Source organism: Megachile rotundata, chromosome 2 (assembly GCF_050947335.1).
Source record: "Megachile rotundata isolate GNS110a chromosome 2, iyMegRotu1, whole genome shotgun sequence".
NCBI classification, from domain to species: domain Eukaryota; kingdom Metazoa; phylum Arthropoda; class Insecta; order Hymenoptera; family Megachilidae; genus Megachile; species Megachile rotundata.
In genome coordinates, this window is record NC_134984.1 from 3,714,732 (window position 1) to 4,003,089 (window position 288,358).

A 288,358-nucleotide genomic window follows, 5' to 3' on the forward strand; every position below is an offset into this window, starting at 1 on the left:
TATTTTTTTGAGAACTATCTTTCACATAAGTTTCATTAAAATCGGTGTGTCGCGGTTCGATATGTTTCCTTGTTAGTTTCACTTCGTGAAATTTAATATATTGATCACTAATTACAAATTAATATGATTATGTTGCTTTAACAGTAGTGTTGATAAACGCGTTCTGTGACTTGTGTTTTACGGTTTATGCGAGTTTAAAAGCTTTCGCTGTCGTCGATTGCAAAATGTCTGGCCAGATTAAAGATTTCAGTGTTTAAATATGGATAGTTGTCCAAAGAAGTGAACGTCGATGTCCGCTGGCATTTTTCAACTTATTTGGAAGAATAAGTGTCCGACGAAAATTTTAATCATATCGTATAAAAAGTAAACATTTTGTTACAAAAAAAGTAGAAAGGAAAGCTATCAAATTGTGTTGTTTTGAATATGTGTGCAAACAATTTGACAAAAGCATCGCAATGGAATCGATAAGCAAAAGTGGAAGAAAAACGAACATCAACATTGAGAATTACAGTGGGATACAAATATTCACCATCGTCTCACTATTTTTCATAATTTGATTTTTCAGCTGAAAAAAGTCATGAATATTTCGAAAATTCTATTTGACATAAGACCAATAACATTTTTTTCCATATGTTCCTTTATATTGTTCCATGTGTCAAATATTGTAAATATATATATGTATATATATGTATACATATATAATACATTGTATATATACATATATGTATTTGGATTTGGAATAAAATTTTCTTCACTTTTCGTCATTAAATCATTAAATAAATTGTAGAATAAGGTTATGAACAATCTTTTTGTTATAAATAAATTACTTTTTGCACAATTCGTTAACATCCTGTTATCGTACACAAAAAATCCTGCAACTTTTCTATTAGAAGTTTTAATGTATCTTGCATGGTCTTCGAGATATCTTAAGTGGGTCGAAACTTTAAGGGGTTGTTTCATCCCTTAAACACGCGTCTCAATCAATAAAAATAAAAAAAATAAATGTCTCTTATTTTTGCCTACTTAACAAGCGTACGAAGTTTTATAAAAATTGGATGGCCACTATCGTGGCTTTCTTGTTAGTAACATAAAATTGAAAAAATGTGGAAAGTTCGTTTTAATAAATAATTAAAGCATAGTAAAATAATGCAGACAGAGAACTAGTTTTTGATAAAATAATTTTAAGAAAAAAAATACGCCGACTTCGAAATGCACTAAAAAGTATAAAATAATTTCTATTTCCTAATGAAGTAATTTCTATTTTATTCAATCATACAATTACGTAACAGATATGAATGAAACCTATTTACTTGTTAGGTAGTATAGTAAATACATTTCAACTTTTTCGGAGGCGGCGCAAAATTAAAAGATTTTCTTGAATATGTCAACCTTTGGACAGCCGAACATAAGCAAAGCTTGTATAGCTATTTTTTTTTTCTATACATATAACTCGACAGCACGCTGCGAAATAGGTGTTAGTGCGTATAGAATGTAATTATGGTCTATTTAGATTCATAGAGTATGCGACGGAAAGACTCGATCGCCGCATATTCTATAAAGATAGAGCTTATCTGCCGCAAATTTGGTAATTCCCGCGTCGTGGGCTCCGTTTATAGGTTCTTAGATCCATGGCTTCCACATGTGAACGAAGTCGATTCAATTTCATTTATATCAGAAACGTTGCGAAATGAAGATGCAGTCGTTACATTTACGTATATTACCAGATATATTTATAATGGTTCGTATTCTTTCTCAGGATTTATTAATTTCCAATACGCCATACCACAATCAACTGGTTATTGGCAGCAACGTTTACTGCGGTATTTTTAATTATGGGTCGCCTCCGAAAAGGTTGAAATGTATTTAATATACTACCTAACGAGTAAATAGGTTTCATTCATATCTGTTACGTAATTGTATGATTGAATGAAATAGAAATTATTTTATACTTTTTAGTGCATTTCGAAGTCGGTGTATTTTTTTTCTTAAAATTATTTTATCCACTAATGTATCATCTTGTCTTTTAAATCTGTACCTCTCCCGTTCATCTAGTTGAACTTCACACTCCCCTTTCAGAATTGTAAACTAGGAATTCCAAGGATATGATATTAAGATCTGAATTTCAATGTGGAATGGAATAAGATCGTTTTTTCCTTGGACCCTTACATTTAAAACCATAAAATAATAGCAAGTCACAGCATTTTAATCAGAATAATCCATAAAATTGTATCATGTCAAAAAGAATTGATTACCAAACTATTGTTACAAAAGCACAACATATCTCTGATATTAAAAATTCGTAACTCCAAATATCACTTTTTTCAAGAATTATGAACATTAAAAAGAAACATTTTATATATTCGCATTCGGCTCACCAAAGTCTATTAAAATTGCTTATCCAAGATTGCGATCACCGAACAAAAGTTCAAATTCATTAAACTAAATCATACATAGATATTCGATTTTTATTATGATCCAGCTTCCATATATGCTTCACATACTCATTTTTCCTGAAATATTCAACAAAATTAAGTTTCATGTATTCATGCAAATAAGCAATAATAAAAAATAAATGTTATATACAGATTTTCAATGCATTTCATCGTATAGGGAAGGGTAACTAATGGCTGTATGAAAAATATAAGTAATCTAGTCGATAATATAGGCACTTTGTATTGTTGTAAATGCCCCGTAAAATATTCACAGCGACGATCTTAATAAAGAAGAAGAAACAGAAAGTTAAACTCATCCCGATATTCTGATAATATTTATATTCTAAATATGTATAAACGATTTATCAAATGTTTATATCAACAAATTGTAAATTTAAGAAAGGTTACAATGAAGAGAACAAGAAAAACAAAGTGTTAGAATATTAAACCACTTATTATTATTTTGTATATATTACCGTTAGTCCATTGATTACTTCTCACACCAACAAATAACAAACACTCTAACTTTATTATTTATACGAATTTTGACTTAATATTTTCAGAGTGCACTCTTCACAGGCCAAGAGTTACGTTTTGAAATTATGTTAAAAAATAGATTTGTTAAAATCGTCACTTTGTTGTTTATCCTTAAATATAAATTATCACAGCTTCGAAAAAATATGTACCGATGATTTCTAACTGTATTATAAGCACAGCACTACGAGACAAATCTTTATGTACAGTATTCAAAACTTGTGCAACAATATTTAGATATTAAAAATAATTTGGATTCGTAATTACATATAAAACGCGATTAAACTTCTACTTACGATTTATAAATATGTAAACTGATTGTGTTATCTACGTCTTTGAAACAATGTAAGTAATACAAAAGTTGATCCTCTGTTATTCACCATCCCACGTTATTACACAATTATGCGTGCGTTATATTGTTTGCATTGCGTCCTTATTGTTTCTCTTAAACTTTCACCTACATTTTACTTTGTTCAGTATTTTACGTTCTTTTAAATTCAAAATACGACTTTAAAAACAATACTAATTTAAAAAATAACAAATGACGTAATTATTTTCAAAATAGAAACGGACATAATGATTACTATTATAAATGAATACTGCTTCATTTACTTTCAAAATTTTAACGAGATTTTATATATTACACTTGTTCTTTGAAATAGTTAGGCAAATCAAGTATTCTTGATGTCGATGAATTATTTCTGTCCCGCATAAATAGCGTAAAGTCATTCAGTACCAACCACTGTATTTTTACTAAAACTAGTCTCGGTGAAAATGGAATTAAAAGACAGTAATTTGTAGAAGTGAAATTTAATAAACGAGAAAAGATTATTTTCTTAAATATGATAATAAAAATCAATATTTAGCAAAAATAAAAAAGTTGCAATTTGTAAGGGTTGCAAAGCCCTTGAACGTATTCCACATTTATTTGCAAACATCACAATTAGAGCGCTTAATATTAATCTATGTATTAAATATGTACTTAATTGTTACATTTGATGCACTGCACCTAATTTTCGATAAATAACATTTTAGAAATGATATGCGCAATGACTTTTTCATTTAAGTCTATTTTCCTTTCTATGACGTTATCAACTACTTTTTTATTTATCTTAAATGTACAAAAAAAGGAGAAAGAATTTGATCGGTACTAAACAACAATTAGATCATTAATACTTTACGTCACTATGATAGGCACTTGAAGTAAATTTACGTTCATGTACATATTGTGTGAAGAAAATTGCAGAACTGTTACTGCTTATTAACATCTTACATATTAAAAGTAATACACATACTACGACAGAATTAGTCTTATCTAATAAACAAGGACTCAGTTCTACAACAAATACAGAAAAACAAATAAGTTTTTTCGCGCTAAATACTAACATACACTCACATTTCAATAACATTATAAAGCGACAACTATGGACCCGAAATATGTTACACGGAATTATAACACTCACTCATCTGTTTATATAAAATACAGCTAATTAACGTTGAAAGCAAACTCTAATTTTGGTCGGTACTGTCCAACTCTTCTCTAATGAGTGGTCTTTTCTTTTTATATTTTAATTGATCGCTAATTTTTCATGACATCCGTTAATGTTATTGTGATTGTCAACAATAGTCTTGCTGAAATATATGCGATACCTAAAATCGTATTATACATTCCCACGTTAACTATCTTTCTTTGTGACTATAGCTAGTTGCTTACATATGTCTCAAACCGTTAAAATATCTTCGAAACCAACCGCAATAGTATCAACTGTAAATCTCAACAAACACAAAATTTACGAAAAAAGTTACACCTTATACGCATGTTGCACTGTTTACAAAATAGTGACTTGTTCTTCTCAATATCTTTGCAAGCTGAAAAAGAGGCGTAAAAGAGGCTAAAATCCTCCATACAGTGTAAAAAACATAACTTGAATATTAAAATAGAGCAAATAACTGAAGCATTGACATCAAATAGAAAAACAATTCGAAACTGTTTTAAGTACTTTTCACAACAATATAGATGACAGAAAGATTAAATAAATAATTGGAGTATAATTAATATTTTACAATTGCACAGCTAAATTTTCAATATAAAACTCTAAATAATGTTACAGGTATAACAAATTGAAGAGTATAGTCTACACTTGTTTTCAATAATAAACAAACAAATATTTTTTTTACAAATTTACATATTTATAATATACGGCTACTAAATTTAAAAATTCCTGCTTGAATGCCAATCTTTTTAATTGAATACATACTTTATAAAAATATTTCGACAAAACATACAAATTTATCTAAATCCTTAACTTAGCATAAGAATAGCATAACTAGTAACATTTATCTTTACAAAATTCTTCATTTGTAGATCTTTTATACAAAAAAATAGTTTCATTTCGTACAAAATATTATAATACTAAAAACAATGATTAAAATTATAATAACGAAATTATTGCTTCACAAGGAATAAAGGGGGGACTATGTTATGTTTTTCCGTAATAAATTTTTCCTTGTTTTTACTAAAAAGAATTTTTATTTACAAAACAAAATAATTGTCAAAGACACCAACACACGCAATGGGAATACCGTTTTCCTATTGCTGGGTTTAGCTCACTTGACAATTGTCTATATAAAACGAGTAAATTTTATTTATTAACGAAGCAAAGAGATCTTGAAGAATCAAAAAGTGATTTTTCGAAGATCGACAAGCCTCTGAAACGGCAGCAACCGTGTAATATCGCCAGGTCCACTCTTTTTTCGTGTTCAATGTAATACAAAAACCTTTGCCAAGAAATGAAAAAGCAGATCATTTAATTATGGCAAGATGGCGTACATCTTGATTTTTTGACAGAAAATAAACAAGGCAAGTTATTTCTTTTCTAACAATAACCAATAAAACCAACACGTTTCATTTAATATAGTCTGTCTATCTTTATAGTTAACACGTCGCATATCATAATTGTGACAACACAGTACAGAAAATGCATCCAGAGCCAAATCAATAGAATTTCAGTAATGCGTTCAAAAAGATCTTTATCGTAATTTATAATCGATGGATCTTGTTCTATGAAAATTATTTTGTTCTATGTATTTTAAGTGTGACAATTATTGTATATAATTGCAATATATGATATTCCACTAATCTATAAAATTGTTCTACATCATGCAATATTATTAATATCTGAATAATGATCCATTTGCTTTCTATTTTTCTTTTATGAAATTTTTATTCTAACTCATCATAAATAAGATACTAGAAAATGTAAATAATATTTCTATTAAAATTTTTATTAGAAAGAAAGATTCTTTCGCATTGAAAAATTATATGTTTGTACGGTAGCGTAAATAGAAAGAATGAATGAAAATAAATAATGCGCAGATGAATGAACTTGCAATGGAGGAAAAAATATAGCGTAAAGTTAGATCGTACAGTGTCGTTATACCATACCGATTTAAACAATCTTCCCCGCTTGGTAACTTTTATTTTCCTTTAAAATTATAGTCCAAATATTCATAATATTATATAGGTAAGAACGCCATAATTATTGTTACTTTGCTATTATAACTATATCTATTGAGTGTTCTCATAAATATCCATGTATACATGTTTCGTTATATTTTGTTCCATTTTTTCTTCTTTTTTTATGAATCAATGTAATTATATTACAAACGTCTAGATATTAACATCAAATTTGACGATCTTCATTTACCCTCATATTTTTATATAAATCTGAGCAATATTTGATAATTCATATTATTCAATGAATATCCATCTAAGAATAATTTGTTAAGCGACAAAAAATACAGTTCTTACACTAATTGTGGAAAAGTGTATTGTTCTTCTGGAAATTGAACACATTAATTAAGAATATTTTTAATCGGATGAATTTAAATTGTAAATTGAACAAAAGCACAAACAAATACAAGACCTGTATATGTGACGAAATTGAATAATTTTAACCAAAAATCTTTATAAACACAATAATATCTCAAAATGTATGCTACTGGTACTGCTGTACAAATTTCTGAGATCTTCGATTACATTATATGGTCGAATTGCGAGAGATCAACGTTGTAACGATTTTAAAAATACACTATTTTCAGAATTTACCGCAGCATACGTGGTATATATAGAAAATTTTTTCTTTTTACGTATATATATTTATATACTAAACGTATTTATATACTAAAGAACTATGTTTCTTTATTTAAGCATTACGTCTAATAGTAAATAATTCTGAAATATGTCACCGCTCGAAAATCACGCTTCCACAGTTTCGACTCAAAAATTATAATTTTGGGTTCTTTTTTGTATAAAGGAAATCGCGAACAACTTCTATCCATATACAAAATTGTATATCCAAAATCCGAAATCAGCGTTCCAATATTGATGATGAGCTGAGTACTCTTCTAATATGTAGTTCTAAAAAAATTGAAAACACAATCTTTTTATACATCTCTTAAAAAAAATCATTTTTAATAAAGCTTTCAAAAACAAATGGATAATACTCTTTTTTCTCGTAGACGTTATTTTCCAAGATCCTTCACTCAATATATTTAATATCTTCTTAGAAGTCACTACTAAAAATATGATTAAAACAGCTTTTTTAGATTTTAAAAGATGAATTAGATGTATGAAAAATATAATTTTATGGAAAAACTGTCCCTTTGCCAATCGATAATAATTCATCTATTTTTTGTAAGAATATACTTTTAGTATTTAAAATTTCTACATTTAACGATGTTTAAAAATATCTTCAGCATAATGTATACATTCAAAATCTATAATAAAAGAGAACATGACATTTTTTATATTTTCTGGTTGTGAGATAGTTTAACAAAAACTATACATATTCATGTATCTTAAAAGGAATTTTGAATTATAACTTTCAGGCGTCATACGTAACTCGTACTTGAAAAATCGTGGTAGTTCAATTTTCGGACAGGATAATATTTGAAAGCTATTTGCTCTGTTATATATAATAACACTTAATAACGAAATAATAAATATTTGTTATATAAGTCTAATATGTATATATGCACGTATAGAAAAAGAAGAAAAAATGTTCTTTATATGTATAATATGTCACATTAAATTTACAAAAACAATGCATTTTTAACATTGCTACAATGTTCTTCAGCTTAATAAAAATTATGTATGTCATTATTTAACCATCTGTGCGCGAAGAATTCGTATTTCTCTTTTAAAGCATTCTTTCCACAACTCGCGGAAAATTGATTCATTTCTTTCTTTATGTGTCATCCATTAATTAATCACTACTTGGTTCATCAAATGTCTTGCATTTGCACAATTCACAATTCGCCTTACAATAAAAGCATCTTTTTATTAACCATTTTAACAGTCTAAAATGGTTGAAATACATTTAAATCATTTCATAAAAACGTGTTCACTATATTTCAGCTATACCCAGGTTTAATGTTTTCTTGTTGTTTATAAATGTATAATGTTCGTTAACCTTTTGATGTAAGTTTTATTTTTCATTTCATTTTGTAATAATATTAAATCCAGATATATAAGTATATATCTTCGTTAATATTTTCAATTTTAGAAAAAAGAAACCATTATTTGGTTTCATTTTTATTCATCTTAGAATGAATATATTCTGATATGCTCTGAAATTATTTTCACTGAAAAGATATTTTCCTGTAAATTTAACATTTGCAGGGAATCATAGTATACCTCAAAAGGTTAAAATGTGTACATACAATATGCACATTACGAATTTAAAATCTTGTTATATAGTTAACGTTTTTTAGATTTATGAAACTAAAAATTCTTCAGACACCCACATATGATTACTCAGTTGTAATCTGTGAAACGACAATTAAACAAGTAATTAATAATATAGTGCCTTATTCGATAATAGCGTAAACCAAACATCGTATTCTAAATTTTTCTAGTTAACTATAATGATACAGAAAACTAGGTGTAAATAATCATATACAAATACAAATTAAATTGTGTCAATATATAGATGCAAATGTCAAATAAATTATTAATTTAATTTTTTATTGTCATATAACCGCTTACTTAATTATTAATAATACGGGATTTGGTTCATGCTATTTGTGTATTCATAGTAACTTTCAAGTAAGATTTCACAAAAATCATATTATATATCTTATATGGTATTAATTGCGTAACACCATATAATTCTTTACAAAATAATAATGTAGAGTTCTTGCAAATGTTGTGCGTTCGCAATCATTTACGACTAAATTATGTTTACCCCATATTTTATAAAAATCTAATACTTTAAGTCAAGCGCATCATAAAAACTTAGCATGGAAAATAATTTTAAGTGATGAAATTTACTGATTAAAAACGATAATCCGTCTATACGGATTTTTTTAATAAAAAATCTAACATTTATGCTTTGAAAGCTAAGTAACCATGATGCATAGGAATAAAAATCGATTAAACAAAGATCCAATTTATAAAATTTTTCTCAAGAGTGCCATAGAAAAATATAAACTGGCGGTATATTTGTAATAATTTAGATTTCTCTTTACAAACAAGACAACATATCTGAAACACCGCCATAGCAATTATTTTAGTATTGTTATCGATGCAGAATCCAGTGCAGTACATAAATATATGATTTTATAAAATAAATTTTTTATTCAAAAAACAAATATTCTACTTTTGATTATGCAAATTACTAAAATTTTGGCCGATGCTTAAAAAATGTATTCCCTTAGAAACCAGACGGAATATAACTATTTAGAACATTCATTCAATTGATTTAAGAAAATAAAGAATTTAAAATAGCTATTAATCTAATAGACATAAACGTTATAATAAAAAATATTGAAAAGAAAACATTAATAGAAAAAGAAAACAGTACGTATATTGAATGTCTGAGGTTAAAATCCATTTTCTAATACAGAATGTAACATTTTGTAAATCCATGTGAAATATATGAAAATACTAATCGATCCAGTTTATTTTTTACATTTTTCGAATCAAGTAAAGTACACATACTGGATTCAATACCGATCATTCCGTAAAAGATTCACCAATGTCCAGCAGGTGACTGTAAATATTTCTTAGAAACGATTGAATAACGAAGTTACAATAACGCGTATTGAAATGACTTAGAAATAAACATTTCAAAACGACAAATATAAAGTATTTATATAAAATCAACTTTTACATATTCGAATCTCAAATATTTCACAGCGATAATCGCTCCGTTTGAGCAACTTCTTCATTGTGTTTCACAATTGTAAACTTAATGCTCCACCAAAGACACCTACGACACCTTAAACTCTTCTGGAGATATTTACACCTTTTAGTTTCCCTAGTGGCAAATTTAAGAAATATGCAATGTTATAAGATTTACATTTGTAATCACAGTTTTTCTTTTTCTTTTTACTTACTTTAAAAAATAAGCAATACAAATCTAAAGAGAATACAATTAGCTATAACTCCTTATGTATTGAATTAAATTACACTTATAATTGTGTCGATGTTATTTCTAATTTAGTAGTCAATTTTTTAATATGCCGTTTTATTTTTGAAATTTCCAACACAAGTTCTTTTCATTACTATATCAACGTGATACTGCAATTAAAAAATAAAAAAATATTTAATGTCGATCTTAGAAATATATTTCTTATTATATACTATGTAGGCAATAACGATTTCAGTATTTCAGAAAATATAAAAAATTAAAAATTCATATAAATTATAATTTAAATATAAAAAAGTAAAAAGAAATTCTGCTGTTATAATTTTATTGAATATAAAATAGATATTATGAAAAAAGCTTAAATCAAGATATTTTTATTCAATCACTGTGACTTTGAACGTCTGATATTAGCACTAGGAACTAAAATCTAACATTTGTTTATACTGTCACATATTAAAATGGAATACTTATGCATAGTATTATCGCTATAGAATAAAATCATGCAAACATATAATTTAAAAATTATTTTTCCAACCTTTGGTAGATCATTATGCAAAATCACAAAATCCATGAATAATTTCTGCATGCGCCTTCAACGATTAGGCTCTGTTACTTCATTGAATAAAGGTGTCAATGAATCAACATCTTGTAATCCGTCAAAGTTACTAAGTGGGTCTAAATCATTCGTTTCCGTATCAGTTTCTCCTAAAAAATTAGCTTCGAGTAAATCCACAACGTTCCTACACAAACTAATTGAAGTAGATTCATTTACAGATTCATTATGTAAATTTAAAGAGTTCAAAGTAGGACTTGAAAGTATTGGTTCATTAGTCTCTTGATAAGTTTCTTGTGATTGAACTGTATGTAATGGTGTAGAAGGATATGATCTTGATCCATTACTGTCTTCAGCATAAGATGGCGTATATGTACACACCGACACAGGCAGCGGTGTATTAGGATAAGAACGCGATTGTATTATTTTCTGTAAAGTTCCACCTTCTGGAATATCGAGTACATTTGATGGATCCAGCATATCTTCTTCTGACAAGTTTAAATTTGAATTTGGTAAAGCACCCAACACTATCGAATTATTTTCTATCAGGCCTTCTTCCGTAGGTTGCTCTGGTAAAATTTGTAAACTCTGTGTCCCTTCTACATTCAAAATATTTAATATATTTGTTATATTTTCAGATGTAATTTCCTTATCACTCATTAAAAAATGTTGATCATCCGATATGAAGTTTGGATCAACGTCATCGAGTAAGTACGTTGAAGTTCCTTCTGATTGACCTATAGATCCAAAATCATTAAATTCACTAGGTACTGGCGTGGGTGCTACAGAACTACTTGTAGATGGGTTAAAACTGTGACTTTGAAATAAAGGTAAACAATGTTGTGTCGAAATGGGTGACATTAGTGCAGGATTAACCATCCTATGTAATGGAACTGATTGTGATCTATAAAGTTCATTGGAAAACTGTTTATTATTATGAAATAATTCACTAATTTCTTGATCCGGTTGGTTTTTCTGGTAAACATTTTTTATTTCTTGCAAATTTTCTTGACTCGGATAGTTAATAAGTAACTGTTTTTGTGGTGCTAAATCGGAAGATAGAAATGCAGCACATTGTGATCCTTGTCCTTCTTTTTTTGGTATAACTGAAATTTGCATCGTACTGCTGTCAACCTGCACTTCTGATGATTTAGTGGAAATCAGTGGTAATTGTGGCGTAGATGAGGTTTGCCTAATTAATTCCGGACCACTTGTGGGAACAACGAAGGTGTCATTTTTATTAGTATAAGGCATGCTACAGGATATTGAACGCGATAAAGATTTATGAGCACGCACTCTGAAATTACTTGTTTGTAAATTACTCCTTGAACGTGGTACTGGTGTATTCCGAGGTGAAACAAACGGACTGGCATTTGCAGAATTAGATTTGGAAGCGCGACCATTAATGGGTGAATGCGGACCTGGCGATATCGGTGTGAAGTTAAATATTCGACGACGTGTGTTTGGACTTTGTGGGACTCTATTAGTAATAACATTTGAATCTTGTACATGTTCTACAACATTTGTTTCGAAACTGACCCTACGTCGTGTATTATTTTGATTCGAATGGTTTAGTAAAGTTGGTAATATTAAGTTATGCTTTTGAGTAATTTCACGTTTATCAACATTTTGTCTAATAATAGCAGCGGGCAATACATCACCAGAAGTATGTACCGTTCCTGCTTTTAAATTTTGTTGTAAAATTAATCTTAATTGTGAAACTTTATCAGATCTTGATACTTGTTCATCGATAGCGATAGCATTAGCTTCTGCATCCGAACTTGATGAATTACTTTGTTGAAAATACTGTAATAATTCTTCTTCTTGCTCTTGGGAATTGTTACCTCCATTTAAATAATCGTCCAAAGCATCCGACTCGATAGTACCCAATTTTTCTGTCTTATCAACATGATTTGAATTTTCTTGCAATAATCGAATCTGATCTTTAGTTAAAACTGTAGATTCTTCTGTTGTATTTAAACTACAATCAAAACTGCTAGGATAATTATTTACTTTAATGCAACTTTTGGAACATGTTGATGATTCGATATCACAGTTTTTAATAGGCTGATTGTCAACAGCCTCATTTGCTTTGCACTTGGTAGGTTTCAAATTACTACCTAGTATCACTGAAATTTTTCCAGGACGTTGTATAGATGTGAGTTTAGGCAATAATACATTGGAATGCTCTGCATTCTCTTGTATCAACTGTTCTGTAAGCTTCGTTTGTTTCTCAGGGCTTGTCTCTGATGGTTGATTCAGTACAACTGGATTGGCACGCTTCCTGGAATTTTTGGATTTGATATCACGCTGTGTATTCACGCAGTTGGTCGTCGTTATACTAGGATTGCTATTCTGTATGTCTTCAATCGATTGTACCACTATATTATCACAGTTGGATTCCAGGGAGATGTTAGATGGCTGACTATTAGCTTTAACAACTTTTTTCTGCCTATTAGTTACTACAGCAGATAAACTTATTTTAGTTAATGCATTTTGCCCACTTGTATTTGTACCTTGAGACGACTGAATGAATTTAATTTTCTTGTTTCCTTTAGATATCCCCATTTTATTATCAACAGTCTTCTCTTTATTCTGATTCTGAAATATTCGTAAAATATTATAGTAATTATAAACAATACTACATATGTTGTAACTAGAAATAGTGAAAAAGTAGTTTATGAAATATTATTGAAATGCTATAATATTTTAAATAGTATTTTTTTTTATATTTAGATATATTTTTAAACATTTTGTACCTGTATAATAGTATCAAGATGACGATGCTTTTGATCCCTTATGTGTTCTCGCTGTTGCAGTTTTCGTTGCAATTGTAATTGTGCTTCTCTGAGTTTTCCAGATTTTCCACTTATGGGTGTTATATGCAAATCTGTACTCGATTCTGAATACAAAACCCAATTTCTAATACACTATTAACCAATTTATTTTTAAGGTATATATTATATAAAATATCAAACCTTTATTTGTTGATGAATCAGAATTTCCTGAACCGCATAATATGCATACAGCAGAAAGAGACCGAGTGTCAACACAAAGATTATCAACAAGGTGACGTGCTAAGGCACTCAGTGTTGGAAATTTTAAACCCAACAGGCTTTCTGCCCATTCTCTGATCAGTGTTGAAGCAGCTCCTAACATTTCTTCAGTGATATTTTCGTCTACTTCATCGCCCTAAAAGTTCAATTGTTTGAAATAAAAGTAATAAATATTACAAAAATAATTGATATAAATCATATAATTTTTTAAATATATTGGAAACTTAATGACTTTCAATTGCAATATAAAATATATATTTACAATCGAATATATAAACACGAAAGGAGTTATTTAAAACGTTTTAATTATAGTCTTATATCTCACAGTTTGAGTGCCAGATATATCAGGTAATGTTGGAGGATCCAACTTGACTCTTTTACGCATTCCAGCATAACAATAACGTGAATTGCCTCGGGTACCCAATCTGCGTGGTCGAACTCTAGGATATACTTGCTTCATAACTTTGCCAAAATCAGCAGTTGATAAAGGTTTCATAGAATTTCGCATACAATACATGCTGCAAATAAGTTGAAGAAAAAAACTATAACAAATGATTTCTTTTACAATTTATTATGAAATATGTATATAATCTGGCAGAAAATGTATTGTATCAGAAATGTTAATATAACATACTAGTTTTTGTTAACATAATATGTAAAGAATTTGTGTAGTCACTTTTTCAACCATTGTATCTAAAATACTTACTTATATTCATCGTAAACTTCCTGTTTTGGTAGGGAAACATCTGGATCTTCTTCCAAATGCGTTTTAATCCACATGATAGTTTGATGAATTTCGTAACGATTTCCTAATGGGTTCAAAGGTTGCCTTAAAGGATCAACAGTTGCTCCAGTATTACTCAATGATAATGGAAGTTTCAGGTACAACAATAATTTTTCTTCTATTTTCAGTTGTTCAATTTGTGAAAAAATTTCTTGAATACGTGTTTTTGATTCTTCACTGCACACAAAAATCAGTAAAAGTAATATCATTAATAATGTTTCATTTGAGTTATGATGTATTTATTTTCTATAAGTAATAAAACAAAAATATTTTACAATGTGTTTATTAAGAAATACAAAGAAATTATAAAAGTGTATATAACACATTTGATACAATAGAACTTTAATACATAACAAATATACATACAGGATATCTTAACTAACTCTAATAATAGTATTAGCAAATATGTTCTTTTTGTTTTAAATATTGCAAATATTTTGTGTCCAAATATTGTACTATGATGGATATTATAACATAATACAAACTTTTTTAATTCTAATAATAACAAAGAAAAATTAAGAGTATACTCTCTTTTAAAAACAAATATTTGTGCTTGTTTTTATACGCAACCAATTGTAATACTTAAAATAAACATAATAACCTGTAACTTGGAGTATTTTAAAACCACTGTATGTTAAATTTACTTATGTAAATTTTTTGTTCTTATAAAAGGTAATTTAAATTTAATCATTTGTATCTTTTTTTATTATTTATTTAAGAAATTGTCTATTATATAGCACGAAATATTAAAGATTAATTTCAATTAAATTTTACTTTATTTCTATAAAATATATAAATCATTACTATACATAACACTTTATGTATTTAACTTTTAATTTTATTATAATTTTTGTCTTTATATTTATTATAAAGTACTTTAAAAAAATGAATTAATGTTAACAAATTTTTTAAAAGTAACATCTATAATAAGTGCAACTAGTTTCTATTGGAACACATAATATACTATATGTATTTCTTATCACTTAAAAAACCAGAAGTATGTTTTTATTGTTAATTCTACATAAAGAAATGTTATTTTGCCATTATATTTTCATTTAATAAATCCATAGTTCAAAAAACATATGCTATTTTGTGTTTTCTTCTGTTTTCATTTTTTATTATTAATTATATATGTGTTATGAATGATCTTATATTTTGCAAAATTATCATTTCCTTTTAGTGTTGTAAGTATTGTATATAATAACTGAATATAATGAATTTAAATTTATATATCACTTCATTTATAAAGTAATAAAAATATAAGAGTTTTATCTTGACATAATGTTTAATGTAATGTTATTTTATCAACAATTTACATAATAGTCTTTTAACATACATCATACTGGTACAAAATTTTGTAAAGAAATTTTGGTTTCTCCTTTTTTAAACTAAAGACAGGTAGGGTAAGGGGGAGGTGGTGATAGCACGCGTGCTCGAGAGAAAGAAAGAAAAAGAGAAACAGAGAGAGAAGTGGGGGAGAGAAATAGGTATAGAGAGGCGAGAGGAAGAGAAAAGAAGAGAAAGAAAGAGAGAGGAAGAAAGAGAAAGATGTTTCATTAACCTGATGCTATCCTCAATTAGGAGTCGAATTTTGTCGCACTTGGTAGTTCCCTGATTTGTTAAGGCCGTGAACTTGGCCGCGATGAGATCTTGAAGTAGGTCGTCGTCGTGGAAGCCGTTTGAAAATTTGCCGGCAGCCAGTCGTTGATTCGACTGTAACTGTTTGTTATTGTCATTAATACCGGCGTTGTTACTACCTTCACCATTCTCGGGAGACACATCAGTTCGTTCCTTCTTGATTCGTTTCCCATCGAACGCGTTTTCGTCGACATTAGGCTCGATTCTCGCGGGTGACTTGCTAACGCAGGGATTCGTTTGATCATGGTTATCAGTATTCATTGTACCCCGTGACCGGAGGCGCTTGTATAATTATGTGTGTAAAAATTTATCACCACCCGCAGGATGCGAGTACCCTACCATTTTGTCAAAGACAGCTGGACTATTTGTTAGCATTGCACTCCCAGTGACTGCACATGAGCGCCATTTGAGACTCTCCACTCGCGCGGACTGACAAGTCGCCGAAGTGCATACAATATGAAAATAAGCGCAAATCTGTCATACCGATCTTATACACAACATTTTGCCCGTGATTTTTGGCATAAACGAATACACTTATACGCAGCCCATAATGAATTTAAAATCCAAATTTAGCGGACGGTCTACCACGCAACGATAACTTGAGCACTTTGCGCGTTCTTCAATTGCCATAGACTGCATTTTATGTTAAGGGTACATCGCTTCACTTTCTTTCATATTAAGTCACATTTTCACTGAATTCACAGTTTATTTAACAAAAAACGTTTATCATTGGTAAATTTCTTTCTGCCGTAATATGATATTTCTATTATAAATGTAAACAAAAAGGACAATAAAATAACAAATATCAAATTTATATTTTAAAATTATTTAACTATAAAACAATATATACGATAGATAATACACAATTTTTTTAATGTTATAAAAAAATTGAACTAAATAGTAAATAATATTATTTTATAGTTGTAGAAATTTGTAACTTCGTTCACTATATATATTACGCAAAAGAACTAGTGCTGAACAAGATTTAATTCAAGTTGCGCAGATTAGTTCTACTCGTTCCATAATCGGAGGTATTGTACAAGCGCTCTAATAACATTTGTTTCGCCGAATGTACATATCCAGTGACCCTTTATTTACCATACTCTTTTATGCTTTCCTATTACTGCCTATTACTTGCATCATTGCTTCATTCCGCTATTCATATATTTTTATTCACCATGCATATTACTACAAATTAAAACATAGGCAGTGTTTGGTATCATTCTTTCTTATTAGGCTTTTTCTTATTTTTTTTATATACTTAGATACACGAAAAAATATAGTATCTAGATGACAAGAATTCGTTCTTTCTACGCATATTCATTTTTTCCACTCTATTGCACTCTTTATAATCTATGCTTACGCGCATCTGCTCTTACGATAATTGACTACGTTTCCATCGAGGGTCCAAATCGGGTCAGAGTCGGGTTAGAGTCGGGTTGGGGTGAGCGCTTTTACGGTGGAAACACCAAAGGTTTAGTTGAACTCTACCCTACAAAATTTTAGGGTAGCGTTCAATTGAGGTTCAGTGGAAACGACAAAAATCCAAATTGCATTGTGTATCACGTGTTGTATTAATTGGTGTAGACAAGGTTATTATTACTTTTTATCGGTGATTTCGTACTCTGAGAAATAATTTTTGTATGTTATTTTGATATTGTAAAATGAATATTGCTCTCCTTTACATGTCAGAATATGGTAGTTGACTTTGTGCAGTTGGTAATGTTCAACGCTGCCGCAACTCCAACGTAACTTTGATCTGATGGAAACAGACAAAGCAACTGAACTCTAACCCGATTTGAACCCTCGGTTGAAACTTAGCCATTATTCCCAGTCCTCGCTATTTGTTTATTTGGCTCCGCCGTATATACGTTTGCAAAAACAGAAACAGACTAAAGAATAGTATCAATCTTACGGTTCGGAATTTTCCTAGACTTTTGGGCAAATCATTCGTCTAGTTACAATTCATTTTCAATAGATCCAGTATGTACTTACACAATTGTTACCCTAGATAACTAGAATATGAATTGCGAAATGCGAGGCAACCCGAAAGAGAGAAAGAGTATTTGGGAAACCGATCTTAGTCGTACAGAATGCTATGGATGATGATGATCATAATTGATCGTTCAAATTTTGGGAGATCATAACTTGCTACTGTAAATTCTCATATGTTATTAAAATGTTTACCATATATTTTAATGGCTAAATGTCAAATAATAGTTGTTAAGGAATGTTTATACTATTACTACTTATTGCAACAGAAAGTCACATTGCATCTCTTTTGCATGTAGAATTGTTTATTTCATCAGCACATAATATAAAGTATTAATTGCCTACTTTACATATATCTTGGGTAAGTATTGCATTGTTTACAAGAAAATTTTCGCTTTTTACATGCTTGTATTATGTCTTTAATAAAATGTACGTATATAATTTATTTTTAACCTCTTATAGACATTGAAGTGCTACATATAAAAACAATGTTAAGAATGTTAAGTGTACCTCAAAGTTATTTATATCAATTTGGATTACAAAAGTACTTAAGATATTACAACTTTTGTTCAAAAAGAAGTATTACATCTAGTATCATAAAGTCTGAAGCAAATGTAGTACAACATGAAATTAATAAATTTGAAGAAGGACAAGTTATTCATGGTTTTATAGTGGATAAGATTGCAGTAGTAGATGAAGTACATCTAGGTGCAATACAGTTGACTCATTTGAGCACTGGAGCACAGTATTTACATTTAGCAAGAGATGACAGCAACAATGTATTTTCAGTTGCATTTCGTACACCTCCACAAGATTCCACTGGTGTACCTCATATTTTGGAACATATTACCCTTTGTGGTAGTAAAAGGTATCCATGTAGAGATCCATTCTTTAAAATGCTAAGAAGATCATTAGCCACCTTTATGAATGCTATGACAGGACCTGATTATACTATGTATCCATTTTCTACACAAAATTTAAAAGATTATAGGAATCTACAATCAGTGTATTTGGATTCTGTATTTAAACCACTTTTGAAAGAACTTGATTTTAAACAAGAAGGTTGGAGATTAGAACATGAAGACGTTTATGATAAAAATTCACCTATCATTTTTAAAGGAGTAGTTTTCAATGAAATGAAAGGTGTTTTTAATGAAAATCAGACAATATTAGCTGAACAATTACTAAATACAATTTTACCTAGTCATACCTATTCTGTAATTTCTGGTGGAGATCCTCTTGTCATTCCTACTTTAAAATATACTGATTTGCTTCATTTTCATGAAACTTATTATCATCCTTCTAATTCTCGATTTTATTCATATGGTAATTTTCCTTTAGAAGATCATTTAAAATTTGTTAATGATCAATACTTGTTCTTAATGGATAAAATTGATACTTCTATATCGAAGGTACCTTCAGAAAAACGTTGGAATACGCCAAGAAAGAAGCATATTTTGTGTAAACCAGATCCGATGATTGCAGATCCTAATCGACCAGGCAGTATAGCTATTGGTTATTTGTGTAATGACATAACTGACATACAAGAAAATTTTGAAATGCATATTTTATCTCAACTTCTTTTAAGAGGCCCAAATTCCCCATTTTATAAATCTTTAGTAGAATCAAATATAGGAATCGCATTTGGTCCAATGACAGGTTTTGAACCTCAATGTAAAGATACTATGTTTATTGTAAGCTTACTTGGTGTCAATGCAAATGATTTTGAGAAGGTGGAAAACGTATTTAATGAAACTGTATACAAAGTGATTGAACAGGACTTTAGTAAGGATCGTGTTGAAGCTGTTTTACATAGTATTGAACTTCAAACCAAGCATCAAACTTCTAATTTTGGATTACAATTACTTTTCAATTTAACACCATTGTGGAATCATAATGGAGATCTTATAAAGTCAATGAGAATTAATGAAGCAATTAGAAAATTTAGAGAAAAAATGAATAATAATCCCAAATACCTCCAAGATTTAGTGAAAACATATTTCGTAGATAATACTCATAAATTAACAATAACCATGTTGCCATATGAACAATATGATCATAATAAAGCAGTTGCAGAACGTAAATTATTAGAATCAAAATTAAAAGAACTTTCTAAGGAAGAGTTAGATCAAATTTATATTGATGGAAAAATTCTACTTGAAGAACAACAAAAACAAGTAGATGTAAATGTTCTTCCTACTTTGAAAATAGAAGATATAAAAGAAGATGTAGAGCGTTACAAATTAACAGATCTAAAGGTAGTTGATGTTCCTTTACAAGTAGCAACTGAGCCAACTAATGGAGTTTGTTATTATCGTGGAATACTTAATACACAAGACTTAGCACCTGAATTAAAAAGTTTATTACCACTTTTCAACAACATAATTTCAAAAATGGGTACAAACAATTATGATTACAGAAATTTTGATCAGTTAATACAATTAAAAACTGGAGGCTTAAACTTTATGAATCATATTGTTGAACATAAAAATAATTTATTGCAATATGAAGAAGGAATATTAATAGAATCTTATTGTTTAGATCAAAATGTAAATGATATGTGGAAATTATGGTTAGAATTGTTTAATAATGTTAAACTCTCTGAAATAGAGAGATTTAAGACACTTGTTAAAATAAATGCTGCAGATTTGATTAATGGAATTGCAGATTTAGGGCATACATATGCAATGAGTAGTGCAGCCAGTTTGGTGTCACCAGTTATGAAATTCAAAGAAAATTTATCAGGAATGGAGTATGTCTTAAAAATGAAAAAAATTGCACAGACACAAGACTTTGGTCTTGTATTAAATCAAATGCAAGAGATATCTAATTATGTCTTAAATAAACAACACTTAAGGTCAGCGATAAATTTATGTGCAAATAATAAAGACAAGATAATAGAAAGTATCGTTGAATTTTATAGTTCACTGAAGGGTATACCTAAGAATACATATTCTTCCACATATAATGAACACATTGAAACAGGAGATAATGCTGTCCATTATGTATTACCATACACTGTAAATTATACAGCTAAAGCAGTTTTTACTGTACCATATGCAGATCCAGATTTTGCACCTCTACAAATACTTGCTAAATTAATTACATCTGTTTATTTGCATCCAGAAATTAGAGAAAAGGGTGGAGCTTATGGTGGTGGTGCTACAGTATCATCAGATGGAATATTTAGATTTTATTCTTATAGAGATCCTAATTCTACTCGAACCTTAGATCTGTTTGATAAAATATACGACTTTTTACTAAAACATTCACTACGTCAAAGTGATATTGACGAAGCAAAATTAGGAGTATTCCAAAGTTTAGATTCCCCAATTTCTCCATGTAATCGTGGAATGATTAAATTTAAATATAATATTACAGATGATGATATTCAAAAACAAAGGCAGCAATTAAAAGCTGTAACTAAAGATCAACTTATGTATGTAGCTGAAAAATATTTACAGCCCAATCAACAAAATATTAGAGTAGGACGTGCATTAATTGGGCCTGTTAATAATGATTTATCATACAGACATTCAGAAAATTGGACAGTACAGAATCAAGATGAGGAAGCTCAAACAAGAGCAGTTGAATAAAATTGTCAATTATTATTATTATCATTATTATTATGTTTAAATTTATATACAGTATGTACATACATCCACACGTGTATGTTTTTATAAAAATGTGTGTACATGTTGTTTATATAATTTCATAACTAAAAATTTATGTACTTTCTATGTAATAAACGTTATAAAAATTATAATTTTATAAGTTAACTATATATTTTTCCTAAAAAGAAGCACAATTGCAGTTCAACATTACTTTTTCAAAAACTGAACATTTAGTGATCTTCGAAGCATATTAAAACCTGACCACTTATCATGAATTTAATTTGAACATTCACATAAGCCAGATATGATTTATAGCCAATTTTATGTTTATAATCAGATGTAGTAAAACAACTGAGCAATCAGAAAAATAATGAGCAAGGTGCGGAAGGTAAATTTTTCGTAGTACAGTAAATATTCGATATGTGCACAAATGACCTGTACGATATGTGCACCAAAGTTATCCCCACCACTGGGGGGAAGACCCCTTCAGACGCCAAGAAGCTCGATCGCCGAGAAATGTAACATGATCCGTGGTCGGGTATATCCGTGAAGCAAAACATATATAAATATAAAACTTTTTATTTTTGAGTTTCCCGAGATCCAACTTTTACCAATAGATTCTTTACATTTTTCTGATTAAAAGAAGACCAAACACGACATAATTTGGACTATATTTACTGGTTTAATTGACGATAAAAGTTTCTCACGTCGAAGAGGATAGCAAGTCAAAAAGAAAGAGATGCTACGATCGTAGCAGTCGGCAAAGATCAAAAGTCTGTTCGATTGTTTGTAATACTTGAGCATTGCTCATTTTTTTATATAACTTTTTCCATCATATTCGTGACGTTTTCCTGTTTAAAATGAGACCAAAGACGACGTAATTTGAGTTATATTTACTTGCAATATTTTATTAGAGTAAAATCATCGATGTACGCGTAACACTTGAAATTACAAATAAATATGTCCCGAAGTACGTCGTGTTTGGTCTCATTTTAATGAGAAAAATGTTACAAATATGATGAAAAAAATTTCACAAAAAAAAAAAAGTTTTACTCTTGCATTAGGAGTATCCTTCTGGTAGGTCACTGTTTGTTTACGTTCAGTCTCCTTCGCTCGAAATGTAGGAACTGTACGATATCTGCACCAGTTCGGTCCCGAGAATGGTGCACATATCGAACATGGACTATACATAGTCTAAATTATTTAGTGTTTAGTCTTATTTTAATCAGAAAAATATGAAGAATCTATTAGTAAAAGTTGGATAACGAAAAAATGGAAAATAAAGAAGTTTTACCCATTAGTATTATCCCTCACTATGTTTCCGTTTGTTTACATTCGGTATCCTTCGCTCGCTGTCCTTTCCTACGTTCGGCAAAACATCAATCAATGTTGGACCCGTACGATATCTGCACCAGTTCAGACCCGAGAATGGTGCACATATCGAATATTTACTGTACATAGTCATGAGAACAAGATATGAAAGTAACTAAACGGACAAAAGCGCCTATTCTGAACATTTGTTTGACATTTTCATCATTAGTTTTTCTTTGCGAGACACTATCTCGAAATACAGTTGCGAGGTACAGTTGAAATAATTATGAATATTATTCAACTATAGTCAAACCTCGATAATTCGAACTCTTAGAAGTTAACATTTTATTTTTTTCCGTTGTGCTGTAAAATCCTCTATAAGACGAAATAAAACTTATTTTAACTCAAATTATGTGTCGCATGTCGATTTAATTATTTTATTTCTACATATAATACGAAAGGTTTACTAAACCTTTTTTTCTCAGAACTACAATAATTGAAACCTATGCAACTCGTGGATATTAGGTCTTCCTCTAAAGTTCGAGTTACCGAAATTCAATTGTTGCAACTAGAAAGAATTTATATCTTTAACGTTACTTGACTTTCCTTACAATCCATAAATTATCAAATTTATACATCAATCTTATCAGTAAAATCATTTTTCATTAGAGTTTTTACTAAACATAAATAAAATAAAAATAATTTTTTTACTTTTTAGTGCATTCAATTAGTATCTCCGATAAATATATTTTTTAACCGTTGTTGTACATTCGCGCGAATAAGATAAGTTACATCTTCCCTTACAACTTTTTATTTCATACTTTTTAATGAAGTAAGTACATAATCATCTTTTATACATATTAGCAATGTTATCCTCTAGGCTATGTAAAAGATTTCATTCGAATCAATCCATCAGCAGCAACTAAACATACACAAGCCAATAAACTCAATGGAGTAACAGCAGTTAACAATTAAATAGTAAACAAATTTTATGCTTATATTATATTACCCTATATAGGGTGACTCGAATTAACATACCACTTTACAGAATACGCCACTTTTTAATATCTTTTTAATTAATTTAAAGATGGTTATTCATAAATATGTGTTAATTTTGCTTATTTTAGTACACTCACTCACGCGCTAATAGATATTTTATGTTATTTCCGTTTGTTTCTACCAGTCCTAAGTAAGTATAGTCTTGATATAAGTCTATACTTTAACTAAAATACAGATTGTACACTTGAGCGAATAATTTCGTAGTTGAAGGGTGAGTTACGAGTCTACTTATATTGAGAAGTCAGTTGTTGGGAGCCCTCCTGCCTACAGTTTGACCAGTGGCGGGAGAGGTGGTATGGGCGGCTCACCTACCGTACGATGCAGGTGTTCACCGATCACGGATGTTTCGGTAAATTACCTGCGTCGAATTGGGAAGAAGGCAATGGCGGCCTGCCACCATTGCGGGGAGGCTGAGGACACTGCGCAGCACACGCTGGAGGTTTGCTCCGCCTTTTCAGCGCGGCGTCCTGTCCTCGTATTCGAAATTGGATATGATATCTCGCTGCCAGCAGTAGTTGGGGCACTGTTGGCGAGCGAGAGAAACTGGAGGACAGTGGTTTCCTTCTGCGAGCAAATCAGAAGGAGGCCGCAGAGTCCGCGAACAAACGGACTCGCAAAGGAGGGCTAGGGGGCGCAGCGACCGCGGTTCAGCGGTGCGCCCCTTAGAGGTGTTGCAATACCTCATGTCACAGCGGCTACGTGATCTACTATCCGAAATCGGAAGAGTCGCCGGGCCGTTGTCGGTACCGTTGGAGAAACGGCGGTTTCAGGGAGGCCTTACGTTTCTCCTTGCAGTGCCATAGCAGGGTCAGTGGTGTCCTGCGTGAAGAGACGCCACTGGAAGATTTCTCTCACGTTAAAAAAGAAAAAAAATATAAATTTAGCATGCTAGTGAATGAAGGAAAAAACAGCTACGATAAATAATAGATCTTTAGGTTTCAAGGTATGTAAGACATATTACTGTAACAAAAATGTAGTTCCTGAAAATGCTTCCGCAATTTCACACAAGGCTCTTGAATCTGACTATTCGTTGTTAGTTCCATTTGTATGCATCTTTCTTGATAATTACAACGTAATCAATGTAATGTTTTTGATAAATTGCTAATTTCTAATCCTACAGTATTCTCTCCGTAAATGTTACTTTTGCCGGTCTCGATTGTAACATTTACGGTAGAGGTCTTACATTCTTTGTAGTGTGCCGAACGTAAAAAGAGCCAGCGATACAAAAGACAAGGAGGGATAGAATTTCGAACGTTCGGCAAACATGAAAGACTCGTGCGTGTTCTGTCTTTTAAATTTAAAAATTAAAATTTTTTATTTTTGGTTTTTCCTCAATGAAACTTTGATTATCGTATTTGTGTCGTTTTTCTGATTAAAATGGTATCAAATACGGTATAATTGAAATCATAATTACTTGTATAGCAAGCCGTTAGAAGGAATTCGTATCTCTACCGTAAATGTTCCATCTCAAACTTTTATGGATTGTTACATAAGTAATTACGATCGTAATTACATCGTGTTTGGTGTTTGATAACTCCGTGAAAAATCATTATAAAATTATGCTCTTTTTTTTTAAATTAAAGCTTGAGATCTCTACTTTAAGACCCTGTAGTTCGATTTTAGATTTGATGCATCTCTACCACAATAACACCGTAAATGCGAGATCATGTTTGCTATATTGAAAATTACAAAGTTTGACGAAATGCATGGATTTACCACATTTTTTTTTGGCGATATTATTTATAAAAGCAGTACTGTTGGAAAAAGTACTGTTGGAAAACCGGGTTCAGATAATTCGGGATTAACTTTAAATAGTTAATTTTATTTCCGCACAAATATCTTACAACAGTTAACTAACGAGTTTATGAACTAGCACGGTTGAGTTGCGAATGAATTCTAACGAGACGGAGTAAAAATCGTGAAAAAGAAACCTTTTAGGAAAATGCTTATTGGTTGAAACTATTTAACGAGGGTGGAGGAAAAGAACAGGGATTGGACAAAATATTGAAAGAAAGTGGATTTCGAGAGGTGGTAATTTATGGGTACTTGAGTGGACTAGGACTGATGACAGGAAGGGACCTAAGGTTAACCCATTGACTGCCAGCTACGAGATATCTCGTAGTAAGCGTGTGTATCAAAACTGCCAGCTATGAGATATCTCGTAGTGCGTGGCAATAGTGCGTGGCTCGTAAGTGGCAACCAGCACAGGAATTTTATTCAGTGTCGCCAGCTACGACTTATCTCGTAGTGTTTTTTTTTTCAATAAAAATTACTGTAAATGCTATTACAATATTATATCAGTAACTTAATATAATTATATTTTGTAAAATTTCATGTATTCTTCAAAATAAAACCTTGGCACCCAGGGCAAGACGCTCTAAATATGTCTGGCAGTCAATGGATTAAGGACAAGGAAATAGGAACAGCATGGTAAAGAAAGTATTTTGCGAAGCATATGGTTGGGACCTCCAACAGTACAAACCTTTATCTTTAATTTCCAGTTTGTGAAAAACCGCTATGTACTATTTTTTTTTCGCAAAGATACAGCACTTTAAAGTAGTCTATGGTGTTCCTCCATGCCAACGCCAGAATTTCATTATCCACACTACTCTCCTCTATATCTAACCATTCCTTCCATTGCTTCACACACTTCCTTATCCATTCTATAATACTTTTTAACCACATATCTTTCCGTTAACATTTCTATTCGCATATCCAATCTCATTATTCCCGCCTCAACCTCCATAACATTTACTGGAGTTGACATTCTATAACCTAACGCAGCCCTAATCCCAGCATTATGCAACTTCTGTATCCTATCTCTATTTTTTTTATAAATCAGGTACAAACTTCCTTCATACTCTATCACAGACCTCATAAGCGCTTTAAGGGGTAACAGCACTCTAGAACTCAGAAAAAAAGGTGATTTTCGGGAATTTTTAAAATAATAATCGTACAAGTTATAAGGTCAGAATAAAAAAGGCCTTATTATATATGTTTTGAAGATGGTTTGTAAATTTTTAGAAACAATTTGGATTAAAAATGGCGGCTGTAGGTGCTGGCGAGCAACAACACCATTTGTTTGAAAGGGCTACACGGACGGACTGTTTTTTCATTAATGCATGGTCCTAAGACAAAAAATCAAAAAGTTTCTCATATTATATATCAAAATCTATGGAACATCGTACGGAAATTAAAAAATATTAATAATTGTTAATTTGGTGTAGATATGAACAAAAAGTTTCGAAAAACGGCAGAAAATTCAGCATTGAATTGTTAATGAAAAGTTAAGTGGTTAATTAATCAAAAAATCCGTACGATGTTCACTGCGTTATATTATTTTGCACCTTTGCACGAAATTTCAAGTCGATTAGTTAAAAACTTTCCGAGTTATTTGTCTACCCAGTTCAAATAAAGTGATTTCGAGAAAAACGCGTTTAAAGTTTTGATTGCCATTCAGCATAAGAAATTTGTTATATAACTTTAATCAGCGATGCCTGTACCATATATTTGGCCTTCTATATTAACATACTCCACGTTCTTTTCCTTCTTATTGGATCTAAGATTCAATCTCGACATTTTTGAAGCTTCATTCAAAGATCGTTCTGAAAACTCTGTGCATCGGGCGTCGGCTTGTAGGCAAAAATTGTAACAATTTTCTCCGACAGACATATCCAAGGCTTTCGTTAGTTCTATTATAGTGGATAGTCCATCATGCAATATGTAAATAACGATATTTGCGGATATGTCAAGTAAGTACATTTTTGCCACTGGATTCATGGTGTCGACGGATGGCTAAACCATAATAACTACTCAACTTATTAATGAGTTTTCCCGCCAAATTTCCTTTTCCATCAAGACCCTTTGTCTATTTTTTCAAATTGGGGGTCATTGTTTATTAACCTAAAGGCCTTTTGCCTTTACCCAGGTACCGTTCTCAACGTTGATTACACTGTTCAACACAAATTTTGTTTTCTAATACCCATTGGGTGATCCTTGTAGAGTTTCTCGTCCTGAACAAGAATCCGAAAACCGAATTGCTCTATCACCCTCAGTTTTTGAAAAACATGAGCTTTTGTAAAAACACGTGTTTTGGGTAGAAAATGCGATATTACGAGGAAACTAAAAAAGCTAGGACTTTTTTAAAGAAAAACTTTCTATTTTATACATTTTATTTTTTCTATATTATAAACAGATTTCAAAACTGTCTTCAATCATTTGATTTTAAAATTTTGAGTTACAATAATATTTTATAATTGTATCGTTGGTAGCTAAAAATAATAACGAATAATAACAAAATATGAATAATAATAATTATGAAATAATAATACTAAAAAAAATTAAACGTAAATATAAAAAGTGGATGTATATTAAGCCCCATCATTGATGTTGATTGCGCGTAGCCACGGCACTGACTTGGCGAGGAGAGCGAGCTATGGCCGCCTGGCGGCAAAACACCGCGCACGTGCTTCCGGCAGATATTTTTTCGATTTACGGGAATTGCATACAGCTACAACACTTACCCCGTATAGTTTCTTAATCAGAAGTGTCTATAGAATTCGATACTGTATAGCGAATTCGCGCTAGACAAATAACTTTTTCTAAAAATGCAAAAATAATACGTAGGAAATGCGTACCACGGCCGTTTTTTAAACTTTCATCAATATTTACACCTATTTAGAATTATGCAATATAACAACTATATATACCAATTTATTCGGGACACTCTCCTCTATCTTTTAAAATTAATTTGAATGTCCTAGCTTTTTTAGTTTCCTCGCAATATCGCATTTTCTACCCAAAACACGTGTTTTTACAAAAGCTCATGTTTTTCAAAAACTGAGGGTGATAGAGCAATTCGGTTTTCGAATTCTTGTTCAGGACGAGAAACTCTACAAGGATCACCCAATGGGTATTGCAAAACATAAAAAACGCTAAACCTACCACAGAGTGGTTGCTGTCCACTTAAAAAAATTTGTGTTTCCGACCTGCCCCACATTTAAAACTTTTTTCTCATATTCTACACATAATAAAGCATCATTTAAGCAAAACAAAAATCGATTTTTTCAAAATTCTAGAGTGGCGTTACCCCTTAAAAAGCCTTGGTTTTAAATCCAAATGTTTTTAAATCTCAAAGTAACATCCTTCAAAATTTTTCTTTTTTATCAATTTTATGAGTTCCTGCATCAACTCATCCTCCTTTTTCTTACTCAGTTTACCTGGTTTCCCCTCCAAGTACTTCCTATTTCCTCCTTCTGTCCTCCTACCTTTCTCCATTCTCTCACTTCCTTCTCGCATTTCCTGCATATCCGCCTCCTTTTCTCCCTCTACACTTCCTTCATCGCTTCTACCACTTTCCTCCTTTTCCCCCTCACTCCAGATCGAAAACCTATTTCCACGCGCCCTGTCTCTTCTTTCTTCCTCTTGCTTTTTCTTTCCATCTATTAGTTTTGGCCGAACTCCACCTACTGTCCAGAGTACGGAAGAAAACTAGCGGGACGGGAACGGGGCAAAGAGGGTAGGCCGCTAGGACCACCTAATCCCCACTTTTCTACTCACGCGTAGCTCCCACCGTTCATCCGTAATGGTGTGGTTTTACATAGGTATAGAAACAGATATTGCTACTATATGTTAAAAAACTCTATCTTTTTTCTCTTACGCGATGCGTAAAACTTTTGGACACTATGACAATGGAATGCCGCTCAACGTATCGCTCGTTCTGTCTCGCTTGTTCTACATATATCTGACCCACTGTCCGCGTCACGCGACCGATTAGTGTTTGTGTGCGCCTCGACAAATAGCGTGTTATTGCCGAAAATGCGTGTGACAATAGGCGGCAACATTACAATCCGACCACTGCGATGCTCTTTTCGTCCCTCTAGCCCCGTTCCCGTCCCGCTAGTTTTCTTCCGTACTCTGAACAGTACTACCTTCGACCAACCTCCTTCACCTTCCTCAGTCCTCTTGCCCCCATACCTCTTCTTTACTCCCCCCACAACACTACTATGTAGCACTTTTTTACTATCTAATCCAATTCCTTTTCTAATCCTCTCCATTTCTCCTCCTATCGGGACTTCTCTCTTTTCCCAGGCATCCACAATCTTTTTTTGCTGCAGCCCAGGAAATTCTCTACTTCCCTCATCTGCATTCCTCTCATCCTTCTTCCCTCTTACACTTTCTATACCTGCAGTTCTTTCAATCACCTCTTTTGCAGTCTCAAATTCAACATTTCTATATGCCATAACCTTCTTTATGGCATACTCTTTTTGGAACATCCAACACTTTCTGTCCTCATCCGCTGCATGGTTTCCTTTACAATTAACACATTTGGCCTCCTCTTCACATTTACCATGAAAATCTTTGCCACACTTTCCACATAAGCTCCTCCTCCCCTTGCAAAACTTCATGATATGTCCAAAACGCCAGCATCTATAACATTGCTTTACTCGTTCAACATATGGCCATATCCTTACCCCCACATGGCCCTGTCCAATTAGCAAAGATACTGGCAATGTATCTCCTCTAAATATTATCAGAAGTGGCTCCCCAACTACTCCTTTTCCATCTCTCCTTTCCTCTCTAGATCTCCTTCCCAATCTCTCCAACACATATTCCCCTTGACCTGCCGTTGCCTCCTCTTGCAATTCTTCCATCGTCCTCACCCAGTCTCTAATCACACCCTTTCTGAACTTCTTCCTTATTGGTAAAAATACCCCTACGATATCCTCACTTCTTTCGTAGTCCTGCAACATTTTATTCGCATCTTCCCTCGTCCGAAATGTCACTTCCGCTTTACAAAAGCCAACCATCTTGATTGACTCTATTCTCATACCAGTTCCCTACACGAATCTATATATTTTCATGAGGTTTGCTCCTTTAAATTTGGCAAAATTTGGCCTACTCTTCAAAAACAACCCCACTACAAACTCAGTGTTATTACCACTCAGTGTTATTATCACCGTACCTATGACAAAATCTTTCTCCATTTCTACCTCCTCTTTCCTCTCCTTCCTTTCTTTCCTGCCCATTTTTTGACCCCCCCCCCCCCCCCTGTTCTTTCCTTAAACCTCTGCAATATATATTTTTCTTTATTGTTCAACTGCCTTATCTCCCTAACCCTTACTTTGTTCTCAGTAACTACTTCCTTTACTCCTTCATTTCCCTCCTCCACCTCCATTTCTTCTTCTTTTTTTTCCCTTTCCCCTCTAATACCTCGCATTCCTGCGTAGGCACCGGCGTCATTCCTGCTTTCTCTACTTCCTCTATACTTTCAAAACTTTCACTCTCTGTTTCTTCTTCATCTTCCTTTTTCTCTTTCTTCCTCAACTCTTCCTCTTCTTCCTCTAGATCTCTACCTCTCTTTCTATCTACTCCATTCCACACTACCTTCCACGTTTCTTCTCCCTTCCTCATTGCCTCCTTTACTTCATTATCTTCATTAATAACTCCTTTCCCTTTACCACTTGCTTAACACCTCGTTTACTTCTAGCGACTTCAATACTTCCTCATCATCTTCTTTCAAGAACTCCACATCCCAATTCTCTACTTTCCCCACAAGGGATTTTCCTTTGCCCACATCCTTTTCCATTTCTTTATCCATTACACACTTTCCCCTGTCCATATCCTCCATACCACTTGTAACACTCATTTCCCTTTGGTTTACTTTTGCCATATATCAATTGCACATCTTTCCAAATACTTCACCTGACCTCTTACTCAACTTATTGCACGCATTTTCTTCCTTCTTTATAAAAGTTTATTAATCGCCAAAACTTCAAAACCAGTTCCCCGCGCACCACGTGGGCATACGGGGGAAATATTCTATCCTACCTATACCACTTTAAAACTTGCTTTACCTTCCGCACTTTTTTTGGTCAAATCCTACCTCCCTTCCTCCTTTTCTACACCTCCAACTTAATTAACTAAAGCAAATACAACTAAAAAAAAAAAAACCAACAATATCTCTCACTCGATAGAACTACTTCCTCAATTTATATTCCAAGAGAATCATAGATTTGTTGCGTATATGCCTTGCGGGGATAGGGACTTTAGGGATTTTCGCGACGTGGGTAAGGTGCCCGTGGAACGCTAAAGCGTTCTGCTCGAAGCGCGATAAATGCATAAGTCTTTTACGTTAAACTTCTGTTTATTTTCTAAGTTTCAACAGGGGCGATGCAAGGAAAATTTGTACTGACTATCTGCTCGTACGATATTGTTCTGACTTGGCGGAAAGAAGTCTTCTCGCAATTTCGGTCGTTCCTCTCTTCGCTGGAATTTTGGGTCCTCCCTCTGGATCATCCCTGTCCTCCCTGGTCCAATGGTGGTGGCGTCCCTCCCGTCCGGTGTTGGGATCCCTCTCCTGGTCCTGGTCCACCCTCAAGCGAGTAGAGGTGGAGGCGCTCCGCCAAGGGTCAAGACGATATCGTGCACATGTGTTTAGGGAAAGCGTGGGACTCAGCGAAACTAACGAAAGTTTGAAAAGCAACTTATGTCGATGAGGATGCAACCCTCGAGTAAATTTACGACCCTCTGTGGTGCATGAATAGACGCTTCATCGCAAGAGATCTGCTAATTTCAAGGATCGAACGTGACTTACAAGGGACATCACCAAGGTGTTACACGCCGATTTTAATGAAATTGACATATGTGGTAGCTTTTTAAAAATCATTTGACACGTATTTTTTTATATTTGCGGACATCCATGTTGAGGGGGTGAAAATAGCCCTCAAAGTTCGGAGTTGAAAACACATTTTCCTTAATATCTCGGAAACTAGAGGGTGTAGGAAGGTGAATTTTTTTTTAAATTGTGTAGTTTTTAGTCAGGAATTTAGTTAGTGTCAAAAATTTCGGGAGAAATTATTTATTTAAATAATATATTTAAAAAATGCACTTTTTTTTCAATTTTTCACCCTAAATGCAGTACGATTTTTTTGCAGCTTTGTATACTAAAAATATGGATCAAAATAGAGGATACGTGTTTTTGGAATTTTTTGTTTATTGCAATTTAGCAATAATTATTACATATACAATTTTCTCCTACTTTTTGCGGAGAAATAATTTGAGATTTGTTTTCGAAGAAGGTCAGCCCTTTTTATGCGATAATCTGTTACGTTTTTAACAATTAGACAATATCAGATGTTTATTGTGCCATCGGTAGTCAGGGAAGGTCTAACGGGCAGGTATAAATCCGCCGCGGTACCAGTCGTCGCTTTATGGAACATAGGTTTCTATGGCCAATGAAACTCTTTACGAAAATTATTCCAAAATATACTGTTGCAGGAAAGTGGGTATGAATAAGTATATGGTAATTGTATTATTGTTTCGCTTTTTGAACATTTGTAAAATTTATTTTTTATAAGTATGGATGTTAATCCCATTAATGTTATAAACATTTTAATGAAAATATTTAACTCTAATAAGCAAGAAGCACACATAAATCGAAACAAAGTTAAACTGGCACAAAGCATAACAGATGCATCAACATGTGTAAAGAATGCACATATACGGATATAGAAATGCAACAAGAGGTTATATTTAATGACTTGACGTATGCCTAATTCCTTCTTATTTTTGCGAATTAAGAGGAAATGGAACAACCTTTTATTTAAAAACCCGCCAATATTTTTTTGATCCGTGTGAACCAGAAAATACTGTTTTGCTTCTTGATTCATGGAAAAGATATAGCGAGAAGAAGTTATGACGATCAATCCCTAGGTAAGAAACAGTGTAAAAAACAGGAAATATTAGCAAAAAATAGCCTACCGTTTGTTCAACCATTTAATGTTAATAGGTTTCGAAGTTGAAAAAATTTTATTCATAAAATTTCGAATCCTTTAGTTTTATTGAATTTAGATACAAATTTATTCACAAAAAACAATGTAATAAAAATTGATTAAGCTAAAATTGAATGCTAGCTTCTGAAGATTATGCTATATAGTGTGCACAATAATAAAATTCAATGAAGAAATTCATTATTAAAAGTCAAATAAATAAACTTATATCTTCGGCTAAAAGTTTCATTGATCATAGAAATCTATGTTCCGTATTACGACGACTGGTACTGCGGCGGACTTATACCTGTCCGCTGGACCTTCCCTGGCTACCGATGGAACAATAAACGTCTGATATTATCCAATTGTTAAGAACGTGACAAATTATCGCATAAAAAGGGCTGACCCTCTTCGAAAACAAATCTCAACTCACTTCTTCGTAAAAAGTAGAAGAAAATTGTATATGTAATAATTATTGCTAAATTGCAATAAACAAAAAATTCCAAAAACACGTATCCCCTATTTTGATCCATATTTTTAGTATACAAAGCTGCAAAAAAATCGAACTGCATTTAGGGTGAAAAATTGAAAAAAAGTGCATTTTTTTAATATATTATTTAAATAAATAATTTCTCCCGAAATTTTTGACACTAACTAAATTCCTGACTAAAAACTACACAATTTAAAAAAAAATTCACCTTCCTACACCCTCTAGTTTCCGAGATATTAAGGAAAATGTGTTTTCAACTCCGAACTTTGAGGGCTATTTTCACCCCCTCAACATGGATGTCTGCAGATATAAAAAAATACGTGTCAAATGATTTTTAAAAAGCTACCACATATGTCAATTTCATTAAAATCGGCGTGTAACACCTTGGTGATGTCCCTTGTTAGTAAATGTTGTTGAATTTTCCACGGTCCGTAATAAGCTAGTCTTTAGAATTTTATAAGTGCCTTGTTTTCATTCTCTGGCCCTGAGGTCTAGAGAGCTTTCCCTCATTCGCTCGCACATGGAGAATATTTTAAACAATGAATTTCCTGTGCGCCATAGGTACATATTCCGTTTTTAAATCGAGCTCTTAATTTATATTTACAGATCAAGAGGCGCAATTTCTTCGTAACAATACTCACGCGGTTCAATCGCCCTACTACTTGAGTCAAATTTCAAGCGATAGCGTTACAAATTTATTCGAGGGCTGCTTAGTCTCGTCAACACAGATTACCTTGAACTTTTCGTAGTTTCTTTGGGTACCATGCTTTTTCTTAAAACGCGTACATGATATCGTTCTGGCCCTTGATGAAACACCTCCACCTTTGGATCACTATTAGCCGAAATCGCGCAAAGATTTCTCTTGCCGAGGCAGAATAATAATTTTCTCTAACACCAATTCTTTAAATTCGAATAAAAGTTATCTTGAAGTCGAACTATTTTATACATATATGGCGCCACGAGCAGAGTACTCTAGCGCTCCACGGGCACCTCTTAAAATCCTTACATCTTTATTTCCACACCGCTCACACACACAACACGTTATATGAAGTCCCCAAGATAAGGTTTAGTTTTTACTTATTTCCTGTTACAGAAGAGGGCGTGTAAGAGCCGCTGCTCTTATTTACCACTTACAGTCTTTTAGTTGTCCCTAAGATAAATTTGAATAAGATTCAGATTTAGGCCGTCAGTTCTGTGTACTATTTTAGAGGTTATGTCTTCAATGTTTACTTAGTGCCTAATTGTCGTAACAGTGATAACAGATATAATTTTTATATATAGTTAATGGTCGTAGTTTTTTATTTGCACAGTGTTATTTAAACTTTGAAAAATAACCGTGATCAATACACATATATTTCTCTGTATACATATTTCAAATGACGTCTGTAACGTCTGAAAATGTAAAAACTATATATTTTTTGGACGCATTAAAATTATTTATTGAAACACAATGGCTTTACAATACTCCGGTCACTGATTTGTTGACAGCTGATTTACTTGATTTATTTCCAAAAGAATGGTTACATGTATTGCAAATTTTAGAAAATGAAGATCTTAATGATTTTGTTGTAAACAGAAAAATAAAGGTTGGTAATCGAGTATTTAAATAAATAATAATTAAAACAGACTAATGACTAATATGTAATTAAGTCTGGCATAAGATGAGTGCAAGGAATTCAGAAAGACAAGTCAAGTTTTCCTACGTTTTAATCCGACTGGTGCATGTGACTGCTGTAATCAATTCTTTGTTAGTGTTGGAAATATGTATAAAATGGGGGATACACTTTTAATTTCAACCAATTACAGCCACATTGTTCTAATATTCTAGCATGACTCGTCTTGTGATAGACAAACTATAAATGGTTATAAAATAAATAAAAATTGCGATATTAATTTTAGCCTCAATGGCCAGAGTCTTTAAGACTCTTTGTTGAAAAATGTGAACATATTGATCAATTACCAATTATAGATACTGTATTAGCAGCTGAATTACCAAAACACTTTCAAACAGGACTTAGTCGTAAAAAGCAACATGAAATAATGCATTTAGCTCATTTGGTGCATGAGCAATGTGTATCAGAAAACATTAAAGTTATTGTTGATCTTGGTGCAGGTTTGGTAAGAAATTGATATTAATGTTATTAGTATGTTTGCTAACAATGCTTGATTAAAAACTCATTTAATGTTGATTATTTTCTTTTCAAAGTGGTCAAAATTTGATTCCTTAGACTTTTGCAAATTTTTATATTTTAAGATGAATATCGTGATATAATTGAATCCAAGTATGATAAAATTTCATATCATTGACTGATGGATGAAAGTATTTCAAACTTGGCTCAATAGTTGCTTTAAATAAGCGCTGAAGTTTCCTTTTGTTTAAGTACATGGTACAGGAAACTTCTACAGTATCGTTGATGTTTTCTGTGTAACATAATTTCAAATAGATTAATATAACTTCAGTCCGCTTGTGTTATTAGTATATTATATTCTTTTTTAAAATATATAATCAAGTCTGATCATTTTTTAATAAAATAAAAATTTATGATTTCATGTGTGACATCAGAAACATCATATACATGTGATGCTGATAGCAAACATGTTAATTAAAAAAAAGAGGAAAACATTCTTTTTAACATGTTTTTATTACAGGGATATATTTGTCAGTTGTTACATCATTTATATGGTTATAAAGTACTTGGATTAGAAAAAAAAAAAGAAACTGTAAATAATGTTCAAAATAGGCAGATGAAAATGTTTCCTGATTCATTAACATATGTTAAATATAGTCACTGTGATTTAACACATAATTCTGCTGAAATAATAGAAACCATATTATTGAATAAATTTCAAGAACATTCAGATGTTTGTTTAATTGGTTTACATGCCTGTGGAGATTTAAGTATAGATGCATTAAAAATATATCGTGATATGAAAAGGGCACGTATCTTTATTATGGTTTCATGTTGCTATCATAAAATGTCAGTATCAAAAAGTGTACAAACAGACACATTGATTAAAAAACAGTATTTTAACAACTTCCCTTTGTCTAATTATCTTAAAACTGTAATTCGTAATGCTAATTTTGATATTGGTTTTTTCTTGAGACAACCATTTTTACGTTTAGCATGTCAAGAACCATCAGATAGATGGTGTAATATGTCTATTAAAACGCATAATGAACACTCATTTCATGTTCTTGCAAGGGCTGTTCTTCAATTATATGCAGCTAAAAGTATGCAAAATCTGTACTTTTAATATCATTTATTTTATTTTATACTAAATTTAACATTGCAAATATTTTAGATGGCTTTTGTCTTATCAAACAAACTCGAAAAGGAACAAGAAAATCACAATGTTTAAATTTTGAAACATATATCAAAGATTCCTTAAATAGATATATTCTACAGCCACTAAAAGAACAAGGTAATATTATATATACACAATATATAAGAAAATTGTAGTACAAACGCGAGTGAAGTAAATTGACATGATAAAGTGAAGTGAGGAAATTAATATGAAATGTTTTTATTTGAGGTTTCTTTTTTTGACAACCAATGTTGACAATTCATTAGATACATGTACAACTCAATATGAGTTAGTTGTTGTGCTATTCCATTACTGATTGTTTGTGCTAGAATTGAAGTTTGTGGACATTAGCAATAATATGGTTCAGATAACAATAGATTTTTACAGCTTATCAATTTTTTTTATTTTATTACAAGTTAAAAATATTGTTCTTGTAATTAAAAACTTTTTTTATAAATATATAATTATTTTTTATAGTTTATATAATATAAACGTATTTATAAATATATTTTTTCGAAATACAATGACCTATTATACAACGTTTTCATAACTATCATTAATTGATGTTTTTTAGATATGCAACTTAATCTTAATATACACGAGAAAAATATGGTAGAACTATGGAAAAGTCATTGTAATAAATTAAAAGCTGTAGAAATTTATAGCGGTTTACAATTGATGTTACAAGCACCAGCGGAATCATTTATTTTACAAGATCGACTATGTTGGATGGAAGAACAAGGTTTCGATGCTACAATTGTTCCAGTTATGAATAGACATTTATCTCCACGATCATATGCAATTATATCTCATAAAAAGTAAAAACTAATATAAATCACTACTTTAAAAAACTTTTACATATTTAAATATTCTAAGTCTGAAATTTTTACACGTTACAATATTAATTTAGTACTAACTTCTATATTTCGATCGATTAAAATGAAAACAATTTTTTCTATCATGAATAGCATTACACAAAAATATGCGATTTTTTTTACAGGTAATTTATTGTACATATTTTATCTATATGGATGAATTTGTGATGCTGCTTTAATATTAGTTTTTATTGTACTTGGAGCTTTACCCATTTGTCCCACTGAAAGTGTACAAAATGTATTCGTTATTATTGTAAATATACATTTTCGTGGTAAAATAATATTTTAATAAAACTTATAATATTATTAATCTTACTGGATGAGTTCCCTAAAGTTCCTTGTCCCGAATTTTGCTGTTGACTTCCAGGCCTACCTACCATCATTCCACTTGATACAGAATTCACACCAGATTGAACCATTGGCACTGAATCAGACTGCAAAAGGTAAAATACAATATATACTAATATATATTGTATATAGTATTGTTATGTGAATGTACATCCTCCTACACAATCATCCTACATCATATAAACGAAAAATTGTTTATATGAAAATTATATAAGTAATAATTCATATTGTACATATAATACTTCAGATATAAAAATGATAAGAAATATATAGCATTTAATAATTTAACAATCGTTTATAGTGGTGGATTGATGCAGATGTACAACGTGCTATTTAAAAGAGCAAAGCTCATCTCGAAATTAGGAGATTTCTTCATTGGCAAAATAATAATTACTGATATGCTATAGCTTCACCTAAATGAGTTAAAATTTACCTTTAAACCTTTTCCAATACCAACAGCTGCTACAAGAGCATGAGTATCTGCTGTGCTACTAGTCTGCGCTTGCGCCGCTCTAGACCCAGATTCACTTTCCCATTCTTCCCGTGCTTTATTTGCTATATCCCATACATGACTAATGACTTTTGTATATTGTGTTACTTGTTTCTGAAAATTATAAAGTGCATACATATTTTAAAAATCAAGACATTTAGCGTTCCACTCGCTAAATGGACCGATTATAGATTTTACTTTATACAGCTCAAACTATTAGAGGAATATAACACTTAATACTTAGTTTAATACATAATATATATTTGTATAGGTACGATCCACATCATAACTTAAAAACTGTGTTATTATGTATGAACATGTGAAATTGTTTACATACATATCCGATAATCATATGTACTTGTACATATTGTATTGCTTTTCTAAGTGACATTTCTCTTTCTCCAAGCTAATCCTGAACAGCTCGGATAAGAGCACAGCGGGCCAGGAGACTTGATTCTGTGACCAGAAGGTCTGCTGCCCAAGGAAATGGGATAGAATAAATTATCATTATAATGCTTATAGTTTTTTGGATCTCGAATTTGAAGTAAAAATTTGAAAACAAACTGGTAAATCTAACGTGACCGACCCAAGTCAGAAAAATTGATGTAATTGCTTAAAACAGGGCATTTAAATGTTCTTAAAGGCGTCGATTGGGAATCCGATGTAAAAATTTCCTAATTCGAAACGATAAATTTAATATGTCGATCGAAGTTCTTTAAAAAGTATGTAAATACTTCGTACAAATTCAATTTCTAGAAGCAATTTCAGGTTACTGATTTTAAATTTTCTATTAATATTTCAAAATTCAAAATATTGAATTCAATATGGTACCAAAGTCGTTTAAAAATATCTAATTTTTATAGAACTTAGATTTGGAGCATTTTTAAACAATTTTAAAACATTAAGAAAACGACCAAGTATACAGGGTGTCCACGCCTAAGTGTGACAGCACGATATTTCATGAACTACTGAAGTCACGAAAAAGTTTTTATATGGAAATTGCAGGGTAAAAAGAGCTCTATGTTTTGGCGTAAACACAATTTGTTTAATGTTATTAATGTAAAAGACATGATGGTGAAGTTTCGTTTTTTAAATGGAACTATATATTTTTTTTCGATCAGGCAATAGTGCTTTTCAAGATGAATTCAAAGGTCTAATATATTTACCCGATTTTTATTAGTTTTCGAGATATAACGCTTAGAAATTTACTAATTTTCAACAAAAATGTAGCGATTTGAGTAGTAAGTTATAAAAATGGTCTTATTGCTGCGATAAGTGCCGCATGTTTACCGAAACCGATAGCCGAGGGTTTACGGTTCCAACGGTAAGTCCAAAGAGTAAGAAACGTGGAAAGAATTGTCCATTACGGTCTAAGTTTTAGACCGTATGATCCACGGATGATGGACAATTAACACAGTTGTATTCGTCCATTCAGAACCGTGTTTGAAAAATATAGCAGCCCTGAAAAGAGCTAGTTCTGTTAAAGCTCTAAAAAGAACTGGTTTTACTGTAGGTCTAAAAATATCATATTTAGACCAGAACATGTCGACAATATTGCTGGCTACATCGAAGGTATAAAATCTATGTACAACTTCAATCATAATATTTTTTGCACAAGATATTAAAAATTCAAATTTATCTGTATTTTTGGGTCATTCCATGCCAAATCGATCACTTTTGGAAGTCACCATCTCCGATTTTGTTCTAATCGAAATATGTTGTAGTCCATGTGAAATTAGGGGCCGTGTAAGTCATCATTTTGCCGGTTTCGAATTCGTTAATGAATGGCAAGCTTTCAAAGCTTGCAATTTTTGTCCATTTTGGAAAAGTAGGGTCCCCTTAGGAATTTTTTTCTCAGAAACTACTCAATCGATTGAGCTAAATTTTTTTTTTTGTTTTATTCACGAAGGATTGGGCTGTTTTAAAATATTTTTTCTAATTCCGTCAATTTCCTATAAAATGTCGGAAAATGTGAACAAATTCTTTTTCTGCGTTTATCTCAATGAGGGGCGTAAAGGGTTAACATTTTTAAAAACTATGGTCATATTCTTTGAAGCTTCCCCTTTGAGCCCTTCAGAACGCTGGAGCCTCGAAAATTGGCATCTCTACAAACTGGAAAAGGACGCGGGGTACCTCCGTTTCAGGTAGGTGAGTCGTGTGGACTTCATATACGACTAAATGTTCATACCTAGTAATGTATATTAGTACTCACTCTTGGCCAATGATACACTTATAGTTATGTTAGATTTAATCCTAAAGTGATATAAGCATGAACTATTTGTTTGGTTATCGGTTTGAAAATAATAAAAGAGTAAAAGTCATTAGGCTGTAGAAAACATATCTCACGAGATAGCTACGCAATATGAAAGCAAAAAGAGTTTTATTAATTCAACTATTCATTTAAGTGACTTCGGTGTTTTTGCTAAATGGCATTCTTGTACAACTACTCACGATAGAGGGGCCATGCTATCTTATTGAAGGGAGCACTAAAAAACTTGCAATGTACGTTAGCTTACAAAGATTGTTAGACAAAATTCATTTCTCACTCCTAAAGATTTATTTGAATAGGCAGAATCATCTTTTTTGAACATAGCATTTAATTGTGTAACATAAAATGAATATATTAAATATACCGATTATTTATAAGCTCCTTTAGCAACAGCATTATCAATAACAGGGTTTAAAAGTATTCACAGCTTTGCATCATTATCAAATAAAGAAAATATAGTAGGACTTGCTCGTACGATAATGATGGATCTGTACTTAGTGTATGAACTAACTGTCATTATATTTTTTCCAACCAGACACAATGTTTTCCATACTTTTGATCACAACCCACCATAACTCCATTGCGATAGAAAGAAATCACCACTTTTTCGCGGATTCTATCAAGTAATGATGCCTTTTTTAAAATATAAACAATAAATATAGGAACTAATATCTATGAATGATGTTATGATTAAAAAATGTGTGATTCGTCAAAAGTAAGTATTAATATACTTTGCTAGGTATGAACAGGGTCATTTAGTCGTATACGAAGTCTTGTCGTATTGTTTTAAGACCGGTGGTATAAAAAAACCGATCATAATAGCGGAGCACACGACTCACCTACCTGAAACGGAGGTACCCCGCGTCCTTTTCCAGCTTGTAGAAGCGTCAATTTTTGAGGCTCCATCGTTCTGAAAAGCTCATTTTAAAGGGGAAGCTTCAAAGAATATGACCATAGTTTTTAAAAATGTTAACCCTTTACGCCCCTCATTGAGATAAACGCAGAAAAAGAATTTGTTCACATTTTCCGACATTTTATAGGAAATTGACGGAATTAGAAAAAATATTTTAAAACAGCCCAATCCTCCGTGAATAAAACAAAAAAAAAAATTTAGCTCAATCGATTGAGTAGTTTCTGAGAAAAAAATTTCTAAGGGGACCCTACTTTTACCAAAATGGGCAAAAATTGCAAGCTTTGAAAGCTTGCCATTCATTAATGAATTCGAAACCGGCAAAATGATGACTTACACGCCCCCTAATTTCACATGGACTACAACATATTTCGATTAGAGCAAAATCGGAGATGGTGACTTCCAAAAGTGATCAATTTGTCGTGGAATGACCCTTTTATTTTTTTTCTATATGTATATGTTACGGTGAAAGACCGAAATCTTGTGAATATCGACATTCTCCAATTTCGGTCTTTCACCGTAACATATATACTAATAATAATAATTCTGTATTGTAATTAATGATAAATGAACGATAATTTATTTATTATCATATATCATTGCTGGGGTTAAAAATAATGTTATTGCAGATTACCTAATCAATTTAAATAAAGCGATGGAACACATTGTTCTGATGTTACAAAGTTTTAGTTATTTAAAGTAGCTAATTATGGCTAATTATTAATATTATTATACGCTAGTCAAAAAAATGAAGGGAACAGAAAAATTCGTTAAATTTTTAGGTCATTTTCATTTACGTAAATGCGGAATTTACGTGCGCTGGAAAATGCGCTTCTTCGAATTTGGAACCAAATTCCCCAAGCCATGATACGGCGATGCATTAATATGTGTGAACGTTTGCAAGATGTAATTAACAACCGTGGTGGTAATACTCGATATTAAATTTACAAATCCTTGAAAAAACATTTATTGAAAAAACAAAATTGCACTCACCCGCGCAACCATTGCTGCAGGCGCACATACCTGCGCGCTCCCACCTTCCCAAACCAAATCCGACCTTCCCAAACCAAAGCATTCTTTAAAAATTCAGCAATAGTACCGGTAAATGTAGAGAAACAAACTTTTTTACTCAACAAACGTATAAGTCGCGGATCGGAGTAGTAATGACGTTTCCTTAACTCTTTTTGTTCAAATTTCAAAGTTTGATCCATCGGTTCATAGGGAACAAAGAATCGGAGCCATTTGAAACTTCGCATACATTTTGTGGGCAACATGAGCTTAAAAAAAAACCTAGGCATAATCATTGCAATACTTATTTACAAATAAGTAACGTCCGTTTTTTGACGTTTTTTTACATCAATATTAATCATAAAAGAAAAACATTTAATCAAAAACTGATATACCCATTTTAAAGGGTACATTCTCCGCTTTCTGGGACCGTATTTACAATTTCTGTTCGATGGCGGGTTCATGAGATAATGACTATCAAAGAAAAAAGCGTCATTTCGGCATTGGTAGCTCATAACTTTGCGACCGATCGTCGAAACGAACTTCATGGACGTGCAAATTATAGGGGAAGGAACATGGAACAGCAGCCTAGAAGTGGCATTAATCAAAAAAATTTGTCTATGTCTGTACAAACCTTAAAAAAAGAACAAAAATTCTAAAATTTTTTCATCGCGATTTTTTGTATGTTTTGTTTATGATAATAGTCTCAAACGATTTTTAAGATAAAGGGTCGAAAACTAGAGACCTGAAGCTTCAAAATGACTATTCTGGATGTCTTCTGTGATGAATTTCAACGGAGGCAGAGCAATTTGAAAATGACCTAAAAATTTAACGAATTTTTCTGTTCCCTTCATTTTTTTGACTAGCGTATATTATTAAAGTAAATATATAAACAAAATTGTAAGAAATAGAAGGAATTAAACTTCAGTAGTACGATTTGGGCTTAACTTAATCCACAGTCGAATATTAAATAAACGACAAGAGACTGCATATGTTCTTATTAAGAAAGGTCATCTGATATTTAGAAAAGTAATACGTACTCTATGTGTTATTGTTCATCATTATTGTTTTTCTAAGTAAATATCAAATGTATAACACTGTACAATAAATTCTGACCTTTTTTTTATTTCATAACCACCATTATGATATTCTTACAGATTTTCGCGAGCTAAAATCCAATCTGAAATCCGTTTTTCTCTAGAAATGTCTGCTCTATCACGTACAATGGTTAGATTTTCACATACTCCCGTAAATTTTTAAATAAATTGAAAAATATCAGCAAAAATGGGTGCGTTCTTGATTTCTTTCTTACTTTGATCATTATTTAAACATATTTAAATATTTATAATGTAATAACAATTTATATTGTTTTTTTCGGGAAAGGTTATAGATTTTTCTCTTGTGAAAAACCTGTGAATAGCTGCTATGCTAACACGTAGAATTTTTCGAATTTTTCACGAAATCATTTGGCTCTTATATAATGTAATCAAAGTTTAATTAAAATTTGTAAAACAACCACTTGAAAGATGATTACTTTCTCTAACAGTTAAATATTAATTCCTCTAATAGTTAAATAAAATTGTGCATTATGTGACACTATCTATTCATATCATTGAAAACAAATTTCTAAAATATTTTAAAATTTATAATAATACTAATGACACTTTATTGTACCCTTGCTGCAAAGGTAACACAACCTGTACAACGAATTTCAAGTTATCATGATGAGAATGTTGCAAAAATATTCTTTGACCAATTACAAAAACCTTTATTTATATTCATAATTTGGTAATTAAAGCGCATTTATTAAGCTCTGCTTGATTTACTGCACTCTACAAACTAATTATATTATAAAAATAGAAGCAATAATAAACAAATCAAAATAAACTTATATATGTATATAGACTTACATACATATCACAGTCTTAGATTTGAGTATTTGATACTAATTCAATTACTTTCTAAATAAAAACAGTTTTCCGATTTTCCTGTAAAATATACTTCCTCCAGTTGTGATACTTTTATTGCAAGTGTTCAATATTATAAGACAAAAATACTTGCTTTGTAAATCTAAGATCGCAAACATAAAATAAATTCTTATGAAATATTCTTAAAGAATCAATTCCATGTATAAATGCAACTATACCTATTTCTTTTGATTTCAGTCCAAAGCGAATGGAACTAACAGAACTTGAAAGCTAGCTGATAGTAGCTTACATTGCAGTCCTAGTTGTTGTTTAGTTAGCACATTAAAAAAGAAATAAAATACTTTGAGTTATCCTTAAGCTTTTATGATGAAAAACAATAAAAAGATACAATTCTATCTGTATTTTGAAATATTTCTAAAGAACAGTGTTGGAGAATTTTAAAAGTTGAATTATATTATTACAAAAGACAATTAAATTTATACAAATATTTCATAAAAAATTTTAATAAAATTATAGGATATAAATAAGAATGTTTTTTCTTACATGTGACGTTTCATAATTTAAATTTGCAGCTTTTGCTTCAAGTTGCATCATTTTTTGTTCAGCTTGAGGTTCCACTTTAGTTCGTAAATAATCAGGTACTAAATCATGAGCAAATGTAGAAATTCTACCTTCAGTTAAACGAAGTAGATCTTCATCTTTTTCTGGACTTAATCGTAATGGTAAAACTGTCAGATTTCTTAAATTTGGTGCTTTATCATGTCCAAGGATTTTTGAAAGACTAGTTAACTATAAAATAAAATAATGTTTTAAATGATATTAATTAGTTGAATATATATAAACTTACTTAAAACATTTATTATAATATATTTTGTATATAAATGCTGAAAAGTATAAAACAAGAGTTAATTATTATATTTGTTATAACAGGTATGCTATTAACCCTTTGCACTCGAGGGCTCCGGAGCAGAGCCATTTAAAATTTGTCTTCAAACTCAAGGGCTCCGCTATGGAGACAATGCAAATAATTTTCAGTTTTTAACATAAGGACAAAAACAAATCGTAAAAACTATTTATAGGATATTTCGCTTTTGGTGACAAATGACGGTCACGACTCGTGGATTTGTATTCATAAACAATTAAAAAAATAATAACATGCAACAATGACTTTTCTTTTCACTAAAATTGAATTAGGGTTAATAATAATTTAATATTCTGTTATTTATTCTTGTTGTAATATTATCCTATATAAAGTATCCTTTATTTAAAAAAATAAAGTACTGTTACAATATAATACTTACATGTCCTGAAATAAGTGCAAAATTATCGAGGAAGTTAGGCCAATTTAAAGTTTCATATTCATGTTCTAATTTGAATATCATTGCAGCAATAGCTGTTTTTAAGTCATTTACTTTCATGATAATGGCTTCCAAAGCAGAATCCAATTGCTTTTCTTCTCTCTGCATTTTGAACTATATACATCCAAAGGTTAATGAAAATATATTAGATGGATGTATGATTATTAATATAAATACTGTAAATATTATACATGGTGTGATCTAAAAGAACACAGTCTATTCCAGGGACATTTGATCTCTTTTAAATCATTAATGTCTTTCAAAACAGTAAGTTTAACTCATGGCTTCACTATTATCATTAATTTAAGCATATTGAATATCCCACTAGCAGTTTTGAAACTTAACACAAAACTTTACAATTGCACTTTAATTTAAACTTAAGACCAATTTTTAAATTGCAGAACTATGGAATCATATATCACATTAATACATAACAATCACAGTTAGATGGTATATTACATATTCTTACATAAGGATACAAAGAAATGGCGTGCAGGAGATCAATGGAAACAAAATTTCGTTTTTGATCATACTATGTATCTATATGATATTTAACCTTTATCCTGAAAATCTACTTTTGTAATACAGATATATAATTGAAATCTATGGTCACATAATATTAATGATTTGTCTGATTTTTTAAATAAATCGGTTTCTAAAATACATTTTTAAAACAATTCAGGACATTTTGAAAACTTAATTATTATATTTCATTTAGAACTAAGTAAACTTAAATAAAAATTCTAATTATTTCTTGAACTTTTGAAACATTTTTAATAATTTTATATTACTCGTTAACAAATACATTGTTTGTAATTGTCACAAAGTTATTTTTATATTCCTATTTTTTTTAAGAGCAATTTATGAGATCTTTTTTAACAGGAAGATCCATGATATCCATTTGGTCAATAAGCCAAATTTATTTATCATAACATTTATGACTTTAATTTATTAAAAATGTTATATATATATTTCATTTGTTATGTGAGATTTTTTGTTACGATGGTAAAAATATATCATTCCTTGTATTATTGAAAATTCTGATTAAGAGTTAAATTCATGTGAATAATTAAATGTTTTGCATGAAATATTAATCATATATTTTGTTTTATTGAAATGCAATATTTTTAGTTTACCCATTTTATTATTAATTTTACTTAAGCAAATTAATGTAGGTTCGTGGAAAAATAACTTGTAAAGTTTAATGAACTTTGGTTGCTATTTTGCACTGTATGTTTAGTTAATAACATTAATTAAATATGTTTTTTTTGCTGCTCAAAAATATTCGATACTTTACAGACCTCAGTTGACATAATGGATTTTTTAAGTGCTGTTCAAAACAATTGAACAAAACAAATGTGTGAACTGATTAAACGTCCAGATAAGGATCAAAATAATTACCTTATAATAAACATGCTTACTACAAAAAGAAGGATACTTACTATTTTATGCTGAATACAACAATAATAATGCAATCTTTACAGTTATTAACTAGTTATATTTAATTATTAATTAAATGAAAGTAACCTTTTAATTTGATATTAATATTTAATTTCATAGTACTGAAAAATAATTATTTAAAATATGTAATATATTTATAGAGTAAGTAGTTTTAGTATTGGTTAGGTTTATTTTTGACATGTATGCAATGCTTGTTTCACTAACTATATAACATCCAAACCAAAGAGTATATAGAAGAAGCGACACTGCATGTAACACATTTGATACTAGACCAAAGAATAAGTGGGAGAACCGAAACCGACTGATGGGTGCTTTCATTAAAAAATGCGGAGTGAAATTATGACAAATGTTATATCAGGGACGATATGCAATGTATGAAGTGCAAATAGAATACAGAAACGGAGATATATATATATATATATATATATTTGTTATTCAGTACATATTATATAGATATTTTTGGGAAGATTTTGAAATATTGTATACATAGTTATTACATTTTATATGCGAGATATATAGTTTGTAAGTTTTATATACATGATGTAGTAAGTAAAAGACGCAGGAGATGGAGTGATAAAGAGCGGGAAAGAGAATACGAAGGGGTGACCGAGTGCAGATTGAATGGTCTGAATGAGAGCGGGAATGAAATGTTAGGGGAAACAGACCGTTGGAGGCGCTACGAGAAGACTGAGTTTATGACTACGTTTCCATCGAGGGTCCAAATCGGGTCAGAGTCGGGTTAGAGTCGGGTTGGGGTCAGCGCTTGTACGGTGGAAACGCCAAAGGTTTAGTTGAACTCTACCCTACAAAATTTTAGGGTAGCGTTCAGTTGAGGTTCGGTGGAAACGTCAAGAGTCGAGTTCGTGTTGCCAACATAACAAACCCAAATTGCATTGTGTATCACGTGCTGTATTAATCGGTGTAGAAGAGGTTACTATTAGTTTTTGTCGGTGATCTTGTAATCTGAGAAATAATTTTTGTATGTTATTTTGATATTCTAAAATTAATATTGCTCAGCTTTACATGTCAGAATATGGTAGTTGACTTTGTGCAGTTGGTAATGTTCAACCCAACTCCAACCCCAACGTAACTCTGATCCGATGGAAACAGGCAAGGCAACTTAACTCTAACCCGACTCTAACCCAACTCTGACCCGATTTGGACCCTCGATGGAAACGTAGTCGATGGAAACGTAGTCGATGGAAACGTAGTCGATGGAAACGTAGTCAATGTAAGACTGATGTAAGGGCGCAATGAGCCAGTCTGTGGCCAAAAAGCGCCATCTTCAAGCATGAAGAAAATAAAAACCTAAACCTAAACCTAAACCAAAGAATAAGTGTGTAGGGGACAAATAGTTCCCGGTGTGGCGCTGGTATAGCAAGCCTAAAGCTTAGGGCTTGTACTCATGCGTCTCGCAGGTTGGTACGACGCCAACGGCGGGAGACGCCATGGAAGTCCAGTCGTAATAAAGATCTCGTACACAACGGCACGTGTAGTCACTATCCTTTCCCTACAAGTGTAACGCGAGCGTACTTGTTATCATCCTGAATATAGTCAGTGTAGTATGGCGACACGACCGTGAGAATATTTACAGAGCGCATCTGTACTTTGTTATATCGATGACCATAAATTAAGAGCGAAATTTAAACTATCTGAGCGTGCGATCATGTACAATAGACAAAGCTTATATTGTTAAAGCCACTCGACGTGGGTGTTCGTGCTAGGAAAAGTTTGGGAATCCAGAGAATAAACATAGCTTCATTCTGAATGTTTGTAGAGATTAATTTATTAGGGACCGTATCGAATTCGTTGTTTTTGACTAACAAGGGACACCACCCAATTGATACACGCCGATTTTGATGAAATTTTTATATGTTATAGAACTCGAAAAAATATTTGACACGTATTTTTTTTTATCGGCAAACATCCACTCTGAAGTGGTGAAAATAACCCTTAAAGTTGGGGATGAAGAAACTATTTTCGTAAATATCTCGGGAACCATTAGGCCTAGACGAAAAATTCAAAGTGCAAATTTTTCTGTTTTTAAAGGCCAATAATATGGTATAAGTGGAGTTTTGAAAAATTTATTTATTTAGAAAATATGTTAAAAATTAACATTATTTTGCAAATTTTTTAAATAAAACGTTGTTCCATCTTGATCAAATTTCACATACATAAACTATGAGTCCAAAGAAAAAATACGGATCAATTGGAATTTTTAATTTCGCTTGCGGAAAAAATATTACTGTCCTTGAAGTTATACGTACATTTTATACCTTCCGTTCGGTTCACGACTGACTTCTATACATAGTATTCTGGCAATTGTATTATATTATATTTTTTATTCTAATTCGATAAAAAAAATACTTATGTTGCGTTTACCGTTCGCGGTCTAGGGATTTTAGGATGTGGGTAAGTTAACTCGTGGAGCGCTGAGCGTTCTGCTCGCGGTGTGTAGAAATGATTCGAAACAGATTTAAGATGGAAAACGACTAAGTCCAATTGTTTATTCAGATAATTGACAAAATACTTCTTTTACGAGAGCGAACTGAAGCGTATAAAATACAAAATTTGTTTTATCGTTCTGCGCTTGGCGGAGATCTTCGGGTGATGCAGATCGATGCCCCTTCCTCGCTGGGTCCTGGATCCTCCCTCAGGATCATCCCTTGTCCAATGGTGGAGGAGTCCACCCCGGTCCGATGTGGGCCCCTTCTCCTGGCTGTGGTCCACCGTCAGCCGCGTGGTGGTGGAGGCTCCGCCAAGACGCGGGAACGTAACATTGAACATGTGTTTAGAGAAAGCGTTGGACCCAGAGAAACGCGAAAACAAAGTCCTTGTACTGGGCGAAAATTTACGACCCTCTTCGAGTGCATGAAAAGACATTCGTAGGAGATCTCGAAGCTTTCCAGAACCGAACGCGACTTAGTCAAAAACAACGAATTCGATACGGTCCCTAATAAATTAATCTCTACAAACATTCAAAATGAAGCTATGTTTATTCTCTGGATTCCCAAACTTTTCCTAGCACGAACACCCACGTCAAGTGGCTTTAACAATATAAGCTTTGTCTATTGTACATGATCGCGCGCTCAGATAGTTTAAATTTCGCTCTTAATTTATGGTCATCGATATAACAAAGTACAGATGCGCTCTGTAAATATTCTCACGGTCGTGTCGCCATACTACACTGACTATATTCAGGATGATAACAAGTACGCTCGCGTTACAGTATACAACAAGAGACGACACTCCGAACGAAACTTTTGATGTTTAGAAAATGCGGGAAATTTAAATCAAATGAATTTAATTTCATGACAACCTCTTACATGTAATTAGAAATCTATTTGTCATAAATTTTCTGTATATTGTTAATATTGATATTCGAAATATTTGCATCAATTTTACGAAATTGAAAAATTAAAAAAGAAAGGCATATACGAGAATGATTACTATATATATAAAATTTTAAGAATACACATATGTATATTACTCAAATGATTATTATAACTTATAAGGAAATAATGGACTATTTATTATAAGAAAATATGTATAGATGAATTACAAGGTAATAATGTCATGAAAATTGTAAAGTAAGAACATAAGATTTTAACTTTATAAGTAAGATACATTAAAATAATAATATACATATATGATATTGTATGATTTTGTTATTATAGATCAACTTAATTGCACTGTGGTGTCAAAGGATTATATAGAATATGAAGACATCATTGAAGATATCCTTAAAGCAAAATACTTTCTGGATCATATACATAGAAATTAGTGTATTACTTCAAAAGAATATTTTTTAGCTCTTATTACTTCTCTTAATTATAAAGTGTTATATTCAAGCAATATTCTTCTTTTTGTAGAAATGACATGTAATATTCAAGGGCAGTTAAGTTCATAAGAGGAAAAATTATTACAGTGCGTAGGTAAAATTTTGTAGCTTGCTGACTATTAGTATTTATAATAATGTGTAGATTGTTTAAAAAATAATTTTATCAATTATTCTTTATAATTACAAAATGTACTATCAAAAGGAGTGAGTTACAAACTAAAATATCCAAACACCAAACTAAATAATAACTTATTAAATAAATTTAACTAATTTAAAATTATCTGTCATTGAAAACAGTGTTGAATGAATAAAAAATAATCGTAATTTTACACTAAAGTCAGTACAACTCATTGCATAACTCCTACAAAAATTCCTTATTATATCAGTATAATCAAATAAATGTGTATATAGTTTTTTTTTCATTACATTGAAATCACATCCTTCTCATTTACTTATAATTTCAACATAAATGAAATATATATATGTCGGAAATACGAGTGATAGGGTTCGACATAATCAGCCCCAATTCTTTTTTTCTCTCTATTTATTTTCAGAACGTTACAGAATTTCTATTGGAATAGATCCTGCGCACTTGAGAGCTAAACCTCCACTGACCGCCGCGCCGTCGCGTTCTCCCGTCGCTTATCGCATATAATCCGGCATGAATGAATTTGGTTTATTCACACATTTTTATAGAATATACCGTATTTTCAAAAACGAACTTAGTGAACGTGTCGGTCATTTTCACTCGTGTCTTACATAACATTCTGTTGTTATACGTAAAAAGCTATACAACTTTCCCATTAAAAATTTTAATGTATCTCGTATGATTTTCGAAATAGTGCAAGTGGGTCGAAACTTTAGGAAGTCGCTTCACTACTTAAAATCGTGTCTCACAAGCCGATAAAAAAATACATGTATCTTATTTTTGCTTATTTAACAAACGTACGAAGTTTCAAAAAAATTGAAGGGGAACATTTCCATATCTTCCCTTGTAAGTCAAAGTTAAATAAAATAACGAATAAAACAATTAAGTATAGGATCCAGTTATTCATTATTTACAGATAGAAGCAAACCAATTATTTGTTATTAACTTAAACTGAGTGAATCGAACTTTTTTAATACTTGTATTCGTTATTCGAAAGGAATAAGGAATAAAATTTCAAACATTGTTCTTACGGTCTGCCAGAAAGATGTGAAACAATAATTCACATATTTTGAAGGAAAAATAACTTTTCAATTCAGCAAAAAATTTTTGATTAACAAATGGTTAACTAATGATTAACATATGTATTAAATCCTGTTTACATAGTTTACAAAACTTGTAAAAATAATTTAAATCAGACTTACCTATTGTTTAAAAGTAATTCTCCTTCTGACCTACTCAATTTGTCTTTCTCTTTCTTTTCAATGTCAAACATTCTTTCTTCAAGGGACTGTTGCATCGAGGCGTAGAAATCCGCACGTTCTTTTTCCATCAAGAACGCTGATCGTGTTGCGATCGGCAGTTCAGGATACAGCGTCTGGTGTTCAATATCGTAGAAAAAATGAGAAACCGCTAAAGTTATTTATTTATGGTTGTTTCTTTTTGTGTGATTATACATTAGATAATTAATTAGTGAAAAGTAACAGTAAAATGTTATAGTGAAATGTGAAGTAAAGTGAGTTCATTGATCTAGCTACAACAACAACTGTTATGCGATGTGTATCCTTTTGTAACGATTCTGGAACCTAGGTTCAGATGTTAACAGCGCTAGTGAGGTAAAGAGCGGCTTTTACCAACTGAACGACTCGTTTTAACAAATAACTAAATCTAAAGATTGTGGGATTCGTGTGGTGTGCGGTTAAGGAATGAAATCCACAGGTCAATATCTTGCAACAATTAGGTTTATTCAATAAAATAATGAAGATGATAAAAATAGTTATTTGAGCCAAATAATAACAAAATATGAAAAGTATACTGGTTTGATCAAAAGAAACTAAATAGACTTTGATATAATATTAATAATTGAAATAATAGAACTTGGCAAATTAAACAGTACGTCATAGGTAATTGTGAATCTAACAAAATAACTCTCGCTAGTTAATACTTTATATTAAATCGTACCTAAGTCTGATTTCGGATAAAGCTAACTTCGTTTTTATAAAATTAACTGACTTCGATATTCTATAAGATTTGATTCTCGGTTTCGAATGCTATCGCAATGATAAAATTTATCTTGATTAATACGTTTGTAATTTATAATGAATATTCTTTACGAAATTAGTAATATTAGCGCGTTATAGTCTACCGCAGCGGGGAACACGACCTAAGTGTGATTCTCTAAGTGTTCCTAGATACGCTTTCGCAAAGTTAGACAGATTAACAATTTTATCTGATATCTAACGTGGTGTAGTCGACTACGGAAATTACGCTGATGACAGAACAATATTCTTTTATTAATTCAAGTTCCAAAACTTGTTTGAATCTAATTAAATTATTTCCTCGGAACAGTTACTCTTTCTTAATTTGTCTCGACAACTAATTGTCCATGACCCTTTTTGTCAAAACGAACACTGACAGCCAAAACCAGATCGCTTAATTGGGGAGCCTGCATTAGTTAGCTACTAGAACGACCCAACGATACAGGAAAAGGGTGAACAGTATAAGTCTAACAGGGTAGCAAATCAATTGATTCTAATTATAAAACCGTGATTGCTTAACTGCCACCCAAAAGACACGGGCTTCAGAGACCAAGCCGCTCAAATGGAGAGCCTGCGTTAGCTAGCTACGAAACGACCCAGAGCGAGCTCTAAGAATCTGATGGCGCGTTAGCAATCCGATGAAAAATCAAATATGAGTAGCTGAGAGCTATCGTTTCGATATCTTAGCCTTTCTTGGCGCTAAGTATAGCACTCTCCTAGCGGAGTTTCAGATACGAGACCGTTTGAATGGGGAGCTTGCGTTAGCTAGCTACTAGAACGACCCACGATCAAGTATCCAAATGGCGTATGCTCGCTTTACCAGTCAAGTATTAAGAATCGTTGCGACTCTTGACAGCGAAAACTGTTCCGGTTATACTTATCCAGGAGACTTCTAGCGTGCTCGACTTCGAAAACTGTTCTGCGATTTAGGCGGGTTTCGCTCGGCCTTTTATACTCGCAGGCCTGTCGATTTCTTGGAAAATCCCCATAACGTCGAAATATATAATTTTCATATAAATTCGTAATTAGACATTAATTGTGCAAACGAACGATTGAATTACATTATTAATATCGCATTCTATATAATATTTTATGTTCCTGATAAAAAAGTAATAATTTAATAGTGTTTTAATGAAAATTGTACTTTCTATCTTCTTCTATATACTATGCACGACTTTCATACGGATCGAATCTAAATGTATAAGCATACGATGCTTCTAGAACATTCCATTGAACGATATTATAATTTACAGTATATATTGTAATAAACTAACATTTGACCAGTTCCGGATAACATAACACATCACTCAATAAGTCTCCGGTCAAACTAAGAAAAACAAATTTTTTTTTAGAAATTCCACTTTAATCATCAATATACTTTCCTTCCAGTGTGATACATTGATTCCAACGATCCTCTAACTTTTCAATTCCCTTTATATAAAACGATTTGTCTTTGCCCCCAAAATAAGCCTCAGTTTCCGCAATCACTTCTTCATTTGAGCCAAATTTCTTTCCCTGGAGCATTTTTTTCATATCTGCAAAGAGCCAGTAGTCGTTGGGGTCCAAATCTGGAGAGTACGGTGTGTGGGGAAACAATTCAAAACGTAATTCATTTAATTGAACCATTGTGTTCATCGACTTGTGACACGGCGCATTGCCTTCGTGAAACAGCAAACGCGGCACCCACTTTGGAAGCAATTGCACATGCCTAAATTTTCATGCAAAATTGTGAAGACACTACCTTCTGATATCTTCAAGGCATCAGCTATCTCACACAACTTAAGTTTACGGTCTTTTAAAACTATTTTGTGGACATTTTTTATGTTTTCCGGAACAACTGCTGATTTTGGACAACCAGAGCGTTCAGCATCATCGGTTTTTGTACGACCGCATTTAAATTCAGCATACCAGTCAATGATAGTTGATTTCCCTGGTGCAGAGTCCCTATAATGCTTATCAAGTCACTTTTTGGTTTCAACAGTATTTTTTCCGATTAAAAAACAGTGTTTAATCAACACAGGAAATTCCTTTCTATCCATTGTGTTCAAAATTACGAAACTTCGGGCACTAAAATGACTGTAACTTCTAAACTATCGGTCAGAATACCATGAAATTTTGACACGTACTGTTTGAAAGTTAGTATTATTCGAAAATAATGTGGGTCTGTCACCAGTGTCGCCATATATGTGTCAGACCAGGGACTTATTGAGTGACGTATTAATATTAGTACGCTTGATGTGCATTGATTGATTTGTTTAACCAATAGGTTTTAATAACTAATAATGTCCTAATTGTAAAATGTATTCCTATCCTTCTCTAAGATTACGCGAGAATACTAGGAAATTCGGAGCGAGCATCGCGGCACATATGCACATAGCATCAGAAGAGGAAATCGCGACGAAGCGAGGGAGGTCGAGCTCTGGGAAGAGTATAAGACCAAAAAGAAGAACCTCAGAGCGGCCATCACGGAGGCGAAATCCCGGTCGCGTGAAGCCTTCTTCGGTAGCCTGAGAAGTAACCCGTGGGGGTGCCCATACAAAATGGTGATGGGAAAACTCCAGCCATGGGCGCCCCCGGTTACGGTGGGGCTAGACCTCGAGTTCCTGGAGACGGTGGTGAGCACCCTGTTCCCAAGGGACGAGGAGGGGCCACCATCGGTCTCGAGGCCGGCCCAATTTGAATGGGCCGAGGAGTTCGGGGTCACCGACGAAGAGCTGGCCAGAGCGGTGAAACGCATGACGGCCCGGAACACAGCTCCGGGCCCGGATGGCATACCTGGCAGGGTCTGGGAGAGAGCCTTGCGCGTCCTCTCCTCCTGGCTGCGGCGACTCTTCGACAGTTGTCTGCGGTCGGGGCGCTTCCTGTCCCGGTGGAAGTGAGGAAGGATGGTCCTGCTCCGCAAAGGGGGGAAACCCGCGACGAGTCCCTCTGCATACCGGCCCGTAGTGCTGTTGGATGAGGTGGGCAAGTTATTCGAAAGAATAATTGCTGCCCGCCTCACCACGCACCTGACGTGTGACGGCCCGGACCTGGCCACGTGTCAGTATGGCTTCCGTGAGGGTCGCAGCATCATCGATGCGGTGCATCGGGTGCGCACCCTCGCGGAGGCCTCGGCCTCCCGGGGGAGGGGAGAGTTGCGCTGGGTGTCAGCTTAGAATTTAGAGTGATACCGCGAGGACCCGACAAAACGAGTTTCCTTTTTTTCTCTTTCCTTTTTTTGTGTGCGTGGAAGAGCCGTGTGAGCCAACTACCCTTTCCCGGCTACAAGTTGAGAAAACTACGTTTGGCGAGCTCAACCACATGTCCAGGTAGGGAAATAACAGGTAACAACAAATAGGTAGGGATCAAATTATATCACGAACAAGAAAGTTTAGAACACGAATCATCAAGAACCATCGTAAAACATGAACACTTGTAACAAGCGCTGAAACATACGAACTTAGAACACCAGTAGTAATAACGCGATCGAGCATCTTAAACCACGAACGATCATTTCAAACTAGACTCAGTGGTCATTAAATTGTGACTGGGTCAAAAGTAGCGTTGATGTTCGAATCCGCGCAATTCACGCAATACTATTTATAATGAAAGTGGTGTTTGCATTATATTCCGTATATCCAAACATGCGGACTATGTATTCAGGATAGTCCGTACACTATACAGCATCTCTTTGGTATAGTAGGGAATGGCATAAGAACGCCAACAAATTTTCTTTCGAGTCGCCAAAAATTATTCTCACAGATATCTTTTTTCGCAAAAAAGAACTTATTTACAAAATTTGGTCGATATCGTAACACGACTATTTTCCTAAGTTTCGCCCCGCTTGTAACACGTGAGCCGAGTGATATAGTGTAAATAATATCCGTTTTAATTCTAAATTAATTTCAATAAAAATTATACTTACTATAGATATACCTTAGTTCCGAAATGTCCCGGTGAAAGGAGACAAACCCCTCTCACACAAGCGGTATCCTTGTTAGTTTATTAGTTTCGGACATAAATAATAATGAAAAACTTTCAGTATTGTAGACATAAAGATGCAAAAAGTGGTATTGCACTGTTTTAATTTGATTTGTGCAAAGCTCTTATTTATTATTTAACAAAAATCTTTAACACTTTTGAAAACTATAACACTAACAATAACTTCTAAAGAAACAAACTTTACTTAAATACTATTTAAAAAACACAAAACATTTAAAACGACTTTTGCGACTTTATTCCGCCTAATTTCTAAACGCCCTTCTTTCGTCGAGGTCTCCAATCAACAACCCTCTTTTATTCCGCTTGCCGTTTCAAAGAAGAACGAATGAACGCCCGCTCGCACTTGCAATGTCTTGCAATGTCGGTAACTCTTATACAAATGACAAATAATTTAATAACATTTATTACCGACGTTCGGTCACTGACAGCTGTTTTGACATTTCCTCATTCCCACAGTATAATACATTGCATGCTTGATATTTGTGATGAAATGAAATAAAGTAAGGGGATCCTTTGCCTTTCCTTCACAAGCTCATCTGCATTATAGCAATTTGCGATAAATTATCCTAAATCGTATCGGTTACCCATGAACTCTTTTGGGATCAGATCACAAGAATTTCATATTAAATTCTAAGGGAGTTGAATTATTGGAGATAGATTGCTTATAGGAATTTAGTACAAGCATCGCGGAGGTTTGACAATGAGTACTGGTAATATATGTACACTATAAAACTCGTGAGTGTACCTATCACCCACCAACGAAGAAGCACCAGTATCCTAGTACGAAGACTTTTTCGCAATAATGCCTGATTCTGACGATACGCTTCCTTTTTTCCTTCTTGTTCTTTTGCCCGTCATGGAAATATTCATACATGAAAGATGTTAGGGTTTGGTCGAGCCCTGGTTATTGCACTTCGTGCCGTCTAAGTTCTATTGGAATTGAAGGACCACCCAATGTTTGTACGGATTGGGGCCGTGTAGAAACACTCACAAACTTGTATTAAAAATATAGGTTTTAATAAAGACGTGTGTATGTGTGTATAAACGGAGGTTGTGTGTGTGTGTGTTTTAGTGTGTCGAATATTTAAGTATTAAACTGATTCTGTTCTGTACTGATTGAACTCTGTACTATCTAACTATTCTCCTGTCTATACTGTTGTCGGTTTGTACTGTTAGTTCTCTAAACTGTTAGCTATCTGTCCAATTTGTCATCTTCTAGCTTCGTTAACACCTCTGTCCTCCCTTCCATTGCGCCCTTAGCGTGGTACTTTTCTGGAAGGGGAACAGAAGTTCCTACGGGGGAGGACGGCATTCCGGGGAGAATCCGGGTTTTTCCAAAATCCTATGACGTCAGTCCCGGTCCGCGGGACCCGTTACTTCTAAGGGTCAGATCGCTCTCTGACCTTCTAAGCTGAGAGATTTATGACATGACCTGTGTCACTGAAGCCAAAAATTCTAAAGACTAGTGCAGCAATAAACAGATCTGCTAAAAACTACAAATTGTCACGTACCATCGTAGTGCTGGCACGCAGATGGTACGGATACTAAATTATGGGGTTCAAAAGTGACCGCTTTCCCTCGTCATGTCGTAAACCTCATCTATGCGAAACTCTAACATGCCGCCCCCCTTGAACGCTCGATGCGCGTTCAATGTCCTAATCTATACTATCTATATACAATAACAAAGTAATACCTAACTATTACCTACAGTCTATGTGTATATCTAAATACTATCTGTGTATTGCAAACTGAAATCTCGAATACATTGTATCTATGTTTACAATTCTTATCTCTAGTTTATCCTAATGCTAATGTATGTATATTGTTACATTAAATTTTCTATTTGGTTACATTCGCATCTTCCTTCTCGTTAATAGGTAATATGCAAATCTTCGTAGCCGGTCGTTTATAGGTACCGGTCGCAGTCCTTATCGTGACGACCCGTACTTCTCCATCCTTGCCCTGGTGTACCTCTGCTACTCTGCCCAGACTCCATCGCAAGGGTGGTAGGTTGTCATCTTTGATGATAACGAGGCTGCCTTCTGTTAGTTGGTGATCTGATGAATGTCTCCACTTGTACCTTTGCTGAAGGCTGTTCAGGTATTCTTTGTGCCACCGCCGCCAAAAATGCTGAAACATTTGCTGTAGCATCTGGTACCGGTTTAGCCTATTCGATTTAATTTCTGTTAGGTTTTCCTCTGGCAGCGCACACAGTGCAGTGCCAACTAAAAAATGTCCAGGAGTCAAGGGAGTAAGGTCATGGGGATCAGATGAAATCGGACTCAAGGGCCGTGATTTTGGCAGGATTCTATTTGAACTAATAGCGTGTATAACTCTTCGTATGTTAATTTTTGCTCTCCTATGACTCTATTGAGGTGATACTTTGTTGATTTCACAGCGCTTTCCCAAAGACCTCCAAAGTGAGGTGCTTGAGGAGGTATTAAGGACCACTGTATCATTTTTTCATTTAAAAACTTTGAAACTTTCGAATTGTGTTGTTCACTAAGCAATAACTTCTGTAGGTCTGCGAATCTATTTTTTGCTCCGACAAAATTTGTTCCGTTGTCGGAAACAATACTCTGACAAAGGCCTCTACGGGAAATGAATCTATTGAGACATTTTAAAAACGCGTCAGTACTGAGGTCAGTGGCTAATTCAATGTGCGTAGCCTTTGTGGCGAAACATACAAATATACATGCGTACGATTTAATTGACGTTTTACTACGGGTACGATCTTTTGTCGTAAACGGACCTGCATAATCTATACCGCAGGTTGAGAATGGGCGAGAAGGTTTCACTCTATCTGCAGGTAGCTGACCCATTGGATATTCTATCCCACGCGGTTTTATTCTAAAACATCTCACGCAGCTTCGGAGTATTCGCTTTACATTTCTGGTGCAATTAATTGGCCAGAAACGTTCACGAAGAGACGCGACTACATGCTGACACCCTGCATGAAGGAGCCTAATATGCTCATTTCTAATAATCAGATCTGTCAACACGTGCTTTGCGGGCAGTACAATCGGATGCTTTTGATCGTAGGGAATGGACGCGTTTTTCAGCCTCCCGCCTACCCTAAGTATACCTTTTTTGTCTATAAACGGCGCTAACGATTGCAAATGACTTTGCTTCGGTATTGCCCTATCTTTCGCTAATGCATCTAATTCAGGCTGAAATCTGTCTTTCTGCGCTATACGGATTAAGCAGTGCTGTGCTGCTTGTAAGTTTGTTACTGTCAGCTGTATGTCTTCACGGTCTATACTATTGTCACTACGTTTTGTTCGAATTTTTCCTATGAATTTTAGGCAATATGCTACTATCCTCACTAATCGTGTATACTCGGAATACCGAAGAAATAATTCATTCGTATCGGAAACTACTGCTAATGTTACTACTGCTTTTAATTTTTCTTCAGGAACAACTGCTACTCCTTCTGTTGATTGCGGCCAATGTTTAGAATCGCCTGCCAACCACGAAGGTCCTAACCACCATAAATCATTAGTAATTAATGTTTTCGCGCTGCTACCACGAGAAATTAAGTCTGCGGGGTTATCTTGAGAACGTATATGTTTCCAATTGCTCAATTCTGTGATTGCCTGAATCTGCGTAACTCTATTCGCGACAAACGTCTTCCACCTACATGGATTACCGCGAATCCATGCAAGTGCTATTGTGGAATCGCACCAATAAAACTCTTTATCTATTTTAACGCGAAGCGCGGATTTCACCTTTCTTACTAAATCTGCTAATAATAATGCGCCACATAACTCTAATCTTGGTAACGATATTGTTTTAAGGGGTGCTACACGAGACTTTGAACACAAAAGCCTCGTTTCCCATCTATCTAAATCTATTTTTACTCGCAGGTAGACACTAGCCCCGTATGCCTTTTCGGAGGCATCTGCGAAACCATGTAACTCTACCTTTTTGTCCGCATGAAGTGCACGCCGCGGAATTGTTAATTCACTCAAATGCGACAACTCCTGTCTGTAAGTTGTCCATTGAGTGTATAGCTCTTGTGACACTGACTCATCCCAAGTTGTTTTCGTTTGCCACAACTGCTGCATTATCAGTTTGGCAGTGGTGATCACCGGACCAATTAATCCTAGAGGATCAAAAATTTGGGCTATTTCTGATAGTATTACTCTTTTGGTTACTCTATTAGGTTGCGATGAATTAACTCTAAAAAACAACTCATCTTTCTTAGGCGACCAATGCAAACCCAGTATTTTTGACTCAGAATCTTCGCTAAGTGTCCTATCCTGAGATTCTAATTCTGCGTTTCCCAATTCTATGCAATTGGTGGACCACTTTCTTAACGATAACCCAGCCTTATTTAATACGGTCGTTAAGTTTTCTTTTATCTGCATTAACTCTCTAACTGTGTCCGAACCTGTTAGTAAATCATCAACGTAGAAGTCATTGATGATTATTTGGCTGACAGTCGGAAATTCCTGTTCGCATTTCAACCCGATTTCCTGCAAAACGCGAGTGGCTAAAAAGGGAGCTGATGCTGTGCCGTACGTTACAGTATTTAATTCGTAAGTCTCTATGGGAAGATTTGGATTTGAACGCCACAAAATTCTCTGAAAGCATCGTTGAGACGGTTCTATTAATACTTGTCTATACATTTTCTCTACATCGGCTGTTATCACGTATTTTGGGATCCTGAAGCGTAAAAGAATTGCTATTAATTCACTTTGAACGGTTGGGCCTACATTTTGGGTGTCGTTTAATGATACACCTGTCGTGCTTTTAGCCGAACCGTCAAATACAACCCGAAGTTTTGTGGTCGTGCTATGTTCTCTAATAACGGCGTGATGAGGGAGATAAAAACTTGATCCAGCTTCTTCTACTACCGGGGTCGGAATTCGCGACATATGCCCTAACTTCTCATACTCTTTAATAAACTCTACATATTGGTCGCGCAGCTGCGGCTGTCTATTTAATTTTCTTTCTATTGATTTAAATCTATTTTCAGCCTGCTGCTGCGATAAACCTAATTCTTCTAATTTGCTATTAAACGGAATTCTTACTATATACCTGCCACTCTCGTCTTGTCGCGTAGTGGCTCTAAAAAGGGCTTCACAATCGTCTATTTCTAACCTAGATCGATCCTGAATGTTCTCTATTTCCCAAAATCTCTCAATTTGATTATGTAAATCTCTATTGGTGACGAGATGACACCGTTGAATCTTTTCAGTAAGGGGCCAACTAATTTTCCCCCCTAAAACCCATCCTAGCTGAGTTTTCTGCCAAAGTAAATTACTACCTGCTTTATGTTGCCCTACACATAATAGATGCCAAAATAGTCCTGCGCCTATGAGTACATCGATTGGCCTACATTTATTAAACTCAGGATCAGCTAATACTATGTGGGCTGGTTTAGAAGTCACAATACTGTCTAAAACTATACTTGGCATGTCTTGAGTTATCTCATTAAGTACAAGACACGCGAGGTTAGCGCTAAATTTATTGATCCTAGATCCTATCTTTATATTAACTCTATCTTTAATGTGACTTGCCTTGCCAGCTAACCCTAAAACTTGTATTTCTGTCGATTCGTAACTAATTCCTAGCTTTTTGCATAACCTATATGTAATGAAATTCGACTGCGATCCAGAATCTAATAACGCGCGGCACTGGATTTTTTGGCCTTGCCTATCTTCAATATGTATTACAGCCGTGGATAATACAGTCTGTTCTGATTTATTAATGTCCGAACTTGCGACGCATGCAATTGTTGTGTCGGCTTGAGAAGGACCTGCTTCTGCGGAAATGACTGTGGTGGGGTGTGAAACTAATACGCGGTGCAGCAAATTATGGTGTTTTTTGCCACAAATATCGCAATGTTTACGTGTGCATGCCTTTACGCGGTGGCCCTGTTGCAAACAATTAAAACAACTTTGAGATGTTTGGACTATTTTAGTTTTTTCATCAATGGAAAGACCTTTAAATTTATCGCACTTGCACAATGGATGCGCAGCACTACATGCGGGACAGGTAGTAGGTGCACTTGTTACATGGGTTGTTACGCGGAAAGGCTTGCGACTACCTGCGAGCCCTAAGGGAGGTTCAGTTTTTGGTACGGCTACCTGACTCTGATGCGTTATATTTTCTAAATATGATGATCGCTGTTCAAGGAATGTGGCAAAGGTTTGAAACGTAACCTTCTCTGCTGATATTACGCTCTTTTCCCATTCCCTTAACGATGCACCATCTAACTTTCTTGATAAAATTGGAACTATTAACGTATCCCATGAATCTACCGGTTCATTTAGCGACTTCAAAGCTGCTAAATGATTTCTTGCATCATCGATTAATTCACGAAGGGCGGTTGACGACTGTTTTTGGATTGCCGAAATATCTAATAATGCCGTGACATGGTGTTTTCGAAGGGTGGCTGAATTTTCATATCTCGATTTTAAAGCGTTCCATGATACCTGATAGTTTGACTCTGATACTCCTAACGATTGTATAACTCGGGCGGCAGGGCCCTTTAATGAAGAATTGAGGTAATGAAATTTCTGCACATCAGATAATTCAGTCTCGTGCACTAAACTATTAAATGTGTCCCGAAATCTAATCCAATTGCTGAGGTTACCGTCGAATGTTGGCAGATGTATGGTTGGCAATTTGACTGTAAGAGGTGCCTGCGAAGATGTGGGAGACGCGGATTGTCCTACAACTTGATTTGGTACTATACTAGGTGGTCGCGAATTTTCTATGAACGTTTCGATTTCTGCGATTATATTAAAATATGTCTCTTCAAAAGTTTCTCTATCTGCTGCGTGAGTCGCTTCAGCTTCTGTTCCCTGAGTTATGCGCTCGATTTTAGTTTGAATAACATTATAACTATCATATAACTTAATGTTTGCTTCTAACCGTTTTTGCAAAACCTTTAGTTGTGCTGTATGCCCTGATTCGCTAAAATATCTACTCAATCGAGTCAGAGCGGCCTTGACCATGCCACGATCACCAATAAGTTTTTTGAGCTCGGCCTCCATTTTACGCTATTAACCCAAATAGAAATAGGAATGGAATCTTACTTGACAGGAATGGACGTAACGATGACACTGCCTGAATGCGTGTGCTGGACCCGTAACTGTCTGTAGGATGCTGTGGGCTGCTGTAGACTGCTATAGACTGCTGTAGGCTGCTGTAGGCTGCTGTAGAACCCTTGAACCTTGGCTGTTGCTGCTGACTGGCGACGTTAATCGTGGCGTCGACACTTAATGGCTGATCTTCTCTCTTGTTTCAAGTTCTTCCTATACGAAGAACTTTCTTTCTGCTATACACACTGAGTCCGTTACACTATACTGTAACGCACTAACTATTGTCCACACATCAACTACTGTCCACACTGCTTCTAATAATCACGTGTGCTGAATTCTCCTGCTGATTGTCTTCTTTGCCTTCGATTTGCTGGACTGTCGTTGATTCGGTTGCTGCTCCAACTCGATTCAACTCCGGGATGCTGCGATATCCGGCTCGAAGGACCAATGTTAGGGTTTGGTCGAGCCCTGGTTATTGCACTTCGTGCCGTCTAAGTTCTATTGGAATTGAAGGACCACCCAATATTTGTACGGATTGGGGCCGTGTAGAAACACTCACAAACTTGTATTAAAAATATAGGTTTTAATAAAGTCGTGTGTATGTGTGTATAAACGGAGGTTGTGTGTGTGTGTGTTTTAGTGTGTCGAATATTTAAGTATTAAACTGATTCTGTTCTGTACTGATTGAACTCTGTACTATCTAACTATTCTCCTGTCTATACTGTTGTCGGTTTGTACTGTTAGTTCTCTAAACTGTTAGCTATCTGTCCAATTTGTCATCTTCTAGCTTCGTTAACACCTCTGTCCTCCCTTCCATTGCGCCCTTAGCGTGGTACTTTTCTGGAAGGGGAACAGAAGTTCCTACGGGGGAGGACGGCATTCCGGGGAGAATCCGGGTTTTTCCAAAATCCTATGACGTCAGTCCCGGTCCGCGGAACCCGTTACTTCTAAGGGTCAGATCGCTCTCTGACCTTCTAAGCTGAGAGATTTATGACATGACCTGTGTCACTGAAGCCAAAAATTCTAAAGACTAGTGCAGCAATAAACAGATCTGCTAAAAACTACAAATTGTCACGTACCATCGTAGTGCTGGCACGCAGATGGTACGGATACTAAATTATGGGGTTCAAAAGTGACCGCTTTCCCTCGTCATGTCGTAAACCTCATCTATGCGAAACTCTAACAAAAGACATTTATTAAAAGTCTTTTATCCTTACACTGTTGACGTGCTCTACCGGCTGATAATACAGAGATTCTGTTGAAACGATTGTTATGAAAATTAGCCTAAAAGAAACTGTTTTTATAGGACAGCGTTGAGGTAGTCAAAAGCCTCGGAAAGTTAAGGGCCATGACACATTTTAGTGCTACCCCCAACTTTTAAGAAAGTAGGTCTAGTTATAAAAGTATCTTCTCCTCCCCAATCTAAGGGAGGCAGACGAGAAAGTACACTGCCTCTATGTGAAGTCATCTGTATTGGCCAGCGACGAAAGAAAGTGTTGCGCTACTACGCAAAACTCAAAGAAAGCCGGCCATCAAGTCCGTCTGAGGATATCGCCATACAAGGCGATGACTCTGGCCGGGTATATCCCCCCCCCCCCCCCCTTCTTTTTTACGGTGGAGAAATCTTCTGAAGATACTCCGCGCCCCGGGTTATGTGGAATTTTTGCCCACTAAAACCCTCACAGTGGTCCTTCCACGATGCATGACTAGGGCCCCCGCGCCATTGAATATCATTCCGAGGAAAGCCGTAGAGATCTCCCCCATAAAACAAGCTAATCTTTACAGCGGTGTCCGAACTACATGAGTCCTCACCCAGGACGCCACTGCCCCTGCGATGATTCTGTAAGGGGAGACATAAAGCCTTCTCGGAGTCGCCGCTTCTCCACCGATACCAATATACGGCCCGGTAGGCCGTCAGCCTAACATCCACAGCTGGGGGAAAGAGGGTTTCAATCACGCGGCCGATGAACTGGGGGTACAGAGTTTCCGTCACGCGGGGCACCCATGGTCGTAATCAATCGAGTACAATCTTGTATGGACGTCCCTACGAATCATTCTTTAGCTTTTGGAAGAACTCTCCTGCCAGACCTGGACCTCACGTCGGCTCCTCATTCCGACGTCAACGGGCATGGATGTATGCAGCGAAGCCAGCAGGCTCTCTTGCAGGCATATTCACTACCAGTATCTGGCGGAGAGCGACGCGGCTGTCTATTGGCAATTGCGCACTAGAGTAGCCCTCACTTTTTTATTTTCAATTTTTCTTAATTGCACCCACTAAAATTTTGACACTTGGTGAAAAAGTGATAAATGCAAAATTTCAGCATGACTGGATAATAGAAATTATACTTTGAAAATATCAGTACATATTTTGTAATAAAAATATAATTCTTTACATGCGTAATACTAGCATTTGTATTTGGCATTCAAAAATATATACTGTAGGACAAATTTGCGTTGAAACAATTTTGCTCGGGAAAACACAGGAAGAATTTCCGGACAAACAAATAATAAATTTATTCATGTCAATGTAGTTTTACGAAACACATAAATTTCAATTTGTCCAATTTTATAATATTTTAAAGTAGATTTTATACGTTATAGAAAAATTATATGCATAATCCAACCGTTCTCTCCATTGCGAGGACAGTCAGGATAGAATTCCCATACTCTTTCGTGCTGAATAAGGCATCCGAAAACTAAGCTTCGTACTCTCAAAAGAGAGTAAAAACTAGAGTAAAAATTAGAGTAAAAACTCTAATGGGCGACCGTGATATTTACCTCGTTCTCTCTCAATAAAGCACTGCATGTATCTGCCGCGTTTGCGGCCACGAAACCGATACTTATATTACCGCGTTGCTAGAGATTCGCGATTTATCAGCAAAGTTGTGTTGCTTCGCGCGGCCCGCTCTTGCGGCTTCGCGAACGCCCCGTGGTTCGGTGTTGTTACAATACAAAATTATTAAATTTTAGCATTAAACTTGATATGTAACGTACACTGCGGTGCAGAACTATAGCACCACCTATATTTTTAGTAGATTCTGACTTCGGAATAACAATACATAAAAATCATCCATATGAAATTGAAGAGTATAGTGAACAATGAACTTCAGTAAAAATTTGTTGATATTACTTTATTATATAAGAAAATATAACATGAAAATTGATTATTCATCGTTGCATAACTATAGCACCATCTCAATAAATGTCAAATATATACACATAAATATGATTTTAATAACTTGTAGGGCCTCCTTGTTTTGTTATAAGTTGGAAAATTCTATCTGGCATGTTCTTAACGAGTTTCTGAAAAATTCGTTGGCCAATTTCACTACATGCTTTTAGTATTGCGTTTTTTGGTTCTAAAATATTTTCATACTGTCGATTTTCGACATAAACTTTTCGGACAATAATGGCCCAAATATTTTCCATCGGATTTTGGTCTGATGAACATGCTGGCCATTTAATAATATTAATTTTGTTTCTTTCCAACCATGATACTGTTTTCCGACTGATGTGTACAGCAGCGTTGTCCTGTTGAAAAATTCAATAATTGCATCATGTGCGTTTATAAAAGAAAACAGGTTGTCTGATAAAATTTTGGTGTACTCATTGTGAGGTTAGTTTTTACAATAAAATGGGTTGGTACGAGTGTTGTATGAATGAGATTGGTAAGAGTGCTGAGTGAGTGAAATTGGTAAGACTGATATATTTTTTGGGTTGGCAGGAGTGTGGTAGATTGAAGAAGAACCGGTGAGAGTGGGTGAAAGATGTCCGCGGAGTGTGCCGTAGAAATAAGCATTAAACTTTAGAATTCAAACTATGTTTATTAAATATATATAAATTAAATATATAAATATGAAATTAACAGTCATCAATAACATTATTCCCCCATACTCATCACTACCCATGTTTTTCGATGGAAAAGTCAATTACAACATGCCATCAATGCAAAAGGCACACCAAACCATAACACTTCGCCAAAATTTTTTTTTAAAAGTATTGTGGTTCCTTTCGGAGATCTCGCCAATATGAATTATAACCGTCCGGACCATCAAGATTAAACTTTTTTTCATCTGAAAATATAACCTTATTATCAATGATAGAAGTTTAAGTAAATTAGTGTAAAAAGATTTTGACGTCTAAGGTTAACTTATGCTTTTCCAGTCGCGATGTACATGGTGTGTTCCGAAAGTAATGCGAATGATTTTTTTTAAAGGAATTTATTGAACCAATTCTTACAAATACTCAAAATTCTTCAAAGTACTGCCCTTGGGCTTCTACATATTTTTGCCAGCTACTCTGCCATGAACGGTACGCATCGTTTAGGGGGTCGGTCACGACCGCTTGGATGTTTTGTATCGACGAAAAACGAGTTCATTTCAGGGGTGTCTTGATCCGAGAGAACAAAAAAAAATCTATCGATGCCAGGTCAGGACTATAGGGGGGTTGGGGCAGCGTCAACATCTGGTTTTGGGTCAGAAACTCACGTACTCGCAGCGCGTTGTGGCAAAGCGCGTTGTCGTGATGCAGTATCCAGGTACCGGAGATGTGTTTTCTCGTCCTGGCGACCCTTTTTCGCAGTCTTTCCAGCATATTCACTTAGTAGGCGGTGTTAACTGTCTATCCTTCAGGAAGAAATTCTTTATGTACTGTTTGACGGACTGTTTTGCTGGTTGGTGGCCGCCCGAAGCGTTGATCGTCGTGAACCCCCTCCCGCCCTTCCTTAAAGGCCTTTAACCACCTCGAAACTTGTGAGCACGACAGAACAGAGTCCCCATAAGCCTCACGAATCATTTTATTTGTCTCCTCAAGAGATTTGTTTAGTTTAGCACAAAAACGTTATCGCGTATCGTTGTTCCGATTGTCGACTTCACTTTTCCCGTGACACGGTCACCAAACAGGGGTTCACAAAAATTCATATCCTGTCCCTTTCACGGCTCGGAGAGCCCTGGGACCGGGTTCGTTGGAAAGCTTAGGATTCCCCCCATCTAGCACAAGTGGTCCGATCCCCCTCCGACCAACAGGAGCGGCGCAGGAATTTCGTTCGCATTACTTTCGGAACACACCATGTATGTTCGCTCGAGCGTATTCAAGCCTCGCAACACTATGTCGTGGTAGAAGTTTTAGTGCAGATTTTAATTTCTGCTTCTCCATGTTGGGATTACTTTTCAAAACTCGACGTACTATCCACTGTGAAATATTTAAATTGAGTTTCTTTTTAATTTGGTTACAGCTGTTTTAGATGTTACTGGCTGCTTCTACAACTGCTCGTTCGATACGGGGACTCAATTTCTTCTTTGGACCATCCTTTTTATTATTGCCATATTAATGGAATTATTTAAAAAAATCAAAATGACTTTATGTAAGCGCCCTAGCCTACGAGCAATTTCTCGAACACTAATTTTATCCTCCTTAAACACCAAAATTTTACCCTTCTCCTCTTTGGTCAAATATCTACCACGTGGCATTGTTCAACAAAGAGTATTGTCAAATCTTTATTTGTATTTTAATAAGAATGTAGTTATTTAGCTTCAGTGAGTTTGTAGTTGAATGGATGGAGAGATGTTAATTTAATGACATTGGTGCTATAGTTACGCAATAAGCCAAAATCACATTTTCGATTATATCGTTTCTAATAAAAGAGCAACTTTATGACTTTATATAAACTTTATTGCGACCCACACCATTTCATCTCTTGCAATTGATTTTTTGCATTTTAACTCAGAATTGAAGAACAACTAAAATAGTAGATGGTGCTATAGTTATGCACCGCAGTGTAGCATTTGATCCACCCAATAATGTGACTTACAATCGTGAAAAAATTCTTAATCAACAGGTGTAATTCCTTTAATTGCACGTATTCTACATCATTATGAAGATATTACACTTCGCACAAGTACAATTTACGCGTTAAGATCCTCCGTGCGTCGAATACTGCCACCAGTACGCGCCCATAACGCGGATCAAATGCGATATCTGACTCAAACGGCATATTTTTTTACAGGCACCTTTGGACCTTCAAATTCTTTTTTTTAAATAAGTTAGTGTAAAAAATGTAATATAATACAATTTCCAGAATATTACGTATAAAAATCAATTGTGCACCGAACGGAAGGTATAAAATGTACGTATAACTTCAACGACAATAATATTTTTTCCACAAGGGAAATTAAAAATTCCAATTTATCCGTATTTTGTCTTTTGACCTATAGTTTACATGTGTAAAATTTGATCAAAATAGTACAAAGTTTTATTTAAAAAATTTGCAAAATAATGTTAATTTTTAACATATTTTTTAAACAAATAAATTTTTCAAAAATCCACTTAGGCCATATTATTGGCCTTCTAAAACAGAAAAATTTGCACTTTTAATTTTTTGTCTAGGCCTAATAGTTCCTGAGATATTCGAGAAAATATGTTTTGCAACCCCAACTTTGGGGGCCATTTTCACCCCTTCAGCATGAACGATGGCCGATAAAAAAAAATACGTGTCAAATATTTTTTTGCGTTCTATATCATACTCAAAGCGCATCAAAATCGGCGATTGGCGATTGGGTAATGTCCCTTGTTAGACTAGTGTGGGACTAAGAGGCGCGTTGGCTGTCGTGGCGAGCGCACGTGTTCGGGGGTCGCTCCGCGATAAATTACAATTTTGGTGGGAAAAAGTGGTTTAAGTGTGATAAATAATGTTGTGAAGTGAGGGGAGACCGTGGGGGAAGTGGGCGGTGAAATTTTGTGAAAATCGGAAGTGGAAATTTCGGTAATGGCGACCTCCACGCGACGCGAGGAAAAGCATGGGGTGCAAACCCATGAGTAATCGAAAGTGAGGAAACGAGTGTTCGGACCGACCGCGGAATAAAATAAATATGTGCGCGACTTAAATACGATTATTTTTATGTATCGCGAGTGAAATAGTGCAATTTAAGGGTGAAAGCTGCGCTCGAAGAAGGACTTGCGTGAACACGTGGTCGTGAGACATGTAGAAGTTGCAAGAGAAAGTCGTAGAAATTAGATTAATTAATTATAATGCAAATGTCATTAGGGATTTAGAGTGCGGGAAAGGGCGAATGAGGCATACTGAATGCACGCGGTGATTAGTTTGAGCTATTTTTGTATTTTCTTGATAGTAAATAAATAATGGCGTCGGTCAAGCATGCTTCGATATATCGTACGAACACGTGGGCATCTCCGCGCGAGGGAAAGCGTAGAGCGTAAAGCCCGGTTCGCAAACATCCAGCATAGCCGGGGAAGGGTCGCTGCAGGCGCATGGAGAGCGGCCCTTAAGGACGAAGCCTAAAGGCGAAGCGAAGGCACGCGGCAACAAGTAAGATGGCGGAGGAAGGATCGCCGCAAGCGCTTGGAGAGCTGCCTTCAGGGACGAAGCCTATGGGCGAAGCGGAGGCACGCGGTAACAAGCAAGATGGCGGAGACATGGCGCGTTTTTCAAATGGTAAGCGGACTGGCTGAAGCAAGAAGACAGGGAGGAGGAAAAGAGGAAGAGGCGAGATGACACGGAACGAAGTGAAGGAAGGAAGAAATAAATTGATTAATTAATTAATAAATAAATGAAGTGAAGTGAATGAGATTAATAATAATAATAATAATAATAATAATAATATTAATTAGTTCATAATTACCGAATAAATTATTATAAATAGTGAAGTGATTAGTAGGTTAATATATTAATAAATAATAAATAATAAATAATTAACAGATAGGCAACTAACTCGGTGTAGTGTTAGGAAAGTGTTGTGAGAGTGCAGTGAAGTGCTAGGAGTGTTGCGGGTACAGGGGAGTATACGTGACCACGTGCGCGAGTGCAGAGGAACAGTGCAAAGCGGGAAAATGACGGAAAAGTGTTGAAAGAACTGTGGAAAACGCCCCAGCACTCTGGTAACTCCGAAGACACAACGATGGTGGAGAAAAGGGTCCGCATTAAGAATATCCAGAATATCCAGCATGGCGAGGGAAGGAACGCTGCAAACACTTGGAGAGCGGCCCTAAAGGGTGAAGCAAAAGGATGCAGCAATAAGCAAGACGGCGGAGGCACGGCGCGCTTTTCAAACGGCAAGAAGAGGGGAAGAAGCAAGAGGACAGCGAGAGGGAGAAGAGGAAGAGCAGGAGTAGAAGAAGCGGCGAAACAAAATAGACACGACCGATCAAACGACTCAAACCCGCAAGGGAGGAAACCGGTGTCAGCCTGGTCATAGCACCATTAGGGGGCACAAAACGGTGACCAACGGAGCGGGGGAGAGGAGGGAGAGAGGTCAAATTGAACCAAACACCCTTCCGATTAACTGCTGATTCAGCAAGGAACCCAGTCGTCAGCCTGGTCATGGCACCATTAGGGGGCGACAACGGGGACCGAGTGGGATCGGCGGGAGAGAAGAAGGAGAAAACAAGACACGATCGATCGAACTACTCAAACTTGCAAAGGAGGAAACCGGTGTCAGCCTGGTCATAGCACCATTAGGGGGCACAAAACGGGGACCGACGGAGCGGGGGTGAGGAGGGAGAGAGGTTAAACTGAGCAGAGGATCCTTCTGATCAACTGCTGATTCAATTAGGGACCCAGTCGTCAGCCTGGTCATAGCACTATTAGGGGGCGACAATGGGGACCGAGGGGATCGGCGGGAGAGAAGAAGGAGGAAACATAAGGAAATTTGGCTGGCACCTAAACGGCGGCAACAAATGAAAGCAGCAACAATGGCGGGCAACGCTATGAGCGACCCGAAGGCTTGGCAGACTTTTTAATCGGAAAATACTGGAACGAGGAACTTGAACGTCAGCCTGGTCACAGCACCATTAGGGGACGGATTGAGAACCGAGGGAAAGTGCTGGAAGAGAGAAAAGAAATAAATACCGAGAGCAATGGGCTCATGTAGCGTTGTGGAGAAAGACTGGGGCGAAGTAGGAACAAAAGGGGAAAAGCGGGCAGCGAAAAGGGGAAAAAGAGATAAGCGGAGTCCTAAGCGAGAAGCGGAAGTCGAAATTAGGCGCGGGGCGGAAACGCAATCATGCGAGCGAATATCAACGAATTTGCGCAGGGGGCGGGGATGAGAGGAATATTAGAATACGTTACACATATATTATGTCATACTATATATTTATACTCTATATGTACATTTTACGTGTCACTTATTACATATTTATCTATCTGCTGTTATTTACATACTTATTCATTATATTACTTCATTAGGTCTAACAGCGGCGGTATTAGTATTGATGACGCACACAGGGAATCGCATATGAACAAATAGGGGGAGCAGGAAAGAAACAGCGCGGGGGGGGGGGGGGGGGGGAGGGCCGAAACAGAGGCAAGAGTAGAAACGAATAGCGTTAATTAGGCATAGGGAAGGAAAGATTGTAAAGCGCGGAGATATCTACCTATTAATCGACGATCGAGGGGGCGGGGGGCTGGGGCGGGGACGGAAATACGGAAACGAAATATGAGCGACAGGCAACACGCAGGGGATGGGCAGTAGAAAATAGACTACAGATCGACACTTAGGTGGGAAATGGTGGAGGAGGTCGCGGTTTTACCGTATGTTCGAGCCCACCGGGAGGCGGTGCCGAGGGGGCGTTACAAGGTCAGCTGGAGGTCAGCGCATTTTGCCCGGGAGCCTCCCCTAGATCTTGACGCAGCCCCTAGGACCAAAACCCTTTGGTTGAGAGCATCCATTCCCCACACATGGAACACGTACGCGAGGGGGAGGGGGGTAGTCTTTCTTTCACAACTGCGAGCGATGGCCTAGACCAAGGGGACTATGTCGTTTCCGGTACGGAAGCCTTGGCGGGTTGCCGCCACCCTCCGTCCCTCGGGGCGGGGGCGGGAGACAGTTTTAGTGAGTAGGACGTGGAAACCGCCCCTCCCCTAGGGACGCCGGAAGCGGGAGTCTCACACTATCTGGGCTATCTTCCCAGATGTCCGTTACTGGATTTCTGTCTTCCTTAAAAAAAAAAAAAAAAAGGTACCGGGTGCGCCAGAAGGGTCGCTTCAGCAAGTGCTTCCTTTACCTGGGTGAAAGCAAGTTCGGCTTCTTTCGACCAGGCAATACGAGGATTACCACGAGCAGGTGCACCCTTTAATAAATCTGTTAATGGGACTTGTAATTTTGCGGCGTTAGGGACAAAGCGACGATAAAAATTAAACATCCCTAAAAAACGTCGGAGTTCTTTTATATCTTGAGGTTTTGGAAAATTTCTGATGGCATCTACTTTCTCTGGATTTGGAGCAGTACCTTTACTGTTTACTGTATAACCAAGAAAATCTATTGAAGTTTGACCAAATGTACATTTAGCAGGATTAATAATGATACCGTATTTTTGAAGTCTATTGAAAAGTTGGCGAATGTGATCTAAATGCTCTTCTTCATTACGCGAAGCTATTAAGATATCGTCTAGATATGCATAACAAAAATCTAAGCCAAATAATACTTCATTAATAAACCTTTGGAATGTTTGAGCCGCGTTCATCAAACCAAATGGCATTTTGACGTACTCAAACAAACCAAAGGGGGTAGTAACTGCTGTTTTTTCTATGTCTGAAGGTTCTATGGGAATCTGATGATATGCTTTAACAAGATCTACTTTGGAGAAAACAGTTTTGCCATGTAATAAACTAGAAAAATCTTCGATATGCGGCAAAGGGTAACGGTCAGGTACTGTACGTGCATTTAGTGCTCGGTAATCCCCGCACGGCCTCCAACCTTTGGCCTTTTTAGGAATCAAATGCAAAGGCGAAGCCCACGGGCTTTTCGAAGGTCTAATTATACCTTCGGCCAAAAGATGCTCGAATTCCTCTTTTACTATTTTTAATTTATCAGGTGCTAACCTACGTGGTTTCGAAAACACGGATGGTCCCTTAGTCGTTTTAATGTGGTGTGTAATGTTGTGTTTTGTGCCTGTATGTGTACGTGTGGAAATGGTGATATCTATGAACTCTGTGAGGATTTTATGGTATGGAGAGTCACCGACAATTATTTTGACCGAATTTAACCAGTTAACTGTGGAATTTAGTTTCAAAAGATCACCACAGAGTGCGGAATTAAAAACAAGCAACGACGTGTATACACGCCAAACGCAGGGCAAATGGTACTATTATACATTTTACGAAAAACGAGGAAGGATTACATTTTTATTCATCAAAGAAACTAACAATTCGTTTCTGAATATGTTATTATTATTAAAGGCTTGAAAATTGTCAAAAAATAATACTTTATTTAGTAATAATTATGAAAATAAACACTTTACTTGAGACGCTTCGAAAGCAAGAAAGGGAGCACTTTTGTTTAAATAGTTCGGATTGTTTCGTTCGTACTGTTTTTCGAATGCCCTCTCTTGTTTATAATATATAAGACTCTACCTCGCAGAGCAACGAGCCATTATTGGCCCTGCTAACTGCTGACGCAGTTTCTCCGCAAATCAACGCTCGCCGTCCAAGTCGCGGGTTACGTATGTACAATAATTAGTTTTCATATGAAATACATAGCGGTCGTATTGATAATATAAAGGGAACATACCACCAAATAATATTCTTATTACATTTTATTGAGATTTCGAGTTTTTATAGTGAATGGTAATTTTTTATTTTACATGACGAGTATACGCGTCAAACGCACCGCAGTAGAGATTTGGTCCGACGTGTATACACGTCGAACGCACTTAACTGGTTAAATCGGCAATCCCCAATTTTCCTCGTGACGTTAATTTTGTTTCAGTGTCGATTAGCTGTTTATTCCTTAAATCTACCAACAAGCCGTAATACTTAAGCATATCCGCGCCGATTATAGGTTTCGTGATATCCGCGATTATAAATTTCCACTTGATAATTCGCCGCAATCCTAAATTTAGATTTAAAACGATATCGCCATACGTCGAGATGGTAGAATCGTTCGCGGCATACAAAGTGTATGTGCTTTTGGGAGGATGTCCCTTGACTAATTTTCGCGGATAAACGCTGATATCGGCGCCCGTGTCTATTAAAAATTCTACTTTGCTTACTCTATCGCTTACGAATAGGCGGCTCGTTGTAGGATCGACGACTTCTGCCGCATCTAAGGTCGATCGGCCTCGTTTCCCTGATGTTGCTGTTGATACGTGCAGGGGATGGTGCACCTTGTTGACCTGTCGCCAAATCTTCGGTGATACCAACAAACACCTGGCTGCGACGGGCTGGGGCTGCGGCTGTTGTTCCGGCTTCGGCTGGAGCTGCGGCCGTAGTTCCGCCACTTCCTCCGTCCGCGGAAAGTAGATCTCCCAGGACGCTGCGTGGAATTGTGCTTCGCGAGCTCCGCGACTTGCTGAGTTAGTCGCGCCATTTGCTCGCACAATAATTCAAATCGGGTGTCCGTGGAGACGGCTGCACATTTGCCGATAGGCGTAATTTCGTTGACTTTATCAGCCAACTCCGCCATCTTTTCGAGAGATGCATCCATCTGCGTGGCGAGGATGGTCCGCATTGATGCTGGCAGTCGATTCATCCAGATCGTCCTAAGGAAATTTTCCGGCACTTTAATATCCCCAGCCAGGTTGCGGAGATGGCGTAAAAATTGCGAAGGTGTCCTATCGCCAATTTCTTCATGTTCCAGGAGCTGCTGAATCCGTTGCTCCTGCGATCTGGATAACCTCCGTATTAGCTCCTCCTTGATCTTCTCGTATCTTCCAGTAGCAGGAGGATTTTGTATAACATCCTCGACCTCTTGCAAGCATTTAATGTCCAAAAAGGACGTCACATAGAAATATTTTGTGGAATCCACTGTTATGTTGTTTAGTGCGAATTGTGATTCCAATTGATGGAACCAGAGCAGCGGGTTACTGGACCAAAAGGGTGGAACTCTGATGCCCACACGGTCGATGTTCGACACCTCAAAGGGGTTTGATCCTTGCTGCAGATTTCCACTCTTTTGCGGGCTGAAGAAAACGTCTCTATCTTCATCAGCCATCACTAACACTAAATTCGCACTTATTGAACTAAATATAACTATGTGTGTCTCTATGTAAACTAAGTAAATGTCTGTATGAAGTCTCTTATATTTAACTGTGTCTTTGCACTTTGTCACTGAACTTTTCACAAAGTCACGTAACACTCACGTCGCGATCACGTCGGGGTCACCAATTGTCGCGAGATAGGTTAGGTGTGAAATGAATAAATATTGCTCGCAATAGTGTGTTTGCAAGAGGTAAGGTGTTTAATGTGAACTATGGAGACTATGTGTGATATTACAGAAATGCTATTGAATACAATGTTACGGAATCAGTATAGAATGTTCGATGATGCAGAATTGGAGGCTCGACTGTTTATATCCGTTTTGACGCCTTTCCGCAGTATATATAAACTTTTCGGAGAAGGCGTAACTCCTTACACAGTTGAGGGGTGGAGTTATTTTTCTCGCAGAGTCCTCCCATTTTCGGCGGGGGAAAAAGTATTATAAATTAAAGTTTGTCAACCGAAAGTGTCCTTCCGGCCCGTGCTGACCATGTGGCCTAATGAACCTTAACGGGACATGGCTGGCAGCGTTTATGGTAGGGTAGTCTATTGAGCTACGCACGTCCAAAAAACATAAAATAATTTCGCCGACTTACAGACTTTAGGGTAGGCTTAACTGCCTACACCTAAACATCTGTAAACGGTCAATGCTAATTTCTACCAACGCTGCGAACCATGTGCCGCTACATAGAATATACAATATGATAATACTATATGAATTATACATATACAATACACAATAATAACACAACACATACATATGTAGCTGTATACTGATATTCACATAATTGTAAAAAAATAAGGTGAAGTGTGACAAGTTAGGAATTAGAGCGTGATCCATTCATTTGATTCTACATTGATTCGTAACAAGCAACTCGCTCGGGATCGGCCAGTTGCTAATTTCGAGGCTGGAAACTGTTGCCTGTTTCGAGGCAATATGTATTATATACGTGTTCCATTCACGAATTTTTACTAGTATTAAAAAGGGAAAGCATGTTATGTTCTGTCCTCGTCTAAAGAATAACATCGCTGCTCGACCGATTACTTTATAGTTTACCACTACCGTCGGCGCGCTCGGGAACAAAGGCAAGCCGAAAAGCATACCACCCTCGAAATAAGCAACTGGCCGGTCCCAAGCGTGTTGCTTGTTTCGAGGCAATACTGTATAAGTTCGGGTGGGATCGAACCCGCGTCAAAAAAAGTATGTAGCGGTTTACAAGTCAGACGCCATAACCCCTGCGCCACCGATATTGTTGAAAGCCCTTTAAACATTTAAGTATATAAAGAACGTACCATAAAACTAATTAATTAAGTTAATTTCATTGTTGTAATCCATAAATCAATTGTGTGAACGTAAATCCTCTTAAAATTACTTAATGCATCTTTTATGGGAAAATGACATAAAAATTCAAAGCAGAAGTTTGTTTTTCGCGCGAAAAAATCGGTTTTTGATTTTTTTAACTACGGCGCACCTCACCGAAAAATCTGAAAAAATTAGAAAATAATAGTTGTACTAATAGCTAACTACCGCATTAATATAAAAGTAGTGCTCCGACATCTTCACTAAAAAATCGCATTTTTTCGGATTTTTTTTCGGTTTTTGATTTTTCACGACTACAGTTTGTGATCAAAAAATCTGAAAAAATTCTATAAGATGCGCTATCTGGACTTCAATGTTTTAGAATTTTTTCAGAATTTTTGTACGAAATTAAATAGGCAAAAAGGGCCAAAAACCGGAATTTCGTTTTTTCCCTTTTACTACCCCCACGGATGAGATAGGGGGTTGAAACTTGGTGTGAGATTTTTTTTGGGATATGCTACCGACTGACGAGTTGGGTCTCAAATTCGACTCAAGGGCACATTTGACCACCTTATCCGGCTATACCCTTTGTATATGAGCAAAATTGTTCAGAATCATGTCCGTGATAAGATAATAAAAGCGCACTAAAATCGAGAAAAGTTTATTTCAAAAGTTGCCGGTTTTTTTGCAATAACAACACTTTGCAATTAAAAAATGAAAAATTTTTTGATAATGGTTAGGGAAGTCAGAACCTACCTGTATGTGCGTCGTCGTGTCGACAATAATTAGCGACGGTCTCTAAACGCGTAGAATTTGTGACAATTCTCAAAGTCGGATATAAGTGGACTGTATTGAGTGATTAACTTCGAGTTTAACAATAACGAACTTTATTGAATCGTAAGTGACTTGTGTGTAAGTTAAATGTATGAATTTAGAATTGTGTAAATGTTGAATTTTGTATTTTGTATGTCTAATGTCTATTTAATGAATAACTTCTAGTGTCTGATGATGTCTAATATCTAGCACTCCGACGCTTTTCCGCGATCCAGGAAAGCTCGGAGTGGGCGTTCACACTTCCTCGAACTTGGAAGGGATAGCAAAAATGATGTTTCTATTGGATGACAAATACTGAGTAGAAGTGGCAAAAAAAGTGACGTAGTGAAAATTGGGTTTTTCCCAAAATGACCGTAGCGAGTAATAAACCTAAGGAGCACCTCGACATGAATGGAAAATGCAAACAAAAGACTCTACGACTACGGCTAAGGGTCCTGACCCCAGATGTACTGGCAATAAATCAAGAAAAAACTGGCTAGAATGTAATGACTCCTTGGGTCCTATTTCTGCTACGAGTCAAAAGCTATTGAAAGTAACAAATGTTGTTTTCTGAAGGACCTAAAAATTATAAACTATTGTGTCCAAAACTTGGCCTGAGGTCTAATCCTCTCTAATGTATTCTACAATCTAACACTACCAGATGCAAAAGGCGTAATCGGCGGGCACACATAGAAAAAAATAATAATAATAATAATAATAAAAAAATATACTGATCGAATTGAGTAACCTCCTCCTTTTTCGAAGTCGGTTAAAAATAAAAGGAATCAGAGAATATTTTAGAGTAAAATTCCTTTGTCAAACCATTTATGTATTCACAGATATATAGATATTACATTTTTTTTCATTAGAGTTGAAAGATAAGTAGTTACAAGCGAAAATTAAATTTAATCTATTTTCATTTATCATTCTACATTTTTCGTTTAAAAAAAATCTGTTTTTAGGTCATAAAAGGCAATTCTAATTACAGTAAAACGAACCAAAGGTGAATGGAGCTCCACTCTGAAAATTATGTTCTGTTGTATGCATCTTACAATATTGCTTTATTCCAATTTTATAAGTAAACAACTATCCACACATTTATTATACTTAAGATTGATAAGCATAATAAAGCATGATGTTTTAATTAATTTAATAAGGAACAAAATCATACGATGCTTCTCAAAGACATATACATATTGAATTATTTACAGAAACACGGAAACTGGTAATATATTTGTAACAAACAACTTTATATGTACATATGTATATTGTTATTTAATAGATCTTGTTTAATATTTTATATTACTGTTAAAAATGTACGAAGTAAAAAAATAAATATTCTAAAAGATATTAAGTATGTACACATTCAGCTATTAAAAAAATATACACATAATGATTTAACTAAATATTTTGAGACTTTATTATACATTTTTAATATGTTCCAGCAAAATGAATACAAGAATGTAACTAGTTATAAAAATTTACCAAATTAAAAATTTAAGAAACAAGATGTTAAAATAATTTTATTACAAAAACAATAAAATTGAAATAAGAAATTATATGACAACAGTATCAAAAGTATTTCTAAAATATAAAAATATTTTATAATCTTAAAAAATGTAGTTGTATGCTTGTATTCAAATAATATGTTTAGAAAATTTCTATTTGATTTACATAAATAGCAGAATTCCGTTTATTTACACTCCACTGATTTCAAGATGTTACTATTACAATTATACAAACTCGTTTAGCATCCATTTCCACTTAATACTTCAAATACAATATTACAATTAATCATTGACTCCAATTATACAAACATCAGCTTCTATTATATAAACGATTAGATGGTAAAGATTAGCGAGAATTGATAGAGTTGTACTATTTGAATTATTCGAACCATTTTATCTCTCAATCAATTTGAATAAATAGAATTCTACTATATTTTTTAATTATTTGCTATGTAACTTTTCAATACAAACACTGAGTTGTTGAAGACGATGTAGCAGATGACGCATATTAGCACTTGAATGTCGAAGACCTGACTGTTCTCCTCCAATATCTTGTCTTTGTACTAACTCAAAATGAAGCCTGGCTAATCGTTCTTGCTGTTCTCGTATTTCTGTCATTTGTTCCATGCTGCAATCCTTTCCTGAAATGAAATTTTGTTTATGTTAATATTTAGTTATAATCATAATATAACATAAAATCATATTTAACGTACCAAATGCACGCAAATTCCCACTATGAAAATCTTCTAACAATTGGAGTAAAGCTTGTTCCATATGTCGAACATCAGGAACCTCTGACAAAAAGCAATGATGTTTGCATGGCATCAAGGCTTTATTTTATGACACCAAAACATAACCAAAAAATGTAACGAAAATAAAAGTTATAATTTATCACAAAATGATACACTAACAAAAGAAATAGTGATACTAAACATAATGACAAAGTAATTGTAATAGAAATTGAGTAGACACTATTTGTTATGAAAAGGAAATTCCATTCTTTAAGAAGATTAAACTTAAATTCAATTACACATATGTAAATAAATTTGATTAACGTAAAAATCTTAACATATTTTTCATTTTTCAAAAAATAAAACAATTTACCTTTCATTTTTCCTTTTTTCTCTTTTAATTAATATAATATTTTTATTGTTAGTTTAAATTAATTTTTGGTAAAGTACTTTGTATTTTATTAAAATTAATAATAAAATTTTTAATAAAACAAGAAGTTATAAAATAATAAATATAGTGTATAAATTTAATTTATTGAAAATAATATTATCATAATAATTATTTTAAGCAAAATTTGAAAACACTGTTACATTATATAAAAATACCTTTGTGCTGACGATTAAGTTTTGATAATTCTGGGCGACTTGGTTTTTGTTTTTCTTTTTCATTCATGTAAATTAAGCGAGACTGATTTCCATGATTTGAGAGATTTACTGCACGACCAGAAATCATAGATCCTTGACTTGTTGCTTGACCAGAACTTCCTTTACTAACCATAGGTGATATTTGAGCATTAGGTTCCCATAGTACTTGCTGCTAAAGTAATACACGTTTTTTGTAAATTTATATTTTTTCTTAAATACTCTATCTTGTACATATGTAAAGTATTTAACTTCTTTTTTATAAACAAACTTATTTTGAGATAATGTAAAATAAAAAAAATAAATAATGCTGCTAGAAAAATAACACAGTTTGTATGCATTTAAGAAAAAGGACAGAAAAATTTTAATTAGAAAATTAATTATTCAAAAGATATCTAATTTTAATTCTATTGTATTTGTGACTTTTTAGTAATCAAATAACATTGTTAAGCTTATTTTAACACGTTCTTTCTATTTAAGATTATAAAAAATAGGTTTAAATTCTTATCTTTATTGTCATATCTAGTGAAATTGTCAATAAAAGGCATCATCATGGATTTTTGATCTTTATGCATATATAGTATATTGTCTAGAATAACATTCTGAGTAACTTTTTCCTATGAACATAATCAAATAGTCAGGCTTAGTTTCAGAGATATTTGCAAATATATTTTTAGTGTAATAATTATTTACAAAAATGCACACATCATTGATTTAAAAGATTCTAATATATGTTATATAATAGAATATCTCTTGAATAGACATAAATTTTCAACAAAAAAAAAACAACTTTTATTTTTCAGTAAATGGTCTAACTAAGAAATAACACACTAGTTCAATATAAGTACAGGAATAGAAGTATCATTCATCTTATAAATCAATTATTAAAAAATGAATGCTTTCTTGATTGCAAAATGAAGTTTCTATATATATCTTCTATATGTATATATTCTAGTTTCTATGTATAAATACGAGGTGCGATCATTAAATTCCGGGACTGGCCCCGTATATGCAGATAAAGTCACGTGTTTCAAATTTGGCTACTATCCCCTTCAAAGTAGTCCCCTTGTGCAGCTATGCACCGATCCCAGAGCCTCTGCCATTTTTAGAAAGCTTCCTAGAAGTCTTCTTGTTGAAGCGTGTCAAGCACCTGCTGCGATTCGCGTTGAATCACGTCCACCGTGTCAAATCGGCGACCCTTGAGCTTTAATTTCATTTTGGGAAACAAAAAGAAATAATAGGATTCCAAATCTGATGAATACGGAGGGTGAAGATGTTTCTTTTTTTTTATGTCCCTCGGTTTCAATTTGGAGTCCATCGTGATTTCGCAAAAAAGAGCGTGCGTACGCTACCATAAACTTGTATAACACAGCATTCAATGAAGATATCGCTTCCCAATTTCATGTCATATGTCTCGAAGATGTTCTAATGTTCTGCGAGCGCATGTCAATCGTGTCATTCGTTTGGTCACAGCAGACACAATCCCGGAACTTAATGATCGCACCTCGTATATACATATATGTTACCGTGAAAGATCGAAATTGGAGAATGTCGACATTCACCGGTCGGTGAAAAACCGAATATTTTATTACATTCTTGTACATTCGGACCTTCACCGGTGTATGTCGACAATCACAAATATGCTCTGGTGGAGGTCCAAAAGAGAGGAGCCGACAAAGAAGTGACTAGCTCTCTCCCGCCAAATCCTGTGTTCTGCTGGGAGTCAGTCAGCTTTGTCAATCTTATGCAAGCTTTGATAATGCGAGCAACGTTTTCTTAATTTTTTTTTCCAATACCGTAATTTATACTGAATGAATACTGCAGTAAATCGTGATCTTTTTCTTCAAAAGTTAAATGCATTAATTGCGGGTAAACGAGAAGACAATTGTTTTTATTTTTCTCAAGAAAAGTACTCTAAAATACTTTCTGAAATGGTTTCTGCTAAAACGAAGTGCAACACACCTTTGGATTACAGACGATTAAAACGTTTTGACGTTTTAAAAATTAATGATGAAAGGAAATTAATTGTACCATTAAAATCAGGGGAAACGAATATACAGTATTATGTTACCAATGAAAAATTGTTCAGTATACTATATGAAACTCACGCCAGAATAGGCCACGGAGGAAGAACAAGTATTCTTAGAATGTACAATGTGTTTTAAATTCTTGGTCTCTCCTCTCAGAAAGAGAGGCGAAAAAGTTACATCACCCTTGTGACGTTTTATAGCGACTGAATTACGGAGAAGAAAATATAAATCTTCGACATATTCAATATTCACCATTAGTGCATGGCGAATGTCGAGATTTACCGATGTAAGTCAGAAATAAGGGTATTTAGCAAATATTTCAGACATTCACCAGATTTCGGTCTTTCACGGTATATATATATATATATATATATATATATAGATTTTTAGTCCATGCTACTATAGCTGAAGCATCAGTATTAACAATATGATATACATTTTTATTAGAATGCAGATTCAGAGATGTCAAGTATCATCCATAGGAATTCTTATACACTGATAAGGAACATCACCAAGGTGTTACACAAGAATTTTAATGAAATTTAAATATGTGGTAGCTTTTCAAAAATCATTTGACATATTTTTTTATATCTGCTGACATCCATGTTAAGAAGGTGAAAATAGTCCTCAAAATTAGGGATTGAAAACACATTTTTCTTAATATCTTGGAAACTAAGTGGTGTACGAGGGTGCATTTTTTTTAAACTGTGTATTTTTGAATGAGAAATTTAGCTGATTACAAAAATATCGAGACAAATTATTTATTTAAATAATATATACAAAAATTGGATTTTTTATTCAATTTTTTATCCTAAATGCAGTTCGATTTTTATGCATATTTATATAGGTAAAATATGGATCAAAATGGGAAAAAAGTGTTTTTGAAATTTTTTGTTTATTGCAAATTAGCAATAATAATTACATATATAATTTTCTCCTACTTTTTACGGAGAAAAGTGTTGAGATTTGTTTTCAAAGAGGGTGAGCTTTTTTTATATTCAGTTTTATAATCAGTTGCTACGTTTTTAACAATTGGATAATATTACATGTTTATTATTCCTTCGGTAGTTAGAGAAGGTCCAGCGGACTAGTATAAATCCACCGCGGTACTAGTTGTCGCCGTACAGATGCAGTCAACATCTTTTTTACCTATTTCTGTCAATGAAGAGGAAATGGAACAAGCTTCTACTTAAAATTTTTTTTCCGCGTGTAATAGAAAATACGCGTGTATCACCTTGGTGATGTCCCTTACGAGTAAATATCAAATTGACTGCTTTAAATGAACACATTCAAATATTTTTTAAAATATTGATGGTACAAACAACTGTTTTAAACAGAGGTTAAATGATTTCAAGGAGCAAATCATTTAGTAAATGCATTTTTCTTTCACATGGACACATATATTGAGGAGATATGAATGTCAACTTTGTGTTTGAAAAAGGCATTACATAGTCTTCAATGCACTATTAAATTCATTTTATGTTTTATTTTAAATAAAAATTTGAATAGGATGGGTATATCAAATTTCTGCTAACATCACTAGGTCTGACAACCTTTGATTTTTTCCTGTAGGGATATTTAAAATATAATGTTTATGCAAAAAAATATATAACGTTAAATGATTTAAAAGAAGATATTCTTTATGGATGTCAACAAATTTTCATAGAAATTTTATAAAGAATTAAGTCATTAATAGATTAAATAATATGAATTCAAGCTAAAAAGAATACTTTGGAACACTAGCTTCAGAAAGATAAGTTCTAAGAAATGTACATTAGTATTTATAGTGTCACCCATCATAAAAATGGTAATATCTTTTAAACTTTAATGATTTCTCATCACAAGTAATTTAATGTGTATTTTCATAAGAGAATAATGACATTTAGGTGAATGGTATATTAAAAAATAGATAATTCCATTTAAAAAAATAAAATTGCCCCTTAAACCTACTTTACACATTCATATGAAAGACAGCCAATTCACTAGATGATTTGACCTGAAATCATTTAACTTTTGTCTGAAAAAACATTCTATTAAGTTATTAAAATTTTTTAAGAGATTTGACTAGGTCAATTTAAATAGGACAGCCGTATATGTAATTCACTTTTAAAGATACAAAAAAGTCCTAACTGCTTGTGAAAAAGTTCCAAATTGCAAGAAAATTGCTTACTGCCATCCCCTTAGTTCAAGCAATTGAACTAAGTCTCAAGAAGTCAGTTATTGAATAAAACAAACAAATGATTTGTATATGATACTAATTAATGTAACCACAGTTCAGAATCATGTATATCTGTATAATATAAAATATAACAATATTACGACATCTGACAATTCTTTGTTTTCATCACCTGTTCAATACTCAAAGCTGGTGATTCACTTTTTGTAGCTGCTAGTTTTTAGTCTCACATGATAAGTAGTAATCATATCTTATGCAAAAGACCTCAAATAAATATATGTTATCAATGTAAGTACTTGTGGGTTTCCATTCAAATATAATCTATTCTATTTTTATATATCCAAAAATATTCCTAATACAGTATTCTCTCCGTAAATGTGGAAAAGATCTCTACAGTAAAAGTAAAAATTTTATCCCCACTGCTGGGAGAATCCCCCTCGGAATTAGTCAAGTGTTGGACACGATCGGTCGAGGATCACGAATATCGGTGAGACACATACTAATGCAAGCAAAGGAAAAGATTGCAATTTTCTTATTTCTTACTATTTTTTCATCAAACTTTTACCATCGTATTCATCTCGTTTTCCTGATTAAAATGACATCAAACATGATATAATTACGTTAACAATTACGTGTGTAACGAGTGAGTAAAGTTTTTAACATGAAAGAGGACGGTGAATGGAAAAGAAAGAGAGGCAGTAGGTTAAAGCGTTCGGCAAACATGAAAGACTCATGCGTGTTCTGTCTGTCAAATTCAAAAATCGAAATTCTTTATTTTTGGTTTTTTTAGTCTCGTTTTTCTGATTAAAATGATACCAAACACGGTATAATTAAAATCATAATTACTTGTATAGCAAACTGTTAGGAGGAATTCGTATTTCTGCCGTAAATGTAAAGTTTGCCGTAAGTGTGAAAATCCGAAACTTTTATGGTTTGCTGCACAAGTATTGAGTAACCTCCTCCTTTTTCGAAGTCGGTTAAAAATACGCTCGAATCCTTCATGTTTGCCGAACCTCAATCGCTCTGTGTTTTTGTGTTGTTATCCTTTTCTACGTTTGATTCACTACAAAGAATGTAGTACCTGTTCTATAAATGTGAAACTTTATATCCGAAGTTTTCACACTTATAATACTGTATAATTATGCCTATGACTATATTATTATTATTATATGTATGTCATCATGTGGACTCAGTTAAATATTTTAGACAATGTTAAGTATGATATATTAAATATGTCTTATTAAAATATGTATATTATACTCATAGATATTTTCTTAAAGAAAGATTAATGATACCATTGTTATACAAGGTGTGCCAGCAAACACTTGTAATGTCCAAAGTTCAGTTTCTTCATGTCAAAAAAAATTAAAAAATCCTTTAACACTTGCTAATCTACAGGTTGATTTTTGACATATAAACAATTAAAAATTAGGTATTTTATATCTGTATTCATGCTGTCCTATACAAGTATCGACATTAGTCAGACAATTGAGAATATTTTATGCATAATTATGAAAATGTGCATACAGACATTGACTCATGCACCAAGCTACACAATTTTTAATCGCATATCTTCTAAAAACTAAGCTGTGAATTACAAAATGATAAAGGACTTTTTGACTTTTCTTGTGTGGATAACATACAGTTTAGAGGTTGGAAGCTTCAATCAAGACACCTCGAATAATAGTAGAATATACCAATTATAATGTAAATGTAATTGAAGCTTTTTGCGAATATGTGTGAAATTAAGATTGGTCACTGGTTACACATGTAGGAAATTGTTACTCAAAATGTTGATTTTGACAATATATTACAAAGTCTATAAATATATATCCTCCTTGACATAGTATTATAATTTTTAATATATATATTTTCATTTTATGTTTAAATTAATGTACATCTCAAAATAAGTTCATATATTTAAAAAATTAGAATGTTATCTTTTTATAATTTTAAATGATATTATGTGTCACTTATACTAATAGTTCGAGTAAGTAATACCAAATTCATACCGATACATGAGAACTATGTGTATCGTTTTTTGTTGGATGATAACACCTTGCTGGAGTTGAAGGTGGAGTAGCTTCTCCACCTTGGCTTAATGGTTCTTCACATTCTTCTTCCTGTACTAGTTGTTGTAATTCACCACATCCAGACTTTTCAGTCATTTTAATAATTTATATATTTAATACATATATTTTAAATCATGATACGTTTGTAATTAAATTTTCATTTCTAAATAAATGTCTACACATGCACAAAACATTATTTGTATATGTATATGTATATTTATGTACATACAATGCGATTTTTATTTTTTATATTATTATTATAATTTAAACATGGTATATCTATACATGTATTTATTACTATAGATTACTGTATTTTTTTATAAAATTAACGTTTGTAACTTATAACCTTTTCAATGTCCTTTATCTATATATAAATATATTCGTTTAAAATATTCACTAACAGTTTAGTTTATGTGTTATTTATATCTTATATATGTATACATTTTATTATTAAATGAACAAAAAAATCGTGTATCAAAGACCTCTTGCGGAAAAACTGAAAAATTTCAGACAACGATCAATGACTACAGTATCTGCAATGATCCTTAACAAAGAACACAGATGCAACAAGAAGCGATACTTGACAAGGAAACTCATTTCGTAGAGAGAGACAGAGGATGCCCAAGCCAACCTTCATGAAGCTACCCGAAGAAATAACGAAATATGATTATTTGTAATTTTTCTTAGTGTATTTTGTTTGTGATTGATTGTGCATATTTATTCTTTTGTAACTAGCAATTTTATGTGAAGTCTAGTGACAAAAAGAACCTAGCGTTTACTTGCAGAAGTTCGATGACCTTTGTCTATCTTATATGTTTTTGGTTGGGAGAGACAAGAATAGTAGATATCTATTGATTTTTTAAAAATGTGGAAAATACGAATTTTAAACGCCAATTGCATTTTGTTAAAAAGTAACATTTCGCCATGATTTCTTTTGCATACTATTCTCAGAATTTTAGTCTAGATCAGTACGGAGCCTGATTTTGCAATTTTGTCCAAGCAAATTTCATGAGCTTGTAACGTGAGCGTACATGGTTATCATTCTGAACATAGTTAAATTACCCACATCCTAAAATCCCTAGACCGCGAACGGTAAACGCAACAAAGGTGAGTGTTCAAATTTTGTTGCACTTGGGCTTGGAACATTATTGTCATTTTGAACGTTGCCTACTTCAGAGTGCAAACTTATGTGGATGAACCTGTATGCACATGTATTATACAAGTATAATATAAATTCAATATTTATATATATATATGAAATATATAAAAAATTAAAGTCAAAATTTAATAATACTTAATAAATTTAACGTTCAATATAAGAACGTGATATACAAATAGTTTAATTTTATTAGTTTTAAAAAATGTCAAGTAGTAGAACGACACCTTTACATTTTGAAATATTTTATGAATGTCAAACCACAAAAGCTAGAACTGGAAAAATAACTCTTACTCATCATTATGTAGATACACCTGTATTTATGCCAGTGGGAACTCAAGTAAGTTGTGATATGTAAAATCTGTTTACTGTATTAAACAATTGTATATTACTAATATTTTAGGGTACTTTGAAAGGTTTATTACCTCAACAGTTAGAAGAATTAAATTGTCAAGTTATTCTTGGAAATACATACCATTTAGGGACAAGACCTGTAAGTTATTAAAATTATTTATATTTTATTATAAAAATTGTACATAATTATTGAAATTTAATAGTATTTACCATAAACATTAGTAAATTCCATCTGCTTAATTTATTAATTTAATTAAAGTGTTATGTACCTTTTATTAATAGAAAAATTATTTTTTAGGGTCTTAATGTTATGCGGAAAGCTGGAGGATTACATAAATTCATGAATTGGAAAAGAGCTTTATTAACTGACTCTGGAGGTTTTCAAATGGTATCATTATTGGAGCTTGCTGAAATTACAGAAGAGGGTGTTAAATTTAAATCACCATATAATGGTAATCAAAATTTATAAATAAAGTAAATTTATATTTTATTACAAATAAGTAAAAAGCTCAAAAATTTATAAATATTATTTCTTAGAATCAGACTGCATGTTGACTCCTGAACACTCTATACAAATACAAAATATAATAGGTGCAGATATAATTATGCAGCTTGATGATGTAGTTAAAAGTACATTAACAGGACCAAGAGTAGAAGAAGCAATGCATCGGTATTTGTTGTGCAATTATATTGATTGTGTTATTAATACATTGCTTAATATCTAGTGTCTAATTTTAGAACAAATAGATGGTTAGATAGATGTTTAGCAACTCATAAAAGATCAAGTGAACAAAGTATATTTCCTATTGTGCAAGGTGGCCTTGATTCCAAACTAAGAACAAAAAGTGCAAAGGAATTAATTAAACGTAAAGTAAATGGTTATGCTGTGGGTGGATTAAGGTAACAATTTACATGATATTCTAAGTAAAAATAAGAAGTAATTATTGTACTGTTAATTGTTCACAGTGGTGGAGAAAGTAAAGATGATTTCTGGAAGATGGTACATCTTACTACAGACATACTTCCAAAAAATAAGCCACGTTATTTAATGGGTGTTGGATTTGCTACTGATTTAATTATTTGTTCTGCTTTAGGCATAGATATGTTTGATTGTGTGTTTCCCACAAGAACAGCAGTAATTATAGACTTTTTAATTCAACTTTTCTAAATTTTCATAGAACTTTATAAAGAAACGAATACATAAAATTCATCATATATGTGCTATTTTTTTTAGAGATTTGGTTGTGCATTAGTACAGACAGGTCAACTCAACCTAAAACAAATTCAATATTGTAAAGATATGATGCCAATAGATGAATCATGTGAATGTAATACATGCAAAACATATACACGGGCTTATCTTCACCATATAGTGACAGTAGAAACAGTCGCATGCCATTTATTGTCTGTCCACAATATTGCATTCCAAATGAAATTAATGCGAAGCATTAGACAAAGTATCAAGGAACAAAGATTTCCAGAATTTATACAGCAATACATGTTAAATATATATCCAGACAAGAAATATCCAGCATGGATAATTAATGTTCTGAAAGCTGTCAACGTTAACCTGTTATAATTAGTAAGTATGTGAGTAAAATGTAAGTCATTGAAAGTGTAAGTCATTCATACCTTATAGAGATGATAATCTATATCATATAAAATGAACATTTGTAAAAATTCAATCACAAAATTAATTAATATTTGAAAATTAAATATCAATTTTATTAGCTTTACAAATTTTACTGTTACCAAATACCTAGTTTAAAATCTCTTATATCTTGAAATGATATCGCAAATTGCAAAAGAAATTTTTGAATTTATTTTGCCATAGAAAATCTGGATACTCGATATAATAACATATGGTATTAATCAGAATTAAGGTTTAGATTGTTCCATTTGAATCCAGATGGAAAGATATCTGTTTCTAATATGCTAAAATTAACGAATTTTTCACTCAGAAGCTCACGATTATATTCTGTTCCTCAGCAAGCTAATACATACTACAGGGTGTCCGCGCCAAAGTGTTACACCTTAATATCTCATGAACTATTGATGTCACGAAAAAGTGCTTATATGGAAATTGCAGGGTAAAAGAGGCCCTATGTTTTGGCAGAAGCAAAATTTTTTTATTGTTATTAATGTAAAAGATATGATGGTGAAGTTTCGTTTTTTTAAATGGAACTATAATTTTTTCTCGATCAGGCGATAGTGCTTTTCAAGACGAATTCATCAAGGTTTTATGTACTTACCCGATTTTTATTAGTTTTCGAGATATAACGCTTAGAAATTTACTGATTTTCAGCAGTGACATCTCGGTTTGACGAGTAAGTCATAAAAACGTTCTTATTGTTACGGTAAGTGCCGCTGGTTTGACTCTGCCTGCCGAAACAGATAGGCGGGGTGTATGGTCAAAATGGCAGGTCCGAAGAGTAAGAAACGTGAAAAGTATTGTCCATTACGGTTTAAGTTTTCCGTATCAAAGATGATATTAATTGTAATTTGGAAGGTTGGGACATTTATTTAAATGTTTCAGTACAAGGTAGGTATAAAGACAATTTAACAAAAAATAATATGCAAAAAATTTATTCCACGTGCTTTCCGCTATTTGAAATACAAGTTTGTATACGTTTTACAAATTCGTTCTCGACGTTTTCCATAATTTCGCACGGGATATTTACGCATGCATTGTGTATTCTATTTTTCAAGTCAGTTATATTGTTAAATTGTCTTTATACCTACCTTGTACTGAAACATTTAAATAAATGTCCCAACCTTCCAAATTACAATTAATATCATCTTTGATACGGAAAACTTAAACCGTAATGGACAATACTTTTCACGTTTCTTACTCTTCGGACCTGCCATTTTGACCATACACCCCGCCTATCTGTTTCGGCAGGCAGAGTCAAACCAGCGGCACTTACCGTAACAATAAGAACGTTTTTATGACTTACTCGTCAAACCGAGATGTCACTGCTGAAAATCAGTAAATTTCTAAGCGTTATATCTCGAAAACTAATAAAAATCGGGTAAGTACATAAAACCTTGATGAATTCGTCTTGAAAAGCACTATCGCCTGATCGAGAAAAAATTATAGTTCCATTTAAAAAAACGAAACTTCACCATCATATCTTTTACATTAATAACAATAAAAAAATTTTGCTTCTGCCAAAACATAGGGCCTCTTTTACCCTGCAATTTCCATATAAGCACTTTTTCGTGACATCAATAGTTCATGAGATATTAAGGTGTAACACTTTGGCGCGGACACCCTGTATAATACATATTGCGCGTACGATAATTATGTTAGAATAAAAACGATCATGATTTTATCCCCATAATGTCTACACTACACTTAGGTCAAAATTTCAGTGTGTGGTAGGTGTCAAATAGGCGTCAGTGTATGCCTTCAATGATTAATCTTCTTGCTTAACATTTTCTTTGATCGATAGATTACTTTCAATGAGTTCTTAAAATGGTAATGTAAAAATACAATAATTTTCTGATGGATATCAAATAATACTAATAAGAAGAAAATTATGTTAACAAATCAGATCCATTATATCATTACATACCATTATATACCACTTTGACAATTTTCAAAAAGCGATTTACTGAATAAAAAGAGTGTTTACACAGAGAAAAAACAAGACAAGATAGAGGCAGGTATATTAATTGGAGGGGTTCCTTGTAATAGACTTTGACACTATAAAGCGAGAACACATCTCGTGGTCACTGATACATATGTATAGAAAGGTGGATTCTGCGGTTATGTATATATACAGTATGTAAGTGTGACAGTCTCGATATTTCAAGAATTATTGATGACACAAAAAACTGTGTATGTAGAAATTGCAAGATAAAATGCGATTTATGTTTTGGCATAAACAATAATTTTGTAATGTTATTAATATAAAAAATATGATGATGAAGTTTCGTTTTTTAAATGGAACTATATTCTTTTTTCGATCGAGCGATATTGCTTGTCAAGACGAATTTATTGAAATTTAATCTACTCATCTGATTTTTATTGGTTTCTAAGACATAACATTTAGAAATTTATTGATTTTGCTCGATTTGAGTAGTAAGTCATAAAAATGGTCTTATTGGTAGTGTCACGTATTTGACTCTGCTATTGGAACCGATAGCGGCGGTCTACACCCGGAAAAGCATGTCCGAAGCACAGTAGGCTCACTCCGTGTCGGAACCTTTGATCTCATGACCAAAAGATCGCCATGTTGCTGGTTGTGCGCGGGCTCTAATTTGAAAGACACAAACAGAAAGAAAGAATTTTACTAAATATTTTAAAAGAAAATAAGACTTTAGAGTAATAACTCACTTGATGGGAAGAAAGTTAGAGCTATTGTAATTATATGGTACATAAATTATTGTGTATATTTACAAATAATTAACACCTTTGTGTTTATTTTGTTGTACATATGTATTAATTTATTTTTAATTAAAATACAATTTCATCAAAATCATTGTATAAGAATACAATTATTATATACAATAATTAATAAATACGTGCTTCCTACGTCGTTATAAACGACGTTAGAAAAATATAATCTGATAATCATAAAATTGACAAATGTGTATCCATCCTTGATCCATCAGTCATAATGTGATTTAGATGCTGAATTCTTCTTTTTCTTTCTTAATTTCAGTTTATTGATGTATACCTAAAAATATTTAGAATATAATATAATGAATAAATAATAAATTCATGCACTCTCCCTTAAAAGCTATAATAAATGCAAGATAAGTAACATAATAAACTAACCTTTCTACATCTTTCGGGAATCGAAACAAAGTTAGTTTCACTCCACGTTTTTCGCTACTTGCACTTTCATAACCTTCTATGCAACATCTGTATCCACCTCTTTCGTTCATTTTATTTCACACTTTATATCTCTCTATATGTATATTGATTTATTTCTTGAAGAGGATACACGACAAAAAAGACCAGAACATGTGCTTTTCAGCTGTTCACAATCGCCATGTTGCTGGTTGTGCGATTCGGTCATGCGCGAGTGACAAATATTAAGCCACTTTTGGGCGGAGTGAACCTACTGTGCTTTCTTATACTGTGTCTGTGTCCGAAGACTAACAAGGTAAGGCATGGAAGTGTTCCCCTCCAATTTTGATGGAACTTCGTAAGTTTGTTAAGCGATACCTTAAAATTTTAACCCACTTGTGCCATCTCGAAAACCGCACGAAATACATTAAAACTTCTAATAGGGCAGTAGTGTGGTTTTTTGCATATAACAAGTTGTTAACAATTTGGGCAAAATGCAATTTGTTCATAACAGAAAAATTTTTCATAACCTTATTTTATAATATATTCAAATTTGCATAATGATAAAAAATGAAAAGAATTTTATTCCAAATCCATTGACATATAACGTTATTTATAAGCATAAATGACGCACAATTATATTTGCGTTATACGTAGCTGTTAATTTTATTAAATTTGTATTAGGTATTGCAAAACATTTATTATTGAAGTTATAAGTCAATTAACTTCATCAACGTTATATGTCAATTTTATTAGTCAACGAACAATTTGAATAAGTTTAGCAACAAAATCGTAATATTCCTAAAAAATGTTTTCAATCTAATGGCTTTTGGTAATTACTGTTGCATCATGACATAAAAAATTGTACTACACCATTCTGATCATAATAGATTCTTCTAATTCTCTATGATTCTACACCGGTTTCTCCATACAGGTACGAAAGCATTTGTTAAAAGACGCGAACGATAAAGCGTTTAGATATGAAACATTCGCTTTAAAAAAGTCTAATAATATTTGCTCCCTCTAGTGTATTAATGGTTATATTGGGGACATGCACATGGGACTGTATGCGTTTATTAGTTGAAGTTGTGTGTGCAATGTAGAGAGAGGTGTGTTTGGAAAAAGGAGTGGAGGAGATGGTAGAGTGGGGAGGAGAGAGAAACGAGAGGTGTAAAGGCGGACACGAAGGAGAATATTTTCGGTTTTGTGATTGAGATGGCGCCGCTGCGGCGTAGCAAACTGTAAAGATTACTGTAGGCGCAATGAGCCATAGACTAAGTTTCCATCGAGGGTTCAAATCGGGTCAGAGTCGGGTTAGAGTCGGGTTTGAGTCGCGGGTTGGAGTTGCGGCAGGGTTGAATATTACCAACTGCACAAAGTCAACTACCATATGCTGACATGTAAAGCTGAGCAATATCAAAATAACATACAAAAATTATTTCTCAGATTACAAGATCACTAACAAAAAGTAATAATAACCTCTTCTATACCGATTAATACAGCACGTGATACACAATGCAATCTGGATTTGTTATGTTGGCAACACGAACTCGACTCTTGTCGTTTCCACCGAACCTCAATTGAACGCTACCCTAAAATTTTGTAGGGTAGAGTTCAACTAAACCTTTGGTGTTTCCACCGTAAAAGCGTCCACCCCAACCCGACTTTGACCCGATTTGAACCCTTGATGGAAACGTAGTCATAGTTTGGCCAAAGTAAAATAAAAAAACCTTAAGCGTCACGTCTAATTTCAAAGAGTATAGAAATTCACTAAATCCAATGGTGTGAAGTTCGTCGAATGTTCTCTGTCTATTTACTGTGTTTTTGCAATTTTGTCCAAAATAATTTTATGCACTGAAAACTAACATTTCTTATAGAAGAAAATTTTTCACGTCCCATTTTTCCAAAATCGGCCTGCGGACCGACCTAGATTAAACTTCTGAGAGTAGTATGCAAAAGAAATCCTGTCGAAATATTACTTCTTCGCAGAGTCGTTTTGGCTCGCGTAATGCGTGTTTTTTCGTAAAATCATATTTACCGTCCTTGTCTCTCTAACCAAAAACACAGTAAATAGACAGAGAACATTGTACGAGTTCACACCATTCGCTTGCACTCTATGAGGGCGCCTCGATCGTTTTGGCTAGCACCTTTAATTGCTCCCTCCGCTAGTAACTTTGTGTTATTTATATCTAGTTAGTTAGTTAGTTAGTTATTCACTTCTAATTACAGAAGTTGGCGTGGAAGAGCCGCTGCTCTTATTCGCCTCTTATACTACTAGTTACATGCTTCTTTAGTTTTAACAATAATAATACAGATGGCGCAGTAGAAGCCGCTGCTCTATTAACATTCACCCTCTCATACAGTCTCTTTAATTTATATAATACTTATAAAACTTATAACACTTATAGTCTACCAAAAAAGGTTTACAAATTACCAACACAAATATATCTTTTCTCCAAAACATAACATATCCTGCACACATTACTATCTTACAGAAATGTAAAAATATAATCTCTAAAAATTTGTACATATTCTTACTTAACCCTACCTTATTATCCATCAATTCCTTTTTTACACCACGATATTGCATTTCTTTAAAAAGCCCGCAATCAGTCTGAGGGCCCTCCGCCCTCGCATGGCGCTACTTTCAAAAAACTGTGCCCCTCTTGGTATATTGCACCTTCTTAAATTTTTTACTAACCTAACTCTTTGATCCACATACTTATTGCAAGACCATACAACATGTTCTATGTCTTCAAAATCATCACAAGTGTTACAGTAGGGAGAATCTTTCATAAATTTCCTGAATAATGACCAGTTCAAGTTATAATGATCTGATCTAATCCTATTAAGTATCGTTATAGTATTTCTCTTAACATTCCCAAGAAACCTGAACCAGGGGAAATCCTTCCCCACATTGTTCCATTTGGAATTGAAATATTTTCTCCCCTAGAATTCCCCCTGCCACAAATTTCTCTCATCAAATTCTTTCCATTTTTCCTTCGTGATAATTCGCTTAATATCTCTTCACAAAGCTATTACCCAGAATTCAGGCTCACCTACAGTATATTCCTTCGCCACCCTATCTGCTCTTTCATTACCTGTTATCCCTACATGAGTTGGGGTCCAGGCCAAGCCCACTCTACCTCCGCCTTCTTCTGATGCTTCAAAATTTCTTTTCTTTATTCCCCTTCTTATTTTATGTATCACGCCCATCTCTAAGATTCCTCTTTCCTCCCCTCCCAGAGCCCTAATGGCACTCAGAGAATCCGACAATATCAGAACATCCCTGCCAACCACCCTTCTTTCACCAGGTCAACCTCTTGGTTAGCTTCCCCTGACCTTCCGTTCCTAATCCTTCCTTCAATTGCTTGTATAACCTTTCCATCCTCTATAAAACCTTTCCTGACCATGTACAACACTGCTAGCATACCTAATCTCACCTCCAAATTCATCACCCCTGCTTTCATCATTTTGATTGGAGTGGACAACCTATATCCTAAAGCAACTCTAATTCCCGCATTGTGGATCTTTTGTAACCTATCCGTGTACCTATTCTTATTTCAGTAAACTATCGATCCATATTCTATTACTGACCTGACAATAGCTTTAAACACCCTTAATGTCGTTTCTGGATCGGCTCCTTTACTAACTCCTCCTATACACTTCAGAATGTTCATACTTTTCCTAACTCTTTCTACCACATATTTAGCATGCTCTCTAAACAATAGGTTCTTATAGAATACTACTCCTAAAAACCTTGCCTGCCCAACTTCTTCCACATCTACATCTCCTAAGCTTATCCTATTGCCCAAGCTACTAATACTTCCCTTCCTTCCCGAGAACGTCAGAATCTGGGTTTTCTCCGGAGCTATTTCCAGGTCCAATTCCGCCAAATGCTCTCTAAGTCTTTTCAACGCCTCTTCCAGCCTCCTAACTCCCTCCTCTCTATGTACATACTCCAAATATACAGCTATATCATCCGCGTATTCCAAGATTTTAACCTTTAGTTCCCTAATCACCTATCCCACTCCTGATGTATATAAATTATACAGTAGTGGACTCAAGATAGATCCCTGAAGCAAGCCCCTTAAGATACTCATCCTATTCGTCTCTCCATCCGCCTTCAACATCTCTAATTTCCTATCCTTTAATCAGCCTTCCAGAAATCCCACTATCCTAACCGGGCAACCTAGTTCCCTCAAGCCTGTAACCAGTTTTCCATGATTAAAGCTATCATATGCCTCTCTAACATCTATAAAGGCACATATGACTTCCCTTCTAAGCCCAAAATTTTCCCTTATATAACTGGTTAAAATGACCAAATTATCCCAGGTGGACGTACCCTTACTAAAACCACTTTGGTTCCTGTCTAATCTATCCTCCTCCTCCGCCCAAACTCTCAATCTTTCATTGGTTATCTTTTCTAATACTTTCCCTAAACAATCTAGCAACGAAATCGGCCTTAGAGCCCTCCTTTGTGGCTTCGGTATAAACTTCAAAATGGCCTCCTTCCATAATTTGGGAAACCCCGTCCCCTCTCCAAATGTCATTAAAGATCTTCAAGAGTGCCATTCTCCAATCTGTGGTCAACAGCCTAATAACCTTGTACTCAATCCCGTCTTTTCCTGGAGCAGAACCAACCCTCGACCTACTTATGGTCCAGTCCAACTCCTCTCTCTCAATATCTCTGTCAAACCAGTTCCAACTACCCCCTTCCACAACTTGACCTTCCCTTTCATGGTCTACATTTTCTCCAATCACCTTTACTTCCTCTCCTGAGACCCTATCACAAAATCCTTTCTGAATTAATTTCCTAATCTCTTCTCTTTCTAACTCAATCTGATCTTTCCTACTTATCACTCCTGCCCGATTTGAGTCCTCCCCCAACCCCTTGGCTATAATCTTCACCTTTCTCTACATGTCCCCTACCTTACCTCCATCCTTTATTCCTGCTACAAATTCATCCCACGACTCCTTCTTCTTCTTCCTAACTATCTCTTTCATTTTCCTCCTAGCCTCTTCCAGTCTCTCCCAATTGACTGCATTAGGATTCCTTGTCATCAAGACGGTTGCTTTCTTCCTTTCCCTCCTCAACTCTTCACACTCCTGATCCCACCACACCTGTCTTTTAACTTTCCCTCTTTTAGGCTGTTGACCACTCCTGGGGGTCCTTCGACTACCTTCTCTATTTCTCTCCGTTCTTTCTATTCCAAACTCGACTCCCTCCTGCAAAAGACTCGTAAAATATCTACATCTGTCTTCGACTGAAAGACAAGAGTTTGCAATTTCAAGGATCAATTTCCCCCTTCCTACCAACCACCTTAACAAGATCTCTTGGTTCAGTTTCCTAAGATCATACTTCCTAACTCCCTCCCTGTCCTTATACCAATTACCTTCCTCCAACACACTAATCTTCAATATCTGGTGATCAGACCCCATCGTCTCACCTGTCTCCCCTATCTCCTACCCTTGAAATCGTATCTATATTACTAACTACCATCTCCTCCTCATCCATCACCTCCTCCAACAATTCCCCAGCGCTGTCACTCATCCTGCAATTCCAAGTACAACTTTTGGCATTAAAATCTCCTAAGATCAGTCTCTTGCCATTTCCAAATGAATCCCGTAGAACTTCCCTCCATTCCATTCTATTCATCTGTTCCCCCGGTCTTCTGTATACCACCAAAACCTCAACTTTCCCTTCCTTTATTTCAATCTCCATTAATAAACTCTCTATCTTTTTCTCTACTCCCCTTCCCACTCTATAATTTCCCAACTTGACATAATCCCTGTACAAGGCACAAATTCCTCCTCCCCCCCCCCCCCACTTGAATCCTTCCTCAGTATCTGCCAACCCGGAACCCTGAATTCGTCCTCAGGTTTAAGCCAAGTTTCCACAATAAAACATACATACATCTAATTTAAATGCTTCTAACACCTCTCTCAACTCACTCACCTTATTCCTAACACTTCTCGCATTCCACACCGCAAATTTCATTTCTGTGCATTCATCTGATACTCTATTCTCTTATCCATCCTCCCATTCATTCCTCCGTCCACACTTTAATACCGTCTCCCACACTCATCCATCCACCCATCATTCTGCATTCTGTTCATTTCTTTATTTTCCATTGACAACCACACTTTCCCTGACACACCCACACCGAAAAACATTCCCATATTCCTTTCATACTCACATTCCAACATTCACACCTCCACTTAATGTCTCTATCTCTTCTTGTTTCTTCAACTTCACCTTTCATTTTCACTTTCCCACACCTCCAATTAACTTCCTTACTTCCTCTCTTCTTGAGATCAATGGCAATCCTCCCATATCTCTTCGCTCACTATCGTTACATTTTCTTCGCTTCGGGCATTCCCTCGCCGTTGCCCCATAGGGTCCACCGCAATTCACACACTTAGGTCTTTTTTTACACTTCCCGTGTCTATCTTCCCCACACATCATACATTTCTTATTTGCCCTGCATGCAACTTGAATATGCCCAAATCCATAACACCAAAAACACTGTTTAACCGATTCTACAAACGACTCAACTTTTACTGAAACGTGCCCCTGACCTATAAAAATTCTAGTTGACAACGAATTGCCCCTAAAGACAACCATTATCAATCTTGTCGCTTCCCAGGTCAGCTTACCATCCACGAACCTCTTCTTCTTAATCCTTTCTGCCACGAAACTAGGTTGCCCCGGCATGACTTCATTCTTCAGCTCCTCCGTGGAGCCATCCCAATCATAAACTACTCCTTTTCTAAACCTCATCCTATCAGGAAAAAACGTAGTTACCGTCGACGCATGACCACCTCTTCTTCCATACTTGCTAAGTAGGCTATTCGCCTCCTCCTTCTTTTTTCATTCCACGCCAAATCGATCACTTTTGGAAGTCACCATCTCCGATTTTGTTAACCGCAATATATTGTAGTCCATGTGAAATTAGGGGGTGTTTAAGTCATCAATTTTTGCCCATTTTGGCGAAAATAGGATCCACTAAGGAATTTTTTTCTCAGAAACTACTTAACCGACTGAGCTAAATATTTTTTTTGTTTTATTCATGAAGGATTGGGCTATTTTAAAATATTTTTTCTAATTCCATCAATTTGTTATAAAATGTCGGAAAATTTAAACAAATTCTTTTTTTGCGTTTTTCTCAATGAGGGACGTAAAGGGTTAAAATTTAAAAAAATATGTTTATATTCTTTGAAGCTTCCCCTTTAAAATGAGCCCTTCAGAACGATGGAGCCTCGAGAATTGACGTCTCTACAAGCTGGAAAAGGACGCGGGGTACCCCCGTTTCAGGTAGGTGAGTCGTGTCCTCCGCTATTATGATCGGTTTTTTTATACCACCGGTCTCAAAACAATACGACAAGACTTCGTATACGACTAAATGACCCTGTTATATTAATCTAGTAAACGTGCTTTCTCCACTGTACTTCCATATGTTTTAATTCTGTGGATAAAGAAAAGTACCTATTAATTGTGCCGAACTAGGGTTGAAGGATACTTTATAATACTTTATATGATATAATCGTACAGTGTATGGAAGGTCCAGTATGCACAATGAGTGTGGAACAGGAAACATAATTGTGTCATTTATGCTTATAAATAATGTATATATATCAATGGATTTGAAATAAAATTATTTTCATTTTTTGTCATTATGCAATTTTGAATAAATTGTAAAATAAGATTATGAAAAATTTGTCTGTTATGAATAAATTGCATTTTACCCAATTTGCTAACATCTTGTTGTTATACGCAAAGAATCATAACATCTTGTTGTTATACTATTTCCCCATTAAAAATTTTAATGGGGAATTAAATTTTGATGGTGGATATCGGCAAGTTGTCGGCGAGCCGTTTGTGTCGGTATGACAGTTCATCAGCAGAGAAATGACAGCGTAGTGAGAATCAGTGGAGGGTGCATAGTTGACAGAAGACTTGGCAGAAGGATGTGGAATATGAAAGGGAAGAGAAAGGTTCCTCAGTGACCTTACTTCGTCACTTCGTTTTTTCGAGGGTACGTCGTTTTGTCAAGAGCTACTTCGTCTTTCGAACAACTTGTCAGATTTGTCACGATACGCGATACATCAATGAACGCAGAATATTCTATCTTCGGTTCTAATTCATATTCCGTTTAACTTCGTTTTGAGTGGTCGGAACAGTTTGACGTGATGCAGTGATTTTTAAATTTTTTTCGATGAAATATTATGAATGCCTATTTTTTTCTCTAGATAATCTCATAGATGTTCTGTGGAATTGACATCTGGTGATTGAATCGGCGTTTGCAAATATTTGGATATATTGTATATGTAATACCCTATGTTGTGGGTGAATATAAACTTGCCTTCAAGACCCATTTTATTTGCACTAGCATGAAACATTATTTGCACTCCATTTGCATTGATACAACTCCAGACTAATATAAATCCTCTGCCGTGTTTTACCTTTGATTGTACATTTTTTTTTTACTAAATTGTGTATTTTTCTTCCTTCAAGAGCCTCCTGTCTCTTTTTTAAAGCTAAATATTTTGAATTTGCTTTCGTAACTAAAAATTACTTTATTCCAATATTCGATTGGTATATTAATGTGTTGCTTCGCGAATTCTAATCTTTTCTTACGGTTAGATTCGTTTACGAAATACTTTTTTTGTGTCACTCGACTATGATATTCGCTACTCTTTAAATAGTCATGCACAGTACTAGGTGACACATCAATAATATTGTCCTTTTTAAGTTCCGTTACAATTTGTTCAGCAAATATATGTGGATTCTGTTTCACTTTGCGAATAATTAGTCGCCGATCATACTCATTTACCTTACGCGGGCGTCCATTTCTTCTTTTATTTCAGTTTTCCGTTTTCCGAATCTGTCAATTATACTTTGAATGGTAGACGTTGCTCTATTCCCTATGCAAAAAATTTCACTAACAAGGGACATCACCCAATTGATACATGCCGATTTTTATGAAATTTTTATATGTTATAGAACTCGAAAAAATATTTTTTTTTATCGGTGAATATCCACTTTGAAGTGGTGAAAATAACCCTTGATGTTGCGGTTGAGAAAGTTATTTTCGCAAATATCTCGGGTACTATTAAGTTTCGGAAGGCCAATAATACGGCGTACGTGAATTTTGGAAAGTTTGTTTATTTTAAAAATATGTTAAAAATTAATTGTTGGATGACCTCTCCTAAATAAATAATAAGTCATAACCAAACTATGACTCTTCCGATTTACAGTAACGAAAACAGCGTATTCACATCTGCCATTAGTCATAAGGGCTAAGGTCGTCCTCCCCCCCTAGAGTAAAGATATATGTATACTGTAACTGACCTTGGGTATTTAGAGAAGAGAATTGGTTTTGCTGCGAGTTAGCGACGTCGTTATTGCATCTAATCTTTTCACGACTTTCTGTTAAGTTGAGTTCGGCGTGACCGAAGAGATTTTAACCCTTTCATTACGGGTGCCGCCTATAGGCGGCGGTGAATACGATGAAGCAATTGTTATGTAGCTCATAAAAAAGTGTACATACAAGACAATCATAAAGTGGCGTTGAAAAACGTTAGTCCGAATATCGAAGACTACTGACGCGCAAAGTGCACACTTCGCGGCGCGGTGACCCGTTCAGTGGCGTCACTCCAGCGGAGCGGACTGCCGTAAGGAAAGGGTTAAATCGAATAAACTTTTAGTATATTAAAAGTGGTTTTTGTCCTCTACCCGGATTCCAACATAATATTATTTTGCAAATTTTTTTAATAAAACGTTGAACCATTTTGATCAAATTTCACACACGTAAACTATGGGTCCAAAGAAAAAATACGGATAAATTGAAATTTTTACGTACATTTTACACCCTTCATTTCATACCTTGATTTCTATACATTGTAACGAGACATATTTTCATGCCTCGTTACGAGTGGCCACCAGGCCCACCGGCCTCACTCTGCCCTGCCAATCCCCTCGCCGCGGGGTGTATGGAAGTATGAGAGTTCTTTTTATTTGTTCTTTTCTCCTCATACTCGCGCGCCCCTCCCCCTCACCCCCTTTGCGAGCGGCCACCGCCAGGAGGAAGAGGTGTCCGCGGCCCCGGTCGCGGGAAAACCCCAACTCGAGCAACGGTGACGCGGGATGGAGCCACAAGATCAGAGCGGCCTGCTGATGGGTCGCCGAGCCACCCGTCAGCCTCCGCGAGCGTGACCGGCAGCCAACGGCGAGGGATGCCAGGCCTGGGGACGAGCCACCCCAGCTGCCACCCGAAGGGGGCCCCAGGACCTGGCCGGGAAGAAAGACGCCATGGCCCATCCCTGGCGCCGAAATCTTCGGGGAGGGGGAACCCCGCGCACCGAGGACCCGAACCGCGGATAACGAGGCAGAAGTCAGCGAGCCGCGAAGAAAGCCTCACGCGCGACTAATATAACCGAGACCTTTTTTTTGTTCGTCCGATTTTCTGTGTGGGTCTGTTTTCCCTCCCGGTTTTTCTCTTGCTTTCGTTTTGTGTGTGATTGTGTGTGGTAGTGTGTCGCTGCCTACGCCGATGTCCACGGAGTGGAAACGACAACCCAATTAATAAAGGTAGGATTTTTGCCTCCTACAGGAGTATTAGCGTGCGTGTGTGAGCGTGTGTGCGTGTAGGTGGTCTCTGGCGATAGGACCACCAGCCTCGGCGACGAGGATCCTAGGGACCGTGTTCCCAGATTATTTTCTTCTCGTTTTGTTTCGTACCGTTTTTCCGCGTTCCCGGGCCGTTAATCCCGCTATGGATTACTTTTTTTATATTTTATATCTAGGGCCAGCGTCCCTCCTATTGTCCATGACCCTAAAAGGGCATGCTCCCGTTGCGCTCCAAAGTTTTCCGCCGTTTTCATTGCTGTACTTCTCACGCGTACCGTGAGCCCCTGCGTCGCGATATCCTTTCTCGCAAATAGCGATCGCGACCTGAAACCCTACCGTATTTTGTACCGCGCGGGGCTCCATTCCGTTATTTTCGAAGGGTCCACTTTGGCCCGAAATAAAGCTCTTTGTTTCATAGATACTCACGGATTCTCTGTTCATTTTTTGTCCCCCTTTGAGTACCGCTCTCGGAAGTGCAGCCGGAAGGGCGATTCCCGCGGATGCGTGCGTTTGCACTGGTGCCCTGTTAAAGAAATCATCTGTGAGTGTGAGCATCGGTACGTGGAGGACCGCTTTCCTTGGTTGCCCTTCACCTCAGGGAACCCTTTCCACGTTCCCTCACCGATCCGTCACAACATATATATATATTCTTGAAATCGTATTATATTACATTTTTTATACTAATTTATTTTAAAAAAGTACTTGAAGGTCCATAGGTGCCTCTATAAAACATGGGGTCCAAGACATATATCGCGTTTGTTCCGCATGATGAGCGCGTACTGGTAGCAGTATTCGACGCACGAAAGATTTAAATTCTACGTGCATATATAACTGTAAATAAATATTTATAAATACAAATATTTTGTAGAGAACATACTTATTGTAAAATTGACTTATTTTAAGTTTTTTATTTGTATGAATGTAAAACTGCTTATTTAATTATTAAACTGTTTATTTAATTTCATTTAAATAAACAAGAAAAAGAGGAAAAATTCTACTTGTACTTCTGAAAATCAAATCCCCATATCACATATTACATATTTATGATTTATAAAATTTTGAACTATTAATTGAAATATTTATAAATAGAAAGACTTGTATGACTCGTTTCAAAACTATAAATTGTTCAGTGTTTTCTGATATGTATGAAGTATGAGCTATTTATGCTTCATTTTTTATAAATTCTTAGAGCTATTTTTTTTATAAATATGAAAAAATCATTTTTATCCCTATGAAATATTAATTAAGTACTTACATGCCATATACATTTATTTTTGTTGCGGATTCGTTGAAGGGCCCGTGACGTCACGTCATCTGCCAATCGAATCGACGGCGAGCTAGTCGTGACGATTAGCCAATTGGCCTTGCAGCGTCGCGTAGGCCCTCTGGGAATTTCTAATATAATTAGAATTCTTTTCACTTCGCGTTACGATGCGCGCCAATTTGAATACGCTAGGAGTAGGAGTAAAATAAATATACGGCGTCGCGCTCGCTCTCACGGACACTTCATCGAACTCTTAGTCGCGCTTACGCGACATATGAAGTTCGCACGTATGTCGTGGGCGTGATGCACTTTGAATTTGTCGTGGAGTCTTCGAGAAGGACAAAACGGTTTGTCGGCGAACCGTTTACCCCTTTTGAAGACTCCAACGACGTTGGGGGCGCAATGAGCCCATGACGGGCCAAAAAGCGCCACCTTCTCTGGAGGAAATAAAAAACGGTACTCTAGTACGAACTAGACTACAGTATTCTCTCCGTAAATGTTACAACTGCCGGTCCCGATTGTAACATTTTTGGAATAGGTACTACACTGCTGGCCAAAATTAATGCACCACTTTCTTTAGCCGTTTCTTTCTTTACGTTCTGTTGGAGGTAAGACTTTGAAATTTTGAGGATAGTTGGGCCCATGGGTTATCTCAATGCTCCCTGTCCAAAAAGAAACCAGCAAAACTGCTGGAAATGTGAACCAAATGAGTTTGAAAAATTGTCTGTTATGTGTTGGCGTGTGGAATGCTGTGATTTTTCGTTGAGTCTTTTTAAGCGGCTGGTAATCCTATCGTTCCAAGCGCTTCCGGTTGACATTTCTGCCACTCGGAGACGTGCCCGAGGGTTTGCTTTCCACCCGGGCGCGCCGCCGGCGCTCGCCTCGGCCGACACAACGGTGACAGGGTACCTTCGCGGCGTCGCTGGAGGCTGTGTGGATTATGTGAGCGATTGCACCTTCTGAGATCGAAGAGAGGAGGGTTCAAACTTCGTGAGAGGCCAATCCGCGGGATGCCAACTGCCTCCAATAAGTTGTGGCTACTAGGTGAACTTGGGGTTGAAAATCTCAAAATTTCCACTTTTTTGCATATTGCGCGAAAACGGTTGGAGTAATCCCCGGGGGTGGATTGCGAGGGTTGGAAGTAGGAACCCCCTCAGCGGAGGTTGGTTTCACACCAGGCCCAAACCATCAACAGGAACCATACCGTTGGCACGGAAACAAGTTTTTTCCGTGAACTGCAGGTCCAAAATTGACTTTTAACTGTGAAAAAAATGAAAAAACAGCAAGAGGTGGTTTTTTTGACAGCGTGTAGCGTCCAAGGGGTTGGTGCAAACGCGACCAAACTTTTACCAGGTATAACTGGGGTCGAGAGGAAGCTTCGGTAAAAGTTTGAGCAAAATCGAAAAAACCGCCCCTTTGGGAGGGGCGGAAAATTAGGGAGGGGGTTGGGGGTGTCGCAGGCGGTTGAGCCGGGCATTTTCGGAAAGGACGCAACCTAAAAAACCTCATTCTGTAAAAAAATTTCGGATTTTTTCTTTTTTTCTGTCGAATTTAGAGCCTTTTTTTTTCGGTTTTTCGACCCCCTAGCATTCAAAGGGTGGCCGATACCGCAAGGGGGTGGCAGGAAGAAATGGCACTCCTGGAGCATTGAGATAACCCATGCGCCCAACTATCTTCAAAATTTCAAAGTCCTACCTCCAGCAGAACGTAAAGATAGAAACGGTTAAAAGAAGTGGTGCGTTAATTCTGGCCAGCAGTGTACATTAGGGTGGCCCTTATTTTTCGACTTCCGATTTTTTTTTGGTCTCACCCCCTAAAATTGTGACACTTGATGAAAAAATGATAATGTCAAAGTTTCAGCATGATTGGATAACAGGAACCGTGCCGCAATCGAGTTGAATTTTTGAAATTTGCACGATTTCAGGTTATCGTCGAATATGTTAGTAGTCTTTTATTTTATAAGTATCAGTGAATATTTTATAATGAAAATATCATTTTTTACATATATAATTTTAGTGTTGGTATATTTTAAAAAATATACTAAAGATTAATGAATCTTACCGCTAATGTTAGTATGAATCTCATTCTGTAGTTGCTGAAGAGGTCATCTCGAATACGAAAACTAAACTCCTATTCAGTTAGCCATTAGAGATTGTTGGAAGTAACGGACAAAACAAATGAACTGCGCTATGCGCGTCCGAACACGCATCACGATGCTTTGTCTACCAGTTACGGTTATATCTTCGTCAACGAAGCACCGCGCATTTTTGTAAAGACTTTTGCATATAATTAAAGTATTTTCCGTTCACCTCAGCACTGCAGTTTATTTTCCCGAAGTTAATCCTAACAGAGATCTTATGTAAAATGAAATAAATACTTCGGTATTAGAAAAATGTATACATAGTAGGTGCTCTGCATGGTAGATATACAAAAAGATTCCCGGCAGTGGTGAATATTACCGAGCTTTACCTGATCAAGGGATCAGGTAAGAAGTACCGCTTTTTAAAAAATTTCAAAAAACTTGGCCTAAGATTAATTTATCAAATTTTAAAACATGTATACAAGATTCTTATGTTTATGGAAAGCTCCAGGATGTAGAAGAAAAAATAAATTTTTGCTTGTACCATTTACGACAAAAGCAGCCGAGAGATAATTACAAAGAACTTTTGAAGTTGACGATAATTTTTCTTGGCGGATTTCTTCCACGAGGAAATACTTTTCATGTTCCTGGAGCGTTTCATCATGCTAGATGGATGGCTAAAGCAATTTACGTATTAAAAATGTATTTATTCCGGCAAGAATTTTTATTGGATAATAACAATATCATAGGGATAAGTGATATACATTTTTTTAGCTAATTTATACATTCAAGCCTGGATGAATAAACCAATTCCCATAAAAGCACCATTACAAGATCTAAAATTTCTACAAAATCTATATTTGTATTCTATAGTTGATAATAATATTGCTAGAATAGGAATACGCAAATTTTCTACCCATTTATGGTACTTTGTATCTGAGAACGTGGCATTATCCTTTTTAGATGAAATAATACCATTGAACACAAAAAGGAAAATGATTAAGGCTCTAAAAAATTATAATACGGAACGTTCAGTAAAGAAACTTGTAATACTTCCGGAAAACGTACAAAATTATGCAAACATGAATATCGATAGCTTCATTTCTACTGAATTTAAAAACTGGTTTAACAGGTTCAATATATCTACTGATTTCTTAGACAAAGACCCTTCCTTGTGCGAAAATGATATTTAATATCTACAAGGTTTGGAAATTGCAAAAAATTTAAAAGTGGTAAACGATACCGCTGAACGTGGTATCAAACTTATTACTGAATACAATAACCAGAAATGAAGAAGAAAAATAATACATTTTACAAATAATTGAGAATTATAAAAGCCTTTTTCCTGATGTAAGCAAATCTACATTAACACAGAACATATATTAAACGCTACGTACAATTTAATAATAGGCTAATTTATGAGACAACTGAAATTCCATTAAAGAATATTTTGCTTATAAGTATTTAAAAAAAAATTGTTTATAAGTGTTAATATAGTCGAGATTATTAAAAAATTTATCAAGTTTTGTACAAATTATATACAGCACCAGTTGCCCAATTGCCCAACCGTCGCATTCTCCGATAACTTAAAAGTTACGTTTATGTGTAAATGTATTGTATGTAAATATGTATGTGTTGTAATTGTATGTAAATGCTAGTATTGCACGTGTAAAAAATTATATTTTCATTATAAAATGTTCACTGATACTTATAAAATAAAATACCACTAACATATTCGATGATAATTTGAAATCGTGCAAATTCCACAACTTCAACTCGATTGCGGCACGGGTTCCTGTTATCCAATCATGCTGAAACTTTGACATTATCATTTTTTCATCAAGTGTCACAATTTTAGGCGGTGAGACGATGAAAAAATCGAAAAAAAAAATCGAGCTCTACAGGGTGTTACTTGTAACGCTACTCACGATTTTTCTCCCACTTGCAGCCACCTTACGAAAAAATGTTTAGGACAATATTAGCAGGGTATGAAGTGCACAATAGATATTAGTAAAGCAAATTTTTAAAACAGTTTGTTCTCTTGGCAAAGTCAAGGTCACCTTGGGTTTTTTAAATAGGAACTGTTACGTACGCTGATGATTTTTATTCCTTGGAGATGAATATTCTAGAATAGTCGAAGACCACCACGAAGCGAGAGTTTAGTCTTGCCTAGCTTTCCCAGTTACCAGGGTTTCCTTATTAGGCTTCGCTCGAGAACATCTAACGTCTTCGGACCAACGCAATGAAAATTCGTTAGACGAAAACGTCGCGTTGATTAATTCCCACCGTCTCCACCACTACTCGTTTTCTACCCATTTTTGAGTATAAAAAGGGTTGTGGAGAAGACGCCTCGGACCCAGTAGATTATTAAACGTCGTCTAATACGGAACCTCTGTCCGTGGACCCAGTTAATTCTCGAACGTGGACTAACGAGGAACCTCTGTCACAGTTTAGTTAGAGTCTTTCACGCTGAATTAAAACTAAGTCACTTTTGAGCAAGATCGGGTTAGAGTCCCCTTCGAGCAATATTGATAACCATACAGTACGTATAGTTTACTGTTAGGCATTTTTTTTAAAGTACTTTCGGGCCCCTGTTTCGCTTGTTTTTCGTTAAAACTAGGCAGGATTAGATTCTCGCTTTGTCGGAGTCGAAACATTTTAAACTCAAGTAAAATCAAGTCAAGAACATTTCTTGTAAAAAATCACCTTAACCGACAAATACACATAATCATTTGTAATTCCGGTTTTGGGAAAAGAATATATTTTCAACTTTTATTTTTAAACTTAATTTTTGCCTTTGTCAATTTATAACCAAAGTCCTAACAAACCCACCAGTCGGTATATCTTAGCCGCTCGAGGTATACTGGCATATCTTTGTTACGAGCACAACTACTAACATTTCCTGTGATACCCGGCGTTAGCCATACGTCGGCTAGTTCACATATCATTTTCCTGGGGCACCCGGCGTTAACCATACGTCGGTACATCCCCGCGTCTTGACCAATCCTGTGACCTCCGGCGTTAGCCATACGTCGGCTAGTTCACGATAACCAACCTCCTGGGGCACCCGGCGTTAGCCATACGTCGGCTCATCCCCGCGTCTATTTTCCTTTGGTGCTCAGATTAAGTAACAAACCTGAGTTAGCCTAGTAACATTACCTTGACCAAAATACAGCCCCCAGCCACGCGGCTGTGACCACTCCGGCTCGTAACAGAACATACATTTTTTTTTATTCATAGCTTTAGAGGACATCGAGACGAATTCAAAACATATATTACATGATATTTTTACTAACATATTTCTCGATTTACAGAAGTGGAAATGTGAAGTAAAAGACCGAAATATTACGTAATGGAAGACGACATACATTTTGAACATATAATTAAAGTGTATTTTTCTTACATTCTAGTCGCGTGTTTACATTCAGTAATCTCTTTGGAACCAAATAATGGTTACACTACCAAAGTCAAAAGCTAAGTACTTAACATTTCCACTTCTGTAAATCGAGTAATATGTAAATAAAAATATCATGTAATATATGTTTTGAATTCGTCTCGATGTCCTCTAAAGCTATGAATAAAAAAAAATGTATGTTCTTATTTAAAAAACCCAAGGTGACCTTGACTTTGCCAAGAGAACAAACTGTTTTAAAAATTTGCTTTACTAATATCTATTGTGCACTTCACACCCTGCAAATATTGTCCTAAACATTTTTTCGTCAGGTGGCTGCAAGTGGGAGAAAAATTGTGAGTAGCGTTACAGGTAACACCCTGTATAGCTAAGGGCCACCCTAGTGTACATTCTTTGTAGTGAGTCGAACATAGAAAAAGACAGCAACACAAAAGACAAAGAGGGACTGAGGTTCGGCAAACATAAAAGACTCGTGCGTGATCTATCTTTTAAATTCAAAAATCAAAATTTTTTATTTTTGGTTTTTCGTGAATGAAACTTTGATTATCGTATTCGTCTCGCTTTTCTGATTAAAATGATACCAAACAAAATATAATTAAAATCATAATTACTTGTATAGGAGGAGCCGTTAGGAGGAATTCGTATCTCTGCCGTAAATGTAAAATTTGCCGTAAGTGTGAAAGCCCGAAACTTTTATAGCTTGTTACATGAGTAATTACGATCATAATCATATCGTGTCTGGTGTCATTTTAATCAGAAAAACGAGACAAATACGATGGTAAAAGTTCCATTGAAGAAAAACCAAAAATAAAGAATTTTGATTTTTGAATTTAAAAGACAGAAAACGCACGAGTCTTTCATGTTTGCCGAACGCTTCAATCTTAGGTTTAGGTTTTTTATTTTCTTCTGACGAAGATGGCGTTTTGGCCATAGACTGGCTCATTTCGCCCCGCTTCAACCTTCTTCCTCTCTTTCTTTTCCATTCGCCTTCCTCTTTTATGTTAAAAACTTTAATCACTCGTTACACACGCAATTGTTAACGTAATTTTATTATGTTTGGTGTCATTTTAATCAGGAAAACTAGACAAATACGATAGTAAGAGTTTCATGAAAAAATAGTAAGAAATAAGAAAGTTGAAATCTTTTCCTTTGCTTGCATTAGTATGTGTCTCACCGCTATTTGATTCTCGTCGTTTCGGCGACTGATCGTGTTTCATTCTTGACTGATTTCGAGGGGGATCCCCCCAGTAGTGGGGATAAAATTTTAACATTTACGGAGAGAATACTGTAATCAGGACGTCCTGAACTAGACGTCCTAAACAGGACGTCCTGAAAAACCTTGCGATAAAACGTTTAGACTTGCCGCGCGTTCACGGTAGAGACAATATTAAAGTAGGTATTTTTGACGAGGAGTTGTATTATATTTGTATAAAATTAGTGATAAGATCAATTACTTGTATATAGCAGTTTCGTTTGTGTGTGTCGCGCGTTTCCTTTGTACATAAAATAAACTCGTGTTCGTGTCTAAATTTGTGTAATTACATTGTCATCCTCAGACTTAATTCAGAACAACTTTTAGGCTTAATCCAAAACAATTTTACAGAAATAAATTATACACATTTGTACATAATCTACTGTTTAATGGCAACACATGAATGACTCGCATAAAATAAATGTTAATAGTTTTTTACAGTAATAACTAATTCCCCACCGACAGTTACAAGGTTCCTACTAATAAATAATCTTTCTTCACCATCGATTATATTCCTACCCATAGATTTATTCAGATGTGCCCAAAGCCTTAGGTCTTTTCACATCTTCTTTCTCCTTCTTCGAAATTTTCCCTGTTCAATCCATTTCTCACTTTCTTCCTTCTAAAAGAGCGCCTTCTTCCATTTATATCCACGCATAGAGTGTTCCAAAACTAGATATAATTCAGTAATTAAAAACTGCTCACAAAACCAAATCGATAACTCCTTTACTGTTTTGTAGTATGTAAGCAATTAAAAATTGCAATATCAATTGAAAATTGATATTGAAAATTATGATTGCTTGAAGAACTGACAGCTAATCAATCCATGTTTATGGCTCCAGTATTTAAACAAAGAGGTTCATACAGAAACAAGGATATATATCTAATCCTATCAAAACATTATGCAGGCATTAATCTCAGCCATTCTTTATGGTTTGTAAACAAAGATGTACATAGGAATTATTGACCCAGGACAACATGATATAGATTACATGCTTAGCTGTCGGTTGTTGCGAAGCATGCTGAAAGTCCACATTGTAATTTTCAATTGCTCAAAAACAAAGCTGCAAATTGCAAAGTAGTAAAAGAGTTTTTAATTTATTTTTGTAAGCAGAATCTTTAGTTTTTAGATTACTTTTTGCATATTCTACATATATATAATATATGTATCTACTTGGATCAATGAAAATACTATTTTAAGTAACTTAGATAACATATAGTCTTGAGACTTGACTTAGTATGTTACATTTAATACTATTACTCTTCATATTATAACATTCAACTACTATATTTAATACTATTTAAGATTTTCTAATATAAACTTTATCCAGCAGGAAAGTATTCTAATCAAACTACTGATGCTCTGAATACATTCCTACCAAGCTTACATCTTAAAAGCACAAACAGTGTAAAACACAGCAGTATTGATATTACAATGTGAAGTACAATACTGTTAGCTGTTGTGGAATATATGTAGTCTTAAAAATAACACACGGGTCCGGGACACAGAGCTTAGATATGTATATTGTAAAATGTAAATTCTATACTTTGTAAATAAGTAAGCGTTAACGAGCACAATAAAAATAGTCGTCGGCGCTCGTTAACCCTTTTGCTTCGAGCGCCGCGCCGCTTATAAGCGGCGCGCTCAATATGACTTGTGGGTACGAGTGTCGTGTAACAAAATTAATCATACGTGCTTATACTATTAATCATTACGCATTAATATATTAACTTATTTGCGCATCATAATTAATTCATAATTAAAATATTGTAAATATAGTAAATATTGTAAAATACTGTAGCTTTGTAAGTTATAAAAGTTATAATTGTACGTTATAAACGTTTTCATATCAAAGATCTAAATTATACTCATTATACTGTAGCAAAGATTGCGTTATTCAGCAAAATAGTCATTTAAGACTCAGGAAAACGTATATACAGCAACAACGCGTACTGCACGTATTCGCGGCGCTCACTTCCGTTCAGTTACAGTACTTTGGCGGACTGGACAGCCGAAGCGAAAGGGTTAACAAACATTTAAATTTGCTCGCTCAGTTTACTATGTACACCAGTCGTTGCAATTATATTCATTTATATGTATTCATTTAGTGAAATCTCACCGCTCAGGTACTACAGAGGGTGCTTCACATAAAGTTAGCTACTTAAATATCTCTTTTAATTATGACAATACACAAAATATATTACATACATGCAATTTGAATAGTATAACACAAAGAATACGTCGCAAATATTTTTTCCAAGATTATTTTTTCAAAATTTTCAAGACAATTGATGTTCTTTATACATATACATATAAGTGTCCTTTTGAATATTGCAACTAACATTAAAATACATTCAGACATAAATTAATAATATGACCTCAAAGTAACCTCTGACTACCAAAATTAAAACTAAATATGAAATTTATTTCTTAATGTAAAAATTTAAACGCTATTAGTTGAATTATCAGTTAAATGCTGTTATTTAAAATTTAAATGAATATTATTATTCTTCAATTCCTGAAGAGAAAATCTATTTTGATATAAAAATATTCTTTACAACATATTCTGTTGATATCATTCAAACTGCATATGGACTATTTTTGACATAACTAACGAGACTTTTAAGTGCTTACCTTTGTGTGGATCTGTATATAGATTTTTAAATTTCCTCTTCAAAAAGTTAGAAATTATCAATAAAAAATATCACAACACATTAGAACTAAACCCTATTTAAAAATCGAACTGTTTAAGAACTACATATTGTGAAATAATGTTACAAAGAATTCTTATAATAAATTCACTTCCTTCTTAAGAAGTATGCTCACTTCGCATCTTTCTCTCTAATATCTTTTTAAGCATGTATAACAACTTAGAAACATTTCCTGCCGATTTCAATTTGGGCAAAATTGCCAAAATTGTGAGAAAGTATGTTTCTTAAAATGTATTTCACAGGATTCAAATTTATATAAAGCATGACTTTCAATCTAATAGAATAATTTAAACACTAAACATTATTTTAAAAACGTGCAATTTCGTTAGAAAAAAAAAAGATTTGAAAAGACAGTACCATAAATTTGCTTTCTCTGTCATCAAATTTTGTATAAGAAATAATTTTTTTTAGTATAAACCCTTCATCGTTACTCAAAGAACTCTGTAATGTTTCCAATTTATCTTAAGACATTCATTTAATACTCTTGATAATGTAGTAATGTACTTACATATTTCACTGCTATTAATACTGATATATGACACAATTGAAACATTTTAAAGTTCATAATTTTTTTTCTATAAAGCTCAATAAATTGTTTTCTTAAATGATGAAAAATTATAAACCTTCAAATTGTAAAACTTCTTTGTTTCAGAAATATTTTTCTATTATTTCACCTCTCAAAATTTGGTAAATTAGACATAAATTATAAATACAAGTAATTTCATCACATAAAATCATCCGAGTCATATCCAGTGTTTTCTGTGTTTGATGTCATATTACATGTATCAAACAAGGAATTGTAACTTCTGAAATAGAACAGAATAATATTACTTTTAGCAAATTTAAGAACTAAATACATTAATGTTCACTTGCCTCATTTCTGCTTCTTCTTTTAACCGTTTCTCTTCTGCTTTTTCTTTTTCTTTTTGCTCTCTCAAAAGTTTCTTTTTATCTTCACGTTCAATTCGATCTCGCTTTTCTCTTTCTGCTCTAAAATTGACTTGTTCTACTTTTTTTGTTTTATTTAATCGATTAACAATAGTGTTTATGCGTTTTGCAACATGAATTTTACGAACTTCTTTGTCTTTGTGAAAACCAACTTGACCTACATCCATACCCTGAGTTTTTTTTAAGTTAGACCACATTGTGTATACTACATCAATATCGTTCATTTTATTTCCTTCAATACTATTTGCTTTTACCAATTGTGCAGCATCCTCTAAAACTGCACTGGGTATGTCATCTATTGTTTGCCCCTGAAAATACACCTATATATAAGTACTAATATCTATGTAATAATATGTATTATTGTTATTACAATAATAAAAAGTATTTACAAAATTCAGGCGCAAATATACATGTGCTGATGAGTATTTATCCACATGAAACCAAACATCTTCCGGCCAACCCCATCTTATAAGATCTTCATCTAAAAAATTATATATTTCAAAATGAATTATGTATTATTTAAACATTGTAATACATTTTTATATTATTACTCACTTTCAAATTTATCAATTCCCATAAATAATGTAACTGGTGGTTGTACAACTATAATTTAAAATTATAGACATTATTCTAACCTTATTCATTGTTACAATTTTAGATATTATAGTTTAACTAATACAATTTAATATTGTATTAAAAAATTGCATTAAAAAAAATAATAAGTAAGAATACCTTCACTTGTAAAATAATAAACCATTCTTAGAAAACACGATTTAACTTCGATATTTGATGCAATAATACCCGTTAAACATGTATGCCGACCTACGATAAATCTTCTAACAGACAAATTGCTTTTCTGAACTAATTACTGTATATTTCCGGTTTAAGGTAATAAACAATATCTAGATTTTTGAATGAATGAAAGGGAAAAGACTATATACAATCACATACACCTGTATACGTATACATAAAAATTGAATATGTAATGATATACCAATATTATATTATAAAATTGTTGGTAATACATGATTATTAACAAAAATATGGAATAATAAAACACATATTTTATATAGTATAAATAGAATTTATTATATACATGGATAATTTCAATGTATCAAATTTATTGGACACATTATAATAAGTTTATAATAATTTTATTAGTATAATTAATCAGAAACTATATTATCTCAAATATTTCTAAAAGTTCTTATTTTTTAATAAAATATTAATTTCGTGGTTTTTGATAATAATATTAATTAGTCATATATTGATTTATATGAATGGCATGTTTTTCAGCATGATATGTTTTAATGATTTGATTAAGTATAGGCGAGACTTCTGGGTCACTTAACCACATATTTATAGAAACTGGTGTTTCTAATATAGATAAATACACTAAAAATCAAGTGTAAATTAAGTACCACATTTCTCATATAAAATTTTGTATAATTTACCAAAATTATAAGCAAAATAAATTAATTTTACCAAGTAGCATTTTGGGACTAGTAAGACTCAGTTGAATATGTGAATTGTTCATAATTGCTTTAAAAATTGGACTCTCTGTGTCAAATCCCTCATTTAAATCTTGTAAACTATGTCTTCGTTCCCCAAGTAACCATTCACACTGAAAACAATTTATTATCCTAAATTAAAAATTCTATTGAATTAAAATCAAAGTACTTACAGCATTAATTTGATTGTTTCCAGTAATTTTTAGTGCATTAATGATACCTTTTTCTTCAAATCCCATCTCTAGAAGTGATTGCATTGCTTTAGAATTAGGTTTGAAATCCATCTTTTTATAGAAATGGAAAGATTCAAGTAAAAGATCTACTATGTTGACCAAATTTTCTTGTTTCTTCATACTTGGATTTTCTGTATAATTAGTATTTTATATAAGTATAAATACAACATTTTTCAAATTTATATACTATATATATTAACTTAAAAAAAAAGAAAGAAAGATCATAAATCACGGTATAGCAATATATTGAATTAATACTAAGATGACAATAGTAATCAACTGTTTTCAATAGGAATTCAATTGTTTTTGTTTAATGCTATATTGTTGTATTGAAAACAATATATTTAAAAAATCTAACTATATTTTATATATTTATAATCTAGTAGACAATTTTATTTTCATAACAGTGTCTTTTTGAAAATAAGAAATTTGTGAAGTTAAATAATAATGTTATTCATAGTATTAAAAAAATTAAATAATGATTCCTAGGATAATTCTATATTAAACCTATCAATAGTTAAGTATATTTTTTGTGTTACCAAAAAATTATTGATTATACTATGAATGTGTTTGGAGTCCTTATAATTTCCAAGCAATTACCTGCTTTAAATAATTCAATGCACATCTCTTTTAATGACCTTCTTCTTGTACTGTTAGATAAACTAGATCCTGCAACAACTTTATCATTGTCTTTTTCAATTAAAAAATGTAAATCATCATCATTGTCTGAATCATCTTGATGTTCTATCAACCATTCTAATGCTTCTGATATATTTGATCTAAAATAAAATAAAGAATTTTATACAAAATTGTGTACCTAAATTATTATTAGTGAAAAATATTATGTACTTTCGTAAACAGAGAGCTTTTATGACTCTTTTATGAGAGTAACCCATTTCCATAAGAACTTTTACAGTATTTGGATCAATAGTAGGTTTACATTTTGCTTCTAATTTGTCTTTCAAAATTTCATAGAATTTTTCTATGTTTGAACTATACATTAAAATTTTTGCTGATGCTTTTACAAGAGTTATCAAAATTTTCCGGATTTCATTCTGAAACTATAATATATGTATAATATAAATTTTTGTTATATCAATAAATTCAATAAGAAAAAAATATATATACATATTATATATATTTACATCTACGGAGCAATAAGCAGATGAAATATGTTGATGTGGATTACATATAGGTAAATCATTTGTGGCTTGCATTATTGCTTCTTCACTTGGACCTTTTAAAGTATCTTCAGATAAATTTTCTTTCCTTACTGGACGAATTCTCATCAACATCAATTCATCTGTAACAAATAAAATTCCTTTTATTACTTTTATCTATATGTAAATGAAATATAAAATGTATAATTAAAATTTTACCGTGTTCATTAATTTCTTCATCATTTACACTATTAGTATCTACAAGTTGTTTAAACTTAGATGAATGAATTAAACGGAATTGAGATGATGTTTTTGCTATATCATTACCATAGAAATGTTTTATTACAATTATTTTGATTTTCTCTATAGTAAAATCTGCATTTACAGTAACATCTGTAATATTTCCTTCAAGACTGCATAAATAAATAATAATCATCTATTAACAGTTAAAAAAATTCAGTGTAAAATTTGTAATATTTAAGTATACCTTATAACATTAACTGAGAAATTTTTTGGCGATGTTGATGTTGCCAAAAGCATGCTGCAGTAATTTTTAAAACTATATATTTTAATATTTAAGTATTAAAACTTATTTTTTAGTTATCCTTGTTAAAATTTTCAGTTGAGTGTTGAAATGTCACATTGGTAATTTTACAAGATAAATGTTATATGTAAATTCTTGCCTATAATACAAAAAATTTTCTTGGAAAGACTATTTGAATTGCATATATTTTAGAACTTCAATTTTCTTAATAAATAGATAAGGTTAAATACAAACCAACAATATATTTTGAAATAAAACATAGTACATACTAATCAGTACCAATAGTACCCAATTCACGTATTATATATGTACTATGTTTTAGCTTATACAGTATAATACGCTTTCGACTCAGTTAGTCATATACATAGTGGATAAAAATGTATATACAAGAAAAATTGATAATTTAAAAGGTATATAAAATAAATGATCACGAAGTATATACGCTCGGAATTACAAACATCACAATACACATGCGTGTTACAAAGAATGTTTGAACCAATTAAAGTCGACATGCGCAAAACGAACGAAAACTGGGAAATATTGCAGTTTTAGCGAATCGACCATAGTAATAGTACTGTATTTTTCATAGACTACGTTTCCATCGAGAGTCCAAATCAGGTCAGAGTCGGGTTAGAGTCGGGTTGGGGTCAGCGCTTGTACGGTGGAAACGCCAAAGGTTTAGTTGAACTCTACCCTACAAAATTTTAGGGTAGCGTTCAGTTGAGGTTCGGTGGAAACGACAAGAGTCGAGTTCATGTTGCCAACATAACAAATCCAAATTGCATTGTGTATCACGTGCTGTATTAATTGGTGTAGAAGAGGTTATTATTACTTTTTGTCGGTGATCTTGTAATCTGAGAAATAATTTTTGTATGTTATTTTGATATTGTAAAATTAATATTGCTCAGCTTTACATGTCACAATATGGCAGTTGATTTTGTGCAGTTGGTAATGTTCAACCCAACTCCAACCCCAACGTAACTCTGATCCGATGGAAACAGGCAAGGCAACATAACTCTAACCCGACTCTGACCCGATTTGGACCCTCGATGGAAACGTAGTCTATGTTGCGGCACAGTATAAGAATGCTTTCTTATACTGTGGTTGCGGTATGATGTGTCGTAAACCACGTGCAGCGAAATGTAAATATAATTTATGAAAATAATGTTGGATAATATGTTTAAACAGTAACCATGTGTTTGTAAATTTAATTTTACTAAAATTATATTTTAAATGTCATTGGTTACATTGTATTAATATAAATTTTACATTTATACAAAACGTTAAACATTTTAGATTTTAAGTAATAAATATCTAAAGTGCAAGTTAAGTACAAATATGAGTACCCAGAAAGGAAATTCCAGCCGATCAAGGCCACAAAAGTATCAAAACAAAAGCGCTTTTAAAAATAATCTGTATGATAAATCAAACAAGACAAAGCTTATTAATAAAATTGAAGTTTTAAATGTGTGTGAAAGATGTAAAAAAATAATTGAATGGAAAATTAAATATAAGAAATATAAGCCATTAAAAACCTTATCAAAATGCATAAAATGTGAACAGAAAACAATAAGTAATGCTTATCATAAAATATGTTTACCTTGTGCTAATCAATTAGAAGTTTGCCCAAAATGTGGTGAAAAAGGTAATATTGTTGAGGGAAAATCAAGTAAAGAAACCCTTAAGTTGGATGCAGAGTTACAAAATATTCTCAAAGGATTATCTGAACGAAAACGCAGAACATTTATACGTTATATGAATCAGCAAGGTAATGTTCATTCCATTTAGTATTATAAAGGGTATTGCGGTTAAAGCATGTAACCTCTAGATTATAAGTTCTCTATACCAAAAGAAATCAAAAAGTTTGTTACTATTGTACAATTTGTAACTTCATTTTTTAGGTATAAACAATTGAAAATTTATTATTTCATGTGTATGTGTGTACATGTTTGTATATGCATTTTCCTATATCCACATATCAGGAATACCTAATTTTTAATAGCTTATAGCTTGGAAATGAAATTGCAATTTACAAAATGACAAAGGATTTTTTTATTTCTTTTGGTATGAAGAGCTTACAACCTGGACATTACACACTTTAATTGGGTTACTCTGTATATGTAGTGTATACTGGATTTTATTGGACAAACTTGGGAAATATATTCTACAAGTGAAAATATGCAAAAAAGTGTTATTTGAAGTTTGCTTAGAAATGCTTTAGTACACAGTTATAAAAAAATAAAGTTAAAATTAATAACAGCCGATTTTAGTTTAATGAACATTGTAAAGTCGAACATGTTCATATTATTTGTTTATTCATATCATGTTGTTAGTGTTAATGACCAATTAGATCAAAAATATAATACAGAAGGAAAATGCCTAGAGTGTTTTCAAATGAGAAATACACTAATATTTATTTCATGTATAAATTTTATGACAGAAACTTTTTAGCTGGTATAAGAGAGTATGAATGTAGATTTCCTGGAAGAAGAGTATTTCATCCCTTTGTATTTGTTAATACACATTGGCAATTCTAGAATTTTGGGTTTATTTAGATATAGGAATGAATATCATGATGTTCAATTAACGATAGGACAGCAATGATGAATGGAAAGATCCTAAATTTGTTTGATAATACTCCCATGCAAAATATTCAACGAGCATATCATTGTACACCTGTTTATGATTTACAACCATCTGATTATACTGGAAACAAGTTGAATTTTGTGACTGGTATGTAAATGTAAAACATATGGATGAATTTGTCCCATTAAGGATATTATGGACAGATGAAGCAACTTTTACAAGACAGGGCATATTCAATTTTCATATCAATCATGTATGGGCCCACAATAATCCATATTTTATGTGACAAAGAAATTTTCAACACAATTTTCAATGTAATATTTAGATGAGTATGCTTATTGAACAGCTTATTGGCTCTTTCTTTCTGCCTGAGAGAGATTGAATGGGCTGCTTTTTCAAAGATTCTTATTTAATGATTTACCAATTTTGATGGGAGACAGGCCGCTAATGCTTCGACAAAACAGTTTGATACAGTTTGATGGTTGTCCATCACATTATGCAAGACCAGCTAGAAATTGGTTAAATGAAAATTATGATGACAGGTAGATTGGTAGAGGAGGGCCAGTTTTATGGTGTTCAAAATCCCTCGATTTAACTTCTCTTGATTTTTATTTATAGGGAACTGTAAAAAATAGAGCTTACAGTGCAGAAGTTACTTTGTATGAAGAATTAAAGCAATGAATTAATATCTCCATTGCTAAAATGCAACAAAATTGTAAAGAGATTTACTTTGTAATAAGCTCTATAAAAAATCAATGTCAAACTTGTATTTGCATCCAAGGACAACATTTTGAAGTAATGTGCTAAACACTTTGATCTTTCAATATTCAGTAAAGTAAAATTCACTGCTATCAGTTCTAAATATTTATTTATAACTATGTAATAAGGCGCATTTGAGCAAACATCAAATAATATTTTTGTCTTATTTTCACTTGCATATACCCCTCTGGTTTGTTCATTAAAATCCAGGTCATCCTGTATAATAACAGATAATAAAATCGATATTGATCAAATATGATAATCTTACTTTTTAGCTACAAATCATAAAGATGGCTCTATAAAAGGTAAGAGTACGAAAAGTCCAAGCGAAGAAGAAGAACAAGAAAAAATTGAAACTTGTACAGGTACTTACAGAGAAAATTTATTACTGAAATTAAAATCATTAGCAATTACTGAAGATGATAATAATAGCAGTGATTATGATGATAATTCAGATGTATAATTAAATTTAATATAGACATCTATAGCAGAAATTATTTGTATTCAAAGAAGCAACTATAAATATAATATTTTATATTTGTCAAAAAATTTCTTACAAATTTATTCCATAGTCTGCATAAATTATTTAACTTCACTATATTTCTTTTGCAACATTATGTTTTCTACTTTTTATTTTATGAAATTAATTACATGTTCGAAAAATTAAAGCATGGAATACTATCATTTTTAACTATTTATGTGCAATGAATGATGAAATACATTGCAGATATGTGTTTAAAAAGTATCAAACAGAATATAGTATTTTGGTTATCCATCAGAAAGTCTTAAACAGTGGAATCATGGTTTTTTGTTTTATGTAAAAAAGTATTGAGTTATGCCATAATATTATTTTCTTTTATATACATGCATTGTTAATTACGTAAGGATTTACGTTGGAAATGAATAAATATATACAAATATTAGAATTTAATACAGAGTGATGTATTTATTAGCAGACATAAAAAAATTGCTATGAAACATACTATCTTTTTGTTTGTTTGAATTGTTTTATCACTTCATAGAGTGATAAAACTAATAATGAAATGGTATTTAAAGTGTCGACTGCTGTAGCATTCTGCTGTCACGTTTTTTACTGATAGGTGGATTTCAAGAATTAATTATACAAAATTATACATCATACCGAAAATTGGCATTAAATCTTTTCCTTGGATTTTCATCTTCTATTAGATGGTTCTAAGCAACGTAATTTAACTTCATAATTTTTAATGAAAATTGATCTGAGTGAATGTGATTCTATAACAAATATTGTAATATTCCTTCTGTACTACTGATTTTTTTTTATGTAAAAATGGAACTAAATTTTGTTAAATTTAGCGCGCGTTCCTTACAAACTACTCTTACCAACTGTATGTACAACTTAACCTAAGAACTAAAAATAACTGATCTAGGAATTTTCAGAGTTTTGGTTTAGTTTGGTTTGTTCTATTCTTTATTTTAGTTTTAGTTTTAGTTTTTTATTTTCTTCCTGAGAAGATGGCGTTTTGGCCGACATGCCGGCTCATTCCGCCACTACACATATCTCACATCTGTTGCGTCTGCCGTCCGCAGTCTAGGGATTTTGGGATGTGGGTAAGTTAACCCGTGGAGCGCTGAGGCGCTCTGCTCGCGGTGCGTAGAAATAATTGAAACAGGTTTGAATTGAAGAAAAACTAAGTCCAACTATTTATTTAGAAAATTATCAAAGTACTGTTTATAAAGCGAACTGGTGCGTAAGGAATACAAAATTAGTCTGATCGTTCTGCGCTTGGCGGAGGAGATCTTCGGATGATGCGGATCGATGCCCCTTCCTCGCTGGATCCTGGATCCTCCCTCAGGATCATCCCTTGTCCAATGGTGGAGGAGTCCACCCCCGTCCGATGTGGGCCCCTTCTCCTGGCTGTGGTCCACCCTCAGCCGCGTGGTGGTGGAGGCTCCGCCAAGACGCGGGAACGTAACATTGAACATGTGCTTAGAGAAAGCGTGAGACCCAGAGAACGCGAAAACAAAGTCCTTGTACTAGGCGAAAATTTACGACCCTCTTCGAGTGCATGAAAAGACAGGATATTCGTAGGAGATCTTGAAACTTTCAAGAACTGTACGCGACTTAGTCGAAAACAACGAATTCGATACGGTCCCTAATAAATTAATCCCTACAAACATTCAAAGTGAAGCTACGTTTATTCTCTGGATTCCCAAACTTTCCCAAGCATGAACACCCACGTCGAGTGGCTTTAACAATATAAGCTTTGTCTATTGTACATGTTTGCACGCTCAGATAGTTTAAATTTCGCTCTTAATTTATGGTCATCGATATAACAAAGTACAGACGCGCTCTGTAAATATTCTCACGGTCGTGTCGCCATACTACACTGACTATATTCAGGATGATAACAAGTACGCTCGCGTCACAGTGACTACGTTTCCATCGAGGGTCCAAATCGGGTCAGAGTCGGGTTAGAGTTATGTTGCCTTGCCTGTTTCCATCGGATCAGAGTTACGTTGGGGTTGGAGTTGGGTTGAACATTACCAACTGCACAAAATCAACTGCCATATTGTGACATGTAAAGCTGAGCAATATTAATTTTACAATATCAAAATAACATACAAAAATTATTTCTCAGATTACAAGATCACCGACAAAAAGTAATAATAACCTCTTCTACACCAATTAATACAGCACGTGATACACAATGCAATTTGGATTTGTTATGTTGGCAACATGAACTCGACTCTTGTCGTTTCCACCGAACCTCAACTGAACGCTACCCTAAAATTTTGTAGGGTAGAGTTCAACTAAACCTTTGGCGTTTCCACCGTACAAGCGCTGACCCCAACCCGACTCTAACCCGACTCTAACCCGACTCTGACCCGATTTGGACCCTCGATGGAAACGTAGTCATTATAAGAAAGCACAGTAGGCTCACTCCGTGTCGGCACCTTTGATCTCATGACCAAAAGATCGCCATGTTGCTGGTTGTGCGCGAGCTCTAATTTGAAAGACACAAACAGAAAGAAAGAATTTTACTAAATATTTTAAAAGAAAATAAGACTTTAGAGTAATAACTTACTTGATGGGAAGAAAGTTAGAGCTATTGTAATTATATGGTACATAAATTATTGTGTATATTTACAAATAATTAACACCTTTGTGTTTATTTTGTTGTACATATGTATTAATTTATTTTTAATTAAAATACAATTTCATCAAAATCATTGTATAAGAATACAGTTATTATCTCTATATAATAATAAAGCCAAGAAGTTGTCTGGCTGCAGCGAACGTGGTGAGATCCCCTTCCTGACTTTTGTTTACCTTTTGTTTTAGTAGATTCTTCTGCTTCACCACAACAACAATAACAATATTAACAAACAACTACATAATAATACTTACACCACCACACACATTTTTATAATATTCTTCCAAATCCAATATTATTATTTAATAATTATTATCATCATCACCTCGCTACCTACCAGACCACCAAAACTACATTACTGCTAAAGCAAGCAAGCATACACACTTACCAACAACAAACAAGAACAGAGAGTTGGCGGCAAATATTTTTATTTAAATTACATTAATAAATGATAAAGGAGTAATAGATGATTTTCAAAAATTTAAACCTAATCATTGTTGACTTCAGTCAACGACTAATTGGCCTACTAGTATACAATAATTAATAAATACGTTATAAACGACGTTAGAAAAATATAATCTGATAATCATAATATTGACAAATGTGTATCCATCCTTGATCCATCAGTCATGTGATCTAGATGCTGAAGTCTTCTTTTTCTTTCTTAATTTCAGTTGATTAATGTATACCTAAAAATATTTATGAATATTAATTAATTAATATAATGAATAAATAATAAATTCATGCACTTTCCTTTAAAAGCTATAATAAATACAAGATAAGTAACATAATAAACTAACCTTTCTACATCTTTCGGGAATCTAAACAAAGTTTCTTTTATTCCACGTTTTTCACTCGTTGTACTTTGATAGCCTTTTATACAACATCATTTTGCTTCACATTTTATATATATATTTATTTATTTATTTAAAAAAGTAGGTGACAAAAATAACGAGCATATGTGCTATTACCAGCTATTCACAACCGCCATGTTGCTGGTTGTGCGATTCGGTCATGCGCGAGTGACAACTTTTGGGCCACTTTTGGGCAGAGTGAGCCTACTGTGCTTTCTTATACTGTGCTCGCGTTACACATCATTTCAACATACCCTAGCGCCGCCAACCGATTTTCTCCACACACCATTCCAATCCAGCCATCCCCCTGTTCACACTCGGTTTCCTCTCTACTTCCATTTGCTCCGCATTCGAAGCCACAAATTCCTCTTCCCCCCTCCCAACACCTCCCACCCCTGTCTCCTTATGACTATTACACCCTCTATCACATCTACCAATCAACACATCCACACATATCAGTCTATATTCCTTACAATGTAATATAAACTTAGTACAGCCTTTACATAAACATCTAATCGACAAACAGTTGTATATATCACATGTAACTTTGTATAAATACCTTATTTCTACAGAGCTATTGCCCCTCACTTTTATATTGTATATCACAATTTCAAGCCACATTGTTTGATAAAGGCCCCTATCAACCTCAGGGGTTTCGCCTCCCCCATCTCTTTGGTCTCATAGAAATCGCACCCTCTCATCACTTTACATCTGTTCATTCTACTCACAAACTCATTTCTCCTTACAACATATTTATCACATTCCCATAGCAAATGTTCGACATCCTCTATTTTCTCGCACACCTCGCAGTATGGATCTACTACCATAAACTTTCTAAACAGGGATCATTTTAAATTGTAATGGTTTGCCCTTATTCTACTCAGGTTGCAAAGCGTCTTTCTCTTTAGCTCTCCTATCCTCCTGAACCATGGGAAATCCTTCCCCACGTTGTTCCAACTTGCCTCGAAGTACTTCCTACCCTTGTACTCCCCCTTTTTTTTTTTTTTTGGGCCGAAACCACCACCAAGTTGGAGTTCCTTGGTCCGGGTGCGGAGCACTCGCCTTCCGGCATCTCTTCCGTACCCGGCGTAGGGTGGTCAGCTGGGAAATGAAGGTCAGGTTGGGTTAGGCCCCTCTACCTTTCTCAACACGGGCTTGGGACCGGCTATGGCGGTAGCCCCCTGGAAGGGTACGCCCTACATCTGTGGGGACGTAGAAGGGGCCGCCCCCCAGGGGGTGTTAGGCTCGGTTGTATCTCTCTCTAGCTAAGAGATACTAACTAACGGGTGCTACGCACCTCCCCATAACCTCATAGAATCCTGTCAAAGAAAGGGACCTATCCCCGTAAAAGTAACCCGAACACTCGAAAAAAAAGGCCTCATCCCCCTCCTCTGACTACCCCATACCACACAAAAAACTAAGATTATTAAGTTAATTAAAACTTATATAAGTTGGGGGGGGGGGAGTTTGAGTTCCCCCAACTTGATCACCCCACCCCAGTCCTCTCTTACTTGAGGGGAGACAGGGTCTGCTGTCACTGTCACTACTGTCACTAAAGAAAAAACAAAATCTGCTGTCCCAATTGTTTGGACTTGTATTTTAGAAAGTTCGTAAATTGTGAACATTGTAAACTTCACACGTGCAAGCCAGGACGAGGACTTATTGTAGTTAGGAATAATTTATTAGCTTAGGAAAAACATCGCTTAAAAACTAAATGGTTTTAGTGGGCCATAAATTTGGCCATCTGTACTTATTCAGGATGGGTCATGGGGTGCTCTGCTTCAGGGTGAAGTGTTTTGGACTTTCTAGCCGCGCCACTTATGCTGTATCTGAGGGACCAGAGGCGTGCATTTTTTTACGAATCGCGGAAAAGATGATCGCCCTTTTGCTGAACAGGAACGCAAGAAATCACAGAAGTCGCCCCCATTGACAGCCCTCCAAAAAGTTAATAAAAGGACTGTTTTTCGGAAGATAGGACAGAATATCTCAGAATCATTAAGAATCGTACAGAACAATTTAAGAACGTTGTTAACCACGTCGCGCGGACTCGTGACCGAATATCGTACACAGGCGTACTCCTGTCATTCAGCATTTTTTACGAGCGAACTCTCGAACAATTTATAGTTGTTAATTCATTGAAACTTGGTTGTAATTTTTACAAGTTTTTAGTTTTAAATTAAAGAACTTTTACACAGTGCATCTCGATATTTACTTAAAATTTCCGGGTGCACAAACATTGGTCCTTCGAGCCGGATACGAAAAAGAACGAACTTTGAATCAACTGTGCGTGATCAGTGATTATTATCGAACAATCATTATTATTATATTGTGACACAACAAGGATAGTCACTAGAATATAAATCATTTAAGTGTACAATTGGACTTTGCATAATACAAGAACTGAACTGTTTTGAAGGACTGTGACATTTTGTGAACTTTGATTAAATTAGTGAATTTGAATCTTGTGTTGATACGACGAGACACATCAAGTATCAGCATATCCAGCACCTACTCTGTAGACCTATTGGACGAGGATAGAACGCAGCACAGCAGGTAGCAGAAATCAGCAGCCAGCAGCAAGGCCAGCCTGATTTCGCCATCGTAAACTCGGTGAGTCTCCGATTTATTTCCTTTCTTCTCCTATTTTCCTAATCCGCGGCTTGTATTATAAAACTGTATACAATGGAAGCTCTAAAGAAAAAGAGGGCAACAGTCAAATCAGCTTTAACGCGGTTCAACAATTATTTAGACACGTTTACAACACTGTCAGATATTGAGGACTTACAGTCACGTTTAAATAAAGCCATTCCGTTATTGGATAAATTTGAAGCTATACAAGAGGAAATAGATTCATTTGATGAAGTTGATTTAGATGAAACCGTTCGAACGCGTGAAGACTTTGAACGTGAGAAACAGTTACGCGAAGAAGAGGAAATAAAAACTTTCGAAGACAGCTACCATAAGGCAATTGCCAAAGCAAAACGATTTATAAACAGTAGGCAATCCATTTTACCTTCTTCGGGATCGGTATCTCGTAGTGCTACCGAATCGCCCGCACTTCATTCAGAAGCAGGCCCAATAGGGGTTAGTCTTCCAAAATTAGTATTGCCGACTTTTGATGGCACGGTCAGTAATTGGATAAAGTTTCGTGATACATTTAAATCATTAATCCACGAACATACGGGACTGAGTAATATTCAAAAATTTCACTATTTGAATTCAGCATTGACTGGAGATGCTGCTCGCACTATAGAGGCTCTAGGTGTTTCAGAAGCGAATTATTTGTTAGCGTGGGAAGGGTTAAAGTCTCGTTATGAAGATCCGAACACTTTAATTCACCACCATGTTCAAGCACTATTCGAAGCTCCCGTTTTGACACGCGAATCAACATATTCGAAATTGCGTCAGTTGTTAGATAACACGAATAATCACTTACTTGCATTAAGAACGTTAGGAAAGAGAACGGAATACTGGGACCAGCTAATCATTTATTTATTAACATCGAAATTGAATATTTACATGAAACGCGAATGGGGAAGAACATTGGCGAATTCGACAACAGAGCCAACCTTCAAAGAGTTCAGCAATTTTCTAGAAAGGCATATCAAATTTTTGCAAAATTCTGAGACTGATAAAATAAAATTTAATGATGTTAAAATTAAAAAAGTTAATGTACCATCGATTCCCACAAAGTTAAAGCAAGTGAAAACATACACAACAGTCGCGAACAAAAAGGCATGCATTATTTGTAAAGGGACACATCCGATTTACACGTGCGAAGTTTTCAAGAGTATGCCGACGGCCGCTCGTTTGCAGAAAATCAGGGAACATCAGTTATGTTTTAATTGTTTGGGTGATGGTCACAGAAATCGAGAGTGTACCTTCGGACCTTGCCGAAAGTGCGGCAGGAAGCACAATTCTCTGATTCATTTAGACAACCCAAGTGTAAATACCACAGGGTCGTTGCAGGTACAAGTTACAGGTGCTCCCACTGAAGGTTTAAAGCAGGTAGAAAATTCCACGCAACCGAGCGAAGGCACGTCAAGTCCTTCAGAGGTCATAAACCAATCATTAACAGCTCGCGTCATACAAAAAGGGACAAAGGTTACAATGTTATCTACAGCCAAATTATATATTTATGATTGCCGTGGACAAAGGCATGAATGCAGAGCACTTTTGGATTCAGGATCTGAACCGCATATTATGACTACCGCATTATTCAATCGTTTAGGACTTTCAAAAACAAGAAGCAACCTCGCTCTTACGGGTATTGAACAAGGATCAGTACACGTAAATTATGTAGCCACAATGAAAATCGGTTCCCGGACTACTAACTTCTCAGCAACCATCACTTGTGTTGTATTAGACAAAATAAGCAGTAATATTCCCAGTACACATATTAACACAACGGATATACAGATACCAAAGGGTTTGGAATTGGCTGATCCAGATTATAATTGTTCTGGACCAGTAGATTTAATTATAGGTGCTTCATTATTTTTGCGACTCCTCTCAGTAGGGCAAATCTTCATTAAAAATACTGAATTAGTTCTCCATAAAACTGTACTTGGATGGATTATTGCCGGGAATATATGTCTCAATTCTCCGAGGAAATTAATATGTAATTTAGTTAAGAATCAGGATTTAGATAATCAACTTGAACGTTTTTGGAAACTGGAGCATTGTTTTATACCAACTAATTCAACCACAAAAACAAAGGACTATAGTGAACAACATTTTATTCAAAGTACAAAACGAGATGAAACCGGACGTTTCATAGTTAGCATCCCATTTAAGAATAATGTATCAGAATTAGGAGATTCTCTGAAAGGAGCAGAAAAAAGAGTCTATGCCATGGAACGGAAACTATCAAAAAATCCAGAACTCAAGAAACAATATACCGCTTTTATGGAAGAATACGAAGCACTTGGACACATGACTGAAATATCGCCATCGAAGTACACAAATACATCGCATTTTTATTTACCACATCACGCAGTCGTTAAGGAAGACAGTACAACAACCAAGCTACGTGTTGTTTTTGATGGCTCGTCGAAGAGTTCCTCATCATTGTCACTTAACGATGTGCAACACATTGGACCAACAGTACAGGATGACCTTTTTACAATATTGGTACGGTTTAGGAAACATAGTTTTGTATTATCTGCAAACATTGCAAAAATGTACAGGCAGATTTTGGTTAACGAGCGTGATAGAGCATTCCAATTAATTTTATGGCGATCAGACATCAACACGCCAATGAAACATTACGAATTGAATACCGTGACTTATGGCACGGCTTCTGCACTATTTTTAGCAACGCGTTGTTTACAACAACTGAGCGACGAATTAGGGGAAAAGGATCCAATTACAAGTTATGTTATACGTCATGATTTTTATGTGGACGACTTGTTAACTGGCACGGATAGCGTTGATGACGCAATTAGATTAAAAACTAATTTATCGAACACTCTGAGTTCAGCAGGGTTTGAATTAAGGAAATGGGCTAGTAACGACCTTCGCCTTGTAACAGGCAATAAGAACGCCCCCAAGGAGGCAATTCCTTTGTTGGATAAGGACCCCAAAACGTTGGGATTATTTTGGGATCCTGTTACTGATGTACTGAAATACAATGTAAAGTACCTAGATTATAAAAGAATTACCAAACGTACTGTAACGTCGATAATAGCGCAGATATTCGATCCTCTTGGACTTGTTGGTCCAACTGTAATTAAGGCGAAAATCATATTGCAGAAATTATGGGAACTCCGACTTGATTGGGATGAATCTCTGCCTCAGGAGCTACATACATTGTGGCAAAGTATTTATAAGGAATTAAAAAATATTAATAATATAAGCATACAGCGTCATGTTATAGATAAGAACGTTAGTCAATTACAGTTTCATGGATTTTGCGATGCTTCAGAATCGGCATATGGAGCATGTATTTATATTCGGACTCGAACTAGGAATAATAAATTTATAATTCATTTATTATGTGCGAAATCGAGAGTAGCACCATTATTGTCTAATTGTTAAAAACGTAACAGATTATCGCATAAAAAGGGCTGACCCTCTTCGAAAACAAATCTCAAATTATTTCTCCGTAAAAAGTAGGAGAAAATTGTATATGTAATAATTATTGCTAAATTGTAATAAACAAAAAATTCCAAAAACACGTATCCCCTATTTTGATCCATATTTTTAGTATACAAAGCTGCAAAAAAATCGAACTGCATTTATGGTGAAAAATTGAAAAAAAAGTGCATTTTTTTAATATATTATTTAAATAAATAATTTCTCCCGAAATTTTTGACACTAACTAAATTCCTGACTAAAAACTACACAATTTAAAACAAATTTACCTTCCTACTCCCTCTAGTTTCCGAGATATTAAAGAAAATGTGTTTTTAACCCCCAACTTTGAGGGCTATTTTCACCCCCTCAACATGGATGTCCGCAGATATAAAAAAATACGTGTCAAATGATTTTTAAAAAGCTACAACATATGTCAATTTCATTAAAATCCGCGTGTGACACCTTGGTGATGTCCCTTGTCAGTCAACTTTAAGTCTTTTAATCGTCTTTGGTTTATTTTATATATGCACGTCACCCTATACCCTTTCTTTACAGTTTTCCTACGTACTTCTAACAACACTCTCACTGTCAGCAGCCTATGTCTCACTATCATTGTTGCACCTTCCTCTTTCACTTTCCCTTGATCCACCTTTTCCATTTTCCCTTCTGCTTCTATTCTCTTCTTCTTTTGCACAATTAGCCTTATCCATTCACCACTTTTCCTCAATCTCTGTCTCGAAGTCCTTAGACCCTCGTGCCTCCTTTTCTTCATTTCTGACTGTTCACCCTTGCCCCTTCGTCCTCCTTTTCCAGCCCTCCTATATTTGATCTTCCAGCCCCTTTCGGATCGTTACCAGCTGTCGGGGTGCCTTCCTCTCTCCTTGCCTTGAATTCTCTCATTATTCTTTCCGCCTTCTCTCTATCCTTCCTGGCTTTCTCATCCCATAAAATCCACCCTTCTGGGTTGCCCTCTCTTCTTCTCCTTTCCAGAGCTTTTTCGTGTTCCCTGGATGCCTTGCGTCTTACTCTCTGGCTCGTTTTTTCATCTACGTAATACAAAAAGGGGGGAGTTACAACAGCCTTCCAGTCCTCTTCTTCCTCTATCGTATCCTTTTCCTGGACTCTTTGCCTCCCTTCTTGAATGGCCTGAGCCACCCTTCCCTCTATGTTTTTTTCTCTCAGGAACGCAATTAATTCATCGATGAGTCTTTCTTCTTCCTTCTTCTTCCTTTCTTCCATCCTCTTCTTCCTTTCCTCTTCCTGTCTGATCTCCCTTCTCCTCTCCTTCTCCTGCTCCTTAGCTAATTTCTCCAAATTCCCCTGTTCTTTGGGGCTGCTCGACCCCTCACCTGCCATCTCATGTGGAAACGGGATCCTCTCCAGTGTTTTATGTCTGTCCACCTGTTTTTCCTTCGCCCTTTCCACTTTGTCTTTACAGTCAAGACAAATATATCTATTATTCGTCAAGACCAAGTCTGTCCGTGAATTATAGCAGGCTGGTCTTCCCCCATTCTTCACCTGAGTCCAACCCTCTGCTCCCTCCTCCTCTTCATTCCTACCTTCCTCCATTCCTGCAGGAATCATACGGCCCTCTTTTGACTTTCCCTCAAAGTCCTTCCTGGCCACCTCACTGTAGCTGGCGTTTGGCCTGTTAGGTCCCCTACCCCTTCCTACCTCCTCTCGTCCTCTTCTTATTCTCTCTAATTCCCCCTGTATGGGGATCTCTTTATTCTCCCATATCTCTCTCCTTTCCTTTCTTATTAACGCAGGAAATTCACTCCCTCCATCCCCTGCCATCTCATCAATTCCTCCAACCCTGTCCGGCTCCCTGTCCCCTAAGCTTCTGACAACGATCCCCCTGGCAGTATCAAATTCAACATTTCTGAATGCCATAACTTTTCTTATGGCCGCCTCCAGTTTACACATCTTGCCTTACACATCTTCTCTCACATTGACCATGCTCCCTTTCACCGCAGTTTAAACATCTCCTTTCCACCTCTCGACAGGTGGCTTGCAAATGCCCATATTTCAAACATTTAAAGCATTGCCTTACCGGCTCTACGAAGGGTTCAATTTTAATCCCAACGTGTCCTTGCCCAATCAACAGCCTCGTGGAGAGGATGCTCCCTCTGAATATTATCATAATCGCCCTAAGGGGCTGGAAGACCACTTTACCGTCAATTACTCTTCTCTTCTTCATACGCTCCAAGACGAAGTTCCCTGGGGTTGTCTCCTCTTTCAGCTCCTCGACTGAATCCTCCCATTCGAATATCATACCGCGACGATACTTCATCCTCCTTGGCAAGTACGCTGTTATCTGACTATCTCTCCTCCCGTACTTCTTCAGTAAGAACTTCGCCTCTTCTTTGCTCTTGGTCGTTACCTCCGCTCTGCTGAAACCTGTCATACGAATATTCTTTATTTTGACACCCGCATCTTGGTCAAATCTATATAACTTAATTAGATTGTTTCTCTTAGTCCTATTCTTTCCTCCCGTCTTCAGCACGCAGCACACAACATATTCGTCCCACGTGGCTTCCTCATTGTATAAGTCTATAACCCATTCTCTTTTCTCCCCCCGTCGTTTTTTTTTATTGTTCCTTTTCCCTAACTTCCACGTTTTCTGTGCTACCTACCACCTCCATCCTAAGTGCGTCATAGCTTTCCCTACTTTCTAGATCCTTACATCTATCCTTATCTCCTATAATATTCTCGTTCACATAGTTTATTACGTCAGAAGTATTGTCTTTTTTACCTTCCGCTTTTTCCTTCTCAGCACAAACACTATCTACTGCACTTCCCTTCTCTACTACGTTGTTGTCTACTATACTTTCCACGAGGTAATGGACGCCTTTTTGCGCGTCTTTTTCCAGTACCCCACGCTCTCGCTCTTCTTCTGCCGGCGCTGTTGTAGCCAATCTTACCAACCTTCCTTCCACACGTGACCGCGATTCACTCACTGAGCGTTCCTGATTGGTCACTTCATTTTCTCCTAATGCTACGTCACTTCCTTCCTCTTCTCTTATCCTTCTCTTCTCCTTTCTCCCTTCTTCCTCCTGATGCTCCTCCTCTCCATCCATCTCCCTAGACCTTTTCTTGCATTCCTCTACGTCCATCTTCTCCTCTTCTTTTCCTTTTCCTTCCTTTTCACGCTTTTCTTCTACCTTACACTCCCTTCTTGTCGCATCCAGAACTGCTTTCTCTTCTTCCGCCAAATATTCCAACGCCCATTCCTTGCGTAAACTTGTCAGTAACATCTCCTCAACTTTATTTTCCTCCGGCTTTTCGATCCTATCTTCCTCCAGCTCACTCTCTCCAAAATCCTCAGTTTCTTCCTTCTCAGTACTCATTCTTTTTTTCCATTTTCTTTTCTCCCTGACTCTTCTCGTCCTCTCCTCTCTACTTCTCTCCCCTTCCTCTCGTTCCACTGTTTTGTTCCTGGTTATCGGCCAACCAGCGGACCCCTTTATTCTCATACACTTACCCTAAATCTAGAATCGTCCTTTTGTCCCAACTTTAATCACTACCAACAAAATTACCTAAACCTATCAACTAATTATACTGACTTGTCCAATAATCCACCAATCAAAACCAAAGAAAATAACGAAAAATCACGGAGCACGCTCAGACCACGTCCTATCGCTACGCCGCCATAACCGGAACTCGACCCCTTCGAGGCTCATTCCGCTAATACAAGTTTAGTTTAGTTTCTTTATTTTCTTCACAGGGAAGAGGGCGCTTGAGCCCCGTAGGGGCTCATTCTGCCCATACATCAAAATCAAATTTCCCTAGGGCTACTCCCCAACGGTAGCGCCATCATCACACATTCGTTCCACACACCACACCTATTTTTTATTTTTACAACTATAATTGCACTTACAGTTTTATTCCGCATTTTTTAAAAAAGCACCAAGCAGTCTTAAAGGTCTACTCTCACCCATTTTTTTACACTCATGAAACTCCATTCTCTTATCTATTCCACTAGCTAACATCCTCCTTTCAAACAGCTCTCTCTCATATTTCTCACAGTCCCACACTACATGATCTATGTCCTCTATTCTATCACATCTATCACAGTACGGGTTCTCAACCATGTACTTTCTAAATAAAGACCATCTTAAATTATAGTGGTCCGCTTTAATTCTTCCCTTAACTCTTCCCTCCATCCCCATCCTCCTTTCCTATTATATGGGAAGGTCACGATTTGTGTTTTCTCTGCTGCCACACTTAAACCTATCAATTCAAGGTTCTCCCTGAGCTTCTTCATTGCCATCTCTATTTTTCTCTTCCCCTCTCCTCTATCCCTAAAAGTTACAAAAATAACAATATCATCCGCATATTGTAGGATCCGCACCTCCATTTCCCTTAAGCCCTCCACAATTCCTGAAGTATACAGGTTATACAACAGAGGACTCAAAACTGAGCCCTGCGGCAATCCCTTCAAAAGTTTTCTTCTCACATTCTCTCCCCCAAACATCACGAACTCCAATTCTCTCTTCTCCAACCAATTCTTCAGGTAAGACGTCATCTTTTTTGGACATCTCATTCTTTGCAACACCTCCTCCAATTTGTCATGTTTTACATTGTCGTATGCCGCTTTTACATCGATAAAGGCCGCCGTCACCGCTTCCCCCTTCCCCCACGCCTCTCTTATAGAATTAACCAGTATGTTTATATTGTCCATTGTTGACTTTCCTTTTCTAAAACCATTTTGGTTAATGTCCATCCTACCTGTTTCTTCCGCCCAAATCCTTAGTCTTTCGTTCACCATCCTCTCTAGGGTTTTCCCCATACAATTCATAAGCGAAATCGGTCTGAGGACCCTCTTCCGAGGCTTCGGAATAAATTTCACCAAAGCCTTTTTTCAGCTTTCTGGTATCCGACCCCCGTTCCATACCTCATTGTACAAACTTATGACTGCTTCCTTCCATCCTTTCGTCCACAGCTTCATCACGTCGTATCCTATTCCGTCCTTTCCCGGTGTTGATTTGCCCCTTGCTCTTGCCAGAGCCCATTCCAACTCCTCCAACTCGAAGTCTCTGGTTAACCACGACTCCATCTCCCCTTCCAGTCCCGCACTCTCAGTCCTCTCTTCCTCCACCTGCATTACCTGGTTGTCCTCTCCTGTATTGTTATTTCCCTCTGCCTTTTCTTCACCTATCATACAACAATATTCCATTTCCTCTAATTTTCTTACCTCCTCTTCCTCCATCTTTTGTATCTCCCATCTCCCCAAGTTTCTTCGCTCCTCCGTTACGATTCCTTTTGCTAAACTTCTCACCTTCTTCCACATTTCCCCAATATTTCCTTCATGTTTTATACTCCTTATAAATTCCTCCCATGCTTCTTTTTTCTTCTTCTTCACTATTTTTTCCATATTTTTCTTTGCTTCGGTTAGCTTATCCCAGTTCTCCCCACTAGGCCTTCTCCTCATTAGTAGAGTAACCCTTCTTCTTTCCTCCTTCAATCTCTCACATTCCTCGTCCCACCAATGCTGCCTTTTAATTTTCCTTTTTCTCTTCCCCGTCCTCCTATTCCCTCCATCTTCCCTATTCCGTTCCGCCCCACCTGTCCTCAGCCTTCTATCTTCCCTATGACACCCCTCAATCCCTTCTATTAATAAATTAACTACCTTCTCACATTTCCCATCTATATTCTCCTCCCTCCCAACTATTGGCTTAACCTCCTCCTCGCTCCTTATTAGCCATTTTAAAAATTCCCCCTTATCTATTTTTTCCATCTTATATCTTCTATTACCCTTCCTTCCTTCTATTATTCTCACCTCCTCCTTCCATCCAAATTCTATTATTTGATGGTCTGAGCCTAAAGTCTCCCCCGTTTCCCTCGCTCTCATTTCTAGGGCTCGTTCCTCTGGAGAAATGATTAGAACTAAATTAGATGCCCCCTGGTCCGGTCTCCCTATTCTCGATACTGTATTAAAGTTGACAACCACCAATTCCTCCTCATCTAATACCTCCTCCAGCAACTCTCCACCCTGATCCTCACCATCACAGTTCCAACTCCTACTCTTCGCATTGAAGTCCCCAACGAATATTCTGTTTCCCCCCGTTCTGGAGTTCCCTAATAACTCTTTTCAATCCCTTTTTGTAACCAGATTGCCTGGTCTCCTATAAACAACCACCATCTCAATCTTTCCCCCTTCGGTCTCTAATTCCACCAATAAACTTTCTATTTTTCTTTCGTCCCGTAGAAAAACTTCCGCCTTAATTACCTTTATATCTTCCCTTACCATAACACAAAAGCCACCTCCTCTGTTTTCCCCCCCACTATCTTTCCTGATAAAATGCCACCCCGGTATTTTATACACTTTATCCGGACGTAGCCATGTTTCCGTAATTGCTATAACATCGAAGTTTTCTCCTACTCCCCTTATCTTCTCCCTTTTGTTCCTCATACTTCTCGCATTCCATATGCCACACCTCGTCTCGTTCTTATTTCCAATACTTCCTTTTTTACGACCTGTTTCCCACCCCGTGGCGCTACTGTTGGTTTTACCTCCCTGGTTTTTTTTTTTTTTTTTTTTTTGTTGGAGGAAGACAGAAATTCAGTAACGGACATCTGGGAAGATAGCCCAGATAGTGTGAGACTCCTGCTTCCGGCGCCCCTAGAAGAGGGGCGGTTTCCACGGCCTACTCACTAAAACTGTCTCCCGCCCCCGCTACGCGGGGGTTGGCGGCAACCCGCCAGGCTTCCTTACCGGATGGGGCATAGTAGACCTGGTCTAGGCCATCGCTTGCAGTTGTGGAAGAAAGACTTCCCCCCAACCTCCGCCCCCACCCCTCGCGTATGTGTTCCATGTGTGGGGAATGGATGCTCTCAACCAAAGGGTTTTGGTCCTAGGGGCTGCGTCAAGATCATGGGGAGGCTCCCGGGCAAAAAGCTCCAGCTGACCTGGTAACGCCCCCTCGGCACCGCCTCCCGGTGGGCTCGAACATACGGCAAAAAACCGCGACCTCTCCCCACTATTTCCCACCTAAGTGTAATTTCTAGTTTTAATTCCCCCGCGTTTGCCTATTTCACCCCAGTCTTCTTCCACAACGCTACATGAGCCCATTGCTCTCGGTAAAAATTTCTCCTTCCTGTCTCCTGTCGATTCCACTCGGTCTCTATTGTCGCCCCCTAATGGTGCCATGACCAGGCTGACGACTGGGTCCCTAGTTGAATCAACAGTTGATCAGAAGGGTGCTTTGCTCAATTGACCTCTCTCCCTCCTCTCCCCCGCTCAGTCGGTGCCCGTTTTGTGCCCCCTAATGGTGCTATGACCAGGCTGACACCGGTTTCCTCCCTTGCGGGTTTGAGTCGTTTGATCGGTCGTGTCTATATTTGTTTCTCCGCTTCTTCCACTCCTACTCTTCCTCTTCTCCCTCTCGCTGTCTTCTCGCTTCTTCCCCTCCTCTTGCCGTTTGAAAAGCGCACCATGCCTCCGCCGTCTTGCTTGTTGCTGCATCCTTTCGCTTCACCCTTTAGGGCCGCTCTCCAAGGGCTTGCAGCGTTTCTTCATTCGCCATGCTGGATATTCTCAATGCGGCCCCTTTTCTCCACCATCGTTGTGTCTTCGGAGTTTCCAGAGTGCTGGGGCGTTTCCACAGTTCTTCCAACACTTTTCCGTCATTTTCCCGCTTTGCACTGTTCCTCTGCACTCGCGCACGTGATCACGTATACTCCCCTGTACCCGCAACACTCCTAGCACTTCACTACACTCTCACAACACTTTCCTAACACTACACCGAGTTAGTTGCCTATCTGTTAATTATTTATTATTTATTATTTATTAATTTATTAACCTACTAATCACTTCACTATTTATAATAATTTATTCGTTAATTATGAACTAATTAATATTATTATTATTATTATTATTATTATTATTATTATTATTATTAATCTCATTCACTTCACTTCATTTATTTATTAATTAATTAATCAATTTATTTCTTCCTTCCTTCACTTCGTTCCGTGTCGTCTCGCCTCTTCCTCTTTTCCTCCTCCCTGTCTTCTTGCTTCAGCCAATCCGCTTACTATTTGAAAAACGCGCCATGTCTCCGCCATCTTGCTTGTTGCCGCGTGCCTCCGCTTCGCCCCTGAAGGCAGCTCTCCAAGCGCTTGCGGCGATCCTTCCTCCGCCATCTTACTTGTTGCCACGTGCCTTCGCTTCGCCTTTAGGCTTCGTCGTTAAGGGGCCGCTCTCCATGCGCCTGCAGCGACCCTTCCCCGGCCATGCTGGATGTTTGCGAACCGGCCTTTACGCTCTACACTTTCCCTCGCGCGGAGATGCCCACGTGTTCGTACGATATATCGAAGCATGCTTGACCGACGCCATTATTTATTTACTATCAAGAAAATACAAAATTAGCCAAAACCAATCACCGCGTGCATTCAGTATGCCTCATTCGCCCCTTCCCGCACTCTAAATCCCTAATGACATTTGCATTATAATTAATTAATCTAATTTCTACGACTTTCTCTCGCAACTTCTACATGTCGCACGACCACGTGTTCACGCAAGTCCTTCTTCGAGGGCAGCTTTCACCCTTAAATTGCACTATTTCACTCGCGATATATAAAAATAATCGTATTTAAGCCGCGCACATATTTATTTTATTCTGCGGTCGGTCCGAACACTCGTTTCCTTGCTTTCGATTACTCATGAGTTTGCACCCCATGCTTTTCCTCGCGTCGCGTGGAGGTCGCCATTATCGAAATTTCGTTTTTTATTTATAACTTCACTATTCCACTTCCGATTTTCACGAAATTTCACCGCCCACTTCCCCCACGGTCTCCCCTCACTTCACAACATTATTTATCACACTTAAACCACTTTTTCCCACCAAAAATTGTAATTTATCGCGGAGCGACCCCCGAACACGTGCGCTCGCCACGACAGCCAACGCGCGCCTTCACCTCCCTGTCCCATCTAGGGCCCCACAACAGACTCTCACTTTCTAATCTATAACCACACAAAAGCATCTAATATATATATATATATATATATACACAATACCCGCATAATAGAAAAGTTATATTATAATATTTTGTACAAACAGTCAGTCTGGAAATTCGACCTTCGTCATATTTAAATACTATATGTGTATCAAAATATAAAACTTTCACTTTGTAATAAAGGTATAAAAATAAACGCACCATTGATTGTTTATATGTCACTATCTCTAAGGTACCTCTCTCGTTTCGTTCTTGCGACCTGGATCTTATAATTACCGCTAACGAAAACAAAAATAAAACTAATCTGAGAAAAAATACGTAAAATACCAACATAAAAATAAAAACAAAATGAAAAATTAACTGTCTTGCACATCCTGCACACACAACTCTCATGTTGCACATATTGTCATATACAGAAAAATAATACTGCTTTTTATTTTTGGTTGGATTGACTAACCTACTTCTAATCCCTACTCCCCCTTGGGCATAAGTACTACATTTAAAATTAAAACTCACATTATGATCAGTCTTTGCTTTTTTAAAACCTATTTGTTCCCTAATAACTAAGTACTTTTGTCTTAAACTTAGCTTATATCTATACGTCCTTTTAAAAAAGTTTTCTTTTATTTGATCTTTTATATATCTTTCGCAGTCTATTAACTCTTTTCTATAGTCTTTCCACTTACACTCTATCACCACCTCTCCGCACTTCACAGCCAAACTCATTTTAACTTCCTTATCACTTGATCTTCTTTCCTTCCTATTTTTTCCTACCCTCTCCTCTTCTCCTCTTCTTCTCCTCCTCCTTCTTCTATCTATCTTTTTTCCTATTACCATTTCTCCTTTGTTTGTCCTTCCTTCTCTCCTCCCTCTTTTTGCTCCTCCATTCTCTTCCCGTCTCTTCCTTCTCCTGCTCTTCCTTCATTCTCCTTTTGCGTCAACTCCTTTCCCCTCGCCATTTCCTCTCTTCTTCCCTCCTGTGATTCTACTGTTTTTCCCTCATCCTTCCTGAGCTTCCATACCCTTTCCATCTCTACTCTGTCCTTTCTCTGTTTTTCCGTCCATAAAATCCATTCGCTGGATTTTCCTTCTCTCATTTTCCTTATTTCCGCCTCCCTGTTTCTTTTTTCTGCTCTCCTTCTTACCCCCTCCCTTGTCTTTGGGTCAATATAAATTTCAAATGGAGGCGTTACCACCGCGTTCCAATCCTCCTCTTCTTCCGGGGATTTTGCTCTATGGTTCTTCCCTTTACTCGCCCTTAAAGTCTCCTCAAATCTTCCCTCCATATTCTTCTCGTGCAGGAATTTAATGAACTCGTTCATTATCTCCTCTTCTTCCTTCCTTTGTCTCTTTTCTACTTCCGAGCTTCTTTGTTTCTCTCTAGCTTCGCCCCTTCTTCCTTCTATCTTTCTCTCCTCTCCGTCCGAGCTCGCACGCTCCCTCTCTTCCCTGTTTTCTTCATTTGCCTCACTTCTCACCATTTCATGTGGGAACGGGATATTTTCGAGTACCTTTGCATTTTTTTCCGTCTTTCCTTTGCATTCAAGACAGATATAACGGTTATTTATCTTAATTAGGTCCGTTCTGCTATTATAACATGCGGGTCTACCTCCCTTACTCCCCCTCGCAACTTGGCTCCAGCCTACCGCCCCTTCTTCCTCCTCGTCTTCCTCCTCTACTCTTTCCATCCCTGCAGGGATAGTTGTTCTACTCTCGCCGTTGCTTCCTCTTCTCACTACATCACTAAATCTTTCCCTGCCTCTGTTTGCTCCCCTGCTCTTATCCAGCTCCTCCCTTCCTATCCTTACTTTCTCCAACTCCTTCTCTATTGGGATCTCTTTTTCCTCCCAAAATTCCCTCTTTTCCTTTTGTATCAGCGCCGGGTAGTCTCTACTTCCTATCTCTCCACTCTCATCCAATCCTCTCACCCAGTCCATTTCTCTATCCCCCAATGATCTAGCAACTATCCCTCTCGCCGTATCAAATTCCACGTTCCGGAATGCCATAACCTTCCTTATTGCGGCCTCCCTTTGCCACATCCAACATACCCTTGCCAGGGAGCCGTGATTGCCCCCACAGTTCACGCACTTTGGGTCTCTGCCACACTGTCCATGTTCTTTATCACCGCACATTGCACATTTTCTCATCTGTTCTCTGCACGTCGCTTGTACGTGTCCAAATCTTAAACACCGGTAACACTGTTTCACCGGCTCCACATAGGGCTTAATTTTTATCTCTACGTGTCCTTGTCCTATGAGAAGCCTTGTAGGCAAGACACTCCCTTTAAAAACAATCATTATAGCCCTCATGGGCTCATATACCATCTTCCCATCAATAATCCTTCTTCTTCTCATTCTCTCTAACACAAAATTTCCTTGGCCCGGGGTTGCCTCCTCCTTCAATTCTTCTACCGAATCTTCCCATTCGAAGATTATTCCTCTCCTGTATTTCATTCTTCTTGGTAAGAAGGCTGTAAACCTTTCTTCTCTTTTACAATACCGCTTCGACAAGTTGTTCGCCTCCTTCCTGCTCCTTGTCGCCACCTCGGCCCTGCTAAAACCAACCATCCTAATTGATTTAATGCTGACACCCGCTCCCTGTACTAGTCTATAAATTTTGATGAGATTGTTCCTTTTAGTTTTATTTTTCCCAGTCACTTTAAGTGCGCAACACACTACGTATCCCCCCCCCGCTATGTCCTCCTCATACAAATCTATTATCTCCTCCTTTTTCTTTTTTTGATATCTATAATCCTCTTCATTCTCCCTATCTTTATTGTCTTTATTTCTATTTGGATTACAACTATTGTCCTCAACCACGTGTTGCGTATCATCTACGCGCTTAGCGTTATCCCTATTTGTTCTTTCTATTTTCCCCTTATTCGCTATATTTTCGTCTAAAACTACTACTACCTTATTACTATTATAGTCCGTGACTTCCGTCCAATCGTCTTTTGCACCTTCACTTGTTTCAACGTCCTCGCGTTCTTTGTTTGCTTCTATTGCGTTCTTCACCCTTACTACACTCTGCGCTAAAATGGCCACTGTCCTGTGCGCTTATAGCGTTCTTTTCAATTTCCCCACGCTCCTACATCGTCCCGGGGGTCGCTGGCGTCGTCACTGTTACCAACCTTACCAAATCTATCGTTCCTTCCCCACTAACTACAATCACCTCATTGGTCGCTTCACTCAGAACCGACACTACGTCACTTCCTCCCGCCTCTTTGATTCTTCTCTTCTCCTTCCTGACACCCTCCTCCAACTCCTCACTTTCTCCTTCCGTTTCCCTGGACCTTTTCTTCCTCACCTCTACCTCCATCTTTTCCATACTCCTTCCCTCCTTTTCCTCCTCCTGCTTCCTACCTTCGATACATTCTCTTTTTGAAGCGTCCAGGACAGCTTCTTCCTCTTCGGCGAGGTACTCCAGCGCCCAATCCTTCTTTAAGCTTTTCAATAAGCTAGTGTCCTCTTTTCCCTCCTCCGGACCGATTCCCTTCTCTCCTTCTATATTCATCGTAATCTCCCTTTCACTTTTACCTTCTTCACCACTCATTTCGTCTTCCCATTCTTGCTCTTCTTTTCCTCCTTCCACCTTCTTCCTCTCTCTCCTTGCCTCCCTTATCCTTGCTATTTTTCGGTCCCTGGTTCTTGGCCAACCAGGAGGCCTCTTTGTTTTCATACACTCTCTCCTATTCTATTATTTATTCTTACCTACTAAATTCAAATAAAAACAATCTAACTACTCTTATGTACTTATCACTACCAAATTGTCCAGAATAAACCAATCAGAAATCAGAAAAACTCAACAAAAAACACAGAGCACATTACGAACGCGTCCTACTCCATCGTCGCCATCTTGCGCTCCTCTCCGCTAATACAAACTTCTTACATTTCCCTAATGTCTGGCGGCGCCACCACTACCTTAGTTCAGTGCTCGGACTTAGTTACACTTTTCGAGCCGATTTCGGAGTAGATGCCTACCGTGCCCCCACTCCCGCGCTAGACTGCCCACGTGACACCGTGTGCCAGGGGCGTCGTACGATAAATTTGTCGGGATCCATCCGTGATTAAAAATTTTGCTTGCACTGTTAATAATTATTATTTTTACAGATTATTAAAATTATTAATACTATGTTTACATCTATAAACATCTTCCATATATACATATAATAATAATTACAATTCCAATCTGCTTGAAGTGGTTGCGTGGTTCAAATACACGGATTAAATAACTTAAACTACTTTATTAAAATAAACGTTTAACTATTTACAGACTAAACTAAGTAATAGTTATAAACTAAGAACTAGGGACTATAAACTATTGCACTATAAAATTAGACTTTGTACAGAGATATGGAAATGCGCGTTGACTTTCGGAGTGTTCGGTGTGCGAGCTGGACATCGACTGCTTAATTGATCTTTTTTTTTTTTCCAAGATGGCGATGAGATATTGAGGTAGGGCAACCACAACCCGAGGTGACAATTCTCCCTAAGCATGATAGATGGCCGCCTCCTCAAGAGTCGTTCCTGTCAGCCTTAGCCGACTTACCGACAAATATGAAAATAGAAAATGTCATTAGCGACCTGAGATTAGAAGTACTAATAGTGACCTAAGATGGGGTGTGGAAAATTTGCAAAAAACCACAAAGAAGGAAAGCTAGAATAAGCAGAACGAGATGAACAATCACGGCCAGGGGGAGGGGCCGGTTTGAACGAGCGAGACAAGCAGCCCGTGGGAACGGATACAAAATTCACCAGGAAAACATTCCAGAGGAAAATAGACAGAAGAAAACAAGAGAAGCAAGGCAAGAATAAAGGCTGGGATGATAATTATGTTAAGCATGGTTGGCAAGTTGATTAAACCTATTAATAAGAGGAAATCTATGTTTAATTCTATATGGAATGTTGTGAACATTGAAGTTTTTGAGGTCGCGAATAAGGATATTCTCAGGAACATCAACGTTAAATCCTTCAGACAGGCGCAAGACATATTCGTCCAGGCGAGGAGTGCGAGCCATAGCACATAGATCAGCTGTTCTAATTACGAATGGGAATTTAGGAATATTCAAGATAAATTTAATAATTTTGTTTTGCATACGCTGAACCAGAAGCCTGCGCGAGTCTGAAACACAATCCCACCAGACCACGGACCCGTACGTGAGCACAGGTCGGATGCACATGCGGTACAAGGCCAACCTGATGTTAAAAAGAGAAGTGCAGTTAAAAAGAGAAGGAATGTCGTTGATGAATATATTGAAAAGAACAGGGCCGAGAGCAGATCCCTGTGGCACGCCCGCAAGGACCCGACGAGGGGAGGAACAGGACCCATCAGCCTTGACGAAGAAGGATCTATTGGAAAGATAGTTAAAAATAAGCATTATTAGATTCCGGTTAAATTTGAGGGAGTGAAGTTTAAAAATCAATGCATAGTGCCAAACAGAATCAAAAGCCTTTGCCAGGTCAAGCAAGACCATGACGGAGGACTTATTGGTATTGAACCCGTGAATTATACATTGGGAGATTCTAGTGATCTGGTGTAGGGTGGAATGTGACTTCCTGAAACCGAACTGCTGGTCAATAAGAATTTTTTGATCTTTTAAATGGCTATTGATTGATCGGGAGATGATTATCTCGAGCGTCTTCCCGAGAATAGAGAGTAGGCTGATGGGCCTGTAGCTCGAAGCCTGGTCGGCAGGCTTGCCGGGCTTGTGGATGGGGATAACCTTCGCCTGTTTCCAGGCGGTAGGGAAATATGAGTTGATCAGACAGAACTGGAAAATGTAGAAGATCTGTACAATGAATTTTTTGGAGGCGTTTTTAAGCATAGGGACAGATACACCATCCTTCCCAGGAGCTTTGGAATTTTTAAAACCCGAGATAATATCAGCGACATCCCTCGGAGTCAGAACTCCGTAATGAAGTCGTCGACCGTTGACTGGAGGGGAGAGCTAGCAGTGCTGGCCTCGACGTAAACTGACTCAAACTGATCCGCGAGAATCTCAGCTTTTTCAGGCGCACCAGAAATAGGCTGGCCACCCTTACTCAAGACGGGAAGCGGAGTACTTGTAGATTTACCGGCGAGAATTTTGTAGACTGGCCAAAAAGTGGGGTTCGGTTTTTTGAAGGAGCTGAGTTTATTAATCCAGTCCTTGTGTGTAAGATACGAAATTTGTCTTTTGATGGAAGCAGTGAGGTCGCGAATAAACGGGTGTAAAAAGGAGGATCCAAAACGCTGAGCGTGCTTTCTAAGATGCCTCCTTTTCCTGATGAGCGAGAGGAGATAAGGATCATTTTGAAGAAACGCGTGTCGAGTGCGAGATGTGTCAATTTTCAGGGTGGCAGTCCTTCTAGCAGAATGCATCAGGGTGACCATGCTCCGGACAACATCATCGATATCCCGCGGACCAGCGAAGGCAGTACGCATGTTACAGTTACGCGTCAGAGATCGATACTTCTCCCAATCAGTCTCAACATCGATCCCACGGGAGGGGCTCTCCGTAGATGCAGCAAGGACCACTGGAGAGTGGTCAGAGGGGCCCGGGTCACGGGTGTCACATGTGAAGGAAAGATCCGAGTCTACCAGAAAGATGTCTATGGTAGAGGGGTTTACACCAGGGGCCGACCTGGTGAAATGATTTGGGAAGATCACGTCATAGTTGTTATTGGAGAAGTGATGATATAATATCTTCCCGCTGGGGTTGGCCCTGGAATTGTTCCAGTGGCGGTGCTTGGCATTGAAATCACCACCGATGACAAATGGAGAACCAATACTGATCAGATTGTCTATATAGGAGGGAGAGAGAGTAGTGGAGGGAGGGGCGTAAGCCACCCCCACATAGAATTTTGGATGTCTCAGTTTAACGGCGCAGAACTCAATTCCGTCAACTCTATTTATGTTGATCACTGAGTGAGCAAGATTTTTATTAAGAAGCATAGCAACCCCACCTCCAGTACCAGAGATTCTATCCTGTCTAACCATAGAGAAGCCTGGGATGCTGACGACGTCAGCTGGAGACAGAAAAGTCTCTGTAACCAGCACAATATCCGGTTGCTCCTTCGTGATGAGAAGGATAAGCTCATTTCTATTCCTTTTGAAGGACCTGATATTCCAAAGAAGAATGTTGGGGAAGGAAGCCATAGATTTATTTTAAGCTACCAAGAACTGAGACAAAGACTTGAAACTTTTGTGCGTCGGAATTACAGCCACGCAGGCGAGCATTGAGGGTTTTGACGGTCGACAACATTAGGTCAACATCTACCAGCGAGTGGAGGGTTTGGAATTCGCTCATCAGTTCATTGAGCTTAGTCCCCTCATCGGAAGGAGCCGACTGAACACGGGGCAGTGGCCCGTACCTAGCAGCATCAGCGTAAGACAAGGCGCGGGGCGCGGGCTCCTCGAATGAGAGAGGACCCACGGGGCGGGATGGCCTGGCGGGACGGCCAGGAGGGGAGGCCAAACTACACAGATTTTGTCGGTTTTTGAGGCCCGGAAAGTCCATCGCCGACGGAGAGGTAGGAGGCTTGAATTTCTTGGAGTCACGACGACTGAGATAATCTAATAATGAAGGGCAGCCGGAGAAGTTGGCTGTGTGCTGGCCTTCGCAGTTCGCACACCTCGCCGGGGTATCGGGAGTCTTGGAGCAATCCGCAGTGTGATGTTTGGCACCGCATTTAACACACCTCGGGGGCATGTTGCACTTTGACGCCGAGTGCCCGAAGGCCTGGCAGCGGAAACACTGAGTATGATTTTTATTGGAGTAATATCTGTCCCAATAGACTCTGGTTGAGAAAAAAAAGCCAATTTTGTTGACTTGGGAGAGACTGGTACCAGCAGGGAAGTTGACGCGGAAGATTGGCTTGGAAGTCGCCTTGCCAATTTGCGATACGGAGGTTGGCAACAAGCCTTGATTCCTGATTTCAGCTAGGACAGTGTCCGTAGGGGTGGCAGGGAGGCCATGAAGAACAACGCTAAGGATCTTCTCGCTGTTCCTAGTAAACGTGAAGAAATTCTTATTGTTATCTTTAAGGAAGTTGATCATTTTATTATGCGAGTCGAGATTGTCAAATTGGATGCGAATCCCTTCCTTGAGCAATTTAAGTTTGACGGTTTTACCGCATAGGTCCGTGAGTTGCTTCTCGAAGACCGAGGCCGAGCAAGAAAAGTGGGAGACATAGATAGGTGGGACTTTCTCCGAGGTGCGGCGCGAGCGGCTGCTGGGCTCCGCCGCTGGTCTGTCAGTGTCGGTATTTGCATGGCCGTCGGTAATATTACCGGCCGGGGACGAGTTTTGCGAGGGAGCGCTGGTGTTCGCGTCCAAACAGTCGAACGCGTCAGCAAGAACGCTGTAACGGTTGCTTGTGGGGACGCATGGGATGGCGTCCATTTTGATTGATGAATTGACGGGGGCCACGCGGTTAGGGTTTTCGAGTTTAGAAGAAATGCCGCTAGCCGCGGCCAATATGGGCAATTTCTCGCGATTCGCGAGAAGGATTCTATTTAACTCCTCCTTGGAGGGGGAACCACTCGCTTGAAGACTAGCCGGCATGTCGATTAGTTTAATCGACTTAGAACGGGGCTGTGAATCAGAAGAGCTATCGGACGAGGTTGAGCTCTGCATGAGGAAATTACGCGAGGTTGGGGAGACCGAATCCCCAACCGTTGGGTGAATAAACCTAAAGGCACCTGCGGGGGAATGAATAATGGAAAGCGAATGACTCACCGAACTGCTAGAGGCGGAAGACTCCACCAGCCCACTTTTATCGGGAAAAATTTCCTCCTGATTTAACGAATTGTCCTCGGTTGTCAGCTCTCGCAGGGAAGCAGCCTCAGGAACAACGGGCTCCACGCTCGGGGCAGCCACGTGGGCGTCTAGGTTAGGGGACTTCGACTTCACGGCGAAGGGCCGCTTTCGCCGACCTCTAAATAATGGGATCCCAGAATCAACGATCGAACTCGTGCTGGAAATCACTTCAGCAAAGGAAAAGACACTGATAATAGTCACAGAAAACTTTTGAAATTCGCACGGTAAGCACTGACGATGCACACTCGCCGGTTGCCACGCAAGGAATGACATCGACTGCTTAATTGATCGCGAACCGGTCGATTTATACAGGGTGTCCCGTAACTAGTGTTACTCCCTGAAAGGGGTGGTAGAGGACGTCATTCTGAACAAGATTTTCCTTTGCGAAAATGGGGTTTGAAGCTTCGTTTTTGAATTATTAAGGAAAAACACGGACCAATCAGAGCGCGAGGATTTCGCGCGTCGAGAAGCGGGAGCGACAGCTTGAAGTCCAGCGGCTGAACGCGAACGCGATCAAGAGTCTTTGCCTCGGAACAGTCTAAACATCCAACGCGAAGTCTTTACATCGAAACTCAGTTAAATAACGAACAGAATAATTAAAAGTATTGTTTATTTATTCATTCATCATGAGGGAGGAACGAAATTAATTATGCGTAATTAATGCAAGTTACGCAAATGAAATTTATTGAATATTGCCATTCGTTATCGATGAAGAATGTGAAATTAAATATTGAAAATTTTTTATTTTACTTCTAACAATAATATTAGTCAATGAATTTACTCATTGTAATGAAAAATAATTATTCAGTTCGCAAAAAAAGAGTTTCAATTTAATATCTAATAAATGTATTAACCGGTCTATCTTACATTCACAGGAAATTTATTAAAATAGCACTCACCCATTGTTTGAAAATAATCCTTCAATGAAAGCGTTGGGGGTCCTGAGTCGTCCCGCTGATCATGACCTGCCGTAACATCGGCACCGTACACCACAGCTGACAGCACTCAGAGGTCACTGCACTGACTTCAGTTCACAATACGATCATTTTCACTGTCATTTTTCAGCAAATCTTTTCAACTGCTTTCTTCACGCCGCGGTTCGCGTTTGTAAAGCGAAAATTCACTCACGGTTCCCGAGTCAGTCTATCGAAACAACCCATTTTTTAATAAACGAGAAACATTATCCGCGTTATATCGCGTTTGGTCTCATTTTAATCGGGAAAACGTCACCAATATGTTTAAAAGATTTTAACGCGCTTCTGCCCAAACGGTAAAGCGGCACTACTTTTCGCGACCATTCTCGTGCGGAACGCGAAACACAACTGCCGAACAGAATATGCAGCCGTTTTTCTAAAACAGTTGAATGTTCTTGACGCGGCGACGAGCCGTGCTATTGCGAACGTTTCTGGAAAAATACTACACAACTGAATATCTACGACACGATATTACCGATGTATTGTTATGGGTGTAGTATTTTTCCAGAAACGTTCGCAATAGCACGGCTCGTCGCCGCGTCAAGAACATTCAACTGTTTTAGAAAAACGGCTGCATATTCTGTTCGGCAGTTGTGTTTCGCGTTCCGCACGAGAATGGTCGCGAAAAGTAGTGCCGCTTTACCGTTTGGGCAGAAGCGCGTTAAAATCTTTTAAACATATTGGTGACGTTTTCCCGATTAAAATGAGACCAAACGCGATATAACGCGGATAATGTTTCTCGTTTATTAAAAAATGGGTTGTTTCGATAGACTGACTCGGGAACCGTGAGTGAATTTTCGCTTTACAAACGCGAACCGCGGCGTGAAGAAAGCAGTTGAAAAGATTTGCTGAAAAATGACAGTGAAAATGATCGTATTGTGAACTGAAGTCAGTGCAGTGACCTCTGAGTGCTGTCAGCTGTGGTGTACGGTGCCGATGTTACGGCAGGTCATGATCAGCGGGACGACTCAGGACCCCCAACGCTTTCATTGAAGGATTATTTTCAAACAATGGGTGAGTGCTATTTTAATAAATTTCCTGTGAATGTAAGGTAGACCGGTTAATACATTTATTAGATATTAAATTGAAACTCTTTTTTTGCGAACTGAATAATTATTTTTCATTACAATGAGTAAATTCATTGACTAATATTATTGTTAGAAGTAAAATAAAAAATTTTCAATATTTAATTTCACATTCTTCATCGATAACGAATGGCAATATTCAATAAATTTCATTTGCGTAACTTGCATTAATTACGCATAATTAATTTCGTTCCTCCCTCATGATGAATGAATAAATAAACAATACTTTTAATTATTCTGTTCGTTATTTAACTGAGTTTCGATGTAAAGACTTCGCGTTGGATGTTTAGACTGTTCCGAGGCAAAGACTCTTGATCGCGTTCGCGTTCAGCCGCTGGACTTCAAGCTGTCGCTCCCGCTTCTCGACGCGCGAAATCCTCGCGCTCTGATTGGTCCGTGTTTTTCCTTAATAATTCAAAAACGAAGCTTCAAACCCCATTTTCGCAAAGGAAAATCTTGTTCAGAATGACGTCCTCTACCACCCCTTTCAGGGAGTAACACTAGTTACGGGACACCCTGTATAGTCGATTGTTTTTCGCGAACGTTCCAGCGCGCGCCTTGTCGCACACGCTTCGTCGCGAATGTTCTAGCGCGTGGGATTCTAGCGTCCAGAATTTTCGGCGGCGGTCCGCCACATGCTACTGATGCAACCATACTGTAACTATGCGTACTTAAACAGTTTTTTATACCTAGGTGCGGACAATTGATTATGAATTAAAGGATACATTTTGATAATTATGTCTCATGCCCGTACGTTAATTTGTAAATCTAACGTAGGCAAAAGATTTAATATTTCAAGCGCGAAATTTTTCCATGTTCTATAACCACATACATCAGAAGGTTGTATTAATCTAGTAGCGATTTTTTAATGCTTAAAACTGTCAAAGTTTTATTTGGCGATATGATATTTCTTATGAAAATTTAAAAAAATTAAAAAATTATTAAAAAAATGATATTTTCAGAGTAACCCAACCTAACAATATATATTTTACAATCGTGAAGCAATTCTTGATCAACAGATGTAATTTCTTTAATTGCATGTATTCTACATCGTTATGAAGATATTACACTTCGCACAAGTACAATTTACGCGTTAAGATTCTCCGTGCGTCGAATACTGCCATCAGTACGCGCCCATAACGCGGATCAAATGCGATATCTGACTCGAACGACATATTTTTATAGAGGTACCTTTGGACCTTCAAATTCTTTTTTTAAATAAGTTAGGGTAAGAAATGTAATATAATACAATTTCCAGAATATTACGTATAGAAATCAGTTGTGCACCGAACGGAAGGTATAAAATGTACGTATAACTTCAACGACAATAATATTTTTTCCACAAGCGACATTAAAAATTCCAATTTATCCGTATTTTGTCTTTTGACCTATAGTTTACATATATGAAATTTGATCAAAATAGTACAAAGTTTTATTAAAAAAATTTGCAAAATAATGTTAATTTTTAACATATTTTTTAAACAAATAAATTTTTCAAAAATTCACTTAGGCCATATTATTGGCCTTCTAAAACAGAAAAGTTTGCACTTTTAATTTTTTGTCTAGACCTAATAGTTCCTGAGATATTCGAGAAAATATGTTTTGCAACTCCAACTTTGGGGGCCATTTTCACCCCTTCAGCATGGACGATGGCCGATAAAAAAAAATACGTGTCAAATATTTTTTTGCGTTCTATATCATACTCAAAGCGCATCAAAATCGGCGATTGGCGATTGGGTAATGTCCCTTGTAAGAACGCCGCCGTCACCATCTGTCCTCTTCCCCAGCTTTCCTTTATGGAGTTAACAAAAATGTTGATATTGTCCATAGTCGACCTTCCTTTCCTGAAACCGTTCTGATTAGTGTCTAATTTACCTTCCTCTTCCGTCCATATCCTCATTCTCTCATTCACCATCTTTTCCAAGACTTTTCCCATACAATTCATTAGAGAGATAGGCCTAAGTGCCTTCTTTTGGGGTTTTGGGATAAGCTTTACCATCGCTCTTTTCCACCTCTTCGGTACCTTACCTCCTCTCCACACCTGATTATACAGTCGTAAGATCGCTTCTTTCCATGTCCTCGTCCATGTTTTCATAATATCATATCCTATCCCATCCTCTCCCGGCGCTGACTTTCTTTTTACCTTGGTCAAGGCCCAATCCAATTCGTTGAGGTCAAAGTCCCTGACCAACCATCCATCCTCTTGCTCCCCTTCTTCTTCTATTCCCTCATTTTCTCCCTCTCCCCTCTCATTCTGTTCCTCTCTCTTTTCCACTTCCGTTCCTTCTCCTTCATTCCTCCTAATCCTGCAACAATACTCCCTTTCTTCCAACTTTCTTACCTCTTCTTCCTCCAGTTTTTGTATCTCCCACATTCCTAAAATTCTCTGCTCTTCCGCCGCCACCCCCTTGGTTAGGCTCCTTACCTTGCTCCACATTTCTCCAATGTTACCATTGTGTCTTATGCTTTTCACAAATTCCTCCCACGTCTTTCTCTTCTTCCTCTTTATCGCCTTTTCCATGTTTGACTTAGCTTCTTTCAGCCTGTCCCAATTATCACTTCTAGATCTCTTACCCATTTGGATCGTCGCCTTCGTTCTCTCCTCCTTCAGCCTCTCACACTCATCATCCCGCCATGGTTGTCTTCTAATCTTCCTTTTCCTCTATGTGTTCCTTCTTCTTCCCTCCCGGGCCGCCTCCTCCACTTCTCTCTTCGCTCCTCTTCCTCTTCTACCCTCCCTGTAGCTATTCTCAATAACTTTTCCTAACAAATCAGTCACCTCTTCGCACTTCCTATCTACTCCTGTTTCTGATTCTGCTATCCTCCTCACCTCTTCCTCATTCCTTATTAACCCCTTCAAGAGTTCTACCTTATCGATTTTTTCACTTTTGTATTTCCTACTCCCCCTTCTTCCCTCTATCACCCGTAATTCTTCCCCCCATACGAATTCTATTACCTGGTGGTCAGACTATTACACACAAACCTCCACCTCTATTTTCCCCCTCCCCATCCTTTCTAATAAGGTGCCATCCTGAGATCCTACATATATCCTCTGGTTTTAGCCATATTTCCGTGATTGCCAAGACTTCAAAGTTTTCCCCCAACCTCCTAATTTCCTCTCTCTTATTCCTCATGCTCAGATCGAGAAGCGATCTCTCGACGACGCGAAAAGTCCGAACGTCGGGATCCTCGACCGTCCCGGATAGGGACCCCCGGGTTTTGCCCTTCTAACTTAAACTAATTTCCCTACGATACAAAGCCACTCCGATCAGTGGTCGCAGCGGACTCGGGATTTTTTCCTTTCGGAATGATACTAAACGACAACGATACTCAAAACACTCGGTAATTGCCAGATACAGAATAAGGATCCGCGAGCCCTTGCGCCGGTATTAGGACACCTCGTAGCCTTCCCCCACCCTCGGCCGGAGTCTCCGAATTCTAGCGAAGTCTTCTTCGACAGGACCTCCTCCGGCTCCACAGCCTCTCTTCTTCTATCGTAGGGCCGTAGCGGGGAAGCGGCAGGGAATCGGCACTTTCCTTCGGCGTACGTCGTTTCCTCGCTGGCTTCTCTCCTCTTCCTCCGCAGCCTCTCTTGGTCTATCGGAAGGTCCAAGCGGGGTAGCGGCAGAGCAGCGGCGTGTTTCCTCGACGTACGTCGCTCCCTCGTTGACAATGACGTCATTCTCCGGCGGTACATACAAAATAATACAGCGGCAGATTTCGTTTATACGATATTATACGCGCTTCGTTCTCTCTCTAGACGGTTTCTGCCAACGACCTATGACCTGTCCGGTCTCCTGAGGAGGCTCCTTGTGACGGGTATAAAATACCACGTCACAACTCCCCCCCCCCCCCCCCCCCCCCCCCCTATGGAAGACCGGAACGGTCGAACGAAAACCAAACTAATGTATCTATGTGCTTTGTACCGATCGAAACCTCCGCGCACTTGTGCGGGACAACTTGGTAACAGTTATTGGACAGTTACAATAACCAAGTAGAAGAAAAAGAAAGAAACGTACCCGAATTACCATATGTTCAAGATCGTTACGTTACATTAATACATTACTTACCGTGTTTGTCTGCTTCTCCTCTTTCGCCTTACTCTGCTCCTATACCTATCGTTCGCGATTTCACCCGGTATTACTTAGCCTAACGCTCTGTGGAATATTTCGCTGCGCACGGATCGCCTGTTTACTATCTATATGTATATAAAAAAAGAAGAAGGGTAGGGGTGCAGCAGTACCGTCGTACCGACTAATGTTGCTGTAGACTCCAGTTAAGAGAAAATAATATATATTTTATTTTAATAATGTACGTCGCGTGATTGTAGGGCGGCTCACACGCCGCGGGACACACCGCGTTATTGTGTTCGCCCCGGAAACTGCACGATATCGGGCGTCGATTGTTGGTTGCGACGGTATATCGCGGGATTATCGTCGCGTTATCGTTCTCGGCGACGTTGTCTCTTCTCATCTTCTTTCTGCCCGGTGGGAGTCGGCGCTTTTTTCGGTAGGTCGTCTCGGAAGGCGGAAGGCGGCTTTTCCCACAAGGGCTCGCGCCGAAATGTAGTGCTCGGCGCCTCTCCAAAATATTCGCGCCGGAATGTAGGGTATAGCACTTCTGGGGAACGTTCGCGCCGTGACGACTCCCGCGCCTCCTTTGACTGTTCGAGCCGGGATATCTTTGGCGCCTCTCGGGAGTGTTCGCGTCGGGATGTCGGTATTGGAGGTTTCTTCGGCTCGCCCCGGGATGTCGTGAGGGCTTCCTCTTCCCTCCACTCTGCTGCACATTTCGGGCATGTGCGCAGGGATATCCCCTTACGGCCGCATCGGTAGCAATAAGGATCTTTCTGGGGTTTCGGGCACCTCGAATAGCGGTGCCCGATTTTCCCGCAATTCCAGCACTCCGCGGTCTCCTTTTTTAGCAAGAACAAGGAGGAACCGCTAGCGGGAGTGCTGGAGGTCGTTGTGGCCGCCGGGCTACTGCGGGCGTGTACGCGGGGGGTTATTATCCTTTCCTCCTCCCCCGTCTGTACTGCCCGATCGACCGTAGGGGGTATCGGCGGGGTATGCGTGGCCCTCGTCGTTGGTTCTTCGATCTTTGTTGTTTGGGTCGCCCTCGTTCGGAATTCTCGCCCCGGGATAACGGAGCTTCCACCTCCGACCTGCAATCGTGTTGTTGTTGTCCTTGGCGGTATTGTTTGCGTTGCCGAGTCGACATGCGGCGGTATCTCCCGTACCGTCGCTCCGGTGGTTGTGTTAAAAAATGTACGGGCATCCTCGCTCGCTTGTCGCAGGGCTGCCCACGCCGCTGGGTTTTCCCGGATAAATCTATTAAAGGTGCGTAGGTGAGGTCGGAGGTAGTCCCATGGGTTGCTGGCCGCATCCCTTCTCATCTTGCCGGTACTTGTTGGCGTTTTCAGATCAGTAATCTTCTCTTTCCTTATCGGCTTTTCGCCTTGGTAGCGGTATTGGTCGATACGGTACTGCTGAAACGGGAGTAGGTTACATTTTATATTTCTTTAAACCTTGTATGTGCGCTTTAACCGGTTGGCGATCCGTCGCCCCCTGTATTTCATAAACTATCGGTGAAATCTATAGGTCCGAACGATACGGTACGGGCCTAGGAACTTTGGCATTAATTTCGCGGCGATATTTTTTTCAGCTGACGATAACGCGTGATTACAACGCAATACTAGATCACCTACGCGGTATTGTTCGTCTCTACGTCTTAAGTTGTAACGCGATGCCTGGTTAACTAAGGTAAAGGTACCAGTAGTTGACCAGTTAAGAGAAATTTTCTATGGAAACAATGGTAATCCTTTACTCTATCAATAAATGGCGAGAATCAATGCATGGAGACGTTCGTTACACCCTTCAGATTATGTACCAAGACCACTTTTTAAAAAAAGTTAAGTTATACAAGTTTGGTAAATATTTTTGAGAATTCGGAAAATGATCCAGTAGTTGACCACTCTTGAAAAGGAAAAAACTAGTAATTGACCACCTCTTTTCGTTAGTAGTTAACCACTTATATTCGAAGCAAGGTTAAAAGACTAATGCTGGAAATCAGTTTATTATCGTTTAATTTTAACAATTAGCAGTACAAATCATATTTAAACAATAAAACGAAGAAATTAATCAAATTAATTGAATGAAACATTCATCTCAGGAACAGAATAAACATTACGAGTTCTGCTTGCTTTGGTGGGCTCATTAATATGAGAAACTACAGCATTGCATTTGTAGTCCAACACGTCGGGCTTCTCTGGCCACTTCCATAATCCTCCGGTCATTTCCATGGACAAAATGGTTGCTTTGGTCTTGGTTACTCGTAGAATTTTTCCAGGAAAGTAATGCCCTTCATATAAAAATATAACGTGTTCGTTAACAATTCTTTGGACAGGCAGCCAGACAGGCGATTCACTTTTGTTTAGTTCGGTTTCGTCTTCATTTTCTTCACTTTCTACGGCAAAATCGGGAATTTCTTAACTAGAATTCGAACTCTCAGATGAATATTTTAAAATATTTTTTGCTCTTTTTAATTTTAGTTGACGTGTCGTATTATTTTTAGCTTTCTCTTTTTCCTCCCTTTTCCTTTTCCTTTTCCTTTCTGCTACGCGCTTTTCTTTTAAACGTTTCATCTCTTCTTTTTTCTTTATTTTGTTCAGGAAATATTGCTGACACAGTTCTCCTGAGGCAATGAAACGCATCTTTTCTTTTGGTATTCTCTTTTTGTGTGTTTTTTTATATTCCACACGTGGACAATAAAAATGCCTTTTGAATGGGCTTGGAATATTATTTGATGTGCTAGCAATAGGCGAAACGTGCAATGTGGTCAAATTTTCAAGTAGCACAGGATCTTCGGTTGTTATGCTGTCTTCGAGTAGTACAGCTTGAGAAGTGTCATTATTTGAACTTTGACCAACAGTTCTATTCGCATTGTCGATCAACAGCGATGTATTCGTATTATCGTCGGTAGGTTGTTGATTTATATTGTTATGACTCTCCTGAATCGGTACTGCTGGAATAATGTTATCGTATACAGATTCTTCATTTGGGATGGTTATATCAAAAACGGAGACGGGTTCATTATTGTCCATGTTGACAAGGTCTCTAACTTGAGTATTATTGTCGAAAGGTAACGCCCTTGGATTTACATTGTGATGTACAAATTCCTCGCCTGGAGTGGAATATTCTTCAAATTCATTTTGGAGTCCTTTCCATAGGAGAAATAGAGACGTATCTTGCGGATTCCCGGTCCACTCTTCTGATGAACATTGAAATGCGTTTATTTTCTCCGTTTCGATATTTTCATTTAAAAATCGCAAGCCTTGCTTCAAATATTCCTCTCGCGACAAATGTTTTTCCACAGTTTCGGTTTGAATTTGTTGTTCCTGTACCGGTATGTTTACTGCCAACGGATTCCATGAATATAATCCACATTTTCGAAATCCGTTGCGTAAAATACTTTCGGTTACATTTTCGTTAATTATGACTTCGAGCAACTTTGCAAAATCTTTTTTTTTAAACTGGGTTATCAAAATTTGTAATCCTCCATTCGTGCACTTTCTTCTTCCAGTTCTCTTTTAAAGTTCTAAAAACAGCAACATCCATGGGCTGTAGAAAGTGGGTTGCATTAGGGTAGAGTGCCACCAAAATAATACCGTTTTTATCGCAAAACTGGCTCGTTTGTAAACTTAAATGCGAGGCGTGTCCATCCATGAAAAGAATGACAGGAAGCGTAATTTTTGATGCTACTAACCATGGGTAAAATATATCTGCAACAAACTCAAAGAATGCTTCGCATGTCATCCACCCTGAGTTAGTTTTACCCAAACCCCACTTTTGGGGAAAGTTGGTAGCAATTTCTTGGGGTATACGTTTGTATTTGTATAAAACTACTGTAGGTGCAACTACACCACTAGCGCTGCCCGTTAATAATGCTGTCAGACACTCCTCATCTGGATTAATTTGTTGGTAAACAGTTTTACATCCTTTTTTCGTCAAGACTTTGTTGCCCTTAGGATTTAAAAAGAATGCCGTTTCGTCACAATTGAAAATCCGCGATGGGTCATCCAAGATTGTATCAACATCGTTCTTCTTCAAGTAGCCATATACTTCAGAAAACCAATTGAATATCTTGTCACTGGTGACTGCCGCTTGTGAAATTGTTAGGTTTTGTGCCACTCTTTTTGATATTGTAGGATGTCTACTAAAAAAACCCTTTATCCAGCTATTACCAGGACGATCAATTTTAAATGGATTTTCACGTTTTACGTCTTGAATATAACGTTGCACGCTCGTTACAAGTTGTTAGACTATAACTGGGAAACCAGCCAAGGCCATTTTTTCTATCCATTGACGGATCTCATTTTCTTCCGTTTGATTTAAAACTGGAGGAGGTCCCATTTTTCTCTCCATCGGTGATTTCCCTTCCACTTTGTATTTCAAAGTGATTCGTGGAACGCCAAATTTACGTGCCGCCGCCCTTATTGGTGTTTTATGCAAGCGGACATCTTCAATAGCTCTCTTCATCGCCTCTTCGGTATAATTTCGAAAACAACCTTTGACTGGAGGCATCTTTATATTTATAATGAAATAATTTCTGAAATAAACAATTAAGGAAATGCATATTAGTTTTACGTCGATGTTTATGGTGTCATGCACATGGCTGTCTTAAAACGTTGGACACTGGTCAATAATTCACCGCTAATGCAGTTAATAGTTGACCATGTGATCATCAACTAGGTGCCAGTATGCTATAACATGCAGATTTATATTTTGTATTTCTAACAAAGTGAGGTGTGTTACGTACGGGACGGGAGGACCTGGATATCTCGGAGGGGCTCGAGAGATCGCAGGATGGGGCAGGTGAATTATTAGAGATTATCAAAAGATTCCCGTATGATGTGGGGGTCCGCCAGATCAGCGAGAGGTCAGGCAGTCGAATACACGGCTCTACTGACTTCGTGACCTGGTTAGAGGGTGAGGGAGAAAGAAGGAACGCTCGGAAGTGCCAAAAAGTACCTTTATTCTATAGGGTTATAAATTTGATACATTTGCTCGCACCATTCGTATAGCTCGAGCGGTGCTGAACCGCGCCGTATTTCGTCGTGGTGTTTTATGAATGATTTTAGAATGGGGACCGGTATCTCATTATGCTGTGCGACTTTGATAGCCGTTGCAGTGTCTAAGACCTCTGGAGGAGGAGAGGGAGTCTTCCTTTCCTCCTCGTCGCTTGAGATTATTATAACTTCTGGCTCGCGGTCCTGAATTGGAACTGTCGCGGCTATTGAGGGGGGGGGGGGGGGGGGGGGAAGGGAGGTTCCGGCTCGACGGGGGGCTGTGGTTGTTGACGCGAGATCTCCTCGCGTCTTCTCCGCCTTTCACGGCGGAGTCTCTCCCTGACTCCTCCTCGACGTTGCTTCTTGTTTAGTCTTTTAGTTCGAGTGCGGTTGAGGTATTTTGAGGACTATATGGAAATGAACTTTAGATACAATCCAGAATTAATCGTAACGACGGAGCTAAGACTGATGGTTCACCTTAATTTGTTCCATGTTGGATCGACTACGCTGCCTTACGCTCGGGCCTCAAGCTGCTGCCTCGAATCGGTAGCCGGGGAAGCACCTACCAGATGCAGGTTGCCGTTCGGGAGCCTCGGTAGCTCACCAGGACTGACGAACCTGACGATCGGGTGCTCTTGGGGCTAACCAGTATTTAAGGCAGACACTGGGGGGCGTTGGGGCGGCCCTGTATCCAAGGAAAAGATTAAGTATGGTTTACTGACGCGTACCGTATATCAATTGACGGTAGTGACTATGATGATTGTTCGCGCTATACCACAACCGCACTTGGTAAATCCCCGTAAAGCGACTTTGATATACCGACTTCCGACGTCCGAGCGTTAATCGAGGATAAGGGGAGGCAAGTGGAAAAAAACCGAATGAACAAAACAATTATTTAATGACTTACGTGTAGTTATGATTCGTTGTCTGCTGCGAACGACTGACTAACTGACTGACTGTACTGCTGCTGATTGTAACGGACTGACTGAACTCTTGTTGACTGTGACTGATGGCGACTGACTCTTGGGCCCGTGCGGCCCGTATATTAATGCGCGCTTATAGCCTCAGGATGCGCGATAAGCCGGTCCAGACGCTGACGCTGCGTGGGACCAGGTGCCCGACGCTTTTTCGTTGACACCGTATGCAACTGAATATCGTTGCGGATTAAGCATCTATGCAACCGTTGGGCGACGGTTGGTAAAATATCGTATAGCGGCTGGAGCGAGCTTATCGGGCACGTACAATTGGTCGTATATCTAATTGCCTAAATGCTTGAGCAGCGTCTTTGGTTCGTTGATCACGCATTACATATTGTGTTGCTCTATGTTATAAAGTGCTGATGATGTGTCAGCGTTTTATAAAAGAATAAGCGCTGATGCGGCCTTATTATCCGCGTGGACTTAATGCATAACTGTCATGCGCAGCGGACTTGGGATTTTACCCAAGTTGTAACATTAGTGTGCGTATATGCGAGAAAAAGAAAAAATATGGGTAGTGGGGAGGAGGTGGAACGTAACAGGTGTAAAACGAATACATTATAAATCGTAAACAAATGTAAATGAGTAGTGTCAATAATTGACCATGCCTGTCAACTTCTGAAAGTTGTACATTAACAATACTCAAAAGTTGATCATTAAAAAACTATTGTTTTTTTAGGTTAGAACGACAAAAACAATGTATTTATTAAATTGATAAAACATTGTAAGCGCTTACACAGTAACTGATTTATTCACAAAATGTTCGCTACATATAAATTTTTTATCTGGACTATACAGCTATTTTTAACAGAATCGTTAAGGAAATAGAAATATATCGGCACATTACTTACCGTATTGCACTCGGATATTCGCTGCTAATAGACACACTTCACTTGACGCGCAATTGTTCCAAAATTTAAACAACAGATGTCGTGGCATCTAAAAGTCACTATCAACTGAAGTGCGCAACTTATACAAACCTTATTTCATCATTTTTTAAACAAAATGGTCAACTACTGGTACATGGTCAACTACTGGTACTTTTACCTTACCGCTTTATCGAGGTTTTTCACGATCCAATCTTGAATTAACTTTAATTGTTTTAATCGTTTTTCCCACGCATCGCTGGTTGACGATACTATCTCCTCGGTCTTTGAGGAGGATTCGCGGTAACAATTAATCGGTCTAGGCTCTCTACCAAAGTTGAGAAAAGCGGGAGAGAATTTAGTAGAGCTATGATGTGCGGTATTATACGCGAAACGGAAATCGGTAAGGTGTCGGTCCCATTCTCGATGGTCCTTCCCTATGTATGATACTATCATAGTTTTCAACACTCTATTTACTCTTTCCACGGGATTGGCTTGTGGATGGTATGGTGGGGTAGTCGATTGGAGGATGCCAAATTGCTCCGCGAGATCGGAAATTTCCCGATTTTTAAATTCGGTTCCGTTGTCGGTAATTAATACGCGCGGTGCGCCCCATCGGCACAATATCAGGTCTTTTAACGCCTCCTTTACTTTTTTTCCGGTTGCGCTCCGTAAGGGGCAGCATTCAACCCATTTCGTGAATAAATTCTGGACCACCAGTACATACATGAAGCCGGAAAGACTTCGCGGAAACGGACCCATAATATCCCACGGTTTCTCCGCGATACGATATCCCATCAAACCTGCCGGAGCCAGCTGTTCGACCTTGGTACGTTGGCAAACGGTACAGCGTCGCACATACTCCGCGATATCCTTATACATTCCGGGCCAATAATATCGTATGGCTACGCGATCATAGGTTTTTTCCACCTCTAAATGTCCGGCCTGAGGCTGATCATGTGCCTCGCGATAAATTTCGGGTCTTCGATCTTGCGGTACTACTAGCTTCCATTCGTCAAGATCTACGGTAATATCGGAAATATCAGTATTGGGTCTCTTTACATATAACTGGTTGTCCAGAATTTTTCAATCCGGGAAACGGGACGGGAAGTTCTTTACGTCGGTAAATCTTCTTGAATACCAATCTGGGGTATCGATAAGTGCGGTAATGGTTTCGGCTCCTCCAACCGACTCTTCATATATTCGAGATAAAGCGTCGGGGACGCGATGTAACGCGCCTTGTCGGTAAATCACTTGAAAATCATACTCGAGAAGAGACAAGGCCCAGCGAGCTAGTCGACCGTTTGGATTTTTCATTGACCTTAGGCCACCGGAGGCTATTATGGTCAGTAATGACCGTGAAACGATAACCTTCTAGGTAATGGCGGAATTTTTCTATTGACCAGACTATGGCTAAACACTCCGGTTCGGTAGTGGAATATTTTCTCTCGGTAAGCGACAATGAGCGGCTCGCATATGCTATTACGTGTTCCTGCTCGTCTATTTGTTGAGTAAGAACAGCGCCGACCCCTACAGTGTTTGCATCCGTTGCTAGCACAAATGGTTTTGTGAAATCGGGACAAGACAGTATCGCAGCGGTAGTTCAATATGTGCGGACGGAATCGAACGCTTTTTGCTGTGACTCCCCCCACTTCCACGTTGCATCCTTACGTAATAGTCGCGTTAGGGGCTTCGTTATTGTTGCGAAATGCGGAATAAAACGACGATACCATGAGCCCATTCCCAGAAATCTTCGTAATTGTTTAATGTTTTTCGGAACGGGATACTCCAACACCGGCGCTACTTTCTCGGGATCTATTCGGAGGCCTTCCTTACCGACAATAAAACCTAGGTAACGGACTTCGGAACGGCAAAATTCGCATTTTTCGGGATTAATTGTCAAGCCCGCGGTAGTAATTTTTCTGAAAACTATTCTTAACCAATGCAAATGTTCTTCAAATGTCTCCGTTACAATAATAATGTCGTATAAATAAGCGAACGCGTGTGGTTCCATTTCAGGACCGATCAATTTGTCTAATAAGCGTTGGAAGGTGGCGGGGGCTCCCGTTAAACCGTACGGCATACGAACGAAATGGAAAAGTCCTTTTCCCGGTACTGTAAAAGCAGTGATTTCCCTACTGCTCTTTTCTAACGGAATCTGGAAATATGCTTGACTCAAATCTAGAGTGGACAAGTAATGCGCGGCTCGTAATTTGTCTAATATTCCTGTCATATTCAGTAAGGGATACGCATATTTTTTAGAAACTTCATTTACTTTCCGAAAATCTAAACAAAACCGATATTTTCCCGTCGATTTCTTGACCATTACAATAGGACTAGACCATTCGCTATGCGATGGTTCGATAATTCCGTCTTCTAACATTTTATCTACTTCGGTATAAATGGCTTGTTGTACAACCGGCGAGACGAGATAGTTTCGTTGTTTAATCGCCCTGCTATTCCCTACGTCAATCCGATGTTCCGTTAGTGTGGTGCACGAAGGTCGAAGAGGGGGTGGAGGCAATTCGGTATTTAAAAATTGATCTAGTTCTTTTCGTTGTGCGGGAGTAATTTCGAAAATTCCTAAACACAACGGATCGGGATCGGAATGTTGCGCGTTGTTTTGTATATCGAACGAGAATAATAAATAAATTTAGGAAATCCATTCCTACGATACACGGGACGGCAAGATCGTTCAAAAGATAGATTTCGAGAGTGCGAGTTTGATCTTTAAGCGTAATCGTCGCGGTAATACTTGTATTTGTTTCCTCCACCTGACCCGTAGCGGTCATGATTCGGCACATTCGGGATGTCTGTTTCGGGAGATCGACCATCGATATAGCGGTATTTATCAAAAATGTTCGACTCGAACCGGAATCTAGTAGAGCGCGAAGGGATTTTTGCTGAACTTGCAGCTCGATAAAATACAAAAAATTAGCAGTGATATGCGCAAAAGCATTGTAGAAGTATTCTGGGGAATCGGAATGGACGTCGGGGCTCGTTGGACGTTCTCGGGTGGAGTCGCGTGGGCCTCTAGCGGCGACTCCGTCTCGGGTTTCCCGCGCACCTGTCACGCGTCCCAACCGTCTCATACTTCTTCCCGCATCGATAGTGTTGGCAGATTTTACTTAAATGAAGCCACACGTGTTTTACTTTTATTATTTGAATAATATATTTTTACTATAAACCACTTATAAACTAAATATATATAAATGATATATAAACAATAATATATAAAATCAGAACTGAACAAGAAAGGGTATTACAGCGTGTTACCTCGTTACAAAACATCGGACGAATAGAACGCGTCGCTCTTACGAATATCTATATATATAAGACCCTGTGGGGACTGAGGTTCGCGAAGGAGAACCTGGTGTAGGAAATGACGTACGACGACTTTTTTCGCTATTTGCAAGGATTGTACTTTTTATTAAGACGCGCACGTGCTGACTCTTTTTCTTTCGTACAAGAAGTGGAAGAACGACGTTCTTCTTTTTCGCGCCGCGTTCCTTATAAACTAGTCTTACCAACTACTATTTACAACTTAACCTAAGAAATAAAAAGTAACTAAAAATAGGAACTGTCCAGAGGGCGCATGTGACGCTGTCGGTACAGTCGCCACATCACTCCCCTCCGAGTGCGTTAACGCGCGAATGTAACTCTTTTTTTTACATAAGTCTTTGGTACGCTATTTCTTTCAGTCTCGGTAGTTTCACAAAACGCAGGTTTTAATCTATTGACCGATACATTGATTTCGCTTCCTTTATAATCAATTTTAAATATTCGATCGGTAACCCTCTGCACTACTCTAAATGGACCTTCGTAAGGCGGTTCTAAAGGTTTTCGAACTGCGTCTACTCGCAAAAATACGTGCGAACATGTATATAAATTTTTATGAGTAAATGTCTTTTGAGTGCTATGGTGCGATATTGGACTTGGTTTAATTTGTCTGATATGTTGTCTGAATTTCTCTAAAAATATTTGCGGATTTGTAGTTTCGTCTTGAGCCATGAAAAACTCTCCCGGCAATTTTATGGGAGTGCCGTATACCATTTCCGCCGCAGATGCTCCAATATCGTTTTTAAAACTAGTTCGGAGACCCAGTAGGACCGTGGGAAGTATCTCGACCCAATTTCGTGTCTCGTGACACATTATCGCTGCCTTAAGTGACCTATGCCACCTCTCAATCATACCGTTTGATTGGGGATGGTACGCGGTGGTCCTTGTCTTATTACATCCGATCAGTTTGGCCAGGGACTGGAACAGCTGGGACTCGAATTGCGTCCCCTGATCGGACGTAATGGTGGCTGGGGCTCCGAATCTTGTTATCCACGCCGAGTACAAAGCCGTTGCTACTTTATCGGCTGAACAGTCGGTAATTGGCACTGCTTCTGGCCATCTGGTAAATCTATCTATAATCGTAAGGCAATATTTATAGTTATTAATTACAGGTAAAGGTCCGACTAGATCTACGTGGATATGTTCAAAGCGACCCTTTGGTATCTCTATCTTCTCGGGTGCCAGCCTGTTGTGACGATGGATCTTACTTATTTGGCAAGGCACGCATGTACGGGACCACTCGGTTACGTCTCTGTTCATTAAAGGCCACATAAAACTTCTAGAGATTAATTTTTTGGTGGCTCGCCCACTCGGGTGCGACAAATTATGAACATTATCAAAAATTTTTCTTCTAAGTACTTTTGGCACGTAAGGTCTGATATTATTTTTTATCACGTCTCCATACAAACATCTATCTGAACCTTCTACAAGTATTTTCTGAAGATTCCATTTGTTGGAGTTCGCGGATATTATATCTTTTAGTTCGTCGTCTTGCGACTGTGCTAGTATTAATTCTTCCGTCGAGATGACAACTGGTAATTCTATTGTTTGTATTCTAGAAAACGCGTCGGCTACAATATTTTTGTCGCCTTCTACGTACACGATCTTTGTCGTGAATTGGCTTATGAAATCCAATTGTCTTAATTGTCGCGGGCTAGCTTTATCGGCTTTTTGCTGAAATGCATATACCAACGGCTTGTGATCCGTTTGTATATGCATCTCTCTGCCTTCTACAAAGTGTCTAAAAAACTTTATGCTTTTGTAAATGGCCAAAAGTTCTCTGTCATATACACTGTACTTTACTTGTGTCTTATCCAATTTCCTAGAGAAAAAACCGAGTGGCTCCCATTTACCGTCACTAAATTGCTCCAACACTGCCCCTACTGCGACGTCGGATGCGTCTGTGCGCAGCGCCAACGCTGCATTCTCCTTCGGATAATGCAGCAGGGAAGCGTTAGCCAGATGATTCTTTGTCTCCTCGAACGCCTTTTCGGATCCATCGTCCCAACAAACTGGCCTCCTGTCCCTTTTCTTAGCTCCTTTCAGGAGCTTGTGCAGAGGGTCCAGCCATTCCGCGGCGTGAGGAAGGAACCTACGGTAAAATCCGATTACGCCTATGTACCTACGGAGATCCGCTAGCGTCTCCGGCTTCGGATAATTTTTGATCGCTTGGATCCGCTCGTCCAGCGGAGCGATTCCCTTATTACTAACCTTACATCCTAAGTACTCTACACTAGTTTCCGCGAATTTACATTTTGAAATATTTATTACTAAACCGTTTTCCCGGAGCTTGTCGAACAACGCGCGCAGATGTTTCTCGTGTGTCTCTAAATCGGGAGACGCTACGATTATATCGTCGATATAACATTGACAAAAATCAAGACCACGCAATATCGTGTCCATCAGTCTTTGAAAAGTTTGGGCGGCGTTACACAATCCGAACGGCATTACTGTGAACTCGTACAAACCAAATGGGGTGATTACCGCGGTTTTTTCTATGTCCTCAGGTGCTATAGGTACCTGGAAATAAGCTCGCGATAAATCAATTTTTGAAAATACCTTACTTCCGTCGAATCTATGCGCCACATCATGTATATGTGGCAACGGATATTTATTCGGTTTTGTAATGCCATTCAGACGGCGGTAGTCCCCACAAGGTCGCCAACCGCCGGTCTTTTTCGTAACCATGTGCAACGGACTCGCCCATTGACTCGTTGAAGGGCGGCAAATGCCTTCTCTAATCATTTGCTCGAACTCTGCTCGAGCTATTTTCAATTTCTCGGGAGGCAGGCGTCGCGCTCGCTCAGCGAACGGGGGTCCGGACGTGACTATTTCATGACACACCTTATGTTTTATATTTTTGTGTACAGTAGGTTTAGTGATATCTACGTATTCTTTTAACAACGAATTAAATGTATTGCCCCTGTCTACTGTAGATACTGATGGGACATCGGTTCTGCGGAGTGTCATATTTCTGTGTATTTGAGTATTGTTGTCTAATAGTCTTTTATTTCTAAGATCTACCAATAAGTCGAAAAAATGTAAAAAATCCGCCCCTATTATCGGCTTAGAAACATCGGCCATTATAAATCGCCAGGGGAATTCTCGGCGAAGGCCTAAGTTTAGAGATAATAATTTTTCGCCGTATGTATTGATGACTGCCCCGTTTGCCGCGTATAATTTAAACGAGCCTACCTTCCGATTCTTACCTCCCAATGATCGCGGAATTATTGAAACATCTGCGCCCGTGTCGATCAGAAACTCCATCCTGCTCCTGGTGTCTCGGATGCTGAGGCGATATTTCTGCTGCACGTCGCCAACTGCCTCGACTTGGGACGTCGCCTTTAGTTTTTTTCTGGTCCACGTTTGTCCGGACCTGTCCAGCTGCACGGCTTCCTGCATTTCCAGGACTGCTCGGCGAATTTATGGTGGAACCAGCACAACCCGTTCCGTTTCGTGCTGTCGTCCCGGCTGGCGCTCCTCCTTCTGTAGAAATGCTGTTTGCTGCGATTGCGGTTTCTCCTGGTCAGCTCGATCTCCACGCGAGACAATCGCCTCGCGATTGCCGCCAATTCGCCATCTTGGTGTCCGGGCCCGTCGTCCCGCGTTGCGTCCGCCATTGTGTCCCGCTTGGCGTGGGTGAAATCGGCAATGGCCGACACTTCGGCTGCCGAACGCTCCATTGTTTTATCGGCGACTTTCGCCAATCTTTGCAGGTCCGCATCATCGATTATAGACAGGATCTCCTGCACCCTGCCCGGAAGCCGCTGGATCCACAGCGCGCGGAGTGCGCTCTCCCCAACGTTCGCCCCCGCGAGCTGGCTCATCTCCCTTAGGAGCTCGGACGGTCTTCTGTTGCCCAGTTCGAGGCCAGATAGGAGATGTCTTAAGTTAGCTTCGTCCGACCTGGCTAGCCTTTCTATCAATGCGCGTTTTATGTCATTATATGTACTTTTATCCGGCGGGGCCTCTATTACATCTAGTACGATCTTCATCGTGTCCTGATCTAAACTTCGGACTACCGCGGAGCTTTTTACAGCATCGGCTCGCACGCCGTATGCTGCGAACTCTCTTTCTAGCATGATAAACCACAAGCGCGGTTCTTCTTTCCAGAACGCAGGAAGCTTTACGTTCCGAAATTCACTTGCCTGTATCTCATGCCGCATGGCGTCCACCGGAGCGTCGGTTGCACTTCCTTCCGTACTCATTTTTTCTCTCCTTTTATGAAAATTCACCAGTTTCGGCACCAATTATGTGGGGACTGAGGTTCGCGAAGGAGAACCTGGTGTAGGAAATGACGTACGACGACTTTTTTCGCTATTTGCAAGGATTGTACTTTTTATTAAGACGCGCACGTGCTGACTCTTTTTCTTTCGTACAAGAAGTGGAAGAACGACGTTCTTCTTTTTCGCGCCGCGTTCCTTATAAACTAGTCTTACCAACTACTATTTACAACTTAACCTAAGAAATAAAAAGTAACTAAAAATAGGAACTGTCCAGAGGGCGCATGTGACGCTGTCGGTACAGTCGCCACAACCCCTTTTACCTATATGCCATCTAGCGATACTAATAGAACACATTAACTGGCGCCAAAATACAAAATTTAGATTGCACATTCAACATCCCTTCTCAATCTAAATTCTCTTTATGCCTTTTCTTATTGTACTAACTTATCTCTAAATTTTACAAACTTAACACTGCCTAGAGGTTTTGTAAATATATCCGCAATTTGTTCTTGAGTATTACAATATATTATCTTAATATTATTCTCTTTCACTTGTTCTTCTATAAACCGGTAACGCACATCTATATGTTTCGATCTCCTATTTAGTATGCCTGTATTAATCAGTCTAATCGCACTTTGATTATCGATATACATTTCCACTTGTACCCTTTTTTCAAGCAATTCCTCTATTACCCCTTTCAGATATAACAACTCTTTGCAGCATTCCGCAGCTGCTATAAATTCGGCTTCTGTACTTGATAACACTACAATCGGTTGTTTACGCGATGCCCAACTAATAATATTACCATTTAACTCTATAACATAACCCGAAGTACTCTTTCTAGTTTCTACGTCCCCTGCATAATCCGCATCACAATAAGCTTTAAGAATGTTTACATCATTTCTATTAAATATTATACCAAAATCTCTAGTTCCTTGTAAATATTTCATAATTCTTTTAACATTCACTATATCTGTATTACTTGGTTTCTCTACTTTCCTACTGCAAAACATTACCGCATAACTTATATCAGGTCTTGTCTTCATCGCCAAGAACAGCAAACTGCCAATCGCTTCTCTATAAGGAAAAAAGTTTCCTCTACTCTCTTCTCCTCCTTTAACGTTCATCAACATAAGCGTGTCCACTGCTTTCGATGTCTGCATACCATAGGTTTCTAAGACTTTTTCTAAGTATTTTGTTTGTTTTAGTTTTACAGCACCATTATCCTTTTTGACTATCTCTATACCTAGAAAAATATCAGGATTATTGTCTAATTTAATCTCAAAATACTCCCTTAACTTGTTGACCAAGTCCATTAGTATTTTCTTATTCTTTCCAAAAATTATTCCATCATCTACATGGATCGCTAAATATATTAATTTTCCATCTAATTTGAAAATACATTTCTCAGTCCCTAATGGTTTTAAACCTTGATCATTCAGTGCCTGTGTAAATTTTCTATTCCAGCAATAGGATGCCTGTTTTAATCCATAAAGAGCCTTTTTTAATTTACAAAATTTTCTTCCATTCTGTTGATACCCTTCTGGAAGTTGCATATATATATCCTCCTCTAATTCACCATATAAAAAAGCTGTTTTTACATCAAATTTAATGAACTGCATTTCATGTTGTACTGCAAGGGCAAATAATATTCTTAACGTAGAACTATTTATTACAGGACTGAACAACTCCTCATAATCTATTCCAGGTTTCTGCTCAAACCCTCTTGCTACTAATCTGGCTTTGTATCTATTTCCATCTTTAACTTGAAACACCCACCGACTTGTTAAAATTCTCTTCTCTTTCACTTCATTGTCATCAACTAATTCCCAGGTGTCATTTTTCTGTAACGAATCCTTTTCCTCTTGTATGGCTCTCAACCAATTCTCTCTGTCTTCACCTTCCATGACCTCTTAATATGTCAGGAAAACATAATCATTATATCTTTCTGGAAATCTTTTAATCCTAGTCGATCTTCGTAATTCTCTTTCACTTTCTTCTTCCCTTGTCTCCCTCAATGTATTGTCTATGTTCATTTCTTGTTCGTTATCTATCCCTTCTATAGATTCCCTAATTGTAACATCCTGTTCTCCTGTATCCGTTCAATACTCTTCCTCTGTTAGTGATCCACTCTCAGTTTCATTAGTTTCTCTATTCTCTCTCTCTTCTTCTATTATCAATCTTCCTCTTCTATGTTTCATTGACCCTTGATCTTGTTCCTCTTCTCTGTGCATTTCTAGATCCCTATCTTCTTGAAATTTCACATCTCTTGACACAAAAATTCTTCGGTTTTCTGGATCCCATATTCTATAACCTGTAAGGGTATATCCTACGAATTTTCCTTTTTTTCCTCTATTATCCAGTTTTTTTAATTGTCTTAAGTCTTTAAAATAGGTTGTGCAACCAAAAATTCTTAAATTTTTTAAACATGGTTGTCTCCCATACCAATATTCATACGCTGTCCTCTCATTCACTTTCGTAGGACTTCTGTTGTGCAGGTATGCAGCTACTCTAACTGCCTCACCCCATAACATTTTCTCTTGTTTGCTATTTAACATGGCTCTTACCTTTTCCACTAATGTTCTGTTCATCCTCTCTGCTTTACCATTCAACTGTGGTGTATATGGTGGTGTGTAGTTCAACTGAATTCCTCTTTCTCTACACCACATCTTTAAATTATTATTGGTATATTCCGTCCCATTATCGCACCGAATTTCTTTAGTTCTCTTTTCCCATTTAACTTCTGCCATTTTAATAAATTCTATTACTTTTGATAAAACCTCTTCTTTCGATTCTATTATATATACTGCAACAAAATTCGTATAATCATCTATGAAAGTTATGAAATATTTCTTTCTATCCCATGTTTCTGGACTAATGGGTCCACAGACATCTGTATGGATTACTTCCAAAGGTTGAATAGCTTTCTTCCTTTGATTATCAAAAGGTTGCCTACTTAAGTTAGCTTCCAAACATTTATTACATTTTTTAATTTGCTGTAGAATTTGATCTTTTGTTATATTCATACCCTCTGACATATTCAAAAGTTTCATCATGTTACCTGAGCTTAAATGACCTAACCTATGATGCCACAGCTCCACAGGATTATAATTCGTACTTACTAATGCACTATCTTTTTTATCTACTTCTTCTACAACATACAATCCTGCTTCATTTCTTCTTCCTTCGAAGATCACACTTCCATTCTTACTAACTTTTACCAGACCATTAGAAAATTCTACTTTTCCTCCTTGTTTGTCTATTGCACTCACTGATATTAAATTTCCTCTTAACTCTGGTATATACAATACATTCCTAAGCTCACAGTTTTCCATTTCAACCGTTCCCATTTGTGTAGCTACCATCACACCTCTTTGATTCGCTACACTAATTTCTGTGTTCACTGGCTTGCTATTTTTTAAATACTCTAAATTATTTGTCATATGTGCTGTCGCACCAGAATCTACTATCCATCCTGAACCTGCTTCGTGCGTTAGGAGCGCTACTTTTGGACTTTCTTCTTTTTTAAATTTCCTTTTTTGGTTCCTGAAAAAACAGTCTTTTTCCAAATGGTTAGTTTTTTTACAAAATTTACATCTTTTGCTCTCAACTCTACAGTCTTTTGCCATATGCCCTACTTTTTGACAATTGTAGCATCTCATGAAATCCAATTTTTTATTATCACTACTCTTACTTGCATATTCTGCATATCCCTTCTTACTGGGTTTTTGCCATTTCTTCTCCTCTGTTTTGAAGGCTACAACTTCTTCCTTTTCCTTGATATTCCTCGCTTCTTCAACTAGAAGTCTCGCTGTCAAGTTTGTTAACGTCCTCTCAGTCGCTGGTGACGATTCCCATGCACTTATAAAATATCTATATTTTTCCGGTAATGCAGATAAAATCTTTGAGATGACCATCACTTCATTAATCTCTTCACTTAACCCTTTGAGTTTAAAAGATAAATTTTTCAAATCTGTTATAAACGTCGCTATATCAGTCTCTTCTCTCTTTTTGTATTCAAAAAACTCTTGCATAAATGTATATTTTTGTTGTAACGAGTCTCTCTCATATATACTCTTCAATCTATTCCACATATCATGCGCATTCTGGCACGTGACTATGTGTATTAACGCTTGTTTCTCTAACGAACTCACAATTATCCTTCTGGCCTTTGCATCTTTACCTTTCCATTCTGCGCTTAAAGTTTCTGCTTCCGTTGGTACTTGTATTACTGTGGATAAAAGATCCAAGGCCTCTAAATGAATCTCCACTTGGAATTTCCACAATGGATATCCATCCGCATCTCTCAATTTTTCAACGCAATCGTCTAGATTCGAATTAAATACTGCAGCACACATCTTCACGCTCTCTTTTTACTTTTTATTTTTTCTTTACACTATCGCTATTTTTCGTTTTTAACGTCTTTTACCTTTATCACTATTCGACCCCTTTCTTTGTTCTCTTACCACATGCTCTCTGGGCCCATAACCTTTGTTGGCAGATTTTACTTAAATGAAGCCACACGTGTTTTACTTTTATTATTTGAATAATATATTTTTACTATAAACCACTTATAAACTAAATATATATAAATGATATATAAACAATAATATATAAAATCAGAACTGAAAAAGAAAGGGTATTACAGCGTGTTACCTCGTTACGAAACATCGGACGAATAGAACGCGTCGCTCTTACGAATATCTATATATATAAGACCCCTTTTACCTGTATGCCATCTAGCGATACTAATAGAACACATTAACTGGCGCCAAAATACAAAATTTAGATTGCACATTCAACAGATAGCAATAACGTCGTTGCGGGAGTGGACAGTTGGCTGCTCCATGCCCCGTTTTCTCGCAATTCCAACGATATCTATGTTTCGTGCGGCGCACAGTGTGTCGTTTGGCCAATCTAGCGGGACAAAAATCAATTTTTCAACTTACACAGATATGTCCACTGACATTATGTATCGATAGTAAAATGTCCATTTTATAAGAAAATAATAATATTAATGTAAAAAACAGTGTGTAATGATCTGTTAATAGTATCTGAACTTTTTGACACTTTTTCCGCGCTTGAGATTTTTGACAATTGTGTTGTGCCAGTATCCAATATTAATATTTGTGTATATGAAGTGTTATCTTCTGTCATTCAGAATGATTTCTACAGTTGTCATATTTTGAAATAGCATTTGATAAATCTTTTATACCTTTTCAAATGTTAGCATATAATTTAAATTCTATTTCACAATATAGGTAGACTTTTAACATAGTATACCACTTTATACCATGTTCCCACTTTTTGTGTCGAAAGCTAGACTTATAAACAACATAAACCTGAAAGGGCATTACAGACAAACACTGACATCTATCATTTTTATTTAAACATATCGCGCTGACGCATGCCCTTTTCGTTAAAACGGAAAAGCTTCAAGAATGGATACTAACAGGGATTTATTCAACAGATTATTAATTTCTTCAGATCCGCTTATTGCACGTTTACGAACTTCTCAAAAAACTGTCCGGAAAAATATAATAATAGAAATACAACAATTCTTGGAAGAACCATTACCTGATCCTTTTTTCTTTCTTTCTTTTTTTGGGGGGGGGGGGGGGGGGGGGGAAGACAGAAATTCAGTAATGGACATCTGGGAAGATAGCCCAGATAGTGTGAAACTCCCGCTTCGGGCGCCCCTAGAAGAGGGGCGGTTTCCACGGCCTACTCACTAAAACTGTCTCCCGCCCCCGCTAAGCGAGGGTTGGCGGCAGCCCGCCAGGCTTCCTTACCGGATGGGGCATAGTAGACCTGGTCTAGGCCATCGCTCGCAGTTGTGGAAGAAAGACTTCCCCCCTCCCCCGCCCCCCACCCCTCGCGTATGTGTTCCATGTGTGGGGAATGGATGCTCTCAACCAAAGGGTTTTGGTCCTAGGGGCTGCGTCAAGATCTAGGCTCCCGGGCAAAATGCGCTGACCTCTAGCTGACTTTGTAACGCCCCCTCGGCGCCGCCTCCCGGTGGGCTCGAACATACGGCAAAAAACCGCGACCTTTCCCCACCATTTCCCACCTAAGTGTCATAATATGTTTTCCTATGCTTAATTCTAATTCATCGCACTACCATTAGTGGATCCTAGTTCCTCGGAAGACGTATCACACGAAAGCAATGTTGACTAAAAAATATATTCATGTTTTAAAAAATATAATAAAGATTTTGTATATTAGTTTTATCGAATAAATAATGTATGATATAATGGAAAAATTTGTATAATGATTTTGTATGTTTATTTTATTGTTATGTTTATTTAACTGTTAAATAATTTAGCAAATATATATATATATATATAATCATTAATGTTTAATGAAATATCATGTTTTTGATTAATAAAAAACCAATAAAACGAAAAATAATCAACATTTCGTTGAAGCAGGATTTTTGTCCCGCTAGATTGGCGAAACGACACACTGTGCGGCGTCTCGCGACGGGACCTCCTTTCCGGTACCATCGCCGGTTCTTTTGCACATACGGGAACTATTCTGTTCAGCTCGCCTACTCTGGTTCCGGTACGGAATTTCACAGTATTAGGGACGATTTATATACGACTCTGTATACGCGCCGAGAGTCATCGACGCGGAGTCTTCCTCCCACGCGGCATATACGGGATGATATCGCGTCGCGGCGCGAGAGCTCGGACACGCCAGTGCGGGATACAATAATCGTTCCAGGGGTGGAGGAAGTCTATACGCTCTCATGGCGTTCTGCGTCTGCTCCGCGGATCTCGCCGCGAGAGTTAAACTTGCGAAATCGGTATATTCTCTTCGGGACACGGCTTGCTGTAATCGCGGAACCATATGTTCATGCGTACACGTTAATTGGTCTTTCAGAGGCCATGGTGATCGTAAACGATTTAGTAACGCAAGGATGCAGGTAATAAAATCGACAACTCTTTCGTGTTCTCCTTGGGTTCGATTCGCGATCTCGCACCGTAAAGCGCTTTGCAACTCGTGGTCGATAAATCGCGCCCGATAAGCGTCTTTGAATTCCTCCGACGTGATCCAATTCTCGTCCCGAAATCTCGCCCACTCGGCCGCGATACCAGTCAGAACAAACGGAATACATTTTAATAATTCGTCATCGGGAGTGGCTGCATATGCGCGACATTCCTCGATCTGGGTTAGGAACATCTCGGGATCCTCCCCTTTCGCTCCGGAAAAGCGAATATTACACTTTCATAATAAGTCTAAAACAGCGGTATTTAAAACGGTGCTGTGTCCTATGGTTGCTGGTATCCGTTCCCCGACCCCCGAGGCACCACGCGGAACGTTATCCTGCACGACGGGATTTGATCTAGGGATCCCTTCGAATCGTGATTGACGGGAAGCCCGTATTCACAGTGGTTCATAGTGGCTAATGTTCGGAATCGAATCGTTCAATGATGTTTCGGTACGTTGTGAACGCTTGTCTATCGGTACGTCAGCCGGCGGTATGCGAGAGTCGGTATCGGTAACGGTTCCCCTTTCTTCGGTACGCTCAAGTGGTTGTGGTGTCGGTAAGTCAGTGGCCTGTCCGATCCGAGTAGCGCCTAAGATGTCGGTGCGGAAGTGGGGGTCACTCGCACGTCGCGGGATTGCCCCCGTCGAGAAACAAGGCGGGATGTAACCGGTCTGAGCGGAACGCGGGGGATCGGGAAGAAGGTCCCTCGGCGGCGGGGTGGCCGCTCGTAAGGGCGGTCCATCCGCAGCTCCGGATGCCTCTTCACCACCCGTCGCCACCCGCTGCTCTCCTAAATATTGTTCGAGTCTTGTTCTTAGGACCGGTAATATTCCCTTGGTCGATAAACCCCGAATCGCCAATTGTTCAGCTAACTCGTCTACGGTCAAGGATCGCACCCAATCCTTCCCGGGGGGTGTTCGAAGCATCTTGATCGATAATAAATTTAACGGTACGCGGTAACTCTAACTCAAGTACTGTAAGTAGCCTTTCAGTCTATAAAATTTGTCAGTTCTATCATCTACGTGTTACGTTCCGCCTCCTCCCCACTATCTATATATACATTTTTTTTCTTTCTTTTCCCTTTTTGCGTCACAAAACCACACGTACCTACTTATATACATACGCATATACGCACATACCTATGTATCCACTAAGGTAAAATCCCAAGTCTGCTGCGAATGACAGTTATGCATTAAGTCCACGCGGATAATAAGGCCGCATCAGTGCTTATTCTTTTATAAAACGCTGACACATGATCAGCACTTTATAACATAGAGCAACACAATATGTAATGCGTGATCAACGAACCAAAGACGCTGCTCAAGCATTTAGGCAATTAGATATACGACCAATTGTACGTGCCCGATAAGCTCGCTCCAGCCGCTATACGATATTTTACCAACCGTCGCCCAACGATTGCATAGATGCTTAATCCGCAACGATATTCAGTTGCATACGGTGTCAACGAAAAAGCGTCGGGCACCTGGTCCCACGCAGCGTCAGCGTCTGGACCGGCTTATCGCGCATCCCGAAGCGATAAGCTCGCATTAATATACGGGCCGCGCGGGCACAAGAGTCAGTTAGAGTCAGTCAGTCACAGTCAGTCACAGTCAGCAAGTGTTCAGTCAGTCCGTTACAAGCAGCAGCAGTTACAGTCAGTCAGTTACAGTCAGTCAGTTACAGTCGGTCAGTTACAGTCAGTCAGTTACAGTTAGTCAGTCGCTTGCAGCAGTCCACAAATTATAACTACACGTAAGTCACTAAATAGTTATTTTTTGTTCATTCGACTTTTTCACTTGCCTCCCCTTATCCTTAATTAACGCTCGGACGTCGGAAGTCGGTGCATCGAAGTCGCGAATAATCATTGAGTCGCTTTAGGGGGATTTATCAAGTGCGGTTGTGGTAGCGCGACAATTATTATAATCACTAACGGCAATTGCCATACGGTACGCATCAGTAAGAGCCAGTGGTGTGCACCATACTCAATCTTTTCCTTGGATACAGGGCCGCCCCGACGCCCCCCAGTGTCTGCCTTAAATACTGGTTAGCTCCAAGAGCACCCGATCGTCAGGTTCGTCGACCCTGGTGAGCTACCGAGGCTCCCGGACGGCAACCTGCATCTGTTTAGTGCTTCCCAGGCTACCGATTTGAGGCAGCGATTTGAGGCCCGAGCGTAAGGCGGTACAGTCGATCCAACATGGAACAAGTCAAGGTGAACAACCGGTCTTAACGCAGTTATTACAATTAATTCTGGATTGTATCTAAAGTTCATTTCCATATAGTCCTCAAAATACCTCAACCGCACTCGAACTAAAAGACTAAACAAGAAGCAACGTCGAGGAGGAGTCAGGGAGAGACTCCGCCGTGAAAGACGGAGAAGACGCGAGGAGATCTAGCGTCTACAACCACAGCCGCCCGTCGAGCCGGAACCTCTCTGTCCCCCCCACTCAATAGCCGCGACGATTCCAGTTCGGGAGAGCGAGCCCGAAGTTATAGTAATCTCGAGCGACCAGGAGGAAAGGAAGACTCCCTCTCCTCCTCCAGAAGTCTTAGACACAGCGACAGCTATCAAAATCACACAGCATAGCGAGACACCGGTCCCCATCCTAAAGTCATTCATAAAGCACTACGAGGAAATACGGCACGGTACAGCACCCATCGATTTATACGAATGGTGCGAGCATATGTATCAAAAACCCTATCGAATAAAGATACTTTTTTTGGGACTTCCGAGCGTTCCTTCTTTCTCCCTCACCCTCTAACCAGGTCACGAAGTCAGTAGAGCCGTGTATTCGACTGCCTGACCTCTCGCTGATCTGGCGGACCCCCACATCATACGGGAATCTTTTGATAATCTCTAATAATTCTCCTGCCCCATCCTGCGATCTCTCGAGCCGCTCCGAGATATCCAGGTCCTCCCGTCCCGTACGTAACATACGCATATATAAAAATATAAAAACAACGTATATATAGCATATAGCTTTAGTACCTTATACCTATCCTTACTGCTAGTGTCCTTATTATCTATAACTTTCCCCTTCCAATCAAAGGGGGCATTGCATATAACGTAAAATTGAACGCACATCTTATGGTCCCAAGTCTTACTATAAACAGAACAAAAAGAAAATCATCTCAACGAAATGAATAAAAATATAGAAAACAGGAACTATCCCTTGATTAACACTTTGGTCCTCTGGTACTTCATATTCAGCTTTTCCTATCAGTCCTTGTATCGTCTCCTTACCCCGTGAGCGCTATAGCCACACATTCAAGCCCACAAGAGTCAAGCATAACCGCCGATCCGCAAACCGTTGCCCCACAAGTCTCTCACTTCCAACCCACTTCGCTTTCACTATATTGCACACTGCCAATATACGCCGTCCTCTCTTTCGATAGAGATCCTCTACCATTCCTCTTCCGGTGTCGCTTCTTTTTCGCTGCCCTTCTGCTGCCTTTTCTCGTTCTTCCTCAGTCCGGCCTCTTTAACAATTTTGCTGTTTTCTCCGGTTTCACCTCCACCTGGCCTCCCAGCATGCACCTATTGATCTTCCAGTCCTTATGTATTCTTGCCCCTCAAGGCCCTGAATTCCTCTATGATTTTTCCAGTTTCTTCCTTCCCTTTTCTCTCCTTTTCCTTCCATAAGATTCATTCACTAGATTTTCCCTCCCTTCTCCTCTTCTCCTCCGCTTGTTCATGTTCTCTTGCTGCTCTCCTCCGAACCCTTTCCCTTGTTTTCTCGTCCACGTATATCTCAAAGAGTAGGGTTACTATTCCAATCTTCCTCTGTCTCTATCTCCTCCGTCCTTTGAGCCCTCTGTTTTCTTTCTTTTATAATCTGGACGAATTTACCCTCGATGTTTCTTTCTTGCAATAATGCAATTAGGTCATTAATCAGGTCTTCTTCTCCTCTAACCACTCCTTACTTGGTCTTCTTTCCCTTCTGTCTTTCCTGCTTTCCCTTTCTTGATCCTCCCCGTCTATTGTTTGGCGAGGCCTTTCGTGTTCGTTTATATCTTCGGACTCTCTCCCCACCATATTATGGGGAAAGGGGATTTTTTCCAACGTTTCGATCTTCTTCCCGCGGGTTTTTTTGCCTTCTCCACCTTCTCCTTGCACTCCAGGCAAATGTACCTGTTGTTTGTCAGGAATAGATCTGTTCTAGAGTTGTAGCAGCTTGGTCTCCCTCCGTACCTCACCTGCGTCCATCCTGCTGCTTCCCCTTCCTCTTTTCCTTTTTCTTCTTTCATTCCTGCCGGTATTGCCGGACCTGCTCTAGCTCCCTCTTCCACTCTGTTTCTCCTGACCACGTCACTAAACCTCTCCTGCGTCCTGTTCTTCCCCCTGCTCCCGTCCACCTCTTCTCTCCCTTTCCTTATCCTCTCCAGTTCTCTTTGGATAGGAACTTCTTTACTCTCCCTCCTTTTCCTATGTACCAGTGTTGGGAAATCTCTGCTCCCTCCTCCACTTCCATCGTCCAGGCCTCCCACTCTGTTAGATTCTCTGTCCCCCAGGTCTCTCGCAACTATCTCCCTTGCCGTCTCAAATTCCACATTACGGAAGGCTATAACCTTTCTTATGACTGCTTCTCGTTGTTACACCCAACACACTCTGGCCAACGACCCATGCTCTCCTCCATAGTTTATGCATTTGGTTTTTTTCTCGCACTGCCCATGTTCATTCTCCCCACAGATTACACACTTTCTCACCGGTTCCCTGCAGGTTGCCTGCAGGTGCCCATATCTCAAGCACCTGTAGCATTGACGCACCGGTTCTACAAAGGGTTCGATTTTGATTCCCACATGACTCTGCCCAATCAAGAGCCTCGTTGGCAGCACACGCCCCTTGAATATAATCATGAGAGCCCTCAAGGGCTGGAAGATCACCTTTCCATCCATCACTCTCCTCTTCTTCATTCTCTCCAACACGAAACTCCCTTGCCCCGGCGTCGCTTCCTCCTTAAGCTCCTCTACTGACAAGGGACATCACCAAGGTGTCACACGCGGATTTTAATGAAATTGACATATGTTGTAGCTTTTTAAAAATCATTTGACACGTATTTTTTTATATCTGCGGACATCCATGTTGAGGGGGTGAAAATAGCCCTCAAAGTTGGGGGTTGAAAACACATTTTCTTTAATATCTCGGAAACTAGAGGGTGTAGGAAGGTGAATTTTTTTTTAAATTGTGTAGTTTTTAGTCAGGAACTTAGTTAGTGACAAATATTTCGGGAGAAATTATTTATTTAAACAATATATTAAAAAATTGGACTTTTTTTCAGTTTTTCACCCTAAATGCAGTTCGATTTTTTTGCAGCTTTGTATACTAAAGATATGGATCAAAATAGGGGATACGTGTTTTTGGAATTTTTTGTTTATTGTAATTTAGCAATAATTACTACATATACAATTTTCTCTTACCTTTTACGGAGAAATGAATTGAGATTTGTTTTCGAAGAGGGTGAGCCCTTTTTATACGATAATTTGTCACGTCTTTAACAATTGGATAATATCAGATGTTTATTGTTCCATCGGTAGCCAGGGAAGGTCCAGCGGACAGGTATAAGTCCGCCGCGGTACCAGTCGTCGTAATACGGAACATAGGTTTCTATGGCCAATGAAACTTTTAGCCGGAGGTATACGTTTATTTATTTGACTTTTAATAATTTGAACCGAAATGTTTTTCGTTTAAATGATTTGGTATTTCGGAAAAGCTGATTTTGATAGTTCTGAAAAGAGCTAATTTTGGCAGTTCTGTAAAGAGCTGAAGATTCGAACAGTGCGCTACTGTTGTTTCTTGGTTTTTTATACGTTGCTAAAGTGGAAGTGGGAAATTTCAGAAATTTGTATTGGTCGTCGTAATCTGAACAAGGGTAAGTAAATTATTTCAAAATATACTGTTGCAGGAAAGTGTGTATAAATAAGTATATGGCAATTGCATTATTGTTTTCCTTTTTGAACATTTGTAAAATTTATTTTTTATAAGTGCGAATGTTAATCCCATTAATGTTATTAACATTTTAATGAAAATATTTAACTCTAATAAGCAAGAAGCACACATAAATCGAAACAAAGTTAAACTGGATCAAAACATAATAGATGCAATTCATATGTATAAAGAATGGGCATATACAGATATATAAATGCAATAAGAGATTATATTTAATGACTGGACGTATGTCTAAATCTTGCCAATTTTTGCGAATTAAGAGGAAATAGAACAAGCTTCTCCTTAAGAACCTGCCAATATATTTTTATTCCGTGAACCAGAAAATACTGTTTTGCTTCTTGATTCATGGAAAAGATATACCGAGAACAAGTTATGTCGATCCTAGGTCAGAAACAGTGTAAGAAACAGGAAATGTTAAAAATACCAAAAAATATCCTACCGTTTGTTCAACTATTTGACGTCGATAGGTTTCGAAGTTAAAAAAATTTTGTTCGAAAAGTTTCTAATCCTTTAGTTTTATTGAATTTAGATACAAGTTTACTCACAAAAGACAATGTAATACAAATTGATAAAGCTAAAGTTGAATGCTTGCTTCTGGAGATTATGCTATATAGTGTGCACAATAATCAAATTCAATGAAGAAATTCATTATTAAAAGTCAAATAAATAAACGTATACCTCCGGCTAAAAGTTTCATTGGCCATAGAAACCTATGTTCCGTATTACGACGACTGGTACCGCGGCGGACTTATACCTGCCCGCTGGACCTTCCCTGGCTACCGATGGAACAATAAACATCTGATATTATCCAATTGTTAAAGACGTGACAAATTATCGTATAAAAAGGGCTCACCCTCTTCGAAAACAAATCTCAATTCATTTCTCCGTAAAAGGTAAGAGAAAATTGTATATGTAGTAATTATTGCTAAATTACAATAAACAAAAAATTCCAAAAACACGTATCCCCTATTTTGATCCATATCTTTAGTATACAAAGCTGCAAAAAAATCGAACTGCATTTAGGGTGAAAAACTGAAAAAAAGTCCAATTTTTAAATATATTGTTTAAATAAATAATTTCTCCCGAAATATTTGTCACTAACTAAGTTCCTGACTAAAAACTACACAATTTAAAAAAAAATTCACCTTCCTACACCCTCTAGTTTCCGAGATATTAAAGAAAATGTGTTTTCAACCCCCAACTTTGAGGGCTATTTTCACCCCCTCAACATGGATGTCCGCAGATATAAAAAAATACGTGTCAAATGATTTTTAAAAAGCTACAACATATGTCAATTTCATTAAAATCCGCGTGTGACACCTTGGTGATGTCCCTTGTGAGTCCTCCCACTCAAAGATCACTCCTCTGCGGTACTTCATTCTTCTAGGCAGGAAGACTGACACTTGCCCTTTTTTGCCGTTATATCTCCTTAGCAAGCTGTTGGCCTCTTCCTTACTTCTAGTCGTTATCTCCGCCCTGTTAAAACCAGTCATACGGATACTTTTAATATTGACGCCCGCTCCCTGCACAAATCTATATATTTTTATCAAATTGTTTTTTTTCGTTTGATTTTTCCCCCCGCTTTCAAAACGCAGCACACGACATACCCCTCCCACGTGGCGTCCTCCTCATACAGTTCTACCACCCAGTCTCTCTTTTTCCTGTTATCGCTTCTATTGTCTGTTTTTTTTCCATTATCACTCGTGTGTTGTTCTCTTACATGTTCCTTACCTACTAATTTTTTAACCGACTTCGAAAAAGGAGGAGGTTACTCAATTCGATCAGTATACAGGGTGTTCGGCTACTGGTGGGCATAATTTTAGGGGGTGGTAGCTGGAGTGATTCTGAACAACTTTTTCCTTTACCAAAATGCTGATTAAAGCTTAGTTTTTGAATTATTAATGAAAAACACTGACCAATGAGAACGCGTATAGACCAGTCGCGCGACGGCGTGAGCGACAGCTTCGAATATGACGGCAGATCGTCGTCGTGAACAAATGTGTCGATACTGTCGGTATAACGTCGGTATAACGTCGGAATAACGTCGGTATAATAGAAAGCTGTTAGATGAAAGTTACATTGAATAATGAATAAAAAAATCTGGATTATTGTTGAATTATCATTCATTCATGAATAAGAAATAACAAAGTTAGTCTCTACTCACGTAATCAAAGTAAATCGAATTTATTCAATACGTTTATTCGTTATCGCAAAGAAATAATAGCTAAAATATGGAAAATTATAATCATTAGATATTGTAATGATGAAAAAGAACAAATTCTCATTTTTAAAAAATTGAATAACTTTTCTATTCAACAAATAAAAATGTGAATTGAGTAATTAACAAATTTAAATGTAGCTCACCCATTAAACCGCAAATAATCACAATAAAAATGCGTCTCTGTCACCGGTCCGATCCACCGGTCCTTACTGTTAATATAAATCAATCACCATACAGAAACTCTCAAAAAACTCTCAAGAAACTTCATTGTCACCTATCACTTTCATCTTTCATTATCAGTTTTCATTATCACTTTTCTTTCTCATTTTTCACTAATTTGCACTAATTTTCACTGTGAGTCCGACACGTAAATAGGACGAATGAAAACACGTGAACGAAAATTCATAAATGATTTAAACTATACTATCTTGAAAGCAAGAAAACGGAATTTTCGATTAAAAACAACGATACATTTTATTTCGACACGTTTTTTTCGACAATAAACGATGACTATCGATCGACGCCGCAGTCGTTCAACAGATCATCGTTGCATGGCAACCGTTCGCGACGTATGCCTCGCGATCGAGAACAAAACCGCGATCCGTAGCCAGTCTAACAATATCTTCTTATAAAATATAATATAATTTCGATTCCTCAATTTGGATATCTTATAATGAGAATAGTGTATCGTTAAACATACATATCTATGAATAATCATTCACGCGTTTTCATTCGGTCCGTTTACCGGTCATGCTTATGTTGTGCAATTATTATTAGAAAAAGACAGTGAAATAAATTGAAAGTTCATTGACCCTGCCAGGACATCAGCTGTTGATGCTCTGATCGGTAGATCTACCCGGTGACACAAATATTTTTTATCGAAGCTAGTTTTTCCATGAATCAATGAGTAAGTGTTATTTAAGTTACTTCTGTATTTTTAAAATTAAATGTACGTAGCAATAGATTTATTTCACTTCAATGAGGTACTGCATTAGATATTCTATTCCAGTTCGATCTCATTTCATAGGCAAGGTACTCATTCGTTTTGAAACGTGAATTTATTCGTTTGCTTCATTAGTATAGTTGACAAAATTAATTTTCGTGAATTTATTCTTTTTCCTTTTTGAAGGCATAAAATAAATACAATATACTTCGTCTGGTTGTTGTAAACAAATAATTGGTTTATTTCTCATTCACGAATTACGAAGAATTTAATATTATTCTTAACATGTTAATTCATTATTCGGTTTAACTTTTACCTAATAGCTTCCTGTTATACCGACGGTATCGATACATTTGTTCACGACGACGATCGGCCGTCATATTCGAAGCTATCGCTCACGCTGTCGCGCGACTGGTCTATTCGCGCTCTCATTGGTCAGTGTTTTTTATTAATAATTCAAAAACTAAACTTTAACCAGCATTTTGGTAAAGGAAAAAGTTGTTCAGAATCACCCCAGCTACCACCCCCTAAAATTATGCCCACCAGTAGCCGAACACCCTGTATATATATATATTTTTTTTTTTTTTTTTTTTTTCCCCCTATGTGTGCCCGCCGATTACGCCTAGCTGGATGGACCAATCGGAACGAAACCTTTTGCATCTGGTAGGTTCTGACTCCCCATTGGTACCATTATCAAAAAACTTTTCATTTTTTAATTGCAAAGTATTGTTATTGCAAAAAAACCGGCAACTTTTGAAATAAAGTTTTCTCGATTTTAGTGCGCCTTTAATATCTTATCACGGACATGATTCTGAACAATTTTGTTCATATACAAATTTCGCGGAAAGGTTTAGTTTTCGAGATATTAGCGAAAAATTGTTGAAAAGTTTTGAAATCAACTTTGGACAATTTTCATGTCCTTTTAATATGTTATCAGGGCCACGATTCTGAACAACTTTTTCCTTATCCGCAATCAAGGGAAATTTGTAATTTTCGAGTTATTAGCGAAAATTATTCAATTGTACGTATGCCTCCGTGTCTCTGGTGGTGTATATCCAACATGCAGTCGCCGGTTTTCTACTGTTTCTACAAACACGTCTTGTCGGCCGAAAATCAGTATACATGTATAATAACTATTGTTATTGCAAAATCCTATTCTTTGGTATTGTTATGTAAGAAATGCACCGATCGCGATGAAACTTTTCGAATCTCGCAGATCTTTCCAAGATGATCTCATTTGTAACAGATATTTATGGGACTCGTTAATTGTTAATAACTACTGATATTGCAAAAGATTTATTCTTACCCTGCAAAAAATATGGCGACATTGATTTTTCAAAGTTGTTCCTGTAAGTAGAATTCGTTAATTTCTGTATCAATTGGCCGCAAATAAAAGAGAAGGAAAAAAACAGACTTGGGTTATTTCTTTACGTGTCAGTCGCTGGAAGCTGATTTGCAGTGTTTGTTTGCAAAAGCAACCGTCGTAATCTTCCCATTTCTGCGAGTGCTCGCTCGTCATGAGGTTTAACTAGGACTTTGTTTGGCGCTAAATCAGATAAAACTAGACCATCTAGACTTTTAACACGACTAAGTGCAACGTAAATTTGACCTTTTGCAAAATTCCTTTTGCCAAGATCAATTACAGCTTTGTTTAATGTGGTCCCTTGTAATTTGTGCACCGTTACTGCCCAACTTAAAATAAGTGGTAACATTCTGCGCTCGACGTCCCCATAACCTTTTGTCGCCTGAAACGTTGTTGAAACTGGAGATATTGGAATGTAACCATTAATATCTTTGAACCTATTTCCAACAGATTCGTCATCAAATTTTATAAGAACTGAATCCGGCAATTCTCCCTGTTCTAGTTGGTCTCTTCTAAGTGCTGGCCATCTAAATTTCTTAACTATTCCCATTGCACCGTTTATCAAACCATCAGAAATTGATATATTTCGCCGCAGCATGATTCGCGATCCCTCGGCTAACGTTATTGTATGTAACAGTCCGCCACAGTTATTAACATTTGTAGTAATAACATTTTCTGGTGGCCTTTTTCCATATGTAGCTGCCTCACGGGACTCGTCTACTGCATCAATGATGTACATTCGATGTGATTTTGCTAATTTATCGGTCATTTTTGTATTATATTCATCGACTAATTTTATGGTTGGGAATATTCTTACCGCTTCCCCATCTTTAAACTCTCCGCTTAAGGGAACTCTTCTTCGTTCGCATAGTATTTGTAGTTGAGAGGTTGTCACTTCCCCAAACCGTAGGTTATTCAGTAAGTCGATAAACTCGACGTCATCCCTTTGTCGCATGTTAATGGTGAGTTCGCAGAATGAAAATTGGTGCCATAAATTAATTTCTGCGCTGCACCAATGTGGCTGTATAAAACACCAGTGTCCTTTTACCGGGGGCAACTGCATGATATCGCCAAAAAGAAGTACATTTACGCCACCAAACAATTTATCATTCATTTTGAATTCTTGCAATCTTAAATGAATTATTCGCAAATTCTCGTAAGATACCATTGATATCTCGTCAATAATCAACCACCTTATGTACCGCCACTTTCGTCTCTCCTGTTCGAGTCTTTGTCCAGTCTGTCGCCGATAGGTCATCGCAGTACCTTTTTCAATAGGCAACGAGAACAAGGAGTGCAGAGTTTTTCCGAATATTTGACGGGCAGCGACGCCAGTCAAAGAAGCTACTTCAATGAACGATGGTTTTATCATCATATCAACTGTGGGATTATAGCAGCGTTTAATATGTTCAACAAGTAATTTTAAAATAAACGACTTGCCACTACCAGCTCCTTCGGTAATAAAGAGTAACATTTGTTCCGTATCTTCATCATCATTCTTTTTAACATCTTTCTCAATTACTGAGGAAACTGATTTCAATAAATCTTTCTGTTGAACGTTAAGACTTCGAATACTATTAAGGAACACGTCTTCTGGCATTGCTAGTGTTTCTTGCTGTTGATCCTCATACAAATCAACTTGATCGCAATATACTGTTTCGTCGGCATGAATGCTGACTGGTTCTCTTAACTGTTCATTATTAGTTTCCCCTTCGCGTACAACGTTCAAAGCAACAGCCTGGGCCAGCGCCGCTTCAATAATTTGTTCTGCGTGAGTAAATTGTTCAACGGTTGCGTTTCCCAACATAGGTTTCAATTCGTGTCGCCGTCGAAGAAAACATTGTTCCGAAGATTCGTTTTCGCACATAAGTGTACTTTCATCACGAAATGGAATGTGACACACTATCAAGTTATAGAAATATCCTTCTCTATCGCTGTTCAAGGTATAATATCGGTGGCGAAGTACAGCTGCTTTATTTCTTATTCGCATTCGAGTATTTGTAAGCCTTTCTTGGGTGGACTTTATGCCAGGATAAATAAACACAACAATCCGTGGTTGCAGTTAAAAACTATAATATAATTAATAATTAAACAATAATAATGAACAATAATACTCTATCTACATAATACGCATACCGCACCTAAAACCGTACAAATTGTCGGTGTTTACATTCGTTCTTAGTCTTTCGTTACACTGACTCGGTTTTGTTGTTTTCATGGGCACTGCGTAGTCGCCCCCACTCCACCTGTCACGTGGCATTGGCGGGCACACTAAGTTTGGGGTAACGTCAAACTTACATCCCCCCCTTCAAGTTGAGTGGACGGCTTAGGAAATGGGTGATAAGGGATCAATTTACTGGTGTGAAAAAGGTTTGATTCATTCTTTCTGAAACCTCTATCAACTATATATATCACATTAGATACTTTATTTTTTATTTTATATGGACCTGTTCTAATTGGGTCTAATTTGTTTCTGTTCAATTTATTACCATTTACTATATATACTAGGTCTCCAACTTTGTAATCTATATAATTTGTATTCTTATCATAATAATTTTTATTTTGTCTGTGAGCTTTCATTGAATTTTGGAATGCTATTAATCTATCTTCTTTCAAGTTACGTTCATTACTAGGGTTTAGTTCGCTTAGTAGAGTTGATTTGTCTTTTCCAGTGAGCAAATAATTGGGTGTGAAACCTGTTGAACTATGAATTGTATTGTTATATTCTTTGACACATTCTTGTGCTATAATGGGCCATGGGCGATTTTTGTTCTCAAATATTTTACATCTTATCCTGTTGATTAGTGTTTGATTCGTTCTCTCATTTAAACCGTTAGAAAAAGCACAATCCACTGCTGTGAAGATTAAGTTTATCTTTTGGGACCTCAAATATTGTTTAAATTCTTTCGAATTTATACCTGCATATTGGTCTGTGAATAAAGTTTTTATGTTATTGTCCCTTTTTATTGTTTTTATTAGTTTAATAAAATCTTTCGCGCCTTGTGTTTTAGACGTTGATATAAACGCATACCTTGTAAAATGATCGATCAACAAATGCAAATACTTCTTTGTGCTTTTATTTCCTGCGAAACCGCCTATCGTATCTAGTGCAACGATCTCGAACGGCTCTGAGGCTGGGCCTAGTTGTGATAGTGGGGCTTTAAAGTTTCCTATTCTGGTCTTATTTTTAATGCAAGTTTCGCATGAACGACATATCATTTTAATATGCTTATGCATATTTTTAAAATAAAATTTTTGTGTGATTGTCAATTCTAATTGTTTTGTTCCTATATGCCCTTGTTTATTGTGTACATCTTTAATTAGAGAGATACCAAACTCTTCAGTTAACCAAATTTTCCTTTTATTATTTAATGTTTTATAAATTATGTCATTTTCAATATCATAATTGTTATCTAATTTTAATTGTTTTTGATTGTTTATTATTTCGTCTATTTGTAAAAAATGTACTATTTTTATTACTGATGTTTCGTCGTCTTTGTTTTCTTCTAGAACCGGGCTTCGGGATAAACAATCAGCTTCTAAATTATTTTTACCCGGGTTATAAACTATGTCAAAATCAAATTGGGAAATATAGTTTAGTATTTGATTCAATTCTGGATCATTGCATTTTTTTACATTAAAGTTTTCGAGCGGCTTATGGTCCGTAAATATAGTGAATTTTTGTCCCATTAAATAATACTGCCAATATAGAATAGCTTCTTTTATGGCCAGACATTCTATATAAATTGCCCTTTTCTTCTTCTGTGATTCTGACAATTTTCGCGAGAAAAAAAAAACTGGTTTTATAACCCCGTCATTTTGGGGTTGTTTTAATACTGCCCCCACCCCCTGTAAACTTGCATCCGTATAGATATAAATTGAATTCGTAGGATCAAAGATGGCCAAAATCGGCTCTGAGCACAAGTAATTTTTTATTTTTTCAAAACTTTCATGACACAGTTTGGACCATTTAAACTCTACATTTTTTCTTAAGAGGTTATAGAACGGTTCTAATATTATTTTCGACTGGGGAATGTATTCCAAATAAAAATTCAATTTTCCCAAAAATTGTCTCACATGTTTTCTTGTTCGTGGTATTGGAAAATTTTTTATAGCGATTACATTATCATTTATGGGTTTTATATAATTATCGCCTATTTCATGACCCAAATATGTTATTTTTCGTTGTGCAAATTTGCACTTTGATAGATTCAATTTGAAGCCATATTTTTGCAACGCATTTAAAACTGATTCAATATTTTTCAAATGTTCTTCATAATTTTTGGAATAGATTAAAACATCGTCAATGTAATTTATCGTAAAAGCCGCTAAATTACTTTTCCTTATGACGCTGGACAAAATTCTTTGAAATATTGCTGGCGAGGATTTTAAACCGAATGGTAAACAACACCATTGCCAGTGCCCTTGATGCGTTACGAATGCCGTTTTATATTTGTCTTTGTTACGCACCGGAATCGACCAAAACGCCGAATTCACGTCTAACTTTGTGAAATATTTACAATTTCTTGCACGTAACGTTATATCTTCGATTCGCGGAAAAGGTTGACTCTCCGGGACTACTATTCTATTCAGCTCTCTATAATCAATACATAAGCGAGATTTTTTTGCTTCTTCTTTTTTGTATACTAATGTAATCGGAGCCGCATAAGGACTGCATGACTCTTCAATTAATCCTGCTTTTACTAATTCTTTAATTTGATTCTCTATTTCTATTTTATCTTGTATCGAACATTTATATGGTTTTTTCGATATGTATTTGTTTTCCGTTAGCTTTATTGCCGCTTCATAATTTTTAACTCTACCCACATCAAATTTTCCTTTTGCAAACACTTTCCTGTAATTTTTTAATATGTTTTGTATATTGCGATCAGCAGTGTATATCTTATCGGACATTTCCTGTTCTTTTTCTACCTGGTTTATTTCTGTATTATTGATTTGTCTTATTTTTAAATTTTCGTCTTGACATAATTTAAATTCTTTTATAAAATCTAAACCAAGTAGTGCATCATCTTTAAATGAATTGCTTTTTACTATAAAAAATGGAAATTTTTTTTTCATGTTAAAAACCTTTACCGGTAAAGTAATCATACCTTCGGATTTTGAAATTCCCGAAATAGTTTTTATATTTTTATCCCCACTTATCTTTTTATCTAGATTTTGTTTTGCCCAAAAATCATAATTTATTAGTGAAATGTTGGCTCCTGAATCATAGAGACCAACAATTGGTTTGTCATTCACAAGAATTTTTAATTTTATAAGTGGGGTCACTATACGTTTTTTGCCTCCTCGGTAAAAGATACTGCATCTTCGATCTCTATGTTATTAGCTATTTTGATTTTATCATTTTTGTCTGTTTTTCGGTTTGCTGTTTTTGTACGACATACCTCCTCTGGATGGAATCTATTTTTAAAACCTACACCTTCACAATATGCACAAGGCTTCCGCGAGCGTTGGTTTGTTTGTCTATCTTCATTATATTTTTGTTTGTCATCTTTTTTCTCATTGAAATTTCTATTATTTATAGGTTCCATTTGACTCAGTAATGACATTAAGTTGTCTATGTTTGTTAAATTTTTCCTCTCTAATCGCGATTTAACAAAGTGCGGAAGAGCAATTACAATTAAGTTTATTTGTGAATTTATCGTTAGATCTGGGTCTATGTCTATCAACATATTTCTCTTCTTCAAGGCAAAGTCCAAAAAGGGTCCATTTAGATATCTAAATGTGTAGGCATACGCAATCTCAGACCACGATTTTTGATTGAATGTATCCATAAATGACTTATTCCAATGTTCCCATTCACACGTTAGCGAGTTTGTCTTTAAAAATATTGAAAACCAATTTGAAGCGGGACCTTCTAAAAATAATCTTAAGACCTCTGGATATTTATTTTCTTTTATTTCGAGTCGTTTGCATTCTGCCACGAAAATCTTCATCCACGACTCCGCGTTAAAGTTTTTTCCATTAAACTTCTCCAATATTATATTTTTCGAAATAGAATGGATTGGTTTTTCCTGGGGTGGGTTTTCAGGAGCAGGATGGTTTGATGGGATAGGGGAATCAGTCTGAATCGCTTCCAAATAATACCCATCAAAAACAACATTACCTTCATGATCCACATAACTGTCTTTCAATTTGCCTTCCGCCAAGGTGATGACGACGTTCCGAAATTTGTTGCGCAGTTTCAAGCTCTTGACGACTCCCTTCGTTACTTGATTTTCAAAAAGATTTGGGTGTTCAGCCTTTGTCTGTGCCCCTTCAGGGAATTTGAAAATTTCCGGTTGTCCCTCCAATTGAATTGTCTTGACCTTAACCTCCGTAGTTTTGCTGTCCACTGCCTCGGAGACAAAGTGGAATCTTGCTTTTATGTCCCCCATATTTGTACGGTTTTGTAAGCCTTTCTTGGGTGGACTTTATGCCAGGATAAATAAACACAACAATCCGTGGTTGCAGTTAAAAACTATAATATAATTAACAATAATACTCTATCTACATAATACGCATACCGCACCTAAAACCGTACAAATTGTCGGTGTTTACATTCGTTCTTAGTCTTTCGTTACACTGACTCGGTTTTGTTGTTTTCATGGGCACTGCGTAGTCGCCCCCACTCCACCTGTCACGTGGCATTGGCGGGCACACTAAGTTTGGGGTAACGTCAAACTTACATATTGTCCTTCAATTTTATAAATCTCGACCTCGATGTTTCTTCATCGTCATTTCTAAGTTCTGCGTCTCCATCCTCTTCTGTCCACATTCCACTTGCAACTGTTTCATATCGGACAGCAAATTCAGCTAAGCTCAAATTCTCTAGACTGTCCGGTCTCTTTGCGTAACGGTCGAATATGTTATTGAAAAATGATGTTTCATATCCTTCGAAACGCAAAATTCTGTATCTCTGCTCAGGCCGACAGCTGTTTATAAATACAGCTTTTCGCGAGCTCATTTTAAGAGGCAATTGGCATAATCGATAAGCACATTCTGCAGCACTGACCATTCGTTGGGACAGAATTGCCATAGATACCGCAAATAATTGATTCCAGACGGCACCGCCGCGGCGTTTCGCACGGGAAACTGCTTCTTTAATAACGTCTCCTGTATCCTGCGGCTCGCACTTACTTGCGTATTTAGCAATATAATATGCAACTGCTGTAACATTTCCGCATGGTTGAATATCCATGTTTGCTTCCCAAAGCTTTAAAAGAGTTGGATTGTAATTATTTACCATAACTTCATTTACGGTTCTCTTAAGTACACAGAAACGTCCATTGTTGGCAAGTGTGTCATCTGGACCCAAGCACATCGTTGTTTCACTTATCGGTCTAGGAAATCCGAAACGACAACAACGATTATTACGATCTTTGTAACATGTATCAGAATGTTTATGAATTTGGACACTTTGTACTATGTCGCTCATGTCTTGGTTTTCTGCTTCCAATGAACAAAATACAACTTTCTCAATAACGTTGCGGCCTTCATTCGTAAGGAAATCGGGTACATTTTCACACCAAATCAGCATGTGTAAATGTGGACTTCCCCTATTCTGAAATTTAATTCTATACCAAAAATCGATAACAACGCCACCTAAGCAATGAGAGTTTTTTAAATACTGCATCAACGCGTTTACTCGTACCGTAAATTGTCTTGCTATAACTACTGGATATTTCTGAACCAACTTTAGTCGATCCGCGCAAGTTAGGTTTTCAAAATCAGTAATGGGACGACCATCGGATAAAAGTAACGCTTTCAACATATCCGGCCAGTTTAGATCATTGCAAGAGAAGGTAGCAAACCATGTGGGCGGTCCAAGACTTCGAACCATGGCGATTAATTCCGAACAGCAACGTTTCCAGTATGATACCGATCCTCTTTTATTTCTCATCGTGAGGTGCACATTATCTACTAATCGCTGTGGAGTATGTTCTCCTTGGCGCATTCTACATGATACTGAAACACTAGCTTTTGCGCGGTAATATTCAACAACAGATAATGCGAAGAACAAATAATCTGTTCGTTGAAATCGTTTGTCATTGCTTAGAATACGCGCTTGGAAGTAATCCAGTGGTGTTATTGAGATATCTCGGTGCTCTCCGAAACCATTTTTTCCATCTGGAAATAGAAAGAACCAACACAGTTCTTCCATTCTTCTTTCCCTTTCTAGGTTCAAAGGAGGCGCAGTTTTTCTATGTATATTCGCCAATCTTATCGGATCACTTTCTGCGTTGTTATTATTACCGATAGATACGATATTATCGATATTGGGAATATCGTCATCAATCGAACGTAACATACTTGTTGCGAAAACAACTTGCGCCTCGCCGGACTCTGTATAAGTAGTCGCAGCAGGTGATTGTTGTATCCTTTCGACTTGTGGGGATCTATTCCTTTCGGGTGCAATTGCTACAGGTGTTAATGAGTAGATATTTAGCACATTGCTATTACCTCCTTTAGCATATAAATTACGACGCAAGATTATGTGTAAATCATCAATATTCGTAAATTTCATACAGCATGAAAGGCCCCGTGACGGTACTTTATATCCTTTCGGACCTCTTGGGAATCAAACAACCAATAGCAGGGACTTTCCGACTGGTTGCTGCATGATACAGCGACTGATACAAAATTCGCGGTAAGAATTCCGTATGTATACTGTTGGAAAAACATAATTAAACCGTTTTTTAAATTTGGGAATCCTTCATCACCGTTATCAATGTCAATATTACCATTTACAGCCATTTCATAGCCAATGTCAATACCGACTCTGATATTATTAAACAATAAGTGTGGCAATAATTCTGTTACAGCTAAGTAGTCTACATTGACTTCTCCGGGGTCAGGGTTATTTCGCGCTTCAATGCAATCACGGTAATATTTATCTCCTACTAAAAGTACATAATCAATATCACTAGTACACCACGTACTAGGATCGAGCAAATTAAACGCAACACAAGCAACTGCAGCTATGCCTGTGCATTGCTTACCGCGAGATTCGATGCTGAAGCGATCGCTAGCTTGATGGCACGTGCCTCGTAAAATAGCTACATTATGGCCTACATGCACAAATTTACTGTTTGATTCAGTACTTCTTTGTGCAACTTCAATTTCTTTTCTTACAATAGGAAGCTCTTCAGTGACATGAGCTATTTCCGAAATGTTATTGATAATATTAGAAAAACATGGTCGCACATCTTTGTACAAAGCATTATTTTGTAGCAGCCATTCTAAAGCTCTTCGAAGTTTACCGACGTCTATTTCAAATTGTCGCTGTCGTTCCAAATTTTCTAGCCTTTCTACGACAATCATTATACCGGTCTCGTTTAATCTAAGTGGAAGTTGTTCGGCAACTTCGAATACATCACGGGCAAATAGGACTACCTGACCTTTGCACCAATTCTGACTGAAGCGATTTTGAATTTTCATGATTTTATCACCTCTTCTATAATTTCATCCTCCTTCCTCTTTTTTAACTCCACCACCCACTCCCTATTCATTTGTTTTTCTTTTCTAACCCTCCTTCTCTCCTTTTCCATTTCATCCCTGTTAAGGGCCCAGTCCAGCCTCTCATATTCACATTCACCTTCGGGTTCCGCCCCCACCAGGTAATGCGGCAGCAGAATTCTTTTAAGAATTTGGATTCCTCCTTCTTTTTTCTTTTTCTTCTTCTCCGTCTTCTCCTTACATTCTAAACAAAAGTAACGATTCTTTGACAACACCCCATCTGTTTTTTCATTGAAGCATGGAGGAGGAGGTCTATCTCCTCTCTTCACCTGCTTCCACTTTCCTTCTTTGTCTCTCTCTCTCCTCCCTGATCTTCTCCTCCCATTTCACTACTTCGGTTCCTTTGTCCCCAGTCTCCCTCCTCCTCGCTCTGTTCATTCAAGCCTCTCCTTGTCACCTCGCTGAATGATGACCCACCTTGTGCTTCCTGACCTCTATATCTCTCACTCTCTCTCCCATTACCGTATCTCAATTTCCTTATTAACTCCAACTCCTTCTGGATCGGCACTTCCTTCTTTTCCCAGAACTCCCTCTTCTCCTTCACCACCAAAGCCGGGAAATCCGCACTGCTTCCTGCCAACTCTTCTATTCCCCCTGTCCTGTCCATTTCTCACTCACCCATCGACCTAACAACCATTCCTCTCGTCGACTCAAATTCTACGTTTATAAACGCCATAACCTTTCTTATTGCGGCTTTGCGTTGCCAGACCCAACACATTCGGGCCAAGGACCCATGCTCTTCCCCACAATTTACACACTTGGGCTTCTTGTCACATGCCCCATGGCTTTTGTCACCATTCACAATACATATCCTCTCATTCTCCCTACACGCCGCGCCGCTTGGAAGTGTCCAAATTTCAAACACCTAAATCATTGCTTCACCGATTCAATGTACGGCTAAATCTTAATACCTACGTGACCTTGGCCAATTAATAGCCTCGTCGGTAAGATGGTACCCTTAAAAGTTATCATTATTGTTCTCAACGCCTGATAAGTAACTTTTCCATCCACAATTCTTCTCCTCTTCATCTTTTCAAGAATAAACTGCCCCTATCCCGGCATCGCCTCATTCTCCAGATCCTCTACCGAGTTCTCCTATTCGTAGATTATTCCTCGACGATACGCTATTCTTCTTGGTAAAAACGTTGTCACAGGTCCCTCTTTCCCACTATACCTCTTCAGCAATCCGTTAGCCTTCTGTCCTCTCTTTGTCGATATTTCCGCTCTGCTGAAACTGACCATTCTTATAGTGTGGATTCTCACCCCCGCCCCCTGTACCAGTCTATAAATTTTGATCAAATTGTTTCTTTTGGATTTATTCGACTTATTCCTTAATGCAACACACACCACGTATTCATCCCATTTCATCTCTTCCTCGTATAAATTGATCTTCCACTCCTTACCCTTTCTTTCTTTTTCATTTATCCCATTCCTTCTTTCCTCGCTTATATCCACCACGTGGCCTTCCCCATCCCTATTAACATTTTCTATCCTATTCCTACATTCTAAGTGATTTTTATCTCTTACGCTATCTAAATTATTATTGTCAATATCATTAATATTGTCTATATTACCTACAGCGTCCTTTCGCACTTCTTTTATTAGTTCGTCTCTCACTGTTTCACCTTCTCTCGTCTCCCACAACCTCTCACCTACGCACGTTACAGCACAATGGCCGATTTTTGCGGCGTCTCCCTGCGTTTCCCCATGTTCCCGCATCGTCTTTTCCGGCGCCACCGTCGCTGGTGTTTCCACGCTTGCCAACCTTCCTACCTTAACTTTCTCCTTTTCCTCCCGTTCTCGCTCCTCATTGGTTCGCTCCCTCCTTTCTTTCCATCTCCCTTACTCTCTTCTTTTCCTTCCCGCTATCTTATTTCTGCTGTTCCTCTTCTACTTCCGTCTCCCTCATCCTCTTCTTACACTCCTCCATATCTATGCTTTCCTCTTCTTCTCCTCTCCTCACCTCTACATCTCCTCTTAACCCTTTTCTCTCCTTCACCGATACTTTTAATACCGCTTCCTCCTCTTCCGCTAGGTACTCTAGTGCCCAATCCTTTCTTAAACTTTGTAGCAATTCCCTCTCTTCTTTCTCGTTCTTTCCATTCCGGCCAAGTCTTCCTTCCACCTTATCCTCCTCCACTCTCTTCTCTTCCTGTTTCTCTATCTCCTAACTGCTCATTCCCTTTTTCAATCTCTGTACCTCTCCTATCCTCTTTTCCCTCGTTCCTTCAGCACTCCTCCCTCCTCCCTTCCTCTCTATTATTCCCCTGGTTCTTGCCCAACCAGGGGACCGCTTTACTTTCATACACCAATCACACCACTCACTAAACCTAAGTCACTTAGTGACCCACGTCTCCCTTCTTTCTTTCACAACTAACGTCGGAAAATCTCCGCTGCTTCCAACAAAATCGTCGACCCCTCCTACTCTATCTCACTCCTTGTTACCTGTCGATCTTGCCACCATGCTCCTTGCCGTCTCGAATTCTACATTTTTGTATGCCATTACATTCTTTATTGCCGCCTCCCTCTGCCACACCTAGCACATACGTGCGAGTGAACCGTGATCTCCTCCGCAATTAACACATCTGGGTTTCCTCTCGCACTGACCATGACTCTTCTCTCCGCATATTACATACCTCCTATCCTCTTCTTTGCACTGAGCCTGATAATGACCGTATCTTAAACATTTATAGCACTGTTTCACCGGATCGATGTACGGCTCAATTTTTATTCCGACATGCCCCTGTCCAATGAGCAGCCTTGTGGGGAGTACACTACCTCTAAACGTAATTATGATCATCCTAAGTGGACTAAAAACCATCTTCCCATCTATGTTCCTCCTCTTTTTCATCCTTTCCATCACATATTGACCTTGTCCCGGCATCGCTTCCTCCTTTAATTCTTTAATAGAATCCTCCCACACCTAGATTATGCCTCTTCTATACGCCATCCTTTTAGGTAGAAATGCACTTACAGCCCCTTCTCTTCTTCCGTATTTCCTCAAAAGACCATTCGCCTCCTCCTTCTTTTTAGTTGTAACTTCCGCCCTACTGAAACCAATCATTCGTATGGTATGAATTTTCACCCCTGCTCCTTGCACTAACCTATATATTTTAATCAGATTGTTCCTTTCAGTCGCCCTATTATTATTTCTATTCCTCAGCACAACGCATACTACATATTCATCCCACTTAACATCGTCCTCATATAAAGCCAGTCTCCATTCCCTACCTTTCCTCTCCCTATCATTCTTATCCTCCCCTTCTTTCTCATTACCCTTTGCCACGTGGCCTTCCTCTTTTCCATCGTTCTTATTACTATTTTCCTTATTTACTATGCTTTCACTATGTCTACTATCTACCTTATTTCTATTCTTATTGTCTATTTCATTATTATTATTAATGTTTTTAAAGTTCTCAATACCTAGATTGTTCTTTCTTACTTCCTCGCTATCACTGTCCATGTCTCTTTCCTCACTTACTACGCACAACTTTCCAACACCACGTTCTCGATCACAATGGCCGCTACTTTCCGCGTCTCTCCCTATCTCCCCATGCCACCGCTTCATCTTCTCCGGCTCCACCGTCGCCGACGCCCCCATTCCTACCAACCTTTCTTTAAGGTTATAAAATTTTAAATCTGTCCGCAAAGGATTTGTACCTGCTCGCTTCGGTGAGAGATAATTATTCAATCTGTTCCCGTTTGCAATGGTAGATACAGGGAATATTGCATGGTTCCTATAAAAGGTGTGCAAATTTTAGTATTATTATCTAGAATTTCTCTTAACCATCGATTGAGACGGTTAATTCAATAGTATACGTAGAAGGTGATGTTTGGATAATTTCGGCTGGTCCCAACCATTTGTGGTCGAGTTTGTTTTGTTTATGGTCGTTATGTTATAATACTCTGTCACCTATGTTAAATACAGTTTAGAGTTTTATAATTTTCCGGTCTTGGTCGCGTTTGTAGCGTGCTTTGTTTTTGTTGAGCGTTTTGATTACTTCTGTTAAGTAAGTGTCGTGTCATCGTTTCCAGATTTTGAAAAGCTGTTCTTCAGAAAGGGATGGTGTTGCTGAAATGGTGGAGGGCATGTTAGCTTTGGGACCGAAGGTGAGTTCAAACGGTGTATAACCTGTAGCTTCATGAACTGAAGTGTTATAACCCATGCAGATTAGCTTAAGATTTTTCGTCCCAATCGTTTTGTCTGTCTGTTATATAAGTTCGTATCAAATCTTTGATTGTATTATGTGTTCGTTCAAGGGAACCGTTCGATTGAGGATGAAAGGAGGTTGTTTTGACATGTCGTTTCTTGAAAGCTTGCTCAAAAATTCCCATAAGCTTACAAACGAAATTAGTTCCTTGGTCTGTTAAAATTTGTTTCGGTGCTGAAAATATATATACATAGTGATCCAATCATCCGAGGATAATGGTAGTAGCTTGTTGATCTTTGAAAGGAATGAGTACAAGGTATTTGGTTAACATGTCTTGGATCGAAAGGATGAACTAGTTATTTTGTTTGGTCTTGGTTAAGGGTCCGAATATGTCCATGGCTATCTTAGTATTTGGCTCTATCGGAATGTCAGTAATAATAGTTTCTTCCTTTTGCCTATCGCGTACAAGTTTTTCGCGTTGACAAGTTTCGCAGTTTTTAATAAAATCTGTAACATCGGATTCTAAATTTGTCCAATGGTGTTGCTCTTAAATACGTTTAATAATCCGATTGATACCTAAATGCCCTCTGATTTCATTGTGATTCTCTTTTAGGATTGTTTCTTTTTCTTCGTTAGTGTAATCTTTGGGAGTGTCAAGGTTCCTCAGAATTGAAACTAAAACCCATAGTATTTTCATGGAATTTGATTGTATGTTCCTCTATTACTCTACAGTTTTTAATATCATAGATACGGTATCCGCTACGACTCCTAGCATAGTCTACCATTATACCAATTTCGCCTCTTGGTTCTAATTTATCACGATGTGTTTTTGGTACCTAGAAAAACGCGACGCAGCCGAACACTTTTAAGTGCTCCAATGACGGTTTATGGCCGAGAAATAATTCGAAAGGAGTTTTTGCTTTTCCTTTTCTGGGAGCTAAATTTAAGATGTGATATGCAGCTGTTACCGCTTCTGCCCAAAATTCGGGGGGCAATTTACTGTCATTAAGCATAGTACGGGCCCTATCCAATAGTACGCGATTTGCCCTTTCTACTTTTCCATTACTTTGCGGATTGAACGACACGGTTTTTTGATGACTAATACCTTATTCATTTAAATGTTTACGGAAACTCTCGTTAATAAATTCTCGACCATTATCGGTTCTAATATGTACTTTTAATCTTTGTTTCTAATCTGTTTTTGAATTTCTTCTGAAATTCAATGAAATAGTTTAATGATTCACCTTTATGTTTGAGAAAATATACAAAATACATGCCTGTGTAATCGTCTACTATCACAATCATGTACCTGGAACCTTTAATTGAGTCTATAGGAAATAGGCGGTGAGATAAAGTAACACTTTAATTATATTTTAATTATATTTTAACAGAAACTTTAATTATACTTCTGAAGCTCTGAAAGGTATGTCTTTACTCGTCAACGAAAACCGTAAGAATAAGAAAACTCGTTGAAGGAAAAATCCGTTACGACTCTATAGACCCTATGGGTCCTATGGTGACAAACAAACATGTGCAACCTCTTGAGTCGAAACTCCAACGTCAGTGAAAGTTTACGACCCGATGATTTTTGTTGAAGGCAACACTTATTGTGTTGAATAAATCCAACAGAGTCAGTTGGCACAAGTCCGCACAAATCAACATATACAAGTTCTAATGGATTACTAGTGACTTCGCATTCTACCGTTTTATGGGGTTTTTGCGTTAACTTTGACATACTACAACACTTGCATTTAATCTTTCCTTTGCAAATTTTATCGGCGTTTTCGACAAGAGATTCTTTAATCAATCTATCAATATACAGGGTGCGGCGTCAAAATCCGGACAAATGAAAGGTTACATTCAAACATAATTTTTATTGCTAAAACGGAAATATTTACTACATTGTTAGTAAGGGTATAAAGAACTCATTTATTCAATATATCCTCCCTCTGCTTGAATAACTGCTTCCAATCGTGGTCTGAAGCGCTTGCAGGCCCGTTTTAGTGCATCGCGGTCTATATCGGCGAATGTTGCCTTGATAACGGCTTTTAATGACTCTATGTTAGCATGTCTGGATTTATTAGTAACCCTTTCAACTACGCTCCATACATAATAATCCAAAGGATTTAAATCCGGGCTATTAGGAGGCCAAGATTCTTTCGACCAGAACATGTCGACGTTGTCGGACAGCCAATTTTGTATCAAATGACTCGTGTGGGCAGGCGCACCGTCTTGCTGGAAAACATACGGCTTTCCACACGATACATTATCCATCTACGGCTTCACTATATCTGTGAGGACACGCAAATATACTTTCTTTGTGATATTCTCCCCTTTCTCAAAGAAATGTGGTGGCATCACATCACCCTCACTGGACACGACACTTCATACGTGAACATTTGCGGGAAATTTTGTTCTGGCCACAACTGGAACATCCTCAGCGTCATGGGCGAGCCACCGATCATTTCTCCTATTAATTTTCGCATCAACGGTAAAAATTTTTTCATCAGAAGAAAATTTGATGCGACCGGTACAATTGTTTTTTAACGAACACAACAGAAGATTGCAGTGTTCGACTCGCTTTACTTTAGCAGCTTCGGAAAGCATTTGCCTCACTTTTATTATGTAAGACTTGTACCGAAGATCCTCCTCAACGATCCGACGCATCGTTTTTTCGCTCACACCGACGACCGATAATATTTTTCTAATTGACTGCCCAGGATCCTCCGAAATCAATTCGTGAGCACGTTGAACGATATCGCGTGTCCTGATAATACGCTCCTTTGAATGAGACTTCCTGATTGGTGTTAGAGAACTTCCGTTTAACTTTTCCGACTCATATTTCTTGATTACATCGTATACAGTCAATCTCGGGTACCCGAAGAAACGAATGATTTCTGTCGCTGTGCAGCCAGCGCGAATACTTTCGACAATCGCGGCTCTTTGGTTATATTCTGCGCTTGGTTTGGAAATTTAAATTAAATTTTGTCCGGATTTTGGCGCTGCACCCTGTATTTAGAACTCAAATGAGCCAATCGTTTGTGCCACAACATTGCATTATGTTGCCATGCTGTTATATGTCACTGCGCTGATTTCCACATACCCTAGTTTGATATGGATCCTTCCTCTCACCATCGTTGTTATTAGACCTACGGTACAAGCATGATGTTGATAAATGTCTAGATTTTTTACATTCGTAACATTTCTTGTCGGCGTTGCGTTTTCCATCTCTCACTGCGTAGGCTGCATTGTTCCGTCTTTTTTGATTATTTAGCTCTCTTTCTTCTTCCCTTAAGGGGTAACACCACTCTAGGATTTTCAGAAAGTCGATTTTTTTTTTTCTTTGCTAAAACAATACTTTAGGGTCTTAAGAACAGAATGCCGTTTGATTTATAGTGAAAAACAAATTTTAAATGGTTCAATTATCAATTTTGCCGCAGCGCCTCAGAGCGCGCACTGAGTACTCGCGCGGTATGCTGCAATTCATCGCTTTCATATTATTATTGTAAGCTAATAAAAGGCAGATGTAATATATAGACAAGAATATACGAGGTCTGTCCCAAAAGTATCCGACCTTCCTTCATATTTCCCTGCTGGTGTTATCCTATGTCATCAGGCTGGTGGCATCCTTCGAAGTAATCCCCATTTGATTGTAGAATACTCTACCAACGACCTTTCCACTTATGGAAACAGTCCTGGAACTCGTTTTTCGGAATAGCCTTTAGAGCTTTTGTCGTATTAGTTTCGACCGTTTCTTTATCGTCGAATCGGTGTCCTTTGAGTGGCATTTTCAATCTTGGAAACAACCAAAAATCGCAGAAAGCTACATCAGGATTGTACGGAGGCTGACGGAGCTGTAAGACTTTGTGCTTCGTCAAATATTGTTGCACAAGATTCGATGCATGCGCTGGCGCGTTATCGTGATGAAGAAGCCAATCACCGCTTGACCAAAACTGAGGCCAAAACTAGTTTTCGGTATTCCAAGATCACATTCTAGTTCTCGCACAGTCAATCGACGATTTTCGTTGATCGCAAGTCGCACACGTTCGATATTATTAGGTCTTGTTGTCGTGGAAGGCCGCCCAGAGTGTGGGTTACTATCAACAGATGTGCGGCCATCTTTGAACCGCTTATACCACTCTTCGATTTGTGTGTTACTCATATACTCATCCCCAAATGCCTTCTTCATCATATCGATGGTTTCCGAACAACTCTTTTCGAGTTTTAAGGAAAATTTGATGCAAATTCGTTGCTCCGATCCTTCCCTCATTTTTCACAACAACAGAATGCGACGAACGTAAAAAACGCTTCGTAAACAAATACACGTTGCACATGAACTAAGCGTCCCGACGAAAACTGCGATATCGTGGGTGTTCGTAAAGCTTTGCACTTGATACTCATACCTGGCAAATGATGCTAAAATTGTCAGGTGCGAAGAAATTAAAGAAGGTCGGATACTTTTGGGACAGACCTCGTATATTTAGACACAAAACTCAGGATAACCAATTACTTTTACGCGCACGTGGTGCAATCCTTACGCATGTACCGAGCAGAGAGAAGTGCGAATCGCTCGCTCTCGTCCTCACGCGATCCTGTTCCCCCACCATCACACAAGGAACAAAAGAATACAAATGTACTATATTAACAATTATTATCATTTAAAATAATAAGTTTACTTGTTACCTACAAAACAAACAGAAGCATCCAGAAAGCTGGAGAAGGTGGCAAACACTGATCTGGATAGCCAAATGTATAGTACAAGCATTGCAGATTAGCGGTGAATAGAGAATTTAAGGATCAAAATGTTCATAAAACTTCAAACGCGTTTTTCTCGAAACCAGTTTCTTCAAACTGGGAGGACGGATTTCTCGGTAACTATTGCATGGATTGAACTGAAATTTTTACAGTAGCTGCACAACAATATTGTCCTTCGAAGTACATAGTCGTTTTTTGATAGAATGTAAACTTTTTTTTTTATAAACAATTTAGTGCTCATTTTTCATGCAAAAAGTCGATTCATTCCTTAAAAAACGCATAACTTCCACAAAAATTGATTAATCAAAAAACCCCTACTTATTTTTATAGCCAATGGTATACAGATTCTAAATTTTTTTCATTTTTTATTCCGGGACTCATACATGGCGAGAAATCCGTCCTCCCGTGGCGGTGTTTTTCCAAAACGTGTTTCTGACGATGGGCTCTGTCGCCACCATTTTGTACGAAACTGACAATAAAAAAATATTTTTTTGTAGTTCAATATGTGTTAAATAAACCCTCTGAAAAGAAATTCTTCCCCGTTTATCGTTCTTCCAAAAAAAATTGTCAAAGTTAGGCCTCTTTTTCGGGCTCTAGAGTGGTGTTACCCCTTAAGTCTTCTAGCACATCGTCGAGTTTCTTCTCTCGCTGTGTTTTTATTGTATTATACTTCTTATGCGATTGAATTTACCGTTCAAACTTCTCACAACATAGTAGATGAGTTCTCGGTCTGAAGTATTGACACCTAGGTTTTTACATTTTGATGCCGTACCTCGTGCACGTGCGATATAATCTGCTATCGTCTCTTTATCGTCCATTAACTTCAGAATAGCCCACATACTCTCTATCGGTGATAAATTGGGACTTTGTGGCGGCCAATCTAATAAATTTATATTATTATTTTTAATATAATCCATATTAATTTTGGCTTTATTAATAGGCACATTACCCTGCTGCAGAATAAAATCGTTTCCTATTAAACGCTATCCTTCGGGTATAATTATATCTTGCAACAGCTTCAGGTAAACTTTCGAGTTCACTCTTCTAGCTAGTGGTACAATCTTCCCAATGCCATTAGCCGAAAAGCATTCCCAAACTATTAGGTATACCCTTGTTCATACTTTTGTGTGTTGGTTTTATGCAATTGCATGAAAATTCTTCATTCTGTTTTCTCCACACATACATCCTACCGTGATGATGTATGTACCTCATACGAATTATAGATTCGTCAGTCCATAATATTTTCTTCCATAATTGGTCAGATTGCAACATATGCGTTTCATAAAATTACATACGGTTCTTCAAATTTATTTTACTCAAATATGGCAATTCTCTTGAAACAAGTCCATAATTTTCTGCTGCATGTAATATTCTTCTTGTGGTTTGTGTACTTGGAACATTTATATTTTTTTGATTAATTGGGTTCGTATCTTTGGTGTCGATAAAACTAGAGATGACATTAAAATATTTATGATTTTCTTGTCTGTACGAGTTGTAACTTTCGGACGTCCAGATCCTTGTGCTACAGAAACTCACCAGTCTTTTTTATAAGTAGCAACTATTTCGAAAATAGCAGCTGGTGTTTTTCCAAAAAATGTTGCTATTTTTCGGTATGAATTACCTTCATTGTGCATACGTATAACAATTTTTGTCGGAGACCGGGGTTGTAGGAATCACGGTACAACAAGAGAATTCACGTTAAACTATTTATTGCGTCGAACGAAACAAAAGTACAGAAGACTCTGCCAAAATGCTCTCCTTTATCAAATTCTGCTTCTATTTATATTTTACGGGAATGGCAGTATGGAAGGGTCAAAGAAGGGAAAGGACAAAGGTTGTAGGTGACTAACTGTCGAAAGTGAGTCAGGATGAGTATGAGGCTGACTGACTGTTTACGGGAGATATAGGAGATAGGGAGCAAACGGTGTGACTGTTAACGTGATTTTTGTTCTTTCCAGAAGGTAGAGAGTATGATATCCAACATTTTACGTTCTTCATTTGTGAACTGTTTTCTTCCTTCCATTTTTGTATGACAAAAAAGAGAAGCATAATGTTCGTCTGTTGTAAAATTAAATAAACAATAAACTATACAGTAAAATATCCACGATTTGAAATATACAATGCAATATAAGAAATGTCAAACACTTCTTGAAGGTATTTCAGATAATTTACCTTTAAATTTGTAAGCCTCTGCTGAGGCGACTTGACGAAAGTAACGGGCTAGAGTTAGGTTGAATAACCAACACGTGCTGTTGTAGTGAAATACTGTAATAAGAACACTTAATATCTAACTGTATCCAAACGATATACAACTTATATCACTACTCAGGTTTTACCTGAATCAACACAAATTGACGGTCTTACTGATAGTTATAACACAGGAATATTACGCATGTATTGCATTAGAGCGAGTGTGACTATGGCGCAGCATAGTTTGTCAGCGAATGTCCTTTCTTGAAGCACGTCGTTCGTAGCGAGCACCCGCTCAGCCTGCCATAGTCGTCAGTCATGTGACTACCGCCTGTAGGCGGCTGAGTTTGAAGGCCGTCAAACATACAAATTTATATTTAATTCAGTAATATTACTTGAAAATATATTCGAACACCAAAAACATAACACGTTTAATGCCGACTCTTGCAATCATTTATTAAGAATAAATAAACATGTAACAACTTCATATAGTAACGGAAGTGATGCTCATCGCTGATAGTCGTCTTTTTTTTACGAACGTTTCTCGGATTTCGTGCGATAATTTTTCCGAAACGTTTGACACATGTGTAACGTCCCTGGGGGAAACCTTTTTTTTTCTACCACTATCATCACGACAATCTTCTATCCACCGATTAGAATATCCAATTATCGACAGTAGTTGACAATTATCGACAGTACATCAAGCATCTATTACCGATTCTATTAAATTCGACAGTCGGTAATCAATATATATATATATATATTATCATTTATATTAATTATCTTATAATTTTCATTTAGAGTAGGTAATGTTTTCTGTAAAAGTAATTGAATATTGAGTTAGAATAATTAAAACAAGATTATGTATTACTTTATTTTATTCTAATAAATAGCTTTGTATGAGAAATTTCCGTTGCGCTATGATGTGCCTACGTGCCGCGATGCTCGCCCGAAATCCTTGAGATCAGCACTAATCCTAGAAAAGGATGGAGACACTATTTCTATTTACGGCATTATCAGACATTGAATTAATTAATTAGCTAAATCAATTTATATACGTAAAATCAACCAGTACTAAACTATTCATGGCCGGAACCAAAATTATGTCCTTCAATTAAAAAGCTGTAAATCGGAATAGATTCGGCTCTCGTAGAATTCGTGCGCAGTTGATTAGAAAAGGACAGAAAATGTATTTTTCGCTAAAACACCGTTGTACTATTATTTTAATACCGAATTGTTAGCCAGAAATTAAAGAGCGACATTTAAAATATAATTAAACCGTTCAATTTTATAATTATTAGATATTTTTTTTTTTTATTTTTTATTTACCTCAAAAAACCAGCCAGTACAAGATTCAATATCACATAATAACGCAAATCGCTTTCGCAATAAACTAATTTTCCATCAACAAACATTTGTCCACATTTCAATATTATCAGTAAATATTAAAAACCCTGTGTGAGATATCTAACACACGTATATCCATTACAGAAGAGGACTGAACTGAACTAAGCGCGAGACGACAAAAAGAAAGGAAAGAACGCAACGCAAACGCACGCCGATGTTCACACTATATAAACGCCCGCCACGTTTAATTTTACTATTTTACTAACACTTCCCCTTAAAATTAAACGAACTTTATCAACGTCAAATTAAATTATAAATTCAATAACTCAATACATCTAAAATGTTTTGATACATTCAACGCTTTAGTTAAAATATCTGCAGTCATATCTTCAGATCGTAAGTAATGTAGCTGAATTTCCTTTTCCTTAAGAATCTCTCTAATAAAATGGTGTTTGATCTCTATATGTTTAGTTCTAGCGTGAAAAACAGAATTTTTAGCTAATTTAATTGCGCTCGCATTGTCATTAAAAATATTAATATCTGAAGATTCAACTATTCCTAGTTCCGAAAGAGCGTTTTTTAAGTAAACGGCTTCTTTTGCTGCCTCAGTGATTGCCATATACTCTGCTTCTGTAGTGGATAAAGCAATAGTGCGCTGTTTTCTCGCTTCCCAACTTATCGGACCTCCACTTAAAAAGTAAATGTATCCAGTAAATGAATGGCGATCATTTATGCAACCTGCCCAATCCGCATCAGTATAACCTTTAAGGTTTTCATTATTTCGCTTGTATGTTAAGCAAAAATCCATAGTTCCCTTCAGATATCTCAAAACTCTCTTCCCGGCCTCCCAATGTGGTTTACCATGTGATTCATTAAATTGACTCAAATGGCTAACCGCATAAGCAATATCAGGCCTTGTCGTAACCGCCAAATACAAGAGACTTCCTATTAATTCTCGATAGGGATATTCTTTCGTAGTTGTACCTAAATTGGAATCCACTTTAACTAATTTAGTATTAGTATCTAATGGCGTCTTTACAGGGTTTGCGTCCTCCATTCTAAATCTTTGCAAAAGCTCTTTAACCCGTTGCCGCACACTTTTCATTTGACGATCGCGTTCAGAAACGCACTTTTTTTTATCAATTATTTATGACTGTCAGATGGAATCAAGTGTAAGTTGTATGTTTGCAAGTGAAAATTATCACATTTGGCCACAGTTTTTCCAAAAAAACTTTCGACGGCTATAACCGTCATTTGCTCATCATGTCACTTTTTCTCTTTCCAAAGCAAATGACGGCTATGACCGTCGTGACGACTATACGGCATTTGCTTTACTAATTCAAAATGATTCCTATGAATAAAAGAGAGTAAATAGGTGTAATCTTAACACAAGAAAATCAGTTTGAAAGAAAATTATCATTTGTAATTTATTTTGCTTATAAAATAGTAAAAATGAAATAAAAATTATGAGAAAACGCATAAAAAAACAATTGATATGCTGTCTGGCATGCTGTACTTTTTTTTTCAATGTATTACTCAATAATTAACAAGTGTGTGCATTAGTACACTTCGTACTAACGCTGTTCTTTTTTTATTAATTAAAATGTGCACGACGGCAATAGCCGTCGTTTGCCTACATATCACCAAAGATCGGACAGCTATAGCCGTCATGTGCGGCAACGGGTTAATATATGCCTTTTGACTTAACTTGATGATTCCTTTCTTCATTTGAAATTCTATCCCAAGGCAGTATTTGATATTACCTAAATCTTTAATGCTGAAAGTCTTGGACAAGTGCTCTTTAACCCGTTCGATTTTTTGCAAATCCCTAGATATTATTAAAATATCGTCAACATAAACTACAATAAGTAACATGTCCTTACCTTGATTGATTTGATATATACAGGGGTCAAAATTAGAAGCCCTTGCGCCAAAATTATTAAGCTTCTCATGCAATTTGGCATGCCATTGACGACCTGCCTGTTTTAACCCATAGATAGCTTTCTTAAGTTTACATACTTTAGATCCTGATTTTAATTTATCCAGCATCTTAACAGCTTTAACCTTTATAGGACTATTTACTTCTTCAATCGAAATTAATTTTTCCAACATTTCTTGCAATTTGTCCGGAATTTTCATATAAATATCTTCGTCCAATGAACCATGTAGGTACGCTGTAGCGATGTCGACATGATGAATGATCATCCCATAGTGTGCCGCAATCGCTGCAACCAACCGAATGGAACTCAACCGTGCTACTGGTGCAAAAGTTTCCTTAAAATCTACATCAGGCCTTTGACTAAACCCTTGGGCTACTATTCTAGCCTTTTTCCGTTCAATCCCACCATCAGCTCCATATTTATTGGTTAATACAATCCGACTGCCAACAATTTTTCTATCATTTGGACATTCGACAAGATCCCAGACATCATTTTCGAGCATGGAGCGAAGTTCATTCACCATTGCCATTAACCATTCATTAGCCTCAGAGCCTGATATGGCTCGATTTAGTGGAACTTCTGTAGCATAAGCTACAGATTCTACATCGGTGTCTGCATATTTCAACTGATATATTTTCTTTGGCCTTCCTTTAGCTCCAGTCCTTAAGATTTTGGGTCGTCCCCTACCTCTATTTGATCCTGATGTACTTTGACTTTCACTTTCCTCTGATGTACTTTGACTTTCACTTTCCTCTGATTGGTCATCCGACTCAGGAATCGTTACCTCGGTATTATTGTCATCCGCTTGTTTTTCAATCGGCTCATTTATAACTTCCGATGTATTGTTACTAACCTTAATTTCATCGATATTATTAATTTCCTTTTTATTGAAGTCAATTTCTTCTATAAACCTTACATCTCGATTAATGGTAATTCGATTTGTATCAGTGTCTAAGAGACGATATCCTTTATAATTATCATCAAAACCTACAAATCTTAATTGTTTAGCTTTTACATCTAACTTTCTCCTTGATTCTTTTGGTATGTGTGCGTAAACCTTACATCCAAATAGATGAATATCACGCAAATTGGGTTTAATATTGCACCACCTTTCTAAAGGGGTAGTACCTGTGGCCTTAGTATATAGTCTGTTTTGTAAATAATTTGCGAAATTTATTGCTTCGCCCCAATATTTATATGGTAACTCTGCATCTATTAACAAACATCTTGCCATTTCCAACAAAGATCTATTCTTGCGTTCCGCCACACCATTTTGTTCGGGTGTATAGGGTACCGTATATTGAACTTCTATACCTTCTTTCTGAAAAAATTCTTTGATCTCTGTATTTATATATTCCCTACCATTATCAGATCTGAACACTTTTGGCGTTTTATTATATTTAGTTTTCGTGTGCTGTACGAATTCCTGTATTCTTTGTGGAACCTCAGATTTGTGAGACAAGAGATAAATGACACAATATCTGCTGTAATCATCAATCAATGTTAAGATATAGCGTCTATTGCCGGGCGTGACCGTCTGCATCGGTCTGCAAACGTCCGTATGCACGAGCTGTAAAATATCTGTAGTTTTACTGGTGGATTTCTTAGGAAAGGGTAACCTTTTCATTTTTCCTTTAATGCATGTTTCGCATACTTCTCTTAAGCCACAATCCTTAATTTTTATGCCTGTAACAATCTCTTGATTCATCATTTCCTTAATGCAAACGGGGTCTCGGTGACCTAAGCTTCTATGCCATGTGTGTTGGCAATTCAGAGTGTGCTGATTTGCCATAGCTAAGGCATTGTGTACTAAATTTAATTTATATAAATTTCCTTGTAATTTAGCAACTGCTACTATACTGTTATTATAAATTACATGGCATACATCTTCAGTAAAAGTAATTTTGAAACCTTTTTCTGCTAATTTCTTGACTGATATTAAGCTTTCTTCCAACGAAGGGATATATAAAACATCTTTTATTTTAATATGTTGTACTTTATCTGTAGTTTGGCATAATATATCTCCCTCCCCCTTTCCTAAGACGCCCAGACACGACCCATTTGCTAATCTAACCTTTTCATTACAACATTTATTCAAAATATGAAAGAAATCTTTGTTGTTGGTCATATGACTCGTAGCACCCGAGTCAATATACCATGTGGGGTGTTTCTTAGAACTATTCGAATCGTTGTTTATATAAAAACATACCTTATTCTCAGACACGGATTCTGAATCGGCTACTTGATTTACCTTTTCCTTACTGTTCTTATCCTTCCACCTTTTATACTTTAGACAAGCCTTTTTCATGTGACCAGGTTTGTTACAAAAATAGCATGTAGGTATTACCGTTGGCTTCCGATTAAACTGTTTAACCCCTGATGACTGACTATGTTGTGTCCTTAGTGCCTTCTCTTCACGCTCTTCTGTATGACCCTTCATATTCCTGCGTCTGGATGCTTCGTCAATCAGTTTTCCCTTAACTAGCTCTAACGTCAACTCCTCTTCTGCTCTGGTTTCCAACGCAGTGATAAGAGTGTTATAAGATTCAGGCAAACTGCTCAACATCATGGCAATTATTAATTTTTCCTTCAATGCCTCCCCTAATGCAGCCAGCTGATCTACAATGTTTAACATATCATTAATGTGAACTTCCATATCACCACCCTCACACAATCTCAGATTGCACATCTGTTTTAACAAATAAACTTGGTTTGTTAAAGAGGCCTTCTGGTGGTATCTGGCTAATGTATCCCACGCTTCTTTAGCGCTTGTAGTGTCCCTTATATGCCTCAATTGGTCAACTTCTACAAGCAAACCTATCGTGGCCCTGGCTTGCGAATCCGCTCTAGCCCATTTTTCATCCGGCGTTTGTGGCCTTGGCCTACTTATTGTGTGCCACAAATCTTCTCGAATTAATAATAATTCGACCTTACACTTCCACACCTGGAAGTTCTTATTATTCAATTTAACGATAGCAAAGCGCGTGTCCATCATTATGTTTTCTTTCCGGCCACGTGGTCTGGGCCCATAACCAATTAGATATTTTTTTTTTTATTTTTTATTTACCTCAAAAAACCAGCCAGTACAAGATTCAATATCACATAATAACGCAAATCGTTTTCGCAATAAACTAATTTTCCATCAACAAACATTTATCCACATTTCAATATTATCAGTAAATATTAAAAACCCTGTGTGAGATATCTAACACACGTATATCCATTACAGAAGAGGACTGAACTGAACTAAGCGCGAGACGACAAAAAGAAAGGAAAGAACGCAACGCAAACGCACGAGTTATGTGACCACCTGCAGTCCGGCCTTATCGCCACCGGCGGGATGAGGCCCCGCCATAGACGAAACAAAAGATAAGAGCCATGGGTACCATCGCCTCGGCGACGAGACACTGATTCATTATTAATTAAGCCTGTGGCCTGTACGAACGGACAAAAGAATTAAAAGAGACGTGCTTATTTCAAAAGTATTGTGTATTTATTTTAAAAATCATCCGAGCATCCCGTAACATAACTCACGCCTATGTTCACACTATATAAACGCCCGCCACGTTTAATTTTACTATTTTACTAACAATAATTAATGTATAATAATGAATTTATATGAAAATTTAGATATTCTGACGTCATAGAAATTCCAGGAATTCGGCAAACCTGCGAGTATAAAAGGGCGAGCGAAACCCATCTATGAACAGAACAGTCTTCCAAGTCGAGCACGATACAAGTCTCTTTGATAAGAATAACTAGGAACAGTTTTCAACTACTGTCGATAATTGGGTATTCTAATCGGTGGATAGAAGATTGTCGTGATGATAGTGGTAGAAAAAAAAAGGTTTCCCCCAGGGACGTTACACATGTACTCAAAGCATAACACGATTTGTGATCTTTCTTGAGTACCTTTTTTAACTGTAATATTTACTGTTTCATTTGATCTAATTAGAATTTTCTTAGTCGTTGAAATAAATTAAAAAACATCAGCAAACATCGGTGACTCTTGGGTTTCTTCTTCACTTCCATTGGCATTTAAACATAATTAAATAATTACAATGTATAGGAAATAGGTGGTAAAATAAAATATTAAGCAGAAATAGTTTGTAAAAAGAAACTTTAATACTGGATCTAGAAACACGGAAAAGCACGTCTTTTCTCTTCAAGGATAACGTTCAGAATGCAGAAGGCCGTTGAGAAAAAATTCGTTGCAAGCCAATAGACCCTATGGGTTCCTACAGTTGAAAAAAACAGCTGAAGAACATAGCTGCATCCTTTTGACTCGAACCTTCAACGTTAGAAAACATTTAGTTTGTGATAGATAAATCCAACATAATGTTATCACAATTCATATCATTTTATTCAAGAGAATCTGCAGAATAGTTTGGTATAAAAATATAACGAATAGAAGCAACTATAAGATTGCGAAACATTTTCAAAGTTGAAAATTCACAATTTTCCTTTAAGTCAAATTTTCTCGAAAACGATAATCACTACAAAGAAACAGTTTATGAATTCAGATTCGGCATGAAATAATCTAGTCATTTATAAATAAATTGCAAAATTGCAAGTATTAAAAAGTTATCGAGCAATGCCGGTCGTGTTTACTTACTTTTGGAATGTGTATTCGTTACAGACCGTGAATATTTATTATTTTTTACGAGGAAATCTAGCACTAATAAATATTTCATCAGCATAATTATATAGATTATTTCATGTAGTTTCAGCAGATATACAATTTGTTTTTTGAAGTTCCATATTTGCTTTGACACGTATGTCTTTTTGCCACACTCTTTAAGTGTGTACTTACTTTTGTTACCCACTGTATATAAAGTTTTATGTATAAATGTTTTTTGAACGTTATAATGTGATATCAGATTCGGCTTGATTAGTAAAATACGAGGTGTGACACAAAAGTAACGAGACTAGGTCTGTAACTTGAAAAAACAATGGAATTAGCAGCAATTGTTTTTGTGGCATCATCCCACATACCTCCTCTATCCATGTTGCCAATTTCGATTGAATCGGTCATACCATTTGGAAATATTGCGTTATTTAGTGAACACGTGCAACTGCATTCTGCCGGAAAAATGTCTAACGTAAAAACCGAACAGCGAATAAACATCAAGTTTCTTGTAAAATTTGTTGAAATCTGTTGTAACATGTGATGAGACATATATTTTTACCTATGACTCACAAAGTAAGCGCCAGTCGATGCAATGGAAGTCTTCAGGATCCCCAAAATCCAAAAAAGAACGCATGTCAAAATCAAAATTCGACATTAATGGAATTGTAATGATTGAGTGGTTTCCCAGTGGTCAGACTGTTAACTAACACTATTACATTGAAATACTAAAAAGACTTCGTGAAAAAAATTAGGAAAAAAAGGCCACAGTTGTGAAGCGATGGATGGCTGTTGCTCCGGGACAAAGCACCCGCTCACACGGCACTATCTGTCAAGCAGTTTCTGACCAGCAAAATTATTATTGTGATAGGGAATCCTCCTTATTCGTCTGATTTGGCTTCATGCGACTTTTTTTTATTTCCTAAAGTTAAATTTTGCTTAAAGGGAACCCATTTCACCTCAGTTGAAGAGGTTCAGGCAAAAACGGAGAATCGTCCGAAAGGATTTCCAAAAACCTCGTTCCAGAATTGTTACCAGCAATAGCAGCGCCGAATGCATAAGTGTGTGAATGCTGAAGGGGACTACTTTGAAGGTGATAATGTCACGGAGAACTGATTCTGCAGGTACAATGATTTATTGGACTAGTCTCGTTACTTTTGTGTCACACCTCGTATGTTGCCTAAACTTTTCTAAAAACATTTGCGGATCTATTGTTTCGTCCTGAGCCTTAAAAAATTCTCCTGGTAACTTTATAGGAGTACCATATAGCATTTCAGCCACGGATGCTCTTATATCGTCCTTGAAGCTAGCTTAGAGACCCAGTAGGACCATGGGAAGAATTTCGAACCAATTTCTTGTCTCGTGGCACATTATCGTTGCTTTAAGTAATTTATGCCACCTTTCAATCATATCATTGGACTGGGGATGATGCGCGGTGGTTCTTGTTTTATGATATCTGATCAGTTTAGTTAAAGACTGGAAAAGTTCAGACTCGAATTACGTATCTGATCGGATATAATGGTAGCTGGGGCTCCGAACTTTTGTATCCAATATAACGCAGTTACTATTTTCTCGACCGAACAGTCTGTGATCAGTACTGCTTTAGGCTATTTGGTAGACCTGCCTACGATAGTAAGACAATATCTATAGTTGTTAATTATCGGCAAAGGCCCGACCAAATCTATGTGTATATGTTCGAAACGACCCTTTGGGATTTCTATCTTTTCAGGTACTAACCTGTTGTGACGATGAATCTTACTTATCTCACAATGCACACACGTATCGGTCATATTTCTATTCATTAAAGGCTAAACAAAACTTTTAAACATTAACTTTCTTGTGGCACGTCCACTCGGATGAGATAAGATGTTGACATTATCGAAAAATTTCGATAATCAAATAATCAATTGATACATGCCGAATTTAATGAATTTTTGTATGTTATAGAATTCGAAAAAATATTTGACACGTATTTTTTGGGGGACAAACAGTACATTATTTTTTTTTAATGGCATTTCTACCACGCCAAAATCCCTATCATTTGGTAAAAATGGATGTGCTGATATTAAGAATTTGTGATCTATGATTTTCACATTATTTTCAACAGTTTGGACAATTTTTAGCCACATTAAAGCTACTATAATGTTTCTATTTTGTCCTGCACACCTGTCACTGTAAGCTATAATGTATATTTCACTTCTTAAATGTTTAACATGTTTTAGGATGCATGAAGCTATTTCTTGAGCACCTCTCGATCCAAGTTTCATCCCAAACGTACCTGTGAACATTATCGTTATGAAAATTGTGAATACCCAAATTTAGAACGTACATATTGCGTTTATAATATGCCACTGAAAGTAGTCAACTTTGGATAAGGTAATGCTTTTTGCAAGTCGAATCACGTGATACTTGTTCCTCATCATGTTTTAGTGATTTCCTAGCTGATTCTGCTAGTCTTAAACAAACATCATGTTCTTCTGCAAGTTTATTCTTTTCTTCATCATCATTTGATGCTCTGATTTTGATGTTTAATAAGTCGCATTTTTGATATATATTTTTGCGCGGTTGGTGGAAATGTAAATCAAAATCTTTTTTAAATATATTTCTGTAAGTCCACTCATTAACGGCTTTTAATTTATTTTCCTTCCAATGAAGCTCGTATAAATTAAACATTTTCCTAAGAGTTAGATCAGGATGTAGATATCTTCTATTAGGATTATGAGATCTCGTACAATGGGATTCAAATTAAGGAAAACTTTTAATATGGTTGTGAACGTGTTTTTTCTCTTCCTCAGAAATCTTTCTTAGTGATCCAACTATACGCCCATGTAAATCATGTGACGGATCGGTGGGGAAACGGAGAAAAGGTTTCCTGAGGTGGAGGGCAACCAGGGAAAGCGGCCTTCCACGTACCCATGCTGACACCCACGGACGATTTATTTAACAGGGCGCCAATGCAAACACACGCGTCCGGGGGAATCGCCCTTCCGGCTGTTCTTCCGGGAGCGGTACTCAAAGAGGGACAAAAAATGAATAGAGAATCCGCGAGTATCTATGAAACAAAGAACTTTATTTCTGGGCCCTTCGAAAATAACGGAATGGAGCCCCTCACGGTACAAAATACGGTAGGGATTCGGGTCGCGATCACTACTTGCAAGAAAGGATATCGCGACGCGGGCGCTCACGGTACACGTGAGAAGTGCAGCAATGAAAACGGCGGAAAACTTTGGAGCGCAACGAGAGCACGCCCTTTTAGGGTCGTGGACAATAGGGGGGACGCTGGCCCTAGATATAAAATATAAAAAAGTAATCCGTACCGAGATCAGCAGCCCGGGAACGCGGAAAACGATACGAACAAAGCGGAAGAAAATAATCCGCGAACACAGTCCCTAGGGTCCTCGTTGCCGGGGCTGGTGGTCCTATCGCCAGGAACCACCGACACGCACACACGCTCACACACGTACGCTAATATGTACTCCGTTAGAAGGCAAAAGTCCTACCTTTATTAATTGGGCTGTCGTTTCCATTTCGTGGACGTCGGTGTCGATACACCCTCACACCGTCACACACAAAACAAAAAAAAAAAAAACGCAAGAGAAAATGGAAACACAAAGAAAATCTTGGGAACGAAAAGAAATCTGGGGTGACTTATGCACGCGTGTTATCACATAGTACTTCCTTCGCGGCTCGCTGACCTCTAGCTTCGCTATCCGCGGTTCGGATCCTCGATTCGCGGGGTTCCCCCTCCCCGAGGATTTCGGCGCCAGGGATGGGCCATGGCATCTCTCTTCCTGGCCAGGTCCTGGGGCCCCCTTCGGATGGCATCTGGGGTTGGCTCGTCCCCAGGCCTGGCATCCCTCGGCGTTGGCTGCCGGCCGCCCCCGCGGAGGCTGACGGGTGGCTCGGCGGCCGGTCAGCAGGCGGCTCTGATCTTCTGGCTCCATCCCACACCTCCGTCGCTCGGGTTGGGGTTTTACCGTGATAGGAGACCGCGGACTTCTCTGCGGACTCCCGGGAGGGACACGCGAGTACAAAAAAAAAGAAAAAAAAGAGGCATGAAAATATGCCTCGTTACAATCATTTCCTACATTTGCAAAGTTTCATACACGTTTTAATCGTCCTTCGCGCACTTTAAAGATATTCAAAAAGAATTTTTTACAGACGGGAACTTTTCCGTTTTTAGAATTTAACAAATATGTAAAACTCCAATTTCTTGGCGAACCTATTCCGTTTTTTTGACATCAGCGTTTGACAGTTTTGCGCTCGATAGCATCGTAAAGCAATACATTTTGTTTATTAAAATCTTCCAAATAGCCTTGCCGTTTTGTACTTCTTCATGGGTGAAATAATTTCTAAAAGTTAATATTAAATTTTAAGTTTTATTTTTAACTGTAAGTATTGCTACGCGGTATTTCGCGGCTAGCTCGCTAGTTGCCCGCGACCCCGCTTCGCCCGCGAACTCTCGAAACGGCCCTTCCGACCTAACCCGCGACCACGACCGTCGCGGCGCCTCCGCGGATTCGCGGACGAGTAGCACTTCGGCGCCCGATTCGAATCCGTTCAATATCGCTTTAATTTATCAATTAATTGGGCGCCAGACGCATTTCCGCGTCGCGATAAGGAACTTTAACGCGAGAGACTCGAACCGGCGCACAGTGGCGAAAAACGGCGAAAACGTGGACAAAAGTCAAAAAATGAAAATCGCAATTCTTGAAATCCGTTTAATGGAATTAGTTTATAAGGAATCTGTGCATACTGTTTTCACAGTTTTAATGATTTTATTACTACCATTTCGAAGATATGAGCCTCCAAAGTTGAACATTTTTTAAAGTCAATTTTTTCGGGTAAAGTTTAACATAATGCTGTTCATTATTTTTTAAATATTATGTTCATCCATTATTATCGGCTGTTTATATGATACTTTAACATTATAATTATGTAGGTTGCACAACAAAATGTTTATTATTAACACTGATATGGAAAAACATATAAACCATAGTCATATTTAATGTTTGTGTAAGGGAAAAGTTGTGAATTCCACCTCGGTTCACCTACCAAATAGGCTTAAATGAAAGCTGGAAACTTCCGGAACAAGAATCTGCAAAGATATCTTGCGGTAATTTGCGGTTTTCTGAGTTATTCACATTTATGTTCACGCGCGCGCCCTATTATCATATGTGACAACAGCGGTTTCGAACGTTTTTCAAATATGTCGTCGCTGACCGTTGCAAAAAGTCTTGTTTTGTAGGTGAGATTTCAATATCCACACCCATATATATATATTACATATTAGATATTTAAACATTATTAAATAATTTAAAAAATAAAAATTTATTTGCAATTTCTGATAATAAAAAATGAATTTGCTAATGAAAAAAATATTATTATGATAGTTCAAACATTCAAGTTTAAAATGCAAAAAGATTTAATTAATTTCGATAAATAGTTTACGAGATAAAAATTCATACGTACTAGTTAACTAACCGTATTAGTTAACTAACAAATCAAAATTCGATTTTTAACACAAAAAACTAATTTGTAACACTAATGTAATCATTTTATCGAAAAACATTTAAATAATTTATCTCAGAATCGAAGATATTAGTTTTGTCCACGTTTTCGCCGTTTTTCGCCACTGTGCGGCGGCAGAACGGCTCGGTAGCTCAGTATCCGCACGCGATGGTAGAATGGCGTGATTCTTACAGGGTAAGGAGGCTAGACGCGGAGGCGGATTTGAGGTAATATCTCGGGATAATTCGTAAGAGACCTCGACTCAGCAGTATTCGTTAAAAGCAGCGCTGTTTATTTAAATCTAATTAATCTAGGTGATGAATAGTATGATCCCGTACCGACAACCAGTTCGGTCGTTACTGCTTAGCGACTGACCGATGTCCGAAAATCACGTGATTCTAATCCCGTAACGGGAACTAATGCCAATTCCTAAGTGCAATACAGTCGTCGATTTCCGGAATGATATGCGACGCAATTATCTATACGCAATCTAACGCGACGAAACGCAAATATTCTAAACACGGAAACTAACGCAATTAATCTAAACGCGACGCGACTTATTCTTACGCACGAATCGATTCTGTATGGACGACCGTCGAGAGAGAGAAGGCGAGAACTAGCGCGACAAACTACGAAATGTCCGATACGACAAAACATGCACGTTCCGATCTGCTCCCGCGAAAATGAGAATTCGAAATCGAGACGTGGGTGAGCACAATATTTGCAACGCTTTCGCGAGACTAAGAAACTAAATTGTGGCTAACGCGGTACCAATCCCCAGGTCCGATTCAGTGACCTGCCGAGTGCGGCTTATAGGAAGATCGCATCTCGATCTAGATCCTAAGATCGAGATGCGATCTTCCTATCTCACGATACTTCCGGATTTTCCGCAATTACTTAACCTAATTACTAACTAATGATCAATGCCGACACCCCGGCCACATTTTGCAGAAACGGCCAGTGATTGGCACGTTCGGTGTTCGACAACCCATGGTACGTTATTCTCGATTTCGAATTCTTTACAACGATAGAAGGTGAGGGGCTTACCGGGATGTCCAATACGGCAGTTCACGGCAGGCGTCAGCGGTCGATGGTGCAATATAACGAAGAAAAAAAAGCGTACTGTGTCGAGACTATTAACCGGGCAAATGCCTAATACAGAATGCTAAACCGCGTGCCCTTATGCCGGTATTCGGACACCTCGTGATCACCCCCACCCTAGGCCGAAGTTTCCGTCTTCTCGCGAAGGCATCTTCGGCAGGACCTCCTCTTGCTCCACGACCTCTCTTCCTCTATGGCAGGGTAGCGGAACCTTCCTTAGTCGTATGTACGTCGCTCTCTCGTAGACTTCTTCCCCTTACTCCGCTGCCTCTCTTGGTCTATTGCTGGATCCGAGCGGGGTAGCGGCAGGGTAGCGGTGCGTTCCCTCGACGTACGGTGTTCCTTCGCTGGTGATGACGTCGTTATCCGATGGTACATACAAAATAAAGCGGCGACAGATTCCGATCGTACGATATACTATATGCGCTTTGTTCTCTCTCTAGACGGTTTATGCCCCTAATGCAATGACTGTCCGGTCCCCGGAGGAGGATCCTTGTGACGGGTATAAAATACCACGTCACAGTATGCATTTTGCGTTTATTTTTTTTAACTGCATTAATTAAACGTACTGATTATTCAACTAAAACAATTGTCAAAAAACTGAGGTGAACTGGTAAAATTACCTTCATCACTGTGTTTGGGCATTATGAATAATAAATATCTTAATTTTAGTATAAATGGACTTAGGCCACTTTCGAAATAAATGGTTCAATTATTGAACTAACTCTGAAAACTTATGTCTCCAAACTTATCGTATTTTCTGGGAATATAAGTAACCTCTGTTGGGTATAAGCAGAATGGCTGAATACATTAATAAGTATTTTTTTTTAAAAAACAAAACAGGTTTAGGTATCTCTTAACTAATAATAATGAGAATACACGCAATTGTCAAATAATTAGGTTCGCAGAAAATCAAAAATTAATAATGTAGGATTAGTATTTTTTAGAACTAACAAGGGACATTACCTAATCGCCAATCGCCGATTTTGATGCGCTTTGAGTATGATATAGAACGCAAAAAAATATTTGACACGTATTTTTTTTTATCGGCCATCGTCCATGCTGAAGGGGTGAAAATGGCCCCCAAAGTTGGGGTTGCAAAACATATTCTCTCGAATATCTCAGGAACTATTAGGTCCAGACAAAAAGCTAAAAGTGCAAATTTTTCTGTTTTAGAAGGCCAATAATATGGCCTAAGTGGATTTTTGAAAAATTTATTTGTTTAAAAAATATGTTAAAAATTAACATTATTTTGCAAATTTTTTAAATAAAACTTTGTACTATTTTGATCAAATTTTACACATGTAAACTATAGGTCAAAAGACAAAATACGGATAAATTGAAATTTTTAATTTCACTTGTGGAAAAAATATTATTGTCATTGAAGTTATACGTACATTTTATACCTTCCGTTCGGTGCACAATTGATTTCTATACGTAATATTCTGGAAATTGTATTATGTTATATTTTTTACACTAACTTATTTAAAAAAAAGAATTTAAAGGTCCAAAGGTGCCTCTATAAAAATATGTCGTTCGAGTTAGATATCGCATTTGATCCGCGTTATGGGCGCGTACTCGTGGCAGTATTCGACGCACGGAAGATCTTAACGCATAAATTGTACTTGTGCGAAGTATAATATCTTCATAACGATGTAGAATACATGCAATTAAAGAAATTACATCCGTTGATCAAGAATTGCTTCACGATTGTGAGATATATAGTAACACTGAAATTATAGTTTTTTTATAATTTTCAAAATTATGTCTCTTATTTTGAAATGATTTTCTAATGTATTATAAACGGTAGTAAACGTAAAAGATGTAATGTTATGTAGGATATATATCAGGAAAGGTTATTGATAAGGTATCAATAATTTGTGGGCGATTTTAACGTAAATGACTGTGATTCTTTACTGACGTTTTCACGACGAAAGTCAATACAAGAGTGTCTTCATTGACACGATCCTGTCTTGAGGACACCCCCGTCAGCGTGGCTGTTTAGGGCACTTGGGCCCAGCGAAGTTCCCTGAGGAAGGGGAAGTGCAATGACAAAGAGCGGATGGCCTATGTCGACTTGTTCGTTAATTTCTATTTTCTAACATTCGGCCATATTGACATTAGGTCTGTCCCCAGATTCACAATAATATTATTTTTAAATGATTTTAGCTGAAAGAATAAAAGGGGTGTTGTCGTGACATGACACCGTCGTATCACTCACGATCAACTACGGATACCGTTGTATCCCTTGTGAATCTTTGATGCACTTTGCATCGCTTGTTGGCTACCACCCTGCCTGAGACACACTTTGTGTCCGTCTGGTTCGGTGCCGGTCTTTTACATGATATCGTTGTATCTGCAATTGGTGTCTGCCTAAGATACCTGTCGTATCTATGCTCAGCAGTGCTGACACACTTTGTGTCCTGACGCTCGTTGCGTCTTCTTACTTTAATTGTTCCCGTCGGAACTTCAGCGGGCGACGATCTTTCCGTCCTCGCTCCTGGTCAGGTGTTCGGACCGTTGCTCTCACATGTAGGGCCTTGCCTGGTCGTCGGGCAAGCATCCCCTCCTTACTCATCGGGACATTACGCCTCCGATCAGCCTTGTTATTTCTGTGAACAAAACTCAAAAACATGTGAGACTGTATTCATTTCGTTCGGTAACCGACTTCTGGTCACGCCTACCCTAAACAAAACTACAAAAAATACTATAGATTATTTCTAAAAAGAAAAGATATAAGACAACTTCAGTCTTGTACGTCGTAGACATCCCCTTGGATTGTAATCCACGGTTTAATTCTATCAGCGGCAACGATCGTTCGTAATCGTTTCACTCCTTCTCGTAGATCTTCTACGTCATAACGGTCGTTAGGTAACACCGCTCTAATTCGGAATGGTCCTTTATACTTCGGTAGTAACTTCCGACTGCTTCCAGTTGAAGGTTCACTGGTTATTTGTACTAAGACCAATTCATCAACGGTATACCTGTGAGCTTCTTTTCGTTTTCGATCATACCGTTCCTTCTGTTTTCGTTGGTCTTCAGAGATATGCTTACTAATATCTTCACGAAGTTCTTCTAAATTAAGTCGATCCATCCTATCCTGTATCGCACTTAATATAGCTCCTTCTGCTATCGTTTTCATATCACATCCGATCAATGCCTTCATCGGTGTGGTATTTATGCTCTTATTATGCATTGTGTTCAAAGCACTTTGCACTTTCTTTACCTGCGTGTCCCAGTCTCGAGGATCTTGACCTGCGGCACTTGTCGCTAGGGCGTCAACGATAGTTCTATTATATCGTTCAACTTGTCCATTGGCCCTTGGTGTAGCCACTGCGTTAAGTACGTGCTTGATCCCATACGTTGTACACAGTGTCGTAAATCTTTTCGACGTAAAACTCGTGCCTCGGTCACTAATTATCCTTGTGGGAACACCAAACAGATACATAAAGTTTAATAATACTTTTTCAGTGTGACGCGTTTTCTGACTTTTTACAGGCTCTGCAATAACAAATTTCGTAAACGCGTCTATCATCACGAGTAAGTATTTATTTCCTTTCTTACTCGTCTCGAATGGTCCTACATGATCAATATGCAATGTGTGAAACGGTATCGGTACCTTTTCAATCGTATTTAGTTTGCACTGTTTTTTCCCAGCCGTGTGTTTATAATAAGCACAGCTTAAACATGCGTTTACATACTTCGTTACGAAACGCCGCATATTTGCAAACCAATAATTACGCTGAATCCGCTCTAATGTTTTTTCCACACTTAGATGTCCAGCATCATCATGACATACCCGGAATATTTGTAATCTTGCATCTTTCGGAACAACCCATGCTGTTTTATTGTCCGATAGACGGCGATACAATTTATTGTTCTTCAACACGTATTCCTTAAAATAGTGTTTCGTTTCCGGCGACTTTTCCTTGTTGACAAGAATTGTCCTAATCCGTGACAACTGTTCATCCTGCATCTGGGCGGTCGTTATCCATTCAGCCTCGGTGATGTCCACGTAAGCGACCTCGAGAGCGACCGGTTGAGGATTTCGGCTAAGTGCATCCGCATGTGCCATCCTTGTCCCTGGTCGGTATACAATTTCGAAAGTATACTCTTGACTTTCTAACCACCAGCGTCCTATGCGTGGCAATAAATCCTTCTTCGAAAAGGTCGTCCTTAGCGCGTTGCAATCTGTTACGATTTTAAATTCTATTCCTAACAAATAAACTCGAAAATGTCGCAGAGCGAAAACAACTGCCATTGTCTCCAATTCGTAAGAGTGATAGCACCGTTGATCCGCCGTGGTCTGCTTGCTGAAATAAGCAACAACTGCCATATTTCCATCTTCCTGCTGCTGCAATAATATTGCTCCGACACCTAAAGAACTTGCGTCCGTGTGTACTTCCGTAGGTCTTGTCGGATCAAATATACATAATACTGGTCGAGATGTTAATTTCTCCTTCACTTGCTGAAAAGCTTTCTTCTGAGCTTCTCCCCATTGCCATCGTACAGTTTTACGCGTCAGTCGTGTTAAAGGTTCCACGAGTGTCGCAAAGTTCTTAATAAATTTTCTAAAATAACTTGCCAGTCCTAAAAATTGGCGTACCTGCCTAACCGTTTGGGGCTGCGGCATTTCCTTTACAGCGTCTATCTTCCTTTGACCTGGCCTTACCCCCTGTCCGCTGATTTCGCGACCCAAGTACTCAATAGTCTCTTTAAAGAATGCGCATTTTTCAAGTTTAAGGGTCAACCCATGTGTTCGGAATGCCTCTAAAACTTTCCGTAAATTGCCGATACCTTCCTCGACCGTTTTCGATGGTATAATAACGTCGTCTAAATAAGGGAACGCAACGGTATCTTTTAAACTTCCAAGTACTTTATTCATCAGCCTTTGAAAGACGGCTGGTGCGTTTGTCAAGCCAAATGGCATTCTCAAGAACTCGTAATATCCTTCGGGTGTGACGAACGCTGTCTTGGCTATAGAATTTTCGGCTACGGGTACTTGATAATATCCTGACGCTAAATCCAGGGACGTAAAATATTGACTGCCTCCTAATTTATCTATTTGATCGTCAATGAGGGGTAAAGGATATTTATCTTTTATAGTTATTGCATTTAACTTTCTATAGTCCACGCACATCCTAGTATCTCCCGTTTTCTTTTTTACCAAAGTGATCGGACTCGCGTAAGGGGAATCGGATTCTCTAATTATTCCGTTTTTTAATAGTTCCATAATTATTTCGCGAACGATCTTCTTTTCCGGTTCCGCAAGACGATAAGGATGATATGCAATCGGTTCTTCTGTCAAACATTTAATTTCTATCGACGCCGTATTAGTTTTGCCAAGATCTTTCATCGACGATGATATGCAATCGCGGAATTTTTCCATTAACGCCACGCATAATTTCCGTTCCTTTTTCCCGATGTTTCTTTAATTTAAAGTAGGATTCGTCTCGACAACGTAGATGTCCATCGCGGAAATTATTTGCGGTTCTCTTGATTTCCTAATGTCGTTAAAAGTGAGTTGATTCCCACGTTTCAACATTACAACATGCTCTTGCTGTAAAAAGTCTCTGCCGATAATTACGTCATGTGCCGTATATTCATCCGGTACAATAAATGAATTTACGTCCGCAATCACGTTTTGTATTTTTACCGTAATCGGCGCGGTTTGATTAATTACTATTGACCGGCTAGCAAATCCTCTAAATACTACGTTTTCTACGGTTTTCGTTTCAAAACAAAATTTCTTGACTATCGACGAATGAACGATAGTACATGTGCTTCCGGTATCTATTAGACTCTGTATTTTATGACCGTTAACGCGAACATAAATTTGATAAATATTAATATTAGTTTTAATATTTTCTACGATATTTACCTCCTTTTGAGGGCATTCCTCTCGCTTGTGCCCCAATTTCTTACAGCCGGTACACTGAATCCTTGGCTTCCTGCATTCCCTCGCAACATGCCCTGTTTTTCCGCAATTAAAGCATGTGATAGCTTTTTTTGTCGTCACTTCCTCTGCCTTCGATGAAGCTGAGTAAATTTTACGGTGCTGGATCTTCATCCTCTTGTCTTCTTTCCCGGGCATATTCCCCATTGCACACATTGACGCGTACAGCTCGTTTGTGTCACTGTGCTTTGCTGCACGAATGGTCCTGGCTATCGTCTCGTCGGGAATGCCAAAGATAACCATATCTATCAGCTTATCGTCCGTTAGATTGATGTTTAATTTTCTGACAAGATTCAGTTTCTGGAAACAATAGTCTCCTAACGATTGGCCCGGCTTCGCCTCGTACAAATCGGCCTCCCGTAATAATTTCGAAAACGGCATCGTCCGTCGAAATTGCGCTACCAGGTATACTTTTATTTCTGCCCAGGTAGTCGCTGCCTGCATTTGCGTATCGTACCATTGCCTGGCATGTCCACGTAATCGGGTGGCAATCAAACGCATAACGCACCGGTCGCCCCATGCAAACCGCGATGCCAAATCATCCACATGCCGCACCCAATTTTCGATGGTGACATCTTCCTTAGATGGGTCGTAAACCGGTATTAAATGTTCATCTCCTGGACGTGCAAAGCTCGGGGATTTTGCACGCGACGCATAACTCCTTGTATTGAAACTTTCTTCCTCCATGCGATCAAGACGAACATTTCTGGTCGAATTATCACTTTTTCGCGGACTACGCGAACGTACACGCGAAGTACGCCTTTCATGGCTGCGCGAACGCGAACGCGAACGCGACAACGAATCCCGCCGTCGGGACGAACGCGACCTGGAAACACGCCGACGGTCCACTATATGCGACATCGCTCGCTAAGATGCTCGCGATCTTACCAGCATCTCTTCCATCATTGATTCCAGACGTTGCAATCGTGTTTCCGAAGCACGCTGGTCTCTCCTCTCAGATGCACTTCCTTCATCACGACTGCACGATGCACGATCCATTCCAATTAACGGTTAAGAATGTAGTCAATATATAAACACTTAACATTATTCTCAAAAGAGTTTCTAATTGTCACTAAAATTATTATAATCACTAATAACTAATAAAATGCACACTATATAGTTCCGAGCACTCGAATTGTTTGTATAATAATACGCGAGTACACTCGTAAAAATGTGCACTTACACGAACGTAGATTACTATAAAGACGGTAAATCCCGCTTCTGATATGTAGGATATATATCAGGAAAGGTTATTGATAGGGTATCAATAATTTGTGGGCGATTTTAACGTAAATGACTGTGATTCTTTACTGACGTTTTCACGACGAAAGTCAATACAAGAGTGTCTTCATTGACACGATCCTGTCTTGAGGACACCCCCGTCAGCGTGGCTGTTTAGGGCACTTGGGCCCAGCGAAGTTCCCTGAGGAAGGGGAAGTGCAATGACAAAGAGCGGATGGCCTATGTCGACTTGTTCGTTAATTTCTATTTTCTAACAGTTATGCATTATGAAATCGAAACGGATATCAGTATTTGTCAGTATATATTTTGTAAAAGTGACATAGTTTTAATTTGGTTGAAACTAAAGTCAACGGGATTATCAAAATGTTCCAATCTGCTGCTGATGCAACCATACTGTAACCATGCGTACTTAAACAGTTTTTTATACCTAGGTGCGGACAATGGATTATGAATTAAAGGACACATTTTGATAATTATGTCCCATGCCGGTACGTTAATCTAACGTAGGCAAAAGATTTAATATTTCATGCGCGAAATTTTTCCATGTTCTATAACCACATACATCAGAAGGTTGTATTAATCCAGTATCGATTTTTTAATACTTAAAACTGTCAAAGTTTTATTTGGCGATATGATATTTCTTGTCAAAATTTAAAAAAATTAAAAAATGATTAAAAAAGTGATATTTTCAAAATTACCCAACCTAATAATATATATTTTACAATCGTGAAGCAATTCTGAATCAACAGATGTAATTCCTTTAATTGCACGTATTCTACATCATTATGAAGATATTACACTTCGCACAAATACAATTTATGCGTTAAGATCTTCCGTGCGTCGAATACTGCCACCAGTACGCGTCCATAACGCGGATCAAATGCGATATCTGACTCGAACGACATATTTTTATAGAAGCACCTTTGGACCTTTAAATTCTTTTTTTAAATAAGTTAGTGCAAAAAATGTAACATAATACAATTTCCAGAATATTACGTATAGAAATCAGTTGTGCACCGAACGGAAGGTATAAAATGTACGTATAACTTCAACGACAATAATATTTTTTCCACAAGCGAAATTAAAAATTCCAATTTATCCGTATTTTGTCTTTTGACCTATAGTTTACATATGTGAAATTTGATCAAAAAGTACAAAGTTTTATTAAAAAAATTTGCAAAATAATGTTAATTTTTAACATATTTTTTAAACAAATAAATTTTTCAAAAATTCACTTAGGCCATATTATTGGCCTCCTGAAACAGATAATTTGCACTTTTAACTTTTTGTCTAGACCTAATAGTTCCTGAGATAATCGAGAGAATATGTTTTGCAACCCCAACTTTGGGGGCCATTTTCACCCTTTCAGCATGGACGATGGCCGATAAAAAAAAATACGTGTCAAATTTTTTTTTTGCGTTCTATATCATACTCAAAGCGCATCAAAATCGGCGATTGGCGATTGGGTAATGTCCCTTGTAAGCCTTTATTAAAGAACACGATAAAACAGTGAACAAAAAGTACACGAAAAATTACAATAATACATACACGCACGCACAAGTAAGAAAAGTACAAAAGGTCCAAAAGTCCAAAAGTCCAAAAATCGTAATTCGTAAAACCGTAAGCCGTAAATCGTAACCGTAATCGTAACCGGAATCGTGATCGTAATCGTAACCGAACTCATACACTCTCTCGCACTCATACATGGAATGACACGCTCGCCGGCAACAAATTCACTTAAAGGGCTGTTTACATTTTTGTAACATCCCTGGTACTAGAACCTGGTATATTACAGCACTTATGAAGCAAAGAGCGGCTTTTGCTTATTAAGCGACTCGTTTTTACTATAACTAATTCTAAAAGAATGTGGGATCGTGGTGGCGTGTGGTTAAAGAGTGAAATCTACAGGTTAATACCCAAGGGCGGATCCAGCTTTGGCGCCAGGAGGGGGTCACATAGTCGTGGTCAAGTCTTCTCTTGAAGACATCCAGAGAAGCACTATCACGCACGGAATGAGGCAGCCTATTTATATTCCATAACCGTGGTGAATGATTTGTCATAACAGCTAGAGGTATGTCGAGGGGTATGACGCAAAACTCCGCAAACGTGAAGAGGTGGTACGACAAGGGTTTCCAACAAACAAAATAGAAACAGACAAAATACATATATTTAAATAACAAATCAATTTTTCTTTTACGTCTTCTCCCGAAGCGCGTTATTACGTCATTTACGTCAATGGGTACGTTTTTATGAACGTGGAGAAGTGCCAGTCCGGTTAGGCGATCTTCAACCATTGAAGATCTTAGCCACGATTTAAGGGCAGGATCCCGTTTTGGCTTATCTCCGAATCGATCGAAGCGACGATATCTATGAGCGGAGAATACTAGAAATAAACAATCTGGAAACTAGACAACTCGCGTTGCGTCATCTATCGACTAGATCTACAAATATATCTAAACTCTATTAGCCACCTATTCCTATTCCTATTACCAACCAATTTTTGACAGACAAAGGACGCGAAGGCATCGTTGCCGGATTGTTACGCTGTTGCCATATCTATCAATCTATTTTTAGACGTCAAGCAAATTTTAGAAATACGGGCTCGAGCCAAGTTTCCTAATCCTAGCGAGCGCGACTCGAGGAAAGAGGGAGGGGATGATCAAAAATGCTCTTGAGCCAAATGAAATATCCAATACGACAGTCGATAGCATATCAAAAAAAAACATCTTACATCAAGTTTCAACCCCTTATCTCAACCATGCAGGCAGTAAAAAGGGAAAAACAGAATTTCAGTTTTTGGCCTATTTTGCCTATTTAATCTCGTACAAAAATTCCGAAAAAATTCTAAAACATTGAGATTCACATAGCACACGTTACAGAATTTTTTCACATTTTTATATTGCAAACTGTAGTTGTAAAAAATAAAAAACCACATTTATGAATTTTACGTCGTATCTGGTTATATTCAGAAACGTAAAAGGATACTGCAACAGCATTATTAGCGAAAGCGTTGGGACTCTTGCCTCGCACTTGGTGGATGTTTTCTAGGCGTGGGATCGAATCCCCCCGTTAGTCTGTGGAACCCTTTAGTTTTTCATGTTATGTTTTTAATTTTCTTTTTTGTAATACTTTTAATATGATTTGGGTTAGGTGATATTATCCATAATAGTTCCAGTATTATATTAAATACTATTGCATATACTATTATATACAATTTCTTGATAATTATTCATAATTATTTCAAATATATTTTATAATAAGAAGACGAATTGACGGGTCAATAAAGAAAATATAAAAATTCGACGAAGGGCGTCATCGTTACGGTGACGCATCTTCTCCGTCGGAGATTTTGAGGTGGAGCACCGTACAAGGAGGCGGAAAGGACGAGCGGACTGACTTCTGAATCGCGAAGCGGACGAGTTAATTCTTTTTTCGTTGTGTTACGAGTTTACCTTTATTTTTAATTAAAAATATATTATAAAATTTCTTGTTATATATTGTAATCCTACAGAATTAACAGCCGGCAAGAGGTAATGTGTTATATTATTTTCTGTTATATAAATTCGGTGCAATGTGATTCGTTTATTACGACTATTAGAAAACAAATTTGCAAGAAATTGCGTAGGTAAACGCGTAGGGTCGGCTGCTACGATTCTTGTGGCTCTGAGTTCGATTCCGGCAACCGACATTATCGCACTTTTTCTCTCCAATTCCATAATATTATGTCGTAAATTAAATGAGATCCGATGATTCTAATAATGAATTGTGAAGAATAAAAAATTCTCCAAAATCTAACGATTAAACATTTTTATTCTTGCACTACAGTCTATTGTAAGATTTGATTTTGCTTTTGTATATGCACTATATGATTTAAACTTATATTTAGTCTAGCTGTAAGAATTTCGATGTGTATGAAATGAGATAATGAGTAGTTTGCCTGAGTCCGATTGAATGCTGCGTAGCGTTTGCGAGAGGATGTTTAGATGATCGGATCGAGTGTCGCGTTGGGTGTCCGAGTTCGAGGAATGATTCCAGGCGAGAATGCGTCAGCGTGCGTGGCGATGAATGTTTTTTCGTGCGAGTCAGTTCATCACTGTTTGCGGAAGCGAATGGTCGAAGACCATCTCTGTTAATAAAGCACGGAAAAGTTAAAGGTGGAAAATTGAGATTTCTATTTTCCCTGAACAGTTGAATTACGTGATGCGCGCAATGCAATGCGCAGTGTCATACCTTGTCCCGAAAATTGTACGCAGTTACCGACAGTTTTGTATTTTCATCGACGTTGTAGGTAATGTGGCCAAAACCGCGACAACATGCGACTAATACTACAAGCGCTCCAAGTAGATAATCGTGAAACTATAATTGCATGGCGGAACATCGTTGACAGGCGCCGGTGTGCAAAATCGTATTTTTAAACTAACATCTTTCAGAAGTGATAAATTGACAAAATATGGACCAACCCGACATCGTACCATTACAGTAATGTCGGGCTGCTATCGTTTTCGGTGAGTAAATCTCTAAATTTTGCGTAAAAGCGAAAATACGGCGCAACGTGTCTAGGAGCGGCCATCTTGACTGTCAAAATTTATATCTGTCTCACGTGTACCTCCGAAGAATTTTTCGTTTTATTCAAAATGTGATGTTTATTGACGTAAAATCGATAGCAGCCCGATATTGTAGATAGCTAACGATGCTAAAGTTATCCTCAGAAAGTGAATTTATGCAATTTTCGAGACGTTAGTTTAAAAGTACGAAATCGGACCTCTCACTCGCACATCGCCTATACGTGCATGCGCCGCTATGTGTTAGTATACAAGCACAGTTACTGCGGGATCCTGCCCTTAATTCTGCGCAACGTAGAGAAAGACCTTTCTGCTGTCGCTACACTGACAGGTAGTGTAGCCATGATACATAAAAATTTTCTTATATTAGGATACATATCGATGTCACAATTTAAAATAAGATCAGAAATCGACTGCGGTATGTCCTGGCTCCGCTGCCACGCCTGCCACTTCACCGACCTGTATGAAGTTAGCACCCTATTTTGAAAATTTTTTAATTCTAAAAGTTGTTCCAGGTTGTTCTAGACTTGTTCTAAATTGTTCCAAAAGATAAAAGTTTTATACTAATTATTTTGATAAAAAATGAAAAAAAAACAGTTTTTTGGTCTGGCACCCCATTTTTCGAAAATCGTATTTTTGATGGTTGTTCCAGATTGTTCTAGTTGTTCTAAATATTGTTCCAAAGTAAAAATTTCCCAAACAAAGTATTTATAAAGATATAGTAAAAAAACGATGTCGAGCGCGCAAAGAGTATTCTTATATCTTCGGGTATTATTACCATTTTCTAAACACCAAATTGCATATTTCATCTAATAAATAACGCAACAACCTGGAACAACTTTGATTTTTGCCAGAACAAATTTTTTAAGGGCACTTTACTCGTGGAAGTAAACAAATTTTTCACTGATGACGATTTTTATTTTTTTTTTTTTTTTTTTTTTTTTTTACGTGGGGGAAATCTTCGAAAGATACCCCGCATCCCCGTGGGAGGGCGCGGGATTATGTGGGATTTTTACCCACTAAAACTCCCACGGTAGTGCTTCCCCGGCGCATGAGGGGGTCCCACGAACTCTTAAGGAACACGACTGGGAAGGGGGGCTGCCTTTTATCGCTATCTTATATTTTGGCGGCACTATATAATGTTTTAATCTGTTTTTTAATGCTGTGTTTTTTTGACTGCTTGTACAAAATAAAGGTCTTTTATACTTTAATATACACTACTAAATGAGGATTTATTGTAGCATTGCTTTTAATTTTTCTTGGCTTACGGCTCAAATCATCAAATTCTGTCCAGTTTTCGTTACATTTGATAATCGCTGTATAATGTCCTGCTGATGTAATTGACGTACCACCATAAAAATTTATTATTCCTGTTAATTTATATTCATTATCTTTTAAAATAATATGATCGACGAAGCTATTTAAATTATATTTTTGTTGACTGTTACTGTGTTCAATGAATAAATGTGATCCATATTCTAAGTTTGTTTGGAGACTCTTTCGACATTTTTTACAAGTTTTGTTGTTATAAATTTCTGTGAAATATTCTTTAATGGCTTCCTCTAATTTTGTATAACCATGTTCTTCTATTACTTTAGTTTGTATAGGTAAGATAATTTCCGACTGACAGTTAGTATATTCACATTCGTTACATGTATTCGTGTAAGTATTTTTTGATGAAAGAAAATATTTCTGTTGATTCTTGTTGCAATAAGTTATTAAATGATTCAAATATAGTTGCACTTGCAAATATATGAACCAAACTATCAAATCCACAAGTGTTTTGAACGATATATGTTAATTTTTGCTCTGTTATTGCCGTACAAAGGTTACCATTTTTTAAAATTGTAATTCCCACCGGATTTTTGGCAATACTTATCGTGTTCCAATCGGGCCTTCCTTGTAAATATGACCGTTTTATTTTTGTGGGAATATTTTTGTTTTTCCAATTATGTTCAAATAATAAGTCGTTTTCTTTTTCTTCTGCTTCTGTTTCAAATTTCTTACCCTCTTCAGTTTTTATTGAATTTTCCAAACAATTATTTCCAAAGGACTGTGAATCGCTTTCTATTATTGCATTATCATTATCCTTAAAATCATTTTCGCGAACTGCTGCAGCTAGTTTCGCTTTGCCGGAAAATGACATCAGGTGTAGGCTTACAAATTTATCTACTCTCATTGGCCTACAATCATTCTTTAATATTCTATTTTTTAAATCATTAAATTCTCCTTCTACGGCTGCAGAGCTGCCACTAAATTGCGAACATTTAAATGCATCGAGCATTACCGCGGTATATAATGGAAAATATAATACTAATTTTTTTATTCGGTCGGTCAAAGAAGGAGCATAGTAAATATTAATATCATCGCCAGTCGTAGAAATCTTTTGATTAATGTCGCCAAATAAATTTTTGATCCATATATCAATATTACTGTTCTTAATGCTATTGTCAGTAATTAAATCATTGTTGTCGTCACTTTCTGTTTGTTTTTCAGATTTAGTTAAATTTTCTGTTAATTTTGATAAATTCGGATCTTGAATCCTTTCTTTTAAGTATTCATAAGCTACTTGAGCAGGGCTATTTAATCCATTTTTTCCTTTGCCGTATCCTTCGCTGTTGCACAAAATTATAATATTTTCTATTGTATTTTTAAATTCATTAAAATGAGTTATTTTTGTTAAATAAGCCATTAATAGCAAATAAAATGTTTTTACTCTAGGATGTAATTGTTTAATTTCTTTCTATTGTGCAACTAATTGCATGTAATGTGCAATGTCTAACCGTAAGCAACATGACGGTAAATGATACTTCATATTTGTGACGTAATTAAAACATTGTTGCAAATAATCTTTTAAATTTTTACAATTTCCAAAAGCTCGTACAACAGCCCCCATCAAAGCTTTATCGAAATCTGTCACTACTTGTTTTGGAATGGCGAAATTCGACTTGTATGTGCTCCCTATTCTTATAATTTCATTAAACCAGTACAATATTGCATTAGTATTCTGCACTTCACTTAGCATTTGAAATACTGGCATTTTTGTACTAGGTGTTTCTGTTACTATTTGATATAAATAAATATGCGCTGACTGTTCACCAGTTACTTTTCGAAGTTTTTTTACCAATGAACCCGTGGCATCGACGCATATGTTACATGGATATTTCAAATATATTGCCATTTGTTCTTGAGTCCAATAATGGACAAAAAATGGATCAAATCCAATACCATGAATGCTTCCGACATGACACTCATATTTCATTTTCGTTATACTCGGAATTGGATCGATTGAACTTATCCCGAGATCTTTGTTCTTTTCATATTCCTTTGCTTTACGCAGTACACTATTTTTCGGTAAATATGGTGGTTCAGAGTCTCCAAAGTCCATAATATTATCGGCTTCTTTACGCCGCCATAACGATGGTAAAATATTTCTGTCCAGCATGTCGCGAGAAATCTCGATGCGACGTTCTCCTTTTAATTGACGTTTTTTTTTATGTTCGATAGAATTATCGAAATTCTCCAGAGTGCATTCCATGCTTACATCTTTTTTATGCAACGGCCTATTAATAATACACCCCTTGAAAATGCAATCGCATTCTTTGCAATTTCCGTGTACAGTTAAAAAAAAACCAGTGTCAGAAACTTTACAGTTTTTAAATGTTACGGCACATGGTAACTTTATTTCATCGTAAATTTTCTTGGATAAGACGTCTGTCCAAACTTTTCTAAGTAATATATTATATTTCCTCTCACCTAATTTTTTATCCTTATATAAAATCTGTTCCGGTGATATTTTTAGGAAAGTCTCATAAGATAAATTAATTTTAAATGAAATCGCATCGTTTGATTCATTTGTATCATTTAATGAAATGTCAGATATTCTTGATTGGACCTTAACATTATGATATTCTAAAATTTTATCCCATAAACCGTATCGATTATTTTTTAAAAGAATATAAATATATTTTGGCTTTAAATAATGGTGAGTTTTATCCTGGTCATTTTTAGTGATTTCACTAATCGTCGAATATATCGGCGAACTTGGAATGACGGGCTTTCCAAATTCGTCGATAACATCGCGGAATTTATTAGAAACAAGAATATCTAAAAGATAATTAACATGCTTTGCCATTTTAGTAAAAGTTAATAAAAAGATAATATAATAAAATAGTTAATACTACAAAAAAAATTAAATGTGCGGAACGATGAAAAAATTATATATATATATATGTGTGTGTAAACAAAGACCACGTATAAAACTACTTACTACCTAATATAAGATTAAATATAACTTACCTTAATACTTAATACGTAGTTTAATATAAAAAAAATTAAAAATAAAATATAGAGCAAATCAATCTAGAAATAAAAATATTCACACACGAAACAGGTATTTAATTTCTCCTAGTAGGTTCTGCAAAGAAATCCCAGCTATGCTCGATCACTTCTAGGCACAAATTGGAAAAGCGTAGAGCATATACAGTGACAGTTGAATATCGAAAACAAACTACAAACGAAATAGCGTGCACAAAAATAACCGTCAACGTCAAATACCTACAATCGTCACAAATTTAAAGACCAACAGAAAAATCAAGCATTTAAAAAACATTTAAATTATAGGTAGAATCACTGTCACTGTCACTCGGCCATTACTTTACCTATATAAACCAAAGTAATAGAAGATGATTATACAAAATTAGAGGAAGCCATTAAAGAATATTTCACAGAAATTTATAACAACAAAACTTGTAAAACATGTCAAAAGAGTCTCCAAACAAACTTAAAATATGGATCACATTTATTCATTGAACACAGTAACAGTCAACAAAAATATAATTCAAATAGCTTCGTCGATAATATTATTTTAAAAGACAATGAATATAAATTACCAGGAATAATAAATTTTTATGGTGGTACGTCAATTACATCAGCAGGATATTATACAGCGATTATTAAATGTAACAAAAACTGGACAGAATTTGATGATTTGAGCCGTAAGCCAAGAAAAATTAAAAGCAATGCTACAATAAATCCTCATTTAGTAGTGTATATTAAAGTATAAAAGACCTTTATTTTGTACAAGCAGTCAAAAAAACACAGCATTAAAAAACAGATTAAAACATTATATAGTGCCGCCAAAATATAAGATAGCGATAAAAGGCAGCCCCCCTTCCCAGTCGTGTTCCTTAAGAGTTCGTGGGACCCCCTCATGCGCCGGGGAAGCACCACCGTGGGGGTTTTAGTGGGTAAAAATCCCACATAACCCCGCGCCCTCCCACGGGGATGCGGGGTATCTTTCGAAGATTTCCCCCACGTAAAAAAAAAAAAAAGAAAAAAAAATCGTCATCAGTGAAAAATTTGTTTACTTCCACGAGTAAAGTGCCCTTAAAAAATTTGTTCTGGCAAAAATCAAAGTTGTTCCAGGTTGTTGCGTTATTTATTAGATGAAATATGCAATTTGGTGTTTAGAAAATGGTAATATTACCCGAAGATATAAGAATACTCTTTGCGCGCTCGACATCGTTTTTTTATTATATCTTTGTAAATACTTTGTTGGGGAAATTATTACTTTGGAACAATATTTAGAACAACTAGAACAATCTGGAACAACCATCAAAAATACGATTTTCGAAAAATGGGGTGCCAGACCAAAAAACTGTTTTTTTTTTCATTTTTTATCAAAATAATTAGTATAAAACTTTTATCTTCTGGAACAATTTAGAACAAGTCTAGAACAACCTGGAACAACTTTTAGAATTTAAAAATTTTCGAAATGGGGTGCTAACTTCATACAGGTACTTCACCGTCCACAGCCGATATTCATTTACAATGACAGAAACTGGAGTGTTATCTAGTAATAATGTATAGTCGGTAACTAGTTGTTTCACAGTTTCAATGTCTTCATTACTATATTAGCTTTTTGGCATGAAAACGCTTAGCTGAAACAAATTAAGTACATCAGGAGACAGGCAGTCCTGGAGATCACTTATTATTGAATCTAGAAGAGGGATGTATATAGCTCTGCGGAAATACTCTTCAGCAGATTGAGCAGGTTGGTTATTGGCCCTATGTATTTGTTTTGATACTATTCTGGGGCATTTAATTTCTACATCTAGCTGCTCAGCTACTTCTTTAGCCTCTTCAAAAAGCTGTGGGTAGATTACGTCCACATTTTCTCTTTTATTTTGTAAAACACTTAAAGTATCATTAATAGCGTCCGTAGATTTTTTTAAATCAATTGAGTTTGATTGCAGTATTCTGCTTAAAGATACAGTAGTACCTGAAAAATAAAAAGTAAGTGACTGTGACTGTAGTGCATAAACTAAGAATTTATAACTTAATATAAACGGTATGTACTCGTAGCATAAAATATTAACAAAACAACAACATAATTTTAAAGTAGGTTTAGTATACTCGTATAAGTTCATTTGCCAAACAATAAGAAATAAAATAATTTAGGGAAGTACCCACCTAATACATCACTTAAACAGATGGAGGATATAATAAAGTCAGAACTGCGCAATGTTTGCAGCAAGCAATGCGCATCATTGGCAGTTTTATTGTCTTGCCAAGCAGAAATCATCTCCAGAGCGCTACAAATTTTGACTAAGTTGTCTCCTTGAAATTGAAGATGCCCATCATGCCTCTCTACCCAACGTGTCTCACAAATACCTTGCATGGCAGCTTCGAGTTCTATTTTAAAAATTTCATGCCTCTTAGCGGATGCATTGGCAAATGCCACAACTTTTCTCATTGTGCCAGATGTATTGCGACAGGAAACTACTTTGGATGATCTTGCCAATGAGTTATTGAGCACATGGTTGTTGCACGGGCAACGTTTAGCATGAATGGCTATTTTCATCAATTCTTGCACTGCACCTTTTGTATCTGATGCCATAACCGAGCAGCTGTCAGTTCCAATATCCACACACCAAGATAAATCTAAGTTAAATTTGGTACACAGATTTTCAACGATTTTCGCCAATGCTACACCTGTCAATCGAGGCTCTATGTCACCTGAATTGTTGTCTTCACGTCTAAGAGCATCGTAGGTGTCTCAAAAAGTCACAAAATGTTCCTTAATAATACCATCATGCAAATATCGGAATGATAGGCTCAGCTGTGAGATATGTGATATATCTGTTGTTTCATCGAACAAAATTGAAAAATATTTAGCTTCCCACACATTCTGTAAAATGTTTTCCTGGTTGATTTCTGCGCAAACATCTATCACCTCATTTTGTACAGTCTTGCTGATGTACGTGGCGTTGGATTTTGAAGATTTTAAATGTTGCTGCAATGCAATATCGCCAGAATCAATACGGAATTTTAAAAGGGCTCTAAAATTCCCTTCATCGGCTACTACGCTGTCATAGTTCAGCAATTTACCATCGTCGCGGTGGCCACGTAACGATATATTTTGATGGCCACAAAATATTATAGTTTTTACGATTGGTCGCAAACGTTCTCTATTTTCATTTATTTGTTTCAGTCTTTGACTATTTACTTGGTTCATTATGTTAATTTCCGGTTTATGAAAACTCAATAAAAAGTTCTTCCCTGCTTCGACAGCTAATTCGTGGTATTTGTTTCGCTGGTGTGTTAGCAGAACACCATTTTCACCTAGCAGATTATCGAAAGCTTTTAATGGTTCTTTTACGAGTCGACATAAAGGTGTTTTTGTCTGTATACCACCTCCAGGAGCTACGACAAACAAAGCACAGTACTTGCAGTAAAGACCCTGGTCTTTATGCGATAAAACAAGCCAGTGAAACTTGTCAAGGTGAGACTTCTGAGCAAATTTTTTTGTTTGTTTTCCTTTTTTATTAACAACACAATGCGGAAAAGTATAATTAGGGGGAGGCTGCCAATGCTTTTCAAGCAACATAGCCTTAGGTGAATCATCTATATTTTCCTCTATATAACAAGCAATATCTGAAGCAAACTTTGGTTGAGAAAGTGAAGTCTTTATCTGATCAGAATCAGAAGTCGATGTACATATTGTAGGCTGAATATCGTTAGTAACAGGAGAGCATGTTTTTTGTTCATCTATGGTTAATGTAGGCAATGTAGCTGTAAAAGCAGAAGCATCGGCAATACAATTATTTTCATCTGTAGTTGTTGTAGGTGAATTTTTCGAGTGAGCAATCTCAAGCCTTGGTTTCTTTGGGAAAAATGAATCTATTTTTTTTAATGAACGTTTCAATCCACCACTACCATCTCCTTTTCCCTTAGAATCACACTGCAAGCAAAACCATGCAAATTTCACCATGCAAATTTCACACCCCACAACAGACAACAGACTGTTGCAAATACATATTAAATATATATACATAAAAACACCCACATTCGCTATAGTACAGGCTGGTGGCGCAGGCGTATTATCTCACAAACAAAGCAAAACCATGCAAATTTCACACCCCACATCAGACAACAAACTTTTGTAAACATATGAGTTATAAGTACATAAAAACATAATAATATAGGTAGTTTTACAGTCCACTGCATTTTCCATAAAGACCTTACTTAAGTTTAGGCCCCTACACGAATTTTTATTAGGTAGGTACTTACATCAAATAGGTAATACCTACTTACTTTAGGTAAGTATAGTGTTAAACAAGCAAAACAATTTCAGGTTCTCTAATATTTTATAGTTTTTAAAAACCTGTAATATACAAATAAAGTAAAAAGTAGTAGGTAGGTAGATTACTATTTACTTGTTGTAAATGCATGTCTGTTAATGAAACGCAATGTTTTTGTGTCGCGCAATAGTTTGCATCGAAGTTTTCACTAGGTGCTTTTAAAAACTTTAACCAAGATTATTTTTAAGTTTATGCATGCTATATTCATTCTGTTGGTTGCTCTCTTATTTTATTTTTAAAGAGCATTAAAATCAGTGTGGTTACGACGATACACTTGATTTCATTGTGTGAATTTATCTAAGGTTTTAGGTTAGGTCAGTAAGCTTAATGCTCTTCAATCTCCCTCGTCCAAAAAAAATATATAAGTAGGTACATAAGTCACGCAGCACTCTTTCAGTAAGTAGGTACCTACCTACCTACCTATGAGGTACTTTATGAGCATTAACAACAATAACATTTAAGTTAAAACACACGCACTGGAATAATGAGAAACTGATTACTTACCATTTCTTGTAATTAATGAATTTGCAGCAACAATTTTTAAGAATACTTATAAAGGTACACTTATAAACACATTATAGGTAGAAAGAAATTTTAGTTTTTTAACTTAGAACTATGTTATGATATGTTGAAGTTTAGTCGTTCCGATTCCTATTGAGGTTAGGTCTAGCTAGACGTTACGTAGTCGACAAGCGCGCGCAAGTGTGGCGCGGTAAAATTCAAATTTTCGATGCGTTCGTTGCCAAACGTTTGCCATCATACAAAGTTATTATATTATATTAAATTAATTAAATATTGAAGGTATGTAGTTACATAAAATCTGTATGGTGACAAAATATATAAATAAAATCATTATGTTCAATTAGTGGTCCACCTAAGTCCTGGAACCAGCTCGGGGGGGGGGGGTCATGGGGGTCATGGATCCGCCGTTGTTAATACCTTTCATTAATTAGAATATAAAAATGTATGTATGACTGAATTTTATAAGCAAACTGGAGTATAATAGACTTGTCGTGGTCGCAAATCGCAGAACGGTAGTTAACTACTTCAATTACGCGGTTTTATAATGATATACGCAACGCAAGAAAATAACGCAATTTAATAATGGATCTAGATCCTAACAAAACTGACAGAACAATATTTGGTTAATTACAAAAACTCTAAAATTTGTATTAGACGTGGAACAGTTACTCCTTGTTTGACTCTAAACTAATTAGTTCATGGCCCTTTTTGTCAGAGCACAAATCGACACCCAAAACCTGATCGCTTAATTGGGGAGCCTGCGTTAGCTGGCTACTAGAACTACCCAACGATGCAAGAATCAAGTGATCGACGTGTGACCAACAGGGTTGCAAATAAAAATGACTCGACTTTAATTATTTATTGAAGTTACCGAAACGCCACCCAAAAGACACGGGCTTCAGAGACCAAGCCGCTCAATAATGGGGAGCCTGCGTTAGCTAGCTACTAAACTACCCAGAGCAAACTCCGAGAATCCGACGGCGAGTTAATAACTTAGAAAAATAAGAAATATATATATGAGTGACTGGAGAGCTCTTGTTTGATGTCTTAGTCCTTTCTGGGGCTGAGCATAGCACTCTCCTTGCGGAGGATCAGATACAAGACCGTTTGAACGGGGAGCCTGCGTTAGCTGGCTACTAGAACTACTCAACGATCGAGTATCCAAATGGCTGATACCCGCTGTCCTGTCAAAACTAAGAATCTTGTAGGCTCTTACCAGTTAAAACTGCTCCAGTTCGTCGCTTCCTAAGAGGTCCGGCACATAGTACTTCAAAGATTGTTCTGCCTTCGCAGCCGCTGCTGCACGCCCTTTTATACCCAGAGAATCATGGGTTTTTCCCGCTCAAAAAGTATTATTATTTTATTACGCTTTATTTAGTGACAAATATATATTAGTTTGATTAATAAAAATACTCTTTGATTTATTATTAATTAGTTTTTCACAAGTTTTCCCGTTAAAACGTATTTTTAATCATTTTTAGATACGCAAATTATAAGTGTTTTAATAGAAGAAATAATTAATAGCAAACAATACATAAAATAATAGTTAAAAATATAACGCAATTTATAATGAGTGAATAACTAATAATATATATAATATAAACATTTAAATAATAATTTATAATAACTTTGTTTCGAAGTATATCTTCTGTCCCCATCCCATTACCACGCGAATTTTTATGGTGCAGTCGGTAATTTGCGGTTGGTAATAGAATAGAAAAAGATATACGCATTAGCATGTTTCTTTATTTATCGACTGGATTTAATGTGATGTTCCCGGGGACGTTACACCTTCCCCCTTGGATGAGTCTCTTGTCCTCAAGAGACACTCGTTGCAACGTTGGATTGCACATTTGCAGCATCCGCAATTGGCCGGGTCATTTCTCGGGGACGTTGCTCCTTGTCCAAACAACCAGAGAATTTTCCACGCCTTTCGCCTGGGATCCTTTTTGTCAATCTCCTTGTATGATTCCCACGCATCTTGTTTTTCGGAGTTCTTCTTATTGGGGGTCCCCTGCGTCTTTTGTTGTTGAAATAATGAATCTCTGCCATATATATATCCCTTTATATATTACATATTATTGCTAATATGGCTGCTCATTGCTACTTTTCGTAATGTTTTCCTTTATGGGGGGGGGGGGGGGGGGGGGGATATGTATGTATCGATGTATTACGACTTTTTAGGTTAGTCAATAGTATAAAAAATTAATATATTATATATATAGCTAAATTATTATTATTGTTATTATTATTATTATTATTATTATTATTATTATATATTTTTTTTTTCGTTTTTTTTTTATTTTAATACAACGGATAATTGTCCGTCTTTGTACCTCATAGAGGTCAACTCAATAATCCTCCAGTCGTTGGTGGACGGGAGTAGTACACCGTCGTGGTACATTTCATCTTCATCGGCAGTGTGATCCGCTATCCGGTTCCTGCACTCTGTGCATGAGATTGCAGGTCGTAGCTTACTCAATGGTTTCTTGCACTTCGTGCAAGAGGATGTCTCCTTCGCATTTTCTTTTGAAATATGGTGGTGAGCCCCTGTTATATATATATACATATATGTGTAATTTTACTCATATATTATTATTAATATGGAAGGATCCCTAATTAGTATATCTGATTCCTTGCCTGCATGCCACCATCGAAATTTGTCCTCTTCCTCTATATATATGGCGCATACTCCACACAGGCGTGCAGTTAGATGGTCGTATTTTTTGCTAAATACGACCTCTTGGTCTTTAATGCAAAGTGCATTTATTATTCTATTACTACTCATTCTGTTTGTTTTTTTTTTTCGTTTAGTTCTTCTTCTTCTTCTTCTTCGGTCTTCTACTCCCTCTTCCTCTTTTCCACGTGTGTTTCTTTACTTAGGGTTTGTGACAGTGGTAGCAACTTTGTTGCGCATGTGCATCCTGCGTCTTTAAGGCTGAATTTTCCCTATTATTGATTCTTGATCCTTTAATGGCATGTGCGCCCTCTTGACACGGTTCTTATGAACTATTCTTTTTTGGTTTTTCCCCCTAATTTGTATTTCTACATTGTTGTCACCAATGTTTAAGGTTTAAGGTTTAAGGTTTTTATTTTCTTCTTGCGAAGATGGCGTTTTGGCCGACAAGCCGGCTCATTCCGCCACTACAAAACATTTTACATTATTTTAGCAGCGCCACCAACCGCTCATTCCTCCACACTATCTCACTCACAAGGGACATCACCAAGGTGTCACACGCCGATTTTAATGAAATTGATATATGTTGTAGCTTTTTAAAAATCATTTGACACGTATTTTTTTATATCTGCGGACATCCATGTTGAGGGGGTGAAAATAGCCCTCAAAGTTCGGGGTTGAAAACACATTTTCTTTAATATCTCGGAAACTAGAGGGAGTAGGAAGGTGAATTTTTTTTTAAATTGTGTAGTTTTTAGTCAGGAATTTAGTTAGTGACAACAATTTCGGGAGAAATTATTTATTTAAATAATATATTAAAAAATTGCACTTTTTTTTCAATTTTTCACCCTAAATGCAGTTCGATTTTTTTGCAGCTTTGTATACTAAAAATATGGATCAAAATAGGGGATACGTGTTTTTGGAATTTTTTGTTTATTACAATTTAGCAATAATTATTACATATACAATTTTCTCCTACTTTTTACGGAGAAATAATTTGAGATTTGTTTTCGAAGAGGGTCAGCCCTTTTTATGCGATAATCTGTTACGTTTTTAACAATTAGACAATATCAGATGTTTATTGTGCCATCGGTAGCTAGGGAAGGTCCAGCGGACAGGTATAAGTCCGCCGCGGTACCAGTCGTCGTAATACGGAACATAGGTTTCTATGGCCAATGAAACTCTTTACGAAAATTATTTCAAAATATACTGTTGCAGGAAAGTGGATATGAATAAGTATATGGTAATTGTATTATTGTTTCCCTTTTTGAACATTTGTAAAATTTATTTTTTATAAGTATGGATGTTAATCCCATTAATGTTATAAGCATTTTAATGAAAATATTTAACTCTAATAAGTAGGAAGTACACATAAATCGAAACAAAGTTAAACTGGCACAAAGCATAACAGATGCAATCGACATGTATAAAGAATGCGCATATACGGATATAGAAATGCAACAAGAGGTTATATTTAATTAAGAGGAAATGGAACAACCTTTTATTTAAAAACCCACCAATATTTTGTTGATCCGTGTGAACCAGAAAATACTGTTTTGCTTCTTGATTCATGGAAAAGATATAGCGAGAAGAAGTTATGACAATCAATCCCTAGGTAAGAAACAGTGTAAAAAACAGGAAATATTAAAAATAGCAAAAAATACCCTACCGTTTGTTCAACCATTTCATGTTAATAGGTTTCGAAGTTGAAAAAATTGTATTCATAAAATTTCTAATCCTTTAGTTTTATTGAATTTAGATACAAATTTATTCACAAAAGACAATGTAATAAAAATTGATTAAGCTAAAGTTGAATGCTTGCTTCAGAAGATTATGCTATATAGTGTGCACAATAATAAAATTCAATGAAGAAATTCATTATTAAAAGTCAAATAAATAAACTTATATCTTCAGCTAAAAGTTTCATTGACCATAGAAATCTATGTTCCGTATTACGACGACTGGTATTGCGGCGGACTTATACCTGTCTGCTGAACCTTCTCTGGCTACCGATGGAACAATAAACATCTGATATTATCCAATTGTTAAGGACGTGACAAATTATCGCATAAAAAGGGCTGACACTCTTCGAAAACAGATCGCAACCCACTTCGTAAAAAGTAGGAGAAAATTGTATATGTAATAATTATTGCTAAATTGCAATAAACAAAAAATTCCAAAAACACGTATCCCCTATTTTGATCTATTTTTTTAGTATACAAAGCTGCAAAAAAATCGAACTGCATTTAGGGTGAAAAATTGAAAAAAAAGTGCAATTTTTTAATATATTATTTAAATAAATAATTTCTCCCGAAATTGTTGTCACTAACTAAATTCCTGACTAAAAACTACACAATTTAAAAAAAAATTCACCTTCCTGCACCCTTTAGTTTCCGAGATATTAAAGAAAATGTGTTTTCAACCCCGAACTTTGAGGGCTATTTTCATCCCCTCAACATGGATGTCCGCAGATATAAAAAAATACGTGTCAAATGATTTTTAAAAAGCTACAACATATATCAATTTCATTAAAATCGGCGTGTGACACCTTGGTGATGTCCCTTGTCAGTTCAGTTCGGTTCAGTTCAGTTCTTTATTTACTTCACATGGAAGAGGGCGCTTGAGCCCCGTAGGGGCTCATTCTGCCCATACATTAACATCAAATTTCCCTAGGGTTTTTCCCCAACGGTAGCGTCACCATCACCCATTCTTTCCACACACAAACACACCATATCTCTATTTTTATTCTTACATTTGATATTGCACTTACAGTTTTATTCCACATTTCTTTAAAAAAGAACCCACCAGTCTTAAAGGTCTACTCTCACCCAATTTTTTACACTCATGAAACTCCATTCCCTTATCTATACCGCTTCTTCGCATCATTCTCTCAAACAGCTCTGTCTCTCTCTCATACTTCTCGCATTCCCACATTACATGTTCAATATCCTCTATTCTATCACATCTATCACAGTACGGGTTCTCCACCATGTACTTTCTAAATAAAGACCATCTCAGATTATAGTGGTCTGCTCTAATTCTATTCAGGCTACATAGGGTGTCCCTCCCCATGTTTCCCAAACCCCTAAACCAAGGAAAGTCTTTCCCTACATTATTCCATTCCGCAGAGTAATATTTCCTCCCTTTATATTCTCCCTGCCTTAAATGCCTTTCAATCGATCTCTCCCATCCCCTTTCTCTTACTATTCTTTTACAATCTTTTAAGGTAAATTTTACCCAGAAATCCGGGTCTCCTCTAGTTGCCTCCTTTGCAACCCTATTCCTTTCTTCGCCTCATAGTTCCTCCTCCTAATCTTATCCCTAATACTATCTATCACATCCCCCTCGTTCCCACTCCAATTCTCCGTAGCTAGTTTTTTAATTGTGCTCATGGAATCTGATAGAATGAGAACCTTCTCTCTTCCCCATCTCTCCCCCGCTATCTCCACCGCCCTTCCTATAGCCAGCATTTCCAAAGTAAATACCGAGCAATGATTCGGAGTAGTAAAATACTCTTCCTCCCATTCCCCCTCATGTTTCTAGTTATTATTGCCCCCCCCCCCCCCCCACTCTTCCTGCTCTCCACCTTCGATCCATCCGTATATATCTCCACGACTCCCTCCACATTACCAAATACTTTCATCTTAATTTCTTTAATTAATAAATTTTCTGAGCCCCCCATTAGCACATACCCTGCCCCCAATTCTAGCTCTAAATATTCTTTCACTTTGACATGCCTCCATTTCATTCCTCCCATTTCCAGTTCCCTTCTACACATTCCCACCTTTATCTCCTCAAACCTCCTCCATGCATCCACCATCAAATCTTTTCCCTCTTCTATATCTCCCGGCCTACTGTTTCTAATCCTCCCCTCCAAAGCTCCCATTACCTCCTCGTCTCTAGCCCAGTATTTCTTTGCAATATACCACTCCGTGAGAACCTCTACTCTAGCCCCCAACTCCATTATCCCCGCTTCTGTCTCCATGACGTTTATCGGCGTCGACATCCGATACCCCATGGCAATTCTAACTCCCGCATTGTGGATCTTTTGAATTTTGTTCCTATTTTTCTTGTTGTTTAAGTAATGGTGTGCTCCATATTCTATTACTGATCTAATTAATGCCTTAAAAATTGTTAAGATTGTCTCTGGCCCAGTACCTTTTTTTATCCCTCCTATACACTTTAGGATATTCATCCTTTTTTTTAGTTTCGCTGCAACATAGTCTGTATGTTTTTTAAAATCCAGTGTTCTATCCACCCACATTCCCAGAAACTTAGCTGCTTCCACCTCACTCACCCTCTCTTCTCCTATCTGAAATTCTTCCCTTCTTCCCCATCCTCCCTTCCCACTATATGGGAAGGTCACAATTTGTGTCTTTTCTGCTGCTACCCTCAGCCCTATCAAATCCAGGTTCTCACCGAGCTGTTCCATTGCCATTTCTATTCTCCTTTTCCCTTCCCTTCTATCCTTAAAATTTACAAAAATAACAATATCATCCGCAAATTGCAGAATCCGCGCCCCCATTTCCCTCAAGCCCCTTACAATCCCAGCTGTGTACAGATTGTACAAAATAGGGCTCAAGACGGATCCCTGCGGCAAGCCCTTCAACAGTCTTCTTTTCTTGTTCTCTCCCCCAAACATCACAAACTCCAACTCCCTCTTTTCCAGCCAGTTCTTCAGGTAAGACGTCATCTTTTTTGGACATTTCATTCTTTGCAACGCCTCCTCCAACTTGTCATGTCTTACATTGTCATATGCCGCTTTCACATCGATAAAAGCCGCAGTCACCGCTTCCCCCTTCCCCCACGCTTCTCTTACAGCATTGACCAATATGTTTATGTTGTCCATAGTTGATTTTCCTTTCCTAAAACCATTTTGATTAATGTCCATCCTACCTGTTTCCTCCGCCCATATCCTTAGTCTCTCATTCACCATCCTCTCTAAGTTTTTCCCCATGCAATTCATCAATGAGATCGGCCTGAGGGCTCTCTTCTGAGGCTTTGGGATAAATTTCACCAAAGCTCTTTTCCAACTCCTTGGCACTCGCCCCCCACTCCATACCTCATTGTACAAGTCTATGATTGCCTCCTTCCAACCTCTCGTCCACAGTTTCATCACATCATATCCTATTCCATCTTCTCCCGGCGTTGATTTACCCTTTGCCCTTGTCAAGGCCCACTCGAGCTCTTCCAATTCAAAGTCCCTTGTTAGCCATTCCTCCAATTCCCGTTCCAGTCCCGTTGTCTCCTCCTCCTCCTCTTCCCCTCGCACAATTGGATTGTCTTCTACAACGTTGTCGTCTCCCTCCGCTTCCTCTCCATCTATCGTACAACAATATTCTATTTCTTCTAATTTCCTTACCTCTTCTTCTTCCATCTTTTGTATCTCCCACCTCCCCAGGTTTCTTTGGTCCTCCGTGTCAATTCCTTTTGCAAGGCTCCTCACCTTCCTCCACATTTCTCCGATATTCCTCTTATGTCTTATACTCTTTATAAATTCCTCCCATGCCTCTTTCTTTTTTCTCTTCACTGCTCTTTCCATATTTTTCTTGGCTTCGGTTAATTTATCCCAGTTCTCTTCATTAGGCCTCCTCCTCATTAACAGAGTTGCCCTTCTTCTTTCCTCCTTCAACCTCTCACATTCATCATCCCACCAGGGTTGCCTTTTAATTTTCCTTTTCCTTTTCCCCGTCCCTCTATTTCTCCCCTCCTCCCCATTTCGTTCCATTCCGTCATCCCTTCGTTTTCTTTCCTCTTTACTGCATTCCCCAATTCCCTTTATAAATAAATTAACTAATTTTTTGCATTTCCCATCTATATTCTCATTTCCTCCTACAATCCCCTTGGCTTCCTCCTCACTCCTTATTAACCATTTCAAGAGTTCCCCTTTGTCTATCTTTTCCATCTTATATCTTCTATTGCCTTTCCTTCCCTCTATTATTCTCCCCTCCTCTTCCCATCCAAACTCTATTATTTGATGGTCTGATCCTAACGTTTCGCCCGTTTCTCTTGCTCTCATTTCTAGAACCTGCTCCGCTGAAGCAATTATTAGGTCTAAATTAGAAGCCCCCTGATCTGGTCTCCCTATTCTCGATAACGTATTAAAGTTAACGACCACCAATTCCTCCTTGTCCAAAACTTCCTCCAACAACTCTCCGCTCTGATCTTCCCCGTCACAATTCCAACTTCTACTCTTTGCGTTGAAATCACCCACAAAAATTCTACTTCCCCTGGCTCCAGAATTCCCCAATAACTCTTTCCAATCCCTTTTGGTGATCGGGTTCCCAGGTCTTCTATATACTACTACTATCTCCATGTTACCCCCCCTCAGTCTCTATCTTTCTTTCATTCCGTATATACTCCTCCACCCTAATCACCTTTATATCCTCTCTTATCATTATACATAAGCCCCCACCTCTATTTTCTCCCCCACTATCCTTTCTGATAAAATGCCACCCTGGTATTCTATATACCTCCTCCGGGCGCAGCCATGTCTCCGTAATTGCTATAAGGTCAAAATTTTCCCCCACTCTCCTTATCTTTTTTTTTTTTTTTTTTCTTTTATTTAGGAAGACAGAAATCCAGTAACGGACATCTGGGAAGATAGCCCAGATAGTGTGAGACTCCCGCTTCCGGCGCCCCTAGAAGAGGGGCGGTTTCCACGGCCTACTCACTAAAACTGTCTCCCGCCCCCGCTACGCGGGGGTTGGCGGCAACCCGCCAGGCTTCCTTACCGGACGAGGCATAGTGTACCTGGACTAGGCCATCGCTCGCAGTTGTGGAAGAAAGACTACCCCCCTCCCCCTCGCCCCCCACCCCTCGCGTATGTGTTCCATATGTGGGGAATGGATGCTCTCAACCAAAGGGTTTTGGTCCTAGGGGCTGCGTCAAGATCTAGGGGAGGCTCCCGGGCAAAATGCGCTGACCTCCAGCTGACCTTGTAACGCCCCCTCGGCACCGCCTCCCGGTGGGCTCGAACATACGGCAAAAAACCGCGACCTCTCCCCACCATTTCCCACCTAAGTGCCGATCTGTAGTCTATTTTCTACTGCCTATCCCCTGCGTGTTGCCTGTCGCTCATATTTCGTTTCCGTATTTCCGCCCCCGCCCCAGATCCCCGCCCCCTCGATCGTCGATTAATAGGTAGATATCTCCGCGCTTTACAATCTTTCCTTCCCTATGCCTAATTAACGCTATTCGTTTCTACTCTTGCCTCTGTTTCGGCCCCCCCCCCCCCCGCGCTGTTTCTTTCCTGCTCCCCCTATTTGTTCATATGCGATTCCCTGTGTGCGTAATCAATACTAATACCGTCGCTGTTAGACCTAATGAAGTAATATAATGAATAAGTATGTAAATAACAGCAGATAGATAAATATGTAATAAGTGACACGTAAAATATACATATAGAGTATAAATATATAGTATGACATAATATATGTGTAACGTATTCTAATATTCCTCTCATCCCCGCCCCCTGCGCAAATTCGTTGATATTTGCTCGCATGATTGCGTTTCCGCCCCGCGCCTAATTTCGACTTCCGCTTCTCGCTTAGGACTCCGCTTATCTCTTTTTCCCCTTTTCGCTGCCCGCTTTTCCCCTTTTGTTCCTACTTCGCCCCAGTCTTTCTCCACAACGCTACATGAGCCCATTGCTCTCGGTATTTATTTCTTTTCTCTCTTCCAGCACTTTCCCTCGGTTCTCAATCCGTCCCCTAATGGTGCTGTGACCAGGCTGACGTTCAAGTTCCTCGTTCCAGTACTTTCCGATCAAAAAGTCTGCCAAGCCTTCGGGTCGCTCATAGCGTTGCCCGCCATTGTTGCTGCTTTCATTTGTTGCCGCCGTTTAGGCGCCAGCCAAATTTCCTTATGTTTCCTCCTTCTTCTCTCCCGCCGATCCCCTCGGTCCCCATTGTCGCCCCCTAATGGTGCTATGACCAGGCTGACGACTGGGTCCCTAATTGAATCAGCAGTTGATCAGAAGGATCCTCTGCTCAGTTTAATCTCTCTCCCTCCTCTCCCCCGCTCAGTCGGTCCCCGTTTTGTGCCCCCTAATGGTGCTATGACCAGGCTGACACCGGTTTCCTCCTTTGCAAGTTTGAGTAGTTCGATCGATCGTGTCTCATATTCTCTCCTTCTTCTCTCCCGCCAATCCCACTCGGTCCCCATTGTCGCCCCCTAATGGTGTCCCACTCTCCTTATCTCCTCCCTCTTATTCCTCATACTCCTTGCATTCCATACTCCACACCTCATCCCTTTCCTATTCCCAATATTTTCCCTTTTGCTCCCCCCTTTATATTTCGTGACGCTACCGTTGTTCCTATTACTTCCCCCCCTCTAGGGCCCCCCAGGATTTCTTACTTACTAATATACAATCACATAAAAACATATAACGTAAGTATACATAAAACTCGCATAATATTAAAAACTTTATATTATTAAAAAACTTTGTACCAACAATCAGTCTTATTCGACCTTCGTCCAACGTATGTTCTCTATACTTATCAGAAAATAAAATATTTGCTTTATAATACATTCGTATATCTAAAAGCACCCTAGACTGTCCATACATCACAAACTTTAAGGCACCTCTGTAACCTTTCAATCTACCGTCAAAAAAGTATAACGAAACAAAAACAAAAACAAAAATTAAAAATGTTTGTCTTTCCCATTCATCCCACACAGATCTTTCGTTGTACTTATTACGCTTAACATAAACATAATACTGCTTTACCGTTTTGGTCGTGTTGATTAAAATACTTCTACTCTCAAAGGTTAATGAATGAACATAAAACAAAACTGGAAAACAAAACCAAATTAAACATAAAAATAACAAAAATAACTGCGTCTCGCAATCTGCTTTCGCCTCCTTAAAACCTACTTTTCCCTTAACAATTAAGTGTCTTTGTCTTAAGCCTAAACTATATCTATGTCTATAAGTCCATTTAGAAAAGTCCTTTTTTAATCGGTCTTTTAAGAGCTTTCCGTATTCTATTAACTCTTTTTTATCAATTTCCCACTTATATACTAATCTCACCATTCCACATTTCACTTTTAAGCTCTTTTCACTCTCTCTAACACTTATTCTTCTCTTCTTCCTGTCGTTGTCCCTCTTCTCCTCTTCCTCTCCTCTTCTTCTATTACTTCTCTTATCCATTTTTCTCCCTTTCACCATTTTTCTTTTGTTTGTTCTTCCTTCTCTACTCCCTCTGTTTGCTCTTTTTCTATCCTCCCATTTCTCTTTTCATTCTCCATTTGCACCAACTCATTTCCTTTCTCCGTCACCTCCCTCCTTCCTTCCTGCGATTCTGCCTGTTTTGCTTCCTCCTTCCAAAGCTTCAACACTCTTTCCATTTCTTCTTTATCTCTCCTCTGCCTCTCCGTCCATAATATCCATTCACTGGATTTTCCTTCCCTTACTTTTCTTATCTCCGCTTCTCTGTTTCTTTTTTCGGCTCTCCTTCTTACTCTTTCTCTTGTCTTCGGGTCAATATAGATGTCAAACGGGGGGGTTACTACCGCGTTCCAGTCCTCCTCTTCTTCGGGGGATTTTGCCCTGTGTTTCTTCCCTCTACTCTCCTTTAGTATTTCCTCAAATCTTCCCTCCATATTTTTTTCATGTAAGAAGTTAATAAACTCCTTCATTGTCTCCTCCTCCTCCATTCTTTGTCTTTTCTCCAACTCCAGGTTTTTCTGTTTCTTTTTCTCTTCATCCCTTCTCTCTTCTCCCTTATTTCCCTCTTCGCCCGAGGACACCCGTTCCCTTTCTTCTCTATCTTCCTCAGATCTCTCTCCTCTCACCATTTCGTGTGGGAAGGGAATGTCTTCCAGTACCTTCCCATTCCTTTCTGTCTTTTCTTTGCACTCCAGGCAAACGTATCGATTATTTATTTTGATTAGGTCCGTTTTGCTATTAAAGCATGCGGGCCTACCTCCCTTCTTTCCCTTTGGAGCTAGGTTCCAGCCCACCGCTCCTTCTTCCTCTTCGTCCTCCTCGTCTACCCTTTCTTATTCCATCCCTGCAGGGATAGTCGATTTTCTCTCCCCGCTTCTTCCTCTCCTTACGACGTCACTGAAGCTTTCTCTGCCTCGATTTCCTCCTCTGCTTCCATTCAACTCTTCCCTTCCTCTCCTTACATTCTCCAACTCTCTCTCTATTGGGATTTCTTTTTCCTCCCAGATTTCCCTTTTTTCCCTTTGTATTAACGCCGGGTAATCTCTACTTCCTCCGTCATCGCCTCCGTCTAGTCCTCCCACTCTATCCACTTCTCTGTCACCCAAAGATCTTGCTACGATCCCTCTTGCCGTGTCAAACTCAACATTCCGGAAGGCCATGACCTTCCTAATTGCGGCCTCCCTCTGCCACATCCAACACCCCCTTGACAGAGAACCATGACTGCCTCCACAATTAACACATTTTGGGTCTTTATTGCACTGTCCATGTTCTTTGTCCCCACACACAGCACATTTCCTTACTTGCTCCTTGCACGTCGCCTGCACATGCCCAAACTTCAGACAGCGATAACATTGCTTCACTGGTTCCACGAAGGGCTCGATTTTTATCCCCACGTGGCCCTGCCCTATGAGTAACCTTGTAGGCAGAACGCTCCCCTTAAAGACGATCATAATTGCCCTCATTGCCTCATACGTCACCTTTCCATCAATAATTCTTCTCCTTCTCATCCTCTCTAGCACATAGTCTCCTTGTCCGGGTGTTGCTTCCTCCTTTAGCTCATCCACCGAATCTTCCCATTCGAAGATTATTCCCCTCCTGTACTTCATTCTTCTCGGCAAGAACGTCGTAAATCTCTCTTCTCTCTTGCAATAACGCTTTAGCAGGTTATTCGCCTCCTGTCTGCTTCTGGTTGTAACCTCGGCCCTGCTAAAACCAACCATCCTAATTGATTTTATGTTAACCCCGGTTCCCTGCACCATTCTATAAATTTTTATAAGATTGTTCCTTTTCGTTTTGTTTTTCCCGGTCACCTTAAGTGCACAGCATACTAAATATCCCCCCCCCCCCCCCCCCAGCTACGTCTTCCTCATACAAATCTATAACTTCTTCTTTTTTCTTTTTTTGGAATTTATCATTCTCTTCCTTCTTTTCATTTTCTCTAGCTTTAAAGTCCTTATTTCTATTCGTCCCCCCCCCCCCCCCCCCCCCCCCATTGTTCTCAACCACGTGTTGCGTTTCACGCACGCACTCTTCGTTATTCTTACTTATTCTTTCTAATTCCCCCTTATCCCCTATCTTATCGTCTAATACTACTACTACCTTATTGCTATTGTAGATTGCGACTTCCGTCCGATTGTCTTTTCCACCCTCAGTTGTTTTAACGTCCTCGCGTTCTTTGTTTTCTTCTGTTACGATGTTCACTGTACTTCACTCGGCTTCAAAATGGCCGTTGTTCTGCGCAAATAGAGCGTCCTTTTCCGTTTCCCCACGCTCCCGCACCGTATCGGGGGTCGCTGGAGTTGTCACTGTTACCAACCTTACCGAATCGAACTCACCTTCCCCATCCGATACGATCACCTCATTGGCCAATTCACTTAGAACCGACACTACGTCACTTCCTCCCACCTCTCTGATTCTTCTCTTCTCCTTCCTGACTCCCTCCTCCGACTCCTCGCTCTCCTCTTCCATTTCCCTAGCTCTCTTCTTTCTCTCTTCCACCTCCATCTTATCCCTATTTCTTCCCTCCTTTTCTTCCTCCTGCTTCGCACCTTCCATACACTCCCTTTTCGAAGCGTCCAAGACAGCCTTTTCCTCCTCGGCCAGGTACTCCAGTGCCCAGTCCTTCTTTAAGCTTTTCAATAAGCTTGTATTCTCTTTTCCTTCATCCGGGCAAATTCCCTCCTCTCCTTCCATGCTCATCGTAGTCACCTTTTCGCCTTTACCTTCATCACCACTCATCGCATCTTCCCATTCTTCCGTTTCTTTTCCTCCCTCCACTTTCCTTCTCTCTCTCCTTGTCTCCCTTATCCTTTCTATGTTTCTGTTCCTGGTTCTTGGCCAACCAGGAGGCCCACGTTATTTTCTTCCACTCTTTCTTATATTGTAATTTATTCTTACTTACTACCAAACAGTAAAATAAACTAACAAACTCTTATAAACCTATCTCTACACAATTGTCCAGAACAGACCAATCGGAACTCAAGAAAATCAAAAAAAATCACAGAGCACAATAGGAACGCGTCTTACTCCATCGTCGCCATCTTGTCTCCCCCACTATCTCACTCAGGATTTTCCCCTGTTCACACTCGGTCTTACTTCTACACCTATTCACTTCATGGCTTAAGCTCACAGCTTTTCCTCCCCGCTCCTCCTCACAATATTTTATCTCTGTCGCTTTACAATTATTATCACATCCACACCATACATCCACATACACATACATAAGTACGCGTTCATTACAATATGATGTAGTCTTCATCTGATACTTACATACAAATCTAGTCAACAAACAATTGTATATATTATATATAATATATATCTTGTATGTATATGTAAGTTTCGGTGTCAGAAACTTAGGTGTGAGGGGCTATGGGAGAGGTTAGGAATAATAATCGACACGTGTTGTTGCAGAAGTAATTCTGAAATTATAATAGATTACGGTCTTACATAAGTTGTGTTGTGAAGGTACATACGATAAAATAATACAATGCATAGGTACCTGAATCAACACAATTGTCGGGATTTTGATAATAATTAATATATTTAATCTCACACGTGGCTATATCACAGCATAACCTCCGCAGTCGCCCGAGGTACGTCTCCACGAGTGAGACGTGCGCGCCACCGCCTGTGTCTGGCGCTGTAGTCGTGCGACTTGGCGTGCGCGCTAAGTTTAAACGTGTTTAAACTTACATATATATTAGGGGGACCCATAAGTAATCAATTATTTTGCATTCATAGACAAAATGTTTTTTTGAAATGACATTTTTATTTTTTAAGCGTTTATGTAATCACCGTCGTTTGCGATGACTTGTTGCCATCGTTCCTGCAAAAGTTCAACACCCCTCTTGAAAAAGTGGGGTGGACTTGATTCAAAATATAACTCAAGGTGCGTTTGGACTTCGGATAAGAAATTAAAATTTTTATTTCGTAACGAATGCTCCAGTGACCTGAACAGATGGTAGTCCGACGGTCCTAGGTCTGGAGAGTATGGAGGGTGCGGTAGAAGTTCCCAGCCTAACTGCTTAATTTTTTCTTGAGTAATCTTCGCTGCATGAGGACGGGCATTATCTTGTTGGAGTATCACACCTTTTCTGTTTACTAAAGCTGGTCTTTTTTCTATGAGTGCGGACTGTAACCGTTGTAATTGTTGACAATACAGGTCAGCAGTAGCTGTCTCCCCAGGTTTCAATAATTCGTAATGCACTATAACGGAACAATCCCACCAAATACACAATAACACCTTCCTCAGGGATAGGGTTGGTTTAGGGGTTGGAAGAGGTCTCTCGTTTGCAGACAACCATTGTTTCGATCGCTTTATGTTATCATAAAGGATCCATTTTTCATCTCCAGTTACGATCCTAGACAAAAATGGATCTCTGCTCAGTCTGGTGAGCATGGAATTACAAATTGTTCGCCGAAGATCTTTATTGGCCTCAGACAACAGGTGTGGAATCCATTTACCTTGTCTATGTACCTTGCCAATTTCTTTTAAATGCCTTTGTACGGTGGACCAGGTAGAGCCAAGGCTTCTTGATAGTTCCTGTATAGTTAACCTTGGATCGGACTCCACTAGAGATTTTAAGGCGTCGTTATCGAATTGACCTGGGCGTCCAGTTCGATGCTTATCTAACAGGTCATAATCACTTGCAGCAAATCTTCTGAACCAACGTTGACACTTGTTGACCTTCAACACATCTTCATATATGTCGCAAATTTTGCTTGTTGTTTCCGTGGCACTCAAACCGGCGTTAAAATGGAAAAGCACACAATTACGAATATGGCTCTCAGAAGGTACAAAGTCCGCCATTTTATTTCAGGGCTACAACAAAAAATTTATATTGTTGGGAATAAATTACTAACAAACTGGTTGAAGAATAACACAAAAAAAAGTATGCTTACACTTGTCTGGTTGTCGCAGGACTAATGAGAAATGGTATCTTGCGAAAATAATTGATTACTTATGGGTACCCCTAATAGTATCTCTTTCGAACTATTGCTCATAACCCTTATATTACATATCACAATTTTAAGCCACATTGTTTAATGAAGGCCCCTATTAATCTCAGGGGTTTCGCCTCCCCCATTTCTTTGGTTTCATAAAAATCGCATCCTCTCCTCACCCTGCACCTATTCATTCTATTCACAAACTCATTTCTCTTTCCATCATATTTATTACATTCCCATAGCAAGTGTTCCACGTCCTCTATTTTATCACACACCTCGCAATATGGATCTACCACCATAAATTTTCTAAAAAGTGACCATTTTAGATTATAGTGGTTTGCTCTTATCCTGCTTAAACTGCAAAAGGTCTCTCTATTCAAATCTCCTATCCCCCTAAACCATGGGAAGTCTTTACCCACGTTGTTCCATCTCGCCTCAAAATATTTCCTCCCGTATACTCCCCCTGTCTCAAATGTGTTTCCGTTGATTCAATCCATCTCCTCTCCCTTATCACCCTCCTAAAATCCTTCAAAGTGAACTTCACCCAAAAATCAGCGTCCCCTGTTGTAGCCTCTTTCGCCATCCTATCCGCTCTTTCATTACCCTCTATCCCGACGTGCGCCGGCACCCATGCTACCACCACTTTTCCCATATCCTCCCCCTTTTTTTCAATCTCAAAGTTTCTTTTCTTTATTTTATTCCTAATCCTATCAATCTCATCCCCTATATCCTGACCTCTATTGTCCTTTGCCAATTTACCTATCGTACTCAGTGAATCCGATAGAATTAGCACATCCCTTCCTCTGAATCTCCCCTCAGCAATTTCCACCGCTTTTGATATAGCCGTCATTTCTATTGTATATACCGAACACTGAGCAGGGGCCGTAAAACCTTCCTTCTCCCAATATTTCCCATTCTCTCTTATCACTACCGCACCTCCTCCGCTCTTTCTACTCTCTGTTCTAGACCCATCTGTATGTATCTCTATGACATTTTCATTTCTACCAAACATTTTAATTTTAATCTCTATCAACAACGCCCACTCACTCATACCATCTATCTCAAACCTCCTCCCACATTCCCACTCTAAACAATTCTCCATTCTATAAATCCTCCACTCCGCATCGTACTCCGCCATTTCCTCCTACTCATTCCCAACTTTACTTCCCCGAATCTTCTCCACGCATTTACAATCATATCTTTACCCTCCCTAATCTCCTCCTCCATACTATTCCTTATCCTATTCTCTAAAGCACCCACTGTATCCTCATCTCTACTCCAAAACTTTCTAGCTATATACCATTCAGTCAAAGTCCTAACCCTTATTTCCAAGTCCATAATACCCGCTTCCGTTTCCATGACATTAATTGGGGTTGACATCCTGTACCCCAAAGCAATCCTGGTACCCGCATTATGAACCTTCTGAATTCTTTCTCTATTTCTTTTATCATTCAGATAAAAGGGCGCCCCATACTCAATTACCGATCTAATAACAGCCACAAATACCTTTAATATCGTCTCAGGACCCGTACCCTTCCTTACTCCCCCTAAACACTTTAATATATTCATCCTTTTCCTTAATTTAGTCACTGTATATTCAGTGTGCTTTTTTTAAAATCAAGCCCTCCATCTATCCACATCCCCAAAAACTTTGCCGCACCCACCTCCTCTATTCTTTCATTATCCACCCTAAATTCTTCCCTAGTTAAACCTCCTCTCCTTCTACTATTTAGGAATTTTACAATTTGAGTTTTTTCCATCGCTATAGATAGCCCTATCCTATCGAGATTCTCTTTAAGCTTCTTTACAGCCTCTTCTATCCTCCTTTTCCCCTCATTTCTTTTCTCAAACTCGACAAATACAACGATATCATCTGCATACTGGAGAATCCTAACACCGGCCTCTCTCAAGCCCTCACCTATATCTCTCGTATATAAATTATACAACAACGGGCTCAGGACAGAGCCTTGAGGTAAGCCCTTCTTCAGTTTCATCTCAATCCTATCTCCTCCCAAAGTATGTATCTCTATCTCCCTTTCCTTAAGCCATGCTTCTATATATCTCGCCGCTCTCCCCGGACACTGCATACTCCTGAGTCCTTGTACCATTAAGTCATGCTTGACATTATCATATACCGATTTAACATCGATAAAAGCCGCCATCACTTTTCTTCCTTTTCCCCAACTCTCCTTTATACTGTTGATCAAGATTCCAATATTATCCATTGTTGATCTGCCCTTCCTAAAACCATTTTGGTTAATATCCATTTTATACTCCTCTTCCGCCCATATCCTAATTCTTTCGTTCACCATTATTGAATTATGGGTAAATGATTATAGTCCTCTATCTAATTATTATCTTGTTTTATTTATACTGGCTCGGAAGAACGTCTTTACTCTTTGAAAACTGTTCTAGAAGTGAGGTTGACGCTCTGACTCTAAAAGGGAAAGCTAGCGTCCACTTAATACAAAAGAAAAACTCTGCACCATGTTTATTACCCTGGCCTTCGACTCTAAACAGTCACAGGCCCTTAGACCTGGTGGTGCCAGTATGATTCTTACAAAGAAAGAAAACAGTGATTCTCAACGATTCATTTTTGTAAAGGATTATACATAAATAATCCAACACGCCCCCTCAAAAATGAATCGGTACTGTTTTAATCTAACTCAATAAACACGTTACAAAGTTTATTTGATTCCATAATGCTACTTTAATAAATTGTTATTTCTATTTAATTAGTAAAGAACTATTCTTCCTTGCCTTCTCTGGGAAACTACATATGACCCAACATTTGTTGCATGGATTAGGGAAACCCAGAAAAACCTAATCAGGTCATTTCAAATACTTAATTATACTTATATATATATTTATAAAAAAAAATTCAAAAACAAATAATATGGAAATTTTCCTTTCTTTTTTTTAAAAAAAAAAAACATTACTGAAGTCCCATCCTGGTTCGAAATTCCAAGAATTTAGCTGCTGGCAGTGACTTCGTAAATATGTCTGCTACCTGGCGTTCTGTACAGACAAATTCAAGTTTTATAACATTTTTCTCTATCTGTTCTCTAGAGAAATGATACTTGATATCAATATGCTTTGATCTTTTATAATTGCCTGGACTATTTGCTATATTTATACAACCATTATTGTCTTCATAAATTACAATCGGATCTGAAACATTTATGTTAATGCTAACTGCTAACGATTTTAACCAAAGAGCTTCTCTAACCGCTTCAAATAATGCCATATATTCTGCTTCAGTAGATGAAGCAGCTACCGATGCTTGCCTTTTTGTTGTCCAACAAATCGTACATCGTTCAAATAATTGAAATAAATATCCTGTAGTACTTTTCCTATCATTCTCATCACGACCTCCCCAATCAGCATCAACATAGCCACATATTATATTAGTATAATTACCTCTTGTATAATTCAATTTAACTTCTATCGAACCTTTGAGGTATCTTAATATTCGCTTCAAATTCTGCCAAAGTTCTTTATTGTTTTTATTTGTGTACCTGCTTAAAATATTTACTGCAGCACACAAATCTGGTCGTGTACATACCATTAAGTACATTAAAGAACCAATTAAATGTCTACATGGAGCATCATACTTATCATCAGAATTTAAGGCTATGTAATCTAGCTTAGTTGGGAGAGGTGTACTAACAGCTTTACAATCTTGCATTTTAAATTTTTCTAAAACCGTTTTAATATAAGCACTTTGATCTAAGGTTATTTTCTCACTACTTCTTTCAATTCGTATTCCTAAGAAAAATTTAATATCATTTAAATCCGTCATATGAAACTTACTCATTAGATAACCTTTAAAATTAACCATTGTTTCTTTACTAGCAGTCGCAATCATAAGATCATCCACATAAAGTACAACATATATATTTTCAAATATATTTCCTCTATCTAAAATATATATACAACGATCTACTGATGAGCTTCGAAAACCTTTTTCAACAAGACTTTCATCAAAGACTTCAAACCAACATCTTGCTGCCTGTTTTAAACCATACAGAGCTTTATTTAATTTACAAACTTGATTTTCTTTGCTCATAACTCCTTCAGGAACTTTCATATAAATTTCTTTCTTTAAAATACCATTTAAAAATGCTGTTTTAACATCCATATGATGTATTAACAAATTAAATTGATTCGCAAAAGCAATTACAAACCTGAAACTTGCTATTCTTGCAATTGGAGCAAAAGTTTCATTATAATCAGATAAATATTCTTGGCTAAAACCTCGTGCAACAAGACGCGCTTTGTATCTTAATGGATTTCCAAATTCATCATTCTTTATAGTAAATATCCATTTACAATCTACAATATTTGTATTCTTTGGTCTCTCTACCAAAGTCCAAGTTTTAATTATTTTTAATGATTTTAACTCATCATTTATAGCTTGTTCCCATTTAACTTTATCATCTCTTATTCTAATATCATCAAATGAATTAGGAACACTATATACAAACGATTGCGCACACATAAGAAGATCATACTGTATACTATTTTCATTATATGAAATAGGAGGTTGTTGCTTAATCCTATCACTCCTTCTAGGTTCAAGTTTTGTCTTTACTACTGTTTTATCATTTTGAGATGAAGACTCCTTTTGTGCGTCTGTTTCTATTACAGATTTATTAGATTTATCATCTAATTTTTCCTCTGAACTTACTTTTAATCTCGACTTTAATACATTATCTGATTTATCATTATCAGATTTATGAGGCTCTTCGCTTACTTTTACTGATTTTGACTGTATGTCAGATGCATCAGTTTCCTCACGGGTTCTTTCATTAACCCTTTCAAGCCTCACCACCGGTCGAGTTTTTAAGTAATTTATTTCATCCACAATTACATCCCTAACTACACCAAATTTCCCATTTTCCACATCCCACACTTTATAACCATTCGGTTCATAACCAACTAGTATTCCTTTCCACGATTTTTCATCGAATTTAGTTTTTCTAGTTTTATTATGCACATAAATGGTAGAACCGAAAACCTTTAAATACTTTACTTTGGGCTTTTTACTATGCCACAATTCAAATGGTGTTTTATTTTCCTTCAAAGTTTTAGTCGGTGTCAAATTAATTAGATACGTAGCTGTGAGCACCGCTTCTCCCCAAAATACTTTATCTAAACTTGTGTAACATCTCTGAAGAATTTTTAAACTTTTATTGCAGTGTCATTTCTTCAATTATCGACTGTATTTCACCCTTACCGACCGCGACATTAGACAAATCGAGTATCATAAGAATTCAGTAAACTGTCGGTAATAAATATATAATTCTATAAGGAAAATTCCCCAATGCTATGTGTTTACGTGCCGCGAAGCTCGCCCCGAATTTCCTGGAATTCTCGCGTAGTCTTAGAGAAGGATAGAAATACATTTTACAATTGCGATATTATTAATTATCAAAAACTATTAGCTAAACAAATCAGTTACTACATATCAAGCGTACTAATATTATGTTATCCAGAATTAAAGTCAAACGTTAGTTTATTGCAATATATGTTGTAAATTATAATATTATTCAATGGAATGTTCTAGAAGCATCCTATGCTTATACATCTAGCTCCGAACCGTATAGAAGTCGTGCGTAGTACATAGAAAAGGATAGAAAATGCAATTTTATTAAAACACTATTAAATTACTATTTTTATATCAGAAATGTAAACCATAATGTAGAATGCGATATTTATAATGTAATTAAACTGTTCGTTTGTACAATTAATGTCTAATTACGAATTTATAAGACAATATTATATTTCGACGTTATGGGGGTTTTCCGAGAATTCGCCAGGCTGGCGAGTATAAAAGGCCGAGCGGAGCTCGCCAAAATCGCAGAACAGTTTTCGAAGTCGAGCCAGCTAGAAGTCTTCAGATAAGTATAACCCGAACAGTTTTCGCTGTGAAGAGCCGCAACGATTCTTAATACTTGACTGGTAAAGCGGGTATACGCCATTTGGATACTTGGTCGTGGGTCGTTCTAGTAGCTAGCTAACGCAGGCTCCCCATTCAAACGGTCTCGTATCTGAAACTCCGCTAGGAGAGTGCTATACTTTGCGCCAAGAAAGGCTAAGGTATCGAAACGATAGCTCACAGCTACTCGCATTTGATTTTATATCGGATTGCTAACGCGCCATCAGATTCTTGGAGCTCGCTCTGGGTCGTTTCGTAGCTAGCTAACGCAGGCTCCCCATTTGAGCGGCTTGGTCTCTGAAGCCCGTGTCTTTTGGGTGGCAGTTCAGCAATTACGATTTAATATTAGAATCAATTGATTTGCTACCCTGTCAACTTATACTGTTCACCCTTTTCCTGTATCGTTGGGTCGTTCTAGTAGCTAGCTAACGCAGGCTCCCCAATTAAGCGATCTGGTTTTGGCTGTCAGTGTTCGTTTTGACGAAAAGGGTCATGTACAATTAGTTGTCGAGTCAGACTAAAAGAGTAACTGTTCCGAGGTAATAATTCATTTAGATTCAAACAAATTTTGAACTTGAATTAATAAAAGAATATTGTTCTGTCATCAGCGTAATCTCAGTAGTCGACTACACCGCGTTAGATATCAGATAAAATCATTAATCTGTCTAACTTTGCGAAAGCGTATTTAGGTACACTTAGAGAATCACACTTAGGTCGTGTTCCTCGCTGCGGTAGACTATCACGCGCTAATATTAATAATTTCGTAAAAGACTTTTCATTATATAAATTATAAACGTGTTAATCAATATAAACTTTGTAATTGCGATAACGTTCGAGACGAGAACTGAATAATATAGAATATCGAATTCAATTAATTATATAAAAGCGAAGTTAGCTTCATCCGAAAACAGACTTAGGTACGATCTAATATAAAGTATTACCTAGCGAGAGTCATTTAGTTAGATTCATAATTATCTATTACGTATTGCTTAATTTGCCAAGTTCTGTTATTTCTATTATTAATATTATATCAAGTCTATTCTAGTTTCTTTAATCAAACCAGTATACTTTTCATATTTTGTTATTTGTTACTTGTTATTTGTTAAATTCATCATCTTCGTTATTTTATTGAATAAACCCTTATTGTTGAAAGATATTGGCCTGTGGATTTCACTCCTTAACCGCACACCACACGAATCCCACAATCTTTAGATTTAGTTATTTTCCAAAACGAGTCGTTTAATTGGTAAAAGCCGCTCTTTACCTTCTTAGCGCTAGTAACTATCTGAACTTAGGTTCCAGAGTCGTTACACTTGCACCACTTATCATTGTGCGTGCTTTTTCCGTTATGGTTCTGACCATACGCTCTGAAACACCGTTTAATTGAGGGGTTCGTGGAACTGTTAAATGATAACTTATACCTTTTTGCACACAGTAGTCCTTCATCTCATTTGATAAATATTCTCTGCCATTATCACAATACAAATTAACAATTTTAAAATTAAAGTGAGCTTCACTCTTATTAACAAAATCTTGAAAAACTGAAAATACATCTGATTTATACGTTATCAGGTATGTAACACAATAATGGCTATATTCATCAATAAATAACACAAAATAATTTTTATTATCTATAGTGGGTGGAGTGATAGGGCCGCAAACATCTGAATGTACAATAAATAATGGTCGTTTTATGTGACTTTTATCTTTAACCCTTTGAAATGGTAATCTTGCTTGTTTACCGTTAATACAAGCTTCGCATAAATCGTCATTAAGTACAATTTTATCAATGTACTCGACATCAACAACCATTTGTTTATTTTTTAACTCTACAAATTTCGATCTTCCTATGTGGCCTAAACGTCTATGCCATAATTCATAATTATTACTTGTAGTATTATGTGCTTGTAAATTGATATATCCTACCTTTTCCATATCAATTTTGAAATCAATTGCAGTTAAATTATTATATGGCTTACCAATCATCACAGCTTTACCATCCTTTTTTACCTCGACTCCCTTTTCATCGAAGGTTACGGTCAGTCCAACTTGCTGCATTCTCCTTACAGACAATAGATTATAGGGGACCTCAGCACAGTACAAGACATCTTCCAATGTCCCTTTTACTCCTAAATTGCTGATGACCTGCAGGTTTCCTCTTTTTGTTGCCTCGATGAACTCTCCGGTCTTTGCAATCGAAATCTTCACTGGTGGCTGCAATATAGTAAAATTTGAAAACAAGTTGTCCTTGTTCAGCAAGTGGTCCGATGCCCCGGAATCCAAAACAAAAGTTAATTTTTCTTCGTCTTCAATCTCATGATCGCCAGCCATGAAGGCAAATCCTGGTGAATCATCAGTCACCATCGGTTCTGACACTTGAACGGCTTGGACAGTTCTTTTCCGCTCTGCCTTGTGTTGTAGGTTCCTCTGATAGTGGAAACAATCCTTTATTTTATGGCCTTTTCTTCCACAGTGGTGGCACTTTACCGTCGATGCAGTACTCTTAGGTTTCAAATTTTTATTTCTTTTATAACCATGTGGCTTTCTTATGCCACTTGCACTTCCAAAATTATTTTTATTATTTCCCATATTCTGTTGCTGATAAGCATGGAGTACTTTTTCGCTTGTTGAACGGCACTCCGTTCTTATTTTAACCTCGTGATCTAACAATCTCGTTTTAACAAACGCTAATGTTAAATTATCCTCAGACAAAGTCTCAATCGCGGTGATAACACCATCGTAACTTGCTGGAAGTGTCAGTAGGAGATGCGACACTTTATCAGTCTCTTCCAGCTTAGCACCAGCTGCTAACAATTCAGTGATTAAATCATCAAACACTGTAAAATGTTTTACCAGCGAGGTATCACCTTGTAACTTTAAACTTAATAACTTCTTCCTTACAGCCAGCTGAGTCGCAAGACTCTTTCTCTCATATATCGCGTCTAAATTTTTCAAAACCTCACGTGCAGTACTTTCCTTCTTCGCAAAACCAAGGAAAGAATCTGACAGGTATTCAACAATTGTACCCTTTGCAATCCTTTCTGCCTTTTTCCAGTCCTCCGACAGGATTTCAGGAACTGGATTATCAATGACTTCAATCACATCAAGTTCATTCAATAGCGCACGTATTCTCAACTTCCACACACTATATCTGTCTCCATCAAATGGTTTAATGTTTCTTTTAACCTTTGAATTTTCCATTATAAATTTTATTTGTTCTAAAACTGTTTATCAATAACTATAATCACTTACACATCTTATTTATCACTAAGTATAGTCTGATTAAGCACTTGTATAGTTAAACTTTATAATCTAACTTATTCACTACTTAGCACTTACTTAATTCTATTTAAAAGAATTAACAAAAAAAACACACAAAAAACAGTTAATAAAAAACGTAATCTGGGCCCATAACCTATTGGATTATGGGTAAATGATTATAGTCCTCTATCTAATTATTATCTTGTTTTATTTATACTGGCTCGGAAGAACGTCTTTACTCTTTGAAAACTGTTCTAGAAGTGAGGTTGACGCTCTGACTCTAAAAGGGAAAGCTAGCGTCCACTTAATACAAAAGAAAAACTCTGCACCATGTTTATTACCCTGGCCTTCGACTCTAAACAGTCACAGGCCCTTAGACCTGGTGGTGCCAGTATGATTCTTACAAAGAAAGAAAACAGTGATTCTCAACGATTCATTTTTGTAAAGGATTATACATAAATAATCCAACAACCATTTTTTCCAAAATTTTCCCCAGGCAATTCATCAGAGATATTGGTCTTACAGCTCTCTTTTGTGGCTTGGGGATAAACTTTACCACCGCCTTTTTCCATGCTTTGGGAACTATTCCATTTTTCCATACCTCGTTGTATATGACGAGTATCGCTTCTTTCCATCCCTTCGTCCATAGCTTCATCACGTCATACCCAATTCCATCTTCCCCTGGGGCTGACTTTTTCTTAGAGCTGGCTAGCGCCCACTCTAGTTCCTCCATCTCTAGGTCCCTGTTGATCCATCCCTCCTCCTCCAGTTGACGCTCCTCCACACCGTCATCAGCCACGCCATCTATCTCTGCTCCATTCCTCTCTCCACTCCCCTCCATCTTCATTTCCTCCACCTCTTCCAATCTACAACAACATCCAGACTCTTCCAATTTCCTTACCTCTTCTTCCTCCAGCCTTTGTATCTCCCACACTCCTAAGACATTTTGATCTTCAGACGTCACTCCCTTTGTTAGGCTTCTTATCTTTCCCCACATCTCGGCTATATTTCCCTTGTGCTTGATACTTTTAATAAACTCTTCCCATGCTTCTCTTTTTTTCCTATTAACCGCTGCCTTCATTCTCCTCCTAGCTTCTAAAAGTTTACTCCAATTCTCTTCTGTAGGTCTCCTCCCCATTTCTTTTGTGGCCTTCCTTCTCTCCTCTTTTAGTTCCTCATACTCACTATCCCACCAAGGTTGTCTCTTCACCTTTCTCTTGCTCTCTCTGTTCCTATTCCTACTCCCCCCCCCCCCCCAACCGTTTCCTGTGGCATTTTCCTCTCTCCTTCCCCTATAGCGCCCCTCTATCCCTTCCACAAGCATTCTTATAAATTCCTCACACTTCTCTTCAGTCCCCATTCCACACCTCGCTACATTCATTAACGTCTCCTCCTTCCCTATTATCCATTTCAAAAATTCTGTTTTATCTATCTTATCCACTTTATATCTTCTACTTCCCGCTCTTCCCTCTATTACCCTCATCTCATCATATATATCAAATTCAATCACTTGGTGGTGCGATCCCAGTGTCTCCCCTGTTTCCCTGACCTGAATATCTAAAGCCAGTTCCGCGGGCGCCACAATTAGATCTACACTAGTCAAAAAAATTAAGGGAACAGAAAAATTCCTTAAATTTTTAGGTCATTTTCAAATTGCTCTGCCTCCGTTGAAATTCATCACAGAAGACATCCAGAATAGTTATTTTGAAGCTTCAGGTCTCTAATTTTCGACCCTTTATCTCAAAAACTTTTTGAGCCCATTATCATTAACAAAATATACAAAAAATCGCGATGAAAAAATTTTTGAATTTTTTTCCTTTTTTTTAAGGCTTGTAAAGACATGGAAAAATTTTTTTGATTAATGCCACTTCCAGACTGCTGTTCCTTGTTCCTTCCCCTATAATTTGCACGTCTATGAAGTTCGTTTCGACGATCGGTCGCAAAGTTATGAGCTACCAAAGCCGAAATGACGCTTTTTCCTTTGATAGTCATTATCTCATGAACCCACTATCGAACAGAAATTGTAAATACGGTTCCAGAAAGCGGAGAATGCACCTTTTAAGATGGCTATATCAGTTTTTGATTAGATGTTTTTTTTTTATGCTTAATATTGATGTAAAGAAACGTCAAAAAACGACGTTTTTTCCTCAAATTACAAAAGTTACGGTATCTTTGTAAATAAGTATTGTAATGATTCTGCCTAGGTTTTTTTATAGTCCGTTCGGATAGCAAGCCGGTATATCAATGAAATTTTAAGTCCGCATGTCTTACCTATTCGTCAATACACTTGAAACCGATTTAGATTAGTCCAAGACAATGCTCGACCACATACAGCGAACGTTTCAAAACGGTTCCTGTCACAACATCAAATTAATACGCTACCAGATCCAGCAATGAGCCCAGATCTCAATCCAATTGAACACGTTTGGGATATGATGGGGCGTCGATTGCGAACGGACTATTCGCATTTACGGAATTTACGTGCGCTGGAAAATGCGCTTCTTCGAATTTGGAACCAAATTCCCCAAGCCATGTTACAGCGATGCATTAATATGCGCGAACTTTCGCAAGATGTAATTAACAACCGTGGTGGTAATACTCGATGTTAAATTTACAAGTCCTCGAATTTTTATTGAAAAAAACAAAATTACACTCACCCGCGCAGACATTGCTGCAGGCGCACATACCTGCGCGCCCACGTTCATGTACCTGTATATACACGGCACACATACGCACGAACTCACACACACAAGAGGAAGTCTTGTCAGAGACCTTCTCAGACCAAAGCATTCTTTAAAAATTCAGCAAAAGTACCGGTAAATGCAGAGACACAAACTTTTTTACCGAACAAACGGATTAGTCGCGGATAGGAGCAATAATGACGTTTCCTTAACACTTTTCGTTCAAATTTCAAAATTTGATACATCTTTTCATAGGGAACAAAGAATCGGAGCCATTTGAAACTTTGCACACATTTTGTGGGCAATATGAGCTTAAAAAAAAACCTAGGCAGAATCATTACAATACTTATTTACAAAGATACCGTAACTTTTGTAATTTGAGGAAAAAACGTCGTTTTTTGACGTTTCTTTACATCAATATTAAGCATAAAAAAAAAACATCTAATCAAAAACTGATATAGCCATCTTAAAAGGTGCATTCTCCGCTTTCTGGAACCGTATTTACAATTTCTGTTCGATAGTGGGTTCATGAGATAATGACTATCAAAGGAAAAAGCGTCATTTCGGCTTTGGTAGCTCATAACTTTGCGACCGATCGTCGAAACGAACTTCATAGACGTGCAAATTATAGGGGAAGGAACAAGGAACAGCAGTCTGGAAGTGGCATTAATCAAAAAAATTTTTCCATGTCTTTACAAGCCTTAAAAAAAAGGAAAAAAATTCAAAAATTTTTTCATCGCGATTTTTTGTATATTTTGTTAATGATAATGGGCTCAAAAAGTTTTTGAGATAAAGGGTCGAAAATTAGAGACCTGAAGCTTCAAAATAACTATTCTGGATGTCTTCTGTGATGAATTTCAACGGAGGCAGAGCAATTTGAAAATGACCTAAAAATTTAAGGAATTTTTCTGTTCCCTTAATTTTTTTGACTAGTGTAGATCTAATTGTGGCGCCCGCGGAACTGGCTTTAGATATTCAGGTCAGGGAAACAGGGGAGACACTGGGATCGCACCACCAAGTGATTGAATTTGATATATATGATGAGATGAGGGTAATAGAGGGAAGAGCGGGAAGTAGAAGATATAAAGTGGATAAGATAGATAAAACAGAATTTTTGAAATGGATAATAGGGAAGGAGGAGACGTTAATGAATGTACCTCGTCCCAAAATTCACCACTACCATTTCCTTCTCATCCATAACCTCCTCCAGTATCGCCCCCGCCATATCGCCACTATCACAGTTCCAGCTCCTGCTTTTAGCATTAAAATCCCCTATAAAAATCCTCTTATCTCTTCTCCTCTCATTTCCGAACAGTCTCCTACCATCCTCCCTACTTATAGTCGTACCTGGTCTTCTGTATACCAACACAATCTCCAAACTTCCCCTTTCTGTTTCAATTTCTACACACATGTTTTCCCATTTGTTATCATTTTTTAAAAATATATCCGTCCTTTTTATCCTAACATTTTCTTTCACCATTATACACAAACCCCCTCCTCTATTTCCCATCTCCCCATCTTTCCTCACCACGTACCATCTGTTAAAAATAATCATCACGCGGCTCACGGTTTTTGAAAAGAGCACGCAGGAGCGTGAGAGGTCGTTGCGAACATAGGCCGTGAAGTGGGCACACGTTGTCCGTGGCTCGCTCTCTTGTCTCGGTACATAGGTAAGCGTGCAGACGTTATTATAAAATAAAATTTATTTTTGAGTTATATTGGTATTATAAATTATATTTACCAGACTAATTTTATTATGTTATCGTTTAAAATTTTTCCTTCTATTTGAATAAAGTATTTATAGTATTAAATAAACTAAAACACGTATCAAATCTTTCTTCGTAACCGTAGCCCTAACCTCCTTCGTAAATTTTGACACCATCCCGGGATTCTAAAACTATCCTCTTCCCTCAACCATGTCTCTGTTACTGCCAACAGATCCAGGTTCTCCAATAATCTTCTCACCTCCTCTCTCTTGTTCCTAATGCTCCTTGCATTCCACACTCCGCACCTCATCTCTCTTTAACATATACCTTCGCCTTCCTACCACCCATCACTCCCTTTATTCCCAGTAATATTTTCATTTTTTTTTTCCATTCCTTACTCTTCGTCTTTTATCATCTCTACCCCTCCCTTCCCCTGACCGAGTGCAAACATTCCTCAACATTTTCTGCATCCGCACCCCAACCTCCTCAGCAACGCTATCCATCACAGCTCTCATACAAACACTACTCTCCTCACCCTTCCATATAGCATTCACAGTCATACGTTTCTTGCACGCTAAAAATATATTCATTGAGTATAATATAAAATGTAACAAATGTAAGTAATATATATAATGATTTCTTTAATATGTAGGTTATTGGTGGATAATAAGCAGAATCGTTTCTCTGTAATAACAAAGATTTTATTATTTTAAACAAGATAATAATATAATAACATTCAATGCTATTATTCACACCGTTGTTTCTTGATTAATTTTCTTACATGTAATTTTATAATCCCTGTTTAGTTTTTATAATTGCACTTCGTGGCTTACATTGTCGTTCTGACGCCACCTGTCGATTCATTCGATTAGATTGTCTTGATACAGTTGGAGATCCGACTTATCGACCTATTTACGCACTAAATTCAATATAACTAAGGATGCTTTCCTTACATATATATAAAAAAATAAAATAAAATATAATATCTCACCAATATTTAAACATAGTATCAAAATATTATTCAAAAATCCGTAACGTCCTATATAAAAATAGCTATATTGCATACAAGCAGTCTTCTTCTTTTAATACTGCAGTTATTATAACTCTTACAATCTAAGTAACTCATATCAACTTTTACCATTACCCCTATATCTAACTTATAAACTAAAACCAGTCTTTTTCTCATTTTTTTTTTTTTAACTTTTTCTTTTTTCCTGTTATTAACTATACGCATTGCCTTATAAACTAATAGATTCACTCTATCTGTAAGTAGGCACCTATTCTGATGGCATAGATACCAATCTTCAAACATAAATTTAAATATAAATTATAAACGATATTAGAATCCAAGTTAAAAAAGGAACTAAAAAAGGAACTTTTTTTTTGATTTGCTTCTTAACTCTATCTCATTAGTCTTTAATTCTTCAAGCCATTTTTGATTCTCTTCAAACCCCCCCTTCGTCTCATATCCTTTATCTCTAAGTTGCACTCTTGTGAAAACACTATAACTATCACCAACCTAGCTCTCACTATCTTTGTTGCCACTTTCTCTCCCACTTTTCCCTGCTCAACCTCTCCAGTCTTTCCTCTCTTTTTTTTGCACATAAAATTTGTCTGTTCACCATCTTTCTTCGTTCGATGCTTCCGTATCCTTGGTCCCTCGTGTGCTATCCTCTTCCTTCCTATAATTGTTCTCCCTTGCCCCTTCACCTTCCTTTTCCATTACTCCTGCACTTGATCTTCTAGCCCCCACTGGTTTGTTTGCTGCTATGAAGGTACCTTCCTCCCTCGCAGCCCTGAACTCCTCCATTATTCTTTCAGCTTCCTCTCTATCTTCTCTAGCTTTTTCCTCCCATAAGATCCATCCTTCAGGATTCCCTTCTCTTTTCCTCCTTTCCAGTGCCCTTTCATGTTCCCTAGACGCCCTTCGTCGTACCCTCTGGCTCGTTCTTTCATCCACATAATAATAAAAGGGAGGGGTTACTACCGCATTCCAATCTTCTTCCTCCTCTTTTTTATCCTTCCCCTGAGCCCTTTGCCTTCTTTCTTGGATTGCTTGAGCGACTTTACTTTCTATATTCTTCTCCTGGAGAAAGGCGATTAATTCATCGATTAGCCTCTCTTCTTTCTTTTTTTTTCCTTTCCTCCATCCTTCTCTTCCTCTCCTCTTCCTCTCTATTCTCTCTTCTTTTCTTCTTTTCTTGTTCCCTGGCTATCTTTTCCAGGTTTCCTTGATCCTTGGAACTCCCCGATCTCTCATCCACCATCTAGTGTGGGAAAGGAATCTTCTCTAGTACCTTATGTCTATCTATTTGCCTCTCCTTCGCCCTTTCCACCTTCTCCTTACACTCCAAACAAATATATTTATTGTTTGTTAACACTAAATCCGTTCGGGAGTTGTAGCAGGACGGTCTATCCCCAGATCTAACCTGGGTCCACCCTACTGCTCCCTCCTCTTCTTCTTCCCTTCTTTCTTCCATTCCTGCTGGAATCATACGATTCTCCCTTGTCTTTCCCTCTGGCCTGTCTTTTCTAACCGCCTCACTATAACTCACGCTTGGTCTACTACTTCCTCTGCTTCTTCCAACTTCCTCTCGTCCCCTCCTTATCCTATCCAGTTCCCCCTGGATGGGGATTTCTTTATTCTCCCAGGTCTTTCTCCTCTCTTTTCTTATTAGCGCAGGGAACTCCCTACTCCCACCCCCTGTCAGATCATCTATACCTCCAACTCTATCGGGCTCCCTATCCCCTAGGCTTCTGGCAACGATTCCCCTGGCAGTTTCGAACTCTACGTTTCTAAATGCCATGACCTTTCTAATGGCCGCCTCCCGCTGCCAGATCCAGCACACCCTCGCCAGTGATCCGTGCTCTCCCCCACAATTAATACACCTTGCCTTCTTTTCGCACTGTCCGTGTTCCCTTTCCCCACAGTTCAGACACCTCCTTTCCGTCTCTCGGCAATTAGCTTGCAGGTGCCCATACTTTAGGCACCTGAAGCACTGCCTTACAGGCTCAACAAAAGGATCGATCTTAATACCTACGTGCCTTGGCCAATCAATAATCTAGTAGGGAGGACGCTTCCTCTAAATGTTATCATTATCGCCCGAAGGGGCTGGAAGACCACTTTTCCGTCTATTACCCTTCTTTTCTTCATACGCTCCAGCACAAAATTTCCCTGTCCTGGGGTTGCCTCCTCCTTTAATTCCTCAACTGAATCTTCCCACTCGAAGATAACACCGCGTCGATACTTCATTCTTCTTGGTAAATACACCGCTACCTGTCCCTCCTTGCTCTCGTACTTTCTCAACAGAGTATTCGCCTCTTCTTTGCTCTTGGTAGTTATCTCCGCCCTGTTGAAACCAATCATGCGTATGTTTTTAATGTTCACACCCGCGCCATGAACGAACCTATATATTTTAATTAAATTGTTTCTTTTGGTTCTATTTTTTCCTCCCGTCTTCAAAACACAACACACCACATATTCGTCCCACGTGGCTTCCTCCTCATATACCTCTATGACCCATTCTCTTCTATCACTCTTGTTGTGTGAATTGTCTGTTTTCTTTTCGCCCTCCGTCATATTTTGGGCTTGTTCCTTCTCCCTACATTCTATGTTTTCCCTATTAACTACCTCCTCTATCCTAACTGCGTCTTCGCTTTCCTTATTTTCTAAGACCTTACATCTATCTTCCCCAATCTTACTATTATTATTATAGTTTATTACGCCAGAAGCATTGTCTTTTTTACCTTTTTCCGCTTCTCTTTCCTCACTGCAAACACTATCTACTGTACTTATAATCACTACTACGCTGCTGCTCCCTACGCTTTCCACGAGGTAATGGCCGTCTTTTTGCGCGTCGTTTTCCAGTACCCCACGCTTTCGCATACCTTCCAATGGCGCTGTTGTCAGCACGCTTACCAACCTTCCTTCATCACATGACCGTGTTTCGCTATTAGAGCGTCACTGATTGGTCATTTCACTTTCACTTGATACTACGTCACTTCCCTCCTCTTCTCTTACCCTTCTTTTCTCTTTTCTTCTTTCTTCCTCCGGGCATTCCTCCTCTTCCTCCGCCTCCCTAGATCTCTTCTTGCATTCTTCTATTTCCATCTTTTCTCCCTCCTTTCCTTTTCCTTCCCTTTCTCGCCTTTCTTCTCCCTTACATTCCCTCCTTGTAGCGTCCAAGACTGCTTTTTCTTCTCCTGCTAGATACTCTAGTGCCCACTCCTTGCGTAAACTTGTTAGCAGTGTTTCATCCACTTTTAATTCTTCTGGCTTCTCGCTCCTACATTCTTCCGTCTCCACTCCTTCAAAATCCTCGGTCTCTTCCTTCTCAGTGCTCATTCTTCTTTTCCATTTTCCCTTTTCCCTGACTCTTCTCGTCCTCTCCTCTCTACTCCTCTCCCGCTCCTCTCCTTTCACTGTCTTGTCCCTGACTATCGGCCAACCAGCGGACCCCTTTGTTCTCATACACTTATCCCTATCCCTTAGCTCGTACTTTTATCACACCTTTAATTATCAAAACCAAAACTACCTAATCCTACCAACTAATTATAATAACTTGTCCAATATTTCACCAATCAAAAACACCGAAACGAAATCAAAATCACGGAGCACGCTCAGAACACGTCTTGTCGCTACGCCGCCATCTTTCTCTCCTTGTCACCAATGTTCCTGGATATTATGTGGGGCCCGGAGTACTCTTTCTGTAGTTTATTTTTTCGTGGCGGATTAAGTAGGAAGACATTTTCGCCGGTTTGGTAGTGTACAGGTCGTATTTTCTTGTCGTAATAAAATTTTTGCCTTTGTATAGCCTGCTGTAAATTGTTTCTGGCTGTGTTTTGAAGATTGTGTAGAGTTGTAATTAGATTGTCGACAAAATCCGGAAAGGTGCTGATGTCTTCATCGATGACGAATTTTGATGGCTGCCTCGCTTTTCTACCAAATATTAACTCATGTGGTGTAAATTTTGTTCCTTCGTGTAAGTACGCTAGTATTATAGGAAAAGAGAGCTTGAGGTAACCATTCATCCCATTGCTTTTGTTCTGTAATGTAATGTTTGAGATATTCGATTAATACATGGTGACTTCTTTCCAGTGCGCCGTTGGATTGAGGGTGAAAAGACGAAGTTCTGTATGTTTTAATTTGGAAAATTTTTGTTAATTTCCTCATTAATGAGCTAGTAAAACACGTGCCTTGATCTGTTAAAATTGCCTTTGGGCATCCGAATTTGTAGATGAAGTGGTCTGTGAAGGCTTTTGCTATTTCTTCTGTAGTGAATGAAACAAGAGGTGCTGCGACAGAATACTTTGTTAAGTTGTCTTGTATTGTTAATATGTAACTGTATCCTTTTTTGGTGAGTGGAAGTGGTCCTAAGATATCCAGAGATATTTTATCAAATGCCTCGATGGGGGTGTCAGTGATAACCATTGGTTCCTTATTTTTCATACGTACAAGCTTGTTTCGTTGGCACTCAATGCAGGTTTTAACGTAATCTACTACATCTTTTTTCATGTTTTTCCAATAATAATTATATCTTATACGATGGTAAGTTTCCTTAATTCCTTTATGACCTCCTAGTGGGATTTCGTGATTTTCTCTAATAATTTCTAATCTGTCTTGTTGCAGTGGTATTTGTATTGTTCTTGTACACAGTGTAATTTTGATATTTGTATTACTGAAGACTATGTATAAGATCTTTTTAATGTGTTTTCTGTCTGGCATGCTAATTTCCTGCATCTTCTGTTCTTGAAGTAAAAGGGAGAGAGTTTTTAAGGCTTGAGGTAATTCTTCTTTAATTGGCGCTATTACTCCTAATACTAATTGTTTTCTCAATTTAAAAAATTTCAAAAATATTTCAAAAATATTATTACTGTTCCTTTTCTTATCCACAGATGATCTTTTGTTTCTTCTACATATGTATGAGCTAGTTCTTCTGATATTACTTTTGGTTGTCCTAATTTCCTAATGGTGAGTTGTCCATCTTCTTTAACTATTTTAATGGGCGTTATCGGAGCCGTTCTGGTGGGGCTTGAATCTGATTTTTCTTTTAATTTTTTAGGTCTTGAAGATTCTTCCTTAGGTGTTTCAGAAGAGGAGTCGATTTTTGGTGGATCTTTGAATATATACTTAGGGAGAATTGTTGCCTCGTCTAATTCTTCTATTTCGTCTGCAATTACTATAGGATCATTTCTTCTTAAAATTAACGGTGGAGGAGTCTTTTCTTTGAATTCTGAGGGTGGTTGATGGATCTCAACTTGTACTTCCCTTTCACTTCTTTTATGTTTCTTCTTAATTCTGTGTTTTTCTTGTGATATGCTTGAACTTAAGGGCCTTTTCTTCTTGATCTTGTCTGCCAAATCGTCTTGTGAGTCGTCCGTATCGTAGTAATTAGATTCATCCGAGCTGATTTCCTTTGATGAATACTGTTTTTGTTTTTTCTTTTGTTGGAATAAATCGGTAGATGTTAATTCCCGTGGTCGAGTAGGGTACTGGTGCCATTCTTTTTTCCTCTTGATTTCTCTTGAGCTGGTCGTTGTTGATTCCCGTGGTCGCGTTTTAAATTGGTGCCATTCCTTCTTCTTTTTAATTTGTCTTGGGCTCGATGTAGTGGAACTTCTTGGACGTTTAACGTGTTGGTGCCAATATTTCGGCTTTTTCACTTCCCTACTTCTAGATGTGTTTGTTAAATGAGATTTTTTGGCATTAATTGGTAGTGTATCAATATTTTGAGTTGGGTTACGAGATAATGCATGTGTTAGAGTTTAATTTTCCGGCTTTGTATTTTACTTCATAATCGTATTCGCTTAGTTTTAGTTTCCAGCGCAACAGTCTGGATGTAGGATCGGCGACTTTGTTTATCCAAGTTAATGGTTTATGGTCTGTTATTAAAGAAAATTTTCTACCGTAGACATATGGACGAAAGTGGTTTACGGCGTAGACAATTGCCAAAAGCTCTCTCTCGGTTGCTGAATATCTTGTTTCGTCTTCGTTCAGGACTCTCGAGGCGTATAAAATTGGCTGGTCCTTTCCGATTTCTCCCTGACTAAGGATTGCTTCTATGGCTATTCCAGATGCGTCTGTAGTTATATTAAACGGCTTTGAAAAATCCGGATATGCCAAAATTGGCTCTTTACATAAAGCATCCCTAAGGTGCGTAAAGGCGTCTTGTTGCTGCTTAGTCCATTCGAACTTTCGCTCTTTTTTTGTTAAGTTAGAGAGTGGCTTTGCAATTTTGGAGAAGTCTTTGATAAATCTTCTATAGTATCCACACAAACCCGGAAATTGTCTAATATTCTTTACCGTTTTTGGGACTGGAAACTCCTTGACTGCCTCGATTTTCCTAGGATCTGGCCTCAGTCCATTTTCATCGATTATATGTCCCAGATATGCTACTTCTTTCTTCAGGAATTTGCATTTGTCTGGTTGTAAACTAACAAGGAAACATATCGAACCGCGACACACCGATTTTAATGAAACTTATGTGAAAGATAGTTCTCAAAAAAATATTTGACACGTATTTTTTTTTAGCGGCCATCGTTCACATTGAAGCGGTGAAAATAGCCCTCGAAGTTGGGGGTTAAAACCATGTTTTTGGGAATATCTCCGGAACTAAAGAAGATAATTGAATTCTTTTTTTTGTAAACTGTTGGTCTTTAGATAGGAAATTTTTGTGCGTAAAAAAATTGTCAATGTGTTTAGTTCTAGTTTTATCTACTTTACTTTTAGAAAAATCAATTGCTGCCTTATTATGACTAAACATTTCAAAACCTGTAAAATAATACAATAAATCTAATTCCTTGAGTAACATATTGATCCACATGACTTCTTTTACTCCGTGTGACATCGACACATATTCAGTCTCCATCGTGGACGTGGCGATACATCTTTGTTTTTGCGATCTCCAGTGGACAAGATTTCCTGCAATGCGCACAATTAAGCCTGAAAAAGAATGTCTATCGCTCAAGTTACTACCCCAATCAGCATCACAAAACACTTCTATATTCCTATTGTCATCGCAGTTATACTCAATTCCATAATTTCGTGTTTTACTCAAATATCTAAATATATGCTTTACCTGAATCCAGTGTTCCTTACTTGGCTTTATATTATATTGAGATAATTTTACAACAGCAAATAATATGCCAGGTCTAGTGCATGATGCTAAATACATTAGTGAACCTATAGCTTGCTTGTATGGAATCCCAGACATCTCGTTTTCTGAATTACACAATTTTATTCCTGATTCTAACGGTGTTGCAGCGCCGCGACATTCTTCCATACCATATTTCTTTAACATTGAATCTATGTACGCCTTTTGCGTTAAGTACATATTGCCATTCGCATTTCTTTGGATTTTAACACCTAATATAAAACTAACTTCACCTGGATCCTTGATTTCGTACTTAATAGATATTGTCTTCACAATGTTGTCAATTATGCTAGTTTCAGGAGAAAATATCAAAATATCATCAACATACATTACTAATATAATGTCATTATGCAACCTATATACACAACTTGAAGTCTTTAGTCTCTGGAGTCCACAACTTATTAGAAAACTATCTAACTCGTCATTCCAATTTCTGCTAGCCTGCTTTAAACCATATATAGGACGCATTAGTCTAGCCACCTTCCCGTCCTCTTCCTCAAATAACGGAGGTAACCTTATGTAGATTTTTTCTTCCAACTTTCCATACAGAAATGCATTTTTAACGTCGATAAGTCTTGTTTTCCATTTAAAGGTCGTTGAAAGCGCCAATAGAATTCTGATCGTGGAGAAATTTGCAATTGACGAATACGTCTCACCATAATCTTCTCCTTCCTTTTGACCAAAGCCTTGAGCATCTAGTCTTACCTTGAACCTGATTGGTTTTCCATTAGAATTAGTCTTGAGTTTAAAAACCCACTTGCATCCAATGCATTTCTTATCCTTGGGTAGGTCAGTGACAATCCAAGTTTTTCTTTCTTTTAAACTATTCATTTCTTCATTGATGGCCTGTTTCCAGGACTCCGCTTGAGGCGAGGATAGTGCCTCATCTACGCTATCTGGTTCCGCAATTTGTAACAAATTTACTCCAATGTCCGTTGAACCTTCATCTGTTTCATTTTGACTTTCTTGGTCATTTATGTTCAATTTAGGCTTACCCTTTCTACCATATGGATTTCTTATTTTCTTTAATGGTCTACCTCTGCGTTTATCGCTTGGAACTATTTTCTCCCCCACTATCTCTGCATCTTCCGCTTCTGCTTCGATCAAACCAGTATGCTCAGGTTGTGAACTGGTATGAGTATTTTCATTAGTATTATTAATCGTAAGGGCAACGTTGTCTTCATTTAACCACAGATCTTCTGGTGTATGCTGTATACCATTTCTTTCATCAAACCATTCAGTTGCTTTTATATTTTCATAAAATCTCACATGCTTTGTCGTAATGATGTTTCTCTTCTCTGGACGCCATAGCCTATATCCGCACGTATTCGTCGCGTAACCAACTAATATACATGGCAATGCTCTACCATCTAGTTTATTCATACCTTGCATTGGCATTCTTGCATAAGCCAGACAACCAAACACCTTTAAGTGTTTTATGCTAGGTGCATGCTTGATCCATAAACCCAATGGAGTTTCATCATTAACTTTTGAATTACTCACCCGATTTCTAACATATGCGGCTGTGCTAATCGCCTCAGCCCAAAAAGTCTTTGGCAACTTCGCTGAATGTAACATGGATTTGGTCTAACAGCGTTCGATTTGTCCGCTCTGCGACGCCATTCATTTGAGGTGTCTCTACATTGCTCCGTTCATGTTTAATTCCCAGTTGATCAAAATATTGTCTAACCTCTTTATTACAGTACTCTAGACCGTTGTCAGATCTGAATCTTAATACCTTTTTACCTGTCTGTCGTTCAAGCATCGTAATATAATTACGTATACATTCTACCGTTTGATCCTTCGACTTGATACATTGTACATGAATTCTGCGGGAATGTCGTCAATGAAGGTTATAAAGTACCTACTTCCACCTAAAGACGTCACTGACATTGGTCCACATAGGTCAGTGTGAATCAGCTCGCCGACATCCTTTGATTGTCTGATAGTTATCGGTTTGCAAGGTGCTTTAGTTTACTTTCCCACACAGCAGGCGTCACATGCTGTACTTTCAACAGCAGTATCCTCAAATCCCAACACCTTCTTCAGTTGAAAAGTTTTCTTGATGGTATCATTGTTAATATGACAAAATCTCTCATGCCAGAGCTTCTTGTGCTCAATGTTCACTCCATGCGATTCTAAATTGCTATCATTATCATTCATCATTGTTCGCACAACATACAAATCATCTTTTCTAAGTGCGAAACGTAGAACTCTTCTTGTATTTTGGTGTCTAATTATGATTATTCCATCTCTAATTAACAACTCATGACCTTTTTTCTCAATTTGTGAAACCGACAATAAATTTTTCCTTATATCTGGTACATAATATACATTATCGAGTCTTATTTTTCTTATTGAATTTCCAACACTCATATTTAACATAATACTGCCCACACCTTTGGCTTTCAATACAGCACCAGTTTTCTTCTGTGGATTTGCTGCAGTATTAACCATTTCTAAGTCCAATTCCTTAAATGTCATAAACCAGTCTTTCCTATTGCTGACATGGTGCGTGCATCCACTGTCTAGTAACCATGTCGAATCTACATTAACACTATTTAATGACAACAAA

The 288,358-nt window shown here is 37.3% G+C and overlaps 14 protein-coding genes, 2 long non-coding RNA genes and 2 pseudogenes across 48 annotated transcripts; 5 read left to right on the top strand and 13 right to left on the bottom strand.

Moving 5' to 3' along the window:
• Positions 1–5,466: 5,466 nt before the first annotated feature.
• LOC100876563 (uncharacterized) lies at positions 5,467–17,128 on the bottom strand. 4 transcript variants are annotated; one of them, XR_001096239.2, is made up of 8 exons: positions 16,354–17,127; positions 14,715–14,969; positions 14,334–14,526; positions 13,931–14,144; positions 13,712–13,854; positions 10,935–13,553; positions 10,368–10,551; positions 5,467–10,288 (listed from the first exon to the last, which is right to left on the bottom strand). XR_001096239.2 is itself a non-coding variant. In XM_012287163.2 (6 exons), the coding sequence occupies exons 1-6, from the start codon at positions 16,689–16,691 to the stop codon at positions 10,992–10,994; spliced, it is 3,705 nt and encodes a 1,234-aa protein (XP_012142553.1). In that variant the 5' UTR covers positions 16,692–17,128; the 3' UTR covers positions 10,558–10,991. The 4 variants fall into 4 exon arrangements, 1 of the variants encoding a protein (XP_012142553.1); XR_001096241.2 differs by lacking the exon at positions 10,368–10,551 and having other exon boundaries at positions 5,467–7,386; positions 16,354–17,128; XR_001096238.2 differs by having other exon boundaries at positions 5,467–10,551.
• A 683-nt stretch (positions 17,129–17,811) lies between these two features.
• LOC100877304 (presequence protease, mitochondrial) lies at positions 17,812–22,188 on the top strand. Its single transcript, XM_003699651.3, has 2 exons — positions 17,812–18,783; positions 18,885–22,188. Exon 2 carries the CDS (start codon positions 18,911–18,913, stop codon positions 22,016–22,018), a length of 3,108 nt encoding a protein of 1,035 aa, XP_003699699.1. The 5' UTR covers positions 17,812–18,783; positions 18,885–18,910; the 3' UTR covers positions 22,019–22,188.
• A 6,420-nt stretch (positions 22,189–28,608) lies between these two features.
• On the bottom strand, positions 28,609–31,425 carry LOC143266637 (uncharacterized). The gene has a single exon (XM_076542092.1). It carries the CDS (start codon positions 31,234–31,236, stop codon positions 30,109–30,111), a length of 1,128 nt encoding a protein of 375 aa, XP_076398207.1. The 5' UTR covers positions 31,237–31,425; the 3' UTR covers positions 28,609–30,108.
• A 4,261-nt stretch (positions 31,426–35,686) lies between these two features.
• Positions 35,687–39,162, top strand: LOC100876673 (methyltransferase-like protein 25B). 2 transcript variants are annotated; one of them, XM_012287238.2, is made up of 6 exons: positions 35,687–36,252; positions 36,566–36,784; positions 37,316–37,898; positions 37,970–38,089; positions 38,547–38,790; positions 38,973–39,162. In XM_012287238.2, exons 1-6 carry the CDS (start codon positions 36,043–36,045, stop codon positions 38,974–38,976), a joined length of 1,380 nt encoding a protein of 459 aa, XP_012142628.1. In that variant the 5' UTR covers positions 35,687–36,042; the 3' UTR covers positions 38,977–39,162. The 2 variants fall into 2 exon arrangements, with proteins under 2 accessions (XP_012142628.1, XP_076398199.1); XM_076542084.1 differs by lacking the exon at positions 36,566–36,784 and having other exon boundaries at positions 35,688–36,252; positions 38,547–39,162.
• On the bottom strand, positions 38,176–48,818 carry MED8 (mediator complex subunit 8). Of its 5 annotated transcripts, XM_076542102.1 has the most exons (8): positions 48,601–48,805; positions 47,638–47,721; positions 47,102–47,272; positions 46,344–46,589; positions 46,090–46,098; positions 39,629–39,799; positions 39,164–39,281; positions 38,176–39,068 (listed from the first exon to the last, which is right to left on the bottom strand). In XM_076542102.1, the coding sequence occupies exons 3-8, from the start codon at positions 47,264–47,266 to the stop codon at positions 38,992–38,994; spliced, it is 786 nt and encodes a 261-aa protein (XP_076398217.1). In that variant the 5' UTR covers positions 47,267–47,272; positions 47,638–47,721; positions 48,601–48,805; the 3' UTR covers positions 38,176–38,991. The 5 variants fall into 5 exon arrangements, with proteins under 5 accessions (XP_076398217.1, XP_076398218.1, XP_012142577.1 ...); XM_076542103.1 differs by lacking the exon at positions 47,638–47,721 and having other exon boundaries at positions 48,686–48,818; XM_012287187.2 differs by lacking the exon at positions 47,638–47,721 and having other exon boundaries at positions 48,601–48,757.
• A 4,973-nt stretch (positions 48,819–53,791) lies between these two features.
• Positions 53,792–90,987, bottom strand: LOC100877418 (uncharacterized). Of its 8 annotated transcripts, none has more exons than XM_076542096.1 (5): positions 89,881–90,648; positions 83,627–83,837; positions 83,003–83,119; positions 82,761–82,930; positions 53,792–53,983 (listed from the first exon to the last, which is right to left on the bottom strand). In XM_076542096.1, the coding sequence occupies exons 1-5, from the start codon at positions 90,034–90,036 to the stop codon at positions 53,807–53,809; spliced, it is 831 nt and encodes a 276-aa protein (XP_076398211.1). In that variant the 5' UTR covers positions 90,037–90,648; the 3' UTR covers positions 53,792–53,806. The 8 variants fall into 8 exon arrangements, with proteins under 8 accessions (XP_076398211.1, XP_076398212.1, XP_076398213.1 ...); XM_076542097.1 differs by lacking the exon at positions 53,792–53,983 and adding an exon at positions 68,834–69,211 and having other exon boundaries at positions 89,870–90,006; XM_076542098.1 differs by lacking the exon at positions 53,792–53,983 and adding an exon at positions 68,834–69,211 and having other exon boundaries at positions 83,627–83,834; positions 89,870–89,981.
• On the bottom strand, positions 77,684–82,048 carry LOC105662706 (uncharacterized). The gene has a single exon (XM_076542101.1). The coding sequence runs from the start codon at positions 78,622–78,624 to the stop codon at positions 77,737–77,739; it is 888 nt and encodes a 295-aa protein (XP_076398216.1). The 5' UTR covers positions 78,625–82,048; the 3' UTR covers positions 77,684–77,736.
• Positions 90,988–91,130: 143 nt separating the features above from the next.
• Tgt (tRNA-guanine transglycosylase) lies at positions 91,131–93,190 on the top strand. Its single transcript, XM_003708327.3, has 7 exons — positions 91,131–91,436; positions 91,500–91,589; positions 91,749–91,902; positions 91,988–92,120; positions 92,189–92,350; positions 92,417–92,585; positions 92,685–93,190. The coding sequence occupies exons 1-7, from the start codon at positions 91,302–91,304 to the stop codon at positions 93,027–93,029; spliced, it is 1,188 nt and encodes a 395-aa protein (XP_003708375.1). The 5' UTR covers positions 91,131–91,301; the 3' UTR covers positions 93,030–93,190.
• A 3,330-nt stretch (positions 93,191–96,520) lies between these two features.
• On the top strand, positions 96,521–104,634 carry LOC143266638 (uncharacterized). Its single transcript, XR_013041581.1, has 2 exons — positions 96,521–96,609; positions 104,035–104,634. It is a non-coding gene; the product is annotated as an uncharacterized LOC143266638 (long non-coding RNA).
• Positions 104,635–115,310: 10,676 nt separating this feature from the next.
• LOC143263958 (coiled-coil domain-containing protein 25-like) lies at positions 115,311–119,474 on the bottom strand. Of its 2 annotated transcripts, XR_013041580.1 has the most exons (6): positions 119,285–119,474; positions 119,108–119,155; positions 118,942–119,033; positions 118,478–118,860; positions 118,113–118,410; positions 115,311–115,564 (listed from the first exon to the last, which is right to left on the bottom strand). XR_013041580.1 is itself a non-coding variant. In XM_076542111.1 (5 exons), the coding sequence occupies exons 1-5, from the start codon at positions 119,307–119,309 to the stop codon at positions 118,329–118,331; spliced, it is 630 nt and encodes a 209-aa protein (XP_076398226.1). In that variant the 5' UTR covers positions 119,310–119,474; the 3' UTR covers positions 115,311–118,328. The 2 variants fall into 2 exon arrangements, 1 of the variants encoding a protein (XP_076398226.1); XM_076542111.1 differs by having other exon boundaries at positions 115,311–118,410.
• A 179-nt stretch (positions 119,475–119,653) lies between these two features.
• Positions 119,654–122,708, bottom strand: Kpc2 (Kip1 ubiquitination-promoting complex subunit 2). 6 transcript variants are annotated; one of them, XM_012296723.2, is made up of 10 exons: positions 122,235–122,477; positions 121,944–122,139; positions 121,784–121,869; positions 121,676–121,714; positions 121,442–121,599; positions 121,146–121,357; positions 120,897–121,075; positions 120,237–120,427; positions 120,038–120,176; positions 119,654–119,947 (listed from the first exon to the last, which is right to left on the bottom strand). In XM_012296723.2, the coding sequence occupies exons 2-10, from the start codon at positions 121,994–121,996 to the stop codon at positions 119,805–119,807; spliced, it is 1,200 nt and encodes a 399-aa protein (XP_012152113.1). In that variant the 5' UTR covers positions 121,997–122,139; positions 122,235–122,477; the 3' UTR covers positions 119,654–119,804. The 6 variants fall into 6 exon arrangements, with proteins under 6 accessions (XP_012152113.1, XP_076398202.1, XP_076398200.1 ...); XM_076542087.1 differs by having other exon boundaries at positions 121,784–121,892; XM_076542085.1 differs by lacking the exon at positions 122,235–122,477 and adding an exon at positions 122,576–122,708 and having other exon boundaries at positions 121,676–121,869.
• Positions 122,709–123,002: 294 nt separating this feature from the next.
• On the top strand, positions 123,003–218,561 carry LOC100878802 (uncharacterized protein C9orf85 homolog). Of its 7 annotated transcripts, none has more exons than XM_076542108.1 (5): positions 123,003–123,142; positions 123,297–123,768; positions 125,621–125,710; positions 204,732–204,806; positions 218,309–218,561. In XM_076542108.1, the coding sequence occupies exons 2-4, from the start codon at positions 123,339–123,341 to the stop codon at positions 204,770–204,772; spliced, it is 561 nt and encodes a 186-aa protein (XP_076398223.1). In that variant the 5' UTR covers positions 123,003–123,142; positions 123,297–123,338; the 3' UTR covers positions 204,773–204,806; positions 218,309–218,561. The 7 variants fall into 7 exon arrangements, with proteins under 7 accessions (XP_076398223.1, XP_076398221.1, XP_076398225.1 ...); XM_076542106.1 differs by lacking the exons at positions 204,732–204,806; positions 218,309–218,561 and adding exons at positions 126,840–126,935; positions 127,038–127,875; XM_076542110.1 differs by lacking the exon at positions 204,732–204,806.
• On the bottom strand, positions 127,823–137,340 carry LOC143266636 (uncharacterized). 4 transcript variants are annotated; one of them, XM_076542091.1, is made up of 3 exons: positions 129,283–137,340; positions 128,000–129,171; positions 127,823–127,875 (listed from the first exon to the last, which is right to left on the bottom strand). In XM_076542091.1, the coding sequence occupies exon 1, from the start codon at positions 137,338–137,340 to the stop codon at positions 136,183–136,185; it is 1,158 nt and encodes a 385-aa protein (XP_076398206.1). In that variant the 3' UTR covers positions 127,823–127,875; positions 128,000–129,171; positions 129,283–136,182. The 4 variants fall into 4 exon arrangements, with proteins under 4 accessions (XP_076398206.1, XP_076398205.1, XP_076398204.1 ...); XM_076542090.1 differs by having other exon boundaries at positions 127,823–127,889; XM_076542089.1 differs by having other exon boundaries at positions 127,951–129,171.
• LOC143266603 (uncharacterized) lies at positions 206,777–211,236 on the bottom strand (annotated as a pseudogene).
• Positions 211,295–212,787, bottom strand: LOC143266639 (uncharacterized). The gene is made up of 3 exons (XR_013041582.1): positions 211,939–212,787; positions 211,775–211,867; positions 211,295–211,660 (listed from the first exon to the last, which is right to left on the bottom strand). It is a non-coding gene; the product is annotated as an uncharacterized LOC143266639 (long non-coding RNA).
• A 16,190-nt stretch (positions 218,562–234,751) lies between the features above and the next one.
• LOC143266617 (52 kDa repressor of the inhibitor of the protein kinase-like) lies at positions 234,752–247,048 on the bottom strand. The gene is given in 5 exon segments (XM_076542036.1): positions 234,752–234,772; positions 235,433–235,833; positions 238,362–238,521; positions 243,868–244,361; positions 244,553–247,048. Coding segments are annotated over 5 exon segments (2,940 nt in total). The 5' UTR covers positions 246,417–247,048.
• An 11,287-nt stretch (positions 247,049–258,335) lies between these two features.
• On the bottom strand, positions 258,336–267,141 carry LOC105664131 (histone-lysine N-methyltransferase SETMAR pseudogene; annotated as a pseudogene). 2 transcript variants are annotated; one of them, XR_013040631.1, is made up of 3 exons: positions 263,997–267,141; positions 261,195–263,916; positions 258,336–260,798 (listed from the first exon to the last, which is right to left on the bottom strand). The product of XR_013040631.1 is annotated as a histone-lysine N-methyltransferase SETMAR pseudogene, transcript variant X2 (transcript). The 2 variants fall into 2 exon arrangements; XR_013040630.1 differs by having other exon boundaries at positions 258,336–260,801.
• LOC143266618 (uncharacterized) lies at positions 264,116–266,353 on the bottom strand. The gene is made up of 4 exons (XM_076542037.1): positions 265,706–266,353; positions 265,247–265,595; positions 264,461–265,067; positions 264,116–264,347 (listed from the first exon to the last, which is right to left on the bottom strand). The coding sequence occupies exons 1-4, from the start codon at positions 266,351–266,353 to the stop codon at positions 264,116–264,118; spliced, it is 1,836 nt and encodes a 611-aa protein (XP_076398152.1).
• Positions 267,142–288,358: the final 21,217 nt, after the last annotated feature.

Coding starts and splice junctions, on each gene's coding strand:
- Tgt (XM_003708327.3), top strand. CDS start 91,302: ATGTCAAGTAGTAGAACGACACCTTTACATTTTGAAATATTTTATGAA. Junction 92,121..92,188: donor GTAGAAGAAGCAATGCATCG/GTATTTGTTGTG, acceptor GTCTAATTTTAG/AACAAATAGATGGTTAGATA. Junction 92,351..92,416: donor TATGCTGTGGGTGGATTAAG/GTAACAATTTAC, acceptor AATTGTTCACAG/TGGTGGAGAAAGTAAAGATG.
- LOC100876673 (XM_012287238.2), top strand. CDS start 36,043: ATGACGTCTGTAACGTCTGAAAATGTAAAAACTATATATTTTTTGGAC. Junction 36,785..37,315: donor TTGATCTTGGTGCAGGTTTG/GTAAGAAATTGA, acceptor TTTTTATTACAG/GGATATATTTGTCAGTTGTT. Junction 38,090..38,546: donor ACAGCCACTAAAAGAACAAG/GTAATATTATAT, acceptor GATGTTTTTTAG/ATATGCAACTTAATCTTAAT.
- LOC143263958 (XM_076542111.1), bottom strand. CDS start 119,309: ATGGTTTATTATTTTACAAGTGAAG. Junction 119,156..119,284: donor TTATTATTTTACAAGTGAAG/GTATTCTTACTT, acceptor TTTAAATTATAG/TTGTACAACCACCAGTTACA. Junction 118,861..118,941: donor TATATTTGCGCCTGAATTTT/GTAAATACTTTT, acceptor GTGTATTTTCAG/GGGCAAACAATAGATGACAT.
- LOC100877418 (XM_076542093.1), bottom strand. CDS start 90,036: ATGACTGAAAAGTCTGGATGTGGTGAATTACAACAACTAGTACAGGAA. Junction 83,838..89,880: donor CACATAGTTCTCATGTATCG/GTATGAATTTGG, acceptor GTATTACTTTAG/CAGCAAGTACTATGGGAACC. Junction 82,931..83,002: donor TGGGAATTTGCGTGCATTTG/GTACGTTAAATA, acceptor ATTTCATTTCAG/GAAAGGATTGCAGCATGGAA.
- LOC100876563 (XM_012287163.2), bottom strand. CDS start 16,691: ATGAATACTGATAACCATGATCAAACGAATCCCTGCGTTAGCAAGTCA. Junction 14,970..16,353: donor CTAATTGAGGATAGCATCAG/GTTAATGAAACA, acceptor TTTTGTGTGCAG/TGAAGAATCAAAAACACGTA. Junction 13,554..13,711: donor ATCTTGATACTATTATACAG/GTACAAAATGTT, acceptor CGAATATTTCAG/AATCAGAATAAAGAGAAGAC.
- LOC105662706 (XM_076542101.1), bottom strand. CDS start 78,624: ATGGCTGATGAAGATAGAGACGTTTTCTTCAGCCCGCAAAAGAGTGGA.
- MED8 (XM_076542103.1), bottom strand. CDS start 47,266: ATGCAGAGAGAAGAAAAGCAATTGGATTCTGCTTTGGAAGCCATTATC. Junction 39,282..39,628: donor GTATTGGAAAAGGTTTAAAG/GTAAATTTTAAC, acceptor TACCTTTTGCAG/TCTGATTCAGTGCCAATGGT. Junction 39,069..39,163: donor AACTTTAGGGAACTCATCCA/GTAAGATTAATA, acceptor GTACACTTTCAG/TGGGACAAATGGGTAAAGCT.
- Kpc2 (XM_076542085.1), bottom strand. CDS start 121,996: ATGCTTTTGGCAACATCAACATCGCCAAAAAATTTCTCAGTTAATGTT. Junction 121,600..121,675: donor TGAAGAAATTAATGAACACG/GTAAAATTTTAA, acceptor TATTTGTTACAG/ATGAATTGATGTTGATGAGA. Junction 120,428..120,896: donor CATTGAATTATTTAAAGCAG/GTAATTGCTTGG, acceptor CTAATTATACAG/AAAATCCAAGTATGAAGAAA.
- LOC143266636 (XM_076542091.1), bottom strand. CDS start 137,340: ATGTGTAAACTGGAGGCGGCCATAAGAAAAGTTATGGCATTCAGAAAT.
- LOC100878802 (XM_003708083.3), top strand. CDS start 123,339: ATGAGTACCCAGAAAGGAAATTCCAGCCGATCAAGGCCACAAAAGTAT. Junction 123,769..125,620: donor ACGTTATATGAATCAGCAAG/GTAATGTTCATT, acceptor CTTACTTTTTAG/CTACAAATCATAAAGATGGC.
- LOC143266618 (XM_076542037.1), bottom strand. CDS start 266,353: ATGGTGAACGAAAGAATTAGGATATGGGCGGAAGAGGAGTATAAAATG. Junction 265,596..265,705: donor ATAATGAAAGAATAGAGGAG/GTGGGTGCGGCA, acceptor AATATATTAAAG/TGTTTAGGGGGAGTAAGGAA. Junction 264,348..264,460: donor TTGAGGCGAGATGGAACAAC/GTGGGTAAAGAC, acceptor GTCACTTTTTAG/AAAATTTATGGTGGTAGATC.
- LOC143266637 (XM_076542092.1), bottom strand. CDS start 31,236: ATGAGAATAGAGTCAATCAAGATGGTTGGCTTTTGTAAAGCGGAAGTG.
- LOC100877304 (XM_003699651.3), top strand. CDS start 18,911: ATGTTAAGAATGTTAAGTGTACCTCAAAGTTATTTATATCAATTTGGA.